Source organism: Candoia aspera, chromosome 1, assembly GCF_035149785.1.
Source record: "Candoia aspera isolate rCanAsp1 chromosome 1, rCanAsp1.hap2, whole genome shotgun sequence".
Classification (NCBI taxonomy): Eukaryota; Metazoa; Chordata; class Lepidosauria; order Squamata; family Boidae; genus Candoia; species Candoia aspera.
This window is the reverse complement of record NC_086153.1, coordinates 282,556,062-282,844,419: the sequence shown is the minus strand read 5'-3', so window position 1 is coordinate 282,844,419 and position 288,358 is coordinate 282,556,062. Positions and strand designations below refer to the sequence as shown.

The 288,358-nt window shown below is 39.0% G+C and overlaps 3 protein-coding genes across 4 annotated transcripts; 1 reads left to right on the top strand and 2 right to left on the bottom strand.

The window, feature by feature from the left end:
- Positions 1-102,305: 102,305 nt before the first annotated feature.
- THBS1 (thrombospondin 1) lies at positions 102,306-122,320 on the top strand. Its single transcript, XM_063289972.1, has 22 exons — positions 102,306-102,607; positions 102,912-103,006; positions 104,470-105,044; positions 105,638-105,713; positions 105,953-106,140; positions 106,566-106,688; positions 107,817-107,910; positions 108,691-108,864; positions 109,156-109,332; positions 109,522-109,695; positions 110,074-110,201; positions 110,292-110,444; positions 111,910-112,128; positions 112,674-112,787; positions 113,409-113,562; positions 114,164-114,282; positions 116,009-116,243; positions 117,073-117,300; positions 118,035-118,306; positions 119,110-119,207; positions 119,325-119,464; positions 120,538-122,320. The coding sequence occupies exons 2-22, from the start codon at positions 102,940-102,942 to the stop codon at positions 120,543-120,545; spliced, it is 3,516 nt and encodes a 1,171-aa protein (XP_063146042.1). The 5' UTR covers positions 102,306-102,607; positions 102,912-102,939; the 3' UTR covers positions 120,546-122,320.
- A 23,429-nt stretch (positions 122,321-145,749) lies between these two features.
- FSIP1 (fibrous sheath interacting protein 1) lies at positions 145,750-222,730 on the bottom strand. 2 transcript variants are annotated; one of them, XM_063289969.1, is made up of 13 exons: positions 222,655-222,730; positions 219,882-220,013; positions 216,126-216,279; positions 207,165-207,263; positions 205,042-205,220; positions 204,284-204,377; positions 203,550-203,645; positions 202,632-202,753; positions 198,186-198,293; positions 195,677-195,841; positions 186,559-186,693; positions 149,609-150,104; positions 145,750-146,395 (listed from the first exon to the last, which is right to left on the bottom strand). In XM_063289969.1, the coding sequence occupies exons 2-13, from the start codon at positions 220,005-220,007 to the stop codon at positions 146,361-146,363; spliced, it is 1,809 nt and encodes a 602-aa protein (XP_063146039.1). In that variant the 5' UTR covers positions 220,008-220,013; positions 222,655-222,730; the 3' UTR covers positions 145,750-146,360. The 2 variants fall into 2 exon arrangements, with proteins under 2 accessions (XP_063146039.1, XP_063146040.1); XM_063289970.1 differs by lacking the exon at positions 145,750-146,395 and having other exon boundaries at positions 149,580-150,104.
- Positions 222,731-234,271: 11,541 nt separating this feature from the next.
- On the bottom strand, positions 234,272-283,186 carry GPR176 (G protein-coupled receptor 176). Its single transcript, XM_063289971.1, has 3 exons — positions 282,835-283,186; positions 238,907-239,159; positions 234,272-237,699 (listed from the first exon to the last, which is right to left on the bottom strand). The coding sequence occupies exons 1-3, from the start codon at positions 283,052-283,054 to the stop codon at positions 236,589-236,591; spliced, it is 1,584 nt and encodes a 527-aa protein (XP_063146041.1). The 5' UTR covers positions 283,055-283,186; the 3' UTR covers positions 234,272-236,588.
- Positions 283,187-288,358: the final 5,172 nt, after the last annotated feature.

Here is a 288,358-nt window from a genome sequence, read left to right as displayed (position 1 = left end):
TAGAGTGCATCTTTATTTTACTTCGCTAACATGCTTGTTTTTCATTAACTGATAGCAACCAGCAGGGCCGTCTCTCCCCAGTGGTGTCTACCTGTCCTGTGAGATCTGGCAGGGAAGGCATGCTCCGGGTCCCATCCACAATTGAGTGTCACCTGGTCAGGACCAGGAAGAAAGCCTCTGGAACATAATTCCCCCAGAGATTAGACTTGCCCTGCCCCTGCTGGCCTTTTGCAAGGCATTGAAAACCTGGCTTTGCCATCAAGCCTGGGGCCCTGAAAGTATGGGTGAGCCCATTTCTTGGTTATGTTAACTAAGTGTTCTTGGTTGCTATGTTATTTTATGTTATCTCTGTTGTTTTAAACTTGGTTGTTTTTCATTATGTTTTCATTCTGTTTTTAACTGTTAGCTGCCAAGATCATGCATATGAGATGGGAGGCTCTATAAATTAAATAAATAAGCATGATAAATATGGCTTCCCCTTATGTATTCCAATGCTTTGTCATGCCAGAGTACTTTCTCTTCTTTTACTGTTTGTGCAAATAGTAGCCCAACTGAATATGTTCTTCTGAGGAAGGAAGGTATAGGGCCATGCTACATTTACCCTGCACATTTTTTTCTGAACAAGTCATCTTTCCTCTATCCAGAGTGAACACCTCCTAGATTCCATGTTGTCTGGACAATTCTGAAAACCTGGCAAAATCCTGATGTGGTAAAAAAGTCAATCCCACTTTGATCTGAAGCAGGACTGGACACGGTTAGTACTTGGATGGGATACCTCCTTAAATCCCAGGGCTTTAGGTGAGGCTGGGTATTCAATCAACATCTCAGAAGAAAATAGTGGCAAACCACTTCAATATTGTTTGTATTGCTGCCAAGAAAAATCTGTTTATGTGTCTATGAAGTCATTTGGACTTGAGCTCCGCTCAAAGGAAACTTTATCGTTTTGGGGGTTCTTACTTCCTAAATATAGCAGCAATTGATAGAAAGGCTTGGACCAGGATCTATCCTTCCCTTGTGAAAAATATGTCGCTATTCTGAACTTTAGACTTTCCAGTAGTAATAGGTTGGTAGAAAAAAATTAAACAATGTCTGCTTTTAATATCTCTTTCTTAAAATAAACATATTTTAAAAAGTGGGCTGAACTTCACTAAGCTTTCCAGACACTGTTTTTTTCACTCAGAGTTTGCTAAGTTTAGATTCATGTACAAATTAAAAGCCATATTATTATTTCTTACTTCCTTATTATTTGTTGAACACTACAAAAGGCTGCATTTGATTTTCACATTATATGAATATATCTTCTTCAGCAAAGGATCGTTACCTTGTCGTGGTGCTGGAGCTTGAGCACCTCAATGATGCCATGAGCTAAACCATGAAGGGCCACCCAAGACAGGAAGGTCATGACAGAGAGGTCAGACTAAATGCGATCCCTGGGGAAGGTAATGGCAACCCACCCCAGTATTCTTGCCGTGAAAACTAAATGGATCAGTACAACCAGAGATATGTCGGTATACCATCGGAAGATGAGACTCCCAGGTCGGAAGATGGTCAAAATGCTACTGGGGAGGAACAGAGGATGAGCTCAACTAGCCCCAGACGTGATGACGCAGTTAGCTCAAAGCTGAAAGGACGGCTAGCGGCCGACGGTGCTGGTGGTGAACGGCAAATCCGATGTTCTAAGGATCAACACACCATTGGAACCTGGAATGTAAGATCTATGAGCCAGGGCAAATTGGATGTGGTTATTGGTGAGATGTCAAGATTAAAGATAGACATTCTGGGCGTCAGTGAACTGAAATGGACTGGAATGGGCCACTTCACATCAAATGACCACCAGATCTACTACTCTGGACAAGAGGACCACAGAAGAAATGGAGTAGCCTTCATAATTAATAGTAAAGTGGCTAAAGCAGTGCTTGGATACAACCCAAAAAACGACAGAATGATCTCAATTCGAATTCAGGGCAAGCCATCTAACATCACAGTGATCCAAATATATGCCCCAACCACAGATGCTGAAGAAGCTGAAGTAGAGCAGTTCTATGAGGATCTGCAGCACCTACTGGACAACACACCTAAAAGAGATGTTATTTTCATCACAGGAGACTGGAATGCTAAGGTGGGCAGTCAAATGACACCTCAAATTACAGGTAAGTATGGCCTGGGAGAACAAAACGAAGCAGGACATAGGCTGATAGAATTTTGCCAAGACAATTCACTCTGCATAACAAACACTCTCTTCCAACAACCTAAGAGACGGCTTTATACATGGACTTCCCCAGATGGACAACACTGAAATCAGATTGATTACATCCTTTGCAGCCAAAGGTGGCGGACATCTGTACAGTCAGTAAAAACAAGGCCTGGAGCTGACTGTAGTTCAGATCACGAACTTCTTCTTGCACAATTTAGGATCAGACTAAAGAGATTAGGGAAGACCCACAGATCAGCTAGATTTGAGCTCACTAATATTCCTAAAGAATATGCAGTGGAGGTGAAGAATAGATTTAAGGGACTGGACTTAGTAGATAGGGTCCCGGAAGAACTCTGGACAGAAGTTGGCAGCATTGTTCAGGAGGCGGCAACAAAATACATCCCAAAGAAAGAGAAAACCAAGAAGGCAAAATGGCTGTCTGCTGAGACACTAGAAGTAGCCCAAGAAAGAAGGAAAGCAAAAGGCAACAGTGATAGGGGGAGATATGCCCAATTAAATGCAAAATTCCAGAGGTTAGCCAGAAGAGATAAGGAATTATTTTTAAACAAGCAATGCGCGGAAGTGGAAGAAGACAATAGAATAGGAAGGACAAGAGACCTCTTCCAGAAAATTAGAAACATTGGAGGTAAATTCCAGGCAAAAATGGGTATGATCAAAAACAAAGATGGCAAGGACCTAACAGAAGAAGAAGAGATCAAGAAAAGGTGGCAAGAATATACGGAAGACCTGTATAGGAAGGATAACAATATCGGGGATAGCTTTGATGGTGTGGTCGGTGAGCTAGAGCCAGACATCCTGAAGAGTGAGGTTGAGTGGGCCTTAAGAAGCATTGCTAATAACAAGGCAACAGGAGACGACGGCATCCCAGCTGAACTGTTCAAAATCTTGCAAGATGATGCTGTCAAGGTAATGCATGCTATATGCCAGCAAATTTGGAAAACACAAGAATGGCCATCAGATTGGAAAAAATCCACTTATATCCCCATACCAAAAAAGGGAAACACTAAAGAATGTTCAAACTATCGAACAGTGGCACTCATTTCACATGCCAGTAAGGTAATGCTCAAGATCCTGCAAGGTAGACTTCAGCAGATCATGGAGCGAGAATTGCCAGATGTACAAGCTGGGTTTAGAAAAGGCAGAGGAACTAGGGACCAAATTGCCAATATCCGCTGGATAATGGAAAAAGCCAGGGAGTTTCAGAAAAACATCTATTTCTGTTTTATTGACTATTCTAAAGCCTTTGACTGTGTGGACCATAACAAATTGTGGCAAGTTCTTAGTGGTATGGGGATACCAAGTCATCTTGTATGCCTCCTGAAGGATCTGTATAACAACCAAGTAGCAACAGTAAGAACAGACCACGGAACAACGGACTGGTTTAAGATTGGGAAAGGAGTACGGCAGGGCTGTATACTCTCACCCTACCTATTCAACTTGTATGCAGAACACATCATGCGATATGCTGGCCTTGAGGAATCCAAGGCTGGAGTTAAAATCTCTGGAAGAAACATTAACAATCTCAGATATGCAGATGATACCACTTTGATGGCTGAAAGTGAAGAGGAACTGAGGAGCCTTATGATGAAGGTGAAAGAAGAAAGTGCAAAAGCTGGTTTGCAGCTAAACCTCAAAAAAACCAAGATTATGGCAACCAGCTTGATTGAGAACTGGCAAATAGAGGGAGAAAATGTAGAAGCAGTGAAAGACTTTGTATTCCTAGGTGCAAAGATTACTGCAGATGCTGACTGCAGTCAGGAAATCAGAAGCTGCTTAATCCTTGGGAGAAGAGCAATGACAAATCTCGATAAAATAGTTAAGAGCAGAGACATCAGACTGACAACAAAGGTCCGCATAGTTAAAGCAATGGTGTTCCCCGTAGTAACATACGGCTGCAAGAGCTGGACCATAAGGAAGGCTGAGCGAAGGAAGATCGATGCTTTTGAACTGTGGTGTTGGAGGAAAATTCTGAGAGTGCCTTGGACTGCAAGAAGATCAAAGCAGTCCATCCTCCAGGAAATAAAGCCAGACTGCTCACTTGAGGGAATGATATTAAAGGCAAAACTGAAATACTTTGGCCACAGAATGAGAAGACAGGACACCCTGGAGAAGATGCTGATGCTAGGGAGAGTGGAGGGCAAAAGGAAGAGGGGCCGACCAAGGGCAAGATGGATGGATGATATTCTAGAGGTGACGGACTCGTCCCTGGGGGAGCTGGGGGTGTTGACGACCGACAGGAAGCTCTGGCGTGGGCTGGTCCATGAAGTCACGAAGAGTCGGAGGCGACTAAACGAATAAACAACAACAACAATGAATATATCTTAGGAAGAACTTCTCTTTCAGGCACATGTACATGTGTACTCTGCACAATTTATGTGTACAATAATGTAGTCAATTGAAAACATCCCTGTTCTTTGCTCACTCACTGGTTCTTTGCTTCAAGGTGAGCAAAAACAGGCACTAACAGAACAGCAGGATTGATTTCTATCTTGATTTATAAAGGTAATATATGATAATCCAGATGTGGCCCATCGCTCATTCAATGGATTTCCAGAAAAGAAAGCTTGTGCATACCTCTCGAAGACAAGACATGTTACAAAGCATAACTTATTAACTACGTCAGTTCCATAAATTGTCACTTTCCAATGGCAGCTTGTACCTATTGCCATTAGGGATACACTTACTTCATCTAATTTAAAGCAAGGCAATGCTTTTGTGGATTGGAATGTCCACCATGAAATTTACATTTTAAGAGATTAGAGTATGCAAAATTGAAAAGTGGGCTAAAAATACAGGAAATAATATCCCAACACATAAATCATAACAAGATATTAAGCAAATACTTTGGAAAGCCTGAGAATGAGAAACATTCAGGTAAAAGAAAAAGACAGGTTTACCCATCTACCATAAACCAAGGGCATTTCAGTCACAAGCACACAGGCCAGGCTTCTTTTTAACTAAAAATACATGACCGGTCCTCATCAGGATTTTGTGCACAGTATGTCCACTATTCAGGAAATTCCAGTTCACTGAGACAGAGTCATTTGTTACTACAACACTTGAATTAAGTGATTTTCATGTGAAGAGGAGACCCTATTTGTATGATGCTAGTCATATTTGTCTAACTTTTTTTTTCTGAGTATAATTACCATAAAAAGGCAGAAAACTAAATTTATCTTCTGTTTGAGGTTAGTGTCAAGTCAGGATAAGAACTTGATGCAAACTGAACATTTGGGGTTATGCATAAATCAATGCATAAATCTTGACATGGACCTCTTAGAGCCCTGCCATTCATGGAGGAACTTTGAATCAATAGAAAGGGGATGGAATCTATGTTGCACCAACATTTTGTCTCAACCCACTTCTTTTTATGGAAGCCTTCACAGAATTGAAACCTTTTCCTTGAATGGAAAAACTCAGCTGAATTCTGCTCCATATAGTACATTCTGTCTATTGGTTTGAAATATTTTAGGCCACCTTTAAGAATAAAAAATTCTCTGATGTAGTGATGTCTTCTTCCACTATATTTTAGAATTGAATTACATTTAATTATGTGTCAGCTGTCTTTACAGCTCAAGTATCACCTAAGGAAGTAAATATAATAAAAGCATAAAAATAAAATACAATATTTGCTAGCAGTTGACAAAGGAGCAGAGCCCTTCCTAGTATAACTTAGCTTTCAGGCTTTCAAAGAACTTGGTCACACACTGTGTAGGACTTCAGGGTCAAAAGAAAGCATTTTGATTGAGTCTGGGAATGAATAGACATGGACATGACATAAATTTAAAGTCTGTTAAGTGATTTGTGTTCCCTGACTACAGTATTTTATCCCACCAGTGGTCCCCAGACCACTATGTGGACCACTAAGTGAAATTTCTGAGCTCCATTAAGCAGCAATCCAATGTATTTTTCTGCCATGGGTAAATCAACTTGCTACATGTACATGTCCTTCTTTTAACCCCTACTTCTTATTCCCTCAGAAAAGGTAGGGTTCTTCCCTGACATTGGCCTTCAAAGCTATTTCATAAATATTGTTCCATGGACAAACTGTTACAGCAGCCAATTCCAGATATCCAGGTTGTTGGAGAGCCAAGTTATAAACAGAATGCATATTCATAGTTTTCGTATTCATTGTTGACTTTAAAGCTGAGTTGGGAACATGGGGTCCTCCAGAGTTTGCTGAATTCCAGCTCCTAGCAGCACTAGGGAGGATGGGCAATGGTAAGGCGTGCTGGAGGTTGTCATTCAACAGCATCTAGAAAGCCACCCCTTCTTTAAGGGGCTTCACTCATGTATGACGTTTCTCTTACAATAAAAGCAATTAATATTTTTTTTCCACAGTAGCATCAGTACTGTGCCTACTGAGAAGTTGGCAGAAAATGGAGCTGAATCAGCTGATAGATTTCTGGGTTATTTGCAAAAAAATCACCAAGGATTTCTTATTCCAAATTGCTTGATAATAATAATAGCAGCAATAAGTCCATCCATGGCCTTACCTCATCCTGCTGAAAAGCTTGGTATAATAAAGAGTGGGGAAGAAAGTTTCATAAGCGCAAAGAAAAAGATCTGTATGGTTTAACCTTTGGTGATGTGCATCCCCAACAGCAGCCCCTAGTGGGACAGTCCAATTGTACAGCTACCTTCCTAAACACTGAGCCAAGTTCTTCTTTCTTCATCCTAGGATGCCCAAGCACTAATAAACAGGAATAAAATACACCAAAGCGTTTAGAGAACATTTCATTCTTCTCGCAAGCAGCCATTTTCCGTTCAGTGAGTCCGTAATTTAAGACCATCAAACACAACAGTTGTAGAATAAATTTACAGTTAAATGAACTACAGCATTACATTTTATTAACAGCTTCCAAAATAGTAGCCATTTTAATCTTTTGCGTCAAGAACAACAAGCACTGTGGTAACTTGAAACATGTAATCTATATATTATCTTCAATCTGGGAGACTACAAACTGAAGAAATTATAGCAAAGGATGAAAATGCTTAACATTAGCCATTTTAAAGGAAAAATATGTAACTTTACGTAGAAATCGTGTCTGTCCAATCTTTTCTCAAAGACAGCCTGACTATTGACACAATACAAATAAGGTCAACGTTGGGGGAAAAAAAACAGCTCTTATTCCCTGTCTTTAGCCAAATTGGGAAGAAAAATGAAGTGTTTATTGTGACTGTCATAGACATCCTGAAGTGATTATATGGACTTTTGCAATCAGAATATTTCACCCCATGCCATTTGTTTCTAATATGAAGCTGATCTAACTTAACAGAAATGTGTGTAAGCGTCTACTGATATCAAGTGGTATGAATAAGAGCACTTGGTAAGGGATTTGGATTATGACCAGAGGATTATGGCCTCATATACAATCTGAGGCTGCTAGAACTGATATGTGTATTATATAACTGATTTGGAGATCAGATTTTTTTAAAATTAAAACATAAGGATTTATTTACTTATTTATTTCTGCTTTGCTTTAAGAACAAAGCACAGTCTATCAGCATCAAAAATATTGATTTTTACATGGTTTCGGAGTTAGAGTCCCTGGTTCTACAAGAAGGAGACAAAAGCTTCATAGAATATTTTATTTATTTATTTATTGTTCACATTTATATGGCTGCCCATCTCAGACAAGGTGACTCTGGGTAGTGTACAACAATGAAATAAAAACAGTGAATAAATAAGAACAATCATTATAAAAATAAAATTATTAAAAATTATCACAAAATTATAAAATTACTATAAAACATGTTTGATAAGACACATCAATTTGACATACAGCATTCCTTCTGTGTTCAAGTGAACATGTGAGTATTCACTTGAACACCGATTTCTCCTCCCACTGATTAAGATATTTCAGACTGACTTGCTTTCTGGCTCTGCCCACTGACAGTCACATCTTCACTGTTAGATGGGTAGAACCTTCTCTCTGTGAATAGCAGTCCTAAACCAGTCACCATTCCTGACTGTTAGAAGATTCTCCAAGAATAGAATTCTTTCTCATAAGTCGCAAATATCAGTGAGTCAGTTTATTATTTTTACCCAAAGCTGTTCAAAATGTTAGGACTACATTAGAACAATTTAAAAAATACAGAATAATACAGAATTAATCAGCTATTAAAAGAATATTAAAAACAGATATTTCAGTATGGGCAGACAGCACTGCAAGCTGGAGACCCAAAGTCATAGTTTTAGGCAAATCACACCTTTAATAATGCAGCCCTCGTGAGGTCTGGCCAACAAGGACATCAGGGTCAAGTGGCATGGCCAACGGCAGCCCCTAAAACTTTTATTAAATTTGGGGGAAGCCTGCCCATGTATGGTGCAAGACTTCAAAAAAAGAAGCATCAACATGCAGCACATGCCACATGCCCCATTTCAGGGGAGCGCATGACTCAAAATGAGACAGTCGTATTTCGCCGTTACTCAGTTCATCCTGTAAATCCAAACAAAAGAATTTTAAAGGAGCTTTTCCTCCCCTGAAACTCCTTTTTCTGTAGGGTATAATTTGCCACCTCCTTTTAAAATAATTAGGCTGAAAAGATATGAAGCAACATGTAATGCAGGCACTGTGGCACCTATCTTGGAACAGATAATTAAATATTAAGGATTGTTCACAGGCAGTATGATCTTCATAAAGGGCTGTTTTGATGTCTGATAGAGCCAGGCATACACAGAACGGAAATCTTCACTACACGAGTCCTTTGCCTGTTACCTTATGTTAAGGATCGTGGAAATAGCTACCAAAGGGAAGGCAAGCCCATGTCTACCAAACAAAACAAAAACCTGCATTTCATCTGCATGTATTTTGTTGTTCTCTTTGACTCGAATAAAATAAAAATTAAATAAAGGTCCAAATGGACATGACTCAATCTACCAGTATCCTTTTGATACTTTCATTATGTCAGTCAGCCCAGACTTTCTGTAGTCTATTCATAATGAAACCTCACTGATTTTCAGAGCACCTCCATCTGCAATTTATCCAGATCCAGTAATGCACTAAAGGGTGTGATCCTATGGTAATTTTCTAGAGAGGAAGCTCCATTATACTTGCTGCTGATTAAACATAAAGTAACCATACATTCTGCATCTTCACTTCCTTCCTCAGTGGGGTTGACTTTTGAACAGACACACAAAAGATTATGCTGTTCAACTAATACTATGACATGGCACTAATCTGATGGATTATTTTTTAAACATGTTTTGATGTCATGTGTTTCTTGTACAGCATGGGAGCCAACTCTTTGAGCTAAAACAAGTCACCAGGAATTTTAGAAGCAAATACAACTTAGAATAGTAATATCTTCTGAATAAGATGATAATTTCAAAAGATTAGCACCTGATTCATGAAAAACAAAGTTACAGAAACCTTCCTCAGTCTAGTATGTGCTGGACTTTAACTTCCTGTTGGGGAATTATGAAAGTTGAAGTTCAGCACAGCTGGAGGTCACCAATTTGGGGAAGACTGAGTTAGATTGATTTGCAAAATCCTTCCAATTACTCCCTTCCTGTTGGCCGTCTATAATCATTGTGGTACATGAATGAGCAAACAGTAAAAGTCAGATTTAAGTATGGAAATAATCTCTGTACTTTCTTTGTGACACACTTGATTTCATTACATTCTATTCTCCTAATCAGTTTTAAATCATTAACATATAATTTATATCCTATCATAATGGCTATTTCCCAGTAATAATACTAAAAGTATGTCATGCTCTTCCCATGTGTGTCTTGTTGCAATATTGGCATGAACCATGAAAAGCAAAGAATCTTCTGCATCTGGTAAGTGAATATTGCCTGTTGCTATTGCTAAAAAAAGAAGGATTAGGAGCTTAGGAAACCATGTACTTTGAAGTCCTTCACTGGATGACAGGGTGGGATCTTTTCTAGAGGGAAGTGGGCAAACAAGTTTGAAGGTCAGACCTACATGTCTTCCAGAGGCTCCTATTCCTGGAACCTGCCTATAATGCATCTCAGACCCACTCACACACCCATGTATTTACTTGCAGGAGATGGCTTGTTAAAATACTGTATACTTCATGTCCAATACTAAGTTGGCCTTTTCTGAAGTTCAGCTCCCTTCCAATGGGAAACAGATGCACGTATGTGTATGCAGTCATGATTGAAGTGTTTGACATGGTTGGGAAAGATCCAGGTACAAATCCATATTCGACTATGATGCTCTCCGAGTGGCTCCTTGTCTCTAGCTGACAGAGTTGATGCTGTGAAGATAATAATGAGTGGAGACACCTTCATATACATATTAAATCAACCTGAGCACTTACTGGAAAGACAGGATATAATTATAACTCAATTTTTGAAAAGAATAATAGAATTGCCATGCAATACAAAGCCTGACCTTTCACAGACCAATGAACTCTGCACTCTTTGAAATGTGTTGATTCAAGTAAAAACATCTTTTTATAGTAGTCCCTCTTCTTTACAAGGCCCACCTGACCTCCCTGAGTTGACTATTTAGATGCCAAGTATTCTATTTCTCGAGATTTACTTCCAACGTTGTCTTTTGAAAAGGGGGCAAAAAGAACAACTTTGACCGTATTCTTCGTTTTTCCCTAATCTGGGGCTGTTCCGATGTACTGGACACCACTTTCAGTCAGTACTGCCACAACAAATCTAGAAAATTTCAGAAAGTTTAGCTTATTTCAGTGCATTAGCATCATTTTAGGGGTTTGTTTCAGGAATGTGCATTTGGATGAACCCAAAATCCACTGATGAAATAGGTAATTTGAACAGAACCTCCAGCATCTAGGAAGAATGGGGACCAAACCAATTTGACTTTGGAATAGGTCTACATATCTCAAGCCATATCTCTAGCACTTTGAGGGATGACAGTAATTCTCTTCAGGGAATGGAAAGAATTGAGTTTCAATACTGGCAGGAATCCCTTCAAATCAAAATCTGCCTAGTGATTGGTCAAGTAGGGCCAACCCACTTCCAACATAATGGGAATGGGTTCTTATTTATTCATTTGATGATTTACTGTATGTATTTTTGTTATTATTGCTACATATGGTTTTGTTCATTCCTGCTCATTAAACATTCTCCTCCTCCTCCCAGTTTTATCTGATATATTATTCTTAGCCATGCATTTATTTGGTGTTATTTATGATAGGTTTATAAAGCCATTACAGCACCAAGGCTTATTCATCTTTCTTTTGCAAGTAATTGTAAAAAAAGTAGGAGGTTTTGAATGTGCACCAAAGTTCCATTGTTGGATCACACATTTTGCAGACGTGATGTAGAAGCTTGGAGGGACTTCCTGGACATCTGTTTTCTTGGTTCATTTTGTCTGGCTCTCTTAATTTGACATCCTAACCTCTCTCTTTCTCTTGAACTGACTTTGCTGGCACAGAGTTTGTTTGCGTGTCTTTGGGGAATTGGGAGGATACTTTATAGATATAGTTGCTTTTTTTTTTAATGTGAATGTTTGGACTTCCAAGCACGATCTCTTCTTGCCAATTCCAAGTTTTGATTGCCAGTTTGTTAACTCAGTTCTCTCATTTGTAGAATATTATACATGTGGGAAGATAGGAAGAAGCATAAGTGGAGCCATCTTTGGGCCAAGGACATCAATTCTGGGTGTGTATATGTAGCTTGGCTGCTATCATCATCATCATCATCATCATCTCTGTATGAGTTTTGATCCCTCCAGTTTTACTAATTATCTACGTCTCTATTTTCCCCAGCCATGAATAGCTCTTTGGTGAAAGGTGAAATGTCCCCTGTGCAAGCACCAAGTCATGTCCGACCCTTTGGGGGGATGCCACTTTCGTGACATTTTCTTGGCAGACTATAGTGGGGTGATTTGCCATTGCCTTCCCCAGTCATCACCTTCCCCAGCGAGCTGGGTCCTCATTTTACCAACCTCGGAAGGATGGAAGGCTGAGTCGATCTGAGCTGGCTACCCGAGAGAATCCAACTTCTGCTGGGATCGAACTCGGGTCGTGGGGAGAGTTTTGGCTGCAATACTGCCGCCTACCACTCTGCCCCACACGAGGCTCAAATAGTTCTTTAGTGCTTCATTATTTGGCCATATGATGCATATTTGTATTTTGATCTATGTATGACTTCAGTCTTGTATTTTCTGCTGTGACCTGAGTATTTTGGGAAGCCTTTGGGGACTGATGGTACAGTGAGTCCCTTCCTGGCTGTAGGAGATGGTTGCCATTAAGACTGTTTTCCTTGTTGTGTCAGTGGTTAAGAAATTGATTGTCATTAGCTTGGGGTGGTAGTGGTTGTTCTTTTCTTCTTTTAATTCTTTCTATTTTACTCAATAGAAGCCCCTCACAATTGTTTTGGAATTCACCAGCATATAAACTGCCAAAATAAATAAAAAGGGAATTGTATCCTGTTGCCAATTTCTGCAATGAATCTGATAAAACCCAATATACATAACAAACAAGCAAAATCTGATCAAATATAGAAAAGCCTCAACTGATAAACATCCCTCTGTTTTTACTGGCTTACTGGCTTTGTGTTATCCAGTTCAGCATTTATATGCACACTGACAACTTAAAATTACACAAACTTTATAAACATCATAACAAAATTGTAATAAGAGTATATCACAAAGTAAAAGACTGAAGTAATATTTCTGGGACTTCCCAAAATAAATAATTGGCATGGGAAGCATTCAGAATGAAAGGCTCTCTAGACAATTAAAAACACCCTTACACACATGCATGTACACACAGAAAAAATGCTGTCCAATAACTCCAGGCCAGCAAGGCAGTATATTAATGAATTAATGCTGCAGTTTATTGTTACTGTTGAATAGTTTGGTCTTACTAAACTATGTCCTAGAAATTTAATGAAAAATCAAAACTTTGGCTAGCCCATCCAGAATGCTAATTCTGCAGACATGCATTCTGTCATCTACCAGAATTTTTTATCTGAATACTGCTACAAATTATATCAAATTCACCTTGGCACCATAAAATGAAAAACAAAGGACAAGTGCATTTAATTTTAAAAATCACTATCCTGAAAACTATTTCTTTTATAGCACCTTCCTTGAACAGGGTGATCACAGGATGTGTCTTGCTTCCAATTTGGTCCATGTGTGTTGAAAGATCAGTCAAAATAGGGATTCATTTTTTTCTTCTGTTGAGAACAGTGATGGGTAAGCTTGCCCCCATCCTCCTTTTACTGACTTGGAAATTATCCAGGTTAATTTTGAAGAAAGAAAATAACTCAGATCATTTGACAAAACAATCTGAAGCATCAGATGGACAACTTAATTTGAGGTGGAATTGGGAGGAAAGATCGAGAAAATTGCAGGAAGATCTTATGAAAAATAAGGGTTGGGGATCCTGCTTATTTTAGTTTCAGAGATGAAGAATTTGAAGTTGGGGAGCCTCACAAGGCCCATCTCTTCATTGAAATAGGCTTTTGTCTGTCCTTGTAGAACAGAAAACTTTGCTGGCATCCCCAGCTGATATTCTGGGAAGGTATGTTTCCTTTCCAATTAATAGTGTTGCAAAGTTAACTTAACTGCTAACATTTTGTTCTTAGTGGGAATTTGCTACACACAGACATTAATTGATTATTTTAATGTTACCGTTTGGCAGCTAATTCTAAGGGTTTCCCGATCATGTTGGCACCAAGACACCAAATCAGCATGTTGTGAGCGCGTCATTGAAAGTAACAAAAACACCCTTCAGCACACAAAAAACCCACTGACTTCTGGACAGGAAAACCTCCAGCAATGCATGCACCCTGAGGATCATATCGGAATTGGAATATCTGAATCACTAGTAGACTGAGTAGCAGAGGAAGGTGGGGGGAAAGCATTAAATCTGTCATCACACCGACTAGATCATTCCAAAGTTATAACTGGGAGAAGAAAATACATAACAGATTTTGTTTGCTTACATAAAGGTTTGGGCAGCCAAATCTTGTGACAGAAACATTTTGAAGGACAAATATAGCCAGGTCTATTTTCATTCAATTCTGCTCAGTTCTGAGTCCCCAATATTTCCGGTTTATCATTACAGTACGGCCAACCGTCCTGCTTCAGTTCCTTTGGTGAGGGATGTCTCCTCATAATGCATAAACCTGCACACCATTTATGATTCACCATCTTGAGTGCATCATGCATTCCCGTTTCCTAAGGACACTGTGCTAATATCAGTTTAAGAAATCTCCTTTTAAACTCTTAATCAGGGCTTGCCAAAAAATAGGAATTGGGCAGGAGTGCAAAGATGCTAAGATGTTGAGTGAATTGCAAGAAATGTAAAATGAATGTAGAACGTGGAATGAAAAGAGGGCAAAACGAGTTGTTCGGCTGTTGCTCCTGATGATCCCAACAATGGAGGGACTTAGGCGGCTACTACCTCTAGAGCCCTTTGGAATCTCCTAAAATCAAGTTGCTCCATGGCTTAGCTAATTGCCAGAAGATACAAGATCTAAATGGCTGTGAAATGAGTGATCACAGCCATTACTACACATAGAGAAATCTATGGTGGGCAGGATAGCTCAGAATGGCATGTAAGCAAAAAGGCAATGGGGACAAGACAGTGGGACAGAAGCAATGTCAGAAAGAGTAAGCGACAGCGTAAGAAATGTTTGAAAATCTTATGATATTTTACAGGTTGAAAACTCTCTTACGTTCCCTGAGAGTTTCTGTTTAATAGCAATTCAGAAATTTCTATTAAGTGCAACCTGGATATCTGGCTATAGCCCAATTACCTTCAGATCCTCTATTATGACTCCCTTAGAAAGAAAAATAGTATGTAACTAAAAGAAAATAAATGAAATAACACAAAAGTTTCTAAACTTAAATTATCATTCACTTAATTCGCTAATGTGAATATTATATTCGTTCTCTGCATGAACATTTTAAAGAACAAATCAGTTGGACAGCACAGAAAAGATTTAGCATTGCTGAGTTTAACTGATGGCTTCCTTGCAGGTTAACTTGACTGCACAGCTTGCCTACAATGCCTCACTGTTCCACTCTTTGTTGGTGACAATGTTGCTGGCATTCAGTTTCCACCCTTGCATGATTTCAGCAAGTTTTTTAAAAGGCCCATCTGATATTCCTGGTATTAAGTAACATTCTTCATTTCTGTGCACGCAACCTGTGCACATTTCAGTGTTCTTATCAAATACCTTATCTCTGGGTTAGCATTAATAACTAAACATGCAGCATGCACTACCGACTATCCCACAACAATCTCTTTGCGGACACTATGTCAGCATATTAACTTTATTATCACTCAGGTGGCTCTTAATTTACTGATGAGGTAGTTCCACTGTGTTTGTATCCACATCCAGTCCAGCTTTATGCTGGAAATAGCAGAGATGATCACTGATTGTACTGAACGATGGAAAACTTCTTAGTCCAAGAACACTTGCAAATGCGAATGTCTGAACTATTAGAGTTAATGCACAATTGAATGAGTATCAGCATGTCACCAAACCTTCTGGCTACTGCCCAGCAGGTGATAGAAGGATGTGGTTATGGCAAATGACTTTGCACATTTAAGCAGAGTCAGAGGGGATAATCAGGACTTTAAAGATAAGTACGTGTTTAAGAAGAATCCATCCTCAAGATCACAATAAGTAAGTAGCAACTCAGTGCATGCTGAATCATAATGCATGTTCAGAATCAGATACTGTATCACTACCCCAAGTTATCTGCTGATTAAGGGTCAAAATAAATACCATGGCTGGTATTTTAATACGTACCAAGTGTAGTGATATACCTTGTAATATATTACAGAATGACTTTTAGTATGGGCTTGGGCAAACAAACCAAGAAGACCCATTAGAATGTGCCAGCCATATATTCTTATGCCCAGTAACATGGTATAGAACATTAAAATGTGAAAGTATCATTGGGCAAGATCATATGCATGTGTTTTGTTTTGTTTTGTTTTGTTTTGTTTTGTTTTGGTTTGGTTTGGTTTGGTTTGGTTTGGTTTGGTTTGGTTTGGTTTGGTTTTATATGCTAGACAATATGGCAGGACTACTGACATCTTTGCTTCAAATCCTTTTGAGATGCAAATTATACTATACACTCAGAAATGTCTACACTGACTAAAAGTCTCCCTCAAGTGGAGTTTGATTCCTAGTGGTTTCACAGATTTCATGTCATTTTCTTGGCAGCAGAATGGAAGTGGATTGTCATGGCCTTCTGGGGATTTTTTTTAATCCTGCCTATAATCCTGAAATTCCTTAGAGGTTTCCCATCCACATACTAATCAGACTGTACCATGATTAACATCCAAGACCAGGCAAGGTCAGCCAGATATTCCCATCTACTGTGTCTGATCCTGACTAATATCAGCTTTTTAGACTTTAAGGATCTGGTTATTAAAAGTCCATATACTCAGAAACAGTCTATTAAAAAGGACATAAAGAGAGATAGTAGTTTGTATTTACACTGATATTAAGAGAAAAAAGTAGGGCAGAGACTACTATTTCAGATGATCAAACTTAACAAACATTATCTACCATTTTCTTAAAATTGTACACTTTTAAACTATGGATTTCCAAGGTATAATATTAATAAGGTCATATCCAAAAATAATGCAGGAAGCATGAAAGACTTTTATAACTTTAATAAAAGAATTGCATAGTACCACATACTGACTAAAATATGCTGGATGGATGGGGTTTGGATGAGGTGAGCAAATATATTCTGCTAGTTAAAATCTATTAGCGCCAGATAAAAATATGTTCTATTCTCTCAGCAGACTCCAGCTGACAATAAAGAGATCTACCAGGATAATAGAGAGATCTGCTAGCAGAGGAAACAAAAAAGGAAGAGGGGAGAAGGTGCCAAAAAAGGAAGAAGGTGAGTAGCACTGCGTTCAATCCCCATTCAGACTATGGAGATGCACAAAATGTTGACATAAAATTAGGCCAGGCCTAGTCTTAGTCCTAAATAATTTCCAACCTACTAATGCAATGCTGGTTCCAAGAAATCCTTCTGGCTAGGAAGGATTTGAATTAAGCACAGATTCAGTCAATGTAATGTCAGCTCCGCAAGTCCTTGGACATGCCAACTTTTTAGAATTGGGTTACCCCATGGAATTGGATGTACTGAGATTACTTAATTTTCCTTTACTCTTTTCAAGCATGTCCATAGCTAGTTACAAAGGCAAATGTAGACAAATCTGAAAACCATGTTGAGGCAACATCATAAAATGGTATGAGAAAATATGCACCTTTGTTCCCACAGTCCATGACAGCTATCTCTGGGGTGGTGGGGTGGGGAAGGTTGCTGTTTCACATCTGCAGCACTAAAGCTTTAGTACTAATTCCATAAAAAGTCAGATTTTGTTCTGCACTCACACATAGCCCTTTTAAAAGCATATTAAAAAAATTCTTGGCATAGGAGTATATACATTTTGTGATACATATGTACATACGTACACACCTACCTACCTCAGCATAAGCAAAGCTATGGTCTTTCCTTAAACTTTCCTTCATTTTCTAGACTGAGACAGACTTTATGTTGTGTGTGTGTGTGTGTGTTGGTGCTGTAAGAAATTTGAAGGTTCTTTAACTTATGTGATCTGATCTTGTACAGCTATAGCTTCGTTTTGGTTTCAACTTACTACATACGTCAATATGATTTTGGGAAGAAATATTACAGTTACGGATCTTAAGGAGATGTCAGACTATACTCTTAAAACATGGGATTTTTCTTCTCATGAACAGCTATGGCTGTATCAAGTCTGGGGCATGGCAAAGAGGATAATTTTACATAACTGGAAAGAAGCTTCCTGTCCTGATTTCAAGGAATAGATCCAAAATATGAATCTATTATCTACTTTTGAAAAGTCTTCATGTTCTAAAAATGAGAGATGAAGTGATATGTTTCTATATAGACTAGATTTTATGAAAAGCTTAAGGATTGAGTTAACTTTATATCGCTATCAGTAGCTATTATATGGAACTTTTCTAAAAAATTTTATGTTAATTAACTTTTTGTTGGTCATAGCACCCTAACATATCTAAGGGTTTTTCCTTCCTTCACAGTTATACTAACTTTTTTCTATCATTGCTGATGTTTTTTGCATTTTACCATTAAATAGAAATTTTAAAAATTTAAAATGGTGGGTGGAAAATTTCATTGTTTCCAGACTAAAATGAACACTTTTTAGGACTTGTCTGAAAAATATACTCTTTCTTCCAATGTTGATGAAAAGGAAAAGGAAAAAGAAAGCCATTTTTCTTTTGGTGTCTGATTAACCATCTTTCAGACACACTGGTTTTTTTGTACTTGAGATACTATACTTGAAGTATAGTAACTACAATGGATTCTTAAGGAGAAACTATGGCTGTGATGCACTTGAAAGAATATGAAAAATAAGTCACTGGAATTTTCTCTCCAATATTTTTAATTCTGGAGGTCCTGCTTTTCTGTTGCAACACCAACACTGTTGAACAGCCTCCTTGCGGAGATACAAGAGGCTGCCTCCCTCTTTGCTAGATTTTTGGAAGTTCAAACAACAAAATGCCTTGGGCTGGCCATGTCAGCACTACAAGCAGTGGTTGAACTTACTTGTTGATACTTATTGAACCAAAAAACTAGCTAATTGCATGCTAGCCATATCTGGGAGTCTAACTCAGGTGGTTGGTTTACAGTCCAGTCGTGAGACTCATAAAACTGGGTTAATTCAGTAAATCTTGGTTTTGTTAACCATAGGTAAGCAAATTGTACAGACACAGCTATTATATTTGCTTTAAACATTTGGAACATAAACATTTTATTTCCATTACAAATTGTGACAACTGACCTATGGAATTCTGATTGATGGTCACTTCTCAAATTCTAAGGGAGACTTTTTTAAAGAGCTTTTTAAAATGTATGCTATGCTTGCTGAATAACAAATCCTGTTTTTCTGTGAATACTGGGCTTCTTTGATAATCCTCCAGTGTTGTCTATCCACTGCACTTCCCTAGGCTTACCACTTCTGCCCAGAGCAGTGTCTGGGGAAGGGGTGTCAAACTGGTCAATCTAATAAATGCAGCATTGTGGCAGTAGGACCCAAGCCCCCCACCCCCCACCCCCATTTTGTATGTGTGTCTGGACATCAGATGCATGTCTCAAAGTGGCAGAGCTTGTGGTGCAACAGTACAACACTGCTGTTGTCTTTGTGTTTAAATAGCTAGAACTGCAGACACGCCCGGCTGCTCACCAGCCTTCCAGATTCTGCACACGATGCTAAATAACTGCTGCAAAAACTAATTAAATGCCCTTATATGCTAGGGTAGAACATGCTCATCCTTCACAACCTCCCAGGACTGTCCTGCCCTTGCGGTGATGCAAATGGGAGATGCTGGTTTTCATGTCCCAGACGTGTATTTTCTAAAGCTGCAATGAATGGGCTGAGTTTGTTGTAGGCCAAAAGCAAAAATGTATTTACTGAAAGGGATGAGGGGGAGTGGCTGTCTTGCCTCGATAGTTTTGTCTAATGTTGCAATGCTTTATTGTGAGGTGTAACATTGAAATTAATCAGGGAAGTTATCTTGACTTACTATGTTTTGTTTGTGGGTTGTTTGCTCTGCAGCTAATGACTCTGAACCAGCTCTCAGAATCCAAGCAAGAAATCTCAGGATGAAAGATCTTATGGAAACTTCACCATAAATGTCACTTTCATTTGCAAAATTGAAGGAAAAAGGACAGATGATTGGGGAGAAAATGAGGAAAATGTTTTTAGTCCACATTACAATCAGTTTTGAAATCCAATGCCCAATTCAGTTTGTTCATCTGAAGTACAATAAATAAATAAAAAGTGAGGAAATGTTCACAAACTGAGGTGATGAAGAGATTTAAACACTTTCTGAAAATGCTGTCTCCGACCTTTGGAGCTGCCTTGTTTAAATGAACTCTGACTAAAGGGAACATGACTGCAGCTTACACAGTAAAGCTTTAATCATACAGAGAAGCACCCTCTTTCTTTATCAGAAATAATGAGCCAGCAGTATGCTGCATTTGCCAAAAGAGCTAATGCAATCTTGGGGTTCATGAACAGAGATAATGGTGTTGAGATCACAGGAAGTGATAGTTTTACTTTATGATTACTGGCCAGACCACATCTGGAGTAATGGGTCTGGTTTTAGCAGCCGCAATTCAAGAAGGGCGCTGAGGAACTGGAAAGGGTGCAGAGAAGAGCAATGAAGATGGTGAGGGGCTTGCAACACTAAATCCTATTAAAAATGGTTGAAAGGATTGGATGTGGGAGACATGATAGAAACCTTCAAACACTTGAAAGGTTGTCACAAGGAAGAAGGTGTGGATTCATTCTCAATAGCTCCTGAAAGCAGAACAAGAATCAACAATGGAAACTTTACCAAAAAAGATACAAACTCAGAACAAGGAAATCTTTCCTAACCATGAGGATTATTAAGCAGTGCAACAGTTTCCACAAGGTTTCCAAGAAAAGGTTGGACAGTCATTTGTTTGGAATGGTCTGAGGATTTCTGTTCTGGGCAGAGAGTTGGTCTAGGAGGCCTCCAAGGTCCTCCTAGGAGTCTATGGTTCTGCGATCATTGTTTAAACCAGTAGTGTACAAAGGCTTTAGGTAGAGTATCCCAAGGTCTTCTACAAGTTGCTAACAAATTGTAATTTTAAAATGATAGAAGGAGAAAGCTATTAAATATATGGGGGTACTCATATTAACTGTTTTTCATTAATTCTACGTAATTTAAATTCAACTTAAAATGCATCAGATAATCTCTTGGTCCCACCTACTTTGTCCTGGGGTCCTTTTCACAGGGTAGGTGCCAGGATACCACCCAAGAACCATGTGCCAACCTCATCCTGAAGAAAGTTGTAAACACTTGATTTGGATAAACCCCAGTTCCTGAAATTTGGTCATAACAATCGAAAGTGGAAACCTTCAGTCACCTCATTAGCCTGGAAAGCCCATGTTTCTATTCACTGAGCCAGAGAAAGGGAATATAAAGAAAGGGAATATAAAGAAAATCTCTATATTCAAAATCATGCAATGCTGCCCATGACAATTCTAAAAATTAAAAAAAATTACAAAAGTCATTGTAATTTTCCTTTAGTGATCACAGTTTGAAAACTCAGAAGTTGGGGTATTAACTTCTTGGTATTAATCAGTGAAGCTTAACTGAAAGTCAGATGTATATATTCTACGAAGAGCAGTTCTATGAAATAGAATTAATAAGAACTGTCCATGGATTAGGTATATGTTTCTCAACTTTGACAACTTTCAGATATGTGGACTTCAACACCCAGAATTCCTCAGCAGCAGGCTGGCTGGTGGATTCTGGGAGTTGAAGTCCATATATCTTAAAGTTGTCAAGTTTGAGAAACACTAGATTAAGCAATGGAAGAATTGTAAGGTTTAAGCAAACTAGGATTTTCTTGAATAGATGCTACATTTTTGAGTGATTTGCTTCTTCCCAGACAGAAAGTGCTGTAATTCCACTTTTCCCAGCTGCATACCATAAAGCTTATGATATTTTGTGGTGGCCAGACAGTTTTTTGGGGCTAGCAGAATGTCTAAACATAGTAAATTGCCTCTGACCATTCAATCATTTGAGCTCACGGTAGTTATCCAGACCTTCCCTTGGGTGACATATATTACTTTTATTGCTGCACAGCTAATTAAAGATTCCAAAAGTGAATTCTTTTGATTGCAAAAAAACAGTCCCCTGCTTTTAACTTTACTCTGTTACAGTGCAAACCAACATTTTTCTTTGAGAAATAGATCCTTTTGCTAAAAAACATTTTTTCCAACCTACCAGGGTTCATTATAACATCCTGAAACCATCTGCAGGGAACTATTACTGCTTGTAGATAATGATTATTTTTCTTTGTGTGGGGTTCCTAACTGGTATTAATATAATAAGCACAATTTTCATTCACATTACATTCAGGCCTTTTCTCTACTATTTACAGAGCTCTCTCCTAAAAGAAGACCTACTTAATCTCCCCATCATTTCCCTGATTCCCCACTACCACTGAAAAAGGATGCATGTACACAGTGCATGTAAACACCTAAATTCTGTGAATGAGTCCTCCATTCTACTGCATTATTGTGGATAAAGTTTTTGAATGACAACTTCTAGCACTCTTCACTACTAACTATGCTGGTGGGTGTGATTGGGATTGGTGAGAAAATGCTCTTAAATGTATACATACAAGTTGTTCCACATTAAGGAGACTTGGCCACATGGGGAAGATTCTGGGTCCTTCAGAGACTGAACATGTGGTGAATTGGCAAGTATGCAAGGGCTGCAAAAATCCTTTAAAGTGGCTGTTCATCAGCGTGCCTGCAGAGGTAGCCAGAAGCAGTTTCCAAAAGTGATGTGCAAATCTAGGAAAAGATATGGCTGATTAAATGTTCAAAAATAGGTGTTTCTGTACATTTGAAGCACCTATTTCAAAAAACTGCAAGCCTTTATTTGCACTGCAGAGTGTGATAGGGACTCAGATGCCATATGCAACAGTGAGGGTGTGATTTCCTATGTAATTTTGCAAGTTCCTTCACACAAAGAAAAATTCCCTTGGCCAACATCCCCCCCCCCCCCCGCGTTCATATTGGATCAAATATTGTTGTTTCCTGTTTAGTTTCACCATGGCTTATTTGCAGAATATGGCCAGTACACCACTGCAGTTTTTGCTTAAGTGTGGACGCATAAAACAATTCCTTAAACTTAAAACAATTGTTTTGAGATTATAACCCAAGACACACTTAATGGAAAGTAACTCACTGAATGTCATATACCTTCAGATCAGACTTATTTAGAACTGCACTATTTGTATGTGCTTTAGATTATCCTCTTTTCCAGAGATGATGAATTGTACGCAAAGTTATACTTGAAGCCAATTAAAGCTTCAAGTATTTTAAAATTACTTATTTGCTTTCAGTCAAAGCTTAACTATCAGAATATCATGAAATTTTATTATTAAATGAACTCCTTACCAGCATCTACCAAGAACCTGGTATGTCTATTTATAGAGATACTTCCTTAAATTAGATCTTCCAAATGCTAATATTTGACACCTGCTATTCTTGTTAAAGGCCTCATGACCCTGCAATAAAACTGATTAATGACATGTCACATGAATCAATGCAAGTGCTCTTGACCCTGATTTGCAAATAGATTTTCTGTGATCTCTTTGACCTCTGCCTGACATCGTTTTACTGTTCAGTGTCCTCTTAAATTAAATGTGCTGTCAGTTTACCATTTCTGGGATCCAAGTACCAGTAGCACATTTTCCTAAGGTTAATTATATAACATAATGTATAGCTTTTTACACTGTTCATTTCCTACAGCAATTATTCCTATGAACCTTAGTTCTTCTTTAGATAAATATTATATTTCCATTTCACATGGTGTACTTAGTGCTCTTGATCTAAATATGGTCTGAGGCGAATCTATATTTATAATAAACATTAAATAAAAATATACATTGTAGCCTCTGTTTCCTTTTGTTCCATTTTAGCCTATTGTGGAAGGGGATCATCGTTTTTGTTTACTTTCCTTAGCTTTTTATCTTTCTTTTCTAACATCTCCTTTCACTCACAGGAATTTTCCTTTGATATTGTTTATGAAACTGATATGAAAAAATAATTACTGTTGCATATGGGGATCTTGATATAGGAGCCATATAATAACTGATTGTAATTGCTTTTGACAAAGCAGTCTGTGACACAACTATATTCTGCAAACAGTTGGAAGATATTCTGAATTTCCTAACTCTTTGCTCAGATAGGTGTTTACATGTTTATGGCCAATTCCTCCAGGGAATCAGTCTTTATTTTTTGGAGGGGGAGAGGTTTAGAGTAAATTCACATGCACTAAAAACATCCTCCTGGGTTCAGTCCCTTTCTTCTGCCATTTGAGTGTGAGAACAAGATTATATTGATCCACACAGAAGTTTAACACAGTTCATTTCTTATGCATGCAATTTCATGCTGATTTTGGTTTTGAACCGTTCTGTAACCATGTTTACTATTCGCCCAAGAAGAAGTTGCACTATATGACTAGCTAGATTCTTTTCTTGGGAACCATGCATTTAATAGTTATGAGGTGGGATCTGCATGTACATGTTTGACCAAGAGATGCCAGCCCAGTCATTAAACACCACTATACTGTAGAGTTGTGGATATGTTGTCTTCTTGTTGTGAATAGATCTATCACTATTCCCTACATCATTATAGGTTTGCCTTAAAATAATGACTAGAAGAAACTGGGATTTGTCAAAATAATTTTCATTTTCTTGAATACTAAGTAGATGTTTTTCTGTAGCAAATTTTCCCAGCCTTGCCCCCTCCAGACATGATGGGATTCCCGGAATTTCCAGTTGACAGGATTTCTTGATCTGAGATCTCTGAAGTGTTCATAATGGGAAAGCTAACTGATCTGGGGGGAGGTTGCAGGAAGAACTTCCTTTTCTTAAAATGAGAGAGAAAAACACACTTTCTAAAGCACTTTGTATATTATGTAGGAAAGAATAACACTGTCTTTTAAGGCTGGGGTTCACACATTATTTCTTGGTTAAAATACAAACTGAAAGCACAACATTTTGACTCTAAGGCCTGCAATCACCATCCTGGATAATAAATGTTTGAGTTTATGTATTTATTTAATTTATTAATTCCAGAAATTTATATGACTGCCCATCCTAAATAAATAACTGCAGTTGTTGTTAGCCAGTCAAATAATAAGTAGAAGAAGGAGAATTGACCCATAGATCTTTACATGTACACAAGTGTCTCTATCTGTGGAGTTCTGTATATTGTACTCTTAAGGAAAATATAGGAACATGCTTTTTACAAAATAAGGCCACAGAATGATTAAGGAGGTCCATAACTGAAAGGGAGAACTTGTTTCCACATTCTGTCTCCCGCATCTACAGGTGAAATACATCTACACCGAAAATACAAATACATCTACACTGAAAAGGGTTAGCCTGAATCCCTAAAGAATGACTGCTGTTTGTCTGCATTGAATTTTGGGCTAGATATTGCACATACAATGACTCAGAGCCCTCCACACCCACAGGATCTCATACCATTGATGGAGCCAGGGGACAGAGCCAGTCAACCGACATCTTCTCAGTGGCCCAAAAGAATCACTATGGAGGCAGTTCCACAGCAGCTCCACACTGGCAGGAACTCCCATTCATCTTGCCTCCCAACTTCTGGCTTCTCCCCTCCCAGCTGAGGTTCAGGAGTCATGGCACCATGCTGCCATTTTCTATTCATTTGCAATGAACAGAGAAGTCATTTTTATTCTGCCCCTCACTGTGACTGGCCAGATATTGCTGAAATGTCTGGCGAGGAAAAGCAAGAAACTGAGGAAGAGACAATGGAGAAGTGCTAGCTGGATACAGTTTCTGCAGTCCCCAATCAATCAGCTAGATGAGCACTTCCTGGGGCTGTGGCTATGCGTCTCTTTGATCAAATAGCGGAGACAGTCTGTGGTTGCTTTGTTCCTACTGGGGTGGTGGTGATTAGGGAGTGAACCCACTGGCTGTGTGGAAGTGTCCTCAATATTCCTATCTCAGTATTGAGTTCAGTAACTGGCAGAGCTAACCAGACTTTCAGGTGGAGTTTTATTCACCCAACACTACCTCACTACTGCTGCGATTCAAACTGGGGGTCTTGGTGATTCAGAGAATATCATCTCCCACTGTGTTATAGCTTCTCCGCCCTTTTTCATATCTCCCAAAAGTATTTAGTTTCAATCAGAGTTAAACATAATGAACAATCTCTCTTAATTTAAAAAAATGCAGACATGTTGTTCCTTTACCTTACCATTTTTCAAATATGTTATTTTCCCCCAGTCTTTGTCTCATGAAAAAGGAAGGAAGGAAGGAATGATAAGGCATGTTCACTTAGTGGATTAGGACATAAAACTGATTTATAGGAAGGTGAACTTTTAAATTTTCCACATCAGGTTGACATGCATCTGCTACTATTAGAAAATTGTTTTCTGGAATTGCATCAAGCTGGAAAGTATTTCATGAATAGCTGTTTTCCTCAATGTATTTGGAAGCTAGCTAGAATGGTGGCATATTTGAAAGGCCAGAACAGTCCTCATTCCTCTAAGACCTATGCAATATCATTAATTTTGCCTACAAATATATAAAAATGTGTTTCTCTGAGAAATCCATGTGGGAATGAGAAATATGAAAGACTAATATGGCAAAATGTAAATAATAGAGATCCTTGTAGCTATAGATATTCATAAAATAATTTACCTATTATTTTCTCTATGATAAATTTTTATCACTGAAGCTAAAAAGACCTCGCGGTGTAGGTGGGACAGGAAGTAATTCTTGCATTTCTTTCCAGCTGCATTGCATACATTTCAGGGGGGTTGCTTTCATTTGTATATACCTCACATTTCCAAACACCATCCAAGGTGGCTTACAAGGAAGGAGGAAATTAAAAAATAAAGATGCAAGTCCTTGACGCGGATGTATTTATTATTTTTTTCATTCAATCATAGGCTATCTGACTCCAGATGACTCTGGGCACTTACATTTTAAAAAGTAGGAACAATTAAAAGAAGAGATGGATCATAAGCCCCCAGAATACAGACTCTGGATTACAATAAAACATCCTACAGTGGCTCCACCAACACTCAGCCCCAAGGCCTGGGAGAACAGCCATGTTTTCAAAGACTTTCTGAAGTGGAAGGGTGGAAGCTGTATAAATCTCTGGGATGATGCTCTTCCAGAGGGCAGGCATTACAATAAAGAAGACATCCTTCCTAAGTTCCAATAGATGATTGTGCTTTATTAAAGGGACCTGTGCCCAATCTCACTAGTCAGGCAGAAACAGTGGGAGATATAAAAGCCATATAAAATGAAGGTAAAGATAACATTGTCCTTGCAGATTTATTTTCCCCTCTTAGTGAAAGCACTGAAGTATATATACCTTAAAATTGTTACTCGGCTACTTATACATACCTACATTTCCCTTGTAAACACTCCACTTCTGATGTGGCTGGAAAGGTGAGTTTTTTCCCTGCAAGTTGTATGAAAGGTCCTTTTTTTGAGACAGTCACCTAAAATGTAGTGAAACATTCCTTAAGTCTAGCCCTTAGCCCTGCAATCTGTCTAAGCAAACGTGAAGTTCAGATCAGAGAGTATGGATAATCCTTTTTATGAACAGCAAGGGAATCTGAACATTTACTCACCAAATACTTTCATCTTTTCCCCCACCTTTCCTCTTAGACTTGTATTTAACCTTCACCAAAAGGGTCTTAGATGTATATGAACTGTTACGTTCTCAATGAAAGGAATAAGCTGGAAAGTTCTCCTGTAGAACTTTCTAAAAGCTTATGATTACAGTCCAAGCTGAGACATGTTCTACAAAGTTTTCTTTGGCTAAATATGCTCACTTACTGTCTCTAAAGTACCGAAAATTCTATACCTGATGTGCCGATGACATTTTATTGTGCTTCTGAAAAAGCTGTGGGTAAAATATTTCTGACACTTCTGTTCTTCTGATTCATAGGGGAGGATTTCCAAAAGTCTGGGACCCATCTTTTAAAAGGGGAAAAATGCAAACTATTTTCCCATTTTTAAGTCAAGAGGAACATTTCACAATAGAAGTCTTTGTAAAATTAATGGTGATGTTTCCACAGAAAGTCACAAGTGAAATGATTGCTTAAGAGATTTATACAATAGCCCATTGAAGTCAACATGAGTCTGTTTGCACAATTTTAATAGGAAAGGACTGACATCCATCATCTTGGCTCCTATGAATAGATTTCCTGAAATCTTCATCAGGGTGAATAGATTTCCTGAAATCTTCATCAGGATGAATAGATTTCCTGAAATCTTCATCAGGATGCTCAATTTATTTTTCAATGTTCCGAATATTTAGGCTTTAATGGGAAATTCACTGACTTTTGACATGGAGCCAGTTTCCTTTGTTCAGCAGTTGTAATATTATCTTACTTCGGTTAAAGATGAGGAATTCCTAAATTTCACGATGCTCCAAAAGGTTGTTTTCAATCCCACCAGTTAAATTCAGCAGGAGCAAACCATCAAGAAGCAATGGTACTGTTTTCTGCCATTTTAAAGTTTATTCTAACATGTAAGCCTTCAAACAGGCTTGCAATTTTAAGATAACCTTCAATGCCTCCCCCACCACACACAAACAAATCTAAAGTATTGCACACCTCTGAAAGAGCTAAAGGATGCAGTGGATTCTTATATGAGGAGAGGTATCTGGTGTGTTCTGAATTGCTCCAAAAGCAATGCTGATGAAAATAATAGGCAATTTGGTACTGATATTTGTAAAGAAAAAATAGCACTGCAGCTTTGAAGCATAATCTACCCCAAGCCATACAAGAGTGTCAAAGGATATTTTTATTACATATTGAATATTTCTGGATAAATACATTTCTCTTAAAAATGAAAACAATTCAAATGTTTAATGTGTATTCAAGAAAAAAGTATCAGACTGTCTCTATGAACTGAATGAACTATAACCTTAGAACAGAGTGAATGTTACTTTGTACCATGCAGAATAATGCTACCTAGATCATTTTACAAAAACAGAAACCATTTTGAAATGTTAATGACTCTCCTATTGTTCTAACTTTTGTTTTTCCTTTCCATAGAGTACAATGTTTTCCTACCTCAATGATTTCATTTCATCAGAAAGATGGAGATATTGTTTATTTGCTTTCACAGATTTTGATTGAGTTTGCTGCTTTCTCTTTCCAGAACTCTTCCATTTTCCATATTAGGGTCTATTTTAACACCATTTCCAGACATTTATTCTAATAACGATAACAACAAATCCATCTACAAATATTGAAGGCATGCGAAGTTCAGTGACACAGATGTACAAATGGCAGGATTCTCTTTCCTTTTCTCCTAATTCCCAGGGTCATCTGCACTACTTCAGTGACCGAACAGCCTCAGTGGTTTAGTCATATAAACAATACTTAAAAAATGGATTTGTCACACAGAATCCCTTTTTAAATCTTGAAGTTCCCTTTTTGTGACCAAGGCTTCCTTTTCTCAGGGGCAGAATAGCACCCACATATTTCCCCAATGAATAAACAGCCCCATGAAATGATTCATCTGCTAGTCTGCTTCTACCAATATTTAGCCTTGTTGTAGTAACAATAGTCCTAAAATAGCAGTAGACAAGGAGACCCATCTGATCTTCTACAGTATCTTCAGAAGAAGGACCATTTTTATTTTATTTTATTTTATTTTATTTATTTTCTATACTGCCTTTATTATTTTTATAAATAACTCAAGGCAGGGAACATACCTAGTACTCCTTCCTCCTATTTTCCCCAGAACAACAACCCTGTGAGGTGAGTTGGGCTTAGAGAGTGACTCGCCCAAGGACACCCAGCCGGCTTTCATGCCTAATGCAGGACTAGAACTCACAGTCTCCTGGTTTCTAGCCTGGTGCCTTGACCACTAGACCAAATCTTTGGCATAGGAGGTTCTTTCCATGAAAAAAGCCCATGTTAAATTCTGGATATCTTCAGTGGAAAAGGATCAACATTGCATAGTGTGAAAGAGGCCTAGGAAGCCATCTTTGGTCAGCGTAGGCACTACCAGGCAACCTGGAGCAAGGGGATTTCTTGTATTCTGCACTCCCTTATAAGCAGTGAAAATTATGTCAACAAACTAGATTTCAAATTACCTTCAGGTATGGCATTCCAGTTTTATTTTATCTTTCATACCTTCTCTGTCTGGTTCTGCCCTGCTCTGTGCAACATGTTTGATAAAAGCTAACACCATTACAGCACAGTAGAACATAACTATAAAAGCTGATGCTATAATACATGAATTAATCTTTCAGATGTCACAAGACACCTTTGGTGTTTTTGTTACACTGGAAACTATATTATAGGTTCTGCTTTAAACTTCTGTATTACTTATTTATGCATGCCTGACTTTTTGGATGAAATGGTCATGTGATTGAGAGTTAAAGTAAAATAGGACTAGTAAACAGGGAAAGATTTTACATTCTCTTTGAGAACATTTGGATATGTGTTATTTGTGTATTCTGTGAATGGCATTAGGAGACTATTCAGACATCTGCATGTAACACCACTACTCAGCAAGCTACACTGGTTCCCAATAGGCTTCTGGGTGCAATTCAAGGTTCTGGTTATCACTTTTAAAGCCCTACATGGCATAGGACTGGGTTACTCGTGGGACCATGTTTTCCCAAGAACATCTGCCCACCCCACATGCTCCCATAGGGAAGGCATGTTCCAGCTTCCCTCTTTTAAACTTTACTGCCTTAAGGGACCTAGGAAGCATGCCTTTTCAGTGGATGCCCCTGTGCTGCAGAATTATCTCTCCTACCCACCTGTGAGGTTTCAGACGGCTTCTGACTCAGAAAGCGAAACCTATTCTGAGTCAGAAGGGGAAACCGAAACTTACCAGGCAGAACTCAGGAAAACAAAACCTGAAGGTGACTCAGCAGAGCGGGAGAAGCTCGAGATGCTGATTGGCCAGACTCTGGAGGAGGCTTTGAATCCACCAATCAGCGAACAGAAAAGCGCACGAAGGAAAAGGCAGCTCAATTGGTTGCAGAAGGAAATGGGCGCGTAAGGGATCGGCATAAAAGGCAGATGTGCAAAGAGCAAGCTGCCAGAGACAACTGATCCTTCAAGCTCACAGCATTCATGGAAGAGTCCTTACCTGTGTCGGAAGCCTCGCCTGTAGCCAGAGTTGAATCAGCGCCAGCGTTTCCTACCTACAAAGACCTGCCTTCTGCACAAGCTGCTTTCAAGGATCCTTGCCTTGCCATTCCAGTTGAGCACAGCCTCACATCCAGCTCCCGAACTCACCGCCATGTTTCAGCACGTTCCAGATGTGCACCCAGCTCTAGTTCTCAGCCTTGCCCAGGATCTCCAGTCAAGCCCAGTCGTACTTTGAGTCCTCAGCCTCGCCTAGAGTCTCCAGTTCAGTCCAGCCTTGCTTTGAGTCCTCAGCCTTGCCTAGAGTTTCCAGTCCCGTCCAGCCTTGCTTCGAGTTCTCAGCTTAGCCTAGAGTCTCCCGTCCAGTCCAGTCTTGCTTCAAGCTCTCCACATTGCCTTGCCACGCACTCTAGCTTCATCAAGTCCATCAGCTTCATGCAACGAGATAGTTGAAGTCTGCCCAGCTGACCTGCCACTGCCTGATCCTGCAGTCTTGCCTGTATTTCCATTATTGCCTGGGTAGTCTTGATTTATCAGTTTGCCTTATTCATCACAGGACTTTATTATTGTAAATAGTTGCTTTAATAAAGAGCTTTTATAGTAAATCTTCCTGGCTGCCTCATAGTCTGAACAGGACACCACCCACAATATACAACAGGCCCCCAACTCTGCTCACCTTTAGGAAAGCTGTTAGGACTGGCTTCTTCTTCAGGCATTTGGATCCAGTTGGGAGGAGTCCCCTATTGGTTGTTTTAATTGTTGTGTTTGGTGGCTCCTTGTGTGTTTTGTATTCTACGTTTACAGTATATATCATATATGTTTTATGTTATTTGGTTCTTTTGGTTTATTGTTTGATTTTCTGTTGTACAACACCCCAAGTCACATTGTTTGAGTTGGGCAGCCTTATAAATCTAGTAAGTAAGTAAGTAAGTAAGTAAGTAAGTAAGTAAGTAGATAAATAAATATATCAACAACATTGATAGGAATGTAAAAGGCATTAATACCTAACACCTTTGTGATTGGTAGGACTCTATGATTTGCTCCATCTATTTGCTAGTTTGGATGCTGATGTTACAATAATATGTAGCATTGCCTCTGTTATGGATTGAATATAAGATTATGGTTTACATTATACCTGCATTGGATCTGCCAAGCATAATGACTGCCCAAGTTTAGCCATGCTGTTAGAGTTCCAGTAATTGTGTAATTGGGTATCCAAAATCAAAAAGATTTTTCATATTATTCATAGTTTATTGTGAAATACAGATGTGCATTTTCTTTAATATGTAACATCTGAAGACAGACTCATGAGGAACATTCCTAAATAAGTAACCTATGAAATAACCTAAATCTGAAAAAGTATAGAGTGATTTTCACTCAAAGTACAGAATGTACCACTCTCCTGCACATCATTTTCCATTTTAATTTGTAACTTACAAGAGAATGTGGAGAAACTTTTTACATGACATCACTGGAGAACTGAGAATACTGGAAAGACTAAGCCAAGATTTTTGACCAAATAATACGCTTTGGGTTAGAATCATCTGACTTGCCAGGGACATGTACTGATAATCCCTAAAAAATTCCCAATACGGATACATGCCCTCTCAAATTTACTTCTCAAATGTACTTCTGTTTTGAAATAAATGTGTTTTTATTTGCACATCTTTCATGTGTTAAGGAATACTCTCTACAGAGAACACAGAATCTGGCAAGTGTAAGTCACAATGCAGTTGGATTACAAAATGTTAGGGGTTTTGTGTAATGATGAGGAGGAACAGGTGAGGATTATAAGGAGAGTATATATTCTCTTTTAATAAATGAAAGAAATTCACTAGGAAGTTGTGAAGAATCATTATATTTACCACTGACCTAAGCTTAATCAATCATGAAAACTTCCAAAATACTCACACATTTCTTTGTATGCAAATTGCTGTTGTAGAGGACATAAGTTAACATCAGAAGTTAAACTGTAAACTTACATATTTATTCTGTTTCATATGAAAGATCACTCCTGTTGTTCATATTTTTTTTCTTAAAATAGCTTCCCCCATGGGTGCAAAGAACAGTTTCATTTAGATTGGTACTGTACCTATTGTATCTACTCCTGCCTGCCTTCTTACATTTACAATAAATGTAATGGTCTGGGTGAGAGCAAGGTGGCTAGGGAGAGGACGGAGTGGGGTTTGGTGGTGTGAGTGACGGGGTTCAAGGCACTGCTCAGGGTCAGCCCCAAGTGGATTATAAAAGCTCAGGTGACGTGGGCAGAGGCTTATCGACCCCTTGTTGCTTGTGTTTGATTGGATGGGTCTCTTCAGCTTTGGGGTGAGAGAGGGATGGTGTGAAGAATGGGTATCTGCTCATTCTACCAGGATAGATAGGGTAAGTGCACCATCTCCCTTCCCTTAAATCTAGCAGGACCTAGGAAGTGTGCTTTCACCATAGCTGCCTCTGCCCTGCGGTAACCCTCCCCCTGAGATCTGACAGGCCACCACCCTCCTGGCTTTCTGGAATGCTTTGATGAGCTGACCCTTCCCTCATGTGTTGGGGTAGGGTGAAGCTGGAGCCCAACAAGGTGGAATGCTGCTGTGGGGGAGAGTGCTGCTGTCAGCTCCACTAGGTAGACCAGACCAAGAAATCAACTCCACAAGAAGGCTAAAGCTACTTTTATTAATTTTGGCTATAGTAACAGAATCTTACAAGTCTTACCCTCCACCCCATACTTACGTGAATCAGGAAGGAATCTGCACTGAGTCAATTGCACAAGCCTTCTTTTGCTTTGGGCTTAAGCCATGTTTTTCCCTTTGTCGCTTTGGAAATGGATCTGGCCTAACTCTGTCAAGGTCATCTTTCTTTTATTGTTTTTATTGTGGTTGTCTGGAGCTATTTAAAATGTTTTATTGTTTTGTGAGCCACCCAGGGTTGTAACTGATAATATGGATGGCTATATCAGTCTTTTAAATAAATAAATAAAATAATAATAACAACAACAACAACAATAATAATTTATTAAACTTGTATGGCTCCTGACTCCCAATGACTCTAGGTGGCTCACAACAATCAACAAAGAAATTACAATGAAATCAGTTGTTGTTTATTCGTTTAGTCGCTTCCGACTCTTCGTGACTTCATGGACCAGCCCACGCCAGAGCTTCCTGTCGGTCGTCAACACCCCCAGCTCCCCCAGGGACGAGTCCGTCACCTCTAGAATATCATCCATCCATCTTGCCCTTGGTCGGCCCCTCTTCAGTGAGGTGTCTCACTCTCCCTGGCCTGGGTGAAGAGCCAGGTTTTCACTGCTTTTCTAAACAACAGCAGAATGGGGACCATCCAGATCTTGGGGAGAACCTCATTCCAGAGGGCGGGTGTTGCTACAGAGAAGGCATACTTCTGGGGTCCTGAGATATGACATTGTTCTTTTCAATTACAAATCACAGTATATTATTTCTGTGTACTTTTTCTGAACTGATGAAAAACTGCCCACTGCAGCTGCTAATGAGACCCACTGTCCTAACAGTCAGGAATCACGCTGAGGCGAGGAGTAGGTCTCTAGTGTTTATTACTGCTTCATAAGACAGAAAATCCTAACAAACTGAAGAAGCGTGGGAAAAACCCAGACAGATAAACCCCAAAAGTTAAGGCGGTCTGATCTGTGTCTCTTTGAATGGCTGCTTAATTCCTCAGTACTACGCATGCGTTTTCCCCCCTGGATAGAGGCCCCCTCCTGCTCACCATCAGTACTCATGACACCCACTTTTCTACACCCAAGCCCAGTTTGTAGTACTTCTTAATTTTAGATCACTCTGATTATGTGAATCATACCCTGGTTGAGTATAGAAACCTCCATGGGGGAAGGGGGCTCAAAAGAATCATTGTGGTGGTTGTAACTGTGCAGTTGAAGCAACATCCCTTTTTTATGTGTATCAACATCATCCACACATACAAAGACACAGGCCTATGACCACACAGTTACAACTGCCATATTAACCTTTTTCACTCCTCCCCCCACTGCAAATACTTTTGGTTGAGAACATCTGAACTGGGGGAATATTCTCCTGGGTTTATGGCCTTCCCGAAAATAAATTCTGCTTTGCCTCAAGAGTTTCCTGTAATCTACTGGTTCTAATATACAAGTGCTGTGTGTACTATGGGTACTATGCTTGCAAATAGCACCATTGATTGTCAAAGAGGTTATGAGTTGGGGTGGGAAGCACTACTGTCAAAAATAATGCTATGACATCTGGAAATGTGTTATGTGTTCCAAGCTAAAATTTTGACTTTTCCAGCGAAGAACATCTTATCATAGAGACCAACATACTCAACCCAGCTCTGTGCCCAAATGAAGAGTTAGACCAGACATGATGGTATTTGCTTGTAGAGGCCCCACTTTTGGCAACCTGTTTTACTGCCTGGCATAACACACATTAAAGTGAAGGACGCTGCAACTTCCACTCATGCATTCCAGGCCATTCTTCTTGAGCAGCAGAGAAAAATCTCCTTCATCTTCTATTTGAGAGGCTTTCAGATATTTTGAAAACTGCAATCCTGTCTCCCCTTAATCTTATCTTCTTCAGACTAAACATCCCCAGTTTTTTCAGCTGTTCCTCATAGGATGTGGTTTCTAGCTCTTTCATCCCTCCAGTTGTTCTTCTCTGAAAGTGAGCATTTGTCAATGCTCGGTGTCATAAGTAAAGCAGGACCAAGTAGAACATTACATCCTGTGACCTGAAGATTAAATTTCAGTTACTATTGCAGTTAATACATTCTCAGGTAGCATTTGTCTGTTCTTTGTTTTGTTTTTAGCAGCTGCATATACTTGCTGTGCAGCTCTCCCATACAGCAATCTACTAAATTACATGTCGTAGCATTTATCTCTGACAGGGGCAGGGACTTCAATGTAAAGGCAGTCCACTTACACTCTACAGAGGCCAAATGGCATCACAGGATAGACTAAAAAGATAAAAAGCGCCCCTCTCTGAAAACTCTCTTCTTCCAACTTTACATACCATCATTGCTCAAGTTAACTCTAACTGAACTGAGAAAAAAGTAATTTTGTATTCCAGATGGTGTGGATTATAATACTAAATTTATCTAGACATCGCTCCCTTCCAGACTGGGTAAGGCTGGTTTAGGATTTCAGATATATTCAAGTTTTTCGACCATGCCACATAAAATTGGAGGCAATAGCAGATTAATCCATTGCTTGAAATTTGTAAAGCAGATAAGAAGAAGGACTCTTCTTACTATTACTATTGACTCTTCTAGGTCTCAAGGCTGTTTTGTTTAAGAAGATTGAAAATATGATATTGTGATCAATTAGTCTTGAAGATTTTTCCCCTGCCTCATTTTTTCTTGTTTTTCTTTGTTGTTGTGAAACCACTGCAGAGAGCTTATTGAGCTTCTAATAAAAGAACACATTCCCCTAAGGATACATGATTCTATAAATTTTAAATAATCTTGACAAAAGCCATTAAAATATGCCAACTTGAAAAAAATCACACAAAATAAATTAGTTTACAAGAAACACACCCATTGAAATGCCTACAACAACTGCTTCCTTCTGCTATAATGTCTCTCAAGAAATCAAATTAATTCTGATTACTTACTGAGTTTTTGGTCCTGTGCATCAAAGTGGAAAGTACAAGGTGTTTTTCCGAAAGAAAAGGGGAGTGGGGGAACAGTTTGCATGTCAAAACCTGAGACAGTAGATCATGTCCAACTAGAATTATTGCTCAAATACTCTTCCCAAGTCTTGATTTAACTGCCTTTAGATCAGATTGCAAGGTGGTTGCCACCATGTGGAAAGATCAGATTTTTACAAGTAATGTAGAAAGGCATACAAATGATCACAAATATAATATTCCAGTTTATTTTTTAAAAAGTTCAGCTACCTTGCAGCTGCCTAAAGATGACATTAGTCCACTGTAGCAACTTCAAAGTAGCTATCTGCTGCTGGTTTCCACTCACCAAAGACTGATGTCTCCTATTTGTCAGATCTGGATGCCAATCCCATGCAAATGACTGACTCAAACCTGCCTCCTGTACCATCCCATACACAACTGAGTAGCCTTAACAACCAGGTCCACAGTGATGGACCTTCACAAATTCAGACAGCCCCTAAGGATGGCCCTCATGCGTAAAAGGCCAATTCTGATTTACTGGCTCCTTCAGCATTTGCAGAGGAACCATCGCTCTGACACAGGGCTGAAGAAACCTGCTGAATTTGTGTCATGGAATATTGCAGGGTGGCAAACAAGATCAGAAGACCCTGGGTTTACAAACTGAGGCTGAGAAATATTGAACTACATCACAAATTCAACATTTTATTTCAAAAGGTTTGGGAGGCCAATGACTATTATATACATGGTTATAACTCCTTATTTCTCCCTGCTGGGCACATGGTTGTCAGACCAGATTATTGGGAAGACTGAGTATACACTACTGTGTTTCTCTAAGGGTCCAAGATATCTTATTAGATCCATTGGCCCAATACCCTCAGGTTGTTCTGCTTCAATTTGCCAAGAATATCCTGCTTTTAGTTGATGTATACTTTCCTCCAATTTACTCCTGCTCCCAGGCAAACTTGATATGGACTGGTTTGGTTTACTTATTTGTTTGTTTATTTAAATTTATTTGTTTACTCTGAACTCTTCACCCCCTGCTTTTGTAATAATTGTAGGTGGTTTCAGTGTTAGAATGGGGGCTAATGATAAACCCCTTTATTTTAAATACTATCTGATTAGCCCAGATCCTGAGATAACTCCCTCCTTCCCATTGTTAAGGCAATCCAAAGGTAATAATGGAGACTCTGAAGGCCTACACATGGCTGAAACTCTCAGTAACAAAGACCTGCGAATAATCATTCCATGAACCTTTTAAGATTGCAAGCCTTTGAAATGAACTAGAATCTGGACTGATCCATGTAAAGTGGACCCTCCAACTGAAAAAGAAAGTGGCACAAGTATTAGCCTTTGAGGAAGCACTTCATCTTAGATCCATAATCCCTGATGGGGAAATTAAAGCTGATATCCTCACCACTTACAATTGTCTGATACAGCTTCTACAATCAGTTCTTACTACAAAAGTCAAAATTAAATCCATAACTGGAGTAATCGCTTCCCTCCAAATCAAGTTTGCCAAAATACCAGAAAAGAGCTGGTGGTTTGTTTCAAAAGATATAGAGGAGATCCCAAGACCTCCTCAATATGAAAAGATGATGTAAGAGGCTGAGCTATAGAGAACTTTTAGCCATTGGGTTCCCACCATATTTATATTTTATTAAGTATTATATTTATTTTATAGTTTTATATGGCTTTTTATCTCTGTTTTATTGTAAATTGCCCAGAGTCCCTTCTCCAGGGAGATGGGCGGTGATAAATTTGATAGATAGATAGATAGATAGATAGATAGATAGATAGATAGATAGATAGATAGATACAAGAAAAAACAGGCACTTAGAGAAACTTGGCAGCAATTGATAAGTGCAGCACATGCCAAAAAAACAGCCCTGTTTTGGCACCATATTGCTTTCCATCTCTCTACCAGTCCATCTTGAGCTTTCTATCTAATGTCAACTGCTGGATGAAAGGATCATTTCTGGGCCTTATACATTCATGTCCGATACAGAATTCAATATAACTAACAGGGCATACCCTCAATGGTCCCCTGTGACATGTACTGAAATTGGGGATCTGGTTAAACAGTTCAGCCCAGGCAATGTGCCAGGCATCACTGAGGTCCTGCATAGCAATTTGGATTGGTGGACCCAATACTAGCCTCCCTATTCACATATATTGATCAGAAAGTGATGATTTCCAAAGACTGGGGCCTTGCCCCAGTCGTTCCTATCTACAAAAAGGGTAACTAGAATCTTCCAGCTAACTACCACCCTATTGGTCTCCTCAGCATTATTAGCAAAATATATGCCAGGCACCTATCCAAAAAGTCCTAGGATTGTTTAGACTCAGAGAAGATGCTATCTGAGGAACAAGCTGGATTCAGAAGTGGCCTCTCTATTTTTGACCACACTGTCATTCTACAACATCTGGCAGAAAACACTAAACCACACACAAACCTATATGCAACTTTTATAGATTTCAGAGCAGCCTCTGATTTTATTTCTCAGACCAACCTCTGTTGTAAAGCTCAAAACTCCTCCATAGATTCTTCTGCTTATTTATAAATTATATGGTAACTCAACTATAAAAGTCAGGTGCAGTTCCCAGGTCATTATACCAAGGAGATTCCTGTTAACAGAGATGTCCAACAGGGATGCATTCTGACATCATCATTATTTAAATATTACATCAATTCCTTAGTTGCCTAGATGAATAATCTCTCTCTAGCCATCCTCTCAAATTGGCAGGAAAACATGACAATTCTCTTAAATGCAGATGATACAGTTCTGTTCTCCCAAAGCCCTAGTGTTCTAAAAACAGCATTGTGAGCCCTGGCTGAATACTGCAAGGCAGAAGCCCTAGAAATAAATTATAATAAAAACAAAGTGCTAGTATTTGCTAAGCACCCAGAACATATGTCTGGAAATTAAGCAATTATCCAAACCGAGCAGATGTAGTCACGTAAATATCTTGATATTGGATTTCATGCCACAGCCACATGTAGGATGCATATGGAATATGTAGTCCAAAAAGCCCAAAGATCCTCCAGGGCCCTGCAAACATTTTTCATACTGAAGGGACATTGTATGTTCTTGCTGCTCTTCAAGTGCATTCAGCCCAAGTTTGGGCACAATTACTATTTGGTGACCATTTTGGTCCATACACTTCTTTTGCCTCTCTGAAAACGGTTCAGACTAAGTTCCTTAGGACCATATTCAAAATCCCATGCCATTGGCCATACTGGCTGGCATTATGGAGTCTAACAACTTCTTCTAATCTTTACTTCCTACTCTCATTTTCTTGAGTCATTTGTTCTTTGGCTAATTTCTCTCTTCTGTGCTTCAAAATGTTCTCAGAATCCCCCAAACTGGTGGGCAGCTATTCAGGCCCTTGAATCCAATCTGCTACTCAGAGTAGGAATCCAAACTAAAACATCTCTGACAGATGTTGCTAAGCATGTGGCGGAAAATGAGACCACAAAAATGTAGTCCATGGAATTTGTTCCATTACCACATTAAAAGAACTTTTTTAATATCTGAGCAAGAGAAGGAAGGGGAAAGTTCTAAAAATAAAAACAAGGATAGGGGATTGTTTCCTCTGACTGATATTTTAGAGGGGCAATAGTGGCTCTACCCTTTTTTAAAAAACCATATAACCTCAGAAAAATATTTAAGATACTAACCAGCAGTGGGCTAAAATTATTTCCTTCACTTTTATTGCTGTTATTCTTATTATCCTACATACCTTAGTGGTTCCTCTGTCAATTACCATATGTAACCATTATCTTGTCTGCCTCCTGAAGAATCTGTATAACGACCAAGTAGCAACAGTAAGAACAGATCACGGAACAACGGACTGGCTTAAGATTGGGAAAGGAGTACGGCAGGGCTGTATACTCTCACCCTACCTATTCAACTTGTACACAGAACACATCATGCGACATGCTGGCCTTGAGGAATCCAAGGCTGGAGTTAAAATCGCTGGAAGAAACATTAACAATCTCAGATATGCAGATGATACCACTTTGATGGCTGAAAGCGAAGAGGAACTGAGGAGCCTTATGATGAAGGTGAAAGAAGGAAGTGCAAAAGCTGGCTTGCAGCTAAACCTCAAAAAAACCAAGATTATGGCAACCAGCTTGATTGAGAACTGGCAAATAGAGGGAGAAAATGTAGAAGCAGTGAAAGACTTTGTATTTCTAGGTGCAAAGATTACTGCAGATGCTGACGGCAGTCAGGAAATCAGAAGACACTTAATCCTTGGGAGAAGAGCAATGACAAATCTCAATAAAATAGTTAAGAGCAGAGACGTTACACTGACAACAAAGGTCCGCATAGTTAAAGCAATGGTGTTCCCCGTAGTAACATACGGCTGCGAGAGCTGGACCATAAGGAAGGCTGAGAGAAGGAAGGTAGATGCTTTTGAACTGTGGTGTTGGAGGAAAATTCTGAGAGTGCCTTGGACTGCAAGAAGATCAAACCAGTCCATCCTCCAGGAAATAAAGCCAGACTGCTCACTTGAGGGAACGATATTAAAGGCAAAACTGAAATACTTTGGCCACAGAATGAGGAGACAGGACAGCCTGGAGAAGATGCTGATGCTAGGGAGAGTGGAAGGCAAAAGAAGAGGGGCCGACCAAGGGCAAGATGGATGGATGATATTCTAGAGGTGACGGACTTGTCCCTGGGGAAGCTGGGGGTGTCGACGACCGACAGGAAGCTCTGGCGTGGGCTGGTCCATGAAGTCACGAAGAGTCAGAAGCGACTAAATGAATAAACAACAAACCATTATCTAAACCATTTTATTTATATTTTATTGTAGTTGGCTATTATAATTGTTAATTTCCTCATTTAAATTCCAGGGAAAGCTAGTGCCTAAGTCCCAAGAATATACAGTAATTCTTTTCTGCTGGAGGTGCTTACTGCCCTGCTAGCTTTCTCATACAAAATTACATTTACTCATGGCAGTAGACATTACTGCCTCTACTACCATTTTGCATGCTAAAATGGGCCAATATGTGGACTTTCCCAATGTGCTGCTATTTGAATAAATCTAAGTATGGATAATTCTACCTAAGAATTGGGCAATGTCACAGGCTGTCAAACTTCCTTCCACCACCATTCTTCTAAGTCGTACATCCAGTATTCCACTTAGCATACATTATGATTTGCCATGACTTGCATATCAGCAAATAATGATTAAAGATCCCCTCCAAACTCTTGAAATGAATTTCTAATTCTGGTTAGGAGGGCAATGGTGGGCCACAGTTTGGGGACATCATGAGAAACAATGGCTTGCATTACTTGGAAACTGAAAATGCAATCACATGTAAGACAGCAAAAATGTTATCCTATGTTATGGATTGTAATTGAGTTCTTGGTGGATAGGCAGGCATATAAATATGATAAATAAATAAATAAATAAATAAATAAAGTCCCATATAAAACCCTGCATCATTTCTGAGCCTTCAGGTATCTGCAGTGGCTTCCTAAGCATTAGTAATACAATGTGAGAAGGTTCTTAAACATTCCTCCATGAGTCACTTGGTATGGATTGACTGACATTAATTCTTAGATGTGCATCAATACTAAACTTTTAATAACAGCAGGGATGATCCTTACTTCTGCTGCTACCTTCTTCCTTCTGTTCTACAGCAGTGTTTCTCAACCTTAGCAACTTGAAGTCCTCACATCTTCAAGTTGCTAAGGTTGAGAAACACTTCTCTACAGGCATCAGTATAGTTATCACATATAATGCCACTATGGCAGGATAGCTGAAGCAGGGAGACATTATAAACCTCCTCTACACAAGGAGAAATGGGAGGAGAGAGCTGTCTGTGGAGCACCATAAAGACTTCTCTGCATGTAATGCTGAAGCTTTATTTTGGTGGTCTATCTTCATTGTATGACTTTTTGCTAAACATTATACTTAAGTTTATTCTAGCACTTTGCTGAATGTTTTCACAACGTTTCTTTTAATTTCTTTTTACTCTAACATGGCTATTTTGGAAAGCTTACAGTTACTCCTCTTGTAAGATTGTTTTCTACTGATCACTGGGCAAAATCAAGTCTCTGATAGCTAGGACGTTAGCTGAACTGTGAAAATACAAAATGTATTTCCTGATGGTGCCAGCTGGACTACGGACACTGGGAGATAAGAGGGGGCTTTAAGAATGCCCACCATGCACTTGCAGTATCAGCATGTACTGCTTTTTACCAAATCCATGAATTTTACCAAGTGACTAAATTGTTCTAATGCCTGAGCTTCTTTTACAGTAACACTGCCATTTAAAGGCAATAATTTGCAGCAGTCTGCCCTGCTCACAAACCCTTGCATTTGAGAAACCAGATGCCAACCAGAGGAGGAGGAAGAGGAGGAAGCAGGTTACGTTGCACATTATCTCATTTAAAGTAGCACCTGCAGCTGACAAACCACAAATGTGCTTTTCATGCCAAACCACATTCTGGTCTTTTGCCACTCTCCTTCACCAAATTTAACCTTCTTTAATTAACTTGGGATTCCTAGTTCTTTCATTCCTTAGAATTACTCTATTTACTGTAGGCATTAAGGCACTCCATTAATTCCTTTCCTTGTGGGAAGCAAATGAAATTGAAATAGCCAAATGATGATATGGAACAGAATGCCCCCATCTGATACTTCCAGATGGAAATTTGTGGACCTATCCAATACACCTAGAGGGCACCGGTTTGAGGAAGAATGTTTTAGCAAGTTTATCAGGAAAAACCAAAATGAGGTGTTTATGAGATGTTTCCAAAAGAGAGAATAAGCCCATTTTATATAAGCTCAAGTCCTTTGAAGTTTCATGATTGTTTTGCTTAATTTGGCAAGCCCCACATGTGTTCTAAGAATAGATTGTTTTCTAAAGAAACAATGCTAATCTTCCTGGTGCTACATATAGGCCTGATATAGATATCACGCTAAGTTATTTAGTCATAGTTTATTAAATAAACCACAGCTGACTAGATAAGCCACAATGTGCTAAGCCAAAACCAAACAAAAAACATCATCATATAATGCAAGATCACACACAGGGGAAGGAATAGTGCCTTTCAGGAACAGACTGACAAGGAGCCCATAGAAAACCTGATCGTCAGTACTTTCTGTAGTGGCTGCTGTAGCTCCTTTCTAAAAAGAAGGCAACATGCATGGAAGAACTGCAAATCTCCTTTAGCCCTGAATTTACATTTTCCTACCATACTTTGAACACTTCTGCTTCCAGCTACCCAGCTCCTTAGCACCTTGAGATGGGAGTTTTGAAATAGGACGCAAGGTCATCCTATGGACACTTCTTCAGTTTGCAGAGACAGATGATACTATCTGCTAATTATCTGCTACCGATGCACCTGAGCAGTGCAGTTCATGGAGTTTACCACAAAGTGTGTGTCTGCAGTGACAGTCACTGGATTCAAAATGGCGGGTGCAACTGAGCAAGCAAAACCCTACCTTTTTGTACATATATGCACCGTGTGTAATACTTGTTTAAAAGACTCAGCACTTTGATAAACTAGTTGTGTCTGCCATTTTGAAGCCAGTGATCATCTCTGGCCCTGTTGGGCCTTTTTTCTTCTAATTTAATCTAGCAGACAAGGAAAAGACAAATGTTCTGGAACCTCAATTCCTAGAATCCCTGACCAATGGCTGTGCTGGTTACATCTTCTTGGAGATGAAGTTCACAACAGTTAGAAGATACTGTCTTTCAAAAGGCATTATATATAACATTTATGAAATATGCTTTAGGATTGCTAAATGATTAGGGGCTTTCATCTTGATCATTCTTATAATCACTGAGTACCTTTTCAGAAATGGGCTGAGGGACGGTGGCTGACATAAGAAGGGCTAAATAAAATTGGAATCAGGAGTTTTCAAGCATACAGTTTTTGCTCTTAATTGCCACATTATATCAAAAGAAGGAGCTCTGATACATATTGATTAGCAAAAAAAAAAGTTTATGCAGGACCAATTTGTGGAGGACGAATTCTTAGCCTTTCAAAGTTTTGTTTCCAGCACCTCTTCTTTATCAGAAGAAGGAGAGGTGCAGTAACTGGGAACAGAGGGAAGAATTATTGAGCATTATGGACTCAAAAACAGACCTATAATGGAAGCAGCAACTGTACTGGGATGAAATTGGAAACACCTTCTAGGAAATAACATCATAATGATAACTATCTAGTTTCAGTTATAAAATCTTGGGGTAATTGGCAGATAGAAAAATATTATAGAAATAATTTTTTTAAAACTTTTCTTTATTCAGGGTTGCATTTCACAGAAGTACCTGGTGTAGAAAATGGAAGGATGAAGTTCATTGGGCTGTTTTTTAGGTAGTAAGGAGGTTGGGAAATCCAGGCAAGAATTTCTGCATCTGAGCCTATAATACATTTGACATTTGGCAATAATTCAAAGAATTCTTTACAAACTACAAGAAATCAGCTTGTACACAATCTATGTGAAACATGCAAGCCAAGAACACTCTGGGTGATCTTTCTCCTCTCCAATAAAGCCTCATAATAGTAGTCCAGTATTTTCTAGATGGCATTATTAAAGAAGTTACACGGACTCAAAAAATCTAATAGGAAAAAGTAAGGACATGCTCATCACCTTTCAGTCCTCATTTCAAAGGAGTGATGCCCATTGCCAGATCTGTCAGCACATTGATTACGTATTTTAATTCTTAAGGGGCCACAGTGGCTCAGTGGTTAAGATGCTGAGTCAGAGGACCATTAAGGTCAGCAGCTCGGCAGTTCAAAACCCAAGAGTGCAAGCCACGTGACGGAGTGAGCTCCCATCAAACTGCTCCTAGCAGTTTGAAAGCATGCAAATGCAAGTAGATGAATAGGTACTACTTCAGTGGGAAAATAACAGCAACATGAAAGGAGCCCCCTCGGGCGTCCCCCGGGCAACAGTGACGTCACCGGCAAATCCTTTCAATACAGAAGCACCTTGGTAGGTGCTTCTGACATGGAAAAAAAATTCTTAACACACATACTTTACCATCTCCTTAGCACACTGAGGGCACTCTTAGCACACTTAGTCTTGTACGTGCTGGCTTCACACTTTGCTATGCCATCACTTATTTTGTTGGATAAACCACAGTATCTGGATTGACACAACACATGAAGCCAAAACTAAGCAACTCTTATTATGGCTTAGTATGATTTGGGAATCTAGCCTCTTACAGGGCTGCGGAAAGAAGACCGGAGTATTTAGCACTTGCTACATGAAGAATAGGAAGCAGTATTGGGGAACTGTTCTCTTATTGATGGGGCCCAGAGCATGCCCAACCTGCTGGACTGTACTGGACAGGCAGAGACTACTGGAGACAAGTACTTCAGCCAAGTCCTGTGCCTTGAAGGGCTTTAAAGGTGATAACCAGTACTTTAAATTGCACCCAGAAGCAAACACATACCATAGTGCCCTCATCACTGCCATGCCACCACAACATGGACCAGCTGTAGCTTCCAGATCATCTTCAAGAGTGGCCTCAAATAGAGGGAATTACAATAGTCCAGATGTGAGGCAATTCTCTGAAGGGTCTCCTGATCCAAGAAAAGGTGCAACTGGTGTAGTAGGTGTACCTGTGCAAAGGCCCTCTTGGACACAGCTTCCACCTTCCTCCTGTTCTTTGAGCAGAGTTGGGAATTCAGAAGGACCCCCAGATTGTGCACAAGTCTGAACTGGGGAAGTGCAACCACATTGAGAGTCAATAATGTAATACCTCCAGATCTGGGGAGCCCAAATAGCTACTTGGTCTTTTCAGGACTGAACCAGATTCCATTCTTCCCCACCTATACCCATACTGTCTCCAGGCACTGGGTCAGGATTTCTGTTGGCAGAGTGCTAGAAAGCCTTTGGCCCAGGAGAGATCAGAAAAGTCACACAACAGGCATTTCTATAAAAATATTTTTTATTTACAGAAAGCAAACATATTTAAAAGCTTCTGCATTCTTACAGGCTCTCAGTGAGAGCTGCTTAACTCTCTACATGCCTACACAGAAGGGAAACTGAAACTAAAACAAGTCCAGGCAAGTTCTTCCCCCCAGGTGCAAAAATTAACATCCCAAAAGAGGACAATTAAATTCAACCTCTCCACCCCGGCCAAAATGATTAGTTACCATAGTAACCTTAATCTATAGTAGAAAACATATTAACAATTTCGACTGTATCACTTGGCCAGCCAGGGGTCAAGATCTACAACTGAGTACCATCTGCATACCAATGATACCTGGCCCCAAACTGATGGATGACTTCACCCAGTGGTTTCATCTAGATATTAAATAGAAGGGGAGAGAGCTTTGAGCCCTGTGGCACCCCACAGGTAAAGGGCCATGGTTATGATCTCTCCCCACACATCAACACTAATTAAAACCAGCCACAGAGAAAAGAAGAAAACAGTGCCTCCCACCCTCAACTCCTGAAGCCAATCCAAAGGAATTCCATGGTTGATGATACTGAAAGCCACTGAGAGATCAAAGAGCACAAAGATGGATGCACAACTCCCATCCAGCTCTACAGATCATCAACAAGCATGACCTGGAACCTGAAACCTGACTGAAAAGGGTCAAAATAATCAGCTTCCTCTAGGGTCCTCTGGAGCTGAAGCCCAACCATCCATTCTACTACTTTCCATAAAAAGGGAAGGTTGGAGACTGCACAACCAACAATCCAGGATCAGCAATGGCTTCTTGAGGAGAGGGTGTACCACAGCCTCCTTCAAGGCTAATGGAACCACCCCCTCACTCAAAGAAGCTGACACCACAGGTCATTTCCTTGGCAGCTTTAACCATCTGGGAGGAACCTGGATCTGACAAGCAGGTAGCTGAGCTAACAGAGTGGAGAACCTGGCTACTTCCTCAGGAGTCACAGAGTCAAATGTGCTCTAAATAACCACACAGGGCCTTGTCCCAGGCATCTCAGCTGGAACTGACCAGTTGCAGTCCAACTCTGAGCAGGTCCAAGTAACTTTATCTGCCAAACAGAAAGAATATTCCTCACAGTTGCCCTTTCATAAAAGAATGCAGCCCTTGTGAAGCAAAGAAAGAAAAATGAAGGGCAGGAGCTGACAGATTACACTGCATTATGTATAGAACCAGGCTTTAGACTAAATGGGAGCTGTGCCAAGATGGAGAAGGCAACATACTGTTTCTGGATAATGAAGCCAATGAGATTATTTTTGAAAAGGAATGAATGACTTTGAGCCTGGAAATGTGGATGAGGGACTAAATGGAGCAGAGCTAGTATTAGGAAAGAATAAAAGTAGATTTGGAGACCAACACCAGATTAATCTTAAAGTCTTACTAATTCCTTCAAATGTGCTTTCTTCCAGGAAAAAGGGTACTGATACCTAAATAAAGACAGTGTCCAGATGAAGCATCTGCAGGAGGGTGAAACTGAGTCAAGATGGTGGCCTTGGGTGTGTGATTGTGGCCACTATCTTGACTTTCTTGATGCTACCATGCAGTTGCCTCTGATTTACAGGCTTCAGAACAAGAAGTCTGAAGTGTTCAATAGTTTTATTCTGAGAAGAAAAGGAATCCAACTGAAAAGGCAAATTCACACTATGGAAGAAAATGAGCTACTAATATGCAAAAAAAATGGTAGCACAAATGGCATTCTAATTCGCATTGTAATTTTCTTAGAATTTTTCCCAGCAAGACTCTGAGTTGGCCAATGGTGGTGACTTGGCAATCAGGTGCACATTTGCATATATCAGGAATTTGTAATTAAATTTGAATAATAAATAACTCTAAATGAAATTTGACTTAACCTCGATCATTGGATTCTGACTGAATCCTTATCTGCTAGTAGCCAGTAGCAGTGGTAGCAATCCTATTGGATTTATGACCTTCCAGCCTCTGGCTTGATCACTTTTTCTGAAATAAAATGAATGATTGAATCACAGTGTCAGAGTGATGTTAAATAAAAATGCAAGACAAAAACTGCTTGGGTAGGTACAGAAAGAGATAGTGGAGTCAAAATCCAAGAATGACTACACTGTCACCTCCAATGAGAAATTTTGACAAGACAGAAATAAGGAAAGGGATACAACTAAAGCCAACTAATACTACTGATAAAGTTACGTAGCTGTTCCTAGTAAACTAGAATAATTGGAGCATATGCATCCCATCCAACATTGCTGCACAAGGAGACTTTCTCTTTCAGTCTTTGCCTGCACTTCCTTTACCTTGATAAGCCTGATCCAGATAGTCCCCGTACCTCTTGCAGCAGACTTGGAGGAGAAGAGGCAGAAATCTACAGCTAGTCCTCAGTTAGTGCTCACAATTGGGACCGGCAACTCAGCCCCAGTAGCAAAGTGGTTGCTAAGTGAAACCACGACTGTGCTTAAAATCTTACTTCACCTTTCCTTTGCTTTACAGACCTGTGAAATGCAACAACTGGTTGCAAAGTTATTTTTTTATCACTGTTGTAACTGCAAATGGTCACTAAACAAGGCAGTTGCTAAACGAGGACTACCTGTATTCTTTCAGTGACGTTCAGTGTATCGATGGGTGGGTACAATCAGTGAGTGGAGTTAGAAAGTGGACTAATAGTCTTGGAGGGAAGGAATTCTGTTTCTAACTAGATCAGCAGTTACAATGCTGAATGGAATCAGCATTGGAGATGAAATAAGAATGGGAATATGTTTGTTCTTTTGCCAGTACGATGACACTGCTTATTGCATCCTTCATGGTTGCTCATTTTGAATAGCTAATTGTTTTAGGAAGTTTGTGTCACCTTTCCTTAAATAATTTCCATGAGATGCAAGAAGAGGGATGTTCACCCTCTGTTTTACTGGTTTGTTATAGACAGCAGATGACATTCCACTAAGGCCTAATGGAAAACCGGTTCATGCCTATGTAGAGGTTCCAAGACAAAAGTTTCCAGTCCAACCTTTCTCAGCCAGTGTCTTCCAGATGGGTTGACTTGGGACTACAATTCCCAGAAGTCCCACCAGATTAAAGGGTTCTATAGGCCAGGCAGTTCTGGAGAAATAAGTTGAGTATAACACTGATGCTTTTCAGAAGTGGTTCAGGTTATTGTAATGTACATCAGGAAAGACTTTAAGATCTGAATTCATTTCTGTTCACTGCTGAATACATCATTGTTGTTACTTATAAAACTGATTTATATGAAACTCGTTGACTTCAGGAACATGTGCACTTGGGATATCCTCTGAACTTAACAGTGTCAGCTCATTCAGTCTTAAATAATTATTGACCAAGTAAATTAATGCAGAAGGTGGTACAGAAATATTCTGCTCTATTAAGCTTAATTTATTATTATTATTATAGAGAAAGACTGGATTTTAAGTTGTGCTATAACATCACCAATCCCTTAGGAATATAAGTTTTAGATTCTAAAACTTTAAAAAAGACTAGCTACAGATTCTAAACCATTCAGTTACAGTGGAAATAAAATTAGGAACATTGCTGAAAGGGATGTGTTTCTTGCATTTAAGGTTGGTTGTTGTTAAGTGCTTGGCTCATAGATTTGCAAACCTTTTGTACTGTCTTTAATAATAGCAAACAGACAGAGAAACATTATACAAACTTCATGTGTGCACAGTAATCTTTCCAAAACTTTCCCTGCTATAAAACAGCAGTTAGCAATATTTTAGTTGGTATTTTGTTTTTTGTTTTGTTTGGTTATATTTTTGTCTTTAAGATGAGAGTTTAGTGTTATTCCTTTTATTGCTGGTGACCAGATGAACACGTCTTTGTTGTTTCCTTGGCATGAATGCAGAAGTGGTTTGACATTGCCTTTTTCTGGGATATTTTTTCTACTCTCCATGACTTGTTTATTCATATTTGTTAGATTTATATCCTGCCTTTCCTCCTGGAATTCAGGGTCCCATGCCTCTGTTTTCTACAAAAAAATCCTGTTGGTTAAGTTGAGCTGAAAGATAGTATGACTTGCCCAAAGCCATCCAACAAGTTTATATGGCTGATGGCAGATTTGAATTTGGGTCTCCCTAGTCTTAACACTAACCACTACACTACACTATGCTGACTGTCCACACATTTATCTAGAGAGTTACTAATGTGGTCAAATCTGTTTGCTGCTGGATCTGACCATAGTTTATCCCAGAAATGCCCCTTGGAGAATACAGAATCTGCATTCCTATTATCTCCTGAAGTCTTGTGCCAGACAAATACCAGTAAGGCTTCATGACGTCACCAGTGGTCAGGCAGGCAGCACTGGGTATGGAAAGGAATGGAAGAAAACATGGGTTGAAGAAGAAAACTTGGCAGTGTTTCAAGGACTAATCTAAATAACTAAGAACTCCCAGTCATTATGGCTGCCTGTCGTTGCTATTGCCTTTCCTTCCCACAGTCCTGTTCTCCTCAACTCCCTCCCCAGCCATCTGCTGAACTAATCACAGACTAGCATCACCCCTGCCCCTCCCCAAACACAACCACAGAAGGCAGAAGACAAGCTGCCAGAGGAAGTGTTGAAAAGTCTTCCACCCCCACCATCCCAGCTTTCAGGCCAATCCACAACATGGTGCCTCAGAAGAAATGTATGTGCCTTGCAAGGAAAACAAAACTTTTAATGAGGGAGAAAAGCAACAACACAGAAGAAAGACTTCCCCAACCACAACAATATCCACAGGGAACATAATTCAGTTCAAGAGTGGGAAGAATAGGGGTGAGAGGAACATATGCAAGGAACTCAAGGCACTTACTTGGCATCAAGGAAACAGTCTAGGAAAAAGGGTACACGATTAGATTTTATTCCATCATCTATACTGGACACGCGACAAGTGTTTCCAGATAAGCTCTTCCAGGATAGCAATTGACTCCCACCTGGACCCAAGAACTCAGGAGTTTTCCAGACAAGGCATCTACCCCTCAAACCCACCATCCATTGGGATATCATCCATTAAAGAATGTTGACTTCATTACTGTGCATCCCCAGCTGAAATAGCAGTCAAAGAGCTGCTACTGCAGAATGCAAGAAAAGTAGTACATGACATAAGCTTTGTCTGCTAGGATAATACGGTCAACTGGCACCCAGTTCACCAACACAGGAGGCTTGCCAGAAAAAGCCCTCTTTTTCTGCTGTACTGAGAGAGGAGAGTTCCAAAACATTGTATATGAAATGCCCCTTGGCATCTACCATGCCTAAAGCATCATGCTTTGTTATAGAAATTCCCTGATGCAAAGATGGGAATGGGAATGTATAACTGTTTAAAGCCTTAGATGACTACTTCTCTTCCCCCACTACTGTGACATCTAACAAGTAAAGTGCAGCACAAACACCCTCTTATAAAAGGTCTTACAGGCTGTGAATTTACCCACACCAAACACAGTGCCCAAAGGAGAGACCAATGTTAAAACCCAGCTTCTAAAATGTCTGTGCTATCTGTCTCTCCACAAAAATAGCTCGGTGCAGGTTGTCATGTTGTCGTTGCAATGCAAGAACTAAGATTTATCATTACACAGGACATCTGGAAACAAGCACAGAAGCATGCATCTTCCCACTCATCTGTATCCCAGACAAAGTTCCACCTGACCTCCACCAGTGGAAAGCACTAACAAAGGTATCATACATGAATTAATGGTCCTGTTATACAGTTGTATCATGCCAGCCCTAAAGGGAAATAGATCACAGAGTGGGGCTACATGGCAGTGGATTTAGGCACCATGAAAACTATAGTCCCTAAGAGATCCTATGGTCTGGAGTAGAGATGAGGAGCATATAATAGACAGGAGAAGAAAGGATGCAAACCTCTAACAATCTGGGAGCAAAATGAACGTGGCCTCAGCAGATCCCAGCAGGAATGCTAAAGCATTGCTGTGGCACAGGCACCATAATATAAGATGTGTTATGGGTTAGACACACAAGCATAGGGAGGGGAAAGCAGGGAGTATCAGTGGCTTAGGCATTTATGGGGGGAGATATTGCTGGACAGTGTGCCTTGATTGAGTGGAATATCATTTTCTTTTACTTGAGGGGTGGGATTCTCTTTTTCTCTCTCTCTCTTTTTTTTACTATCCAGTCTAACTTAAATTATGCCTAAATGACTGCATGAATTGATGCCCTCCAGATAGTTTAGGATTTTGACTGCCAGCACTCCCAGTCATCATGGCCAATGGAACATAGGATGAGAACAGCTGCCATAAACAAGTTATAAACTGACGTTCAGGAAATGATAAAGAGCAAATGATTGAATAATGATTATGAGCTGCTAATTCAATAATGTATCTCTCTAGTTATCAGTAGTTTACTTCAGATCAGGAAGGAAAGTGTGACTTGGTATGATAAATGAACATATTGGCCTTTCTTCCTAATGAATCTCTCTCTCTCTCTCTCTCTCTCTCTCTCTCTCCCTCTCCCTCCCTCCCACACATGTGATCAGATACATGTGCCAAAATGGAAGAAAATAGTTTGGGGAAGAAGTATTCTAATTGCAGCCTCAGCGATATGTGGCTTATGGGTGATCCATTATGATAAGCACTTTACCTCATAGAGGTCCAGGTAAGGTCAACCTGCCTCCATCAGCAGATCTGCCCCACCAACCAACCAAGCTTCTGCAGTTGGCCAATTTGCCTCCTCTGTCAGAACCCAAAGACCCTCAGTTGCAACCAATGGTACTCTACTCTTGGAACCAGGCTGGAGTGATGTCTCTACTGTGACTAGGGGAGGTGGTCTTTTGTGTTCAGTTGTACACATAACCATGACTCCATATTAGTTGGTTAGTTCTGAATATATGCACATATTAAATATGAAGCTAATGTATGTGCTTATTGCGGCTATTTTATTGCAAAACTCTTAAATAATTTCTTGTAAATTATTACAGTTTCTTGTAACTGCCTGATCATGTACCAAGATATGCGCTAGCCTCCCCCAATTTGGTGCCCTCCAGATGTTGCACTACAGCTTCCATTATCTTCAGTCATAATAGTCTGGCTGGGAATTCTGGAAATTGTAGTCTCTGCCCATTTGAAGGATGGCAGGTGGGACAAAGCTGCCTTAGATCAAGAATGAAGTCACTGCTAGCTGAAGTCTAAATGCTTGTGATAGCCCTTGAGAAATCATGCGTCTGGCATCCTGGTTCAACTTACTGTATGTTTGAATGAGTCATGTTTTTAAAACTTCTGCATCAGATATAGATAAGGCAAGATACATTTGTGATGGCTGAATCATCCACCAACTAATCTATGCATGGAATCTTTTTTCTCTGCTGGTTAAAAAAAAGAATAAAATGAGGTTTTAAGAAGAAAAATGAGAGGGAGAGATAAATCTTTGACAAATTCAGTGGAGTTTCCTAAGTTCACTCTATGTCACCATCATGCTTTTAGAAAAGAACACATCCCAAAATACTTGAGAGGAGGTTACAGCCAGCAACTCATCAACTCACAGGAACTAACATTCAGCATATGGTCACTGCAGAAGGAGTAATTTATAAAGATAAATCTAAACAATATAATTAAGCAAGTCCAAGCTGAAGGTATTTTCTACTGTTCTATATAAATGAAATGTACTACTTAGATTTCTACTTTTTTTAAGCAACTCAGAAATTCAGAACAAGTGCAAAGTAAACAAATCACGGCATATGTTTTAGGTATGACAAGTGGAAGCAATTACTTTCAACAATACACAGGAAATTCAATTTCACAGAATGTTGACAGATCTAGTTTTGATATACCATTGTCAAAATACAAAAACTAAAGTCTCATGTTTTTTTAAAAACATAAGCTTTTTTGAATTAAAAAAGACCCATGTGCAGGTCTCACTTATACATAGTTATTAGACTTCTGTGTTGATGTCATAAATCTGGAATTTGAATTTATTAATGACTTTTTAGTATACATTTATCTAATTGAATTCATCTAATACACAGAATTAAATTATCATTCAAAATTCACATTTTTTCTAAATTTCGTAAGTTAATTCACTGGTTTTTAACAGTTGCATATTAAGAGAAAGCCCATACAAAAATACATCAAAATGTACAAAAATGCATTATATTTGGGGGGATTCTTTGCAAAAGTAGGCAACATAACAGAGAAAGGTACATTGGGAAAATGTGCCTTAAAATCCATACCAATTTTAATGCAAATCCTTAAAAAATGTCAAGCTTGATGAATTAATTATGATAGATTTTCAAAAACCCAGCATTTGACAGACTCAGAAAAATGAGATACTGGAAAAAAACTGAAATTGATATATTTGGCTATTCTTATAGTCTATGTACAAATAAACTATGCAAATGTTGTAAATGCTGTACATAAGGAATCATCATTGCAGAGAGGTCAAATATGAGGCCAGAAGGAACTTTCCCATTCACATATAATTATTGATTAATCAATACATATTGCTTAATCCTAGCTGCATATTGCTTAGCTCTAGCTGTAGACTGTCTGCATACAGCCAATGCCCCATTGCAATGACCAATGAAACATTCCTTGGTTCTGGACACCTTCTCTTCTGAAGTCTAACTAAGTCCATGCCTGAAAATGGAAAGAGTTGTCCAGGATTCATAACAATGGCTGAGGGACACTTCTCAGCAGCTATAACTTCACAGAAAGTCAGTCATTTGTAGTTCTCAACCATGTAGGAAGTCAATTTTCACACAGACTAGATTCAGTCACTTGGAACTGCATTTCTTTTGAGTGCTAGAGAAACACTGTGTTCCCAGGATAGTGCTACGCATTATTGGGGAGATTATCCCTGTAATATCATGCAAAGTACCTGGAATGCATCTCCTTGGATTGCACACATTACTTATGACAAAGTACTTTGGACTAGCCTTGGCCTTCTCCCTGTACTGTCTGATCATTTCTTTCCACCCTGCCATTAGTGTTGCAAGACCTATTACAGGGAGGTGCTTTGTGAATATGGAACAAACAGATGGTTCTTTTACCATCCAACTAACAGTGTTCCGGTGGTTTTCACACATCTTCCATCAGATAGTCTGATCCCATTATCTTGGCTGTATAACAAAGGGAATATTTTTAAAATTAATAATTGCTGGGACTGACATCAGCATAGAAGTTTTTGTCCCCTGACTATGGAATGGACTTTAGTGATTCAGTAGTACCCGAAAAGCTTTCTAGCTTAGCTCAAGACCAGACTAAACATGATGTGAATAACTATGTTTGAGTAGTCATGAGTCTGTTCTGCGTACATATAAAGTGGGAGAAGGGTGGTCTAATTTCTCTTAGCCCTGTTCACTTATAGATTACTGCCCAAAAAGGAAGGTGTCATCAAAAAGAGGACATGGATTCCATACAACCAACATATATATATATATAGATGCATATCTGGGACTGTGTGCTCTATTTTAAATAGAAAGCAGTGATGGAGCAGGCTGAGAACACGTTACTTGTGCCCATGCTCAATCTAATGAATAGTAATTGAAGGCCTTCCGGCTCTCCCTTCATTATTATTAAGCAGTCTTGGCCTAGACCATCAAAGTCAGGTGCAAAACAATATCTTAAGAGGAAAGGGAGCCCAATACCTAGTCCAAAAACACTGTTTTCAGAATCTGAAGTTTGCTCACAGTTCAGTTATACCCTGGTTTTCCTCCCCAATTTCTCTCATATGAAATTTCTTTCATATATGAGAGAGAAAGGCAGAGGAGAGGGAGAGAGACTGACTTCTCTTATAGTGGTCTGTGTAAAATAATCCTTAGTCAGAGTTCTTTAGGGATCTATAGCACAGCATCCATAATTCCATATTGTTATTTTTATTCCTGTCCTTGTGGTGAAACTAAATGTATAGATCATATTTCATACAAAATTATATTGGGATATATAACAGGATAACAAGAATTAAAACCAGTGCTAGTAATCAGCAAAACACCATCAGCACAAACCAAATGCCTGGGTGAAAAGTAAATCTTAAGCATTTGGTGAAATGCATCCATAGATGCCAATTCATGGGTCTGAAATAGAGGACTGATAGACCCTCACATAGAAAGCAATACACTAAGAAACAGGACACATGGCCATCCAATTTACCTTGACACAGACTGAGAGAAAAATGCCACAGAGCACTGAGCAATGCCCTTTAGATGTAAAAGATAGACCTTCCTGTTTACTTGTGAACCAAATTGTCAATCCAGATTATATTTACTTTGGTCTCAGAGAATTTGTCCTCTCTGGCCTGCCTAGAGAATCCCCAGTGTGCAGCTATCCAAGTAAATGCATGAGAGAAGTGGTTCAGCCTGAAATGCCTGACAGGAATTTGGAGTGATTCTGGATCACTGACCCCTGCCTGAAGTCGATCACTAGCTGCAATGAACTCCAGAGATGTTGCCTTGGCAACTAATGCCAATTAGTGCTGCCAATACAGTGAAGCTAGCAGTAAACCAGGACCGTCAGACCTTGTTCTTCTGAGAGTCAATGCACTTGGAAATAATGGGATTTAACTAGCAGATATGGAAAAACAACACATTGTAGAAGCCCAAACAAAAGGGGCTGTGAGCCAGAGGAAGCAGACAGCCATCACATCATTAATAGTCATTCTCTGTGCTTGCCAGGTTTTCTTCAACCAGTAGATTACAATCCAGCCCAACAGCTGTTGCAGATCTGTTTTATGATCAATAGAGATGGATATTTAGGTATAGATGATCAATAATGAGCTATAACAAGAATAAATACATCTGATGTCAACAATTTCAATAAACATGCTTCTTGTCCTTTTAAAATATCAAGTCTTAATGCTTCACAGATTTCACAGGAAACCTCCTATCAGCCAAGCATGATTACACAAACAAAGCATCTCCATCTTTCGGGGAAATGTGTAGGCCAACTGTTTGCTGGAAAAGTAAAAATTACAAACGTAATGGGAATGCTAAAAAAAAAAAGCTGTTCTATCTGATACTCTTTTATGCCAAAGTCATATCCTTGCATGTAAGAACAAGAACAAAACTATCTTGGAAATACTCCTTCAGGTCTTTAAATTTACTTTTGCAGGCTACTGCTTGCTTTTGAATGAAAGGGATGCCATTGTAAACAATTATCTGATGCACTAAACAAAATGACAAATTAGTCAAGCAACAGATAAAATTCTATGATAAGTGCACATGGCAAATTCTTACACTAAGTTTATTTATTTCTTCCATGTAAAGTCTCAGGAAAATTGATGTTATTTTTCATTAAACTTTGAATGAAAGCTAAGGCTCCTTATACGGAAGAAAGTTCTTTGGAAAGGAAACAACTATTTTGAAAGGCTTTCTAGTGGCAAATCTACTTATGAGTAAGTTCCCAAGGATCTTGGAGTTATCAAGCATCTGATACTGTATATTTAAATTCCATTTTTTCTGTAAGGAGCTTGGAAAAAGTAGGCACTGATGCTCCATTAATTATCAGCCAAAAAGTGTTAGACTGGTTCAAGGACATCAAATGAGTTTTGGATTTGATTCTAGATCCGAATGCAACACAGCCTAACTACCATGCCCCATGTGGCTTGTTTGCTGGGCTTAGCACAGTGAGTTACACATTGGATAGGCTTGAACTAATCATTTCTGAATGACGCCTCTCCAATTTATTTCCTTGGAACGGCCCTGCATAAAGAGATACCACGGCTCCTCTGGTCAATTTGTTTCATTGTTGAACTGCCCTTATGGTAGTGAATCTAAATTTACCTTACTGGTCCTTGATCTGTCCTTGAGTAAGAATATAGTGAAAACTATTTTGTCTCTTCTTTCTAATGCATTTTATACAATATCTCAAATGATGCCCCTTTAATCCTTTCTTCCTTAATTATCTACAATGATTGAGAAAATGGTCAGAGAGGGCTGGATTTTCCTCTACAGTGCAATCTATATGCAAGCCTTCATCCACATCAAGCAATTGGGAGCCACATCAGCACTTTGCACCTGTAGCAAATCTCTTGTGTATGTTCCTTTCTTCGTTCCTTTCCTCCTCACTTTAATCCCTCTGCCTAAATCTAAACTGTAAATTCTCTAGGACAGCAACTTACTTGTAGTTTGTGTTTCTGTGTAAGGTGCCCCACCCAAACACTGAAAAAAAGCATCATCACCATCATCAACCAGCCTAGTTCATAAGCCTTGATGGATAAAACTAGCACGCATCTTTCTAGAATGCTATCCCAAAATGGACCTTGGGAATTAAAATGGTAGCAAGAGAACTTTCAGAATTCACACCCACATCAACCATCTGTTCCAAATTCAGCTGGCCATTAGAAGCCTGGGAAAAGACCACTTTCTTCAGTCTGGAGGATAAAGGGAGCATTGGGATAACATGGCAGTGGAATGGGCTGTTCCCAAGTTACTTATTCTCTGAACAATTTCTAAACAGATGCACAGTTAAGCTGTGGAAAAAGCTCTGCTTATACTGTTGAAAGCATTTTATGTATAGTGAGTAGTGGTGACATATGGTACAATAATCTCTCCCCCCCCCTTAAATCTCTTCCATTTATAACAATCTGAAGAACAAACCTTTATCTTTTCTTGCACAGCTTTGTCCCGCTGCTTGCTTATACCTTTCAATGAGAATACCCTTTCTCTTTCCAGACTATCGTGCAGCATCCCATTGCCAGCATAAAGCAGCCTACAAAACTATAAGCAGAAGTGCTTTCAGCAAGCCAAAATGATCGTGCTGGGCCTAGCAGAGCATAGAAAGAACAGATGCAGCCAAGCTAGTCAGAAGCTCTCCATCTGTTATTGTTTAAAGCCAATGCCATTCCATTCAAGGCTGATGAACCAAGTATTCCCTCTGTTACATCGCCTGCAGTACAATACAGTCTTTACAAAGATCTGGTCACATACCTGCATATATACATCAGCTTATTTACTTTATGTATTTATTATTTATTTCTCTGTTTTTTGTGTTATAATTCAGGGCCAGATCTGAAGCTATGCTTCTCATCATATCAATCTCTTCCAGTTTTGAAGAGTTTGAAACAAAACAGATTCCTATTAAGAACTTAACAAATCTGCATAGCTGAATAGACTTGTATAGAGTGGCTTTTGCCCTACAAAATGGAGAAATTTCCTTTTCTCTTAACCAGGGTGAGCATTATAATTAATTAGCACAACTGCAGCTTATTACAGCAAGACATCCTTTGTGCCACTCCGCATGGAAATTGTGGAAGTGAGACTTCAATAGCACTGACTCTTCAGCAGCTCATTACTTACTGATCACCAGGGAATGATGGGTGTAGATAAAAAGTTACAGATTTACTCTGTGTGTCCCCTCTTTTTGCTAATGACGTTAATTTCTGGTCACTTCCTTCTGTGTTTGTTGCAGGGCACACAGCACTTACCTCTGGCTTTCATCCTGTCAGAATATGGTTGGCTACATGCTAGGCTTTGCCTATCCCTATGATGTATTTTCTTAAATGAATCTCTTTTCGGTTATAGTTATAATACACGTTAAATTAATCATTGCTCAGGTTAGATTCCTGCTCTCAGGAATGCTGCTCTGCACGCACGCACTAATGCTTTCCCACCAAGAGGAATAACATTTGTCTGACATCAGTGTTGGATAAACACGTTTCCTGGTACAATTAGAAAGGTTCGTCTCCTCCCATGCAGGCCTGCCTGCTTCCTGAGATTTGTTCAAAGGCTGAACCACAGCTGGTTGGGATGCAGTAGAGGACCTTCTGTGTGGCCATGCAATGCTTGGAAAATCCCCTAATTCAGTAGAATTTAGCCTTGTCTCACCTGTTTTTTTATCATCTGGTCAAGATTGTTTAGTTCAGTATCTGCACTACTAAATTAATTATTCTCTTGACCTACTAAATTAATTATCCCCTAATTAATTATTAGGGGATCCTTTTCATGTGTTTGTTTACTTTGTTTCATTTCCTGCACCTATCTTTGTTTTTACTTTTCTATGTGCTAGTTTACTTTATTGACTAATGAACTAATTTTTGCTTAGAGGGTTTTTTTAAAAATCTATTGTAAATCCTTAGTGCTGCAACTCAAACATTTTAAATAAATTAAATTAGAAGTGGCTTAAGAAATTTGGGGAGAAATGCTGGAACCAACGCTCTTTGAGACTACGCTAGCGCTTCCATTGATATTTCTGTGATACAAACATTACCTGAGGTGTGCATACTGCTATGTTTTTTTAATGCCCATCCATCTATTCATTTATAAATACAGAGATTATTTAAAAGGTACCATTCTGTCTTCAAAGAAAAGATGGGGTACTTCAGAGCTCAGTTCTCTCACCCTTCCTATTTAACATCTACATGAAGCATCTGGGTGAGGCCATTCAGTGGCATGGGAGGAAGTATTATCAGTACACTAATGATACTCAGTTATACCTCTTTGCTCCAGGTTGGACAAGTGATGCTGTTCAGACACTTACTCATTACCTGGAGGCTGTGAGGGTCTGGATGGGGAAGAACTGACTATGACTCAACCCTAGCAAAATGGAGTGGTTCTGGATTTTGGGGTCTCCAGATCTAGAGAGTTATGTCAGCCCTACTAGGTAGACCAGAGTAAGAAACAGGCACCATGCAGATGTGGCTTCTATTAGAACAGCTATAGTAATCAATGAATGTGCTTCCTTTCCTCCCTCTTTCATCTTCATGAGAATTGGAGTGGGGAAGCTATCTCAGGCGTTCTTACAAATAATTTTCTTGGCCTGGACTCAAGTTTTGTTTATCTGACCATTGCCTTGAGAGTGGATCTCTCCTCTGTCCAGCTGGTAGTATTCCCCTGGACAGAGTTGGTGTGCAATTTGGGGTCCTCCTGGACTCACTTTTCCTGCTTGAGGAGTGCAGTTCAAGGTGCTGATTATCGCCTTCAGAGCCCTATATGTCACAGGGCCAGCTTATCTGCTGGATTGCCTCTCCCTGAGGACATCTACCCATCCCACTAGATCGGATGGAGAAGGCTCCCTCTAGGTCCCCTCTCTTAAATGCTATCATTCAGCGTTACCTAGGAAGCAAGCCTTGTCAAAGAGCTGCACCTACCTTGTGGAACAGCCTCCCCACTGGGGTACAGAGGGGCTCTATTCTCCTTGCTTTCTGGGAAGCCCTCAAGGCCTGGCTTTTCCCTCAAGTGCTGGGTCAAGAGGGAGGTGAGCCTGGCATTGGTGGTGCTGTGATGGGATTGCTATGGTGCTTGGTGGTTTTAATTTTGTGTATTTTTTTTAATCTGTTTATTTGTTATTAGCTGCCCAGAGTTATCTTACACAATATGGGTGGCCATACAAATATTTCAGATAAAATAAAATCTTAAAAATGTGAGGAAGGAAATCATTTTGTGATGTTCCAAGGAAAAGGATTTTTACTCCTTCACTTAACAAAATTCTCAAAATCTTCCCCTTCTGGAACAATCTCTTCCTCCCTCTTTTCCAGAAATCTCTACCCCTTTTTCCCAAACTAAGGAAAGCAATGAAAATTACACCCCCGGTTATGAATTAGGAAGAGGGAGAAACAGGAGAAAAAGGCATAGTGTCAGCATGAACTAATTTAAATAGATCCTTCCAATCTTAGAATTTCACTTATTGCTATATTGGTCACCAAGCATTCAGAGATATGAATGAATGAATGATTTGGGATTTGGAAATATCCATGAAGAAACTATTAAGGGGTTTTCTAAATGAACCAACATTACTACTATTTCCTGCTGGAAGAAGATTCAACCGATATGGAACCAAAGCATTCAGTTGCTCAAGCACTTCTTGTGTCTTCTCTTAAATTGTTGTAAAGGGTCTTGGCAGAAGAACTTCTTGAAAGCCTAATGTACTTGCATATTTGGATAAGTGTGGCAGGAGAAGATCCAACAAGGTCATGTTGGGGCTGTAGTTTGATTAAGAACCAATAATATTCTAATTAGCTGGTTCCAACAAAGTACTCCAAAGTAGTATTTGGCTGAGAAATCTTAACCACTGGAGGCGTTTTGCTTCTAGTTCTTTCCCAAGAATTAGTTTCTTCTGCATGAATCATTTTATAACACTGCAAAGCAGAAGAGATACTTTTTCCGTGGTGGATCAGTAGAGATTCAGAAATGAAAAGTGATGCATAGCTACCTTGATTAGGCAATGGCTCCTATCCACTACACTTTAGTGGTAACAAAGTGCAACTTTAAGCACGCTTTCCTAATTGACAACTATGGGAACTAGCAAATAAAATAATCAGTGCAAAGGCTATGGTCCGAGTTCAGATAAAGCCAATCTAAAAACACTGTTAAAATAATGTGATTGCTTTATTATTTATTTACATCCATGACCAAACTGTTCTTGGGGAAGTTCATGAATAAAAGTTAAAACCATGATATCATGCATGACCATGAAATCTGAAATATTTAGAGCAATCCAAGAGCGAAAACAGGAGCTGAAAATGACTGAATTTCACTGAATCATGCAAATACTACCAGAAAAGAAGTGCCCAAATTGTGATCATATGACCAGGGGGGGGTGCTACAATGGTCATAAGTGCAAGGACTGGTCACAAGTCCAAACCATCACTAAACAAATGGTTTTTAAGTGAGGACTACTTGTATTTTCTAGGGAAACCCCTGTCAGAAGAAGACCATTGACATGGAAAACTATTCTCCGAGAAGCATTTCTAATCCAGATAAATAGTGGCTTAGTTGGATCAGTGATATAACTCTGCATCAAGCTATTTTATAGTTCACTTTTTGAAAAAAAAAAATCCTAGAATTCTACAATTTAATCTGAATGTTGTTTTTAGAATTTATACACATCAAGAAAAGCCAAAAGTCAAAGAATCCTCTAGTACTCCTAGATCCTTTTAGAAATGTGACTTCATTATTATATTTGACATTATCCAAGGCCTCCTCTATAAAGTTTTCCTATGACATTGCTAAACTTCCAGATTAAACATGTGTACATTCTACATACAAGCAGGGTTTTAAACTGTATGGCAAACATAGATTCCTCACTTCACAGAGTAGAGCTACCGCATTCACCCATAGTGCTCTGATTACATGTAGAACTACCCTATTTTTCTAACATGTTAAGTTTAATTTCTTTTTAAAACTATCAAGTTGGTGGACATGCATAGCTGGTGAATGAATGTGCATTTTTATAGTTTCAATATATCCTGAGTGAAAAGTCTTCATTCTACCTGTTCTGAATTTCTCACCAAGGGTTTCATTCATAATACTGACAGCTACTTCTCAGACAAGGAATCAACATTTTCTCAGACTCAAATGGGATCCTTCTAAATAAAGATGCTCATCTTAACATGTAGCAAAAGGAGATCCTCCCCACCTTTCCTGTCCTGCAGAGGAAAAACATGATTTTTAATCCAAGAGAGAAGCAGCATACCAGGACTAGGTGAAGTTGCTAAGGATCATTGCTCCTGTGCCTCTGGTGAAACGATAGAATATATTAGATCTGGAAAATCCAGGGGAAGCAAGCAGGATCAGTTTATCTCTAAGGAATATGTAACAAAATTGACCTGGAAGATTTTTTTAAAAATTTTATTTACATATATTTCTTCTGATGTGCTTTTTTCTCTATGCAAGTTCAATGACAGTGTATCTTAGGCAATTAGACCAATGCCATCTTATGGTTTGCTCAGAGTCTTGGCTTTAATTTTGCATTTTTCTCATTAGAGATTTCCTTGAGGTCCTGCCTGTATTTCTGAACTCTCTATTTTATCTCCTCCACCATTTTATTGTGTTAATGGGGAGCATATGTCAATAACTGGTTAAACTTAAGCAAGAAGTGGGCAGAGCCAAAGCTCAAAAGGGACATGATTTCAGATTTCTCTTTCTGAAAACCCTCATTTTTCACTGCCTTTTAACATCCTCTTCCCTTTCTAACTTCCTCTCACCTTTCCCTGGGAACCTGAATGGATGTCTTCCCAATCATATGCAGCCATACAGTTGTAGGTTTCCCCATTCCTCTCTTAAAGTAACCACCAGTGCCTCAGTGTTAGTGTCTACACAGGATAATGATGTGGCTGTGAAAACTTTCTTGTTCTAATCAGAATCACTTTTGTTCAATGAAAGGCCTAAGGAACAGGGCCATGGTGATCAGTTTAGGTTGGAGTCGTAGAGAAGAGACCTACCCCTTTTTCTTCCATATCATATCTGGATCCAAGGAAGATTCTAAGCCACTATGAAAGTGGAAATTTTAGAAACCAGATGTTTTCCTCTCTATATCTAAGAACTGGTAGGGATATTGACTGAGGGGGAAAGCATACAGGCCCTCAAAAGTTTCACTCTGTTGTTAATCACAGCCTCAAGATAGTGATTTAAGATGAAGGATTTTCATCAAGATTTTTTCATCAAGGGCAAAATGCTCATTCCATTTCCCACACTCCATAGCCCTAATCCAAATTCCCACTTCCAGGCAAATTTCTTTTTTTTAAAAAAGAACAAAATTACATTGGTAGTTGCAGTTACAGAATTCCAACATATATTTTGCTTTGATGTAGGTCAGAATAAACTGTTTATTCTGTCTGCTTCTAAGGCAGCCGTGAAAATGAGTAATGGTATCGGTATGTCACTTGATCTGCCCCAATTTTGCCTAGGATAAAATATTGTGGACTATTACTACTGCTCCCATTAAAAAAAAAATTCCTGCCTCTGATGTGGTAACAGTTTCCATCGCACAGACACACACCACTCATTCACACATATCACAAGCCAGTGTATTACTGAGCTTGCATGTTTATAATTTATTTTACTGTTATTTTGAGTTAAATAATCATACAGCTGGAAATGACTATTTAGGCTTTTGAGTCCAACCCCCATCCAATGCAAGCTAAATCAAAGCATCCCTGAAAAATCTCTATTCAGCTTCTGCTTGAAGATACTGAGTGAAGGGAAGGTCATGTCAAACTGCTCTTACAGTTAGGAAGTCTTTCCTGATATTTGGTTGGAATCTGCTTCCATCTGACTTATTCTGAGTCCTGCATTCTGGGATGGGAAATAACAAGTTAACTTTCTTTCCTGTGACATCCTTTCAGATGGTTGAAGAGTGCTATCATATTCCCCTCCTCCGTGACTTACACTGTCATCTTCTCTCAGGCAGGGCAGCAACTAGGAGGGGCAACCAGGGCATGTGCCCTGGGCGCCATGCTGGGGGGGGGCACCAAAATGAGTGCTGGGGGGGCACCAAAATGGGTGTGGAATCCATGTTTGCCCCGGGTGACACAGACCCTAGTTGTGGCCCTGCTCTCAGGACTAGGCATACCCAGCTCCATCACTCCTTCCTCATAGGAATTGGGTTTTAGACCCAAGTCCTCTGTGTTGCCTTCATTTGTACCTATTCCCGTTCACTTGAATCCTTCTGAGGAAATACAATGGCCAGTGGTTGTCACAGGTTCAAGGCAGGGGGCTGGCACCGCGGAGTAGTGTGGAACCATTACTTCCTGCGGTTTGGTACCTAGGCTTACACTGATGCTACTATAATCTTGCTTATCATACTGCTGCCCCACATCAGTTTGGGATCAACTATAATTCTGAAATCCTTTTTACAAATTTCTATTGCTAAGCCAGGTATCTGCCTTCTTGCATCTTTGCATTCAATCTCTTTTTCTAAGTGAGTAACTTTGCATTGGTTCCTGTTAAATTCAGTTCTGGTATTTTCAGCCACTCTAAAATCTATGGAGTTCACTTTGGATTTAATTTCTGTCTTAGAATATTAGTCACTCATTTCAAACTACCTTCAGATACTATAAAGATTCCCTCCACTTTCTCATCCTTATCATTATAGAAATAATGAGGAGATACTGGACTCAAGTTCTAACAGTGCAGCATCGCACTTAATACCTTCTTCTAGTTCAATGAGTGCATACTGTATGCACTCTTCAAATAAAGTTTTCGAGCCAGCTGTGAATCCTTTTAATCAGGATATAATCCAGCTGTATATAACCAGGGCTGCATGCAAGATGAAAGTATATTTTTAAAGGAATGTGGACAAAATTAATAAGATACATATGAAACTGGAGTTCAAAAAAGGTGGGTGCTGGAGAATCTTGATGCAATGTCAAGACACTTAATTACTAAATGTTTAAAAGGTTTGTATTTCTTAAGATCGCTTATATATGCTTATATACAAATACATTCTGGATTTTGTTTTCTTTTTCACATATGCTATTTATTTCACTTTTCAAAGTGGTAGTTTTGTTTCAACTTTAAAACGCACAATAAAATGAATAAAAACAATTCAACATTTTCTGAAGTCCTTTTGTTATAAGATAAAAACTTATTATGAAATGGAGGGTATGAAAGTCCATTTTTCATCCATGTTCAGGACAGTCCAGGAAGAAGTGTTTGAATAAAATGTGATAGGTGTCAAGTATGTGATTGTCCCCTAAATAAATGCCGTATGGCATTTATAGAAAAATGTGGGTCACAAAAGCACCAGAAGCCCAAAGATACTAACCTTCATGTTGAGGCTTTGTCCATTCCTGTTTTATATTCCTTTCTGGCAACCATTCAGAACTTCAGAAGACACAAGCAATTGCTTCCAAGTATCCAAGCGTGACTAATCTCCTATGAGCAGGAGTTTCCCATCATCCTACTACTATCTAATTTCATGTATTGATGTTCTAGCTCTTGTAAGATTGAATCTCTATCTCCTTTAGGAGTAGCTGCTGTCACTAACCACAATTTATAGAGCTCTGTCCAATTCCTCCCTGCACCCTTGTTCATTTTGTCTCTTCTGTTCTTCCCAAAGCTAAAAAAAATCAACAGCTATGCTTTATTGGAGCACTCAACCTCCAGTGCAGTTGTATTTGCATTTGGCCAGTCACCTGGAGGAGAGAGATGTCACACCATCCTAATTTCATAGCACTTCATGATCAACAATACAGAAGGGGAAAAAGTAAGTCATGGATATTCAGGTGTGAACTGTGAAAGAATAGACTTAATTATTTTGTGATAAAAGTAGAAAATGCCTCAAATAGTGCATTTATCCAATACAAATGAAAGAAACTCAGAGTTCTCAACAGACAAAGTTCAGAACCACTTCAAAGACTACAACACACGAACACCATTATGAGAGGGTTTGGGTGGAAGAACACTGTGCATCTAAAGTAGGAAAACAGAAAATTTGAAAGGCAGTCCTGAGAGTTGAGATTTGACACTAGTCATACTTTTTTTCTTTTTTAGTTTAGAAGAGTTTTTTTTCCCCTGGAACTACCAGGAGGTAATCATAGATTAGGGGGGGATAAATGATTCTCAAGACCGAATGGGATAAAAGAATATATGCCCTCCTCATAGTAGCCTCTCTCCCTTGGCAACCAGCTCCCCAAGGACATAGGAAGCCATGCCTCCTAGCAGCTGCCCTTTGCTTAGTCACAACTTTGCAGCTCTATACTAGACAGAAGATAGCGACACTAATCATCACAGGTTTAGTTCCTTCTCTAAAACCTCAACTGGTGTTTATGCACTAACATAAACACATTCAAAACATGGTGCATGAGAGTATTATCTTTCGATAGTGACCCTATGATGAAAGAAAATCAGCATGCTGTGCTTGAGAAGCAATTTTTTTCCCACTTCTTATTCTCTGCACTGAATGTGCTCCAGTTGGGTCTCAGGAATATTAAATCTGATAAGCTTCTGTTGTTGTTGTTGCTGTTGATTACCATTTGCTGATATCAAAATTAGCAAAGTTTTTTTTTTATTCTTGCCTGGCAAAACTGTAGCTTTGTTATTCCCCAAATATTCATCTAATAAAGTAGACTATGAATATTTAGTCTACTGTGCATATTGGAACTTCTTCAAATATTACAGTGCAATTAGTGTCCCTTAATACATAAAACAGAGATATACAGAGACCACCCAATTCAATTTTTGGTCCAATCCACAGTTTCAGGACTATTCTGATCTGTCCTGTATCAGTTGGAGATAATCCAGTCCAGATTAATGCCAAGATCTAGAGAAAATGTTGTTTAATAACCCACCCAATTCTACAGAAAACCAGACTTTTGTTCTCCTCTAGCATGCAAAGAACATAAAGGACCATGTTTTTGCTTTGTTTTCAGCAAAATAAAGTGAAATTTACAAGAAACTATATTGGAAATCAGTGAAGGAGATTCAAATTATGTTCCTTTAAAGTTTTTTTTTTTTTTTTAAAGGGATCAGTAACTTCACTGTTTGGGAGCATAATTTGTTTAATTTTTTTAGCAGTCTTAAATCTGCTATGGGAAAGGACCTGGCCAAATTTCAGGCTGTTGAAGCGATTTGTGCAAAAAGAAAGGAGACATGATGATCCCCGTTTCTTGAATGCAGTGGAACTGAGCTAAACTGAATATCAAGTGTTGAAGTTGAAATATAAGGGATTAACTTTTTTTTCCATAAAATCAATCAGTTGCTAGTCAGCTGCCTAACACAGTTCATAAAGCATCATCTACAACCACTCAATGAAATCCTGGGTAACAGTGAACTAGAGTGAATGATAAAACTAAGGATCTTTCTGGGAAGACCAATGATGCAGGCATTCCAATGTTTCCCCTTCCCACCTGATAAAACACCCACATGATGTTTATCTAAACAATAAAAGTATTTTTGGTTCCACTTCTCCAGCTGCTGCAGCATCATAAAATTCCAGAAAAATACAAATGACGAGGTTCACTGAGGTCCAGAACTGGCATGAAGCTAGTTTAGATTCATCAGCCCTGTCCCAGATAGGTAAAAATCAATTCCAATTTATCCCAGTCTCTCTCATGATATTGCAGCTGGGGCGGGGGACCACTGGACCATCACTGAAATATTTGAACAATCAAATACACAGTTCAGTATAAAAATGAATTCAAAAACATGTACTACAGTTATGTAGTCTGAAGAGTATAGAGAAGATTGAGATACAGAGTGAGGAGCCATAGAAGTGTTAACAACTTGCTAGTGTATTTTGGGAGGGTGAAAAATAAGGAAGTCAGAAAGGGATAGGGAAAACATAGGGTTTAACTGAGCAGAAGGTTGGGTTCAGCATGTAAATTGTTTGGCCTGTGGCTGTGGTATTTTTTAATGTATAAGCAATTTTTGCTTTAAAATTGTATAAATACAATGAAGATTCTTTTGTTTCTTAATTGCACTATCAAGCCTGTGTACAGGAATTTATGCTGTACTGTGAACATTGTTATTTTAGCTTGAGGAAGCCATAACAAGCCACTGAAGAAGTAAATGAAATACATCTGGCTTGGCTGGAGTTCCCAGATGGTTTCTGCAGCAGGTTTGGCAGTCTCTTCTGTTGGAACTCACTTACTATGGAACAGATGATCAGAGGCTTGAGTTCCTATCCAAGTATGTGGGCTTTGAGAACAGCAGAAGACAAAGGCACAAGAGAAGGCATCTGTCACTGCATCTGTATATAAGTTCCATCCTTCCTTTCTTTATATATCTGTGTACTGTAGTCATTTATAGAAGTGTCTGTGCAGGGGGAGGGGGATGAAAAGGCAAAGTCTGAACAACTGAAGGCCTGCCCTTTTTTATCTGCCTCTTAAAAAGGGGCAGGGCTTCAATTGTGCAGTCATGACCACCATGTTAACTTTTTTGATTGCCCTTATAGATGGCCCTGGTAGTCTTGTACTTGCCCGTCATATTAAATACTTAACTGTTTGTTAAAAACTGCACAGTCTGGCCAAGTATTTCCATTTGATCCTTTTAGTGGTATGGCATCGAGCTTGTCAGAACACTGCTATATCAGAGTGTTCCAGTTAAGGTCTTGCTTGCCTATGCGATAAGTAATCTTCATGTTTTTGGAGTCCTCTCCCTATGATTCCATCCAATGCTAATCAAGTAATGCTGTCTCAGGATCCGCTAAAGTAACAACAGGTTAAAAATAACTTGTTTTCTAAAATTTGTATATGGGATCATTCTCAGTGTTTTGTTAGCACATGATAACTTCACATAAGAACCCATCAAAATATGTTCCTGAGGTTTTATTGGTAAACCACCGGAAACCTTGGAAGTAATTAACCTTATTAAACTGCATAAAAGTTATATAATATGCCTGAGTAACTGTTCCAAAATTTAGCTCTTTAATTATGTCCATGCTTATGCATACTTATGTCTACTAGCCTTTTTAGCACCACTCATTCAAAAGAAAACAAGATGTTCTAGTTTGCCTGTATTTTTTTTAAATTCTAGTCATTGTATAATAAAATTAAATTAGAATTTAATCCCCAAAGGCAGGAGAATGTAATTTTAATTTTAAATAATTTTACAACAGAAATATATAATAAAGAAAAAAACTGACTGTTATGTTAACAACAATAATAGCTGGTATAGAAGTTGATTATTTTGCAAAATAAGAATGCTAATGCATTTGAGGTTTGGTTGGTGGTTTGGGTTTTTGTTTTTTTCCTGGCTAGGTTGCAATAATGAGCTGTGTCAAAACAAAGGAAAAGGAACTTTAGGAATTTATTTTCATTATTTCAAACTGGGTTTATTTTCCTCTGGTCCCATTTATCCATCCACCAAAATCAAGTGATCTATAACTCTATGAGTATCCTCCCCCCAACATGTAAGTACAAAGTTTATGTATTTTTTATTAGAAACACAGAATAAGATTATGCCATTTATTTATGGTGTGTCATTAGCAGGATATGTTATGCCCTCTCAAGAAAGAGCATATGCAATGAGAAAGAAAAGCGGGGTGGGGGGGGAGGCTCAGCACCTTTCCTATGCAATCCTCTAGTTAGGCGGTTGCAGCATGGAGGTGGAGCAGTGCAATTGATCAGAGAAATAGAGAAGCTATTGCCATGGCTGAAAAAAGGTGGGGTTGATTCAGAGCAGGGAGCCTGGAGGAGGTAAAAGGAGTAGAGCCAAGGAGCAAAAAAGGCTCAGCTGTGGGCACAGAGCAAAGAGGAGAGTGCATGCACACTGGCACGATGCAGAAGAGTTTAAGAATAGACCGGGAGGCAGTCATTTCTCTTACAGCAGTGGGAGCAAGGTGTGCCCACTCATCAGGGATTCCTCTCTCCACAAGAATATAGAGAAGGAACACCCTTAGTGTCCAGGAAAACAGGCGTTTGGGTTGACAGAGAATGGCCAAAGGAAGAAAGGAGCTGGCAAGGGAGCCAGCAGGGAAGCTTCAAGCTTCACGGATGGGGATTGTGGCCAGAGGAGCCATGACAAGCACAGGAGCACCCATCCAGCACATCAACAACTTATAGGGTTGTTTAATGTTACACCTACTCCAGTGGTAAAGGACTTGGTGGGAGCTTTGCCAGGGTTTTTTTGCTTTGAGTCTTTCATTTCTGTTTCATTTCATTAAGCAGTTAGTGGTACTATTGTTATTGTGACTGTTGTTGCGGTTTTGTTCATACCAAAAGATGGCAATTCTAGTGGTACTCTTGGATTTCTCAGGGAAGGCTTGGAAATTTCCTTAGAGCCCCCAAGCACTACACCTTGCTTAAAGAATAAGTATGTGGGAGCTGGGGAGATCACAGTGGGATTTGGGGGATAAAAAACAGCTCCCAAACTCTGAAAAGCTCCTGGAAAGCTCTACTTGGATGGGGAAGCTAAAGACAGTCCAAATATTAGAATCTCTTTCTGTCTGAGAAAGGCTTCTGTTTTTTAAGAAATGCTGTTTGAGAATATTTTTCTGTTACATCTCACCTAAAAGTAAAATGCTGTATCAGCACAAGAAATGTTTCCATTTCCATCCCTGCATATTCCCTTGAGCTTGATTCATTACATGTACAGTTAAGTGCTTTGGGAAAATGCTGAAAATGTTCTCAGGACAAATAGAGGATTCAAAACAGGGAATCATGAATGGTGTAGAGGGTTGGATACTACTTCTCTCCTGTACCCCCATCCCACCAGGCATTTGGTACCAGCTAGGACTGCTATATTGCCATAACAAGGGGAAAATGGGGTTGTTGTCATTGTTTCTTCTTTATGTTAGAATGGAAGGTTTTATAAAATTCATGTTCTTGTTCCTGAACTAGAAGATCTTCCATAAGTAGCTTAGAGAGATATTTCTTCCCTTTCTTGAAGTTCATCACTTCATTATTGTACATGGATTCTTTATGATTTTTTGTGTATGTGCATGTTCATTTGGACCAGGGGTGGATCACAAAGTAAACATCTTACTAATTCTGGAATCTACCTAGTGTCCTCTGATAGATCTTGGTCTGATCACTTGATATGGCATTTGTTATATTCAGAAGCATGAGTTCATTCACATGACCTTTTAGTTCACTTTAAGGCTAAACAGTAAGTAGCATTCTGGTAAGATAATGCTTTAGAACGTTCTCCAAGTTTCATTAGTAGCAACCATGGCAATACAACTCTCTTGGTAAAGATACCTTTAAACTTACAGCTCTGCTACATCAACTTGGGATGTCATGAAAACTCCTAAAGCTGAGAATACTGAAAAACTCTCATCTTTATTTCTTTGCTGTTTAAATGTCACAATTTTGAGTTAAATCTACTTTCTCCAAGTGACCCCCACACCTGCATTTAAAAGCAAAGATTACAAAACCTGCAAGACTTTCTCAAACACACACATACACAGATGAGAGAGAGAGAGACCCAAATTCCTAAATAATCCCTACATTCATTATTTCAAATATGTCAAAGGATTTCAAGCATTGGAAGTCTGGCAAATTGAGAAAAGAATAGATCCCTTTATCAACAACATAAAGAATCTGTAGAAATGTGGGGAATCAAAGGTTATTTATAATTCTTTTTCAAAAGAAAGAAAGAAAAGAAATGTGCATTGGTGATATAGTAGGATGGAATTTAACCCAGCTGTTTGGCTTGCATGGCTGACTCAGATAAGCAATAATGAAGAAATAAATGTGGAACTCCAGATGGTAATAAATACCATTATATCTTCCATAAAAACTAAATCCTGGCAAGCTCTTACCTAGTGTTGTTTCTGACATAGTTCTTAAATGTTTCACAATAGTTCTTCATGTTACCTTTGCAATCTGCAGAGAACTCCAGAGCAGGTGGGTCTCCTTCGATTATTCAGTAAGATATACAATTCTGCTTATGTTTTGTTCTTTCCTACTCCTTTTCATCATGATCTAGCTGAAAAATACCAATGATGCCTCATTTAATTAAGTAACATACATTATCTCCCGAAGCTACAGTAGTTCCTGAAAGTACAGTGTTGTAGTCCCCAGAAGCCGTATTCAGAGGAGATAATCAACTATATTCCCCTGCAGTCTCCCAATAAACTATTTGGGTGTAGTGAGGACTGGAAAAAAGACTGATTAGGTTTTCATCTAAAGGCTCTCATGCCTTCCAAACCCACCTCTGGTTTAGCCTAACATACAGTATTCTGGGGAGAAAAAAAAAGGGAGGGGACATAGTCCTCCATGATATATGTAAATGCTACTGTAACTGTACTATACTATATTGAAGCATCTTTAGAAATCATTGCTAGAATTTAAATATAAATACATAGTGATCATAAGAATTGCTTGCATGCTTAGTTTCACTGCTGATCGGCAAGTTCAGCCACTGCTGAACAGCAGGACTCCTGTTTTCATGGACAATGTAGAGAGTAAATTGGATGGCCTTGACAGAGAGAGGAAGATCCATTACCAAGTCAATGAATAGATAAACATTACGTAAGCCCAGATGAGAGGGGAGGGTTATGAAAACATCTCAGATGGGCACTCCCCTAATTCACATATGAAAGAGGGAAGAAGGGAACCACATTCAGACTTGCAAGATTCTGTTACTATAGCCAAGTTTAATAAATATAGTTTGAGGCCTATGTGGCATATGTTTCTTGTTCTGATCTACCTTGTAGGGCTGACAGGCATTTATAGAGGGGTGGGCAAACAACAACATCTGCATGGCCACATTATCCCACAAATGCTGTGACTTACTTGTGTCAGACAATGGTAAGCAATTATATAAGGGTGACATTTGCATGGTGACATCCCTGTGCTATGTCATTATTTTAGCATCATCATCACCATTTGCTGCAGCTACTGCTGCCTGTTCTTTATCCTGTTTAGAATTCAATAGGGCATCAGACAAAGGTCCACCCATCTGCAAAGGTCCACCCTCCTGAAGGTAGATTACATAGCTATGCTGTTAATCACTCCATTTATTAATGGTCCCATTTCCCCTTCAGTCTCTTTTATAAATCGCATTTTATATTTAATGAGGTCAGTTAATGTCTGCATTGACCCAGCATTTTTTATTTTTAATTCAGTTATTCATACGGAAGTATCAGTACTTTTGGGGAGGGGGGTAAATTAACATAATCAGACTAATAAAAATCCAGTTAATTTAATTTGGTTAAATACTTGTTTGGTGGCTTAGTGTGTTGTTTAATCCCAGTCCATTTGATTAGTTTATTATTAAATACATTGGGCAACACCCCCCCCCGAAATGGATTAATTCAGTAACCAGGGAAAATGAGTTTTGTAAATGCAGCCAAAGTAACTCAAAAGAAGATAGCTGCTTTTTCTGTTTTTCTGTCACTACATTATTTAAATATAGCACAGTAAGATCTTTGTTTCAATATGCTTATAGAAAATGCTGTTTATCCTAAGAAAACTGACATCCTCTGGCTTACCACACAATTATGCAAATAAATAACTGTGTGGAAGGAGAAGGAGAAGAGGAATTACATGCAGCTATATTATTAGCCTAGCCGAATCAACTTGTCCTTTTTTTGTAGCTTCTTTGAGAAGATGTTATAAAGCAAAGCAAATCATTGGCCTCCAGCATCACTGCTATTGACAAGAATGCTTTGGGGACTTACGCAGCCCAATAGGTATTCTTAGAAAATTGAAATGATGGATGGCTACTCACCAGGCTTTGCTTAGCATCCCCACTGGGAAGAGCCCTGTGGCCACCTACCAGAGAAAAGAAGACAGTAAACTGTGATGTTAGATGGGATCCTAGAGAGGGTGATTGGAAGCGACCTCACTCCTTTGCCTTCTATTAGATGGATAATTTATTAGTGGTCCTACTTAGCATGGCAGCCATGATATGGGAACATAATGCTCACAAAACTTCAAAGGTATCCACCAACCTTGAAATGCCTAAAGGCTCTCAAAAGCTTTCCTAAATATAAGATCTTTGCTAAAAGAGATATGCTTTAGGATATTCCCTGTGGAAAGATAGGATTTACTAGCCCTGCATATTATCAAAATATATCTTCCTAAATGGTCAGCCATTTGCTATATAATAAATGACAGGTCTGGGTCAACCCAAATTTGGAGGCAGAACTACCAAAATATAACTTTTTTTTTAAAGGGAAAGTTACACAGGAAGTATTTAAAGGAGGGATTACCAAGACTCTGATGAACATCTCAAACTGATGCCTAAAGTTTAAAAGGTTTGATGCCAGCTATAAATAGGAAGGGAATTTCATACTAGGAACCCTTGTACCAAGAACAGCTGCTCTCTACTATTATATACTGAATCCCCAGCAGATGTGGGACTCTCAAGTGGCATCAACATTAGGTGAATGATTAATTGAATATCCTGTTCAGCAGTGTAGAAGCCACTGCATGGTTGCCAGTTTGCTATTAAGGAAAGTATTTGTATTGGTGAACAAAACCTTTTGAGGCTTCAGACACAGGAAGCTATCAGAATGCCTTTTCTCATATATACCCACCTAATGTTGATGCCTATCCTCCAACTTCTCAGGATTCAGACTCATCTTATTGACTTAATAACTGATACTTCATGGACATGTTCTTCCTTATATCCCTTTTGGAGTAATGTTATACTATTTTATTTATTCTGTTTTATTTTATTTTTCTGCCTTCAAGGCAGTTTTTGACTCCTGGCAGCTTCCTGGGCAAGTCCCTGCAGTTTTCTTGGCAGGGTTTTTCAGAAGTGGTTTGCTATTGCCTGCTTCCTAGGGCTGAGACAGAGTGACTGGCTCAAGGGACTAGAATTCACAGTCACCAGGTTTCTAGCCGGATGCCTTAACCATTACACCAAACTGGATCTCAGTGTTATATAATACATAGACAGAATTGAGAAAACTCTGTTTTTTTAAAGATATGCAGATTTACTGAATTATATACCAACTACTTGGAATCTGACATATTCAGAACAAAGATAGGTTTTTCATGCTCTAATAATAGCAAAAAGAATAATCCTTAGGAGGTGAAAAATACTATAATTCCAGGTATAAAGGATTGGATTTCAGTAATTGGAATTCAGTCATTAATTAATTAACTAATTGGAATTCAGTAATGTGTAATTTAACATTTTTTGAGAAAATTATATATTCTATTAATCAGAAAAGGTAACATTATCTCTTCAGAAAAAATTCTTGGACAGGCTTGGTCAACATTGAAAGCTTCGTTTTTCCTTATTAAGGCTTAAAAATCAGGTGAAATGGGATATACAGTAGTTGTAATTACTTTTTGTTTGGTTTATGTATTTATTTGTTGTGTAATTTACTTTTTTTTGGTTTTGTATATGGTAAATTGTTTTTATTTTATGTACGTCTGTTTGAAAATGGATTAATAAAACCATTTTGTGACTTTAAAAAAACGGTCTTCCCATAGTATGTTCATCACCACTGCAGTTTTGTCCATCCACTTTGCTGCTGGGCATCCTCTTCTTCTCTTTACTTCCATCTTTCCCAGAATTATAGACTTCCCCTACTATGGCATACACTCCTGCCATTCTTCATCCATCCCAGAACCACACATATACACACATCCTGCTGCAATGAGGCAACTCAGCAGGACTTAGAGGGTTATTGACCAATAGACGTTCTTATTGATAGATCTTCTCTGACAAGTGGTCTTACTTCAAAGAGAGATCATACAAACAGTTCCATATGTGTGGGTGGAAAGTATGAATTGTGTCATAAATCTGCAAAAAAAAAAGCAAGTAGGAAGGGGGAGTAACTTCATGGAGATTTGCCCAAATTTCTTAGTTAATCATTTTAAAGGAATCACTGTTAACAGCCTAAAACTAGATCAGAAGTTTAGATTGAAACACAGCTCATGTTAGATAACTATTTGGCCTCTTTGGCAGCAAACAAAGAATAATTAGTACCAGGTGTTTACACCATGAGTTTCGCTCCTCAGTGCAAATTTTCCTATTTTATAATTTTGCCATATTATAAAAACTCTTAAACAATTTGCTATAAAGTATTTCATTTCATAACACATGCCAGATATATGTTCACTGTGGGGCTATTTTTTCCTTTTTATTTGCTTAATCTGAAATATTGGCATAATGATCTGGATCACTGGAGCTGGATCACTGTTTCACAAGATCTCAGGTGTTGTTTCTTATCTAGCACAGAAATTTTCAGTGTGGAATTTAGATTGTGTGTTGGAGCCAATACTTGGGGAGGGAGGGAGGCTTCTCAGCATTGACACTGCAGTTTCTTCACAGACACATGAATGACATGTGCACTTGATCTATCTATCCATCTATCTTCTACCACTGGCAGGGGGTTGATCATTTATATGCCCTCCACATGTTGCATTCTTAGGTGGAAAAGAAATAGATGACATCTCCTAACTCCCCATCAGTAAACACAGCCTGAAAATGCAAGTCCACTGCAAGCAATGATACATTTAACAGCAGGGTGAATCCAACACATGAAAGCATGACATGAATAGGGGCCGTTCCATGTGAGCAATAATTAGCCAGGATTCCTCCTTGCAGAGGAAATTCTCCGTGTGCATGCCATTAGTCCACATAAAACAGGAGTGGGCAGCTTTAGGGGAGTTCACTTTCTTGGGGGAGCCAAGGACAGAAAGTGAATGAAGGTCATCATGAGGTGAGGCTGCATTTAGAGATGGAATTGGGGCAGGTGTTTTTTAAATAGTGAAATGCCTGTTTTAGAGCTTCATGTTTTCATCTTTCCCAGTTCAAACTGGTAGGAAACTACTGTATCTTGTCAGTTTTCAACAGCTATGGCTGAAGGAGAGTCTTAAGAGCTGCCAAAAGGAGATTCAAGGGCTACTGATTACCCATTCCTTACATGGGTTAGCATAAAGGTGTGTTTTTATTGGGCACAATCCCTCAAACCCTGATGCATTCAGTGAATATATACAGGGGTTACCAAGGCATTTGAGGATGTGTGAGTAAGTATGTGTATCATAAAAGTCAAGGTGATGGCCATGACCACTCAATCAAAGACTTGCCCCGTTTTTAATGTGCCAAAGCATCTTAACTTTTTTGACACAACACCCCTCTCCCCAAGATGCTCCTGAGAAGGTATGAATAATACTTCTATTTTGTTTATTTATTATTTCAATTTCAAGGCTGCCTGACTCCATAGCAGCTCTGGGTGGCTTACAGATAAAAATTAAAATAAAACAAAATATTTCAAGGAAAAAAAGAAGACCAAACCCCCAAAAGCCAAACAGCCAATAACTAGCCAAAGGGGCTTGACCCCCATCCTAGTCCAGAGCCTGGGAGAACAACCAGATCTTAAGCAGTTTGCAGAGAGTCCAAATGGTGGGAGCAGTATGAACTGCTGGTGGAATGTCATTCCATGGGGCAGGAGCCATCACCAAGAAGACAAGCTTCCTAGGTCCCATAAGATGACACTGCTTAGTTGATGGGACCTGGAGTGCCCTCACCAGCTGATATGACCAGATGGGCAGAAGCATATGGAGACATATCTTTCAATTAACAAGGCCTTATGCCATGCAACCAGTGCAGCCCACAAAGGAGCAGGGATGCATGCGCATACCACAACCCACCCATACCGCTGCATTCTGGACTAGCAGTAGCTTCTGAGTGAACTGCAAGGGCAGCTCCATGTAGAGTGAATTATGCCAAGTTTTATTTTGAGTATGTTTTATCTCTGCCTTCTGTATTTGTTCATTATGTGGAGCTCTCAAGTCCTTCTTTTCTTTTGGCTTTGGGATAATATGATCTATTGCTAGCAACAGTAACATGACTAGTGGCTGTAAAATAATTCTCTATGGATTCCTTGGTGCTCTCTGAGCTTAGTTGTGTGCTTGCAGATGTTTCATTACCCAACTAGGTAACATCATCAGTGCCACTGATGATGTTATCTAGTTGAGTAATGAAACATCTGCAAACGAACAACCAAGCTTAGAAAGCACCAAGGACTCTACAGATCAACCCTGAGCTACATACAGTATATACTCTTCTATTGGAGACATCTCTATATTTCCAGGTTGACATGACACTAATATTCAAAGTTTTAATTTTTACAAACAACAGAAAGCTATCCCATCTTTGTTACTGCAATAAATTACAGAACTCCAGGTACTTCATGGCTTAGCTCATCTAGCTACATTATACTTTGCAGAAGTCTCACAGACACAGCTCAGTTACAGAAGAAACTTTATTGCAGTCAAGAAGGTAGCAACACAAAACAATGGATTGCCCACTCCCAGTGAGAAGATGCAAATTACTCTTGGATTTGTAATTTCCTTCTTTCATTTCTCCCATTCTTGGAACAGCAGATGGTGGCCTTCCAGACAAGTTGTTATTTAATGTTTCTATAACTGGCAGTTCTGGCCTAGGAATTGCTGGCTTCTACCTCAACTTATCACAGGGCTAATTTGGACCTGCTGTATTTTCAATCATAGAATGTAAAGGTTGGAAGGGATCTTCTGAAATCCCTTGCCAATGCACAAAGCCATTACTACTGCAACACTCATAGATGGCCATCCAGCCTCTGTTTCAATACATTCAACAAAGGAAACTCGATCATCTGCTGAGGCAGTCTGTTCCATTGTTGAACAGTACTTAGGAAACCACTGTTTCTTGTCTTGTATTTTCAAATATTTTTTATTTTATTTACTTATTTATCAAATTTATATAGCTGCCCATCCCACAAGGTTACTCTAGGCAGCGTACAACATTAAATAAAACAATAAATATATAAAAACAATCATTATTAAAAATATAAAACAGTCCTTGTTAAAAATATACAAACCACCAACAAACCACCAAATAATACCGAACAAATCTACCCTGTCTTTTCCATGATACCTTCAGTTAGTTGAAGAGAGCTATCATATTTCTCTGCAGTCTGCTTTCCAGGCTAAAATACTCAGTGTCTATTCTTCATAAGTTTTTTTCTTCAAGGAACCTTAGTATCTTCTCTGAATTTCATCAGTCTGGTTTCAGCCCACCACTCCAGTCTATCAAGATTCTCCTGAACCTTGATACTGTCATCTGAGGTGTTTGTATTTCCCTTAGTTTTGCATTGTCCACATATTTCAGAATATTTTCTAATCCTTTGTCCAAATTTATAAGTATCTTGAACAGTACAGAGCCTACAACAGAGCCCTGTATAATATTCAATACTTCCTTACAGTTTGATTCAACCAATTCTGTGTCAATCTAATGGTCTAGTCTATATTTTGTCAACTTCTCTACTGGAAACTCATAGGAGACTGTTAAATTCTTTGCTGAAGCTGAGATACACCATGTCACTGCATTGCCATGGTCAACTAAACTGATCACCCCATCATAACAGGAGATTGGTTTTGCCTGTTCAAACCATGCTGGCTCCTGCCAAACATCACATTCTTTTCTAAATGCTCACAAACTGACTGCTTGATAAAATGTCCTAAAGTTTTGTCTGGTACTGATGTCAAGCAGACTGGTCTATAATTACCTGGGTCTTCTTTTTTTCCTGTTTTGAATATGGGAAAAACAACTGTCCTGCAGTCCTCTGGCTCTATATCAATCTTCCATCATTTTTCAAAAATTGCAGAAAGAGACTCCAAGATGACATTCAAAACCTTATTCAGGGCTCTCAGATGTAACTGATCTGCTCCTGGAGACTTAAACTCATTCATGGTAGCCAGGTAGCCATAACAATCTCTTTACTTACTTTGGGTTGCCACTCTGTCCTTAAGTCAGTTGTTATGCTTAGGTCCCAGTTCTCCTTGTGGAGAAGATGGAAGCAAAGAAGCAGTTGAGGAGCAATGCCTTGTCCCCATCATGTGTTACCATCCTATCATCTTCTCCAGGTAATGGATCTACCCCTTCCTTTTCCTCCCCTCCCTTTTTTTTCTTTTTTACACTTCCCCTTCCATTCCTAAGTTCCTTTTGTGCTTTAGTGTTCCTTATTTTCTTTCTGCAGATATTACCTACTTGCTGGCATGCTTCCTTGATGATTACACCTATTTTTTATTTTCTGTACTGGTCTTACTTAACTCTTGATTTACTCAGAAGTTGCCTATGCATCCACAACAGTTTCTTAAACCGCCCTAGTCCCCACCCCATCAGAATGAGAATTGAAACAAGAATGCGCAATTGTATATCCAGTATTATGAAGTTCTCCACCCTACCATGATCCCTTTGACATATTTCTGTCCATGAGATCCCAACTAATACTTTTCTAAGCTTGTTTAAATGGGAGTCTCTTGAAATTTAGTGTGTATGTATGACTATGCTCAAAATCAAACACAATGATGAACTTCAGACTTGAATCCATGAAACACATTAAAATAGTTATGCCTTCCTTGAGCCACATACCATTTAGGCATGACTATGTCTGGATCCAACCACCATTATAGAAATATGAAGAAAAATAAATCCTGACCAGTATCCATCACTGTTCCTATGCTGACAGTTTTTTTTTTCTTTGTTTTTATTTAGAACTAGGCTAGCAAGTTGAAAACTGTCAGTGCAAAGGACACAACAGCTGACAACCTCCCAGGCCATGGACAAAGAAAAACCTTTCAACATTTCTTCTCTTCATAGCTTTGTTATAGAAGTTTGATGGATTATCCATTACTGGTGTTGCTAAGTGACCAATGGAATTCATTCTTCTCAGGCTGTAGTGGTGTCACAGAGGGGGTTATGATGTCATGAATTAGTCTCTATGCAGTGCTCTCATATATGGAGCAGAGTACATACAGCTTTTCATTTGATTAGAAATTCTGACTGGAATCATTATCTGGACAACTTTGTTTACCAAGATAATATAACATTTGCAAAATAAAATCTTTCATTGGGCAGCTGTTTCCAAAGCAACTATTAGGACAAGCAGGGTGATGGGACTGGAAGGGAGAAAACTGGACATTGGGACACTCATTCATTCATTCATTCATTCATTCCACCTAATTCTCTGCAACTCTGGGCAGTTCACAGATAAAAACCTACAGAACAATAAAATGATATGATCATTAAAAACAAAGAACAGAAGATGGCAGAAGATGGCAAAAGTCAGCAAAAGATAGCCAACACACACTGCCCAGAAGTTGGGGCACAAGTCATTTTAGTTTGTGTTGTACATCATTTATACCCTTCCATTCCATTAAAAATGACCAAGACAGTTAAGAAAATAAAATCTACTATAGAAAATATTCAATTCATATAATAATAACACAGTAAAACATATAACATCAGATAAGAACAATTAGAAAATAAAAAGCAGCTACTTACAATGAATAGCTTTCAACCCAAAACTTTCCTGGGCAGGTTTTAATTCAGCCAAGCTTCTCAATTGTCTAAATCAGGGGAAAGAGACATTTATTTGATCTACTCTTACCCAGCATTTCCTCAAGTCTCCCCCAAATCTACTGTATGTCAGTAGGCTGGAGGATATTCTAGAATAGGGCAGATATGTGGACTGTTTTCCACTAGCAGGAACACTAGCAGAATAAAATTTTAGGTAAAAAATATAAGCTGACACACAGACAGGAATAAAGCCATAGCTTTAAACTCATTTAAAAATTAAACTCAGACATTTCCGTTTTTCTTCATACTGAGGTTATTTCTATTTCAGTGGCACCTCCCACATCCCCCTTCTTTTCTCTCTCACAGTACTTCTAACCTCCTGTCTGTCTTTTCTGATTTAGATGAGTAACAATTGAGCAAACAACTTGTTCAGTCATGAGGGTCACTGACCTTGTCTCACCGCTATTTTTTCATTGCTAGATTATGTTGCTTTGTTGTTTTGCAAACCTGGAAGAGAAAAACTAATGAATGTATCCAGGCGAACAAAATAAGCTACACAGAGTGGACCTTGTAGATTATACACATATATTGGAAATAAATCTAAGAAACATAAAGTTACCTCATCTCCCAATAGGCTAAGTTGTAAATAGAGCATGCAGAACAATTTTTGAAACAGCAAGAAATTACTATGGTTGAGCTTTGGGTGTATGATCTATCTTTCAAAGTATTGTTGCAAATGTGTGAGGTAAGAACTACCAAATACATTTAAATTCTGCACTGCACTGCATGGGTTTTCTAAGAAGTTCCATGTGTGAGATCAACAAAGATATTGATGGATTAAAAAAAAAACTTTGCTGGTGACAGAATAATAGTATTCTAGGATTTTGATTAATAGCTATGACTTATACTATTCTAAGGAAAGAGTATCAGATGAACCCTGCTGCATGAGACTAACAAGCATTATGTTTCTGATAGTGGCCAACCAGATACCTACAAAATGTTCTCCTATTTTGTTACTCCAAATTTGCTATTTTCTAAGGGTTGTGATACAGGAAACTGTCTTATATCATATTAGGGGGTTGATCCATCTAGTCCAGCTCCATCCACTGAAAATGATAACTGGTTTTCCAAGGTTTAAGGTAGAGATCTTCCACCCCACCTTTTACCAGCTCTTTGTTTTGAAAGATAAAATGCTATGGGGGGTTAAAGTTAAAGTTTATGAACTGTATAGCATGTCTTCTGCCACTGAATTGCAGTCATGAGTGTCCTAGCAGATTTGAAGTAGAAGAGTCCTAATTGATTGGGATGGTTTTTAAGTGTATAAATAAATAAGACAGGAAAGCTGAATCTATGGTCTGAAATGTTTATTCATAAAATTGTGGCAAGGTAAGTACTGTCAGACTAAAATAGTACAGTTTTGGTTGAAAAGCCTTTTTTTTCCTTCCAGGAAGGTTACACTGTACCATTTAGCATCCTTCAAGATGAGTAATGCTTCCTTCTGATTGAATAAGCATGTTTAGAAGCAGGTTGTAAGATTTCTACTATATAACTACAATGGTTTCAGTTATTAATACAGCTATGTCTTACTGCTCTCCCTTTGTATGGGATAGTGTTGACCAAATTTTTAAATATATAAACTTACAAACCAAAATCAAAATCTTAAACCTGGAGAGGCACTGCAAAAACTATGCAGGATGTTGCTATGTGGACAGGCCTAACTTTGTATAAGGCAGTTTCCTATATTCTCATAAAATGACACTTGTTGCACATGCTATAGTAATGTTGAGCCCCATTCCCACCCTATCTTGATGTCCTCTTCTTCTCCTATATGCCATAGGACAGTCAACTGTGCAGCATAAGACAGCAACACATAACTCCATGCCCTGCAATTCAGGAGCAGGAAAAGCAAACACTTGTTTTGCAGAAATTTGCCATAGGATGATTGCTCATAGCTCATCTCAAGCTACAAGCATAGTTTGATGAACATACAGATCCAGTGTGTAGCTGCTATTAAACGTGACTTTGAAGGTTGTGAGGAGAAAATTGCAATATCATATTATCAGATACAAATCTATGATGTGGTCACCATATTTCAAATATGATATATAGTAAGAAAATGTGGAGAAAAAGGCAGCCAAAAATATCAAAGAGCTGGACCAGTTACCCTGTCAGGAGAGATTATATAACATTAGTAGATCTTGTGGTTTCAAAAAAATGATTAAGGGTAACAGAGGCCTGAAAGTTTATGCATGGTGTTAGGCAAAGAACTAGATAGAAGTTTCTCTTCTTTCCTAATATGTTAGAAACAGGATCATCCAGTGGAAAAGAATGTAAGGAGATCTGGGATAGATAACCATAGTTTATAGTTAAACTATGGACTTTGGTTTTATAAAATATAATGATGGCCAACACTTTAAAAGCAAATTTGACAAATGAATTGGGAATAAGACTATTAATGGTTATTATTCATGCTGGCTGTACATTTCCTCCAGGATCAGCCACACAGTATGCCTTGGAATGGCCAATATATGAGGAAGAAGGCATGGTTACAGCTGTTAGGAACACATTGCTGAATTAAACAGATCTTTGGTTTGATCCAGAAAGATTATTTTATGTTCTAACACTGAGCTTATTGGAAAGGAAAATAATGCTACCATCTATATTACAGTAGATTTTTAAGGAAAACTGGTGAATGGCAGGGGAAAAAAAGTTCTTTTTAGGCAAAAGTGCTCAAGTAAGTGGTGGCTTTTCAGATTATGGATTTTCTAGATCAATTTTATTTAAGAGTTTGATCTGATTCCTTTTACTATGGGATTATGTTTGATGGGAGGTGAATGAGGAAATGAAACCCTATTCATTTTCCTGGACCTCTCAAAGTCTTCTAATAATTCCATCAACAATGGCTCTGATTTAGAAAACTTATCTAAGCAGATAAAGCTGGGCAGCTCTGTGGTGGTTCTGCTCAGATCTAGATAGCCATTTCCAGAAGGTGGCGCCAGGGGTGTTGCTCAACCCCATGCCATTTACGCTATGGGGCTCCACAAGGTTTCACTTTATACTCCATGCTACACAATTATCTTATGTTCATTATCACTAGATGGCACCATTTTGGAACTTTGTGTTTTCTGCTATTGTCAGTGGTGTCCAAACCAATAAAACAATTTCTCACTAAGAACGATACATTTTTACACCAAATTCATTTTAGCTGCTTCCAGAGGCCTAGTCTGTGTTTTAACCTTTCTGAATTCAGATTTAACACACCTAAGATGGATATAGGATCACTTGGTAATTTTCAGACCCATTAAGATAGTATGAATGTTAGGATGCTAAGGATTTGGGATGCCAAGAGCATGGGCATATTTGTATGTTTGCACATTTATATATTGGCAGAGAATAGCTAGACGGTCAGCGTGGCTGATCAGTGAGATCTGTCAGCCAGACAGTGCTTCCCTGCTGCTCGTAACTGAATGTTTCATCCCAACACCTCAGGACCATGCTTAAAAACACATGCCATCTTACTGAAACACACATCCTTCCTTGCATTTCACAAAACAGAAGAATATATTTACTGTATTTGTTGTCCAGGTTAGCAAACTTCTGTTGCCTTCAAATCTCCAAATGCTGGGATGCTGGTACTTCTGCATTTTGGCTTCCTTTTCACGTCATGCCAGCAAGGTGCTACAATAAATTCCCAGGTGGAGGAAGGAGAAGCAAGAGTGCACCACCCCACAATGTCAAAACAGAGGACTCCTTCAAGCACAAAGCAGTGATATGTTCCATCTCTGGTCTCAGAAACTGAAGTTTATCTCAAAACATAAGACTAGTCAGTGCTGTGGACATTCCCCCAGATGCCAAACTGAGGCATTTTATCCTAGCCTCAACTAGAACTTTTAATATTAATAAAGTAGCATATATTTTTGAAGACCAAAGAGAATGTAGAGTATCTATTGGTAGACAAACATTTTTTATTTCAATTTCATTTGCCTCATTTCTCAGATTAACTAAAAACCTCATACAGTCCCCAGTTTAAGAATGAGTTCCTCTCCCAAGGTCTGTCCTTAAGTTGAATTTATATGTAAGCCAGAACAGTATTATTGTATAATACTGTATAAGTAGTATTGCATAATTAACTCAAATAATTGTGTATTTAACTCAAATTTTGCTACAATAGGCTCTGTTCTTAACGATGGGTCATCTGTAAACTGGGTGTTCTTAACCCGGGGACTAATTTATACAGCTTCCACAGTTTCAAGATCCATCCCTGAGGACTAAAACTCCTTATGACCTTTCATTTAACCCAGTTTGATCCAAATGAGGATAATACAAATCCCCTTGTCTATCTTTTAATGTAAAATGACACCATGCAGCTTGTGGTGGCATCTTTGGAGTCAGTTCAGACAGAAAAGGGAGCTTATTTTCTCAAGGCAATTGTACACTGCAATGATTGCAGCTTTTCCAGGAGCAGCCCAACCACACCAGCAAACTATGTTCCTAGGAGGCTTGCTATAATACCTGGGGGCTAACATTATGAGGGCTGTTAATTGACAGGAAGAATACTAAAAGCTTCTCACAAGCAGATCTTAAAGCAGTAGTCTACAACCAGGTATATGACAATACTAGATTAATAGTTTCTACCATGACTTCTTTGTTTGTTTCTGCCATAATTCCTTTGAGAAATCCCAGGCCTTTAAACATAATAGGTAACAGAATAGGCTTTGGGGAAAAACTTCTAACATTGCTATTTTTAAAAATTATGTTTAAGTGCCTTTTTACACAACAGCTCTATTTCTTTCATGTTGTTTCTTTTATTGGCTTTGTTCTAGTGTTGTTTTCCTCATTTGTTCACATAGTTCAGGTTTCAAATTATCCTGAAAATGTGATTGCCTCACAACCCTTGGTGAATATTAAATTATAATGCAGTGAAAAACAATCTAAATGTGTCTGAATAAAATTCATACTCAGTAGAAGCAATAGTTTGGGCATCTTGAAAAACAGATCAGTACTAGGAAAATCTACCACGTATGTACTGAATTGAACTTATTTCTAAAGTAGTAAGAGCTCTGGGAGATGAACTGGACTATTAAAATGTGAGCTTGCTGGAAAACTATTCAAAATATAACTGGACTGAGAAGATCAGAGCCAACCTTTCCATTAGACAGTGTGGCAGCCATCTTATGCAGATGATTCTGGGAGAAGTAGCTGAAGGGAACACAGTCTGTTTCCACCATCTTTCCAGAGCATCCTGATTAATTCTCTGGGGGGAGGGATGTCTTGCACTCTGCATCCCCTGGCAACCATTAGGAATGACAAAGGAAAATGTCCTATCACCAATACTGAAGTAACATTCTACTGCCAGATGTTTGTTTCTGAGCAAAAGTATTGGGGTAAAAATGATTCTTAAAAGAAGATGAGCTGCTGAAAAATAGTATATTATTATGGTTGGCTGCACCGTCAGCCAGATGTTTAGACTGGATTTGGCATTTTTGTCCACTATTAAGTCCTTCCCATGGACCTGGGATAGGCAGATTTTGTTGTTTAATAATATTAAAGGTATTGTCACAGGATGTAAACTGTTCCAAGTAAAGCCGCCTTTTGCAACTGACTGATGGTTGACTGATTTTGTCAATGTCAATGGTGTTCAAGTGGTGCTCCAGATGTTTTGGAATTGCACCCAAGGGGCCTATTACTATTGGTACTACCTTTGCTTTCTTTTGCCACAGTCATTCTACTTCTATTTGCAGGTCTTTATATTTTGTTATTTTCTCCAGTTCTTTCTATTATTATTATTATTATTATTATTATTATTATTATTATTATTATAGGTAAAAATAGTATTTAAAAAGCCTGCCTACATTAGAAGAATTTTTATCTTATTGTATTCTATATATTTAAAATATGGGACTGGAATTAGTTACATCAACCATTACATAACATAGGAGACAATGCATCTAAAAACTCCATATGTAAAAAAGGTATATTTTTTACCATTTTTAAACTACAAAAAATCCACTTGAGTGGCAAATAGCCAACTTTGTGCTTGGAAGCTGAGCAGGATTGGGCTTCTTAGTACTTGGAGGGGAGACCACTAATAGATCTCTGAGGCATTTACAATGGCTCTGCAAGGATTTTGGACTTTCATTGTCATCAGCATAATTCCCCATTCCCTAAATTATGGATTGTATATCAAAATCCTAATCATTGCTGATTCTCAGGTTTTTGCCTATGAGAAACTCCAGACACTGAGCATGTAAGAGGAAATGGAAATACAAGCTTGTGATTCCAATTCTTGAAATTTTGCAGAACATACTGATCAATGTGTATTTCACAGATCTTTCCAAACCAAATGTTTGCTCTCCCCATCCTAAAAACTCATACATCCCCATACAATGAGGACTTATTTGGAACTTTACAGAGAAACACATGAGTAGGAAGTGTTCATTTTAAAAAAAAAAACCATTTATTGTACTTCATGATCCCTCATTCTTTCCCCATACTCTGTTATGCAATCAGTGGATGGATAAATTATTACAAGGTTTGTATGTGGTTAGAAGCAGAAAATAAAAAAAAGTAGAAAGACAAGTTAGAGTCTTCAAAAATGAAAAAGACAAGTGGAATTAATTCATTTTGTAGAGTAAAACACTGTAATGGAGCTGATTAGAATGTATGTGAGTTTAGAACAGACAATAATAAAACAACTGGAGTACAATACCCATATGAAGACAGTAACAACTTTTTTACTACATTTTTTAAAGTTTCCTACCTATTTTTTTCCTGTCATGTGAGTAAATATTGGCTACAACAGGGACTATCAACTAATCTATAAGACTGAATGTTGAGTGTCAACAGTATCCAGAATTTGTTTTCATAAGCAAAAAAAAAAAAGTTGCGTTGTTAACCATGATGGATCAACTGCCAATTCCTAAAGAAGTGCAAGATGAATAAAACATCCATACAGATTTTGGTGGATGACTACATGAATGCACTTTAAATTTATCTACAAAGGGCTTACCACAAAATTGTTGGCCTTGCAATCTGAAAACCCCCCTATCCATCTATGACATTTTCTGTGAACAATTCATTTAATAGTATGAGTGAATGAACGAGTTTGATCATGCCCCTTTTCTGCTTAGAGGGCAACCTCAGAGATGAAACACAATTCCCTCTTTGTCCAATTACACTTACCTTTAACAGAAACAGGCTGCGCTCCTTGACCTAGCAGGAGAAACACATTATTTTCAGTAGGATTTAAACCGCTGAAGCCCTTGGAGAATCAGACTGTCAGGAAAAAGGGAGAATTCTGACGACTTATTGTGAACAACCGGCAGAGAATCTCTGAGTACTTTTCAGACATGAATACAATTGCCATTTGAATTTTTTGAAAAAATTAGGTGACAAAACCCACCAAAAGCAAGAAATTAAAGTATGTTTCTCTTTTACACTCAGGAGCTGTACAAAGAAATCTTTGTTGGTGGTGAAGAGATTTTCGTTGAGCCTTCCATTTCTATTGATATGATTCAATCCAAGGAAGAGATGGTTCATTGTGTCTAATGAACTTCATGTTATGCCTATTAATTAGGTGATATAAAATAAAGGGATGGTTTTGCTGAAAGCAGCAATTCATATCACTGAAAATCAGAATATAATCAAGCCATGTATTTTTCAGAATGTACATGGAGAGTTTGGGTTAGGTAGGCCAATGTTTGATGAATTCTGTGGGTCCATTCTCCAGCCGGGTAACCTGAAATCTCAAGCTTTCCTTCCAATAATCTAAGTAAGGCCATAGGCTTTCATTACTGTCACCCGTCTCAAGGTTTTCCTTTGACAACAAAGAGCATTACTTGCGGTATAAGCCAGAAATAGCCAGCCTTTCAGTAAACACATGTTCTGCAGGAGAAAATTATAATTAGTAACCCAGGAGGGCTTGGGTTATTTCTTATTCAAAAGTCAACCACTAAATTCAAAGAAAAGGTTGTTGCTCAGAGACTTCCCTGTCGTAGGAAAGCAAAGGGGGAAAAAGACATAATGTGGACACTGAAAGAGTTGACATCTCTAGTGAGCAGTAATTTTTGGTGCAAAATAATCTGCATATATTTTTCAGACATAGTTCAATTGATTTTTTAATTTAAAAAATATCAGGCACCAAAACCCACTGTATGCAAGAAATTAAAGTTAATCATACAAAAATGTGTTGTCTTGATCTTGCTATTAGTCTCATAATTATTGCATTCAAGATCAAGTTTTAGCATCCTATGCCCACAGTGGAAATGGTTCCCAAAGACTAGCCTATGATAAGCCCGTTCTCAGGCATAGCCTCTTGCTGGCTCCTCAGATATCCATGAAGATACCCAAATAGAACAATTTGGACTTGCTTTGCTGATAAGGAGCTGACAATAGGCATTAGTTTAGATTCTGATTAGGAAGTAATTGTCATAGAAGAAGGAAGGGAGCAGATATGGAGTGGCAAAGGGGAAAGCCTCAAAAAAACCCAGGAGATCTCTGGAAATAAACCCCTGGAAATGAAGGTGTCTGAAGTCTATGAAGCATTTGAGGGCACAATGCAGGAAGAATGTTGAAGAGGACTGATGTGGGACCTTATCTACTCATTGCAGAAGATCCTTGGTGGAATGGAAGATGGCAGAAAAGATTTACTTGTCAAGGAACACCAGCTAAATCAAGGCCAACTGCTAGTGCATCTGACTGAACCAGAGAAAGAGGAAATCTTGCCATTAATACTACTAAGCCCTTTCTTGATTCTAGGATTAGAAAAAGTAGGAGGGGTAGAACTAGAATAGTGCATAAATACGTTAGGCTTAGATCATAATTTATGCACGTATTCAAGCTTAGAGTTGGCTAGAGCTGAACGTTGGAATTCAGGGGAGGAAATGCTATCATTTGTACTTTTGAAACACTGTCTATCAGCAAAAGAGGGAAAACAGTTTGTATTGGTATGCAGAGTAATTAGAAGCTGTAAATACTACTTGCAAAGCATCATTGGAAATGAAACACATATTTCTGTTATATGTTTTATCAGTAGTTTGACTAAAGATTTGGGTGCGGGGGGAGGTGTTGTGAACAGAATGCTGTTCTGTACTCTCTCAGTACAATCCCTCAAATTCTTAAATGTACTCTATGAAAGATCCCTAGTGATTGAATTCTCACATCATGCTAAGACATAATGTGGTTGCTTTTGGCTTAGCATGTGGTTTATTTAATAAAGTATGACTTATCAGATTATGCCTTAGTATGTATCAATCAGCTCATTCTATATGAAGAAAGGACAGCATCTTCTGTTATACTTATGAAAGCTTTTTCAAAGTTTTTCCCCTCTACTCACCATCATCCCCATCCTAAACAACCCTACATTTATGATACATCAGTCTGCTATGACCCTGTAAAACTTACCAAAACTTAGTCAAGAAAACCTACTAAAGATTTCCCTATGGAGCAGATTCCCAGTGTAATACACAAACTGGCTTGGCTTTGACATCAGTGGAATTCTTGTTGCATATGTGTAAATCACACAGGTTTATACAAAATTCTGGGTTTTTATGTGGCTTTGGCTATCCTCCATTTGAAAACGAATCTCCCAATTTTACTTGCTGTTTATTAGATAATGTTATTATGGAAGTAAATTGTTACCCTGAAGTCAATTAAAGGAAAGGGAAAAATAGGGAAACACAATTACTTGATTAGCATTTACAAACAATGCAAAATAACATTTTGGTATAGAGTTCAGCCTGCCAAGATTCCACTGTGAAGCAGTATAAATGTTAGTAGGGCACATTTGAAATGTTTTCACTCCAGATCATAAATATAATAGTCCTTACAGGTAACGCTTGTTCATTAAAAAAAATGTTATTGAAAATGGTGTTACAAGGTTTGTATTCACAGTTTAATTATAAATTAATATTGTTCAATGAATGTTTCACATATTATGGAATACAATATTAAAATCATTTTAATATATGATAATATTTAGTGGCTCATGTTCCTTTTTTGCCCACCAAAATATTTTTGCCCACCAGTGAGTTCACACACCAACGAATTACATCTGCTTATTTTGACAGTCTCACACTTTTTTCCCCACCAAGTGGGTTAAGGGTAGGGTTTGGGTTATCAACTAATGTCTTACAGTTACCTCTGTGAATATATGTACTGATGCCATAATCAAGGGAATTGCACAAAACAATTGTGTCTGCTTATTTCAGCAGTCTTTTCTTTGGCAAGCAAAAATGTTTCGGACATTACATTTTATCACAATTGGTGGGCAAAAAAGGAACAAAAGACTATTTGGGTGGGAATGTTTTAATAGCAAGAAAGTGGACCAGAAGAAGAAGATACATCTCTTTTTGAAAAGTATTGTTTCTGAATGTGAAAATATCTAACAAATACCAGTGCTGTGTTGGTTTCTTAATATGCCCATACCCCAGCATCACTCAGACCATGTCAAAAAGAAATGTCTTTGCTCAAATAAATTACATGCATTGGTTGGCTTCCTTGGGAGAAAGTATCCTACAGTATGGGGGATGGAAAATAAGGCACACATGCAAAGACTTTTTTTCCCCTGCAGAAATTTGTACTGAATACACAAATGTTAGCAGCAACCCAATATCATGTGAGTTTGGACAGCAAGGGTAGGACTTAGTGAGATGTAGTAATACCTGATAAAGTTTAGTGTGATTCACATAGGCAGCCATTGAATAAAAACATGGCACATAGTTCTGCTGTTGGTGGAGGGGGAAAAATTAAGTGGGGGGGGAGAGATAGAGGGGAAATCTTCCCACAATTGATCTTTATGGTGTGTTCTCTTTTACTTAAATTTTGAGAATTTCTCCCAGTCTTTCCAATGCCTGAGAAAATATATACTGTATTGTGCAATGTTTTCTGAATTTTTTGGCTAAAAAGAGAAGTGGAGATGGCCATCTTTACCTCAGCTGAATTCTTACCTACCTAAGATGGAAACTATTATTATCCCCATGTTATATATGCTGGGGGGACAACAGCAGATGAAGCTGAGGACATACAACGTTCTTTGTTCTGGGCCCTCTTATTTGGGAGTACAACACCTATCATGTTGGAATTATCAGGGGTCAACTCAGCATTGTCTCATAAGCATAAGAGGGTCTCTCTAGCAAATGCATCTCTATTGTGCTTGTGGGATTTCACATGGGTCATCTGATTTCCACTTCTTCCTTCTTCTTGGGCTTAGGGATTAACAATCTCCATTACCCTGCTGGCACACATGCAAGCAGGAGGTGCTGCAGGAATGCAGCCCTCCCCCTTTCATCTCACCCTTTAGAAAGTGTCTACAAAGAACCAGGGATGATTAAGTGTTTTCTACTATGAACCTACCTGTATCCAGATCTACTGAATAAAAGTAAGCTATCTCTATTTTTCTTCATCTAACAACAGTGTGAAGACTGAATTTATTTCTGAACACAATTAAGCTTAATGTGCAAGTTCTCTTTTGGTTCATGCTTCTACTCTGCAAGATTGCTGTTAGCTGTTTGGAGTTCTTTTATTAACCTTTAAAAACTCCATCATATCATACCATCTCCAAGACTGTGTAGCCCTCAGCTCAAGAAAGAGTATGTCATTTGTGCTCCAAAGCTTTCTAAAAGTTTGTGATGTGACTGTTCACTCAGGAACCATGATTCTTATATACTCTGATATAATACTGATTATCAAAGAAGCTAGCAAGATCAGATTCAGAATACAGTTTAGGGCTATAAAACTCTTTATTGGGTGTTCAGTAATATTCACAAAGGAATGTATAGTTCCTATTACTGTCACTGATGCATTAAGACTATTATGTGGATTTGGAAGTTCATGGCTTGCGCTGAACTGCTATAGATTTAATTAACAAAAAGGAGAAGGGAAAGGATATGGCAGTTAGACTAGGCCTGTTGTACTATGCAAATGGTATTCATAATAGAAAAAAAAATCCAGATTCTTAAGAACTCTTGCAAAATTAAATAAAGTCCTTTGTCCAACATGTATATCATTATACTTTAGTAGTAACAAAGTTACAGATATAGAACTCATTCATCAAGGCTCTGGACTGGACTGTTCAGAGGGCCCTTGAGCATCTTGTTCAGTTAATGCATATATGTAAAGATATTTGGAAACACACATAGACTACCTCTTTGGTTCAAATTCTCTTTCATTACTACATTTCCGTAGATCACTTTAGCAGTTCAAATGCTGTTCTAATTATATGCTGCTTCATTAAAAAATATTTTCTACAGAACACTGTCAACAGATTTTTATTTAAGATGTCAGGATTCAGGATACATAACAACGAAGGAAAAAAGGAAAAACTTCTTATTAATTCAAAAAGAAAATTATACAAGGAAAGCCAGAAGTTGAGCTGAACAAAATATCAAGTTTTGAATTATCATTTGATAAAAGATTGTAGTTCTGCAGCTATTAAGTCAGTAATTAGGATTTCCCCATGAAATTTAGAAAATTTGGCATAAAGATAGCACAAACAGAATAAATATTATTCCTTCCCACACTTGTCCGGTTAGATATTTCATAATCAGCATAAAACCTCTTTCTTCTTTTGCTTGCTTGCAATGATTTCAAGCTCAATTTTCAGCAATAAAGTACAAAACAGAAGTAATCCCAGCCTCTGTTCTTTTTCCTTCCTTCCAAAACGTGAAATGAACATTTGCTTTCGCCACAAACTTGTCTGCAGCTGCAGCATTTGTTTAGATTATGCCATTTCTACTGGGTTGAATTGTTCCTGACATAAATATGACTGAAAACTACCTGCATCCAATCGGTTTTCATCTTGACTGTATACTCAGTTCTGCTGCTTGGAAAAATAGGATCCAGTTGAAATGATCACCACCATTGAAATACTCTTTTTTGTCCTTCATTCCAGAGCTCTTAGAAAGAACCTTAGATGACACACTGAAGAGGGCAGAGTATTAAGAAAGAGACTGATTGCTTGCCATTTTCCCAGTGAAATACTCAAGGAAACACAACGGCTATTTACAATTTAAGGGACACAATGCAAAAAGAAAAGGGAATGTTAAGGGAAGAAAAAAAAAGCAGGGGCCAAAACATTTGTTGTGTGACATACTATAGATACATAATGACCAGATGGAGTGGCCAATGATGGTTCAGGAAAAGCAATTGCTCCCAACTTGCTCTTTTCTCCCTTCTCTCCCTAAGTTGCTATTGGGACTAATGGCGGCTCATGAAGTCTATTCTATAAAGGAAGAGACAAGTAGCAGTCATTGGCCTAAGCTGGGTTCTCACCTCTCTATCTGAGCTAGCCAAGTACCTTTAGCTTGAGAAATTAATAAATGTGCAAGCGATATATTAATTTATGTAGTGCTCTTAGTGTTGCTAGAGGTACACTGGTAAATTTGCATTCTAATAGGGCATTCCAACTTTAAAAGTATCAGAGTGGACTCACTTCATGGATTTTACACAAGAACTTTATAAAGCATTTTACAAATGTCCATGGAATGCTGAAAGATGTGGGGCCCGGATTATTTTTACTGTTGTGCTACCTCTGAACACAACTCATTGATAAAACTAGATTTTATATAATTCATGCCAAAGAGAAAAAAATGAACATTTCCACTAATTAACTAAATTTCTTTGAAAGTGTTACAAACAAATAATTTTGCTTGTGTTCTGTTTGTTACTAGATCATATTAAGATTTCTTCTGTATTTTCTGGAATTTGCAGGGTTATATATCATATGGCTAAAGCCTTTGACTGTGTGGACCATAACAAATTGTGGCAAGTTCTTAGCGTTATGGGGATACCAAGTCATCTCGTATGCCTCCTGAAGAATCTGTATAACGACCAAGTAGCAACAGTAAGAACAGACCACGGAACAACGGACTGGTTTAAGATTGGGAAAGGAGTACGGCAGGGCTGTATACTCTCACCCTACCTATTCAACTTGTATGCAGAACACATCATGCGACGTGCTGGGCTTGAGGAATCCAAGGCTGGAGTTAAACCTGCTGGAATAAACATTAACAATCTCAGATATGCAGATGATACCACTTCGATGGCTGAAAGCGAAGAGGAACTGAGGAGCCTTATGATGAAGGTGAAAGAAGAAAGTGCAAGAGCTGGCTTGCAGCTAAACCTCAAAAAAACCACGATTATGGCAACCAGCTTGATTGAGAACTGGCAAATAGAGGGAGAAAATGTAGAGGCAGTGAAAGACTTTGTATTTCTAAGTGCGAAGATTACTGCAGATGCTGACTGCAGTCAGGAAATCAGAAGACACTTAATCCTTGGGAGAAGAGCAATGACAAATCTCGATAAAATAGTTAAGAGCAGAGACCTCACACTGACAACAAAGGTCCGCATAGTTAAAGCAATGGTGTTCCCTGTAGTAACATATGGCTGCGAGAGCTGGACCATAAGGAAGGCTGAGAGAAGGAAGATAGATGCTTTGGAACTGTGGTGCTGGAGGAAAATTCTGAGAGTGCCTTGGACTGCAAGAAGATCAAACCAGTCCATCCTCCGGGAAATAAAGCCAGACTGCTCACTTGAGGGAATGATATTAAAGGCAAAACTGAAATACTTTGGCCACATAATGAGAAGACAGGACACCCTGGAGAAGATGCTGATGCTAGGGAGAGTGGAGGGCAAAAGGAAGAGGGGCCGACCAAGGGCAAGGTGGATGGATGATATTCTAGAGGTGACGAACTCGTCCCTGGGGGAGCTGGGGGTGTTGACGACCAACAGGAAGCTCTGGCATGGGCTGGTCCATGAAGTCACGAAGAGTCGGAAGCGACTAAACGAATAAACAACAAAATATCATATGGCAACTGGAGATTTTGATGGGAAGGAGAAGAACCATTATTCTAGCACTATTATTTAATTTACACATTATAATTTATATAAATATGATAATATATGCTGAGTTAGGCAATATTTAAGAGGCTGGGAGTCACATTGCACCTGGGAGTGGGGAGAACCAAAGGCCACAGTAGAAAGGACACAGTGATTAAAAACGTGCAGAGCTATGAAATGCATATAGAAGAGGCTGAGATTTCCCCTTTGTGGTGGTGGTGGGGGGAGATGATTGAGTGGCTCTTTGAATATTTAGCTATGGGCGCAGCCAGATGGCTGCATTAAAGGTCTGCATTAAAGGGCTATCCATAAAACTAGGGCCAGCAAAAATATATATACTGCATAGCAGCATTATGTTTGAGTCCCCAATTGCCAATTCCTATCCTGCCACAATAACAAGGACACCAGCTGTTACTGTCCTTTAAAGTGGGACAAGCATAGATTTCATAGATTCCTCTGGCTTTGTTTCTTCTTCTTCCACCAAGCATCATCTGCTAGCAGGAAAATCACCAGCCATTCTCCATAACTTGGGTGGAGCAAAATTTGGTAAGTGTAGGTGGGGGCTTGGAAGGACATGTTTAGCCACCTGTCAAGTTGCCCATTTAATGTTCTCTTGAGCTCTAGTCCTGTTTATTAAACATGGGTCCAGAGGGCTCAACTTGAGCTTTAAAAACTAGGCCTTGGGTTTATAAGGTGACTACTTAATACCCGACAAGTGCGTCAGAAAATATGGGTCAGGCATTATGTCTCTGAGGAAGCCAAGTGTCTCGTCTCTCCTGCAGCTCAGCCAAAATGGCTATGAATGGCAGAGGGGAGGGGGCATGCTCACAGGAGCCTTAAGTGGTCAATAGTATCTCAGGAAATCCCACCCTGACTGCATAAGTAACCACATCTTCAATGAAGTAGACTACATCATATCCATAGCAAACCCACTTTGGGAAATAGAGAAAAGATAATTTGGAAACTGGAACAGTTACAGGCAAATTTAAACTGCCTGAGCTCTGGGCAGAGGTCACCTCAGGTGGGCTGTTGGAGCAAATTACTAAACAAGTGTCATGTTGGTGTAACACAAGCTCCACCCCTTTAGCTTATCTGTTGTGACATTGCACCAATGTAAAAAAGGTCGCAAGGCTCATTTTGTCATTTTGGTGAAAGCAGTGGTGCCTGCAGATGCCTCCGGCTATGGGATGAGAGGCAATGCCATGAGGACATGACATAAGAAAACAGTGACTAGGGCATGTTCTTGCCACAGTTAGTGGGCAGAGCCCTATATTTACTCTATTTTGTTTCCCTCAAAATAGCAGGAAATTATACCACTAATTTTCAGCAATTATGCCACAGAAATTCCACAGTGCAATCAGAGGCGCTCTGGAAGTGACAATAAAGGGCTTGGGGAACTTGCCATCCCTGATTTGTATTATATCATTCTGTGCCAATTAATTTACCTAACACATCACCTGTTTACAGTCAACCCGTCTGTTGCACTTTCCCTTGAATTAATAATTGAGACAAACTAAGTTAGCATAGAAATATTCAAGATAAAAAGAAAATCCAGTGAATGGATGTTGTAGCTACAATTTGGATTCCACTGTTAACTTTCCAAATAGAGAGCTTGAAATATTAGTTTGTCCATTACTTCTTAAGGATTTATATTTAATATATATTTCAAGTCATTTAATACTTGATTGTAGAAATAGCAAAAATGATGTAGAAGTTAAGGCATAATCATTCTTTCCAGTCTTCAGAACCATCCCTGCCACTGAGCAGAGGTGACTGTATCAATGTTGAGGAATTGCAGCTGTCACAGTCCTCACACACTGCTACTCCTCTGCAGCTTCTAAACTGTCTGCTCCTGTTTATGGCAGGGTGGAATTACACATGCAACCTCAAACTGCAGAGTTTATTCTTCAGCACGCTGCCTCCAAAACGAGTCAAATACCACTTGACTCTATTGTCTGAATTTAAGATATCAGACCTATTTATTTCCTTGATCATGGGTCTGATTAAACATGTTTCTCCATGTAGGCCTCTTCACTTGGATGATAATTGGGGAGCATTTGGTGTTGTTAACAGGCCACAGATCTCTAATGAGTTAGGGTCCATTATGTACTCTCATTCTTTGGTGTAAGGCTTGAAATCTGTGAAGAACCAATAAAATGATGAAAATCTTGTTTATTTGGCTTCAGTCCAAATATGATTGATTCTGAGAAATTCTTTTTTTCTAAGATTCCTTGTATTGAATGAGTACCTTTCCTTTAAAAAACACCCCCCAGTTTGTATTCATTACCTCTGAAAGCTTCCCTATATACAGTATGCATTTGTTTACACTGCCATTAGGATAGTAGACTACTCAATAATTGCTTTGTTGTACTTATGAATCACACAATGAATCCATGAAAACGAAGAAGAAAAGGAACACAGAACCTGCCACACAGCTAAGGGGGCTTACAGAGACACACGGTTTATCCTGTGGGAAAGCTTTTTCATTTCCCCCAGAGTGGGAAAGAGGCTCACCACTGATCGATCTACTGTAATATAATTTGTCACGGGCTCTAACGTTGTTTCCCAGGCGAAAGCTCCGGTCCCTGATTAAAAAGCCTAATGTGAGCAGCTTGATTCGATGCCATACCATTAATCATTAATCGTTCTAATGAACCAGCGGGGCTTTTGGGCTTAACAGTCGTCTTTTCGGAAGCTGGAAGTCCTGCTTGAATCTCACGAAGGATGGCTCCGTTTTTCTGCCGGGGCAGCCAAGAGCAGAGGCCAGCGAGTGGAAGCTATTCTCCGTTATCCTTCTTTCTTGGAGGGAACAAGGATTTCCTGGTATTTGCTTACCTAACAGAAACAAGGCAACGAAGCACAAAGGGCAGCTTCGTTCAGACATTCCCCGTTAGAGGCGGAAGGCATGAATGGGATTCCAGACCGGCGGAGTCCCGCTGGCAACGAGGTGCGAGCTGGTTCCGCCAACCTGCGCTACGCAAAGATGCACAGGCTTTGCCGCGCCCCTGCGAAATCTCCGTTCAGGAGACCTTGCTGTATGGCCGCGGGGAGGGGAGGAAGGACGGGGCCGGCCAAGCCTCATTCCTTCCGATCTAGCAACTAGACGCGGGCAGCCAGCTTCCTCTGGGCGGTATTCTTCCCGCTCGCGTCCAAAAGGAGCAAACTCTACGAAAATGCACACAGGAGTAAAGACGTTCTGTTTGGGAAGTGGGAGACATTTGACGTTCGTCTTCCCGATTTTCTATAAAAGGAAAAAAGGAAGCCTCCAGCCCGCCCCAGCCAAGGAATGCCGAACTGAAACCCTTTTCCCCGCTTGACCCGCAAGATAAGAATTCATCCGGCGCCCCCAAGCGGACATTCCCGCGCCAATTCCAACAAAAGGGAAAACGCGCGGATCAAAAAGAAACGTGACCACCAGTCTCCGTCGCTCTCTGCAAGGGCCGCATCTCACGCATTCCTAAGCGACATATCGGGATCCTAGTAGCCCGAGGCCCGCAGTGACTTATCCTCTGTGGTGTCCACAAGTAGTATGAGAAGAACAAGCTATCTTTGTTTACCCACAAGCTGGCTTTAATAAAAAGCCAGTCGGTTTCCAGAGTTAAACCTGTTTCACGCACGCGCGCGGGAACACCTGGTCAGCTTCAGGTTAGAGCCTCCTAACGGGGAGGGCGGGAGAGATGCCAGAACCCGTCGCTCCCGCCGTCCTTCCTTTGGCGCTCTGCAGAGATAACCGGGCGAGCGGCTGTTTCCAGGGTGGACGAGGGGAACAGGAGGAGAATGAAACCGTTTGGGGGAGGCTGTAGGTGCTCCTAAAAGGCTAGCATGGCCGGAAACATGGAAGAAGCCACGGCTGCCTCATTCGCAATCTCTGTTGCCAGGTCTTTCCCAGAGAGAGAGCGGGTGTGCAGACAGGCTTCTAACAGGAAAAGGAACACGAGGCTGTCAACACACTTTCTCTGACCACTGAAGTTCTTAGGATGAACGGTAGCAACTTGAACTTTGGGGCTGGGTACAGGTCTGAGGATAGATGAAGGAGAGGAGAGACAGGCAGGATGAGGGAAGGCGAGGCTGGAAGGAGCAAGGCTCTACAGTCCTTGCTCTCTCTCGAGGTGCGCCTTGATGTGGGAACTGAGCCTCCTGTGGGCCAAATCCAGCGCAAATTCCGCTCTCGCTTGAAGAGACAGGGAGTCAATCAATGCTCTCCTTGTTTGGGCAGCCCCAGGGACGGGGAGCCCTCCCTCAGGCACCAGCAGCACAGCACCCACATTGCGCATTTGCCCTCTGGGGGAATCGGGGTCGAGGGGATTGGGCTGACTGGAGTCTGGGAGGTGGGAGCCGCTTCCCTACAGGAATGCTGCTGCCTCTTTGGAATTTTTCCCTGCACATTTTACACACAGGAATTCGCAACTGCCCGGAATGCAGACGAGATCCCTGTCTTTACCAAGTGGGAAATCTCTAGGAACATCACGACCTCACCAGGGGGGTAATGGCAAAAAAAAAAAGTCCCACTGATGGTAACGAATCTGTCGCCATCCGCCCCCGCGCATCACTGTCTTCTCCCGGACTGCATTTTGGGATGGGGTGCCTGGATGCGCGCGCCTGTGTTCTGCCTCGTTGCGAGTTAATTGGATGCGCTCCAGCCCGCTTCCTGCCCGCCAGCTGCTGATTGGCCCGCGGAGTTTCGGGGGTGCGAGCAACCGGCCTCCTTAAAGGCAAGGGAACTCCTGCAGTCGCTCCAGTGCAAACAGCAAGGGTGATCACGCAGGGAGACCTGAGGGAGGAGCAAGCTCCTGTTGATCCGCTCCAATCCCCCGGCAGCAAAGATCCCTCGCGCTCTCACACTGCTCCAGGACCGCAAAGGACACTACTCGCTTGGACGTGTACAGAGCCAAGGGTATTAAGCCCAAGCAGGGGTAACATACGTCGCAGCGCCCAAGAGCCTGAGGAAGGATATTGTACTGGGTTCTATAAACCACATTTCCTCTCAGAGTGTCTGATTCAGTGGGATTCTTCCCCGCCTCCTACAAAAAGTAAGTGCTGAAATTTTCCTCCTGCAACTTCGTTTTAATACCCGAAGCTGGAAAAGACAATCAAGATAAATAGAAAAAAGCTACGCGCTCTTCCTTTCCTCCAACTCTTTCCCTTCCTTCTATTACCTCGTGCACTCTAGGCTGTGGTCTGTAATTATGTTTTCTCCCTCTCTTCCTCCGCCTCACCGCCCCTTCTTATCTTGCGCGATTCTTCTTCGAGGCGGCTGCTTGTGATTAGATGGTGTGAGGGCAATAGCCCGAGATCGTCGAATGACCCGGTGGCGGTTTGTGTTTCTTGTTTAAGGGTTGGCCCTCGGAACGAGATTCCTGCTATGGACCTATCCGGTGGTCTCTTTCTCCTTCTGATGCTTGGAGTTTGCGCAACAAGCCGGATTCCAGGTAAAGATAGTGGGATCAGGGAGGGGGAGAAGACGTCGCGGGTAAATAGGTAAGGCCGGGCTGGGAGCCTTTCAGGTCAAACTCGGGATTAGGTTCCGAGGGGGAGAAGGCAGAACGAGTCTCTGGAGAATCCTGCAGCGCACCTCATCCAGCTCACGTAGGGCTGGCAGAAACTGCTTAACGGGGCAATACCGTCGCTACCCAGCATAGTTCTCTCTAACCTGGCACCCTCCAGCTGGACTACTGTATCCCTCACGTAATCTTCAGAGGGCAGCGACGAGAGATCTCAGGAGCTGGAGAGCGACGGAGCCGAGAGTACCGGGTTGGGAAAGACAGTCTCAGCGAGTTTGCTGCAATCCCTAGTTCCGTTCTGAAGGGCTGTTAACTGTCCGAGAGAACTTGCCCGCGCAGCGGCGGCGGTCTGGAGGTGGGAAGCTGCTTGTGCTGAAGGATTACGGCCCCAGTGCGGCAGTGGGTTTCCCCCCTTCTCTTGTGGGGCGGCACCTCAGCTCGGGGCTTCCCCGGCTTGGCGGGCTCGACCGGCTTGTGGCTTGACATTTGAGAAGCGCTGGTGGGATCGAGGCGCGAGGCGTTTTCCTTCTGGGCTTTTGCTCCGAGCGGACGGCTGGCCTTGGCATCTGCCTCGCTTGGGGCCTGGGCGCTGCGCCAGGGACGCTCCGAGCCAGCCCAGGCACACACCAAAGGGGGCGGGACGGCGGGGCGTCGCTCTATAGAAGTTTATTAATAAAATAAAAGAGGTAGCGGGAGGGAAAGCCCGCCGCCGGATTCCGACTGGAGGGGGTCACTGCCCTCCACTAGGTCCTGATACCTCAGGTGGTCCAAGGCATGGCTCCAGCTCCGTGGCGGCTTCTGGGCTGAGCCAGAGGCCTAGCAACGTCATTTATTTCTCCCACCCAGCTGCCCTGAAGTTTCACCGAGCCCCTGCCGTTCGGCTCTGCTTCTTTTAGGGCAGAGCTGACTTCCCATCCTGCTCTATTGCCTTGGGCTCCCTCCTTTGGGTTTGTCCCTCACACAGCCTGGCTCATAACACCAAGACTCCACTTGGTTTCCCTGCATTGCCCTCCACTCCACTTTGCAACCTCAAGAGTCCCTGGAGGAGGCAGGGAGAAGGCAAGGAGAATTCTTGGACTTTGTTTTCTACTGTCATTTGGCCAAACTCTCTTCTTTGACCCTGTTGGCTCATTCAGTGAGGGAAAACTGGGAAAAGTGTGTGGGAAACCAAGTATTGTGCAGCTCACCTCTGTTGCTCTGGTGCAGCAGAACCCAAGCTGTAGCAATGGGAAATTGCTTTGTGCCTGGAGGACTATGCAGTCCCAAAGCTTTCCTCGATAGCTTTGGCAGCATGTATTCTTGGGACTCCTCTTAGCAATAGCAGCTGTTTAGACCTGCCCCTACCCAACATAACCATCTCTTTCTCTCTCTCCTTTCCTCTCTCTTGACAGAGACTAGTGATGACAACAGTGTTTTTGATCTGTTTGAGTTAATTGGCTTTGGCCGCAAGGGAGCCCACAAGGGATTCGGGGTGCATCCAGTAAAAGGACCAGAGATTTCCAGCCCCGCCTACCGAATAGATGATGCCAACCGTATCCCTCCTGTTTCTGATCACAAATTCCAAGACATTCTTTATTCCATCCAAGCTGAGAAGGGCTTCATCTTGTTAGCTAATCTTCGCCCGGTAAAGAAGAACCCTGGCACCATACTAGCTGTGGAGCGCAAAGATAACTCTAGCTATGTTTTTAAGTTGGTGTTAAATGGCAAGGCAAAAACTTTGGACCTGAGTGTCTTTCCCAAGGAAGGCAACCAAAGTTTGGTGTCAGTGGAGGAGGTGAAGTTGCCCAATGCACGATGGAGTAGTATCACCCTCTTGGTGCAAGAGGATCAAGCTCAACTGTATGTGGGGTGTGACAAAATGACAAATGTTGAGCTGGAAATTCCTATTCAAGACATCTTCACCAGGGATCTGTCCAACACCGCCAGACTCCGTATTGCCAAAGGAGGAGTTAATGACAACTTCCAGGTGAGATATCTTATTATAGCAGGTTCAGGGGTTCATTTCAAGGAAGCCAACTTGATTTGTCATTTTGGAAAATGGTTTCAAGAAAGTAAAAGTTTTTTGCTCCTGACTACTCATTATTGTCCATAGCAGAGGGGACCTAAGTGACACTTTGAATACTGATGAGTACAGTTAAATGCATCCAACAATGTGAACTTTAAACTGAATTTGAGTCTTCTATTAAAAACTCAGCAATATTAACATCTGATAATTGTTGATACGAAGAGAAAGTGAAGGACTGACATATTATCAGCTAATGAGAATTCTGGCCAGTATAGGTTTACATTTGCTTTACAAACTGAAACCAGAGCATCTTTAAACTATAGGTGTGAAAATTCTTATACATGCTGAGTTAAATATAGGTCACTGGCCTTTCTAACCATAGCAGGCCCAAGCTGGCTGATAATAATAAAATATAGGCAAAAACAGTGTGATAGTTAAAACATAAACTGATTATAGGGCCCAATTAAAATGTACATTATTTATTATTATAAGAATAATAATTCAAGAATTTCTCTTGTAATAGAGGTTGATTCTTTCAATCTTTATGCTTTCAGGGAATGCTGCAGAATGTGCGGTTTGTGTTTGGAACTACACTGGAAGCCATCCTGAGGAATAAAGGCTGTGAGAGCTGTACGTTAGAAACCCTTTTCGTCAAATGTATTGGCCCATTGATTATAAGATTCCTGTTTATGGGAGATGAATAAGCTTAGACATTTGGAACACCAAATGAAATGCAAACCACTCTATTTTGAGGAAATGCTGCCTTACACAATGTCACATACATTTAATAACTGAATTCTGATTATGTCAATTTGGGAAGAAAGAGTGTTTCTATATATAACCTGTACATGTTTTAATTGTTCCTTCAGCTACTGGAACACTTCTTAAATTAGACAATCCCATGAATGGCTCCCGTCCAGCCATTCGCACCAATTACATTGGCCAGAAAACAAAGGAGATCTGTGGCTTCTCTTGTGATGAGCTAACCAAAGCGTTTATAGAACTGCAACGCCTGCGTGCCCTGGTTACAAAACTTCAGGAATCCGTCTTTCAAATGGTAAGTGGATATTAAATACCCAGTAATGAACCAAAAGTCTCTGAGGACTCATTGACTCATAAACACTAGCTGTTTTCTGTGTACAAACTATTCCAAATGTTGGGGCAGATTTCTCCAGCAACTATGGTCATAGAAATCTGGCTAAAACTTATATCTGTTTATAGCCTAGCTTCCCCTGAAGCTTCTCCGTATGATTTAACATAGGTAAGCAATCAGATGGAGAAAATAACTGTATTACTTCAGTTGTGGCATTTAAATACTATGTAAGTATGTAGAATTACAGCACTTAACATGGAAGCATAATCCTTTGGCACTTATTTCTAGGTAATCAGTGTAAAAGCAACTTTTCGTCCTCTGCCAGATTCAGATTGATTTAGAAATCTTTATTTAAGTCTATATAAACGTTATTTTCTATTCTTTTTAAGAATGATTTAATGGAATTCGTTGGCACCCATAAGATAAAACCTGGAGCATGCATCCATAATAATGTTGTGTATCAAAATGCAGCTGAGTGGACCACTGACACCTGCACCATGTGTACCTGCCAGGTAAGATTCCTTACAGCTAAAGAATTTATCATGCACCTGGTTGGTACATTATGCAGAATGTAACCCAGGCAGAGAAATTGGTGGCACAAATATATACATTATTCTCTTTATAAGAAAATTTGAATGCATTCCTCTCAGCTTAATCCTGCCACCTTCTGCATGTAGTGGATGAATATTTGCAGTAAGGAAACATACTAAACATGCTTCCTATTCAGAACTACCCTTTCGAAAATTTAAGATGCTAAATAAATTACTTTCTCTTTACACTTGTATTTGGCTAATGCTTCTGTGATTTTCTCTGAACTGCTGGCATCTAATGCAGTCTTTGATTATGTTATCCCCTAAAACTACAAAACGTGTTGTCTATTATCCTTTAAAGAACAGAATTGGCAAAAGTTCTCATTCATTCTTTTGCTCAGCCTTTTTTTTGGGGGGGGGCATAAGATGAAAAGATACATCAAGCTACAACATGAACTATTGAATGTGGAGCCAACTTTCCTAGATCCATTTTATCAGTGACTCTAATGATCAAATGAAATTCAGGCTAATAACCAAAAAAGGCGCTCTTGAGAATCTTTATTAGCTTACTGAGACAAAATCTGGAAAGCTATTCAACAAGATTTGATTTTCCCAATTAATAGTTAATAAACAAAAGAATATAATAATAAATAAGGATTACAAATGACTGAAGGGCTTAATATTCTTGGGTTTGCTTTGACTTCAGAAAACCTCAGTATACTCCAGCAAAGGCCAAACTAGACATTGTTCAGATTCCAGGCAGTAGTCATCTGCATACTTATTAAAATTGTATTCAGCTTAATGGGACTGAAAGTCAGAAATAGGCTTCAGAAGTTACAATCAGGACTGCAAATCAGTGGTTACTAACTGGATAACATAAGGTCTTTTAAAGTCAACTCCTAAATTATCCTTACCTCTTCCAGTTGGAAAGAAGATGAGTTTATTTTTCCCCATTCTTCCATACTAATTATGGCCTCTCATGTCTAACAGCTGTTGCAAAAATGCTTTCCACAATGGAATATGTCTGATTGTTATAGAGCATTAAGCCATTGTGAAATGAAATGTCATATTTTTGTTTTTATTAATATCAGGTTTTTTTTTCCTGTGTAGAATTCTGCTGTCATGTGCCATAAAGTGTCTTGTCCTCTCATGCCTTGTTCCAATGCCACTGTTCCTGATGGGGAATGCTGCCCACGATGCTGGCGTAAGTAACTACATCACCTTAGCTTATTTGACAGGATTCAGGTTTTTTGCTTTTTCAGTGCCAAGAAGCCATTACCATGCTCAGGTATAATTTACCTTGAAAAGTGTGTGAGAGAGCACAGTTTCTAGCCTGAGATTCTGAAACTAACATTGACATCTTTGAAATTGCCACTAAATTCAGGATCAGCTATAAAAGTTAGACTTGAACTAAGCACACTATCGCACAATTGCAATCATTTTTTTTCTTTAGTTTGCAGATGGCTTGTATCAAGATAGCTTGAATTAGGTGAAAGTTAAAACATCAGTAAAATCGAGAAACAAGTCCAGGCAGTAGAGCATATGTGAGAGTAGAAATTTCTAAGAATGGTGGATCTCCTACAGATTTGTATTGAGTTGTGTTTCTCAGTTTAAGGAAACCAAAGCAAAATCTTAATAGGCAGAATTTTTCTTATGCCCTGGAAGATTTCAGGAGTTGGCAAAAGGAGTGTCTGTGTTTATTTCCTTTTCCTGTGTGGGTATCTGCAGAAGGAGTCCTGTAAATCTCCAAAATAAGACACAGGAGGCCTCTGTCATCTGTTTCTGAACATTTCTTACTAGCATTCATCTGTAATTTGGATAGTTCAATTACCAAAAGTCAGACTAAATGGAAATATCTTGTTCCCCTATATAAAACAGGGCAATAGAGAATATGTCAGTATATTATTTTGGCAGTCTCTGTTTTCTACTGAGGTAACTTTTAAAAATGGTGGTTTTTATTTATTTATTTTTCCTCTTTTTACAGCAAGTGACTCTGCAGATGATGCTTGGTCTCCTTGGTCTGAATGGACCACTTGCTCTACAACCTGTGGCAACGGGATTCAGCAGAGAGGTCGCTCTTGTGACAGAATCAACCATCGTTGTGAAGGCTCCTCAGTACAAACACGAATATGTAACATGCAGGAATGTGATAAGAGATGTAAGCATTCAAATTTTTTACATTCTAGATAGATGCTATCTATTCTTACATACTTAACACTAACACTGATTTAAATCAAATTAGTGTAAAATATTCAGTTGTAAGAGGATTTATGAGATAGTTGATTAAGTTAAAAATATTTAATATAAAAATGATTTTCTGTATCAAATGACAGTGCCAATCTCTAAATATTCTTGCAGTATGGTAATGTCCTAATCTACCATTAGTATTTCTATATTGCTATTAATACAACATTTTGCCATTCACCAACCAACATTGTGCTGTTCACAGTCAAACAGGATGGTGCTTGGAGCCATTGGTCCCCTTGGTCTTCCTGCTCGGTTACTTGTGGAAATGGATTGATCACTCGAATCCGTCTCTGCAATTCTCCACTTCCTCAGATGGGAGGCAAAGCATGTGAAGGAGAGGCACGAGAAAACCTGCCTTGCCAGAAAAGCCCATGCCCAAGTAAGTTCAGTATTTAAAATGGTTTTGTACAATAAACATAGAAGTATTTTAATATTCATCCTTGTAAAATGAGATTGAGGAATTATTAAAATATTTTTTAAAAAACACCAAAATCAACCTGAATTTTTAATGCCTTGTCTTCATTTCAAAGACACAGGAATATTCCTTTTTTTTTTTTTTTTTTTCCAGTTAATGGGAACTGGGGACCATGGTCACCTTGGGATACCTGTCCAATTACATGTGGAGGGGGCATTCAGAAACGTGGCCGTCTCTGCAACAATCCTGAACCCAAATTTGGAGGGAAGGATTGCATTGGTGATGCAACAGGCACCCAGATGTGCAACAAGCAGGATTGCCCAATTGGTGAGTAATTGCCCATTGTGAACTATCAAACAGCATTTTTAAAAATGCTGTGTCATCTTTGGAACAGCGTGGCAAAGATGAGACTGCAACAATTTAAATCTTATGACAAAGAAATGTGAAATATATTCTTTCTTTCCTTCTTTCTATTTCAAATTTCTGTCACCACCCATCTCCCCCAAAGGGAGACTCTTGGCTTTTGGCTATATTCTGCCTAATGGTAGGAACAGTTCTGACTGCCAAGAGAATAAAACTATATATGTGCAAATTTTCTTTGAACACAGAGACTTCAGTAATATTTATGAATTAATCTCTCTTGCTTGCTATTATTGATCTCTATAAAGCTAATAATATTTTGAAATACCACTTTGTCATTTTTAGATGGATGTCTGTCTAATCCTTGTTTTGCGGGAACTACATGCACTAGTTTCCCTGATGGTTCTTGGAAATGTGGTCCGTGCCCTACTGGCTACCGTGGAAATGGAGTTCAGTGCAAAGATATTGATGAAGTAAGATAACTTGTATGCTTTAATATATTACGTGTTTACATTACAAATGAACCTATAACCAAAATTTTCTTCTACATCTTCATATTTCAGTGTCAAGAGGTCCCAGATGCTTGCTTTGTACTTGGTGGAGTACACAGATGTGAGAATACTGTACCCGGTTATCATTGCCAGCCTTGTCCAACCCGCTTCACAGGAACACAGCCTTTTGGTCGAGGTGTGGAAAATGCAATGGCAAACAAACAGGTACTGCCAAAATATAGATGTTTCTTGTTTATGAAACCTCAGTCCTTTTTGAATCTATGGCCCCTAAGTTCCATATATGATCCAAGAATTAAAGAAGAAGCCAGTATAAGTTTACATTGTTATATTCATCTTTGTGATTTTGCTCATAGAGACATAGCTGCATAGGGAAAGTTCAGTTTGAATTAAGCTGGAAACACATAAAATAAGCAACCACAATGGCAGAAATAGTGCTTGGCTTGTACACCTCATTGATACTTGTCATTTTCCATGAAGCTGAATACATGATGGTCTGGACGGATTTGGTTTTGTAGTGTCGCTCTAAGCAAAATGTTTCCATAACATGTGCTTCAGTTAAATATATCAAAAATGAACATTCCTAAATAGAGACCCAGTTTAGTGTAGTGGTTAAGGCACAAGGCTAAAAACCTGGAGACCGTGAGTTCTAGTCCCGCCTTAGGCACAAAGCCAGCTGGGTGACCTTGGGCCAGTCACTTCCTCAACCCTAGGAAGGAGGCAATGGCAAACCACCTCTGAAAAACCTTGCCAAGAAAACTGCAGGGGCTTATCCAGGCAGCCGCTAGGAGTTAATGCTGACTCGAAGGCACCTGAAAACTCTAAAAACTCACAGCCATACAAATTGGGGTAACCTAAAATTTTAATTAATAAATAAATAAATACAATTTGAACATTACAAGGAGTAAAGGAAAAGCAACATACTTGTTCACATTAATGCTTTTTAGTAAACTATATTACTATGTTATATAGTATAATATAGTATGAGTGCCAGTTTGGTGTAGTGGTTAAGGCATCAGGCTAGAGTTCTAGTCCTGCCTTAGGCACAAAGCCAGCTGAGTGACCTTGGGCCAGTCACTGTCTCTCAGCCCTAGGAAGCAGGCAATGGCAAACCACTTCTGAAAAACCTTGCCAAGAAAACTGCAGGGACTTGTCCAGGCAGTTGCCAGGAGTCAATGCTGACTCGAAGGTATCACCCCACCCACCTCCACCATAGCATTCTACCAATAATTTTTTAACAAATCAAGGCTTGGCTCTTCTTTCCACGTGTAGAACAGTTTCCTGCCTCTACCTTCCCTCTGCATCTCCCTGAAACCTACAAAACCTGCTTCTATTATGGGGAGGCTAGGTAATGATGTGAAATATCAAGTGGGGAGCCACAAAGGGTAGGTAGAATTCACCTAAGTAGTCCTCCTCCTTGTATGGATAGAGGAACAATTTAGAATCCAAGCCTCAATTAGTATCTAAAATATTATAAAGCAAAACATATACTTAATTCCCTTTAAAGCATTCACACAAAATCACAGTTAAATGCTGCATCTACAAAGAAACATTGTCTTGCTTTGAAAAGGAGGTGTAAAGTAGAAATTCCAGGCGTCAGTTTTCCATTGATACCTTAAAAGGAGAATGAAGTGGAGACATCTTTGCAAGTGTATTCTTAATTCTGTCTTAGGTGTGCAAGCCACGTAACCCATGTGCTGACGGAACTCACACGTGCAACAAGTATGCCAAGTGTATTTACCTTGGACACTTCAGTGACCCGATGTATCGCTGTGAATGTAAACCAGGGTATGCCGGTAATGGGATTATCTGTGGAGAAGACAGTGACTTAGATGGATGGCCAAATGAGAATCTTCACTGTGTAGCCAATGCTACTTACCACTGCACTAAAGTAAGCCTAAAGATAATGATCTTTCATATGCCATTCTCTCCTTTAATATGAGCTAACTGAATTCATACTTCTTAAATGAACTCAGGAGATGAAACACAGTGGTCCTTTAGTTTTCTCACTTTTCCCAATTTTGTGTTACAACCTTCTGGGAAAAAAATAATCACATATATAAAGGAGATAGTGTACAAAAGGACATAATATTATGAAGATATGCTAGTGGACATATTCATATGCAGTGTAGTATATTTAATTCTTTAAATAAATTACTTGCCATGGACACAACCCAAATTTACTGAAATATATTGATCATAGCTCACATGTATTTTTAAAAAACTGCTTATTTTGGATAAGCATTAAGTGTTTCAAAATAATTTCATTTGCTTCTTACTTTTAAAAAATCATGATTGTTAGTAATCCTGATAGTGCTCTAAACTGATAATGTTTTTAAAAAATCACCAAGGTAGGGTCTGCCTTGGTAATCTGAGTATCACTTTGTGTGAAATTAAAGACAGATGCAATATTATGATCTATATCTTTTTCTGCAGGATAATTGCCCTAATCTTCCTAATTCTGGACAGGAAGACTATGATAAAGATGGAATTGGTGATGCCTGTGACAATGATGACGACAATGATGACATTCCAGATGATAGGGCAAGTCTAACAAAAACATTCAAATTCCTTTGTAGTGTAGACAGTGTCCATCACAGTGATAGCTAACGCCATATGCAAAAAGAATATTGCAGGTACATCCAGTGAAATCTTGGGATATGTTAGTAGATTTCTTCCCACTGCAGTCAGTGGAAGAAAAAAGAAAATAAAAACTAAAAATCTCTGCCCGTTTCCTACTCTGTTCACAGTAAAATGACAAGTCATATGATGGGTCACCAATAAATTGTCCCTCTCCATCACTAATGTAAAATGCATAAAAAGGTAGAATGAACCCATGATACAAAATTTAAAAGTAGCAAGTCTTCAGCAGTAATTTGAAATGGTTATTTAATTCATAGCTTAGAAACTAAAAATAGTATTTTTGTAAAAAAAGACCAGGTTTACAGTATGCTGTAAACATATCCATACAATATGGATGCTGCATTACATACCACTTTTGTTACTGCTCATCTTTCATTTACATGGCAAAGAAATAATCTTCACAATGTGCCTTTACCACTGTTATTAATCTAGTAAATCTACTGAATAAGTTATTTATGACACTGCCTTTGCCAATTTCTGAGCATGTTTTAACAGGGCTTCTAAATTTTCCTTCTTCTACAGGATAACTGTCCATTAATTTACAATCCACAACAGTATGACTATGACAGGGATGATGTTGGTGATCGCTGTGATAACTGCCCATACAATCACAATCCTCTTCAGATAGACACTGACCACAATGGAGAAGGGGATGCCTGTGCTGTGGATATTGATGGAGATGGTAAAGTTTGGTTGCTTCTCCTTTTCTTTTCTCCTATTATGGCATGACTGTGTAAGTCAGTGTTTCTCAACCTTGGCAGCTTGAAGATGTGTAGACTTCAATTCCCAGGGGCTTGAAATCCACATATCTTCAAGTTGCCAAGGTTGAGAAACACAGGTCTAAGTCATCTGGAGGTAGAGTTTCCCCTTGGGCAAGTTCTACTTCTAGTGACATCCTGGACATACCAGAATGAAGTGCACAGTCAGACAATTAAAGGAATTAAAAATAGAGAAACTGAATTAAATATATAAACCATGCCATTTTGGGGGGTGCTTTTGCAGCAGCATATCCTAATTGTATCCCATGTCTTTCATCATCTGTACTTAACAGAAAGAGTTTTTATTTTTATACTACATCCTACATCAACCAGGTATAGTTGAAAATGTGCTGCCATTGAGCAGTAAACTAAAATGTAAATTCTACTAGTGTTAGATGGCTCAGCAGATGGGCTATTAGCTTGGCTTCCATAAACCATTTCCTCTTAATTACTTTTCTGCAGTGACATATTATCTAGATGTGTTTACCATTAAAGATACCTGAATGGGTTCCTCTACATTTCTAGGCATTCTTAATGAAAGAGACAACTGCCAGTATGTGTACAATGTGGATCAGAAAGATTCAGACTTGGATGGTGTTGGAGATCAGTGTGACAACTGTCCAATGGCACATAATCCAGATCAGGTCAGTTTAACTGCCCTTGGGCAATCAAGTACTTATTTAATCTTCTGATCTATCGTATGTCGTGTATAGCACTGCAACATATGTCAAGTGATACCTAAATCAAGAAAGGACACAATTGTTAGTAACTGGGACATACATAGAATACCTTTTAAAAATAAAAATCTTATGTGAGATTTTTCAGCACACAACATATGAACATAAATCTTGTTAAATGAGGTACATAGTGCTGAGAGGAAAATCATATGGTAATCATTTTTTTTTCATTAAATTTATAATTTAGAGAAAGGCAGCATACAAAGCACACCCTCTCATTTTTATACCAAGAACAGAATTTCTGTGGCAGAGGATGAACTTGAACCTAGGTCTCCCAGCCCTGGTCTAACACCTTAACCACTACACCATACTGGTGTGAAAAAGTATATTTTGTACTGCAACCACACTAGCCAGCAATACAGTAAAACTCATTCCTGGGAAGAGAGGTCTATATAGAGGTTGCAATTTTATTAAATGCAGATAAAATAAAATAAAAAACCCAAACTATTGCTTTTCAACATACGTATTTCAGGAATTTAGTAATAAAGAATACTGTAACATGTCAAACAATATACAGTCTGTTTGCAAAAAAAAAAAAGCTCTCTCTCTCTCTCTCTGTGTGTGTGTGTGTGTGTGTGTGCATCATGACTTATGATGTCCTGAGGCTGGGAATTTAGTTTTATAAAAATGCAGACCCAAAAAGGCTCATTAAGGATACAGGCTAAAGTAGTACAGAACACTTACATCACCAGTGTGTTCTCTTTTTTTATTAGAAAATCTCAAGGTAATTATTACTTGATTAAGGGCTAAGAAAATGGGGAAATCTAGTCCTTCCCATCTAAACTGCTTGTGTCTGAAGCAGCAGTGGGAGAAGCCTGCACAATCCTATCATGTAAAAGAAGTAAGATTAATAGCCACAGTGGCATAACTGAAATGCTTGAATGGTCCCTGCCAAATTGCAGTAAGTAGCTGGAATCTAGATTTATCCTGCAGGTTACCCTCTACAGGTTAAAAGGATATGTACAGTCTCAAAGCCCTATTGATTTCCAACATAATGTACCACACAGGCAGTACAATGGATTGTGAATATTCCTATGATGAAAATCTGTTTCAGAGGACTGGACTTATTTTATGTTGTAGCTATAACTAAAGACCAGTTTGTTTTTTTTATATGATCTATTTCATAATGAACAGGCTGTGGTTGCTCATCTGCACTTGCAGCAAAACAAAGCCAGACAATTTAGAATTGTTTAATGTTCCCTTCTACATCTAAACACTGATTACATTTTAGAAAGGCAGAAACATTACAGTTGCTACCAACCTTAACAATGCACTATATGTAATAGAAGCCATAGCATAAGTTTGATTTTTCACAGTATGCCAAAACAAATTGCATGGGGGTTAAGAGCTTAGCTTTCACTGACTGAAGGTGACTCCTATGCAGAGCTAAAGTTCCCAGTAATTCCAGATTTTGAGCGCACATTAGTATCCTACGTATTTATCTCCATTCACTTCACTAAAGTGAAAGGTCCATGTGTGCAAGAACTGCTCCTCCACAAAGCTATTGAGGGATTCAATCGGACCATTGGAGGCTCAGCCCAAAAAGAGACCCTTAGATGGCCTCATGCCTCAAGATGCTATCTTCTAGGGTTTTTAATGTTTGTCCTAACTTGGTCTTACATTTTGCTTTCAGATGGATTCAGATTCTGATCGCATCGGTGATGAGTGTGATAACAACCAGGATATTGATGAAGATGGCCACCAGAATAATCTTGATAACTGTCCTTATGTGCCCAATGCTAACCAAGCTGACCATGACAAAGATGGGAAAGGGGATGCCTGTGACCATGATGATGACAATGATGGTATCCCTGATGACAAAGATAATTGCAGATTGGTTCCAAACCTAGACCAAATTGATTCAGATGGTAAGAAAGATAATATGGATCAAATTAAAAGAGATTGCATAACATTTAGATACCTAATGCAGTCATGTAATATAGTAATACAGTATACTATATTATTTATTTATTTATTTATTTTCCTGTTCAACCGTGTCCAATTCTTGGAGACTGCCTGGACAAGTCCCTGCAGTTTTCTTGGCAAGGTTTTTCAGAAGTGGTTTGCCATTGCAGGACTAGAATTCAGTCCCCCGGTTTCTAGCCTGATGCCTTAACCACTACACCAAACTGGCTCTCATACTATATTATACTATATAATATAGTACTATAGTTTACTAAAAAGCATTAATATTTATTATTTATTATTAATTTATATCACTGCCCATCCCCCCTACTTGTTAATATGAACAAGTATGTTGCTTTTCCTTTACTCCTTGTAATGTTTAAATTTTATTTATTTATTAAAATTTTAGGTTACCCCAATTTGTATGACTCTGAGTGGCTTACAGGATACAACCAGGAAAAACAATAGAAACATAAAGTCTGGAGAAAAACAACAATCAATTAATCAATTGAAATATCCCCCAAGGGGTCTACCATCCATGCTAACCCAGGGTCTGGGGACAGAGCCAGGTTTTAAGGGCTTGCTTAAACAGGGCCCCCTGTTTAAACATTTAAAAGTTATTGTTGTTTAAAAGTTAGTTAGCTAATAAGAGTTCCAACCACTCAGCTAAATTCTTGAACTGGTTTATTAGTATAATCAGTCAGGATCCTGGAAATCTAAAATGGACATTTTTGGCTCTGATGCTCACTTCTTTCTTTCTGGACTCCTCCCTTATTCCCCCTTTTTTGCCAGGTGATGGGCGTGGAGATGCATGCAAAGATGATTTTGACAATGACAGAGTTAAAGACATTGATGACATCTGCCCTGAGAATGTTGACATAAGTGAGACAGACTTCCGTCGATTCCAGATGATTCCCTTGGATCCTAAGGGCACAGCTCAAAATGATCCCCACTGGGTTGTTCGTCACCAAGGCAAAGAACTGGTTCAGACTGTCAACTGTGATCCTGGACTTGCTATTGGTGAGCATGGAAGTTTTGGATTCTTTTAGATATGCATGTGTGCACACAAATGCACAGAGTCATCTTTCTCTGGCCAACAAATACTGTATTGTTGTATTTGGATATATGTCCTCTTCATCTTCATCTTCACATTCACAGTCCTTCACTTCATCCCCATGTTTACAACTATTTCAAGGCTTTTAAAAAAGTGTTTGTAAAAGCATTCTTAAAAATACCAGCTGCTCAATTTTTGGAACAGGCACTTGGATTTGCCCACTGAAGGAAAGAGGGCAGGGAGAAAAAATAGATTTCAGGAAATTAAAAAACAATGTTGCTCAAGTCCTTTAAACAGTATCAAAAAGTCTGCATAACAGAACTTACTTCTGAATAAACATACAGAAGCTGTTTCTAAATACTGGATCATTGTTCAGTAATGCCGATTCACTTTTGCCTTTGTTGGAAAGACATCTGTTTTGTTTTACATCCATTGCACAGTGCTATGGATGTAAAACATGCTTTAAGATGCAGTTAAGAACGATAGTTCTAATTCCATTTAATTCCAATTCATTGTATAAAAAGACTTCAACTGTGCAAATAAATTCTAAGTAAAAACAGATTCAAATAGTGAGGGGGAAAATGTGATCATCCAGAAAACATATTTATAGTATTTTCATTAGAAGTTTTGAACATGAAGTAACTGCAAACTTAGAGAACAAATCCCCATATAATCAGTTACTTCTTTTCCTTTTCCCCAGGTTTTGATGAATTTAATGCTGTTGACTTCAGTGGTACTTTCTTCATTAACACGGAAAGAGATGATGACTATGCTGGCTTTGTATTTGGATATCAATCCAGCAGCCGTTTTTATGTGGTCATGTGGAAGCAAGTAACCCAATCCTATTGGGATTCAGAGCCAACCAAAGCTCAAGGATATTCAGGTCTTTCTATCAAAGTAGTAAACTCCACCACAGGTCCTGGAATACACCTTCGTAATGCCTTGTGGCATACTGGGAACACTACTGGACAGGTAATAGATCATTTCTATTATTAATAAGCTCATTTTTTCTTTTCAAAAACCTTGGTATATTAAACTAATGTAAGAAGTATCTATCTTGATAAAAACACTTAAGTATAAAAAGTTTTTTTTTTTTTAAAAAACCTTCTGTACCTGCTAAGAATTTGATATGTATTATAGGAATTCCTAAGTAAATGAGTTTTCTCCTATTACTTCAGGGAAAGGATAACTTCACAAAATCATTAGAACTTTCCTGACTATTACTGTGATAGACACTGGTGTTTTACACTTATGGTTATGAATTCATTGATACACATGGAAAGATCATATCTAAATACAACTGGAATTGATCACTTAGTACAAAAAGCTGTATTGCATGAATTGGCTATCAGAGATTTATTATTACTAATGGAATTTTATTTGTACAATTCAGTTAATATTTTTCTCAAAATTCATTTTAAAACATTTCAGATATAATCAATTGGGTATGTTTTATTTTGGATTCCTGGCTGAAAGCGATAAGATTCTATTATACTAATATGATAGCAGAACAGGAAAAACTATCAGTGCTTTATGTTTCCAGTACTTTTTTGTCTTACACAAACTCAGTCTTGTGCATTACTCTCAGAAGACCAAATTCACAATAAATATGTATTACCAGCAAAAATATGAAGAGCAGGAAGCTCTAATACATAGAGCTTATGCATCTTCTCCTTTTTGTCAAGTATGAAACTGCATTTCCAGCTTATGGTTTATCTCCAGGGCTTATATAAATATAATTGCAGTGCATAATTCAGCCTTAATTTACCTTTCAGGTGAAGACTTTGTGGCATGATCCTCGTCATATAGGTTGGAAAGATTTCACTGCTTATAGATGGCGTCTCAGTCACAGACCAAAAACTGGCTACATTAGGTAAGCATCACAGAGATATACTGAACAACTTACATCTTTTGGGAAAGGCGTGTTCACAGTTTCAGTGTAAACATGTTATTCATACTTAAGATTAATTATCACTGCTCTTCCTTATAGAGTAGTAATGTATGAAGGAAAGAAAATCATGGCTGACTCTGGAGCCATCTATGACAAAACCTATGCTGGTGGCCGCTTGGGACTGTTCGTCTTCTCTCAAGAAATGGTGTTCTTCTCTGATCTAAAATATGAGTGTAGAGGTAAGAACCACGAACATTTGTGTACACAAGTAACTGTTTTGTTAGATTTAATATCTTGATGTATTTTATCATAAGTATATATTTATAAACTCAATATTTTTAAAAACAATTTAGTAGCTCACACTTAAGAAATGCAAATAAGGAATGTATTTACAAGCAGTTGTATTTACCTGATAAGGAAATTATCTTAAATTTAAGATGATTCCCCCACAAAGGAAGAGTAGACAGAAGAAAAATTATAAACACAGAAAAAAGTCCAGTGCATTGTCCAGCTACTCCGCAAATTGGCTAGTGACAGCTAATTTTATCTTCAGTGGAATCTATACTAGCAATGTCTGTAGCCATGTGTTCCTTCTGTACCTAGTGTCTGTCAGACTATTTGATAAACAAACCCTCATCTTCCATGCAGTAATAGGGAACATTAGCTGGGGGAAAATGATGCTTAGTATTCAGTTTCAAAGAGGATATAAAGATCCTGAATTGTGTCAGCCCAACATCAGAATGGCATCTGCAAGCATAATGAATTATCCATTCCTGAGCAAATATTGGGATGCTATAATGCAAAGGGGAAAGGGAAGTCCCATTATATAACCAGCAGTTTAATTGCACAGTACTGGGATCTAGCCTGTTTCTGGCAAAGTCAGCTTGCCATTTTGCATGAAGTGAACAGAACTGAATCTTTTTTCAACATTCACTAACTAGGAGTAATAACATAAACTCCTCTAGATGTTGCACTAAATCTCACATGATTCCTTTCTCCTAGGGCTGATGAGAAAGTTCAATACCAGACCAGCGTATGTCGACTGTGCTATTTTTGACATAGATAAATTAAATAACTGCCCGAATTACAGATATCTGACTCGGGGAATTGCTTCATTAGGAAAGCAATATGCTTAATATCCTGACATACTTTCCTTAGAAGTAATCCTACCTTCTGAGGAAGTACAAATGCAATTAATGATCAACATACAAAATAAAGACATATTTAGAAACTTGACTCTAATTGTAGTTGCTTAATTACTAATATATTATAAACAATTGATTGTTTTGACTTTTTTTCTCTTTTTTTGCAGATCCATGATTGGAAGGCAATTAATTACAGAAATTCAAAATGCTGGTATTGCACCTTCTGAACTGTTAAATTTCTAGGAACCTGGGACCATTCATTTGTGTTTTGTTTTTGTTTTTTTGCTCATTCCTCTCTTCCTGCTTCATAAGACTCAGACTACATGACCTGTTTCAAGGGAATGCTTTTGAGAGAAAGAAATCTGCAAAGTACCCTTCCCATCTGACCTTTGTCAGCACAGAAGAAACGTGTATTTCAGGAACAAGAACATTCCTCTGCTCAGAAATGAATAGTTATTTCTCTAAGACGTTTGCGTAGCTGGGCATTGTCACTGCCTCTTCTTAACTGAAGGTCCAATGGAGCAGCACTTTTTAATAAGGGTATCTTTATGATGTGTTATGGACTTCTTAAAAATTAACTAGATGCTTCAGCCTATAGAAGAAGGAAGGGAAGAAGGTTTGAGGTCAGTGCCTCACTTTCTAAAGGGGGACTATGCTCCCTAGGGTTTATGTCAAGGCAAATTGGATGAATTGTTACATACCTGTCCTGGAACATTATCCAGTGTGTTTTTGCTCAGGGGCAAGCCCCACTGAATTCAGCAGTAGGATCACTTTACGCTTAAACCTAAGATTATACTGTTTCTGCAAATAGGGCCTACTTTGCTTAATTGCATAGGAAAATGCTTGCTAGTTATACCTGCTAACCAGCCACATGCAACACTAACAAATAAAAATTCTATTATGGGGCAAGTGAAACAACAATCTTGGCACATTAGATTGAAGCAGGTTTATGAGAAAGAGGACAGCAAGGAACATATGGGAAAAGCAAGATTTCTTGTGCCACTGCATCCATGATCTGGTTCTAATGCTGATCTAGCAAGAATATTAAAGTGTCAAAGAGCACCTTCATCTCAATTTAGCACTTGTGGTGGCCTTCAAGGAACTATTTTTTTAAAAAAATATTATTATTATTATTAAAATTTCAAAAGCACAAAGAGCGATGAATACAATTAAATACAAAATTCTATTCTACAAAATGCAAGGGTGAATTTTAAAAATGTTCTAAAAGATTGGTTTTTGTAGAAGACATCTGTAGATAAAATAAATGTAAAATATTTATTTTTTTGTTTATCCTGCCTTTTCTGAATAACAAGGACTATAGACTGAAACAGAAACAATGTGTCAAGACTATCCGTTTTGCTACATTTTTCTATGACAGAAAGATTGTAAATAAAGGTTATTTATTGTTCTAAATGAACTTAGATAGTTATTTGTAAGAATATTTTAGTTTGCAAAAAGCAAGTTCCCCAGAGCAATGTGGAACAATAGGGTAGGAATTGTTCTCAGTGTGTTTTCTTCCTCTGTGCAAGACAGCTGACCAAGTAACCAAGCAGGTTACTTATTGTTGCATTGCCAAAGCATATATAAATGTTGGCTGTCCCTATCTGTCAAGAAAAAATTGAATAGCTTTTAATTACCATTGGTCACAATCCTTTGTTATTCTAGATGTTATTTGCACAGGAGTTATTCAGAGTGGATTGTTGGCCTTATCACTTTCGTAATACTGCTGGGTAAGATTACGATACATTCCTGTTGGTCAATATGCCAAATAAAAAAGAAAAGATCTATTTGGAGGATGCTGTGGAGTAATGGCGTCATTTCATTCCCACAGCATACCCAATTTTCTCGCCAGTGTGGGTTGCAGAAAAAGTATTTCATAAGTGGGATGTTAGGAGCGTAATTTGAAGACTGCTTGTGGTATAAGACTAGCATCACTTTCTCTACAACCTTCTTACTGGAAAACAAAGAATGTCAAAGGTGAATTTTTTATATACAAATATTACCTCATTGTTGTGTGACTGAAAAATGGGAAAAAAAACCTTTGGATCAAGCAGAGTTTAAATATCTAACAAAATTTAAAGCTACTGTAGTATTAAGGACTTTTTTTAAAAACAAATATATATTGCAAGCTGTATATAGTCAAAATTCATATTCCCAATAAGAAAACAGCATTGGAATAGTGCTGAGAACAATTTCTTATATTGTGTTAGATTTTTTTTCTCTGATATCTTGTATTCCATTCCTTGAGTTTGTATAAATTATTTTTTCATAACTGTTGGAATAGTTAATCTCCTGTTTGTGTAGATATGCTATTTAAATAATTTATCAGGAAATGCTACCTGTAGAGCTGTAGTGTTTCTATTTTTATATGTCATTTGCACACTGAACTGAAGAATAGTTTGATTCTCCTCCCTAGTATTGTTGCTATTAGTACATACTTTTTTCTAAGAATGAGCATATTTTGTACACATTTTAACCATTTTACAGTTTAAAGATATGTAAATTGCGTGATAAAGTTTCCTTTGTACAAGAAATAATAAAAACTAAATATAAAAATTTATATTTACAACTTTTGGCTGTGGCTTCATATTTTTCTTCCTCCTATTTTCAGTAAAACAAAAAGAGGGAACCATTCCGGCCCAATGCTTCTTTCATTGCTATATATAGCTGTTCAAACCAGTGGTAAAATATTAGTATAGAAACATACTTTATAAAACCTGAATGATGGCAGAAAATGAAATAACTAGAGATGAGCAAAAGGTTCTGTGCACAGAATATATGGGCTTGGGTGGTCCATGACCAAAATAAAACATGTGTTTGGAATATTTTGATCTCTATCTGGAACAACAGTGGGCTGTTTTGTGTGTGTGGTGGTGAAGCTATGGAAAGAAATGTGGTTGTTCTGGGCAGAAGTGGGTGTTTGGGGGGTAGCAGTGATAAAAACTAGAAAAAGCCAAGGATGTTGGCAACAGTGGCTGGGGAGAACCAGGAAAGAGGGAGGGAGGGAAGGGAAAGCAGGCTGGTGGGATAACCCGTGCTGGGAATGGTTCAGAGAGGGGGGAAGATGTCATGAGTAAGGATGGCGAGCAGGGGGCTCCCATCCAGGCTGTAAAGCGCATGCGTAGCACTGAGGAATGAGGTAGCCATTCCAAGAGACACCGATCGGGCCCGCCTTAACCTTTGGGGTTTATATGGCTGGGGTTTTCCCACGCTTCTTCAGTTTGTTAGGATTTCCCTGTTATGTAGCAACAATAAAACACTAGAGACCTGTTCCTTGTCTCAGCGTGGTTCCTGGCTGTTAGGACAGAAATGGAGTGATGTGCACCCACCTTGTACAACCCACTGGATCTTGTTTCAGCAAAAATCCAGAACAAGCAAAACATTCTGGAGCGTGTTTGGCAAATTGCAGCTAATCTAAAACAATTTTGCAGGACTTCTGGAATGTCATAGTTTATTCTGGGTTTGAAACAAAATACATTTTCCTTTTGTGCTGAACCATTCTTGGGTCAGCCATGAATCAAAGCAGAATCAAAGCCTGGACCACTTCTGCTGTTCCGCAGTTTAGGTGAGTACAGCCAGGCTAGTGAGAGTTGCTCCCCTCTCCCCTTTGCAGCTTCCAGTGGCTGATATCCCACCCCTGTTTCTAGCTCTTTCTGTCCCTCCCTCTCACCAGCTGCTGCTGCTGCCATTGATATCCAGCAATGCAAATCCCATTAGTTGGCCTGACAATATCTTTCAAGGGCCTTCTCATTCCTCCCCTCAGCTGCTGCTACTATCCCAGTACAACATCCATCCATCCATCCGATTTCTAAGGCTACCCACTTGCTAATAAAACCCAAACTTACTTAAAAATGTGAACACACTGAAGAGGAAAATCAACCCCAAACACCACACAGACACATGATTAGCAGGGCCATATCCCATCCTAACCCAGAGCCAGTGCAAATGTCTTCCTAAAAGCCAGCAGGGTCAGGGCTATATGGACCTCAGGACTGATACTATTCCAAAGGGTGGACACAGCAACAAAGAAACTACACTTACTGGGTCCCATAAGATGGCATTACTTAACTGATGAGACCCTGAGCATACTGACCCTGTCCGATCTTATATTACAAGAAGCAGTTGGGGAGGGGAGAGGTTGTCCTGCAAATATTCAAGCTCTGTGTCATGAAGGGCTTTATAGATGACCACCAGCATCTTGAACTGTTTCCAGAAGCCAACTCGTAATAAGTGTAGCTTGCAAAGTATTGTAGCAAGTTTACATGGGCATATTGAGGTATGGCCATAACTACTCATGCTGCTGAATTCAGGATTAGCTGTACCTTCCAAGTTGTCTTCGAGGGCAGCACCATGCAAGGCACAGTGCTATAACCCAACCGTGAAGCAACCAAGGCATGAGTAATTGTGAAAAGGACCTCCCAATCTCACTGGACCACCTGGCCTCTGATCTTCCCAGTCCCTTCAGCCATCACAGCTGCTGTATTTTTGGCTTTTTCCATACTCTCCCTCACCCCAACATGTTAGCCTGGAACAACTGCATTTCAGTCCATGCCCAGGGTGAAATGGTCCAATTCTGTTCTGTGAATGGAACAAAACTTTTGAAAGATGAGTTTAGTTCTGGCATACACCACCCCAAACAAGCTGTGTAGAGAAACATGCACGAAACGTGTACACAGAATGTTTTGCAAATCTCTAAAATAATCCTGTTGATTCCTAATGTTTGCACAGATTCATTACTGCTCTGGTCTTCAATCTCTCCTGATTACTTATTCTGAGCACTTCAATCACAAAATTCTGATTTTTTTTTTTTACAGAAAAAAATGGTTAGGAAATAAAAAATTGACTTTCCAAAGAAAATACCAAAGAAAAACTTAGTTTTTCTAGCTTTACCAACAACAAAGGAAATATACTGTATACAGGATTATTTAAATGGCAAAATGAATAATCAGTATTTAATTTATGCTAGAATTCATTTTTTTCTGAATATCAGGATCAAGATGAGGAATCTATATATAAATGTTTATTTGGCAGATCTATATCCCACCTTTCCTTCAGGAGCTCAAGGTGGTGTACCCTCCTCCCCCAGCAATAATTCTGTGAGGTAGGTTGTGCTGAAAGAAAGTGATCAGTCTAAAGTCACCCAGAATGTCCGTGGCTGAAGATGGGCTTGAACCTGTGTCTCCTTGGTGTAAGTCCAGCACCTTAACCACTACACCATGGAGGATCTCCATGTTTGTACCTGTGAATATCAGATAAAACAGACAGCCAACCAGCTTGCCACTTATAAAAAGTCTAAACGCACCCCTTAACATGGAAATGGTGTCCAAAATACCATCCAAATAGGAAGCTTTTCCTGTTTCTGCCGTAACATTTAGTACTCATATAATGATAGATCTTCCTCATGCTACAAGCTTCTACTAACTGCTGCTAATCAGTAAATCAGAGGTGAGGTTAGCCCCAATCCTTACAGCCTTCCAGAAAGCTCTCAAAACATGGCTTTTTCATCAGGCCTCGGAATCCCCTGAGAGCAGGAAGCCGACATGGTGGTTATATCACAGGTAACAGTCTGATTTTGACCCTCTCACGATCTTGGTTTTAATAATTAATTTTTTAAATTGGCTTTATAATATGTGTAAATTGTTGGTTTTGTTGTACACCACCCAGCATCACCTTGTATGAGATGGGCAGCCATATAAATTTGCTAAATAAATATATAAATAAAAAATAAAAATCATGAATATGCTGGTACATTTTAGTAGTTTTTAACATATAACAGTCAAATTAAGTGCCCAATGCCTAGGCAAAGTTATATATAGTTGTGCACCCCCTCCATATATGTATATACATGCCTCAGTAATAAACATCATATAAGATAAAATATGCTTTATGTTCCTGATAAAAAGACATTTTAATGTTAAGCACTTTGAAATATGTTACATACAGTAAATAAAAATAATATATGATTGCAGAATTCTACCTGATATACGATGGAATCAGTTGTACATTATGCCCTGTTTCATGGAGTTTGTTTGATGTCAGAGAGGCAATGGGCCAGTTTCATCTGGATGATAGCCAATGTCTTTGTAGAATGGGTAATTGTAGCTCACAGCTTTAGAAGTTTAAAATGGGCATACTTAAACCAGCCATTTCAAAATGGGCACACATAAGTCAGCCAGAAATAGAATGCACATTTGAAACAAAAAGAGCTACATGAAAGTAAAGCCACAGGCTTTCTTTTTATGAAAACTTCACAGCATTATTTGAAGCTGCCACTAATTCTTTTGGTTGTGAAGACCAATTAAATAGGCCACTTCGGTGCTTCTCTAATATAGGTTTCTAACCAAAGCAACTAGATAAGAGTCATTCTTTTACAGCTTTACAGCCCCCTCCAGAAGCTGATCTAGCAAGGGCTTGCAGGAGATGCAAGCAGAAAAGGTTTGGGAAACATTTCTGAAGTAAATCCCTCAAACAGATTTAGATTCCAATAATTTAACATTTTCCCATCATATTTCTAATTACTGATCACCATGACCAGTGTGGGTTCTTACCCAAAAGACAGTTAAAAGATAATGTAAGAATTGTTTTGGATATTATAGAATACTTACAATATCATAATGAATGCCAGGTGTCTCTTATTTTTCTAGATGCAGAGAAAGCTTTTGACAATTTGAACTGGAGTTTTATGTTTAAAGTCTTGGAAAATATGTTCTTTGGAGAGTATTTTATTCAGGGAATTAAGTCAATCTATACACCTCAAAAGACAAGCATCATTGTGAATGAGGAGTTAACTGAACCGTGTCATATACCAAAAGGGACAAGAATGTCCTTTGTCACCTCTGCTCTTTATTTTGGTGTTGGAAGTTTTTAATAGAGATATTAGAAGATGAAAAAAATAAAGGGATTGAAGATTTAAAAAGAGGTCTTTAAACTGAAGGCTTTCGCTGATGATTTAGTTTTGATACTACAAGACCCGTTGGATACTGTGGAGCATCTGAAGAAATTGAGAGAATGTGGGTCATTGGCAGAACTTAAAGTAAATAAACAAAAAACAAAGATGCTGACCAAAAATATGACTTCATCCAATCAAGAAGTGTTGATGGGTAAGACTGGTTTTAAGATTGAAAAAAAGGTTAGATATTTAGGAGTGATTTTATCAACCAAGAATAGTATGTTGTTTCAGAATAATTATGTTAAAATTTGGAATGATGTGAAAAAAGATCTGTTAAGATGGGAAAAATTACAATTTTATGGGGAGAATATGTGTGATTAAGATGAATGTTCTGCCTAGGATGTTGTTCCTTTTCAGACCATACCAATTTTGTTGACAGACTTGCCATTTAAACAATGGCAGAAGGATATCTCTAAGTTCATTTGGCAAGGCAAGAAACCAAGAATTAAATATAAATTGTTACAAGATGCCAAAGAATGAGGAGGTTTGGGTTTACCTGATTTAAAATTGTATTTTGATGCCTGTTGTTCACTTTGGATGAAGGAATGGATAACTTTGAAGTACAGGAAGTTACTGCAACTTGAGGGACATGAATTGAGATTTGGGTGGCACACCTATTTGTGGTATGATAAAATCAAAGTTAATACAGATTTTAAAAACCATTTTGTTAGGAGTGCCATAATGAGGGTTTGGAATAAATATAAAGCAAGACTGTCTCCTAATGTACCATTGTGGTTGTCACCTCATGAAGCATTTGTTAGAAGAGAAAATGTGGGGGGAACAAGTTGGTTAAATTATAAAGATTTGTTAAATTTTTAAGAAGATGAACCGAAACTTAAAACAAGGGAACAGTTAGAGTTGGAAGGTTTTATATGTCATTGGTTTACTCATGTGCAATTGTCAGAACGTTTTAAAGTGGATAAAATGAATTTCAGATTTATTAATGAAACAACTCAGTTTGAAATGGAACTCTATAAATGATGAACATGTTATTACAAAGATGTATAAAATGTTGTTACAGATTAATTTAGAAGATGAACAAGTTAAGGAATGTATGATTAAATGGGCTAAGAATTTTGGATATAATATTATGTTGGAGCAGTGGAACAAAGGTTTGAAATTTACTTTGAATTGTAACTTAAAAGAGAATTTGTATAAAATGATGTATCATTGGTATTTAACTCCAGATAAATTGTCAAAAATGTATAATGGAGTAACAGATGTTTGTTGGAAATGTTCTCTTGTTGAAGGAACTTTTTATCATCTTTGGTGGACTTGTGAGAAGGCCAAAGAAGTCTGGGATCAAATATGTGTTAATATTCAAAAGATCCTTAAAGTGGACTTACAAAAAAAACCCAAACCTGTTTCTCTTGGGTCTGATGGAGAAGCAGCTTGAGAAACAACACGGAACTTTGCTTTTATACATGATTACAGCAGCAAGACTTTTATATACACAGAGATGGAGAGATTCACAAATACCTACAGCAGAATTTGGATTATTAAACTGATGGAGCTGGCCCAAATGGCCAAGTTAACAGCGTTGATAAGAGAAAATACCGTGTCTGGATTTGTCTCTACTTGGCAACCACTTTTAGACTACTTGCTTGTGTCAGAAAAAAAAGAAGTTTTGATTTTGGGTTTTAATGATTAAATGGTTTGGTTTGATAGAAAAAATGTTACTAAGTTTTAACTAATCATAAGAGATTATATTTGTAAATGTATTTATATCTGTATTGGAGAAGGTCAGAAGCCACTTTTTGTTTCTGTTCTCTCTGTTCTGCACTTTTATAGTTTTTCTTTTTGATTTAGTCCTGTATTCTCTCTGTTCTATATCTATATCTTGTATTTTAATTATATTCTGAAAATTAATAAAATTCTCTAAAAAAACCAAATTTTAAGCAGTAGCTAGGAAGAATATGAAACAACTGAAAATTTTGAATCCAGCTTGAATATCAACCCAATATAAATCTTCTGGAAGTTTATTTAAAAGGTCAGTTTTGGTAAGATGAGCATGTTGTAAGAGTAATGATTAGCATGCTTGACCAACATGGGGTGAAGAACCTGTGGCCCCTCAGATGTTGCTGAACTGCAACTCACAGTACTCCCAATTAATATGTGCAATGGTAAGAGTTGTCGTTTTGCAACATCTGGAAGACCAAAGTTCCTCATTCTGAAGATAGCTACCCTAGTATGAGGGGAAATGTAAATGCAGTGACATCAGTTCTAACCTCTTAGGCGTGATTTCTGGAACAAGCAACTCTTCATGGAGGAAGATGATCCTTAAGTGAACAACTAAATGACTAAAAGATGTGGTTAATATTACTGACAGTTTCATTACTATAAAAACTTATGTGTTCTCCTGTGAAGTTCTCCTATAATGATCTCTTTTATTTAAACAGCTAGAACACAATCTAATCCAGACTTAGGAATGTTTTTCATGGGCACATGCTACATATTCAACATTTGGAACAGATCTTGTTGTAAACTATCATTTTCCTCCTTATACAAAATCATTGTTATATTTATCATTATAAAGTAGCCAACTATGCAAATGCACAACTGATTGCCTTTTAAAGCCTTATCAAGTGATGGAGTATTAACATACAGTGGTGCTTAAAAGTTTGTGAACCCTTTTGAACTTTCAATACTTCTGCATAAATATGACCTAAAACATGATCTGTTCTCCACACAAGTCCTAAAACTAGATAAAAGAGAATCCAAGTAAACAATTGAGTCAAAAACATTATACTTGTTCATTTATTTATTGAACTCATTTGTTTATGTTCAGGGTTTTATTTTCTTTTGAACATTATATGGGTAAACTTCTGCAAACATTCTACAAACTATCATAACTTCTTCTCTATGTGATTTAGCCTTAGGAAATAAGAACAGAATGCATAAAAGAGAAGGGTGGGAAAGTTTATGCAGACATTACAAAATAGCTTTAATATTACATTTGCTGTTACACAATCAGGGAAGATACAGAAGTCTGAACATCAAAAAGAGAAAAAGCATTTCCCTGCTGTCGTTTTGTCAGCATAATTTTAAGAGTGGCTATTATTTGCATGCATTCCATAAATGTGTCACAGTGTGACATGGTTCGTTTTTAAACTGGAGGTGTATTGCTTTGCAAAGGTGGCAATGGACACAGAAACATACAACAGTGGAGGCTTTTTATGCTTTTTACTATATACAGCTATTTTCAGCAGGTATTTTACAAGAGGGCTAAACAACAGAGTGCTGATATGGGATTTGCTCCCAGCTCTCCCTACCAGTGACTTTCCCCCTCTGTCTCTCCTGCTTCCTCACCCTTTTTCTCTGTCTCCCTCCCCTATTTCTGGGCTTGAAAGGAGTGAGAAAAAGAAAGGAATGGTCTGAGATCACGGGAGTGTGCTTAGCGTTGCTTGACCATTTTTCCAGGTCAGCCAAAACACCACCCGCTTCTGCGTTGGGGGAAGAACCTCCCTTGGAGTCTTATGCCCAGTTTTCACTTCAAGGCCAGAAGTGGGCTGCCTTTTCTTCTTTTCCTTCTCTCCAAGTCAGCAAAACAGCAGCCATACTAGGCCACCAAATCTATGTGCTGCAAACAACCACTTCAAATACTTTTTGAGGCTGCTTCCTAAAATTCTTTATATTTGTACCACCCCGTTCTTCCAGTGCAACAGTGTTATATTTTCAAGCCTAGATACAGTATTATATGCCAAAAATGTGGGCTTCTTCTTCCAAATATCAATGTTTGGGTTAAGTCCAAGCAAATTTAAGGATGCAAGGGAAGGGCCCTTATGATGTGGCAGCTAAGGTGTTGGATTAGGACCAGGGACACCCAGGATCTAGTTCACCCTCACCCATAGAAACAAACTGAGTGACTTTAGGTCAGTCATTGTCTTTCAATTAAACCTACACTTCAGGATTGTTGTGGACAAAATACAGGGGTGCAATGTCTATCACCTTGAGTTTTAGGCTGAAAAACAGGAAAATAATTCGAATAAATGTCAGACATCTCTTGACTTGTTCAGGTGCTTGAGAGTTATCCAGAAAATCCAGAGCATTATCCTTCAATTATCTGGCATGTAAAAACATAAATAAATCACTACAGTATTTTATGTTTGTTTATCAAAAGAGGATCACATTGCAAGGGGAGTTAGATGATGATGATTCCATCCCAGAGAGAGTGTAGTGCAGTGCACAAAATCAGCATTATATAATATACACTATAAAGGAATGTTGCACACTAAATTCAACAGAAATTGGTACAGGAATTTGCAAACTATGCCAGTTTAATTTCTGGACTGATAAAAAGCATCCATATATTTGTTCTTTTGAGGTTTGCAGCAAAAATGGATCCCATAGCGAGGAGTATCTGTGCTAAACTACAGGTATTTAGGTTGTGGGAAGGGTGTTAAGTTCAGGTGCAGAGAAGTGGAACAGAGGTACCACAACTATAGGGTGCATTTGAAGATGGAAGAAGCAGACAACTGGAAATACAGCCATCATGTTGCCCAGTAGTCGGAGAACAACATGGCTTTGATTCTTGTGGGGCAGGAGATCTTATGTTTAAGCACCAGACATTACACAGCAATAACAGGAAGGGAACTTCTCTGATGGTATCTCATTGACATTAGATCTCAATTCTAATTAGATGCTCTCTTAACCTCCACTGTCAGTCCAGTGGAAGAGAGCCAAACATGGAGATCCAGGATGGCAGAAGAGATCATTTTGACTTCTGAGTCACAACATTTAATTTTGATTTGATAAACTTCACTGCTTCTGTCTGGAAAAAAAATGAACCCTTTGCTTTTATCCTGGGAAATGAGATTGTACTGGGGTTATCTTCTCCCACAAAAAAGATGGTATTTCATCATACGTACTTGAGACTTGGTAACATGGAGATGGGGAACTCTTGAAGAATATGTAATATACCCAGGACTATCCTCTTTTTTTTTTTTTTTTGCCCTTTTTATCTGTCAGTACAGAATATTGTTAACAGTGGAAGTCTAAATGCTATGCCTCCATAATAGTAACATTAGATGGTGGATGTTGGAATAAAAAAAAAATTACAATCCTTTCGTCTCTAAAAAAAATCCTCAGTGCAGTAGTCTCTTGCTGTCATGAGGATTTATTAAATGGCAGTACTAAGTCCTCAATCTTCTGATTAGACTTCTGTGCCTCAAGGACAAGAGATGTGCCATCTTACTTATTTGCCATAGGAATGGAAGCCCATTTCACCCCCAGCACATCTGGGAGAAGTGAAAAGTTCCAGTAATGACTTCTTATGCCTGGTTTAATGAAATCCGCTTAAAACAATCTTTTTATCCAGAAACACATGTAATATATTAAAATATCTTTTAGATATTTCATTCCTAAATGGTTCAAAAATTGGAAGCAAAGGCCATAGTCCTCCATGTTTTCATTACTCTCACTTATATTATCTGCAAATAGCCATTCAATATTTAAGTTGTCAGTAATACATTTTTGCATCAGACCCATCCCTAAAGAAATACGAAGTTTTAGAATGAGTAATACTAGACATCCTTACTCTGATTTTCTGATATACGTATGCAAATGCAGAACCCTGAGTTTAAAAGTCAGGCGTTACTCATTCTTACTAGAAATTAAGTAAACAATTCTTTGTTAGAAGTTAAAAGTTCATCCTAGTTATTTCTCAACTTTAAGTACGCAACACTATTCCTTTCACAAAGCTCAACATAATATATTAGAATCTAATTTTTTTTGTTAGATGAATAAAAATCTTTCACTTAAAAAATAACAGGTAACCAATTCCTCTGGTGACAAATGGGACACTTTTACAAGTACAAATAAAAGCACTTTTATGATTAATTCTCATCTAACTTTACACTATTCACTTTAGCATAAACATGTACAAGATTCTGCTGCTCAGCTTTGTCAGCCAGATATTTCTGCTAAAGTCAAATGAAGTTTCCCAGATTTACTGAGAAAACCCATCACTCACAATATAGTTCAATGACAGGTTCCACAGCCAAAGTCCTAAAATATATACTGTACAATACAGTCACAAAAGAAAATTCTAAAGCCACTTTGTGATTCACATCTCTGAATGAGATGGGCAGTGAATGAATGAATGAATGAATGAATGAAGTTACCAAAAGGATAAGCACTGTCATAATTTTAAGCCATCTCACAGCAGCATGGCTTCATTTAAGTTAGTTTTGCACAAGAAGGTAAATATCAGTGCACAATTCTAGCTTCCTTTAGCTCATAAAGGGGCAACATAGTGACTATGGGAATCATCTCCAGTGATATCCACTAGGTTCTCTTCCATTTTTTTTAAGTTCAAAAAGCAGAGCTAACCTTCTACAAAACAAGGTTCTACCTGTAATATCATCTTTATAAGAAAGTACCTCAAAGCCCACAGGCCCAAAAATAAAATAGTGGATGGCTGCAACTGGTGCTTTGTTAGGAAACTGTGTAAAAATTCAGTGCTGGGTAGCTAGAATGTAGTGGGGACAACCTCACTAATTTTCTTTTTTATACATAAGAATGTCTCACCTGCTATGGCAGCTTTGTTGTTTATTCGTTTAGTCGCTTCCGACTCTTCGTGACTTCATGGACCAGCCCACGCCAGAGCTTCCTGTCGGTCGTCAACACCCCCAGCTCCCCCAGGGACGAGTCTGTCACCTCTAGAATATCATCCATCCATCTTGCCCTTGGTCGGCCCCTCTTCCTTTTGCCTTCCACTCTCCCTACCATCAGCATCTTCTCCAGGGTGTCCTGTCTTCTCATTATGTGGCCAAAGTATTTCAGTTTTGCCTTTAATATCATTCCCTCAAGTGAGCAGTCTGGCTTGATTTCCTGGAGGATGGACTGGTTGGATCTTCTTGCAGTCCAAGGCACTCTCAGAATTTTCCTCCAACACCACAGTTCAAAAGCATCAATCTTCCTTCGCTCAGCCTTCCTTATGGTCCAGCTCTCGCAGCCATATGTTACTACAGGGAACACCATTGCTTTAACTATGCGGGCCTTTGTTGTCAGTGTGATGTCTCTGCTCTTAACTATTTTATCGAGATTTGTCATTGCTCTTCTTCAAAGGATTAAGCGTCTTCTGATTTCCTGACTGCAGTCAGCATCTGCAGTAATCTTTGCACCTAGGAATACAAAGTCTTTCACTGCTTCTACATTTTCTCCCTCTATGTGCCAGTTATCAATCAAGCTGGTTGCGATAATCTTGGTTTTTTTGAGGTTTAGCTGCAAACCAGCTTTTGCACTTTCTTCTTTCACCTTCATCATAAGGCTCCTCAGTTCCTCTTCACTTTCAGCCATCAAGGTGGTATCATCTGCATATCTGAGATTGTTAATGTTTCTTCCAGAGATTTTAACTCCAGCCTTGGATTCCTCAAGGCCAGCTTGTCGCATGATGTGTTCTGCATACAAGTTGAATAGGTAGGGTGAGAGTATACAGCCCTGCCGTACTCCTTTCCCAATCTTAAACCAGTCCGTTGTTCCGTGGTCTGTTCTTACTGTTGCTACTTGGTCGTTATACAGATTCTTCAGGAGGCATACAAGATGACTTGGTATCCCCATACCACTAAGAACTTGCCACAATTTGTTATGGTCCACACAGTCAAAGGCTTTAGAATAGTCAATAAAACAGAAATAGATGTTTTTCTGAAACTCCCTGGCTTTTTCCATTATCCAGCGGATATTGGCAATTTGGTCTCTAGTTCCTCTGCCTTTTCTAAACCCAGCTTGTACATCTGGCAATTCTCGCTCCATGAACTGCTGAAGTCTACCTTGCAGGATCTTGAGCATTACCTTACTGGCATGTGAAATGAGTGCCACTGTTCGATAGTTTGAACATTCTTTAGTGTTTCCCTTTTTTGGTATGGGGATATAAGTTGATTTTTTCCAGTCTGATGGCCATTCTTGTGTTTTCCAAATTTGCTGGCATATAGCATGCATTACCTTGACAGCATCATCTTGCAAGATTTTGAACAATTCAGCTGGGATGCCGTCGTCTCCTGTTGCCTTGTTATTAGCAATGCTTCTTAAGGCCCACTCAACCTCACTCTTCAGGATGTCTGGCTCTAGCTCACCGACCACACCGTCAAAGCTATCCCCGATATTGTTATCCTTCCTATACAGGTTTTCTGTATATTCTTGCCACCTTTTCTTGATCTCTTCTTCTTCTGTTAGGTCCTTGCCATCTTTGTTTTTGATCATACCCATTTTTGCCTGGAATTTACCTCCAATGTTTCTAATTTTCTGGAAGAGGTCTCTTGTCCTTCCTATTCTATTGTCTTCTTCCACTTCCGCGCATTGCTTGTTTAAAAATAATTCCTTATCTCTTCTGGCTAACCTCTGGAATTTTGCATTTAATTGGGCATATCTCCCCCTATCACTGTTGCCTTTTGCTTTCCTTCTTTCTTGGGCTACTTCTAGTGTCTCAGCAGACAGCCATTTTGCCTTCTTGGTTTTCTCTTTCTTTGGGATGTATTTTGTTGCCGCCTCCTGAACAATGCTGCCAACTTCTGTCCAGAGTTCTTCCGGGACCCTATCTACTAAGTCCAGTCCCTTAAATCTATTCTTCACCTCCACTGCATATTCCTTAGGAATATTAGTGAGCTCATATGTAGCTGATCTGTGGGTTTTCCCTAATCTCTTTAGTCTGATCCTAAATTGTGCAAGAAGAAGTTCGTGATCTGAACTACAGTCAGCTCCAGGCCTTGTTTTTACTGACTGTATAGATGTCCGCCACCTTTGGCTGCAAAGGATGTAGTCAATCTGATTTCGGTGTTGTCCATCTGGTGAAGTCCATGTATAAAGCCGTCTCTTAGGTTGTTGGAAGAGAGTGTTTGTTATGCAGAGTGAATTGTCTTGGCAAAATTCTATCAGCCTGTGTCCTGCTTCGTTTTGTTCTCCCAGGCCATACTTACCTGTAATTCGAGGTGTCATTTGACTGCCCACCTTAGCATTCCAGTCTCCTGTGATGAAAATAACATCTCTTTTAGGCGTGTTGTCCAGTAGGTGCTGCAGATCCTCATAGAACTGCTCTACTTCAGCTTCTTCAGCATTTGTGGTTGGGGCGTATATTTGGATCACTGTGATGTTAGATGGCTTGCCCTGAATTCGAATTGAGATCATTCTGTCGTTTTTTGGGTTGTATCCAAGCACTGCTTTAGCCACTTTACTATTAATTATGAAGGCTACTCCATTTCTTCTGTGGTCCTCTTGTCCGCAGTAGTAGATCTGGTGGTCATTTGATGTGAAGTGGCCCATTCCAGTCCATTTCAGTTCACTGATGCCCAGAATGTCTATCTTTAATCTTGACATCTCACCAATAACCACATCCAATTTGCCCTGGCTCATAGATCTTACATTCCAGGTTCCGATGGTGTGTTGATCCTTAGAACATCGGATTCGCCGTTCACCACCAGCACCATCGGCCGCTAGCCGTCCTTCCGGCTTTGAGCTAGCTGCGTCATCACGTCTGGGGATAGTTGAGCTCATCCTCTGTTCCTCCCCAGGAGCATTTTGACCATCTTCCGACCTGGGGGTCTCATCTTCCGATGGTATACCGACATATCTCTGGTTGTACTGATCCATTTAGTTTTCACGGCAAGAATACTGAGGTGGGTTGCCATTACCTTCCCCAGGGATCGCATTTAGTCTGACCTCTCTGTCATGACCTTCCCGTCTTGGGTGGCCCTTCATGGTTTAGCTCATGGCATCATTGAGGTGCTCAAGCTCCAGCACCACGACAAGGTAACAATCCTTTGCTGAAGGCTATGGCAGCTACTGAGTGTATAAGTAAACTTCCCATGGTAGCCATTTTGGGGCAATGTCCACAAAATGCTCCCAACATTCTAGTCACACTCATTGGTCTAAATAAATGGCCTCTCTATGACTGACAAGGTTAGGCATGTACAGTTCTATTCCTAACAATTGTACATAGACTGTTGAATAGTGCTGGATAGTTAAGCATCATCTCATCACATACTTAGAGTGCTGCAAGTGTTTATAGACCTGGTCTAAGAAGAATCCACAAGGTAGGCTGAGTTATCTGGCAGATTTTGGGGGTGAGCTCTTTAGTTTTAGGCATATGCCTTTTGTTTCTGGCTTTATTTGGGGGAATCTCATAACTCCAGTAAAGCAATTAATTTGGCACATGTAAAATTTGTTCACCTCTGGTCTAAATTGTAATATAGAAGTCCAGTTGGCTGGGTTAATTCAGATTGTGTTCCTTCTGTCCTTGCAAACTTCTTCTGAATAATCTGTTTTGATATCCTTTAGCGTTAAGAGTAATCTGTTTTGATATTTAGTATTAAGAATGCTAGGAAGATGGCCAATTGCACTTATCAGCTAACAGACATGAGCCACAGAACAAAAATGATGAAAGGGCAATTGTAATATTCTTTATTTGCTGAGCAACTTTCTTTGGTAACTGAGTTCTGATCCTAAAACTGGGACAGGGGTGGGGGGACAGAAACTTGAAGTGATGGCACACTTTTATGGCTAAGGGCAGAACATCAATTTATGAGCAACGCATTACATATAAAAAGCACAACTATGATGAACTTTTCTCTTTGTATTAATTGATTAATCAATCAATCAATCAATTAATTAATTGGCAAACTAAGCCTGCAATGATATTTTTAATTTAAGCTACTTGTTTATTTCTAATTATTTAGCAACTGTGCAACAGCACAGAAAACAAAAAATGTTTTTAAAAAGGCTATAATACACTTGATTCTATAACTTTAAAAGGTCTAAAGGCTAGCAGGAAAAGTAGTAGTTGGAAAATTAGACAGCTATGGAGCTACCCACCACTGCCATACTGAACAACCTGAGATCACGATTCTTAGTGCATACTTAGTATATCCTAAATATTCAAACTACTGTAATGCAATTAATTAACACCATAAACTATAGACTGAGCAGAGTTTGAAAGTTTCATTGTTGGAGTCAAAGTTATTTAGTCTCTTTTGGGCTTACATCTTAGCATTTGTAACAGGAACAATGGAATAGAGATACAGGACTATAGCTGGGATTTTGTTGTTTATTCGTTTAGTCGCTTCTGACTCTTCATGACTTCATGGACCAGCCCACTCCAGAGCTTCCTGTAGGTTGTCAACACCCCCAGCTCCCCCAGGGACGGGTCCGTCACCTCTAGAATATCATCCATCCACCTTGCCCTTGGTCGACCCCTCTTCCTTTTGCCTTCCACTCTCCCTAGCATCAGCATCTTCTCCAGGGTGTCCTGTCTTCTCATTATGTGGCCAAAGTATTTCAGTTTTGCCTTTAATATCATTCCCTCAAGTGAGCAGTCTGGCTTTATTTCCTGGAGGATGGACTGGTTTGATCTTCTTGCAGTCCAAGGCACTCTCAGAATTTCCCTCCAACACCACAGTTCAAAAGCATCTATCTTCCTTCTCTCAGCCTTCCTTATGGTCCAGCTCTCGCAGCCATATGTTACTACGGAGAACACCATTGCTTTAACTATACGGACCTTTGTTGTCAGTGTGAGGTCTCTGCTCTTAACTATTTTATCGAAATTTGTCATTGCTCTTCTCCCAGGGATTAAGCGTCTTCTGATTTCCTGACTGCAGTCAGCATCTGCAGTAATCTTTGCACCTAGGAATACAAAGTCTTTCACTGCTTCTACATTTTCTCCCTCTATTTGCCAGTTCTCAATCAAGCTGGTTGCCATAATCGTGGTTTTTTTGAGGTTTAGCTGCAAACCAGCTTTTGCACTTTCTTCTTTCACCTTCATCATAAGGCTCCTCAGTTCCTCTTCGCTTTCAGCCATCAGAGTGGTATCATCTGCATATCTGAGATTGTTAATGTTTCTTCCAGCGATTTTAACTCCAGCCTTGGATTCCTCAAGCCCAGCATGTCGCATGATGTGTTCTGCGTACAAGTTGAATAGGTAGGGTGAGAGTATACAGCCCTGCCGTACTCCTTTCCCAATCTTAAACCAGTCCGTTGTTCCGTGGTCTGTTCTTACTGTTGCTACTTGGTCATTATACAGATTCTTCAGGAGGCATACGAGATGACTTGGTATCCCCATACCGCTAAGAACTTGCCACAATTTGTTATGGTTCACACAGTCAAAGGCTTTAGAATAGTCAATAAAACAGAAATAGATGTTTTTTCTGAAACTCCCTGGCTTTTTCCATTATCCAGCGGATATTGGCAATTTGGTCCCGAGTTCCTCTGCCTTTTCTAAACCTAGCTTGTACATCTGGCAATTCTCGCTCCATAAATTGCTGAAGTCTACCTTGCAGGGTCTTGAGCATTACCTTACTGGCATGTGAAATGAGTGCCACTGTTCAATAGTTTGAACATTCTTTAGTGTTTCCCTTTTTTGGTATGGGGATATAAGTGGATTTTTTCCAATCTGATGGCCATTCTTGTGTTTTCCAAATTTGCTGGCATATAGCATGCATTACCTTGACAGCATCATCTTGCAAGATTTTGAACAGTTCAGCTGGGATGCCGTCGTCTCCTGCTGCCTTGTCATTAGCAATGCTTTTTAAGGCCCATTCAACCTCACTCTTCAGGATGTCTGGCTCTAGTTCACTGACCACACCATCAAAGCTATCCCCGATATTGTTATCCTTCCTATACAGGTCTTCTGTATATACTTGCCACCTTTTCTTGATCTCTTCTTCTTCTGTTAGGTCCTTGCCATCTTTGTTTTTGATCATACCTGTCATGAGTAAGGATGGCGAGCAGGGGGCTCCCATCCAGACTGTCAAGCGCATGCGTAGCACTGAGGAATTGGTCAGCCATTCAAAGAGACACAGATCGGGACCGCCTTAACCCTTGGGGTTTATATGTCTGGGTTTTCCCACGCTTCTTCAGTTTGTTAGGATTCCTGTTAAGTACTAGCAATAAATATTAGAGACCAGTTCCTTGTCTCAGTGTGTTTCCTGGCTGTTAGGACAATACCCATTTTTGCCTGGAATTTACCTCCGATGGTTCTAATTTTCTGGAAGAGGTCTCTTGTCCTTCCTATTCTATTGTCTTCCACTTCCATGCATTGCTTGTTTAAAAATAATTCCTTATCTCTTCTGGCTAACCTCTGGAATTTTGCATTTAATTGGGCATATCTCCCTCTATCACTGTTGCCTTTTACTTTCCTTCTTTCTTGGGCTACTTCTAGTGTCTCAGCAGACAGCCATTTTGCCTTCTTGGTTTTCTCTTTCTTTGGGATGTATTTTGTTGCCACCTCCTGAACAATGTTGCGAACTTCTGTCCAGAGTTCTTCCGGGACCCTATCTACTAAGTCCAGTCCCTTAAATCGATTCTTCACCTCCACTGCATATTCCTTAGGGATATTAGTGAGCTCATATCTAGCTGATCTGTGGGTCTTCCCTAATCTCTTTAGTCTGATCCTAAATTGCGCAAGAAGAAGTTCGTGATCTAAACTACAGTCAGGTCCAGGTCTTGTTTTTACCAACTGTATAGATGTCCGCCACCTTTGGTTGCAAAGGATGTAGTCAATCTGATTTCGGTGTTGTCCATCTGGTGAAGTCCATGTATAAAGCCGTCTCTTAAGTTGTTGGAAGAGAGTGTTTGTTATGCAGAGTGAGTTGTTTTGGCAAAATTCTATCAGCCTATGTCCTGCTTTGTTTTGTTCTCCCAGGCCATGCTTACCTGTAATTCCAGGTGTCATTTGACTGCCCACCTTAGCATTCCAGTCTCCCGTGATGAAAATAACATCTCTTTTAGGCGTGTTGACCAGTAAGTGCTGCAGATCCTCATAGAACTGCTCTACTTCAGCTTCGTCAGCATCTGTGGTTGGGGCGTATATTTGGATCACTGTGATGTTAGATGGCTTGCCCTGAATTCAAATTGAGATCATTCTATCGTTTTTTGGATTGTATCCAAGCACTGCTTTAGCCACTCTACTGTTAATTATGAAGGCTACTCCATTTCTTCTGTGGTCCTCTTGTCCGCAGTAGTAGATCTGGTGGTCATTTGATGTGAAGTGGCCCATTCCAGTCCATTTCAGTTCACTGATGCCCAAAATGTCTATCTTTAATCCTGACATCTCACCAATAACCACATCCAATTTGCCCTGGCTCATAGATCTTACATTCCAGGTTCCAATGGTGTGTTGATTCTTAGAATATCGGATTTGCCGTCCACCACCAGCACCGTCGGCCGCTAGCCGTCCTTTCGGCTTTGAGCTAGCTGTGTCATCACATCTGGGGCTAGTTGAACTCATCCTCTGTTCCTCCCCAGGAGCATTTTGACCATCTTCCGACCTAGGGGTCTCATCTTCTGATGGTATACCGACATATCTCTGGTTGTACTGATCCATTTAGTTTTTACGGCAATAATACTGAGGTGGGTTGCCATTACCTTCCCCAGGGATCGCATTTAGTCTGACCTCTCTGTCATGACCTTCCCATCTTGGGTGGCCCTTCACGGTTTAGCTCATGGCATCACTGAGGTGCTCAAGCTCCAGCACCACGACAAGGTAACGATCCTTTGCTGAAGATAGCTGGGATACCCAAACATTTTCTTCCCAAGGGCAGCTCTCAGACATTTAAAGAAGTAATATGACCAGTATAAACCAGTTTGTAAGTCAGTTATAAATTAAAATCAATATATTAATGTATTTGAATAACCATATAGTAATAATAATATCCCCTTCATGTCACAAAATTACAATTTGGTGGCAGCCATTGAAGGTGCTTCAAAAACCACACCCAAAGATTTGAGGGCCCCATGAGTCCCTGGGGCCACAAAATGTGATTTCCTCATGTGGCCCCAGTACGGCAAGGGATTGTGAGTCATAGCATTGGTAGCTGCTGCTCTGCTGAGACCATAAGCCAATCAAATCAGAATTGGAGTCCTATGTGGAATTCAGGAAAGGTTATATATGAAATGCAGAGGTTTTTCAAGAACCCAAGGGAAAGTTTTGAAATAATCTATTTATGTATTTATACCTTTTAGCAGCCTGATTTCTATCAATTAATTCCAAAGTGGGTACAATAAAACAAACCATTAAAATTAGAATAATTCAAATCATAGTGTGATAAAATGATAGCAACACATAGCAGCATAGAGTCAGAGAAAGGCCTTGATGAACAGAGGTCTTTAGTTGGTGCCAAAAGCTATAAAGATTCAGTGCCTATTGTAACTTGATAGGAAGGGTGTCAAAAATATTCTCTCAGATTGCCAAATGCCCAGGTCTGACTAGTGCAGCACATCCAAAGAAAGGCCCTGCTGTACTTTAATTGATGGGCAGGTATAAAAGTGATCTAGAGGCTGCTATAAACTGCAAGAAAGGTACGCAGACCAGAAGCATGAGTGGACTCATATTTGTTAGACGCAAAAGGTGAACTGATCATGGACTCAGTGTTCTGTTGTGACCTCTGGTATTGATGATACTAGGCAAATTGAAACATGCAATTGCAATGGCCTTATGACACATAATACACACAAGTAAAGTCTGTGCTCCTTCGCTTTACTACAAATCTTGAAAAATGCCACATGATTCAGCACAGGTATTGGGAAATCTTGAAAAAAATGGAACAAGCTTGCATTTATGGCAAAAATGGGAGTGTAATACATTTTGGAAAAGATCCTCTACAAAATGGCCTACACAGCTAGGTTAAACTCTAGGACACTGTAGCCACCTGCAAATATTGCTCATTTGTATTTGGGTCATTTTAATTTTTTTAACCATTTCTCTTTTTCTTAAAAAAAATATTCTAAGTGTCTTAACTTGCCTTGCTGTTGTATATATGTTGTATATAATGGAACAATTCCTGCCTGAATTTGATTAGACTTCTGCTGTGAAAATATACAATCAATTTTTCCATTTCTGCATATTCTCCAATTTTAGTCTCCCAATCCTGTATTAATGGCGAGGTTTCTCTTTTCCAGTGTTGTGCCAGATTGATTCTTGCTGCTATCAGCATATACTTTAATAATTCTAATGCTTTTCATTTAATCCTCTGGGATCACATCTAATAAATATATTTGTGTTTTAATTCAAATTTTATTTTCATAATTTTTGAATGTTTTGGTGTTTTTCTTTCCAGCATTTTTTGGCCTTTTTGCATAACAACCATATATAGTAAAATGTTCCTCTTTTGTCATTTCCAACATTTATTGTTGTATGATTTGTTCATCTTGCAATCACTGATGGAGATATATACCATCTGTAGAACACTTTATATCAATTTTCCCTCAAATTGCAGCTTGGTGTACATTTTATTGATTTTTTTCCATAGTTCTGCCCGTTGTTCCACTGTTATTACTTCTTTGATGTTTTCCATCCATTTTATCATAAATTTTTGTCTCTGTGTAATATTTGAGTAACAATTTGTAAATATATCCTAATAAATTATCTTGATTTTGTATGTGTTTCAACTTCTGTCATCCTTCTTTAAGATCACCTTTTATTTTTCCAGTTATTTGCAAATACATTAACCATGACAGACTCCTTCTTTCATTAAGCAATTCTTGCATCATGTTAACCATATGTGATCAGATCTTTCTTAAGGTAATTGTCCTTGAAATAAAAAGCATTTGACAGTAATCCTAGTGGTGAAATCACTGTATTTATCCTTGCTTTTAAGGAATTCCAAAATTTTAACAGACTTTCTCTTATAATATGTTCCTTCAGATTTTTGTGTCCTTTTGTTTCCTTATACCATAGATATCTGTGAAGACCACTGGCTAAACCTGCTCCTAGAAGTTAGGGGGATATATGGCTGAAGTTAAAAAAAGATGTCATACAAAGTGGTAGATTTGCAGGCAAGTGGGTGACATGCTTTTAGGGCTCCACTGGGTTAGGTCTCCTGCCTGATATATAGCATTTTGATCCTAATTTGTTATATTTATCCTTTTCATTTTCCTATTTGACTGAATCAATAAACAGGAAAAAATAGTTAACTGCTATTTTTATTTAGTTTCAAAATCATTACTTCTCCTGTGGATATTTGAGGAGAGGCTTAGTATCAAACCCAGATCAAAAGAAGAACTTACGTACCTCAGATGATATGAAAATGACTTGATGTACTTTTTAGCTGACCGGAATGGGTAGAGGAAGGCACATATATGGTTCAATATTTTTAAATTTACTGTTTTAAACAGAACAGGGGGCAGCACCTTGCTGACCATGCAAGTTGAGACTAGCCTGGTTAATACAGGGAACTCTGTAGGCTGTAGGCTTGATGATCAAGACAAAGGCATGTTTGCCTCAAAAGGCAATATTAAAATATTTTAAATAACTTAATAAATACTTTATAATGATATATGGTTGATTTGCAAGTTGGATTCTTTCAGAAGTTTAATTCTGACCCTAAAATTGAGAAAACAGGAACCTGAACTGTGAGCCTGGTCAATAGGAAAAGGCTGAATTGTGGAATACTTGTGGTTAAGGACAGAACATCTGGTGTTTATGAGTAATACCTTGCATACATTGCTAAACAATGTAAAGCTGTCTTAGCTAATAAGATGATGTTTCATCAGACTAATGTCAGAATACAGTGATGTGCATCTAATTTATTTCTGCTTCCTTAGAACTTTGCAAAAATAGTTATAATAAAAGAAAGATCTATGCTGCATACCATCTTACTCTAACTATAGAGAATGTAAAATACCATTTATAAAATATAAAGATGGACATGACTGAATGGATTCAAAATGTCAGCCACTGCATTTTCAGGATCAGTCCAAGTACTATGCTTTGCAAGAACTGCCATAGAAGTGAACATCAAATTGCTAAGCCCTTCCTCCATGTTGCCCTGACCAGGACAGAGAGACACTTAATTGTGGTAGCCCATCATGAACAATTGTACTAATTTAGTTGAATAATAGTCAACTTTCTTTCATTATTTGAGTGAACGTTATTTTCCCCATTACTGCCATTAAAATAGTAATATACAGCAGCATCCTAGGATAGTCTATTGCTAAACTGACTGCTATAAATCTATTTCCACAAATGAAACAAGTCAAGTATGTTTCTGCTCCTTGATTTCATACTCAATAGCCATGTACTCTACTCCTATCTGCCAAACTCTGTGTTCTTAGGACATTTGCTACCAGCAAATTTAAACCTGCTTTCTTTCCCCTTAGAGTTATATTTGAGTTTGATGCATGTGTTATTAGCTCTTGCACCCAGTCTCTCCCCTATGGGTATGCTTCTTATGCCAATCTGGTTTGTTAAGCAGAGTGACTGAGACCCCTCAAGTACTTCAATGCATTTTCAAAACAAAGCTGAAAAATCACACTAATTTTTAGAATCAAAAGTTTCACACAAGTTGATATCCACAAAAGAACACAAATAAAAGGAAATGTCAACCCATCTGTGTGAGGCAACCATAATCTGCTTGTACTTTATTGACATTGGATATGTCCACTTGTCACAGATTGTCTTTAAAAAGATAGTTTGTTAATGGATAGATCATCACATGATGGATCTCAGACATCCAAATGTAGAGAAACAGATTAACAAGTGCCGATAGTTTTTGTATGTTACCCACATCAGTTTTTGCACATTTGTTTCATTTATGCTTTCAAAAATCCAGAATGCTTGCCATTTGAATGCTTCAGATAATCGCCCACCTCCCAAAATGTTTATTCAAGTGATACTTATGTCTACAGACTGCTTCACATTCAGGAGAAATGTCCAAAAACATATGACTTTATATGCATTGGATTCCATATGAGCCATTAATATGAGGGCATAATGCATATAAGCAGCTTACAAAATACTTCTATTAATATTTAAATATACCTTATTCTAAGGAAAGTCTGTATTACTGTTATTTACATAAATTTGCTGCACAATATACATATTGATATAACAGGAGTATATATGTGCAGACCGAGGAATTTAACACTTCTAGATTTGCAAAACATTAGCATGTGCATAAGTCATCCCCAGAGAGCAGTCAATCAGAAGATATTTATTTAGAAGTCCCATTACAACATGAAAATAAGACAAAAACATTAATTATGAGACAATTTTTCCTGAAATAATACACAAGAATTAATGAAATAGTTTTTACCAATGTTGTTTAGGTTGGTAGCACATTACTCTTCATTAACATCTTCATCTTTCAGTTCATCTGCACAGAAATAAAACCATTCCTGGATTATTTAAAGGTCTTCAGTATTCAACTTTAAAATATAAATTTTGAATTTTGTTGCCCACAAGAATTCTTATCATAACCACCTTAGTATTGTGTTAGGCTGCACAGTTCATTAACCACTCATTTTTATGATCTATGTAGAATTTTATATACAGTATGTATGTATATTTGTACATATGCTGGTCAAAGACCGTAAAAATGTTTACCTATCTACCTTCTTTAACCTCTGCCAGTCAGTACTGGCATTAGTAGGATCATACCTTTCCATATGAACTCTATGGAATATTGGAGGGGCCAGAAGTACTTTGACAAATTCCACAGATTATACAGCAATGACTTCCATTCTTAATCTTTTTCCCAGAGAGATTAATTACAAACCTGTTCTCACGCAATACATTATTCCACTTGTTATCATTTAAAACAGGGGTATTTAAGGGCCATTATGCAGCATGTTGGCGGCCACACTCCAAAAAGTATGCAAGACCCAGACAAAAATATTTAATTGTATTTAATTCAGCGAAAGCTAAAAACTCTCAAGAGACCCTAACAAATATGAGCAAGAGGAAAAATTCTTATTTCTTCAAATAGATTCACTTTATTTTATCAGAACATATAAGATCAAAATGGATTCAGATTGTACTCCAGCCAGAAAAAGGATGAAAGGTGACTTTTCCAGACTTTTCTCCTGTACTACATAAGACTTTCCTTGTGCTCTCAGCACTGATATTCCCTGAAGGAAAGTTTTAAAGGATCCAAGCAGCTCTAGAGGAAGAGGGAAATTATTTAAAATCAATCTCCTCCACAAGATCTAAATTCAAGAATAGAAAGAATGAGTCTTGCTGTTCACAGGTAGAATTTGGATTTGAGCCATAGATTTGAATACCATAGAAATAGTTAGAAAGACCACTTTTTACATTTTATCTACATTCAGGTTCCACAGAATAACTTCAAAAGGTTGAATAATATATATCAATTTTAGAATTATAGAATAGATAACAGGCAGTTCTTTTAAAAAAAAAAAAACAACTGCCCAACCCTTCTTCCTTAAAAAAGAATTAGAAAAGAACATTGCATCTCAGTATTTTTTTTTTAAAAAATGCTTGAAAAGACAGCTCCATGCAACAAATTTCTATTTTTTGGTACAGCACAGCAATGCCCCCTAAAGTATGCATTGAGTTTACCACAAGGTGATATATCTGAATAGATAGAATTCATCTTTTGTTTCTCCAAAATGTCTCTACCATATAATCCTTTTATGAGGGTGGTGAAAATCAATTAGTGCCATTCAGTCACAGGGTTAGTAGGAAGGTGAGTTCAGCCACCAGATAATTTTCTGATTTGTTGGCTGGACCCATGACAACAAGCTTAGTAAAGGTAAAGGTTTCCCTTGACGTAAAGTCCAGTCGAATCCGACTCTAGGGGGCGGTGCTCATCTCCGTTTCTAAGCCTTGGAGCCGGCGTTGTCATAGACACTTCCGGGTCATGTGGCCAGCATGACGACTCGGAACGCCGTTACCTTCCCGCCGAAGCGGTACCTATTGATCTACTCACATTTGCATGTTTTCGAACTGCTAGGTGAGCAGGAGCTGGGATTAACAATGGGAGCTCACCCCGCCGTGCGGTTTCGAACCGCCGACCTTCCAATCAACAGCTCAGCGGTTTAACCCGCAGCGCCACCGCGGCCCGACAACAAGCTTACACAGTTATTTTTTCTCTACAGTTGTCAAATCAGATATGTTGGAAAAATAGATTGTTGTTTAACATATCCAAGAAAATGGACAAACCCAGAAGCACCACCTAACTGTGAACATTTTATATCAGAGGATTATAATCCAGAGTTCCTCAATCTTGGCAACTCTAAGCTGTGCAGACTTCAACTCCCAGAATTCTGGGAGTTGAAGTCTGCACAGCTTAGAGTTGCCAAGGTTGAGGAACCCTGCTATAATCCTATCCAAAGAAGCTAAACACCTGCTTCAGAAACATTAATACTATGGATTGATTGGAATAAGTTTCCTTTTGTTCACATTATGTTCTTCAGAATTATTTCCAGGTTACAATTTAAACCACCTCTTCAGGATCAGGACACAGACATAAGCAATGAAAGCTTAGCTTAAATCTCTTCACTGAGAAGTTTCATTTATATAGTAAGGAGTATTTAGGACTTGATAGAATACACCAGAGGTCAAGGAATGAAGCAACAACTTCTGAGCATTGTTTTCTGATATTGATCTTCTGAAGTAACAAAGGTCACCATAAAGCAATATACCTTAAGCCCATATAAGGTAGGTAACCCAAAAGGATACATGAGTATGGTAATAAAAGGCAATAAAAGAGACACCTACTCTTTAGCTACAGGACTAACCATTTTCCTGGATAACTAAGATATTTATCATCAGATAAGTAGGTCTGAAATTGGTATAAATTAGAAGGTTGCTGAGGAGCATATAGACCTTATTTGATAAAGTTGTCAAGTCACTCAAATTGTGAGGAAACAAAGACTAATTGAATCTTCCAATTAATGCAGTGATGCAGATGAGAAGTTTGTATCTGAAGAGAAAAATGAAAAGCTCAGTGGTATGCTTAGAAGACTGCCATGGAAAAAGAGGTATAGCTAGTATTCCTATGTAGATTGAAATTTAAGAACTCCATGCATCATAGCAGTATTGTTGTGGTTATATAATTAAGAAAGATTGCTAGACAATTCTGATTTGTAACAGAAAATATGTCTATCAAGATACTATTACTAGGTAAGGTTAACAGTTATGTATAGTGCTCTCTTTTTCTATGATTTAGAACTTTTTTTTATATTAAAAATGTGTTCAGCTGACATTTTTGGAATCTTTTGTGCAATTTATCAATATAAAGAAGGAACATGCTTGCCTATTATTAAAAAAAAACCATATGCCTATCCCACCTTACCACTAACTGACAAAATCAATCATTATTTTTACTACTTTTTAAAACAGAACTAATCTCACTGCTATTTATGTCAGTTAAAGAATGTCAGAAAACATTTTGAAATGTTCTGCTGTTCCTGGAATCATTTTGAGGTTTATGAAAGGGCTTTTTCACCCCACCAACATAATCATCAAACGTTGGGGCATATGTTTGGTGGGAGCCTGCTTGACTTGGTTGGACTTTAAAAATCATAATCCAAAGCTTATTCTAAAGGTTTATTAACAGCCTCACCTCCTCTGGTTTTCAGTGGCATGCTAGGAATGTTGGCATTGTTCATGCTGACACAATAAAAAGGTTCATCAAGAAAAGGAGTTTTTTTCGTCTTGTCTGTACTGAGAACTATTGACATGAAGTAGTCTTCAGAGCTACTAACAGTATGTGCTGCCTCCTCTTGGTCGTCTTGATTTTCATTTCCCCTTTTCCCCGACATGGGAAATTCAAGAAATGTCTTGCTGGGATTACAGCAGGAGACTACATTTTCCTTTGAAAATATATCTTTATCCTCATCTCCAAGCATTTCCTGATTTGCTGGTAGTTGAACTTCATCTAACAGTTCATTCCTAGAGTCTGGCATACTGTCTTCAAAGATGTCACAACAAGGACTCATCCTCTCAAGAGAATTTTCCTGACATTTTGTCAGATCAAGCCTGCATCCTCTTGTGCTTTGCATACAATCTTCCAGAAGGGCATTAAGTTGCTCTTCTGAGAGGCAAGGAAGTACATCTGGCTGTGAAAATAAGGGAAAAGTTCTCCCCATCAAAATGAAACTATAAATAATCTCATCATAAAACAGCAAAAGATAGCACAGAAAAATAATGGTAGCATTGATCTCTGATGCCAAAGGTCATAAATTAATATGTGAAAGAAATAAAAATGGCCAGATAATGATTCAAGACATTTTCAGTCTGAACTGTTATTAGAAATATATTTGTCACCTTTGGATTTTTTAACAAACAAAGCATACACAAACTTGCTAGAGCAATGAAATGAAGTGCTCCTGAGAGACAACACCTCACAAGATATCCTACTGATAACGTGAGATCCCATTATTAAAAACTTAACTATTTTTTTCACTGAACTGATAAGAGGCTATCAATGTAATTCAAATGAATACTACCTTAAAACTAATATATATTTTAAGAAGGATTCAAATATTAATTCCTAATAGCTATTTTACACAAATTACTGAGAAAATGTTCATGGCAGGCCAAAATCCCTCAAATAACTTTGCTCAAATTTAGACTGCTTTATGATAGTGGCTTTAATCTACCAGATTTTCAACTGTACCATTGAGTGTTCATTCTAAAACCTGTATTTCTATGGAATGAGACCTTTTCTGGATATTATCCTCCAATTACTCTCTAACTGGATCCAGCATGTGATCTCTTTGAAAGTTTGAGCATCAAGGTATAGGAAAGAAGGATTTTCTTTTCCAGCCATAAAAGCTGCTAGACATATTAGTTATTAATAGGCAAGCAGCTTGGACTCAAAATCACATGGGAAATTGAAGCTGTGGTATAATCCAAATGTGAAGATAGCAGCGAAGATGTTTTATTGGAAAGCCTGGGCCAAACAAGGGAAAAATACTTTAAATCGGTTGATTTATAATGGTTATTTTAAAAACTTAGAGAAATTAGGTCCTTCCTATAAAGTACCTATAGCCCCTGCTTGGCAACCTATATAAATGAAAATGAATGCATAAGATAGTACGGGCTGGATCCCTTGGCAGCTTTCCTTAGGGTATCTAGTGCTGGAAGTAAAACTCTTTTCAATTTTACTTGGGATTAAAGATATAAGGTGAAAGTTAGCATTAATTATATAACAGAAGTATAAAATGAGTTGGAATATCCAATCTTGGAAAATCAATGGATCCAGGTCTGAAAAAATGAAAAACATACTCCTTATGATTTAAGAATGAAGTTAATTCATCAGAAAATATTGTTCTTGTTTATTCCTACAAGGTATACATAGCTGATTTTGTACATGGTAAGAACTGCTGGGATTCTTTGTTTCTCATTGGAAATTATGAACAATCCCTTCCAAAGAAGAATGGCAAATTAAGTTATGGAAACATGCATTCATGTCAAAGCTTACCTCATATTTGAAAAACATACGTGATCTAGAATTTAACTCAATATGGAAACCATTTTTTTATTACGATCTTATAAATGGGTTTGTACCACATGTGAAGTTTGAGTTTTTCTAACATAATATTCATCTTTTTAATAATCTGTTAAACTTGCAAAAATTTCTGGATTAATCAGAAATTATTCTAATTCTTTTATCTCATTTTGCAATTTATAATTTAAGTAATATTGGTCACAGTTGTTAATTATTGTACAGACACCTAATTCTAACAATACTGAACTTTAATACCAGCTTAAACCTTCAAATTGACATATAAGACATTTTAATATGCAAATTTAAATTATTATTTCAAAATTTTATAGCAAACTTATAATGTAAAAATCTCCTTTTTTTGCTTTCCCCTCTTTTTTCCCTTTTTATTCTTCTCTTACCTTTTTTGAATGCATCTGAAAAATTAATGAACTATAAATTACAACAATAATTAAAAAAGAAAATATTCCATATTTATTGTTTCACACTATTGAACCCCTCAAGGAATTATTTAAAAAGATACCAGATTTTCTATTTTGGTGATATAAGAAATTTGACGGCTGTTTAACTGGTATGATTTGCTCTTGTCCAGCAAGAGCTCTGTTTTGGTTTCACATTTACAGTATATATTAATACAATTTTGGATAGAACTATAATAGTTAAAAATGTAAACATGATGTTAAATTATAATCCTAAAAGATGGAATTTGTCATTTTATGTAGCATTTGGCTCTATCAAATGTGGTACTCTTACAAATGTAAGAGGATAATCTTACATAAATAGAAAGAAACTTATCTTCCTGATCTTAAGGAATAAATTCCAGATATGTTTGTTGTGTGAAAGGTGAAAGGTCCCCTGTGCAAGCACCAAGTCATGTCTGACCCTTTGGAGGGATGCTGCTTTTGCGACATTTTCTTGGCAGACTATAGCAGGGTGGTTTGCCATTGCCTTCCCCAGACGTCAGCTTCCCCAGAAAACTGGGTACTCATTTTACCAACCTCGGAAGGATGGAAGGCTGAGTCGACCTGAGCCGGCTACCCGAGAATCCAGCTTCCGCTGGGATCAAACTCAGGTCGTGGGGAGAGTTTTGGCTGCAATACTGCCGCCTACCACTGTGCCACACGAGGCTATTACCTATTTTTAAATATCTTTACAGTCCAAAAACTAGAAAGTGGAGTAACGTGTTTCTACGTGGTCTAGATTTTGTGACGAGATTGACTGAATAAATAAGTGACAAGGACTGAATAAATCCCAAATTGATATTATATGGATTTTTTATATATTAACCTATTTTCTTTTCCTGTTCAGTTTATTTTAATCACTATGTAGATTGTATCATACTGAATAATCAGTAGTACATTTTGTTGTGGTTTGTTATATCTCATCAATAATTCAAAAAAAAAAAAACCCTGACAACGGCCCACTCAGTCACATTTTATAGACTGTACAGAAACCAATATAGAACAGTACATCTGTAAACTATAAAAATATCAGACCAGGGTACCTAACCACATAAAGAAATCAGGAAACTATTATCACTTAAGTAGAGACTAGTACAACTAGTTTCAATAACTGTATATTTTTAGAAAATTGCATGTCTGCCCATTACTATGTTTTTAAAGTTTCTTCATATACTTCTGAAAGATTCCTTTTGTATGATCTCCAAAGATCCTTAGTTAGTAATAGGTAAATACAGCTTTGGATCCAGACAACATGTATGTAACAGGACTGTGAGGCCCTGTTTTTCAAACACATGCTAATCTGGACCCAATCCATTGTAAAGAGGCTATATAGTGAGCAGTCTGCATGAAATGAATTTTATCAGTCTGGAGAAGTGGATCAGTTCTGTCACTCTTTCAGATGGCCACTGAAAAAAATGATCAAGGCCACCATAAATGTTTTGATTGTCCCTCTACTTAACTATATTTCTACCAACATTTTATTATTTAAAGCAGCTAACAGTCTGCTTCTAAACAAAAAAACAAAACATAGGCATAAAAATGAATGAAATTTTGTAATTAAAATATAAAAGTATATAACTAAAATATTTATATAATAAATAACATATAAATAAAACATGCTAACAGATTCAGAAGCAGCAACACTGAATCAATTAAATCAATAAAACATATAAACCAATTAAAAAGTCAATCTGTAGTATAGCAACAATGAAATGTTAGCAGATCTCCACAAATAAGCTATTCCCTCATTTAGGCACCAAACAGAAAAAGCCTTTTTTGGGATGGTCACCTGTATCATCTACAAGATTTTCCATTCATGCTCCTGAGAAATTTCATGTTCCTCTTATCTGAGCTAAAATCAGCACATTGAGTGTTTCAGAAATATAACCAATTCTCCCAATAGACCAAAATTGGATTCAATACAGCCAATCATTTTAATTCCTTGGGTTCAATGGAGATATTTATATGGATATTTAACAACAACATGCAAATTAACGGAGCTTGAAGGCTTCAGCTGTAGGGACTTGAAGCTATATAGTCATGGCTGGATAGATTTGATGAGATCTTCTAAAAGATAAAGGTGAGAAGTTAAAAGAACAAAAGGCAATATATTAAGCACTGTTTGGATGTAGTGAGACAAAAATGGTTTCAAGGATAGATTGGTACTGAGAGTTTTAGTGAATGGTATTATATGAGCTAGATTTAGCTATATTTCCCTTACCTTTCTTATTTCATGCCTTTATTTGGTTTATGATTTTTTGTTCCTTTTTTGAACTTTACATACTATTATTTATCTTGAAAGGAACGAATGTGAGGAGTTTGTAAGTATGTTCAATTATCAGCCCTTTAGGTGAATGTAAAAGAAACAGTTTTGTTGTGCAAATTCAAAATGAGTTTAGTTTTTGCATGTAATTCTCTATTGTTTTCTGTATCCAGGAACAATTGCCTATTCAGTAAATTTAACAGTAAAATAACTCTTCTAATTTTCTCTAAGGGGGTTCCTTTCTTCTCATGTTTCTTGTTGGCATCCTTATACAAACAGTTCTTGACAAGAAGTAAATCAGCTGAGACAATCAGCACATGACCTAACATTTGGATAAATAATTAGAAGATTGGGTTACATGTGTGAACCCATCTAGTTTTCTGTTTAAACACTTGGTAGTCATACTGTACATAATTATATATTAAAACTGTTAAGCCTGTAAAATACTAGCTTAGAGAAGACATTTGTGTACAGTGGAACCAAACAAAGCTCCAGCAACAGAAATCCTATCTCATTTCTTAATTTTCTCTGGTCAATGGTAAAATGCAACATCTTAATTGTATGTTATTGATGTGACTAACAGTGATGGAAAGAAAGGGCAAAATCTTGCCAAAGTCAAGCTCTTTGGGGTTCAGTGGGAGAATTAAGTGGGAAAATTCAAACCTCTCACTGAAATCACTAAGACTTGGTTTCCATGGTCCAGCTGAACTTCTGTGATTAGCAGCAAGTTTTTATTTCTTGAAGCAGGCAGAAAAAGGATGATGTGTAAGGAGACCAGGGAGAATTGGGGTGCAAAGTGTTTGCACTATTGTCATAGTAATGATGCGGGGGAAGTTATTCCTTTTCTCCAGATAAGTATCTGCCTCAGTCTACAGTACAAGCGTACTCAGTCTTCTGTTAGTAGACTAGACAGAAATTTAGCAGACATTTTCTCCATTAATGCATTTTCATGTAACAAAACACTACTGATGGTACATTATAACATGGCATGCAGTCATCAAAGCACAGAAAAAGATCACTGCAAATTTACTATTACTGAGCTGGTTTTGACATAGCATTAAGTCCTGGTTTGTTTAACTATTTTTAATAAACCACAATTGACAAAGTTTGCTTAATTTGCTATGTCATGAGCCACTATTTATAAACCGCAAGGCTAGATTCACACAATTACCTAAACCGAAAGTAAATAAATCACATTATAGTTTAGTGCACTGCATGAATCCAATCACTGCCGTTCCTTAATTTATTTCACCATCCTTGCTCTGGTCTTTTACTGCAAACTGGAAGCCCTCTGGAAAGCACAGTTACTGCTACAGTCTTTCAATATTTAAAACATTTAAATAAATATTTATTTGATAACTTTGTTGTTGTTTATTCGTTTAGTTGCTTCCGACTCTTCGTGACTTCATGGACCAGCCCACGCCAGAGCTTCCTGTCGGTTGTCAACACCCCCAGCTCCCCCAGGGACGAGTCCGTCACCTCTAGAATATCATCCATCCATCTTGCCCTTGGTCGACCCCTCTTCCTTTTGCCTTCCACTCTCCCTAGCATCAGCACCTTCTCCAGGGTATCCTGTCTTCTCATTATGTGGCCAAAGTATTTCAGTTTTGCCTTTAATATCGTTCCCTCAAGTGAGCAGTCTGGCTTTATTTCCTGGAGGATGGACTGGTTTGATCTTCTTGCAGTCCAAGGTACTCTCAGAATTTTCCTCCAACACCATAGTTCAAAAGCATCGATCTTCCTTCTCTCAGCCTTCCTTATGGTCCAGCTCTCGCAGCCATATGTTACTACGGGGAACACCATTGCTTTAACTATGCGGACCTTTGTTGTCAGTGTGAGGTCTCTGCTCTTAACTATTTTATCAAGATTTGTCATTGCTCTTCTCCCAAGGATTAAGCGTCTTCTGATTTCCTGACTGCACTCAGCATCTGCAGTAATCTTTGCACCTAGAAATACAAAGTCTTTCACTGCTTCTACATTTTCTCCCTCTATTTGCCAGTTCTCAATCAAGCTGGTTGCCATAATCGTGGTTTTTTTGAGGTTTAGCTGCAAGCCAGCTTTTGCACTTTCTTCTTTCACCTTCATCATAAGGCTCCTCAGTTCCTCATTTGATAACTAGATTAAATATATTTAAAGGTTAAATATTTAGATACGCAGATGGGTCTCTTATTCAAAATTCTTCATCTCTCATAAAAGAAGGCCACATTTAAAGAAGGATGAATATTAGCTGTGAGGTCCAGATAGAATTGTAGTAACTAATGGGCTCATTATGTTTTTCTTAATTTTTAATAGAATGCTGTTTCTACGCAGGCTACAGTTTTTACTGCAAAAATGGAGGGTGGGGGCTAGGTAAATGAAACAGCTCCTTATTCATATCCAGTCATGCTGGATGCCCACTAATGAGTCTTCCTGCCGGGCTCTCTTTATGTAGCTGGAGGCGGGCTACTAGTATGGTTCTCCTGATCCAAGATGCCATTTTCCATCTGACAGTTTTTGAGCTTAGCTACATTCCTCAGTTGTATGAGGATATAGGATAAATCCAATCTATAGGACAAGTCCTCTGCATGTGGTAGGAATGTCCATTCATAATCACCTTGTGCACAAATCCTCTTCAAAATCCAGGGTTTTTAGTTCAAAGTTTTATAGCTGTTTTCTGTGACAGCACTATAATGAGGACTGGTCATCAACAAAGGTTAAAATGTGTTACTTTTTATGGTTCTGTATATGCTCTGTATATAGATAAGAAATGCTCTGTATATAGATAAGTTTAAAATCTAACTTCAAATAGCACTCAGAGAAAGGACAGAATGTAGTTCAGTCTGCTTCTAATACAGACTTACCGAACATGTATTTCTAGAAACAAAACAAAAAAAGAGTAACAACACTCATATTTTAAAATTTGTACATCTAAAATATATTATTCAGATCTCCAAATAAAAAATACATATAAAAATGAGGGCATTAGAGAAAAGGGTGCTCCAAACTTTATATTTTGCTAAAAATAACATCAAAAGTCCTTCATTAAATGAAGAAACTTTCTTTCATTCTGGCATACAATGGTAACACTGAACAGTAAGGCTGCCTAGAAAGGGGTCAGCAGAAGCACTATGATAGGAAGGGGCCCTATGGATACAAATGACTCCACCACCACCCCTGTCCATAATTTTGCTCACCAGAGACAAATACATGCATTATTTTTTTTATTGATTAACATTTTTATACCTCTAATAGCCTAAGCTTTCTGCAGGTACACAGCGGAAGAAAAACAATTTGGATAAGAGAGAAGGAAGAATAATGGACAAGAAAAGGTGCTGGCATTTCAGTATTAATAGCTAAATTTCCTATGCATTGATTAAAAATAACTATATTTGATAAGAATGTCAAATGATTGAATTATTATATAAGGACGCTTTACAGCTGTGAATCAAAGAAAGATGTCAAGATTTCCTTTTTGCACAACTCTGAAATCATGAAGAAAATTTTATATAATAACAGCTGAGGCGGTAGAAGGGAGAGTATAAAAATATACAGACACAGCTTGTATGTTTTCACTAATGGAAAAGTAGGATTTGGTATACAGTTTTTTATCGGGAAGATGGCACAAGAGATATGAGTATCTCCTGCTCCAGGGAAGATAATCCCAGTCTGGGATCCCTCCCCCTCTCCTCTCTCATATGCACATGAATACATACCACATAAATACTTATAACAGCAAATACATTGAAACATTTCCATTATAACATGGGAAAATGGTTCCCAAAAGACTATATAATAATAGCAGATCTGTGTTTAAACTAAAGCTCCCAAGAATAAGAGTCTAATATTTAGAGAGCAAAAGAGATTTTTCAGTAAAGTGTGCAGAACCTCTTTCTGAGCTTTTGATTAATTCCCTGTAGCCTCCTTCCTGAAATACTTTTCTACTAACCATGGACCTTTTTGTAATTTCATATATATAACATTTACATGCATACATGTACAGTTCCCTTCAATTATTCTTCAAGCACATAACATATAAACACACAATTATAACACAATGCACAATGTAAACAATATACATGTTATAAATCTGGCATTTTAGTATTCTATGGCTTTATATTATTCTTTATACAAATACTAATGCTTTATACTCTTTATACTAAAATGGCAACTCATAAAAGAAACAAACAGGAAGATATAACTACAGAGGCAAACCCCACAGAGGCTCTAGCTCCCCCACTTGCACACCACTTCTGCTCTTAATTCAAACCTTCAGATGCGTCCCTTTTCCAAAATCCCTAGAAAGACCCAGATGTCAAAGGACAAATCTGTTACTGTCATACGCTGTTTGAGCCTCACAAAGAAACCTTTCAGAGTACCATTCGACAATCTGATTCAGCTTGCTCAGATATGTACATGTGCATGCACACACAGTCTTTAATTATTCCATATTATATGCCAGCAGATTTTATAAAAGAAAAATATGAATCTTGTTTCATCACATAGTCCTTAGCTGTTGCTTTGACTTTCAGTTAAACCAGCTCCGTAAGCCAAGAATATTTCAATGTGGTTTTGGCTCTTTTCAATGATACAAAAGCCACATACTTTCCTAGTATGCTTTTATTTTCTACTTAGGTATCAAGTGATGTCAATGCCCACCATCTGGGAGTTTATATTGAAGATGTTAGAAAAACCTAGGAATAACATTAATTATTTTTGTAAAGTTTTAAAAAGTGTTTGTTAATGGATGCTTTGTACAATTAAAAAAGAATTTTGAGCAATAAGTCATCTTTGTTATTTCAGTTCACCAAATACATTTTTAAAAGCTTCCTTTATTCTTATAAAGGTCACTTTCAGATGAATTACGGGAGGAATAGCATTTCCTTGCTCATGCAAACTCTGTGGAAATAAGTCTTGTTTGAGGGGGTTCTAAAAAACTCACAAAAGCCCAATGCCATTTTCCCAGTAAGAGTGGGGAGCACTAAAGCCATCAGACCAACATTCTGATTTACTGGAAGGCAGCTTTCAGCATTCAAAGGAAGTTCAAATGAACTTTAAAAAAAAAATTGTTTTAAATACTGTAGAAAAAAATAGACATTTGGTGCAATCTTAGTCACATTTTTAAAGAAATGAATGCCACTATATTTGATGGAGCTTCCTTCCAGATACATGTGCATCATTGTATTGCCCATTCTTAATTTGTCCCAGATGTACAAATAATCACCACCAACCATGCATAATTGACTTCAAAAGTCAGCTATTTCTATCCCATACCCCCAATACAATCCCTGGTGTAAACCATTTACAGGACATCTTGCATTAATCGATTTATTTTCCATCATGGACCAGGACATGGAAAACCAGAAAAGGGGCAGGAGACAAACTCATTCATGAAAGCTTATGCTTTTAAATAAAATTTATTAGTCAGAAAAGGTGCTACCAGACTGCTGATTGTTTGCCATCATAAATTATCACAATTTACCTCCTACAAGGCATTATATAGGCTTTATATGCCTGCTTGGCTAATTAAGCCAAGATGCATGCTAATAAATAGTAAATGTTTCTGCTCAGAATTCCATATAACTTATGCTTCCACCCAGTTTGTTATTCTAACATCTCTACCCTTTTTTGTTTCTTGTTGTGGAGTCCTTGGTGCTCTCTGAGCTTGGTTGTTTGCTTACAGACATTTCGTTGCCTGACTAGGCAACATCTTCAGCGCTAGTACTAGTGTTCAATGCTAGTGTTGCCTTGTGGATTTTACTGTCGTTTTTCATATTTTAAATCATGTGTAAACTGCCCAGAGTCCGTGGGAGTCAGGTGGGATATAAATTTAATATGATGATGATATGATGATGATGATGATGATGATGATGATGATGATGATGATGATGATAATCCCTTTGTGTGATTATGAAAGCACACAGGATAGCATGATACTTCTTAGGGCAAGAAAAATAAAGTGCATGGTGTAAGAACAGTTTAAATACCTTGTAGATGATGCAGAACTTTACACGAGTAAGCATATTTGTATGTTATTGCTAAAAGCCACTTTCTGATAGCTATGTGAATTCATATGAATATATGTAAATGGATAGGAACAGGTCTAAAGTGTTAATACATTTTCTACTACAGATTAAGGAATGGAATTTACACCTCTCACAAAATCCTATATCCTCCTGTCCTCACTGAATGAAACGTGGGACACGCTGATTTGTACCCTGGAGGCTATGCCTGAAGCAGACCTCACCCCATCGTATGTTACACAGCGCTTACTCGCTGAATGGGAGAAGAGAGAGGAAAGATCCCACCCCATCTCTTCTGGAAAGCTGCAATACCAGAAAAGGGAAAAGAAGGGAAAGGAAGCTGAGGCCACAGTGCTAGCCAGCCAGCGGTGCTTCACTTGTGGTTCAGCTGGACATTTGCAGAAAGACTGGGCCTTGAGACCCAAGACTAGAAAGACAGAGAAGAAGAACACAAGGGCAACACAGAAGAAGGCTCTTCAGACCACCAAAATTGCACAGGTTGCTGAGAAGGGTAATTCTGATGTATGGGTGTTAGATTCTGGGGCCAGTTGTCATTTATGTAATTGTAAAAGCTCTTTTGTGTCACTGTCTAAGACTGAAAGACAAAGTGTATCTTTGGCTGATGGGTCTGTGACCAAAATTATGGGACAAGGTGACTTGTATTTATCCTGCTTAGGAGAAACTGTAAAAGGTGTATTGTATGTGCCAAATTTACAATCAAACCTTTTATCTGTGGCACAATTGGCTGCAACAGGGTATGTCATAACATTTAAGAAAAATGGTTGTGAGATACGTAAAAATGGAAAATTGTGTGCTACTGGTATGTTAAAAGACTCCTTGTACATTGTGCAAAATGCAAGGAAGCCAAGCTGCAAGGCTGCAGTTGGCAACACGCCATATCATGACCAATGTGTACACCTGATGCACAGGAGATTTGGTCATGCTAATTTCAAGTATATAGCACAAATGCCACAGCTGTGTGCTGACCTAAAGATAAAACTCTGTGACAAATACTTAGACTGTGTAGTTTGCAAAGAATGCAAAACACTAAAAGCTCCTGTGAGTAAGCACAGTGACAGAGTTACAACTAGACCTTTGGAAATTGTACACTCTGACATTATTGGTCCTTTTGCTCCAAGTCTTGGACAAGCAAGGTATGCAATGACCATCATTGATGATTTCTCAAGATACACATTTATCTACACCTTAAAACAAAGATGAGGCATTTGAGAAATTTAAAGGTTTTGTGACATGGGCAAATGGAAAATTCCCTAGGCCTGTATCTGTACTCCAATGTGATAGAGGAGGAGAGTACCTTTCTCATAAATTCAAAAGGTTCCTAGCAGAAAAGAGGATAGAACAAATTCTTTCTAACCCTTACACCCCTCAGCAAAATGGTGTTGCTGAAAGAAAGGGTAGAACCTTGCAAAATGCGATGGAATGCATGCTTAAAGATTCACATTTATCTTTTAAGTATTGGGGAGAGGCAATATCTACTGCCTATTATGTACAAAACAGATTGTATAACTCTGTGATTCAGGACACTCCATTCCATTTGTTTTATGGTGTGAAACCAAAGGTAAACCATCTTAGAGTGTTTGGTAGCACTGCTTGGGTTCATATTCCAAAACAACAGAGAAGGAAAGGAGGCCCCACAACAAAGAATGCCATCTTTGTTGGCTATGAACAAAGCCAAAGGAGCTACAGGTTCATAGTGGGAGAGAAATTAATAATTAGCAAAAGCGCTTCTTTTGCTGAACAAAACTGGCGGAGATTAAATTCTAGCTCTCCAGTTGATCTGACCACCACAAGAGAACAGCAAGGACTTGCTGATGGTGATCTTTTGCCTGATGAGGACATTAAACCAGAAAAGCAAACTGAAGTTCTGCCTGATGAGTAATAAAGGCGTTCCTCCATCACGTTTTCAGGCTGAAACAGTAAAGGCTTTCCACATATTCACAGAACCTGAGACTTTAGAACAAGTGAATGCTTTACCACCTGAGATTGCACAAAATTGGCATTCTGCCATGCATCCTTGAAAGAAAATAAAACATGGAAACTGGTAAATCTACCTCCAAATGAATGCTGTTTAGGTTGTAGGTGGGTTTTCAAACTGAAAAGGGATGCTGATGGCAAAATCCAAAAATATAAAGCAAGGTTGGTTGCAAAAGGGTTCACTCAAAGGAAAGATTTAGACTTTGACAAGACTTTTGCACCAGTTACTAAAGGTGAATCAATTAGATTACTGTTAAAAATTGCTGCACTCAAAGGAATGTCAGTTCACCACTATGACATTCAAACTGCCTTTCTCTATGGTGATTTAGACCACAAATTATACATGCAGCAACCCACTGGCTATGAAAAAGGGGAGAATCTTGTCTGTGAACTGCAGAAGTCAATCTATGGATTAAAACAAGCTGCTAGATCCTAGAACCAAAAATTAGATGAAAAACTGCAGAATTTTGGTTTTGAAAAAGGAAAAGCAGATCCATGTGTATATATGAAGAAAGACAAACAAGGCTGTATGTATCTGTGCATTTATGTTGATGATTTGCTGCTGTTCACACCAACAGAAAAACAAAGGCTTGATTTTGAAGCCTGCATGAAAAGCCATTTCATATTAAAAAGCCTTGGAACTGAAACAAATAACCTAGGGTTGGAAATACACAGGAAGAAGGATGGTAGCTTTCTGTTAAACCAAATGGGAGATAATGTTAAAATAATGTGAATGGAAAGACATACAGAGTTGTCAAAGCAAATTGGTTTGCATCTTATTCTGTAATATAAAAAGGGGAGTGTTAATATGTTTTCTACTACACATTAAGGTTACTATGGTAACTAATCATTTGAAGAGGTTGAATTTAATTGTCCCCTTTTCAGTTGTTAATTTTTGCACCTGGGGGGAAGAACTTGCCTGGACTTAGTTTAGTTTCAGTTTCCCTTCTGTGTAGGCTTGCAGAGAGAATGCAGCTGAGAGAAATCTCTCCTCTCAGCAAACAGCCTTTAAATATGTTTGTTTTCTGTAAATAAAATTATGTTTATAGAAATGCCTGGCGTGTGACTTTTCTCATCTCTCCTGGGCCAAAGGCTTTCCTAGCAATCTGCTAACATAAAGAATCTTTTAACTTATGTTTAACTGGCACACATACAACACTGTTATGCACTGTTGGTTATGTTTGCTGTTTCTGATTCATCATGGGAGGACTATTTATTTGAACTTGCACTCCATACTTTTTAGTTCAATAAGCATTCATACTTACCAATAATGGAGAAAAATGAGCTCAGACAATAAGAGATTAACAAGGCTATTATAGCATTTGGAATTATAGCATTGGAACATCATTCCCCCCGAGCTGGACTTCCGGAAGGCCCTTAAAATGTAGCTTTTTTCACATCTTGGGGATCCCAGGAAGAGCCTGCAAGGTGGCTGTATGAGATTAAGTGATGCTTGTTCTCCCACTTCCTTGGGTTTTGTTTGTTGATTTTATATCTTTACTTTGTATGTTTTTTTATTGTTCTTAGAGTGTTTCTCAGCCTTGGCAGCTTGCAGATGTGTGGACTTCAACTCCCATTATTCCCCAGCCAGCAAAGCTAAAGGGTTTGTCATCCCTTTTTCCAAGAAAATGTTCAGATGGGGAATAATGCAAGAGAAGTTAAATAAAAGTAAGACTGTTCAATCTTTTTCTTTTATTTCCCATGGTTTTTATTTAGTTCTTTATGGGAATTAAATAACATTTAGCTCTTTTCTCATATTTCTTTGCTCATTACCTTTGATTTCACAACATTTAATAGTATCACAAAAATTCCCTTAAACCAATATAGCACACATCAATTGCCCAAATTCTGCACTATTTCAAGTGGATGAGGTGTCTAATTTCTGGATTGTTTAAACCAGACGTTAATTCAGCTGAACTCTTTTGTGTGGTTCATATACACCATAGAACAATTATAACAGTGTTGGGAGAAACTCCAATAATATATAGGCCCTGTGAATCACAAAATATTCCCCCCGAAAGAATCTGCTGCAATGTCTCTGTGTAAATAATTGCTATAGGAATAGCTCTACCAACTTGGCCTCTGGGAATAAACAACACTGCTTTGTCTTTAAATCAGAAGTGACTGAATGCCTCAGCAGCACTTAATGCTTGCTCAATTGAGGTACAAGTTGCTGCTCTGCTCTGTGTTTGCTCCTGATCAGGAGGCAAATCTATGGGGAAATACAGAGAAGTGTGTAACTTTTAGAGATAAATGATTTTTATCTTTACGCATGCTAAAACCAACTAGTTGGAATTGTAAATGTGAAGTGTATCTCCTATTCTTTGGTGGGAAAGTACACCTCAGCAGTCAAAAACTGTTAATACTTCAAGCTGTCAGTTACTTGTAAGGGATTTATTTTTCCAAGAGGAAGGGACTAGTTGGCTGAAAGTCAGACAGAAATTGAAGTGTAGGAATCAACATTCCTGGACCGTAGCCAGCATGGCCAATGGTCTACTCCAGAATGGGAGTTATACTCCAACCCTACCTATGCCCTGATATGAACTTTTTATATAAAAAGTATATGATAGAACAGATTCCTTCTTTTTCAAGTAACCTTAATATGAATGTAAGGACAAAATGGACAAAAAGAGATTGTTTAACCTTCCCATGCTTATTAATTCTCCCTTTCAAACGATCCCCAGTCTATTCCCCTTTTTAAAGATCTTGTTACCAGTTTGAGCCTGTTCAGCGGGAAATAGATTTTTTAAAAACTGCTTGGGGAAAATTATTTTTAAAAGAAGTCAGGCCTTTTAGGGGAGATTAAGTAAATAGAGAAAAGACTGTCCTCCTCCTACCAATTCTTTCATCAAAATACTATTAGAAAGCCCCAAGTTTGTTTTCAGATATTGCCTCAAAATGCAATGTCCAGATTCTTGTTGCATAATTCTACCTCCACCCCCAGCAGGAGATCCTTGGGAGACTGGAAGGGAGACCTAGTCACAACATTTGCCAGGCACTGTTGTCAGGTGTCCACCAGCACAGGCGTGAACAAAGCTATGACTCACCAGAGACTTGGACAAACATTACTAGGTGTGAGAACCAGACTAGGCAAGGTAAGAAGCAAAGGGCTTGGGATTAGATTGGTCCATTATAACAACAATGTGCAGGCATTAAACAGTCCTCCTGCCAAAAAATAAATAGCCTTCAGCCCATTACAACACACAGGGATCAGAAAGCATCATAGGATTTGAACGTGGTTCTGCTATATACATGGCTCAGATTTTGTAGCTGCTAGTTTTGTTTTATTCATGTAGTAAAACTTACAAAGAGTTGTGCTTCTACCTCAGCCTTCTACTTCAAAGAATGATCTGGCTGATCAGCGATCAGTTTAGGAACGAAGTATTTATTGTTAATTCTATACCAGCAGCCACAACTGATAGTCTCTGAGAAGCAGGAAACATGATAAAGAATTTATATGCAGTCCTACTTCAAATCCAGCATGCTCTTTTCTCATGTCTCCCCATTCAGAGAAGTCTTAGCCTTCCTTTTCTCATGTCCCCAAGTCTCATCAGTTGAAGGCTGTTGCAAATTTACATTCTCTACATTCCTGCTCTCCTGTCCAGACAATTCCCTCCTGCAGTGCTCAGATTCTTCTGCTGCTAACACAGCCCTGACAGTTACATCTAATGAGCAGTAACTTGTTCTTGTGGGAAGATGGAGGGATGAAGAGGTCACTCATACTAGATCTTCATAGTTGTTAGCCATCTGGGATGCATTACATTGAAACCCTGGTATACGTTTAATAAATAAAAAATGATGAATAAACTAGAATGAAGTTGAAATGCTACTGACAAGATATGAAAAAACAACAGTCTTGAAACAACAGCTTGACAAATCACACTGTATCAAGAATCCCTGAAAATAAGAGGTTGTATTTCTGATCTGAATTGTTTTTTCATAACTTGGACCAGCAAGTTACTGTTCTTCCTTCAAATTCAATAGGAATTTTTATTGATACTGTTATTAAATCAGCAGGCAATGTATGTGTCAAATATCTGGAACAGGTCTTCCAAGGACTTAACAAAGGATTGCTTTGTTTCATAATAGAGGGCTCTTATGGAAAATAATTAGTAATATTTCTCAAACATTAGTATAGTATCTTAAGATTGTAGAAAGTCATTTTTCTTTATTCGTTTTGCCAAAAGCAATTATGAATTTAATAGATCTATTTATTGAACTTGGTTAAGAAAAGATTTCAGGATTCTCAAGCAAATTATTCAACATTAAGAGGCTGATTGATTGATTGGTTTTATAGCATGCCTCTATCCTAAGGACCCTAGCTGGTTTACAGACAAAATTACATCTATTTTTATATTACAGGTAGTCGTTAGGTTACTATTGCAACTGGGACCGGGACTGCCATTGCCAAGTGATGCAGTCATAAAGCATGACATCATGTGACCGCTTTGCTTAGCAACAATCCCAGCAGTCCTGGTTGCAGTTGTAATCCCAAGACGTGTGGGTCGTTAAGCGGGAAGTGACGGGAGTCTCAGGTAAGGTGCGTGGGGGTGCTGCAGGGGGTGGGTGGTGCGGGGGGTGGGGGAGGGCTTGAGAAACCCGGTACAAGCCGCGTGTGAGTGCAGGAAAACCAGGGGGTGGATGGCGCAGTGTGGGGTGAGTGCAGAAAAGCCAGGGGATGGATGGGGTGGTGGGGCGAAAGCACAGGAAGGCTGGGGGATGGGTGGCGTGGTGCAGTGTGAGCGCAGGAAGGACAGGAGATGGATGGCATGGTGTGGCATGAGCACAGGAAGAGTGGAAGAACTTGCCAAAATGACTTGTGACCTTCCCTGCCAGCTTCCCCGTTGCTTTTGCTTGTAGGAAGCCAGCAGGGAAGGTCACAAATGGCAATCACATGACTGAGGGATGCTGCAACCATCATAAGTGTGAGCTGGTTGCCAGGCATCCGAATCACAATCACATGACCGCAAGGGCGCTGCAACAGTCAGAACTTGAAGGACCAGTCGTAAGTACCACTTATTCAGCGCTGTTGCAACTTCAAATGGTTGCTGAATGATTGGTCGGTAAGCGAGTACTACCTGTATTAAACTAATACAATCTTTTTTAAATATGCTCTTGAACTAAAAAAACTCCTCAAGAATAGAATTTAAAATTTACCTGAAGGATCCATCTGAATGGCAATAGAGTTTATAAGACTTAATTACAGTGTCAATAGCAGATGGTAAATGGAACAATTATGGCTTCTGAAATCCTTAGCTGTGAAGATTTTGAGTAGCTTTGTTCAGATGCTCACAGTTTTGTAAAGAAAAAAATATAAAGGTTTATACATCATGAGGTTAGCCCAATTTATATTCAACTATAGCAATTCAAAGTACACAATACTGTATATTGCTGTAAGTTATATGCTTAGAAGACATTTCAGTGATGAGTGTGTATACAATAAAGTTGTACTACTGCAATGCAACAGTATTAATAATTAAATGCTTAGTTTTCTTTCTTTTTTCTTTTCTTGTACTTCTTTTCTCTTTCTTTTTTCTCTTTTTCTTTAGATTTGCTTTTTACTTTATGTAAAAGTCTCAATAAATAAATAAATCTAAAGGTAAATAATAATTAAATGTGAAAACTGAGTAGTAGCAGCAATATTGATTTGAAGTGGAAAAATACTAGCAATAATTATGGGAAGATCTGTTTTTCCGAAGTAATAAATCCCACCTTATACTGCTTTTGCTGGTTTATCTAGGCTATATAGTTAATGGACGGGCCTTTCCAGAGTTTAAAATAACATTTCTGTTTATATATATTCAACTTTTTATAGCACAATTCTTTATAGTGTTACCATATTAACTCTTTATACAAATAAGAATATATTTTAATCATGTTACATGTTTTTGGAAAATGATGCCACACATAAATTAATAAATGGAAGCTCTCTTTTACCTTCAGAAACAGAGTATTAATTCTAGTGCGTTCTATAGAATTGGTTCCTAGATCAAGGTAGTGCTGAGCATTTTATTGGCTACTCCAACCCATGGTGTTCTTGAAGATCATAAATTACTTCTGGGATAAAATAATTGTTTATTATTCTGCATCATTTCAATAATTGTAATCATAAGCCTAATAATCTAACATTTAGATTTAGTAAATTGTATGTGAACATTATTTTTTATGTGAACATGATCCCCCCCCACCTTATTGGACATATATAGTCTATTACTCTATGTTATTGTTGTTGTTTTTTAATAATGCCCATCACTCAGAGTCACTTGGAGTTAGGTGTTAAGTCTATGTAAATAAAAAAACAAATACTAAATCACATAAAGAATCACCAATACAAATTAATATTAGTAATATTAGAACAAGGGAAAACAAGAAGATTGTGACTAATTAAATTGTTAATTTTGATCAGACAAAACCATAAACAACTTTCCTAAATGAGATATTCCAATCTATCTTATGGTTTCAAACAATTCTGCCTAGTATCTGATAAAGACGCTTTTCCCTCTCTTCAGTTCATGTAACTGAAAGTGATTAGAAAGCAGATCTTCTCTGTGGTAGCGTTCAGCTTCTAGGACCATTTAGACAACGAAGTTCATCTGAATGCCTTTCTTATAACTTTCCACCAGCTAATGAAGCCCTCTCTGTTCTGAGTTGGCCAGCTTTTTGGTCTCACCAAAAAGACTGCTTTTATCTGTACTGCCTCTACCACATTCTATTGAAGCTGTACTTTTATTGTGGCATTTTCACTGGTATAAGATCCAGTGGCGGGCATAACACACAGCCATATCTTTTGCTTTAAATAAAACAAATAAAACACAACACTTGGCTAGTATCCTTTAGAAGTCTATAAGCAGGGCATGCAATCCATGCAAGAGCCTTCCTCTTCTGTTTGTCCACTGCACCTGGAATTCAAAGTATGCCGCCTTTGGATTCCATTTAATAATAAACTGTCCATCATAAAATCTTTTAAAACTACGCTATTTGTGGCAGTAACATTCTTGAATTTATTATGTTGTATATGAATGGTTTCCTTTTCTTGTTTTGAATGAGAAAGTTAGTTTAGCTAGTTAGTTCCACTGGTGGCTCTGAGTTCTGGCATCACAAGCAAGGAAAGGAACACATGACTAAAGACCTCTTTAGCCATATATTCAACAGTATTTAAACATGTATAATGTGTGAACCTAAATATGTGCCTTACCCACTGCAGCCCCTGCCCAATGGAACATCCTCCCCCTGGGGAACTGACAGGCCCTTTTAATCTTCCAGAGAGTACTCAAGACCTGGCTCTTCCCCCAGGCACTGGGATAGGGTGATGTTGTAGCAGGAGAATGTGTGGTTATGGTGCCAGGTTTTTCTGTTTTTCCTTTCTTGGTTTTACTGTTTTTGGATTAGTTGTATATATGGTTTTTATTGTTGGGTGTAAGCCACCCAGAGTCTGGTTTTAAGATGGGTGGATATACAAATGTTTTAAATAAATACATAAATAAATTTTAAAAAATGGTTTGTTGAATATAAGGTACTGAATACCACTGAAGGTCCTTGTCATCCTTTTCTTCATTTAATCCAAATGAGTCAAAATAGTATTTTATATAGTTTGGAGAAGATGACTCCCTATTCAGTAAAGAAAAGTGACAAACTTGCAGATGCCATTTCATTGCTATGTGACAGTCTGCTGCAGGTAGTATATACACTATCTCTCTTCAGTAGAATAAATGTCCAGTGAGAAGCTAAAAAGAAAATGTAATTGTTCTAGCTCAGTACCGTAAAATCAGCAAACAAAACTCTGACTACATGCATGGTTCTCTGCCGTGCATACACACCCTTTCTTTGGAACCCAGCCCAAACCTATTACAGTGGTTTGCTTAAATAAACTCAACATGCACAGCAGGCTAGCTATTTATTTTACTTTTCAAGCATATTAGCAGTCTTATTCACAAAGATCCAAAGTAAGTAACAGCCTTCACTAATGCCAAATACTAATAACACTGTAAAACATTTAGAAAACAAAGTCAGATATTTTGAAATGTAGTAGAAGCAGCAGCTTTGTTTATCCCTTGTGTATAGCACATTCTTTTCTTTCAGAACTTCTGAAATGTATCCCCTGAGTCTACCAGTTTTAAAGAACTCTAATAGCAACACTGGCTAAGAAAGATTCCTGAGATTTGAAAAGCTGCTGTCAGAACAGAAAGCACAAGCTAGATGCTACCATGGTCTGATTCAACCATGCTGTGGAGAAAACTAAATTTGAAACAATGAGTGCCAACCGCTAGCCTCCCCTCAAGTTCCAAAAAGCCTCAACACATACCCTACATTTTACAGAAATTAAGTACATACATAGAACATAAGGAAGAGTTATTTTTATTTATTTGTTTGTTTATTTAATCAAATTTATCACCGCCCATCTCCCAAAAGGGACATTGTATGAAAGTTTCTATACTGACTGTATCCAGATTGTAAAACTGTAAAAAGCAGCTTCATATAATCATCTGTGATTATATCTGTGGCAAACAGATGCTTCTGAAAAAAAGAAAGAACATGTCTGTAGATATTCAGGCTAGGTAAATCAAGAGAGGAAGACTGCATAAGCTTTTCCTGAACTGTACTACTTCAGGCTATACAAGATAGATGGGGATGATGGGGATAAATTTAAATGCTCTCACACAAAACATTCCATTCACACAAATGTAGAATATCACAGAAAAGCCTAGATCAAACTCTCCTTAACGTAGTGGTTTCCCTTGTCTTCAAAGCAGCAGTATAATGAAATATTCAACTGCAATGTGCAATTGAAAATGTATAATCCAAAAGGGTCCATGTGGTGAGGCAAGCAGGTATAAGATCATAGAGACCCAGGTTCAACTCTACTCTCACTCATGGATGCTCAATGGATGACTTTGATCCTGTCATTATCTCTCACCCCTACCTACATCACTGGTTTGTTGTTGTGGGGAAATTTTAAAAGAAGGAATAACATGCACAGTGCCTGGAGCTTCTGAAGGGAAGGTAGCATATATATAAATGAGCAAACTTTACTGCCTGCTTTTGCTAACAAAAGGCTGTCAGTCACATCTTGACTGCATTTAATACTGATTGGTGGCCTGTGCTAGCCACACAGCACCCTCATCCCTGTACTGCCCTTGGACAGAATGGCCCTTTACTTCCACCACCTGCTATAAATCTGTTTTTAAAAAAATAAAACAGAGCACCTAGTATATTAAAATATATATAACTGAAAACAAAGACTTCTAATTTGACTGGCTTCTTAGCACTGAGGTTTGTTCAGCTTCAGTGAAAGCCAACCACCAAAAACTCAAGATTCACAGTTTCTAGGGTATCTGTTTGCAGTCATTGCTTAACCAGCAGAAAATGCTGGATTCCAATTTCAAACCTCTGAAATAGAATGTATCTAGGATTCAGACAGGATTACCAAGGATAAATACTATGCATTTGTTTCATCACGTATTTCCCTTGAAAGGTGGGCTACCAGCATATTGTCCTTTGCTGGTAAAATAACTGAAGCCATACATGGTGACCAATTTAATATACAGTAGAAAGAAAGCAAATACTCTATTTTTCCATGGGGGGAGAACATGATAGGGATCCCATTTTTTTCTTAAGACATCTGAAAATCACACATAATTCTTATAGCTGAACAGAATTAGGTCAGAGAGAGAGATATTTATGTTTAGATTAGTTTCTATAAAGTTTTCCAATCTGTACCTTAGCCCAACCTTATCCCAAAGTGGCAAAAGTCACAGATTGTACTTATCAGGAGTTTGCATGATGTCACTTGTAAAAATACAGTGTGATGAAATATGCTGGCCATGTGCAAATGCCTCTCAGAATCAGGCTTTTACTTCATACTTATCAAAACAGAAGGGAATACTTTAAATTGCCCGCTTTGTCTGTTTTTAATCAGCTTGAAAATACATTGTGCCATTTTAAGTGTCCAGAGACAGAGAGCAGAAAAATAAATGAAAGATTAGAGTTAATGTTGACTCTTTTAAAAATGGAGGAAAAAAGTGACCAGCCTAGATCTATTCATATTATTCAAGACATTTATATACTGGAATTTTTATTTTATGGTTTATAGTTTCCTAGGCATAGCGAAAATAAGATAATGCTATTTTTGCATATAAAATATGCTAAGCGTTGTCTGCTTAAAATGTGTTGTTGTTTATTCATTTAGTCGCTTCCAACTCTTCGTGACTTCATAGACCAGCCCACGCCAGAGCTTCCTGTCGGTCGTCAACACTCCCAGCTCCCCCAGGGACGGGTTTGTCACCTCTAGAATATCATCCATCCACCTTGCCCTTGGTCGGCCCCTCTTCCTTTTGCCCTCCACTCTCCCTAGCATCAGCATCTTCTCCAGGGTGTCCTGTCTTCTCATTATGTGGTCAAAATATTTCAGTTTTGCCTTTAATATCATTCCCTCAAGTGAGCAGTCTGGCTTTATTTCCTGGAGTATGGACTGGTTTGATCTTCTTGCAGTCCAAGGCACTCTCAGAATTTTCCTCCAACACCACAGTTCAAAAGCATCGATCTTCCTTCTCTCAGCCTTCCTTATGGTCCAGCTCTCACAGCCATATGTTACTACGGGGAACACCATTGCTTTAACTATGCGGGCCTTTGTTGTCAGTGTGATGTCTCTGCTCTTAACTATTTTATCGAGATTTGTCATTGCTCTTCTCCCAAGGATTAAGCGTCTTCTGATTTCCTGACTGCAGTCAGCATCTGCAGTAATCTTCGCACCTAGAAATACAAAGTCTTTCACTGCTTCTACATTTTCTCCCTCTATTTGCCAGTTCTCAATCAAGCTGGTTGCCATAATCTTGGTTTTTTTGAGGTTTAGCTGCAAGCCAGCTTTTGCACTTTCTTCTTTCACCTTCATCATAAGGCTCCTCAGTTCCTCTTCGCTTTCAGCCATCAGAGTGGTATCATCTGCATATCTGAGATTGCTAATGTTTCTTCCAGCGATTTTAACTCCAGCCTTGGATTCCTCAAGCCCAGCATGTCGCACTATGTGTTCTGCATACAAGTTGAATAGGTAGGGTGAGAGTATACAGCCCTGCCGTACTCCTTTCTCAATCTTAAACCAGTCCGTTGTTCCGTGGTCTGTTCTTACTGTTGCTACTTGGTCGTTATAGAGACACTTCAGGAGGCAAAGATGACTTGGTATCCCCATACCACTAAGAACTTGCCACAATTTGTTATGGTCCACACAGTCAAAGGCTTTAGAATAGTCAATAAAACAGAAATAGATGTTTTTCTGAAACTCCCTGGCTTTTTCCATTATCCATCGGATATTGGCAATTTGGTCCCTAGTTCCTCTGCCTTTTCTAAACCCAGCTTGTACATCTGGCAATTCTTGCTCCATGAATTTCTGAAGTCTACCTTGCAGGGTCTTGAGCATTACCTTACTGGCATGTGAAATGAGTGCCACTGTTCGATAGTTTGAACATTCTTTAGTGTTTCCCTTTTTTGGTATGGGGATATAAGATGATTTTTTCCAATCTGATGGCCATTCTTGTGTTTTCCAAATTTGCTGGCATATAGCATGCATTATGTTGACAGCATCATCTTGCAAGATTTTGAACAGTTCAGCTGGGATGCCGTCGTCTCCTGCTGCCTTGTTATTAGCAATGCTTCTTAAGGCCCATTCAACCTCACTCTTCAGGATGTCTGGCTCTAGCTCACTGACCATACCTTCAAAGCTATCCCCGATATTGTTATCCTTCCTATACAGGTCTTCCATATATTCTTGCCACCTTTTCTTGATCTCTTCTTCTTCAGTTAGGTCCTTGCCATCTTTGTTTTTGATCATATCCATTTTGGCCTGGAATTTACCTCCAATGTTTCTAATTTTCTGGAAGAAGTCTCTTGTCCTTCCTATTCTATTGTCTTCTTCCACTTCCACGCATTGCTTGTTTAAAAATAATTCCTTATCTCTTCTGGCTAACCTCTGGAATTTTGCATTTAATTGGGCATATCGCTGTTGCCTTTTGCTTTTCTTCTTTCTTGGGCTACCTCTAGTGTCTCAGCAGACAGCCATTTTGCCTTCTTGGTTTTCTTTCTTTGGGATGTATTTTGTTGCCGCCTCCTGAAGAATGTTGCGGACTTCTGTCCATAGTTCTTCCGGGACCCTATCTACTAAGTCCAGTCCCTTAAATCGATTCTTCACCTCCACTGCGTATTCCTTAGGAATATTAGTGAGCTCATATCTAGCTGATCTGTGGGTCTTCCCTAATCTCTTGAGTCTGATCCTAAATTGTGCAAGAAGAAGTTCGTGATCTAAACTACAGTCAGCTCCAGGTCTTGTTTTTACCAACTGTATAGATGTCCGCCACCTTTGGCTGCAAAGGATGTAGTCAATCTGATTTCGGTGTTGTCCATCTGGGGAAGTCCATGTATAAAGCCGTCTCTTAGGTTGCTGGAAGAGAGTGTTTGTTATGCACATTGAGGTGTCTTGGCAAAATTCTATCAGCCTATGTCCTGCTTTGTTTTGTTCTCCCAGGCCATGCTTACCTGTAATTCCAGGTGTCATTTGACTGCCCACCTTAGCATTCCAGTCTCCCGTGATGAAAATAACATCTCTTTTAGGCCTGTTGTCCAGTAGGTGCTGCAGATCCTCATAGAACTGCTCTACTTCAGCTTCTTCAGCATCTGTGGTTGGGGCGTATATTTGGATCACTGTGATGTTAGATGGCTTGCCCTGAATTCAAATTGAGATCATTCTATCGTTTTTTGGATTGTATCCAAGCACTGCTTTAGCCACTTTACTATTAATTATGAAGGCTACTCCATTTCTTCTGTGGTCCTCTTGTCCAGAGTAGTAGATCTGGTGGTCATCTGATGTGAAGTGGCCCATTCCAGTCTATTTCAGTTCACTGACGCCCAGAATGTCTATCTTTAATCTTGACATCTCACCAATAACCACATCCAATTTGCCCTGGCTCATAGATCTTACATTCCAGGTTCCAATGGTGTGTTGATCCTTAGAACATCAGACTCGCTGTTCACCACCAGCACCGTCGGCTGCTAGCCGTCCTTTTGGCTTTGAGCTAGCTGCGTCATCACGTCTGGGGCTAGTTGAACTCATCTTCTGTTCCTCCCCAGTAGCATTTTGACCATCTTCCGACCTGGGGGTCTCATCTTCCGATGGTATACCGACATATCTCTGGTTGTACTGATCCATTTAGTTTTCACGGCAAGAATACTGGAGTGGGTTGCCATTACCTTCCCCAGGGATCGCATTTAGTCTGACCTCTCTGTCATGACCTTCCCATCTTGGGTGGCCCTTCACGGTTTAGCTCATGGCATCATTGAGGTGCTCAAGCTCCAGCACCATGACAAGGTAATGATCCTTTGCTGAAGCTGCTTAAAATAGTCCCTTTTACTGAAGCTTCAGCTGTTAATCTAATATAATAAATGGCGTAACTTCAGAGTAGACAGAAAATCATGGAGAACAGGGTTGCTTTTTAGTTTTTTATAAAAAACAAACAAGTGTAAAATTTTCTTCAAAGCATTAGGATGCTATTATATTTTTCTATTTATTAATTATATTTATATGCTGCTTTTCTATCATACTCATAAATAGAATGTCTTATATGGACTTTTATCAAGACCTTACTTAGGTCCAGCCTTGCTTAGCCTCAGCAAGATTGCTATGTATATATCATGTGCCTTCAGACAATGTTTGAATGTTTATGATCACATGTAAAGGGAACAATTAAATTGCTTTAAATAACAAATATCTATTATCAAGTATCATTTAATAAATTCATGTATACTTTAAAAATCACATTTTCCCTAATGCATTAAACTTTGAAAATACAGATTGGTCCTACTGAATCTTAAGACTCCATTAAACATAGATTGTAGGCTTTCCAATTTTTCTGTAGACCTATGCAGCTGCACTATCTGTAAACATTTGATCTTTAACTAAGCTTAGCAGACAAAATGGCTAACTGTATACAGTGAGCATCTTTGCAGACAATATGTACAAATCAAGCTTCAATCAAGGATCTCTCCCTGCCTTCCATGTGCAAGAAATGAACTGATGAGGTGGGTCTTCCAGCCATTTTGGAAACTTGCAGAGTTAATAAGCTCAGAAGAAGCACTGCAACAACAGTCTCATAGCACTTCCTCTGGAGCTATAGGGTACAGCAGCTACCTCTCCCCCATCCAGATGCCATGGCACTGTAGCAACTTGGTCACTCTTCCTCCCATCCTATTGCCACTCCATCCTTGCCTTACAAATGGATGTTTGGCTTTGCTGTTGCCCAAATGTGGCTTCCCCTCCCCCCTCTTTTCTTCTCTCACTGCATAAAGTTGATACAGCAAGGAGAAGAGTGAAAACTGTCTACTGCCATCTGATTTTGCTGCTCCTTCATTGCTGGCCAGCACAAGGATGGGAAGCTGCAAACATTTTCTGGGCACTGTGCAACAGGGCAAAAATTATGATGATTATGATGGAGGAGGGCCATACTGGCAGCCACATGGAAGGTGCAGTGATACAGGTGCAGGATGGACCAATTTTTAGGGGGTTGCTGGTAGATATGAAGCTGAAATGTTAGCAATAATCATTGTCACGGTTAATCTAGAAAGACAATCCCAACATTTATTGTTTTGTTTACCTTAAAAAATACTTCATATTTTTTTAAAAATCTCAAAATTGTTTAAAATAAAAGTTTAAAAAGAAAAATACCTTAATCAGACAAATAAAAACATATTATAGACGATCGTAAAAAATATAAAGTAAACACAATAGATAGAACCTTGAATAGGAGATTGGGAGTAACAGTTGCAGAAAGTCTTAAGTGCATCTATTGATAATTATTGTTTCTATTTTTACCCCACCTTTTCGTTAGCACGGTATTGGTACCTGATCTTATATTAAATGCAACTTCATTTCTCTGGTGCTTACATTCAATATTTATCATTATAATGCATAGTAAATTCAATTGCAAATGCAAAAATCTTACATATGTTACATTCAATATTGTATAGGAAAAAACACAGCTTTAAGGAAGTGCTGACATGTTATATGAATACTACCACAGGCTTCAAGTCAATTTTTCCCCTGCAAATCGAGAACACTGCACAGAATATTTGTGTGAGTATCTTGGAAAATCATCTGAAAGGGACACCCCAGCAAAGCTTTGCTCTTCAAAGCATCAAGAAAACCATATTCTGTTGAAGGCTCAGCAGAGCCACTTTGAGGTCTTAGTCACTTCTATTGTGTGCTAAGAAGCTTTCTCAATTAGTAAATTTGACATTATCCATGTTCTGCACACAACCGTATTAGATATAAACAGACTATCAATAATTCCTTTAAAGATTTATAAGATACTAAATAATATTTTTGGCAAGAACTTCCTGTGAGATTCTCACTGCATAAATAGTAATTATCCGTTATGAAAGGTGGATTTAATTTTACACACTTTCAATTTTAATCAATCATTTATCATAGTTTGAATAATGTGCTGGAAAAAGTCTGCTAGCACCTTTTCTAACAGATTTTATTAAAAAGCATAAGCTTTTGTGAGCTGTAGCTCATTTTATGAAAGCTTATGCCGTTTAATAAAATTTGTTAGTTGGAATTGTCCCCCACATTTCACTGCCAGGAACAATACTGTTTATTTATAGGTAAAAGAAAACAGGACAAAACATCTAGCCTTTAATTGTTTTGCTAGAGATCCAGTCTAATCAGAGGGATGTTTTATGAATTTCAATTTCATACAACATTCATTAGAACATTATTTTATTCAGTGCTTACTAAATATAAATGGCTCCACCAATTAGACTTTAGTTCACTATTAATATTAAATTATATGTTCTTGAGTTGAAATGTTTTAGAATACAAATGAAACAAAGTAAATAAGGCATCTCAGTGGAGAAAAAAGGAAAGGATTATGAACAGTTATACTTGCATTTAAATGAAAAACAAATTTTCCCAATATACAACAAATATTGTCATTATAAAACTCAAGCAGCTCTGACTGTATCTATAAAATATGGATTATTCCCAATTAAATTCAAGCTTTTCTGGACCTTTCATGCCATTGCTACATTTCATGAACTGTAGCGTGCTTCACTAGTTGTCGTTTTAAAAAAACTGAAATATGAAATTCTCTGTTAAAGCAATGTTTTCAGCTGCATTTATTAAATTTACAAAGTACTGATTAATCTAGTATAATCAAAGTTTAATGATTTGCAGGCAGCAATTATCATATAGAATTTAAATAGAAATATGCTTAAGTACTGATAAAGATTGAATAATTATTTACTTTGGAGGGAAGAAAAATATGTCAAACATATGCTATTTGCACAGAATTTCACAGGAAATGTTTATATGACAGCTTGTATGTAGACTAAATTAACTCATTGCAGGGGGTATTTAATTTGCCAAGTTTGTGTTAATAATTAATTGAATTATATTTTAAAATGCAATAGCTCTTGTAGGCAATTGGTAGCTAGATTACTTTGTTCCAATAATTAACTTTTTGAACTAAACAAGTTCAGCAAGACCCAAAAATGGAGCAGAAGAGATTGTTTTATTTCCTTCTATTGTTTAAATGCAGGATTATCTTAGACCAAAATTTCTCAAACTTTTCAAGACTAATACACAAAGCTGTATATTTTAAGAATAAAAAACGATGTTAAAAATAATTCAAGGCTTACAGAAGTGTTTAATAATTATTTTACATTATATTTAATACACGGCTCATAAATCTTAATGGGATATACTCAATGAGTTTGCATTTGAAAGCAACAATATCTGGAATGAGATTTGTTACACAGGATGTCTTAGAATTCAGATAACATTCAGCCTACACATTTGGTCTTGGTTATAAGGAGTAAAACTGAAGCTGAAAATCCACTGTTCATGCACAAAAGCAGTGTTTGAAGGAAACATTAGTTAAGACCTTAGAAGAAGCTAATTGAACACCTTTTTCTTGTTCCATAGAGCACAGTTTAAGAAATATCGCACCAGTTATTAGACATACAAGCACAACCTGCAATTCCAAAAAGGCCAAAAATAAATTACATGATGACCCTTGTACAGGTTAACTATAGTAAATAGGAAGAATGAGATAGACAATTTTGTAAATACAGAATTGATTCCATCATATCTCTTTTTTTCACGTGCATTTTGATTCCAGTCAAGCTTGTTTCAGTAACAATTAAGCTAAAAGAAAAGTCTAGAGAAGTAAACTGGGGGAGGTGTTAAAACCTGCTGACATTGCAGATGGTGTCACACCACAAGCTTTGCTGCTTTTGGCTATCTGTGTGATGTCACAATGCATGTAGAAAAGGGATCGGGCTTGGATTGCAAATGCAGCTGCTTTCATTATTTTGACCTCCCTTGCCCCACAACCCCTTGCAGATACCATTGCCTCTGATTGTGGATATTAAAGTATCCATGGGCATATGCTCTGGCTTCTGCAGTCAGAATTCAAGACTCATCAGCCAGCCAACAAAATAAACTTGATATATAGAGGGGGAAGAATTTCTTTAAATATGAGTAGAGGAAGCTGATTAGTTTAAAGGTATGCAAGTATGCACTAAATATACAGTATATTGATCATACCCACTTGCCCCTTGCGGTACTAAATTATTTCTCAATAGCCAAATGTAGCCTTCAACTGAAAAAGTTTATGGCACCTAGCTTATATAGGAAAGGGCTCCAGTGAAATAACAAAAAAAGAAACATAAAATTAAATCCTTTTACTATACTATTTCACAGAATTATATTTTAAAAATTATTTGAACAACAGAATGCATAACCTATGCAGTCCTCAGAAAAGCCAGGTTAATTCCAAAATTATTTGATAATGCTTTTGCTCAATATGTAGTTATCAAACTCACTGCAGATGATGACTATATAAACTTTATCAATCTTGACTTGAACCAAAACAAAAGTTTTAATTGTGTCAAATATAAGAAGAAAACTTATTTAAATAATGAAAAAGTACAGGCTTTCCTTCCATCTGATTTTAAAAATTAGTTAAAATTTACTAAAGTAAGAATACATACAGTTTAAATCTTACAAATGCAAGCTGAAATACAATGAACTGCTATGAATTAACCTTGGATGGATTAAAGTCATTCTTGGAATGTTATTACTGAGAGTATGTTGTAAAGAAATAATGATCTTTCTGTTTGCACTGCAGCTAAATAGCTTCAATTTACTTTTGACCAGATTGAATAGAAAGAAAGGGCCAGCATTTCAAACTGTGGCATTCAAAACATAATTAGCCTGAATTATGCCTGTTTCGCTGTGCAGAATCTGGTTACTGGCATAAAGGATAATTCTGTATCAAGCTTATTTAACTGCTTAATTTATATGGTAATTACAACAGCATACTCAAAGTACTGTAGAGTCTGCCAAACTCAAGGTGCCACAATAATAAAAATTGAAGCATGTTATAATATTGCTGAAATGCTAAGTAAAAACTTCTTTATCTGTTCTTCCAGGTATAAAAAGGGGTTCCTGTTATGACCTGCATGGAATTTTAATAGCACTGCATAGACAGCAATTATGTAACACACGGGCAAAACAACAGAGTTTCACATCATTTAATAAACCCCTGAGATTTGCTTAGTCCCAGTTCTCTCACTGGCTAGATTTTATGGTCTGCTGGCTCCATCTGACCTTCAGAATACTGGAGTACATCCATAACAAAAGCAGGAAAAAGTAACTAGAAACAAGTGATATGTATTTGCATTTGATTTATTTGATGAACAAGATATAGTGAATATTTATGCTTTAATGAAAAGAATTTGCTCAGTGACTTTAGCCTTTGTGAATAAATTTATTCATTTTTAGAGCACTTATTTGCTTCAACCTATTATCTTGCAAAGGCAATAGCACTGAGATCTAAATACATAGTGAACTCCGAGCAAGGGTTTTCCCTTCATCTAAATGAAGAGGAGTTTCTGTTTGATTTCCACAACAGCAGTACAACCCGTTTACTTTTACACAAATTATCAAATTACAGGGAATTAGATTAATCTATTATATTGTTGCTTGCAGTCTCAAATAATGAAATGGAATATAGTGGGTGCGGGGAGAGAATCAAATTTGATGGTCTTAATATTCATTTATGTGTATGTATCATTTTCCTATTTAACTTACAGTCTCTCTCTTCCTCTCTCTCGTTTTTAGGCAGGGGTATCATAGGCATCTCTGTGAACAGGCCCCAAATACAATCATAAGTAGAGTGGGAGAAAAAAAACACCTATGGAGTCCTTGGTGCTTTCTGAGCTTCGTTGTTTGCTTGCAGACATTTCATTAACCAACTAGGGAACATCATCAGTGTGAGCTATGTCTGTTATTCCACTATGAGTAACTATTGCTGTTTTTAGAACTTGGAAAAATAAATGGAATAATTCCAGCCTTAAATAATACCGCTTAAAACAAGATTTTATCCCTAACTAGCAGTAAAATTTAATTCGTTCTACCTGATTATGGCAAATAATGCTTACTTTATGAACAAGTCAGGATATCTTGTGGTCTGATATCCTGATTCCTTAAGTTACAGTTTCAACGAATTAGTATTTAAGCTTACTTGTAATAAACAATTTGTTCCTAACTAATGACAGAGCCTTTAAATATTCTCCTTTCACATGCAAAAAGAACAACTGAAAGAGCAAGGTTTGTTGCTACATCTACAGCAGACCTATATGTAAAATGTGACTGTTAATTAACTTCAAATATTTGATTAAAATAATTTCAGTTAATTAATAACTGTTTTCTGTTGCATGTTGCTTATAGAAGAAAATATATGCGAGGGACAAGTCTGACCTTACACAACCTCACAACACCATGGGATTCCAGTGGGCTAAGAAAACAAACCAAATTAACTCTGAAAGTTTGTTTGGCTCCTGCTCAGAGAATGCAGTGTGACAATATTTTCACAATACCTGTTTTTGTGCTACAGGATGGGACAGCTTCCCACTGGCAGGAACTGGAAGGCAAAAGAACATGGAAAGAAGAGCAACAGTCCCAGAAAAGAGGAAATGAATTGAGCTGAAATTAAATAATCAGGAGTAGAAAATTATTACCCTAATTTTAATAATTACTTGTTTGGGATGTGTGTCTTGCATCTCCAACATTTAAAGCATCCCCTATATTTCATTAAAAACTCTGGAAAACAGGCATCATCATATTTTTATCCTACCTTTTTTTCATATATAACTCAAGGCGGCAAACATACTTAGTATTCCTGCCTTTTTGCCCACAACAACAACCCTGTGAGGTGGGTTGGGCTGAGAGAGTGACTGGCCCAAAGTCAACCAGTCGGCTTTCATAACGAAGGGAGGCCTAGAACTCAGAGTCTCCTGGGTTCTAGGCCAGCACCTTCACCACTAGACCAAACTGATTCTGTGTTTTCTCAATAGCAAAACTCTACTTTTATTCTATCCCACTTTATTATAAACTCACACATCTTTCTGTTATATGCTCAGCATCTACCTTTCAAATTCTACAAAAACCCACAACCACTGCTGCGAAGTATCTTCCTGCTTGAGATACTATTCACACCTAAGTTGCTCTTTGTTCCTGAAAGGTTTGCTATGACAGCTCATTTTATCATGTAAAGTGGAAAAAAAAATCTAGTGATTTGCAAATATTTTGTATTAATGCAGCAAATGTTGCAAAATTTTAATATAGAATTTTTTTGGGGAAAAAAATCACCATTATTGAAACTGGTAATGCTATCTGTGCAGCTAGTTCAACTGGAACTTTTCACCTAAACTCCACCCCAATTCATTCCTTTTATTTGATGAAAGAGATTTACAGAAAGCCTATCTATAAAGGACCATGACAGTAGGAATCTTGATCCAGGCCAAATATATAGGGAAAACCTGGAGATCAAAGTAAGGATTCTGGGAAGAAGAGAAACTATGGATAACTCAGAGTACATTAGGCCAAGTTCAGACTGGATCATGATCTTTTTACTTGGCTGAGTTATATAGTTGTTGCTATACTACCATGCCTCTTAGTTTTGTTTATTACACTCTTTTAAAGTTAAGTATGTTGACCTTCACTCACTTGAGAAGGTGATTTATAAATTAATTTTAAATGTACAAACATATTCATTCAGTTTTCTAAAATTTAAAAAAATTCAGCTCAGTAAATAAAATTTATAATGAGCAGTCTCATGTCTATGCAGAAGTACTCCTCCTCCAAGAAGCTTACTGCCTTAAAGTTACCCTCAATAAATTATAAAATACAAATGCCTTCAGAAAATTCACAAAACACGAAGAATAATAAATAATCACTTAATTTACAATTCAATTTGTTATCTCTAAAATGTCATAATACTCTTTTGCTGTTTTTACTGCGGAACACTGCTGCACATTTCTTAGGCATATTGGTTTGAAGTATTGAGAACTGATGTCTCCACCCAATGTTTGAAAAGGGTGAAGAACAGGAATTGTTTGGAATCCCTGTCCTCAAGTAAAAGAACTGCGAAGTAAGGAAAGCAGAAGCTGAAGAGGGTTTCTTCACTTCATATTCCATCAATTGCACCTGTACCAAGCATACCAAATGGTGAGAACCTTCTTCCAGCTTCTATAATTCCACCCAATGATACTTTCTCTCTTGGAACTCTTTGTTCTATCACTTTAACAGATCCACTTTAATCTTACACTTTCATTTGAACATTACTTCTTACTGTTCTTTCTTTCTCCTTGCTCTTCACCCACTGTTTTTTATTACTCCTCCTAACTCAGAATCTTATCTTCCTGAAAAGCTGGATATTTTGTTGCTCTGTCCTGTCCTCTTGGCTTTGGCCTTCAATCCTTCTATTTTTCCCCTGCCCCCCAACCCTTGCAGATGCCAATTTCTCTACTCATATAGTCAGCTTTCTAACTAGCTTGCTAAAATTATGAGCAGCGATTGGACTCCCTGCGGTGTTATATAATGGTATAAATAGTTATTAGTACATATTTTGTACATTCATTCTACAATCCTTACATATATCATATCACAAATTTTATATAAAGCAAATACTTTCTTAGCTGTGTTTCAACAATGAGCTCAAGAATCCAGTGGCATCCACTGCAAACTGCAATGACACCAAAATGATTACATGTATATGACGACGTGCAAACGCTGCCATTTTGTATTTGTTTCCTGATGGCTACAGCTAGTAGGCAAGTTATGGAATTTGCATCATGAAATAGGGTGTATGTCATCATTTGCCTTCTCTTGTCCCTCCCTGCAGATGATCCTGCAAAAAGCTCTTGTAAAAAATAATGAAGTAAAATGAGTAATAAAGTAAAATAACGAAGTAAAAAGGCTAAATGAATACAGCACATAGCAAAACTTGCAGGAATGTATATAAGGCCGATATGTGGGTATGGGGAAAGGAGAATGAATAAGGCATGCTCCTAGTATAAGTACTGATACCTCAAGCATATCTGTTTTCATCTACAGTATGTTATTAAATCTGTATCTGAATCACAGAGTCATTGTTTTTCTACCATAATAATACAGCTTTTTTCCCCTTGCCTACAAACTGTCCTAATACCTTACATACCTCTTTGGAAAATGAGGGTCAGAAGTACTAAAGAGTTTTCACAGTACAGAGGAATGCCAACCCGGCGCTAGGTTATGCAACAATACAGGTGGTTTATTTGTTTATAATTTAATAAGTGAAGAATAGTTTCTACTTCCATAAGGTCTTATGGGCAACCCCTCACGTCAAGAAAAAATGTCTGGTATGCAGCGGAGGAGTGGTGAGTATGTGCTAAGCAAATTCCAAGAAACAGTTTTATACTAATCAGACCTTGAAACTGACCTGTTAACATTCACTGTATTTTAATGAATCAGTAGCCCAAAGCATTCCAAAGTCCAGCCACTGGTTATTGCAGACTAAGCCACCAATGTGAGGATTCCTGTCCAGACTTGTATTCCCATAAATAGCAAGGGTCAGTGACCCAGTGGGAGAAGAGGGCAAAGGTCAATAGCAGAAAAAAATTACACGGTCTGAATTTGTTTTGTTTGGAGGCTTGACTACTCATTAGACTGATGTTACAAAACTGACACAAGCTATTCTAGATTTGCCATTCTAAGGGACTCTTTGAACATAAATTTTGATGAAAAGGTATCTTAATTGTTATTCTGGCAAATGTAAATCCCATGTTATGAAATTAATTTGTATTAAAACATAAGCTCAGCTAGGTGGCAATCTACTTCTCAGATGTACGAAGTGAGATTATTGACAGGCAAACATAAAATAAGTTCATATAATGTTTACAATCCATGTCCTTCATTCCCAGATTGGCTTTTCTTACCCAACTTTGAATGATAAAGCTTTTTTTCTTATAAAAAATCTCATTATTTCAGAAGGCTCTTGCTGGATAAAAATGCTTCAAGGGAATGATGTAATAGAGTGATGTAGCATCTTTTCAAGACGTTCTTCAGTAATAAAAAGAATAGCTAGTCTTTCTCCCCCTTCTGCTTCCTTCAATCTTTAAAGTGGGGAGAGTCACAGAGAGATTGTTGTCTCCTTTTTAACCTCTGATGTTTCTATTGGTTTATTAATCCCCCAATATGATGTTAAAGAAGCAGGATAGAAAGAATATTGATGCTTTTGAACTTTGGTGTTAGAGAAGATTCCCGAGAATACCATGAATACCAGGAACAGCCAAGAAAACAAACAAATGGATCACTGAACAAATCAGCCCAGAGTTCTCACTCGAGGCACAAATGACCAGGCTCAAATTATCCTACTTCAGACACTTTATACAAAGATCCAGCTCCCTAGAGAAGGCTCTACTGCTCAGAAAGGTGGAAAGAAAGAGAAAAGGATGACTAGAAGCAGCGTGAATGGACTCCATTATAGTGGTGATGGGTACACTGGAAGACCTGAAGGACCAGGTTAGGGGCAGATCATGGTGGAGAAAAACAATCTATGTGGTTGCTAAAAGGTGCCCCAATTTGAGGGCACATAATCAATCAATCAATCTGATGTAGTATACACAGTGTGAGGATAGGAAATAAAAGGGAATTGTTTTTAAATATCTTTAGAAAGCTGGTTTTTTAACAATAAATTTTAACTGATCATACATCTAATCTGCTTCATTTTATCTTAACATAATACATGTTATACATCATAAATTTATGATGTATAACAGAATACACATTCAGAAGTTCTAATGCAGTTAGTTAGAATACACATTTATTTCTCATCTACTTAGACACATGACTGTAATTTATCCCAAAGATCACAGAAATATTGCAACCAAACATTTAGAATCTAATCAGTATATGCAAATTTTTCTTATGCTCTGTAAATATTATTTTAAAAAATTAATAAACTTTAGTGGACTTACAGTTTCTCCTAGGTTTTTCAGCTGCTGGTCGATTTCTTTAAGCCTGTTTTGTTGATCACGTTCTTCTTTAGTGTCTCTTAAGACCTTTTCACCTGGAATTGTTTTCAGCGTTCTATTTGCATAAGCCAAGGATTCCTTTAAAAAGCAAGTAATAATGAAAGCACTGAACTGAAAAAACAGAAAGAAAGAAAGAAAAGGAGACTATCTTGACCAATCCCTTGTTACTGAAGCATGGCCCCCATACATCACATGTCTCCTACAAATTAGCCCGTGTACAAGATTATAGGATAGAATCAATAGAAAACAGTAGTAAGTGACAGTGCCCTTAAGAAAATGCTTAGTAAATCACCAGTTCAATTATGTGTGCTAGGTATTAATTGGAAAGGAGACAAATCTGGGAAAATTCATTTGTAAATCCAAGATTGGCTAAAGTTTGAGCTTGATTACAATATAATTAGAGTATATATAATATTGTAGAAGATGTAAAGTTGTCCTATTTCTGTTCCAAAATAAAAAGCGAAATTAGTCATGCCAGCAATGATAAAATAATTTAAACACCGAATTAGAGTAAGACCTTTTCTAAAATCCTAATTAAGGTATTAACTCTTCTTGGCAAATTAACATTATAAACCTACGCATAAGTCTGATTTTCAAAAATTCTTCAAATCTATTTACACAGTGAGCTTAATGGGGGGTGGGGGTGGCATTACATGTGTCATGTGGGCAACCTAATATAATTAATTAATCACAAGACCTGTCCCAAAGAGGTCTAGTTTTTAGCCCAGGTCAGTGTGGAGCCAAACCAACCCCCTTTTGCTAACCGTACAAAGTGCGTACTGAACGGATTTCCTATACTTTCCTGCTTCCAAAATAGAAATAAGATCCTATAGTAACTGTGAAATCAGCTTCTCTAGGCAGTTTGTCTGTTTCAGAGTACAGAGATAGTGTCAAGTTAAACCAAGGACCCTACCAAACATTACTGGTATAAAGAAGCAATAGCTGGACCTCATTTTAGAAATGTAAACTTTTTAATTAATCAATTTGTTAAATGTATTTTATAGGAAAAACACTGAGGTCCCTTGGTAGGTAGAAGACAGAAGATATTAGCCCAACAAAGCTGGGAGATCATTTTGTTTATGTACTAGATCAAATAAAAGAGAACAGAAGATAAGCTTGGCAGCTTTACTTAGAATTTCATTGAGTTATTCTGTAATCAGTTTCCCACAGCATTTGTATAAACGTAATTATTACATATGTACATTCAGAATTATTGCAAGATATTACCTATGTATATAGCACATGCAATGATCTGTTTACACTTCATTTGTCTTACATTTCAAATAAAGTATGAAATGAATCTATTCTTATCTGTTTGATGAACAGGATTAAAAAATGGAACAAGGACAAGAATAGTACTCTTCATCATTGGAATGAAAGTTTCAGCAAAGTTCAGCTTTTTATTTTCTTTCCACCTTCTCACTTGTTGCTATGACATCATTTATATCTTGAAGTTAAAGCAACTGAGTCAGTATTTGGCAAATATGGATGATCAAAGGTCATCTCTAGTTACTCATGATATGGAACTGATGTCTTTTCAAAATTTGCCAAAATAAAACAATCCAAATCTTAATTAAAACTGCCTATTTATGACATAAAGCATACTTTTCTTCCAAAATTGTGTAGCTTACACCAAAACATCAAATAGAATTTAAAATATCTTTGATGAACAACAGAAAAGTTGCTAGTAGCAGCATTTTTCTGGAACACAAATACACAGATAGGCAGTATGCTAGTGAAACCAATTATTTTCCACAATCTTATAGATTTACCATTATCAACTTGTCAAAATAATGAATGGGTTTACATATCACATGAAGCCATGATTTGTTGGACCAAGTTTTGTTAAATCATAATCAGATGGATTCAACCAACATAACTCATTACCCATCCTTAGAGAGCCAGTTTGGTCTAGTGGTTAAGGCTCTGGGCTAGAAACCAGGCGTCTGTGAGTTCTAGTCCCGCCTTAGGCATGAAAGCCGGCTGGGTGACCTTGGGCCAGTCACTCTCTCAGCCCAACTCGGTGCAATGTAGACTAGCCTCCTTGTGGTGCACCCCGGGCAACGTGACTTGTCAAGGCTAAATAGTCTACACATCTGGCTGCTGGACCTCACAAGGATTTCCCAGCAAGAAAAAGCAGCATGAACACCAAACTGCTATGCCATACAATTAAAAAAAAAATCCTTATAAACTTCTGCAGATACACACAAAACAAGGCAAAAAATCTCAAAGAAACTGCATTAAGGCTTTAGCAGCGATACCATATTCCCCATTTATGACTTGGCATGGATCCTGAACCCAGAGCAGATAAAAGCTTAGTATAGCTTTAACCCAGTCAACCTGTAATCAGTGGCTTTATGTAGTCCTATTCCTAATTCAAAATCCTTTAAGAAGTTCTGTTTCTTATAGGTAGCTTTGCTGCTCACCAGAAAGAATTTTAAAAAGTACCTTGGTCAGAAGGAGAAATATTGATTTCAATTATTGACAGGTTTGCTCTCAAATAAGAATGATCCTCAAAGGCGACTGCAGGAGGGCAAGAGGGGCAAATGACAAAAGCAGTGTTATGCCATCATAATGCAAGCTCCTTAAGTACTAAAGGGTCTTGAAGATTAAGTTCATGGAACATTATCTTCTGTTTATTGCCTATATAATATTCTGATTAGCAGTACACAGTATTACAGAAATATTTAATGTTATGTGTTTAATTGTTAATTCAATCCTTTTCTTGCAAAGCTTATGGCAAAGTAGCTTTACTGTTGTACAAAATCAAAATCCTTGGCCAAGAGTTGTAAAGACATCCCCAGGAAGACATGGCTCTTGAGCAGATAATATTTCTGCTGCTGCTACTTCAGGAAAACAATTTGTCACAGAAGGGAGTCTGTACAAGCATTGAATGCATCAGAATCAGGTTATATTATTAAAAGAAATTAGCAATATATTTCTTTCCTGGATTTCAGTCTCAACTTTCTGCATTTACTTATCTGAAAACTGCTTTCATAAAAAGGGCATTCTGAATACAAAGGATGCCTCCCTCCAAAGCAGTTCAAGACAGAATTGCCTTCAGCTTCAAATACAGGTAGTCCTCGATTAATGCCCACTCGTTCAACAACTGTTCAATGCTATGACAGCACTAAATGAGGAGACTTACAACCGGTCCTTGAAGTTGCAGCTGTCGCAGTGTCCCTGTGGTCACGTGATAGCTATTCATGTGCTTGGCAACCAGCTTGCAATTATGACAGCTGCAGCATCCTGCAGTCATGTGATCACTAATTATGACTTTCACTGCTGGCTTCCGACCAGCAAAGTCAATGGGGAAGCAGGCAGGAGATTGCAGAGGGCCATCACGTGACGTCACACTTAAAGACCACACAAGATTCGCTTAAAAACTGCAACTGGAACTGCCAGAACTGCCATTGCAAGTCAGTGCAGTCACGTGACATCGTACTTCACAACCGCATTGCTTAGTGGTGGAGTTCCTGATCCCAATTACCACTGTTAACCAAGGACCATCTGTAAATGTCACCTAAGCTAACATTTGCAGCGTGCAAACTAAATTAAGATACATGCAAACAGACAATGCTTAGGAGATAAAGATTTTGACCTGACAAGTTTCCAAAATTAAAAATAATATAAAACTGGAAAAGAATTTTCCATCTTCTAACTGAACTCTTCCTATATAAACTTATTAAAGCTATTTTTTAACAATTAGACACACTAACCTAGAACTTCTATACTCTTCAAACATAGTAAAAAATAATAGAAATAAAATATTTAAGCTGTTGATAATTATGTGCATATAATGGCATTTGGGAATTGCTTTGAAATAGTCTGTGGTAGACAAATATGAATAGTAGGAGCATAGAAGAAGAGAAAAAAATAGTTCGTTTTGGCTACGTGGAAAAAAAGAGGCTACTTAAAAATGATAATTATTTCAAATTATGTCCTTATTGGGGCAGCTAGTCTCTATGAACTAGTTTAGTTGGACATCATGGAGTAATACAGCTTGCACACTTTATATTTGCTGCGACACTCTCCAAGATATATTAGGCTCAATTTACCACAAAACGTATTGCTTGGTGGACAGATAGATGCAGTCGTATACGCATTACAGATTTACATACAGGCAAGTTGCAATCTGTTTTGCAGGAGAATTGAGGAAAAAATAGCAAAAGTCATACATATTTTAAAGTGGTGATGTTTCTTCCAACAGTGAACTGAATATCCTCATAAAAAGAGAAATCACTGAGAAATTAATTAATATGCATAAGGAACTCTGAGTTTTTCAGAAGTACAAAATATTTTTTAAAAAGCATATTCATTTGCCAAAGTGGCAAGGAACAAAAAAAAAACCCTAATGAGGGCCAAGTATACTAAGAGATCACCGAGACCTATGGAATGTTGAGTGTCAGTCTTAAAAGGAAAATAGAAAGGATAAAGAATAAATTGGTCTCTTTAGGCTTCTACGTGGGAGAACTGAAGCATGTCAAAAGCAAGACAGACAGAGAGAGAGATCAATAGTCAAATAGGTGACTACTAAGAAGTTAATAAAGGAGAGACTGAATACATACTTTTGTAATGCCATTGTGAATGATGTTATTTGTCTAAAAACATTCTGGGAATTAATTATCAAAAGTTGTTTTGCATTTCTCAGTACAAATAAAATTAAATACCAATTCATAAAGAAACTAAGAGGAACAACTAAAAAATGCTATGTTCATTGGTTAGAATCAAAGAAAACATTCTAAAATATATACACAGCATAGAAACATTTGTAGATAGGACAGACAGATTTAAACAAGAAAATGCCTAGAACATATTTAAAATAAATAAAAGTGATTCAAATTCCTTTTTATAATATTTAGGATATAATCTAAAGGTCAAAATAAAAATGGATCCATGAAAAAAATAACCTCTCTCTACAGCAGTGTTTCTCAACCTCAGCACTTGAAGATGGGTGGACTTCAACTCCCAGAATTCCCCAGCCAGTCTACAGACTGGAAAATGTTAGAAAACAGCTGCAGTATCATACATTTCACAAGCTACCTCTTATCATTACAGCTCTCAGCTGTCCAGAGAAGGAAGAAAGGAATGAAGGTGATTTAGTCACAGGTGAAAACTAGCAGAAAGCAATATGTGACCTGGGTGCATGGGAGATAAGTATTGAAGTGGGAAGCCTGGAGAGAGCCAAGTGGGGAATAAAGATACAGGTGAAAAAGTTAAAAGATTGTGTAAGAGAGACGACTGAGCTTATTCTAAAAAAACTCTGAAAGAATGACTGAAGAAAGCGGACCTTGTACATTAGAGTGTGTGTGTGAGCAAGACAAGAGGGTGATCTTAAACAAGAGAGAACTCTGGATTGCAAGGAAAGAGTTTGAGTTTTGTGGTTCACCCTTCACTGTTGCCTTGCAAACAAGTTTTTATGACAAGGAACACATCTTTTGTATAAACCAGGCTGTGAAATGGGACTTTTGTGACAGGTCACGTCTACCATGGCAGCCATTTCATGAATGACGACCATTTGTGATAGTCCACATGGTACTTCTTCAAACTTCTAGGAGTGCATCTATGTGCAGGCGAATGTAAGAGAACACTGGGTCTTTTTTATTACTATTGGAGCTGTGTGGTGCATTGGATCTGGAAACAAAAAGTGCTCCTGTGTGTGTCAATGGCATCTGAATAGAATTCCACAAAACAGCTGCTTTTTCTCCCATGGTTGCATGGCTATCCTCTGCAGCTTCCCAACAATCCTCAGTAATGATTTATTTGGTTTATGGAACTGCAGACAGTGCTATTGAAGCACCTTCCTTTCTTTGAATTTGAAGCAACTCTAATTATTGCAACCTGTTTACTGTTAGCCATCTTGAGAATTATTTGATGGAAAAGCAGAATATAAGCCTCCATCTTACATGCTGGTAAATACAAATTCAGGATAGCAATATATATTTATACACACATGGCTTTTGTACTTTTAATATTTATTTTTAAAAATTGAATTTCACAAGAATGTTAATAACTCAGAATAAACTACACCTGCTATAATTACCTTTTTCATTCAAGCATTATGATTCTAGAACTCAATCCTCCTTTGTAACAGGTTAGCACGTACTACAACTTTCTTAAACCCCCCTTCTGAGTAGGTGGCAACAAAACCAAGAGTCTGTGGCATGAAAATTTATGCCAAAACAAATGTATTGTGATGTTAACTTTCTATAATCAATTTCAGATGCATAAAGTGTTACACTCAGTTGCTGATATGTATATCTGGAGTAAGAATATTTTGACACGAAAAAGTAAAAAAGCTGTATCTCTCAAACCCACTGTATTGCCATTATTATTAACAACTTTCTATCTATATTCAGAGAGTCGACTCATTTCTGCTTGCTACTTGGAAAGCGCAAATGTATCTAACATGCACTCTCCACAGGCAGTTGTTCATAGCGCAAAAACAGTAAAACACACCAGTGAATATACAGTAAAGTGAGCTTACACTTGTGTATATAATACAATTCATAATTCAATTTGCAAGGTAGACATTTTGATTTTATAAAATCAAATTGTGAGCGTATTTGTACATGTGAGCCATAATGAACTGTATTTTTAGCAATCCTAAACATATGTTTCTGCTATACCTTATTCCATTCTTCCAATGTACTCTGAATCACTTACTTTTAATTAGCCTTCTACATTAATTTCTCCTCCAGAATTAAGGCTTTTTCCCAGAAAAGTGAATTGGCTCAATGCCCAGAATAATCAGTTCTGGATTAGTGACAGCACCAAGTCTTCAGATTCCCTGGGATTGTAATAGAATTAGGTTCTTGCTTTCAGGCATATTCCAAGACATTAGAATAATATGAGAAAGCTTCCTTTGATTATTGCCCTGTTGTTTTTCTGCCAAATTATGACAAGGATGGGAAAATCAAGCACCCCAGAAATTCTGATTAAACTTTATTTGCCTTAGTTCTCCTATTATGATGACAAACATTTAACTTATTTTACAAAAAATGCATTAAGGTACAAATCTCATAAATCAATAAATAACATTTGTGAATGGGAGAAGTATACAGAGCTCCCATGCCTCTATATGTCCCCATGTGCTGCCTTACTAAAGAGGTGCAGGGAAAGGTAGAGAAGAGAGGTTTGTACTGAGCCCTACAGTATCACATCATACATGTATACAGCACTAGAAAAATTTCCCCCTTAATATTTTGCTGTGAAAAACTGATGTCTTTTTCAAAATAATCTAGGAATCTTGAAGTGAAAAAAGATAAAGCACAGAATGAATGAATGAATGAATGAATGAATGAATGAATGAATATATATATATATATATATATTCTATCTATGTTTCTGAGTCAGAATTAGTCAATAATTATTCTGATTATAATTCCCCAATTATTTTGTCTTGAAAGAATCAAGACCCTTAACTCCAGAAATGTATGTAAAATTAGCCATATGTATCAAGTATAAGTATCAAGTATTCAAGTATTTGACATACTAACCATAATTCCATATAGACAGACACAGATCAAAATTAAAAATTAGTTTTAAACAAAATTTTAAAAGAAGCCAGCATGCCACAAAACAAGGCATGTGCTTAGATCCCAATGTACTCATTAACTCAAAAAAGTTGGGAGTGTTTATACTATTTTTAGATAACTGGCAATCTTTTATCTTTCCAAGTTGGCCTAAAGAGATATAGATGTTACTACCCTTAATAACTCCTTAACATAAGGGTTGTCAAACTTTGGTAGTGTCATGACCCCTTAAAACAATAAATAAATGTATGTGACCCACGGTTCCATAAATAATAATGATGACAACGTTGAAATAGAAAGAGCAATTGGATCAACACTACACTAGAACTTTGTTGTTGTTTATTCATTTAGTAGCTTCCGACTCTTCGTGACTTCATGGACCAGCCCACGCCAGAGCTTCCTGTCGGTCGTCAACACCCCCAGCTCCTCCAGGGACGAATCCATCACCTCTAGAATATCATCTATCCATCTTGCCCTTGGTCGGCCCCTCTTCCTTTGCCTTCCACTTTCCCTAGCAGGCAAAAGGAAGAGGGGCCAACCAAGGGCAAGATGGATGGATGATATTCAAACTAAAAGTGGTTAATTCCCAGTTTATAGGTAATCATAAGCAGGGAGGAAAAGGGAGGGTTAGTTTGCAGCTATTCTCAGAAAAACATGGCTATTCCAACATGATGGAAGCATCTCCCACACTGCTGTCACAACCACTCTCTATAATCCAGCTCCATGAGGGATGTACACTGAAATGATCTCCTTCTATTCAATTTATGCAATGATGCTAAATCATATAAAAATATTTTTCTTATAGATATGAATCATCTCTGAATGCAGCCATATCTCATTGATAAGCACTCAGCACTAAACAAAGAATTACCATAAATTCTAACAAATATAACAATAATAATAACTGATAACTGTATAATAATAACTACAAAGTCAAATTATATCAAATAAGTCTATTTTAAAAAAATCTAAACTAAATGGCAGAAAAATTGTTAAAGCAATCAGCATGGGCAGGCCCTGTAATTAGATATAATGCAGTTAATTGACCACACCCAAACCAAATTGGATAATATTAATAAAAAAAACAGGGAAACTAATTACCATATGTCATGCACTTCACCCAAGAAGCGACATTCATAGATTATACATATCCAGAAATAAAGGTGGTAAAGCACTATTGCAAATAAAACAAATTGTGGAAGAAGAAAAACATAGTCTAAATTATTACACCAGGAAAAGTAAAGAGGCTCTATTTAATGGAAATTTAAAAGGAAAGGCTTTTTTTAAAGAACCAGCTGAGAGTACAAGCTGAAGAGATGGCCACTCTCAGACTTCCCAGCCCCCAACCATATTTCTTTCATATAACTCTCTCTTTATAAGAAATATGCTTCCCAGTCTAATGAAATCTATTAAAGAATGTATATGCTTCAATTAAAAAAAAGAGATTAAATGCCAATATCAAAAGAATTATCTTTTTTAAGAGCTATAATATTACCATAATAAGGCATCTTCTAGTTATTCTGTACCTGATAAATCTTTCTGGAAGCTTTTGAACAGGAGCCCTGAACTACAGGCAAATCTCCATCAGATATTATTATTTTGAGTTTAGCATTGATTTCTGCAAGGTGATGATATTCCATTGGTTCAGGTGTATATCCTTCACCTGGCACTAACAATCCAGTTGCTTCTTCCTATAAAAAATGGAATAATTATTTCTCCCCTCAAATTACAGAACTAAGACAAAAAAGAAATAACATACAACGTAAAAACATACTGTATATTATAACAGAAAGATTATCGTTGAAGAGAAAAGTACAGAATCAGAACCAATCCTATACACATATTAAAGCCTGTTTCATAGCCAGGACTGATTACGAGTAATACACAAAGGAGTGCAACATTCAGAAAATCATTTCCTCAAGCGAATGATTAAATTCTCAACTTTAGTACACTAATTTCCAAACAAGTACATAATATGTTCTAATATTAAGATAAATTATTACAATAATATTTTAGGATATGGATTGATAAGGCCTAACTGATCTTTGGAGTCCTTGGTGCTCTGTGCTTGGTTGTTTGCTTGCAGACCTTTCATTACACTTCATATTCTCTTCTATTGGTAACTGATCTTACCATGTCTATGAAAATTGATACTTTTCTTATATTTTGGTTGACAATACACATCCCACTGATAAATCAGAGCATGCCTTTCTATTAATATAGTAAACACTTATTAAAGTCATATGCACTTTAGATGCATTGTAGTTTTGGAAAAGTGGAAGATTGCTGTGTCCTCTAATGAGTTCTTAAAACTGTTTTAAATATTAACAAAAAGTCTCCAATGCCATATTTCCAAATTACAAGGGCACCCCCTACTGGCATTTAAATGCAGAAGGAAGACAATACTTGATCTTGAATTTACAGTAGGCAGAATCTTTCAATACAGCACACTGAAAAATCCTGTGACCATTTGATTGCTGATTTACATGCTAGCCTTCAGAATAAGCTTCCCCAGGATAGTTTGGAAAACATACATAGAGTGACTCAGATTACTCAGCAAGTCTACTTTTCTTAACCTGGGAACAGCAGTTGCTTCTGCACAAACCTAGATTATTGAAGTGATGATTCTAAAAGAGATGTTTATTTATTTAATATCCCGCCTTTATTTTTTATTTTTTATAAATAACTCAAGGCGGCAAACATACCAAATACTCCTTCCTCCTCCTATTTTCCCCACAACAACAACCCTGTGAGGTGGGTTGGGCTGAGAGAGAGTGACTGGCCCAAGGTCACCCAGCCAGCTTTCATGCCTAAGGAGGGACTAGAACTCACAGACTCCTAGTTTCTAGCCCATTGCCTTAACCACTAGACCAATAGTTTGGACCATCAATGCTGTGTAGGAATCAGATTTCACATCTGCCACAAGGGCATGCAGGCAACTATGCCCTATAGAACAGGATGTGTAACTTTTTTGATAATGTCTGCAGTGGTTGCCTATATATTTTGAGACAGGAGGTTCATGACATGCAAAATTAATGGGAGAAGGCTCTATTCACACAGAGAAGCAAAAAACCCAAAACAGAACAGAACTGTGGACAATTCCAACTGTTCTATGAAAATGGTATTTTAATATGAAGTCTAAAGCATTTTGGGCTCAGGTCTTCCTCGGCGATTCTTATTTTATCCACATACCCCACAGAAAAAGAACAGTTCCCTCTTTTACATATAGTAAATATGTAGATATAGTAGATATAGTAGATTATAGATATATAATAGTAGATATAGTAGATTATAGAACGCTACTTCTCAGTAAAGCAGCCCACTCACAACCACCAAATAGGCTTCCTTGGGTCCAAGGGCAACATAACACAAGAATGCTTCAGTTATGCTGCCCTCAACTACTGCAAGATAGAGGTCAGCAAGGAAAGGGACACTAAGCACTCAGAGATGCTTAAGCACTGCTTTAGGTGTCATCCAAGCTTTCTTCCCATGGATGGCAATGCATGTTAACTAGCAGAAGTGAGGAAAGCAGAGGAAAATGCTTACGTAGTAGTTGCAACCACTAGGAGGCAAGGTGCACAGTACAAATTAGACCAGGTACAAATTATTGCAAAGATGATGACACTGGATGATCAGCCCTTCAGTACAGCTGAGAATGCTGGATTCTAGCACCCTTCCATTTAGTTGTCCCTGTTCACTATAGTGCCTCATAAACCAACTTCAGTAGGCAAGTGGTACCCTTTTTGTACACCGATACATGGAGGAAAGGCAGACAGCAGACCCCATCGCAAATATTCACTTCACCTCAGATATTTTGCCTACCCCAAGTATGTCTATCTTATCTGTTGACACTGGGAGAGTTGAACCTGGATCACCAATCCTGGGCTAACTCCTTCTCCACAATACTGCACTAGTTTTTCTCACTGTACCAGCAGAAGCTATAGAAGACAGCACCACAGTGAATTCTTTGGGTTGGAAATAGTGCACAGAGCTTATGTTTTGAAAAAGTTTTGAATCAACATTATCTGTTCATACCTCAGCTTGAAGTTTATTGCTGTCATTTTCAGTATCTTTCAGTAATTCTGATAGTCTCTGTCTTTCCTCATCTAGCATAATAACTTGACTTGACGAATCTTTGGCCAGCTGCATAAAGAAGAAAGCAATTTGGAAATTGATAGTCTTGGAAGATCAATAATAGCCTTTTGAAAATCAGTAAGGATTAGGGTTGTTTATGCTTCAAAAATGATAAGGATGGAAGATGTGCTTTCAATTTTGCACAAGCACAGCATCTCCCTGCTATTCAATAAAGCAGGCAGCCTTTTTTCAGGTTTCTGATCAAGACAGAAAAAAGAGGCTGCTGCTTTAAGGGGTGATTCCATAAACAGGAGCATCTTTTTTTTTCAGGTTCATGTGGAAGTGTGGAACAAAAACAGGCTATATTAATGAGTATCATGGAGGTGCTGCACCTGATAAGCTCCAAAGCATTTCTTCCAAATCATTTTTGAAGCATGCACAGCCCAAATGGAGATAGTATTTTTTTAACAGATTAACATGTTGATAGGCAGCATTCTAATAACAAATGTGGGGGCTAAAGGAAGACTTTCATATAGCAAATCAAAGTCTATATATATCAAAGTCTTCCTTTATATTTGTATTAGCAAATTTATCACAAAAGGATAAACTGGGTTTGAGAACTTTAGTACAGTCTTATGGCAGGATTACCCTCCTACTACATAGCTTTTAGTTACAAAGAACTTCTTAAGCATTCTTATCAATAGAAGTCACGGGCACGGCATAAGAGGAACTAGGTATTACAAAGTAATAGGATGTGGAATTAAGAGGATATTCTATTATGCCTTCAGCAAAGGATCATTACCTTGTCGTGGTGCTGGAGCTTGAGCACCTCAGTGACCCCATGAGCTAAACCGTGAAGGGCCACCCAAGACGGGAAGGTCATGACAGAGAGGTCAGACTAAATGCGATCCCTGGGGAAGGTAATGGCAACCCACCCCAGTATTCTTGCCGTGAAAACTAAATGGATCAGTACAACCAGAGATATGTCGGTATACCATCGGAAGATGAGACCGCCAGGTCGGAAGGTGGTCAAAATGCTACTGGGGAGGAACAGAGCTGAAAGCTCAAAGCTGAAAGGACAGCTACTGGCCGAAGGTGCTGGTGGTGAACGGCGAGTCTGATGTTCTAAGGATCAACACACCATTGGAACCTGGAATGTAAGATCTATGAGCCAGGGCAAATTGGATGTGGTTATTGGTGAGATGTCAAGATTAAAGATAGACATTTTGGACATCAGTGAACTGAAATGGACTGGAATGGGCCACTTCACATCAGATGACCACCAGATCTACTACTGTGGACAAGAGGACCACAGAAGAAATGGAGTAGCCTTCATAATTAATCGTAAAGTGGCTAAAGCAGTGCTTGGATACAATCCAAAAAACGATAGAATGATCTCAATTCGAATTCAGGGCAAGCCATCTAACATCACAGTGATCCAAATATACGCCCCAACCACAGATGCTGAAGAAGCTGAAGTAGAGCAGTTCTATGAGGATCTGCAGCACCTACTGGACAATACGCCTAAAAGAGATGTTGTTCTTATCACAGGAGATTGGAATGCTAAGGTGGGCAGTCAGATGACACCTGGAATTACAGGTAAGCATGGCCTGGGAGAACAAAACGAAGCAGGACATAGGCTGATAGAATTTTGCCAAGACAACTCATTCTGCATAACACACACTCTCTTCCAACAACCTAAGAGACGGCTTTATACATGGACTTCCCCAGATGGACAACACCGAGATCAGATTGAATACATCCTTTGCAGCCAAAGGTGGCGGACATCTATACAGTTGGTAAAAACAAGACCTAGAGCTGACTGTAGATCAGATCACGAACTTCTTCTTGCACAATTTAGGATCAGACTCAAGAGATTAGGGAAGACCCACAGATCAGCTAGATATGAGCTCACTAATATCCCTAAGGAATATGCAGTGGAGGTGAAGAATAGATTTAAGGGACTGGACTTAGTAGTTAGGGTCCCGGAAGAACTATGGACAGAAGTTCGCAACATTGTTCAGGAGGCAGCAACAAAATACATCCCAAAGAAAGAGAAAACCAAGAAGGCAAAATGGCTGTCTGCTGAGACACTAGAAGTAGCCCAAGAAAGAAGGAAAGCAAAAGGCAACAGCGATATGCCCAATTAAATGCAAAATTCAAGAGGTTAGCCAGAAGAGATAAGGAATTATTTTTAAACAAGCAATGCGCGGAAGTGGAAGAAGACAATAGAATAGGAAGGACAAGAGACCTCTTCCAGAAAATTAGAAACTTTGGAGGTAAATTCCAGGCAAAAATGGGTATGATCAAAAACAAAGATGGCAAGGACCTAACAGAAGAAGAAGAGATCAAGAAAAGGTGGCAAGAATATATGGAAGACCTGTATATAGGAAGGATAACAATATCAGGGATAGCTTTGATGGTGTGGTCAGTGAGCTAGAGCCAGACATCCTGAAGAGTGAGGTTGAGTGGGCCTTGAGAAGCATTGCTAACAACAAGGCAGCAGGAGATGACGGCATCCCAGCTGAACTGTTCAAAATCTTGCAAGATGATGCTGTCAAGGTAATGCATGCTATATGCCAGCAAATTTGGAAAACACAAGAATGGCCATCAGACTGGAAAAAATCAACTTATATTCCCATACCAAAAAAGGGAAACACTAAAGAATGTTCAAACTATCGAACACTGGCACTCATTTCACATGCCAGTAAGGTAATGCTCAAGATCCTGCAAGGTAGACTTCAGCAATTCATGGAGCGAGAATTGCCAGATGTACAAGCTGGCTTTAGAAAAGGCACAGGAACTAGGGACCAAATTGCCAATATCTGCTGGATAATGGAAAAGCCAGGGGGTTTCAGAAAAACATCTATTTCTGTCCTAACAGTGAGACACACGCTGAGACGAGGAGTAGTACTCTAATGTTTATTACTGCTACATAACAGAATCCTAACAAACTGAATAAGCGTGGGAAAAACCCAGACATATAAACCCCAAATGCTAAGGCAGGCCTGATCTGTGTCTCTTTGAATGGTCGCTTAATTCCTCAGTACTACGCATGTGCTTTACAGCCTGGATGGGAGCCCCCTGCTCGCCATCCTTACTCATGACAATTTCTGTTTTATTGACTATTCTAAAGCCTTTGACTGCGTGGACCATAACTAATTGTGGCAAGTTCTTAGCAGTATGGGGATACCAAGTCATCTTGTCTGCCTCCTGAGGAATCTGTGTAACAACCAAGTAGCAACGGTAAGAACAGACCACAGAACAACGGACTGGTTTAAGATTGGGAAAGGAGTACAGCAGGGTTGTATACTCTCACCCTACCTATTCAACTTGTATGCAGAACACATCATGCGATGTGCTGGGCTTGAGGAATCCAAGGCTGGAGTTAAAATCTCTGGAAGAAATATTAACAATCTCAGATATGCAGATGATACCACTTTGATGGCTGAAAGCGAAGAGGAACTGAGGAGTCTTATGATGAAGGTAAAAGAAGAAAGTGCAAAAGCTGGCTTGCAGCTAAACCTCAAAAAAACCAAGATTATGGCAACCAGCTTGATTGAGAACTGGCAAACGTAGAAGTAGTGAAAGACTTTGTATTTCTAGGTGCAAAGATTACTGCAGATGCTGACTGCAGTCAGGAAATCAGAAGACGCTTAATCCTTGGGAGAAGAGCAATGACAAATCTCAATAAAATAGTTAAGAGCAGAGACATCACACTGACAACAAAGATCTGCATAGTTAAAGCAATGGTATTCCCTGTAGTAACATATGGCTGCGAGAGCTGGACCATAAGGAAGGCTGAGAGAAGGAAGATAGAAGCTTTTGAACTGTGGTGTTGGAGGAAAATTCTGAGAATGCCTTGGACTGCAAGATCAAACCAGTGCATACTCCAAGAGCCAGACTGCTCCCTTGAGGGAATGATATTAAAGGCAAAACTGAAATACTTTGGCCACATAATGAGAAGACAGGACACCCTGGAGAAGATGCTGATGCTGGGGAGAGTGGAGGGCAAAAGGAAGAGGGGCCGACCAAGGGCAAGATGGATGGATGATATTCTAGAGGTGACGGACTCATCCCTGGGGGAGCTGGGGGTGTTGAGGACCAACAGGAAACTCTGGTGTGGGCTGGTCCATGAAGTCACGACGAGTCGGAAGCGACTGAACAAATAGACAACAACAAAATTCTATTATGCAGATATGATTCCAAATAGCAGTTGAATAAATTCTATATTTCCAGTAAAACCTGATACAGAAAATAATTAGAAATCAAATCATTATTCTCTTGTATATTTCAGATAAACTATAGAGATTTTTTTAATAAAATGATTTGCTAATTGAGTAACAAGATGAAACTTAACAAAGAATTCTAATCCTACGTTTGGAACGTAGGCCTTTAAATACACACCTCTATGTTCTTTTTAACAAAGTTTGGAGGGTTCTTTAAGCTTGTTTCACCTTTTGGCCAAACATTTTCCATTTTCTTCATTGAACTTCTTGTTACTCTGTCAGTTGAATCACCTTCAGTTACTGGGGTAGAAAAAGAATTGTTGAGGAAACAAACTGGACATAAAGAACAATTTATCCATCTTAAATTCCAGAATTGCATTTCACTAGATGTAAAATATAACATTTCAGTACTATACTGTAGATTCTAAACTATGTTTTCAATACTATCCCTAACAAAATATCAGAGGCTTTACTGCAAACTCATTGGTAACACTAGTGCACACAAACTGCAGACAAAGAAAACCATTGTGAAATGCAAATCCAAGCCAACCATTCTCAAATCCAAAATTCATTTTTCTGTGAATGGAAGAACTGTTCAAATATGAAACTGAAACTTTTAATCTCACATGTCAGGTGTAATAAAATGTGAGGGAAGGCTCATACAGGCCAATTCTTACAATGGGAAAAAAATAGTTTTCATTATGTCTAAATATCTCCAATATCCTATACTTCGGCAAAAAATGCTTCAGTTTCAGGCAGCCCAGTAACCAAAATAATCAATAATAATCAAAATAAATCAAAAGGCATGCTTTCTTATCACAAATTTATTTTACTTTTTATCCCACCATAATTATTTTTTATAAATAACTCAAGGTGGTGAGCATACCTAATTCTCCTTCCTCCTCCTATTTTCCTCACAACAACAACCCTGTGAGGTGAGTTGGGCTGAGAGAGAGTGACTGGCCCAAGGTCACCAAGCCAACTTTCATGCCTAAGGTGGAACTAGAACTCACAGACTCCTGGTTTCTAGCCCAGCACCTAGACCAAATTTGTTATTCATTTAAAATTGTATCTAGAGAACAAAAGTGTATTATACCTTGCTTTGTTTGTTTTCTGTTAGTCTCATAATTTTCTGGAGGAAGCTGAGTTTCAAATATGTTAAACGTTTCATAATCTTCGCAAGCAGAAAGATCTGGAAATGAAACAAATGCTGTGAAATAAGGTAATTTCTAGATAGAAAGTGAGATCACTTTGGATCTAAAGATTCACTGTACCCCAAAGAGGCTGCTGGATTGGGACCTTCAGCTACTGTATGTTAGGCTGAACTAGATTAGTTACAGTAATCACCTGCCCTGTACTTTCAAGGTGGATTTAAAAAAAAAAAAAGATGTACCTGGCCAGGAAAGGCATACACTCTCTCACAACTTCCAGTCCTGACTGACATGAGTGGCTGGGCTTTGGAATCAGAGGACAAGGTACCTTTTGCTACCATACATCAAATAAGATGGGGTGAGCAACCTTTTGACAGCAAAAGGCTGTACATAACATTTCAGGGATGGACATGATTGAACAGATAGAAAAAAAATGGGCCACAATGATAGTACAACTATGCAAACTGGGTGGGTCTCGTGTCTTTGTCTTTTTAAAACATGTGAAGAACATACACTACAAATTGGATGTTCTCTGCTTTAAATGGAAAGAAACAAGGCCACCAATTTTCAACAATCATGTTCAGAGGAGGTTCTGAAAGCTGCTAAAGGGTTCAAAGGCTGCAGGGTGCTAACCTCACATTAGAATTAATGCCAAAAGTTCAAATGTTTTAATACTTACCAGGTGTTCCAGGTAATGGTGTGTTCAAAGCTAAAAATCTGCTGGTGTTTTCTTCCTCTCCAATAATTACTGAAGAACTTCGGGATGTCATAGACTATATTCAGGCAGTGAAATATATATGTACTTATAAGAATAAAAGGGCATTCCAAAAGATTTGTGCACACTGCTAAGCATTTCCTTAAGTTTATAAAGGGTTCCCACACACAGTAGCAGGTTTTCCAACTTTGCCTTTATTCCCTCATGATTTACACACACTTTTAGTTAGAGAATATAAGCAAAACATCATTTTTATCATTGGGCTATATACATGACAAAACTTCTTTGATATGTGCAGCTGTTAGCAACACTTTACAAAAGCTATGGCCAAGGACTTGAGCAGATCATACTCAGAAAATACTGCACTGATATGTGTATATCACAGGAACTCTAAAAACATAGTAAATTTATATAAATTTAGCACAAAGAGGATTTTAATATTCAGGTCTGTAGAGATCCATAAAAAAATCAATAATTTATCAAACTGTATGAACTTCTACCAGGCCATATCTATAGACTTACTAAATAAGTCTATAGCCACCATGAATACTTAGCTGAGTAGAAAATCAGCAAATAAATCAAATACATAAGTAACAGGTATCTGATTTCTATATGCCAAAAAAGCAATTTAAATGACAATAGAATTAGCAATTCGTCATCATGTATGTTTATATAAATGTTGGTTCATAGAAGTATTTTGGAATCAGTCTTATATTTCTAACCTGAAGCTCTTCCCATAGTTTTGCTCTCATTTCTCTGCCTTGCTTTTTGACAGCTCTTTCCTGGGATTGTTTATTTGCCAATATCTGGTCCAACCTTTTCATCTTCTTTATTGCTTTCAGAATGAGAGGATCTATACCTTTCTCCTTAGAATTATCCAGGTTTGCAGAGCTGAATGTCACTTAAATATAAAACTGACTATTAAAATCAAATTATCATCATCAGAAATATTCTTAATAGCATTTCAAGTTGATCTACTAAAACGTCATCTTCTTAGACATCAAATGAAGAATATTATTCAATAGTCTATTAGGAATACAACAGCAATGCTAAAACATTTAAAAGAAAATATTGCTCTTAATTAATGAAGCAGAAAATTGTTTAAAAACTATTGTGGTTAATACAAATATTTATGAAACAAATTGGTCATATACTATTGCAATAATCCTTTTGAGATGATGCCTGCTATGCTACATACGCTTCTTGCATTAATATTTTTTTCTCATTTATACCATGAAACAATTTTTTTTAAAATTCATATAATTCTTTAAGATACTATTAACTAGAGTGTAGTTACATCTAAAACAAATCAAAATCACAGTAATCAGTGAAAAGTTGGGGTGATTTCTCCCAAGAGTATTCATGATAAAGTCACAATGTGGGGATTTTTTAGGGGAAAAAATTGTCTGTAGAAGTTTATTTGACTATGTCCTTAATACACCAGTGCCAATCTATTTCTTTAAAGTAACTCACCAAAATCTAGCTTCTAAGAAATAACGAGAGCAAAAATTCAAACACGCTGTATTTCCAAAGCATGGGGCAGGGAGAGAAGGAATAGATTCTATTTAAGAAATGACTGGCTGCCATCCAGAAGGCTTGGTCACCAGGCTTGTGAACAGCCCACTTCCACCCTAGTTAGTCATTATAAAAACTTTGTTAATGTTAACAATTGATGCTAGAATTTCCTTTCTTCCCTATTCCTCTGTTTTATATGTGTATAATCATTTAGATTATCATCCTGATAAAAACCTCAGAAAGAAATAACTTTATTGTGGTCATTAACCAGCACAAGGGAATTGGTGTTCAAATACCCAAAACTAAATTGACAGTAAGAGCCAGTTTGGTGTAGTGGTTAAGGCACTAGGCTAGAAACCAGGAGACCAGGAGTTCTAGTCCTGCCTTAGGCACAAAGCCAGCTGGGTGTCATGAGTGCCGTTGAGCTGAAGACATCAGCGCAATGGCACACATGACAATAGCAAGGAAACAGGGGAAGGGGCTCAAGATAAGTAGCCATCAACTCACAAAGACTGAAGGACAAGAAACAATGGCTAAACGGATCGCGAGGCACACCCAAGCTGTTAGCGCTAATGCAACGGAGATCGCCCAGCTGACAGCAATCACCGGAGGAATAGAGAAACCGATGATGGGCGATCCCGGAACGCCAGCGGGGCCTCGCAACCCCTCACCTACCGCAGGACAACGTGTTGGACAAAGGGGGGTGACGTAACCGCGAGTGAGGGGGCGCTGACCGGCGCGGGGTATTTAAACCCCGCACCGGCGCGCTCCTGTCACTCTCAGCTTTTTTCCTATACTGTACCTACACTGTGAATAAATCAGAGCCTGTTCCACAGAACCAGTGTCTGAGCATTATTCAGAGGTAGGCAGCGCATGACACTGGGTGACCTTGAGCCAGTCACTCTCTCTCAGCCCTAGGAATGAGGCAATGGCAAACCACTTCCAAAAATCTTGCCAAGAAAACTGCAGGGGCTTGTCCAGGCAGTCTCTGAGAATCAGATATGACTGAACAAATTAAGAAAGAAAAAAAAGTGACAATATCAGGGTACGTAGGAAGATAGAAAGCTCAAATGTGCCCATAGGATCTGAAGCTTTCATCAAAATGACAAAAACAGCATCACAGCATCACAATGCAATCTCCACCCCTTTTGTACATGTGTGCACCATCATAACACACATAAAAAAGTGACAGGGCTTATACAGCAATGGCATGACACTGTTTCATCATTTGCACTTCCTTGCTTCCCATTATAATTATTATTGATTGTAAGCTATGCTGGCTTTCTAACTAAAGGACAGAGTACAAAATGGCTTAATACAAAACAAATACCTTTTTGTGGTTCAACTAGCTTATTCTGAGAAGCACTGCTGCAAAAAAGTTTCTTTTCAGCACAGTCATCTTCAGAATCTGCTGAACTTGAAGAATATTCTAAAAAAAAGAGAAACAGTGCACAGAAGTACTGTTTAAAAGTGCTATTAAAGATTCCAACCAACCATAAAAGAGAATTGCTGCAAGGCAGGCTGCAATCTGGAAGGAACTATTTAGTCTTATGCTTAGGGCACTCACCTTAGGTTTGTGAAATATCTATACAATGTCCTTCAGTGAGTTTAACATTTATATTTCTACATTAATTGTTCCTTATTTCTCTATATTGTCCTAATGTTTTATGAAGCTCCAAGGACAGTTGGATCGCTATTCTTTTCTGGCAGAACTTTTGTCCTCTTAACAGGTAACAAGCAACCAGAAATTCAGCAAGTGAAATTTATCTTAGCATGTAACTGCTATAGTAAGAACAACTATACAAATGTCCATCTAATGCCACAGTCAAAGCCTAGAGTCCAGCAGAAAAACAGGCGAGGGCATCTTAGTCACAGATTACTATGAATTTAAGGGTAAAAAACCATCAGTCTGAACCAGCCTGAAAGTACACCAGGAGTCAATGAATAAAAAATAATAATGGATTTATGTGCTTTGAGCTCCAAAGAGCATTCTAAAAATTACATTTAAAAAACGTATCTAATTTTTTTCAAAGATTAAAAGTACAAACTCAAAATATAAACTAACAAGGAAAGGGAATTAAAAACTCTTATATTTTATACTTATCAATAGTCACTGGTTTACTAATGGACGTACTACTATAATATGAACAAACAAGATATTATTATAAGAAATCACAGATATTGCAGCATCCTTTGATTAGTAGAAAATATTGCCTTTTCCGAAATAGAGAGATCATACATTTCTTTCAACCATTTCTTGACATCTGGAATAATAGCATTTTTCCAATTTCTTAATATAATTCTTTTAGCCAACTCCCATGTTCCATACAACCATAATTCCTGATAAACAGTCAAATTCCAGAGCTTTGATACATAATTCAACATTACATTAACATTTTTAACATTTAAAGAGTTTCCCATAAATCTGCTTATATACCTTGATACACTATCCCCAAAAGATACTAAATGATTAGATCATATGGGTCAGTGAGCCTTCATATTTCTTATACCTCCAGCATAAAAAATCTGATGTCCGTTCTTTCAAATACATTATTTGGGGAGTCCAGTATACCCTAAACACAATTTTTGATGAATCAACCTTAATCTCAAATCCATTTTAACATTTTAAAGAACATGAAACCATTGATGGGGCTTTATTGGAAATTCCATTTCTTTAGTCCGTGTTTGAAATGTCAGCTTTAAAAATATTCTTGAGCTTTTGATAGAGATACGTGATAAGTTTTAATTCTGTCATGGATTCGATCTAGTAATGCCTCTGAGGCAGCCAAAGCACAAAGCACAATTTTTAAAAGCTTGTCATATAGCCCTGTTGATATGCAATCTCCAATTATACTGGAAAATGTACACCAATTTAAAAGATAAGCAGACAATTTTAAACACTGTATATACCTATACATATTTTTTACTTAAAACCGCTGAGCTGTCGATCGGAAGGTCGGCGGTTCGAAACCGCGCGGCGGGGTGAGCTCCTGTTGCTCGTCCCAGCTCCTGCTCACCTAGCAGTTCGAAAACATGCAAATGTGAGTAGATCAATAGGTACCGCTTCGGCGGGAAGGTAACGGCGTTCCGAGTCGTCATGCTGGCCACATGACCCGGAAGTGTCCATGACAACGCCGGCTCTTCGGCTTAGAAACGGAGATGAGCACCGCCCCCTAGAGTCGGATTCGACTGGACTTTACGTCAAGGGAAACCTTTACCTTTACCTCTACAATACCCTAAGTAAACCCGCATTACGAGCTTGACTCCCAGTGACTACATGGGCAATGCCACACAGTTAATTTGGTAACGATATGGAAGCATCTTCCACCAACTTCTTCCAAGATGTTTTTGGATTTCCCAGTGCAGTCTACAGCCCTGGAATTCCCTGGTGGTTTACCATCAAATGACAGAGTTTAGCTTCCAAGTCCAGGCAACACTGATTAGATTCTGCCCTTGCTAAGACTGGTGATATACAGTGTGATAAATTCTCACATTCTTCAAAACCACTTAAGAATATTCACATTGTCAGTGTCAAAGCTTCTGAACATTCTGTATGATATCTGGCAATTATGTATAATGTCCAGAGAGTATTATTCCATTCAGGTGACAGGTGTGTAGTTTAGCCTGAAAGGAATAGGTATACCTGTAGTAGTCTATGTTCTTACACAGAAGCAAGCTTAATTAAACAAAATAGTACTTAGTTATATGAAGATGGCAGCTTGTTAAGAGCAGTTTCTGTACCATATAGACTATTCCATCCATCTCCCTCCAAACTATCCCATCCAGCTCTCTCCCAATATTTTCTTAGCTGTTAATTGCCAGGAAACTGGCAGAAGAGCCATTTTTCTCTGAGGGCTGATCCTGAGTGGTGAACCCAGGGGATTATGAATCTTCAATGCCACTTGCAATTCACAGTGGCGTATTGCTAATCAGAGCTTCCTATGCTGGACTTTCCCCTTTTAATTTAAGCATTTCCTTTTTATTTTACTTCTCTCCTAAACTTCTGATTTTTTTCCCCTTCAAATCTCCACTGAAACCTGATTTGAATTTATGATTAACTTCTCTACATTTGGGAAGACAACTTGTTTTACTTACTAATTTTCTACACTGGCTTTCTCCTTTTTGATCACTTAATGGCTCATCATCTTTGTTTCAATAATATTCAGAACACTTAGAACTGTATGTTTTAACTAGTCGCTGAAAATGGATAGTAGCCGAAAATGAGTTATTCAGTAGACATAATAAAGATTTGTTGCTTCATTCTGATTGTCTTCCTCCTCTCGAGAATTCAAAGGAAAATCTGCTTTGATATAAATATAACCGTTTTTTAAGGCATACAGTTAAGACTATTAATAATTCAGAGTTACTTTCTTCTGGACAGTACTGTTTTGTTTGTTTTAATCAGATATATCTTGTTTGAGCTAGTCTGAGCTTTTTTAAAAAAAACTTTAATTCCTTCTCTTCTTTTTTATTTTCTCTTTTAACCACAAGAGGGAGTTCCAACATGAATATTTGTTTAATTCTCTACACTGCCTCTTGTATGTTTGCTTTTCGACAGCTTAATGATGGTTTTCATTTTAACAAAATACAGAATTTTGGATTCCATTTACAAGTGTTGTTACTGAAATTGGCAGTCTCATATAAAGGTCAATATAGCCTTTTCTTAAGAAATCCAAAGTAAACACTGCTTTGATATAAAACTGTTTAATGCAACTTTTAGCTAAGAACTTCACTAATTTGAATATTTGCCTCTGAATACTATTATTTTGCTTCTTTTGATCAGATATATGTTGTTTCATTTCCTTATTTAAACTAATTTGTAGTTTTAACTCCATTTTTTCTTTTAACTACAGAAAGGAGCTCCAACATAGAGAATGTTCATTTAAATTGAAATGAAATTAAATGCTCAGTTGAATACTCATATTCAACTTTAGCTGATAGCTGAATGATAAAAACTGCAATACAACATACTTCTTAATATGTGAATTGAGTGTTTAATATTTGTTAAACCTAATATTAAGAGCTTTCTTTATATTCCTTCCTTTCATACTGTACTATTTGGTCATTTATTGTAATTTGAGTACTACCAAACTACCACCCACCCCATTTTGTTTTTCTGATCCTACTCTTAATGTATGTTTTAATTTAATGGTTAATGGTTAATGATTAATGAATAATGATTAATGATTACTTATTATTTTTCAAAAATGAGTAGGAGAAACATGATAAATATAATCCAAAAAGGAAGAAGTATAGCTAGATTCTTCTGCTTCTTCCCTCAATTTAAGAAATATATTACAGGCAAATTGCATATAGTGGAAGACAGTTTCTCCAAATTAAGTCAACAAACATATCAAGATACAGAAGCAACATTCAATTCTCGGATATTAATGATATTAATGATACATATGATAAATTAATGACTCAAGTTGAACATCAGAATAAAGAAGTTAAAGAATTCAGAAAGGACGTTTGGAATTGCCTTTAGTTCAGAAGTCTCAGCAGACAGAATTGAGTAAGTTGGAAACTAAATCAAAATTAGTTGAAATGGAATTATATTAAAAAAATAAAGTTCAGAGGTAAACTTGAGGATTTTGGTAAAGAAGTTCTAGAAAGAGAACTGGAAAATTCACTTAAGACTTTTCTTGTCTTGGACACAGATGAAACTCTGGAAATTCACGAATTTTACAGAATATATTCTCAGGTAGCATGAAAGCAAACATTGCCATGGGATATATTTGTAAAACTTGCATATTTCAAGACTAAAGAGGTAATATAGGAATGAAAAAGAAGTGAAAGTTCTCTAAAATGTGGAGATACCATAATTGAGATCTTACCAGATGTACCCCTGGATATACTTAGAAAAAGGAGAAGATTTTTGACAACTGTTCCCTAGATATAAACTTAGATACAAATGGACTATCCATTTTGTCTGAAAGTCTTTATGGATGTGAATATTCTGTTGATTCTAACACAATGCTTGAGTCATTATCTGTAACAGAACAGATAACAGAATTGAGATTGAGATCAGACACAAGATCAAAAATTGGATCAATCTGGCACCTTGGGGAATAAAGACCGAGAACAGACAGAAGAACAAAATGTGGACCAAACAGCTAGTATTTCTTTATAAATTAACTAAAAATTGCTACTATTATAGTTCAATTCAAAACATTTTCAACCAATACTGATAGGCTGAATAGTTCATTTGAAAACAAACAAACAAACAAAAAGGTTAAGAAAGGGAAAAGAGACACATTCTAAAAACAATATCATATGTTTGTTAGAACATAAATATATGTCAAAACTTTGGTGGCTGCAAATATACAAAAAGAAATAGAATAGCAGTACAGGCCATCCTCAACTTACAACCATTAGTTTAACAACAGTCTGAAGTTACAACAGCCTCAGAATGGGTGCTTTATGGCCTGTAAAGCACTTCTGAGCATTGCAAAACATTGCACCCTCCCCAGTTGCATGATTGCATTTCAGGTGCTTGGCAACCAGCTCGCATTTACAACCAGCTGCAGCATCCCACAGTCACATGATCCCATTTTGCAACTTTTTTTGCCGTTTTCCGGCAAAAAACGCCCATTGGGGAACCTGGAGTCACTTAACAACCACAGTGATTCACTTAATATCCTGTGATTCACTTAATGACCACTGTAAAAATGGTTGTAAAATTGGGCCCAGTCACTTAGTGACTCAACTTACAACTGCAGTGACTTACAATGGGAATTCCAATCCCAATTGTGCTCATAAGTTGAGGACTACTTGTATCTCTGAAAAATATATTATGTACAAAAACAAATCCAAGATGAGGAAGGAAGGTTCGTAATACTACATTTTCAGACTGAAGCTGAAAAAACAATTGCCTCAATTTACTCTCAGAATGATAACAAAATAAAGTTCTATAAAATATTTATTCAATTACTTCTTCAAATTGCAGAGGGAGATACAGTAATCCCTGGATATATAAATGGCTTTTCCCCATATATGTTTTTTATATAATTTTATTAAAAGTTTTAAAAAGGAAGATAAAAACTAATACAAACTAATACCCCTACTTCTGAGGCCTTCCAAAGCATCATGAGAAGGCTGCACCTGCCATTCTCTGAATCACACACACCGTTCTCGTGATACTTCAGAAAGTGTTTGGAAAGTTTCTGAGGCCTTCCAAAACATCACAAGAATGGTGCTCACAATTTGGAGAATGGTGCAAGCGGCCTCTGGAAGAAGGCCTAGCAAGGCCAGCAGCTGCCTCACATAGGGCCAGGCTGGGCACGCCTCATTGGCAATAGACAGAAGTCAGCTGGGTACAGCAGGGCGTGTGGAGCACAGGGCAGTGGGGGCAGCTGGGGCTTTGCGCTGTGGTGCTGTGGTGGTTGGCCATGGCATGGGGCTTGAGGTGGCACTCCTCAGTGGCAGCGGCAGTGCTAGGGCTGAAGTAGAGGCCTGGGGTGGGGTGGCAGCCAGCTGACTCTACTTCAGCCCCAACACCACCACTGCCAAGGAGTGCACTGTACAGGGCAGACAAAAGGGCAGAGATGGGGGAACATAGGCAGGTGGGGGGAGCTGAAGTGCCCCTGTGGTGATAAGTGAGGGCGGGCTGCCAAGCACCTGAATTTTGATCATGTGAACATGGGAGCACTAGGAAGGCCATAACTTTGGGGACCATGTGTAAGTACCATTCTTTCAGCACAGCTGTAACTTCAAATGGTCACTGACTACCTGTATGGGATGCTAGTAAAGCATATATGAGAGATTTGTTTAACTTATTGGCATGCCATAGAAAGAAAGCCATGAAAAAACAGAAGGATATATTACTGAATGATATGCAACAATTATACTTAAGGCATAAACTTAATCCAATTTCAGATTTAAAACAAAAGATGAAAGGCCAACAAGGTAGGGCATGGGATTGGGTTGAAAAGCAGATATATATTATCATCATCATCATCATCAGACAGATTTATAAGGCTGCCCAGCTCACATATGGTGACTCCGGTATACTGTTGATGTGGAAATTTTATTTCCATTAGTAAAAAGGCTTATTATAGACTTCTGATCCCAGAGTCACTCTCTTAAAATCTTTTTGTTTTATACAGTGTATGGGGACTCCATCTAGAATGTTTGAGGGCTCCCATGGAATGTATGGGGAATTTCCACATCCTTAATCCTTCTATTTTTCACTTTTCTATCATATTTAGAAATCTTATAATTATTTATACAAAATGGTAACGGCAATATTGCATCCTTATGCACTTCCTTAGTTCTAGTTTGGAGCAAGGCTTCATAGTTTCATAGTTGAGCATATTTTTCAAGACTTTTTTTAATCTACTTCAGGGGATCTGTCTCACCCTATGATATGTGGCCTTGAAAGAGATAAGCAAGAACAATGGTGTGTATTCTCAGTATCTCCACTATATAATTGCCCTGTTATTATTTGATTATTTTTAACACTGCAACTCCAAAGTACAAAATTATAACATTTAATATATTAATTTAGCCAATTAAATTTACTCTTATTCTTTTTTCTATAGCCATGTAATTCATCTGAACCTCAATTTTTAATTGAAGATTTTAATTACAGTAGTAAAACCGAATACAAACTAAACTCAGAAAAAAAATAGAAATAGAAAAGTGCAAAGAAAGAAAAAGAAAAGAAAGAAAATGAAGAAAGTAAGGTAAAGAAAAAGAAAATACATAAAGAAGTTACTTCCAAACTTCACAACAAATTTGATAAATCTTCATCCCCTATAAGGTTACAAACAAATATCTCTTCTTCCCATAATCCATCCCTTATCTATATGTAAATACGTAAATCATCAACTTTCCAGTCCCAGTACCAGCAGAAAGTCCTAAAGGGTTACCAGACCTTTATAATTACATGTCTTATTTTAACCTTGATCAAACAAACCAACTCTATATTCCTTCCTTTCAGTTCTAACAATCTTGATTTTTAATTCATTCAGATGTTGTCATAGGATTTGGATTCTCTGCAGAAGTTTCTTTGAGGCGTTAACAAACCTCTTTTGTACATCCCGTAAAAAGTCATTATCCAGGTCATTTACTTGGTTTGTCATTTGTATTTCCACTTTGGTTTTCAAAGCTTTGACCAGCTTGTTTTGTGTATCCAGTAAAAAGTCCTTATCAGGGTCATTCTCCAGGCTTGTCATTTGTAATTCCACTTTAACTCCCTTCTCTATCTTGTAATCCACACTTTTTTTATTATCCTCTATTTCTGGATCTAGAATTTCTGCATCATATTTAATACCTTTTGGACATAGTCTAACCATAGAAGCACACATCATTGCTGACATTTCTGATATTGTAGCTACTACTGTCTGACCCCATTCTTCGAAAATCTCCTGAAGTATTTCTGATGTTATAGCATTTTGTGTCATTTTGTAAATCCCCACACTAACCAAAATCCAAAGGAGTTTATACTTTTTTTTCCTTTCCCTTTTCTGCCTGGAATCTTTAGTCACCTCTTGGTGCCCAATTTCTGAAATCATAAAGTTTCCAATTTCTGTTTTGACTTAAGATAGACAACACATTCTGGTTATTTTATTTAGTTATTTCCAAAATGTTATAATAAAAGTCTCAATGTTCCAAAGTTGTCTGGACCCTTAATTCATTTATAACATTCTTAGATCAAAATCTTATTTAGCTTTTTGCTGTTTATTTTCAATTCTTTAAATTCTTAAACTTATAGTTAATTTTTCTTTTGTTCAAAAAGGAAAGTAAACTCACCAGCTTTTCAAACTTGTCTTTCCAAAGATCTCTAATAGCCTTAGAATAGTAAATAAGCAATTTCCAAAAGTGATTAGAAAGTGAGGTTTGCAAACTCAATGTCCTTTGAAAGGCTCTGCCACAGCTGTGAGCATGATGGCTGATCCTTTCATCTCCCAGCTCTCAGACTTGTAGAAGACTGCTGTCCTGTGGTCTCCTCATGAGGAGCAGCCATCCATATCACATGTGGGTGATCGCCTATTCTCTCCTTATCTGGAGAGGTTCTGAAGAACTGGTCTATTTGCCGGTTCTTCAGTCTTTGCCGCAGTCGTCATCTCCGTTTTTGTTGGAGACATGTTTAGTTCACCATGCCTCCATCGGAAGTCCCTTCTAATCCTCAATAAAAACTCAAACTAAGATCTTTATATCGTAATATTATTATATTATAACCTTAAAATACATTTATCACAGAATAAGGCTCATTATACACAGTTGTATTTAATCTAAATAAATATGAATGAATAAGATTGCGTTGAACATACAGTACTTGCCATACCTGCCACCTGATTTGTATGCTGTACCACCAGCTGATCAGTTTTTTCTTCAGATATTTGTTCTGAGAACTTCATTTTTTGAGTTTTATTTTCCTCCCCATTTTTATCATAATTTTCTTTTGAGTTCTCTCCTATGTGATTATTGTAAAAATCAACCTAGAAATGATAGTGCAAACAGTTTTAGCAAGCATATAAATCTTTTTGTCCAAAGCTCCTGGTTTATTATGATATGGAAGCATTAATAAAATCGTATCATAATACCCTTGGGTAAAATCCCAAAATTTGACTTTGTAAATGCTTTTTACAAAAAAATTAAATAAGCATGTAATTATCCACTTGTCTAGTGGCTTGTGACAAGAATCACCTTCAAGCCATACTCAGAAAAGATTTATTTATTTGTTCATTCATTATTTCACAAAATTTATAAGCTGCACCAGTCATGATCTTTGGACAGCACACAATCATAAAAATGCAAAAGAAATTAAAATATCATTAAAACTTACCTAAAACTTTTAAAATTATCCAACCCAAACAACTGAATAAAATACATAGCAGCTTCCATACCTAGTATTGTACGACCAAAAGCTTGTCTTAACCTCTTTCCTAAAGATTAACAAAGAAGATGTCATTATGGATGCCAAGTGTGGGGACAAGTTATTCTGTAGGCCCAGTATAGACACTGAAAAGATCTGCTTCTGGGCCTCAACGGCACTGACCTCCCAGGGATCCTACAGCATAACTTCACATATTGAGTGCACTGGATGGCCAAATGCTATTTGAAGTAAAGAGGCCAATAGATAACAAGATAACAAGTTAACGAAATAACAAGGCCTAGAACTGTAAAGGGCTGTATTGATTAATTTGAAATGACTTTACTGCAGTCATCAACCAGCACACTTTATTTATTTACTTACTGTAGTTTTATACCACTACATCCATACTCAGAAATCTATTGGCAAACAATGCAGTGACCAAAATGTTTTTCTGTTAAAATGGCTGTTACCTATCAGCAAGTAGGGAGCTATATCCTTTCTTGGTTAAATATGACAAATCTGGGATAAGTAGTCCTTGTTTAGTAACTGCAATTGGGACTGGCAGCTTGGTCATCAAGCAAAGCAGTTGCTAAGTGAAACTGTGACTGTGCTTATGATCTTACTTCAACTTCCCTTTGCTTTACAGATCTGCGAAGGTCGTAAATGCGAAGATTGGTTGCAAAGTTACTTTTTCATCACCCTCATAACTGTGAATGGTTGCTAAACAAAGCAGTCACTAAATGAGGACTACCTGTATTGTAGGCTTACCAAACATCAAACTGATTTATGTAACTTTACACACAGATCTCTCAGTGGTCTTCAATACCATCAGTCATAGTATCCTTCTAGAACACAAGTGATAATTGAGAGTGGGGAGTACCTTTTGCGGTGGTTCTCCTTTTGCAGTGGGGGAAGAGAGGTCAAGGGATTTGGGATGCCCCAGGGGTTATTGTCCTAACAGTCAGGAACCATGCTGAGACGAGGAATAGGTCTCTAGTGTTTATTACTGCTACATAAGACAGAAAATCCTAACAAACTGAAGAAGCGTGGGAAAAACCCAGACAGATAAACCTCAAAAGTCAAGATGGGTCTGATCTGTGTCTCTTTGAATGGCTGCTTAACTCCTCAGTACTACGCATGCGTTTTCCCCCCTGGATAGGGGCCCCCTCCTGCTCACCATCAGTGCTCATGACAGTTATTCCTCTTACTTATCCTATTAACATCTACAAGAAGCTACTAGGGGAGCTCACCTGCCAGCATGGAGTCAGGTATTAACAGTATGTTGATGATATTCAGTTATACACCTCAACCTTGAGGCAACAAGAGATGCCGTTAAGGTTCTGTCCTGATACCCAGAGGTGGTTATAGTCTGGATCAGGAGGAACAAATGTAGGCTCAGTCTCAACAAGATAGAATGGTTGCAAGTTTAGAAGCAAATGGCATCCAGTAATCTTCCATCTTTGTTCCCAGATAGAGTATTACTCCCCATATAGAACTGGTTTATCCTCAAGGCTCTTGCTTCAGCAAGTGGTAACCATGGCCAGGAGGGGCTTTAACTACTACTCCACCTACTGCTCTAGTCACAACCTTTCCTAGATCAAAAGGTTCTGTGCCTAGTCACTCTTGACTGGACTACTGTGGTGCACTCTACTTGGAGCAGCTCTTGAAGACCACTCAAAAGCTACAGCAAAAACTAGAGTTGCGACAGGCACAACTCATTTCGCCCATGTGACACTGCTATGCTGAAAGCTGTACTGGTTGCCAACTGGCTTCCAGGTTCAATTCAAGGTGCTGGTGGTCTTCATTAAAATCCTACATGCTCATGACCTGGGTATCTATGAAATCGCCTTCCCTCAGAAAATCCAACCCAGCTGTGTATCATAAATCTTCAAAGACCTGGCTCTTCCAACAGGTCCTGACACAGTGGATTATGATCTGCTCTCTGACAGACTGGAATTTTGTCTTGCTTGTTTAGGGGTTTTGTGTTTTATTCTTTCCCAAGGTGCTGTTTGTTATTATTGTTCATTGTCATTTATTACATGGTGGCTTTTGTATTTTGTTATTTCTTTTTTATTCCTAATATGTAAGCCAGCTACACTCACCTTGTGATTAAGGCAGCATACAATTTTATTAAATAAATTAAAAAATATCTCAGAGACTGTCTACTGCCTCTCCAATAAGATGTGAAAGATGGTTCACTCAGGTCCTGACCCCTCAGGAATACTGCCATCATGGACAAAGGGGTAAGGCTTCTCAACTTCTGTCCCTCTTTGATTTCTGAGGGTATTCTGTTCCAAAGAATACCCTCAAATCAGAACAGCCTTAACACTGCTAGGATTTTAAGTGACTGTTAAGATCTGGCCCTTTCAGAGGGTTTTTGGGGTCTGACATGAGCTGGCCCCTCCTTGAAACAGTGTTGTTGTGATTGTTGCTGGCTTTCCTTGGTGCTGTATTTTGTTGTACTGAATTATGTTTTGTTGTATGTTTTTAATCTGCATGCATAATTTTGGTGTTATAAGCCACTCAGAGTCACCTTTAGGCATATAAGCCTAAATAAATAAATGAGAGAAAGGTAATATCAGAAAATGGAAGCAGAAAGAGGGGCAAACCTCCATGTATTGGTCTCCCAAACACGATTTATTCATATAATGTAAATGAATATGTTTAAGATGATTCCCTGGTGATAAGATATTATAAAAGCTACTTTTCCAGACAAGTGCCCACTACTAATGCATAGCCAAATATTAGACATACAATTAGCATTTTTAAAATACGTGCATAAATCTCACACCCTGTGATAGTTATGCTTTTTTGAAAAGATAAACTGAGACAAAAGGAACTGTAAATAAGACTTTTTCAGGGCTTATAACTGACTAAAGTAAATATAAACTGATAGCTTTGCTTACATAACCAGGCATTCAAAACTCAAAAAGATACAAAGAACTAAACAGATTTCTGCTATGGTGATGTCATTTCCAATGCAGTTTTGTAAAGATAAGAAAAACAGGACTCTTTTCAATGTCAGGAGTGACAGTCGTACATTTTCTGTAATTCATAAAGGAGAGGACCTGCCATTTTTCCAAGCCTCGATAAATACCAAAGGATTTACAGCAACCCAAAATAAAAGCCAGCTAATAAACAGAATCAATGTTTATGGAACTCTACAGAAAACTTTGAAAGGTATGTAGAGAGCAGAACAAGTAATAGAGCAGATAGAGTAGCTACCTTAGACAGGTCTGGTTCTGGAGTTAAAATCTCTAGGGATGAACTTAAAACTTTGCTTCCATGATTAATTCTTGAGCTAGATGCTGGCCTTGAAATTCCATCCAGGCTTCCTCTTGTAATATCCATTGCAGCCTTAAATAAATAGAAAATGAGAACTTAATTGTATGGAATCTATTTTAAAAATTCTGCAGGCTTCATTTTCAGCGATGAACTTTCCATTCTCTTCTTAATTTTGCTCAGTTTATATCAGAGATTCAGTTTAACAGGCATAAGAAATGAGTGGATATTATCTTATACCCTGTTGCCAAGAGCAATCTGGCACATTGAGAATACAGACTAAACCAATCTGATCCAAGCTATGCTCTTGTTAAAGTTACCATATTGCTAATTTATCAGAAGTATAATCCATAAATCATACCCAAGTCCTTATTTACCATGGTCTGCTAGACAAACCAATTTCAGTAGAATGAGCAGTAAAATGAGACTGAGCAGTGCTTATAGCAAAGCAATTATTGGAATATATGACACATCACTCAGATCACAGCTCAGTTCACACTCACACAAAACACATTCTCAATACACTAATTTTGTCTTCTGACTCAACAGCATAGACTTTTTGTAATTCAGGAGACACGGACATAGCAATATTTATCATTAGTACCAGTAAGTTTACCAATAGTTTTGTATCACAGGATATACAACACAAATGACAGTATTTCCTATGCAGAATATTGTGCATCATTATCATTCTTACTGTATATTAACAGCAATGTACAAAAGATAGTGTTCTAGCAATTGACTATTCCAATGTTGCATGGAACATTCCATTTTTATTTCATAAATGGATGATCTAGCATTTCCAGGTACTTTCTGGAAACCAGACCAGGTCATGACCAGATCACATCCAGAACACATGAACCACTTCCTGTTTCAGGAGATTTACTTCCAAAAAACTATAAACCACTCCTGGAATGGCTAAATTAGTAGCTTCTGAAAGAAAAATAGACATCTGCAACTCTGGAACATTCCATCCCCAAACCACTAACTTTTAGCAATATCCTCCAACTAGAATGAGTTGGTAAATAACACTGTTTTTATCTCCTGTTTAAATGTACTAACTGAAGTTATAATAGAAGGGCCAAAAGCAATTGATTCCTCAAAACTAGTATCAAATGCATAAAAACTCCAAGAGCAGATGTCATGGTCCAAGTGAACAGATCCAACCATTGTTGGAGAATATAAAGATGGTATTAGTTAGGCTATCTCTAGATTAAAAAAAATATTAAGTAAGTTCATGACATTTAGGGGGAGCCTTGAAACCCAAAGGTCAATAGTAAAAAATGTTACTTCTGGAGATAGCCTGATTTCGCCATAGAAACCATGACACAGTTATATTTGCATGTTTTTTGGCATGAGAGTTTAGGTTACTATGTGTTAGGGGTCCTTCACTCAGCCTATTCACTAGTATGCACCATATTTGATTAAATGTTTGTTTGCAATTGCAAAATAAAATACTGGTTGTTTTCCTATCATTATCTGGTTAATTGGGACAGTCGCTGGGCAATGGACTAATATTTGGAAATTATACTTTCCGTGACACCTTGGCACACAAACCAGGTTTTACTAATCCATGCATTTCAGGAATTAATAAAGCATGAAGACAGGCAGTATTGTCTGTATGGAGAGCCCCAAATGCCAAGACAAGGAGCCTAAATTGATAATGTGACCAAACTGGAAACCAGTAGATAGACAGCATCCAAAGATAAGTTTGAGAAAAGTAGGGAGGGTCCAAAATAACCTTCACAGCATTATTCTGCATTTGAGCATGAATGGAAGGAAGAAGCTCAGCCAGTAAACCATAACAACAGTCCACCCAATTTGGTCTAGTGGTTAAGGCAATAGGCTAGAAACCAGGAGACAGAGAGTTCTAGTTCCGCCTTGGGCATGAAAGCCGGCTGGGTGACCTTGGGCCAATCACTCTCTCTCAGCCCAACCCACCTCACAGCCTTGTTGTTGTGGGGAAAATAGGAGGAGGAAGGAGTATTTGGTATGTTCCCTGTCTTGAGTTATTTATAAAAACAAATAATAAATAAAAACAACTACTCAACAATATTGGGAGTTAAGAACTGGCAGATCTGATTTGTATTGGTATTTTACACATTGAAGATTTATTTTATTTATATTATATATTTTACATAATTTTATTACATTTTAATATGCTGTTGACTGCTTAGGAAGGAGACAAAAAGCGCCATACGGTACATTTTTATGCCAATGTTTAGACTATGTAGAAAAGAGGTAAATTATCCGAGATTCTCTTCCATCTTTGACTTTTGATGCCAATGTATTATTCCATCTGTCGTCTACCCACCAGTACAAATAACCCTATAAGAAAAGACCCAAATCATAAAGTCTGAGCAAAAGCCCAAAGTAGCTGTAAATAACAGGTATCAGAAGGGACGCCGGGGAAATCCTTTGAAGACCATGCAGCCCGTGCTTACTTATTTGGGATTAAGCCCCACTGAAAGGAGTTACTTCTGATGCTCTTTGTAAATACATATATATACACAATAAAATAAATGAGCCTGATACTGGGCTTCGTGCTACTGTATTGGTATTCTTCCAACGTGACCATGAACGCAAAAGGTTCATCATAACGGTCAATACATCACTGAAAATTGTCATTTTCCCCCTCCAGAGAAAGAAAAGGGAAAGACCGGCTAGAAACAAAACTCTACCTATCTATACCCCGAACAGAATATTAGAAATGCACCTCCAGAGGCAGAGCAAGCAAGCAACAACCTCCATAAAGAACCAGCAACGAGTCGCGCCGCTTCTGCGTTGCTACGGCAACCCGCTGGATTGAGCGGAAACAGGAAGTAGGGTAGCCACTAAGGGCGGAAGTTAAAATTCTGGCTTTTTGATGCTTTACAGGACATGCGCAGCCAGTTTAGGTGTACCCTCTCTACGATGAAAAAGGCGAGAGCCCTTTAGCAAAATTGAACCAGAGGATTAATATATTCGCTCGGGGACTGATAGCCTCTTTTTTCCGACCCTACACATGTTCTAAAGACCCCTCATATTTCTCCGATAGGGCTGCAAAAATCCGGACGGCCACTAGGGGACACAATGAGCTTCTGTACGGTGGGGGGCCGTATATCTGTACTCCGTCTCTCGCGGGCCCACTTACTTAAGCCTCCCTTACAGTGCCCCTAGGGATTTTATGCAAACGTCCGTGTAATTTTCTTTGCAGCAATATCATTGCCTTCCATTTGCTTTCTGATGGTCCAGTCTTATCCTCGGAGTTTTTTCTCAACTTCAGCAACTTTAAGATGTGTAGATTCCAACTCCCAGAATTCCCCAGGATCAAACATGTGCTTTGCAGTTTGTGAACTGGAAGCTGATTGCTGATCCCATGGAAGCTGATCCCATTTCCTGTATGAAATGGGAGGCTGTTGCAGAGTTCTCTGCAGCTTTTCCCATTTTCATATGCCTTATCAGCTTAACAAAAGTGGGACAAATTATCTTTCTGGAAGTGCTCCTAATCTTGACTGGTTTTGTCCATTTGGATGAAATTTCTACTTTTTAAAAGAAGATTTCTTGACTTTTTTTGACTCTGTTAACCATTCAGGCATTTTCCTTGACTTGGTCTGCATAACACACCAATCAATAGAACCATGACCAAAATTGTAACAAATTCAGTTAGTCTGGAGTAGTGGATCCCTGCACTAAGGTGGAGTAGATCAACATCTCAACCCTACATTTCTACAGCTTTGGCTATGATCTTAGCATACCTGGTCCATGTATGGCTTCATGTATTATCTGAACTTTGCAGCAAATTCATAGAAAGCCAGTCATTATTCTGTTCAGAATATGAGGCTAAGAGGATGGGGACTGGCACCCTATCATTATCAATGGCACTTACTGATAATCCTTCTTGCAATTAACACATTTCATGCAAACACATCCTTTGAGCTGAAGGTACCTTTTCTAACCTATGACATATATTGTAGAAGGTGTTCTAGTATTATAGCTTTAAAATAATTCAAGTGAGTTGGAAACATGACCCTTCTTCCCCTTTCTCTTCCTTTTACTTAAATTCCTCTCTCTCTGACTGTCGGGCAGTGTGTGTGTGTTTAAATTTACATGTTTTCTTTTTTGAAATCCAACATTGCACTGGATTTTGTGGGCAACTTTGCTCTTAGATACATGTTGCATTTTAACATCTGGAATACTTATTCACCAGTTGATTATATTGCATATCAGATCATCAGAGTTACCTATTCCATGCAGAATCTATGGACAATCAGTATAGGTTTGTATACACTATTTCCCATTCTCTGGGGATTTCCAGGCCCAGCAATCTGTCTGTAAATAGAACTGTTTGTAAAGGAGCTGCCCAACAAGCTGACTATAAAAGGTCTGAGTAGTCTAGCATTCATAATTATTACTGCTGCCACAGCTTATAGACTCAGGCAAGAATTGTTATCAGCCAAAATGTCAGATATACTGTATTACAAGCAGAGTTCAGTAAGGCTATTTTAAATCTGAACAGATCTACTGGTGGTTTGGTTTCTGGGTATTCTCAAAAAAGATTGTTCATAAAGTTCATCTTGAGCCTTTGCATCTACCAGGGTAAGATACTGATTAGGAACTCGATATGCACAGTGTACTAGAAGGTGATTTAATGTAGAATGCCAACCTTTTTACATGATTTCTGCATGTACTGGACCATTTCCCTTCCTGCTGCTGGTGCTATTAAAGATTAACCTTACTGGAATCAAGGTCAGCTCCTGGTCAGAGGCATCCATCAGAGTGGATCAAAAAAGTCAAGATGGTAGCTGTAACTATTTGATCAAAGCCCTGCTCCCCTCCCTTTTTTAAAAAAAATGTGTGATACATGTGAGAAAAAGGGGGCAGGGCTTCAATCATGCAGTAATGACTGCAATCTTGACTTTTTTTACAGCCCTTATCCTCCTCTCTGCCAAGATGCCCTTCCTCCTGGTGATTTTATGGACATGATCATGTTGTTTCCTTGGCACTGCCTTCTTATGGGATCTGTTTATGATTTCTGCTCTTGTTACTGCCTTCATATTTCTTTCTAAGTACTAACCAAGTGTAACTTTTCTTAGCTCTTTGAAATCAAGAGCACATTTCCTTGCATCATGGCTCACACTCATTGAGTATTAACTTTTTATATTCCCTGTCAATACTATTTTACCATAGCTAGCTCTGGCTGTGCTTTCAGATTAGAATTCTCTTCTAAAAATGGATTCTGCTTTGTAAGTACAATGCTTTGCAGCCATTTCAAAACACAAGAGCAATTACAGTTGATTGGCAAAAATTAATGCTAATTGCCTGACAGTGCTAAAAATCAGTACACTGTGTGTTACAGTCCACTCTGTTGTTTCTGCAATCTAACTCACATTTAAAAAATAGTATTTTTATCTCTCTCCCAATCTGAGCTCACATCATCTCTTCTCTTCTATTCCATGTAATTTATCAGTTTTTACATCAGATTAGTGTCACTAGATCTGCTCAAACTACCCTTATTTGTATCAAAGGGTAGACAAGGCTTTTAACATTTCTTGTTCTACCAGTACTAATTTCAAACAGTACAGGTGGAATTCAGTGCTCTTTATTTGGTGCTATATTCAAATACCGTAGACAGGAAGCATATCAAGACTTAAAAACATTGCTATGTGTTAGCAACAAAACTCGAAACAAATTAGACTCCAACAGTCTTTGAGTTTAGAAATAGAAAAAGACTTCATTTCGCTCTCTCTCTGAGCTTCTACGGTTTGCAAAGCGTGGTGGACTTTCCAGGAGCACGATGCAACGTGTCCAAAAGAAAAGCCACACCATACAATATTTCAAGTTTATTTTTATACATTTTCCTGTCCCGTCGCTCCTCTTTATCCGTTTCCCCATTGGCTGGGTACTCTCAGACTTACAATCTTCCGGCCGCCTTTGTTTTAAACCATTATCATATTAGGTGATGTGTTTAGCCGTTGCCCTGATAAGTTTAGCCATTACCAGATGATGAGTTTAGCCATTGCCATGATAAGTGATGAGTTTAGCCCTTATCATTTGATGAGTTTTCCCCACTATCTCCTCCTGACTTCATGTTGGTTTAAGTATTTAATATGGCGTTGCTTTTGCTCACTAGCTTGAACTTATTTACACATTAAAATCTTTACCTCTCACATGTGTAAATACCATTAGGGACAAATTGGAGTGCAGTCCCACATTTATCATAAGGCTACTCAATGAACATCCCTGCTACCAGCTCCATGCTAGTAGCTATATACTGAAGACTTTGCAACAGGCCATGTAATAATGGTGTTACAATCAAACACAGCCCTATTTATTTTTAATTCAGAGCTATATTTATCAGTTCCCTTAGCTTACATTTAGTTACATTGATTTCAGTGGAACTAAAATGGAGGAATTTCCTTTGGATCCAACCCAAAGTAAACCATTTGTTTTTCCAGTGCTGTTACTTTAATGAATGGGCAGGGAAGCCCTTACCTCCCATTCATTGACAGCCAGCCTTGGGAGTTTCAATCCACCTTCATCTCACATGTGATATGAGTGACATGCATGCAGAGCACCCTAACCTCTCCCCAGTAGGAGAGGAAAAACTTTTGTGATTTTAAAACTTCGGCAGAAAGTTGTACACTGAGATTGGAAAAAGGTGAGTAATCTCTTTACTCCTCAGATAAAAGGGAAAAAAAGAAAAAACCCAGGAAAAAATCCAAGAAAGCAAACAAAGGTTTAGGAATATGTCTCTGAAGAATAGATTAACAAGTCTACACAGAAAATTGCATTAGGATATTGATTCCCCCCCCCCCATGTCTGTGGGTACATGCATTTTCTCTGTACTAGCTCATTAATTGTCTGTTTTTATCTCACTTGGATTTTCTTTACAACAGAGATTCCTCTAAGAATCAGACCAGCAGCATCTTGTGGTTTACCCAAATTTGTATATTTTCCTTTATATTTTTCTTCTGCAGATCATTTTTAACTTGCTGTCTGTATTTTGAACAGCTCTGTATTTTTATTTTCTCTACCACTGAATGTTCTTGCAGGATAATATTTAATGCTAAAAAAGAATTTTATACTCATTTTTAACAAAAAAAGGTTGGTTTATCTTTTGTGAAATTGGTCTATCTCCCTCCCACCCACCCCCCAAAAGGATGGGGAGGAGATGATATCTCTAGCTGCATACCTCCACACTACATGGCTATGAGGTGGCATTGCAGTATTAAGTTCAGTTTTCCCATTTTTTCCCCTTTTAATTTGCCAGAAAAATAATGGAGGCACTACCCAGCCAGTACACCAAAGCAGGAGGCAGAGTTAGGGTGTGTATACTCAGAGGGCTTTTAGGAGAGTTGGTATGAGACCTTCAACCTTTTGCCCTCCAACCTTTAGGCTCAGCTATGCTGCTAAAGTTATAAACACATCAGTTTAGTTTGTTCATTCATAGAGAAAACCTATCTATGTGATCACTAAGAGTCAACACTGACTTGATGGCACATAATCAATAAATCAATTAGCTTGTTCATAGTTTATTGCCTCTCTATAGGGATGTGTTAAACCTAGTTTACCACTGATTCTATATAGTCTACCTTTTATTAAGAAGTTTTTATGGATACATATAAACACACACACACACACAATTTTGTATTTTAAAGTCTAGCTTTTATTAAGTTGTTGGACTTGTCATCAGATGAGGAGGAGAGGGAGGAAGTGGAGCCAGAAGCAGATAGAGACAACAGTCCTGGCGGGGGTGATTCCCGCAGTGTTAGAGCCAAGGACTCTACTATAGCTGAAGACCAGGACTCCTTGCCTGCACCCACTGATAGCTTCTCAGATTCTGAAGTTCAGCCACCCTGTCCTAAACAGAGGTGTGTGATAAAGATCCAACAGCAGAGAAGTGAACTTTGCAGTGCTGAGAGGCTTGCCAACAAGCAGACCCATGGAAGAGCAGACTCTGACATACAACATGCCTCAGCTATGTATTGGTTGCAGACTCAGTGTGGTGGATTTATTGGCCTCACTCCTAGGAAGAAAATGCTAAGAACAACTTCTCAAGCTTCTGTCATGTTTACCTTGCTGTGCCATGCTTAGACCTCTGGATTCCACCCCACCACATCTCCTGTCTTTCCTTTCAGATTTGTTAGTTGTTTATTGGATTCCTACTGGATCCCATGCCAAGCCTATTGACTATATTTATAATTGCTGTCTTAAAATGCTGGTACTTTTTTTTTTCTTCCAAAAGACTGTTCTGCCTGAGCTTCTGTATCATTGGGCTGTGGTGGGCATCCAGCTTGCTATCTTGTTGGCTGGCAGCCAGTAGTGCCAGCATGAAAAGAAGTTGCAAAGGGGTTATCAGCTTGTTCTATACAAGGAAGAGATTTGGATGTGGGAAATGGTTACAGAGGTAGAATTAGATAAGGTGATTAGAATACAGATGAATATGAAGTGAAAGAGAATAGCATACCTGATATTTTACTACCAAGTCTGCTATCAAGCAGATTATTTTAACTTTGCATTAATAAGGACACAGTATTCTTGAATTAATGGGAGATCAGCAGAAGCACCACATTGATATTAATGGGAGCAAGTCTTCCAAAGACTCTTTATTTAGCTGCAACTTAATTGGATTATGCAAATCATGATGAACTAGTTTGTCTGTTCATACAGCAAGCAGGACAAATCAATTTAAGTTATTAGTTGTTGATTTATGGTACCTATGTGCTTGTACTCAATACACTAATAGCATACTCTGTTATAATTTTAAAAAGTTTTATCTCATGTGGTAGAGCTGTCCTGTAATATTGTCCAAAGTTTTATAAATTTATCATCTGTGTTCTGCCCTGTGAAAGTTTAACTTGGTTTTTTAGAGTCTTTTTATGTACTCTTGAAATTTTCTTGTTCAATATATTACTCAGCAGTTATTAATAGTAAGGATTTATCTTGCTAATACATAGGGATTGCCTGTTCCTGATTCCTAGGAATAGTGAATGAATACATGCAGAGATATTATGGTTATATAAAACCAAACTTGTCAAGTGCTGGATGTTAAGACACTGAACAACATAACAGGGCTTACTTCTGAAATAAATATGTACTGTTATCCCTGGCCAGTGAAAGCTGATTTGTACAAATGTGGTGTATCACTTCAGAAATATGTACACGCTTTGTTTTTGGAGTGCCTCCACATATATATTTATATTTGTATAAAAATGTATAAATATAAAAATATAAAGATTTCCAAGCTAAGCAGCATCTATCAAGAATCCTGTTGCACTCTTTTATTTTATAAGGTTAGAATTCTACTTAAAAACTGTGCACCTGGTTTAAAGCCAGTTTTTTAATACAGGGCTGTGAAGCTTTGGACAATATCAGAAGCTGGGAAAGCCGTTATTATTTCTTGGCAATGTTTGAGGTGGATTTTGACTTATTTGGGGGGTTCTTGAAAGTTTTATATATTGTACCGATGTAATTTATTCAATCACAGTGATTATTATTAGTGTTAAGATACATTTATTTATTTTAAAAATGTATGTGCTGTTACTTTGGCCACATAATGAGAAGACAGGACACCCTGGAGAAGATGCTGATGCTAGGGAGAGTGGAAGGCAAAAGGAAGAGGGCAAGGGCAAGATGGATGGATGATATTCTAGAGGTGACGGACTTGTCCCTGGGGGAGCTGGGGGTGTTGACGACCGACAGGAAGCTCTGGCATGGGCTGGTCCATGAAGTCACGAAGAGTCGGAAGCGACTAAACAAATAAACAACAACATATGCTATTCTATAAGACTCTGGCAATTATTAAAAGGATAAAAGATAATAAATAAATCCTGGCAGTGATGTGTGGCAACCACATAGCATCAGGCCCCATACCACAGTGCACGATCAAGGAAGCAAGAACCACAGATTTCAAAAAGGAATTTTAGGGGTAAAATGCAGAATCTTGGAAACTGCGATAGGAACTTCCAGACCTCTTTTCTTAGTGAGTTAATCAAGGCAGAGTCTCTCTGAAAGTTTTAAATCTCTTCTTTGCAGGATTTTTATAGCCTGAACTGAGCTTCTGTTTATGAGATAAGCTACTAACAAACCCCTCTCCCATTTGTTGATTGTTTAGTGTTCTTCCTGTTACCTTTTCAGCCTCTGCACAATCTCTCATGCGTAGCAAAGATGCCTTTTTTTCTCCCTTTCTTTTTAATATGTACTGTGTATAGAAAATCTTGTCTACATAATTGGACATCCCCCAAAACATTAATGAAATTACAGTAGTGGGAATAGAATGTAAATGTTACTATATGCTGATGATATCCTATGTTTATAGATAAACCAGGAAACTCTAGTCCTAATATTTAATTAATAAAGTATGTGTGTTTGGAAACCTGTCCGCTTACCTTGTAATTAGGAGTAAAAAAGACCTGATGCCATTGATTCATAATAATAATTTAGATAAGTTTAAGGCCTGGGACATTAGGCTATGTCCTGACTCCTGTATTTAGATTGATATAAGAATTTCCACATAGTTTTTTCAGCTAGTAAATTTAAACTTATCTCCTAATTTGATGTAAAAAAGCACTTCCTTGAATAAGAACAATTTGACAGTAAAACTAGTTACGCAGCAAGGTGATGGTTCCACTTCATGGGATGTGCTGATATGCTTTAATTTGGATTCCTGGACTGAGCAAGGAGTTGGACTCAGTGGTTACATGGCTCCTTTCAGCTCCGCCACTGAAATGTAAGATGATCCAGACTGGTGTTTGGAGTACTGGGGTAAGTTAAAATTTAACTCCAAAGTTGATTTACATTTTGGGAGGCTTTCTTACACTTATTTCATTACATTATTTGAAACAAACTTACAAGACGTTGAATTTCTTTTGCAAGGACATCCCACACATTTTTGATTAGGCAAATTACAATTACCCGTTCTTTCAGGTTTCTCAATGGTAGGCATGTGTACAAAGCATGAAATGTGTTTTGTGCATAGACAGAATAAACACCTTGTGGCTCAGACTTTCACCACCACTTTCTCCCCTCCTCCGTATGGCCTGGGCACCAGCCTACCCATCAATCTTTCCACCATCTTGCCATAGTAGAATGGAATGGAATGGAATAAACTTTGATTGTTATTTCACTATACACCAAAGTGTACATTAAAGTGAAATTTTATTGCAATTGGCTCAAGCACTAAAATAAGAATACCATAATTACTATAATATGTAATATATATTCTTTACCCATTCCACTCCTCTAATCTTTCAACATTCATGAGTCATCCAAGATTTCTGATTCGCCCGTATAGTGATGTTCTTAATAATTGGAATTCAAGCACAACATACACCAGTATTTCTCAACCTCCGCAGCTTTAAGATGTGTAGACTACAACTCCCAGAATTCCCCAGCCAGCACGGGAAAAAAAACACTGGCATACACTGTCAGCTTGCTTGCCTGCCCCTCTCCCAGTCTTCCCAGCATGTTCCTCCTGCTCTGACACTACAGCCAATAGCTTTGCCTTTTTCCTGCCTGACAACACACTGTTCTGTTCGGGGCCCTAATGCAGCCTAGAATTGTGATTATCTTTTTACTGCCATGTACTTGCCAAGCCGTGTTCAGTTTGTAAAACAAACAAACAAACAAAACCCTCCCACCACACAAAAAAACTTTGTTTTAACAAGCTAATTGGGAGGAGGTGGTGTCTGTTACTGAGGAAAGCCGACTGAATTGGAGAATCGGGCATTGTGGGGATTAATGCAAATTACACAAATTGCATTATTGGTATAATGGTGTCATTGTGCAAATGAGATAAATTGTCACAGAAAACTGGTTCACAGTATGCAAAGTCAGTTACACTGAGGTCTAGTATAATGAGGTTTCATTGTACTACACATCCAAAATACTTACCAGGCTGGGTATCCCCTATCCCATATAGATGGCTTTTGTTTCCAGTTTATCACTTCTAAATTTCATTCTATTTTTCAGCCTGTTTTCATAACCAGTAAAAATAATTTCGAACTTAGTTTCTGTCTTCTTGAACACAGAAAGCAATTTTTGATTTCTGTGGCTTGACTTGGCATTTTTTAGAGACTGCAGTAGGAGATGTAATGAAGCAAACTGGCTTTTATGATTTTTTTTCACATGCTTTTGTGGAGAATTTGAGTCCTCTCTTTTATGAATTATTTTAAGCTACAGCGAATGGGGAGAAATCATATTCCAAGAGGGTTAGACACTGAAAGGGGTAAAGGAAACACGATCTCCCAGTCCAGGTAAAAAAGCAGAGACATCTGAAGCCCAGGAAAAATTAATGCTGAAAAGCTCATTAGAAACAGGAAGATCTTTCAGTGGGCTTTGAAAAGGAGCCCTGGGTTAACTTAGGGCACCAAGGGAAGAGGGGCACCAGTTTTTTTTCCCTTAGCTATCATGCCTTTCACTCTTTCACTGCCACACCCGACTTTAGTAGAATTTTTAGTAATTGTCTTTATCTGCCATGTTCAACTTTAATCTGTACTGTTAAAAATGTTTTCTTTGGCATGGTGAATGTCCAAAGTTTCAAAGTTTGAGTCTTAATGTCTTGTCAGTTAAGCAGTGGATGGGCCAAGGGGCACCATTGTTGGGCTGTGCTTTAGGGCCTCAGTTGGCCTTAAGCTGGCCCTGCTGTCATAGGAGCATCTCTTCCTGGACTAGCACAAAGACTGGGTTGGAGATTGAGGAAGATTATGGCAATGTCAGTAACAGAGGACCTAGGTGCAGATTATAATTTTGAGTATTATTTTAAGGAAAATCTTTTGAGCGATGGTTTGTTATATTTTGCTATTCTTTGTTCTATCTTTGTTCTGGGTGTGTACAGGCAGGTGCTGACTGAAAGAGCAATGCTGGGATAATTCCTTGTTATTTTCTTTTGCATTTTTCCTTGGTTCTTTAACCTTGATATATCAAAAAAGACTCATATTCTTACTAAATCCTTGACACTCATTGAGAAAAGACAAGCATCTCCTTGCTTGGTTAATCCATAAATTGGAAACAAAGCAGACACCACTTTATGTATTACGTATAATTCAACACTAGATAGGATTTTCTCTGAGGAAAAGTGGCCAGTGGCAGGCTTTACTGAAAAGACTCCTCTCCCCAGGTGTGTGTGAGTGCGGTAGTGATTCTGGGAAAAGCCTTAGGGACCCCTACTCAGAAAAGCCAGAGAGGCAAACCTACAAAATCCAAGGTATAAATGCTTTTGTATGCTTATTCCCTTTTACATAAGCCTATTTTAGGGCTCATATTGTATTGCTTAGAGAGCTAGTTTGATGTACTGTTTAAGGCACCAGGCTAGAAACCAAGAGACTGTGAGTTCCAATCGTGCCTTAGGCACAAAGCCAGCTGGATGATCTTGGGCCAATCACTCTCTCTCAGCCCTAGGAAGCAGGCAATGGCAAACCACTTCTGAAAATTTTGCCAAGAAAACTGCAAGGACTAGTCCAGGCAGTTGCCAGGAGTCAACATTGACTTGAAGGTACAAAAAAACAAAACCTGTACTGCTTATGTCTTTTCCATTTCCAATAACAGGAAGCCATAGCAACAGGGATCAGAGATGCTTCTAGCAGCAGCCAAATACAGGGGGTAGCGAGCCTCCTGCAGTCCTTGGATCCTAAGATGCCCACCCATGTTCTATAGTATTATCTGTCCCATCCAATACATCTTTGTTATATCTACAAATCTGGCAAGCAATCTTTACCTGGTCATGGTTGTCATTAACACAAATGCTGAATAGTACTCAGGATCAAACCCTGCAGCACTGCACTTGATACCATTTTCCAGTTTGCTGAGGAACCACTGATGAGCAGAGTAGTTTTTGAACTAGTTATATATCCAGATAGTTGTCATACCATTTATCAACACTTAATGAGTTTGCTAATTAAGAGTGTATTTTGTCAAATGTTCAGATTAAAAACAATACTTAAATCACAAGAATTCTCCAATGTCTTCAGTCAGGTAAATATATTAGCTATTTTCAAGAATTAAGAATTTAAACGAAAGCAAAACCAACAAAAAACATTTTCTATAATGAAAAACTGAGACGCAAAGAAACAGAAATCTTGGCAGTGGTAGTAAATTATTTTATTGCAAAGTTTACTGTCAGTAACATATAGAAATAATTCTTAGATTTCATAGAAACTGTAGACCCCTTTGATATTTCAGAAATAATTAAGGAAGAACACCTTTGTCTTATAAGCTTTGCTTATGCTGTTTTTTCCGCCCTAGTGTTAAACCTGGTGCTATTTAAATATGATTGCTATAAACATAGCAGTTATTTCAGGAAATGATATGTTAAAAGTAAAAATACTTTTAACTAATAGTTAAAACTAAGTTAAAATTCAGAATCCTACTGTGTTCAATGGCTCAGCAAGCACAAGGTATCTATTCTAAAGCTGGAGTGTCTGAGTTTATAAAATCAGTTTAGGACTTTGGAATGAATTGCAGTGGTCATTTGCAGCTGCAGGGGGAGGGGGTAGAGGAAGGAGATTGCATGCAAACAAGTGGAAGAGACAAAGGACTTTCCAGATTGGTTTACAATGGAGTAAGTAATAAGCCACAGTCATGATAGAGAAAAAGGGGAAACAGACAACAGTAAAGTGTCTGGATACACTTAAGATGATTGTTATTGCAATTTCAATAGTCTTTGACTTCTAAAGTGTGCAATACTATAGAGTTGACCACTGCATTCGATAGTCAGGAATGATTTTCAAATATTACTAAGATATAAACTATTTACAATATGCTACACTTTTATATGCTGTATACTAAAAGAAAAAAAATGGTGGTCCTCCAGCTGCTGAGTAACTCACAAAATTCCTAGTAATTGGCTATGCTGTAGAGGAATTGGACTTCCAATATCTGAAATTCAGTTTTCCTAGCCCTCCTGCAGTGTTCAAACTTTTTCTGTCTTTATGATGGCATTTAAGCAACTTTGTTACAATGAGTAGGCTGTGATCAGTTCTTGAGGAGAGAATTTCAATTATAGGTTCTGTTTAGATTAATACATATTTGGTTTTAAAAAGAAAAAAACTTCTTCTAAGCTTTTTTAATGATTAACATTGTCTTAAACTATTAGAAAACTAATATTAATTATCCATGATTTTATTATACTGTACATTTTTTTCTCTGTATTTCCATATTCAATTTGCAGAGTCTGCATGCCCATTCGATTAAAAAGAACCTAGGTCAGATCTACTTTGCATCTCTTCAGTCACTGTATTACAAATCAGCACTAAGGTATCCCTTGGAATCCACCCGCAGAAGTCAACAAATCTAAGCCAGAATACATTTTAAAATTCTTCCCTTTCCTGTCAACAAACCAAGATAAACTGAAGTCACCCTCAGCAAATCAAATGATGAAGAATCACAGGCAAAGTAATTAGATAGTACCATTTAATTAAAATGTAATTAAAAAAAAACACAAGGCAGGAAAGAGAAAATATGCTGTACGCTGTAAGGTTTGTTAGTGCCATAATGAAGAAGTGTTTTTTACATATTAGCCACTGAGAATGTAAACTTGTCAGGAATTAAGACTAACATTAACAGAGTGGCTCCTACTTCGTTCCATGGTATACCAGACAAAACAGCAATAACCATCTTAGTGACTTTTCACCACAGAGGTGAACACATCATCATGAGAAGCAGAGAAAAGACTGAATACAAAAAAAAAAAGATTTGGGGGGCATGGCAATTATTAAATGTAATGATCATATGTCTATACTCAATATTTGCTGCGCCCATTTTACATAGTACCATTATCAAATGTATTTGTTATTGTATCTCTGTCAGGTTGCTGCACTGATCAGAAGCTTGCAGGTCTCAGACCACTAAAAGTCAGTCCCTAAAGGAAACGTGTTACTGGAAGCATATCTAAAATCTATGCATGGATTTAACACATGCTTACTGCAACAGCAGGACCCTGCCTAACATACTTAAAAACAACAGTCCAAAAAATATGGACAAAATGCTTACTAAATTACAAAATATCACTGGAATGCTCAAGGTCTTCTTAATTGCTAAAAGACATCCCAAATTGCCAAGTAATGTAACACTCCTAAAAGATGCTGAGCATTTTTGTATGAGAGTAAAAACACGGAGTCCCAAGGAATGGAAGTTCCTAGATATTCAATAAATTCCTTTCCCTGGAATTCTATAACTGAACTACTACTATAACATCTCAGTCTGTAAGGTAGGGGTGTGTGGGTGTGTACGTTCGTGTGTGCATAAAATACAGCAAAACTCAGAATGATCACTAAACGTCAGCAAAGGTACCAAGTTCTCTGTGCTGCTTTGCTGCCTTCCAGCGTTCATCCTGATCTTTGCAGTCCAGATTTGGTAGCCCTAATATACAGACTTGCTGCACTTAAAGTTTAAAAGATCACAGTAGAGGAAGCAGTCTGTAGGGCAAGAATAATCCAAACATACCTCTTTGGAAAATAGTCCACTTGTCTTCTATATAATGGGGGAAATGGGTATTGTCAAATAGGGAAATAGATGTTCACAACAAAACCCATTTATAAGGAACACTTATCTTTTGGTTTTTACATAAACTGGCACAAAAATAAGCCTTTAATTTCATCTTAGCACAGACCCATAGGATCACATGTATGCAAGAAGGCAGTCCTCTCTCATCATATGGAGCTCCTTCTTTGACTAGGAATCCACTTTTGGGAAGATGCTGACTTTATTGTTTCTGCTCATTTTTCGTTCTGATTTACCTTTGGGTTGCTTTGTCTGGATCAACTCCTCTGGTGTATTTCCCAATGGAGGCAGTAGTCGTTTCTTACCATTCCTGTTTTCTGACAGCCACTGTGGCGGCAGCTCAAAAGGTCCAAAGCCCAGTTGCGTAGAATACTTTTCATTGGCCAATTCGGCTTCTGTAGAGAAAGCTGGAGCTATTTGTGCAGCAGAATCTGCAACTGCAGGACATACTGACCTCTGAATTTGGGCTTGTTCTACATCTAAGCTGGTTGTGGGGATCTCCTCCTGTTGGTAGTCACTGGAGTCTACAGATTTAGCTTCATTTTCCTCTTCATCTTCTGTGGGCTTGAAAATTTGCTGCTGCCCAATGTGAAACATTTCTAGGAGCTGGCTGCCAGAACGAACGTGAGATTCCAGATTGGCTTCCACAGCACCCCCAGAACTGACCATGTTCCTCCGACTATACCTCCGGTGTAATTCCATTACTGTCCCCACTAAACATTTTCGTACAGATTTGTTAACAGTCAGGAAAAGCAGTGGGTTGGCTAGCAGTGATATTTTGGGCAACCAGATAGCAGTGAGAAGCAAATACACAGAGGTATCTGAAGAATCGAGGACAGTGTGATAAACCACCATAGTCATAAAGGGAATACTGCAGAAAATGAAAATCATAACCATAGATAGCAGCATGGCATGAAGTTCAGCTTCTCTCTGGGAGGCATAAGGAATAGAGATTGTATTTTGAGGGGTTCTTAAGGCAGCTATAATAACTTTTTTCTTCTGGCTGGCGCTCAATGCTTTGCGGATGAGGACCATAAAGAGAAATACCACAGCCACTGGTAAAATCACAGTGGTAAGGTTGTAAGTGATAACATATGCTAAACGGCCAACAGAGTAACTCCAGGGCCCAGTACAAGTGGATATAGCATATATGTCTGACACATGGGTCACAGCAAAGACTGGAATGCTGGCCACCACTGCATGAGCCCAAATATAGATCACCAGATCTCGCGATTTGGCATCCGATATCTTTCTTTGCAGTGGGTATAAGACTGAATAGTACCTATCCAAAAAACAAAGGAGAGAGCAGAAATATCTATAAGGGATATAGAAATGCCATTCCTTCTTACTTCAACCAGGTTAGACTCCATCTCCAAATAGTTAAATATACAGAATATTGTTGCTTGACATATTATTTAGATTAAATCTGAACTATTCCCAGAGATGTCAGCATTCAAGATGTTACAATATTAGATCTGGTATACATTTTTTTAACACACTGATTTAACCCTTCATGAAATAATGACCAATGCAACTACTATCAATCAATTAGTATCAATAATGGGGGATAGAATTTATCCTGAAACTGCTGGTTTTTTACACTGTCTCATGACCTCTTTTGTTTCAAACTGCTTTGTGAATAGAATCAACCATGTTCCTTAGAATGTAGCAGTTCCAACCAAGCTGATGCATCAGGAGGAAGATTGCTAGAAAGAGTAGATTTGCTAAAATACATACTGTATATGTTGCATGTGACATGAAAATTCCACTACTGGTATACAATGGGTCCATTCACATATCACATTAAGACATAATGCAGTTTCTTGCTTTGGGCTTAGCATAATTTATCAACTCAACCATTGTGGTTTATAAACCATGGATTATGATTTAACCTTAGCTAAGCTAGCTGTGACTTATTAAATGAATGATTAAAAGACAAACCCATCCAGTGTCAACTTTGCTAGTGATGGGAACCAATGAATAGATAAGGGCAGTATTAATTAGCTAGTGAAAAATCAACAAGGAACTTCTGTCAAGTCCTTCAAATATTATTATTACAGATACCAAGACAATAAGGCTGAGACTTAGAATCCATAATATCTCTTGGTAAGTACTTTAAAAAGTGTGATTATCTTCCTTGCTTGCTGTGGGTAGTAGATGCATGAAGAAATTTAACATTGTTGTGATCAGGAAGATTAGAACAAACAGCCAGTCAGGTTAAATTACTAAGGCCATTTAAAAAGAACAGCCAGCACCCGTGCTGTATAAGTCAGTTTCTCTGTCTCAGGACAACTCATTTCACAAGTTGCTTAAATTTGATTGCATATGCAATCTTTTTATTTTTAAAAAGTATCAAGTTGATATGAAAATAAGACAAAAGACAGAATAAATAAATAAAATCGGAGGAAAGGTAGTTAACAGACTTGTCCCTCTTGAATTACAAAGGATGAGAGTTGAAAGATAACCTATGAGTAATCTTAGTGTCTTACCGATCCAGAGCAATGACAGGCAAGCTAAGGATGGTCACTGAGCAGAAGACTTTATGCAAAAATTTGATGACTTTACAGAAGATCATGGTGTAGACCCACCCACAGCAGTGTGGACTGGTACTGAGAATAATGTCAAAAGGCACACAGACAAGGCTGGCACAGATCCCAGAGCAGGCCAAGTTCTTAATAAATCGGTTGGTTACTGACTTAAAAACTGATGTCCTGCATGTTGACCACAAGACCACGAAGTTTCCTGGATGAACAGAAACAAAAATCAAACTATGAACATTAAGCAAGACGTGTATAATGATACAGTTAATTCTTTCATTTTATTCAGCAAACAGCAGTACAGGTTATTTCAGTCACAATTATACGTCTGGCTATCTTTCTCAAACTAGGATCACTGTTAACTCTGTACATATTTAACTAGAATTAAGTGCCACCCATTACTCGCCCTAGGAGTAATGATACTTCCTAGCCTGGCTTTAGGACTGCAACATGAGTTATAATTTCAGTAAAAAAATTCCAAAAATGTTCTAACTCCTAAATAAAGTGGCAGTTAATATAACAAATAGATCACTTTAATATTAACTATACATGGTCTGTCTCATGCCACACATTCCTCCCTCTCTCTCTCTCTTTTGTATATGCTCCCTGACTCCCAGTGACTCTGGGCAGCTTACCAACATTAAAACAAGAAAACAACATAAAATAAAAAAGAAGGCACACTTCCAGGGTCCTGATCTGTGGTATCGAATCAGCCAGGCAGATGCTATGGGAGACAGGCAGTCCCTCAAATAACTAAGCCCTGTGTGTCAGGGTATACCCTATATAGTATTTTATGTCTGTGTGCATGGAGCACAGCTGGGCTGCTTGTCTTACCAGCTCAGCACCCACACCTGTAGGGTGTGGCATGACACAGCACTAATGGATGTATAAAGAACAGTGCTGGGGTGTTGGAGTAGGGGTTGTAAGGTCTGTAGATTGATTGTAATATATTGCACAGTAAAGTCTGTATATAGTGGTTTTTCTACAACAGACTGTGGACTGTTTATTTGTTCGTGCATCGCTCACGGAACGCCACAACGCATTGTATGCGCAAACCCCGACACTATGACATTTAGGGCTTTATAGATAATGACTAGCACTTTGAGTTGCATCCGGAAGCAAACTGGCAACCAGTGCAACTCATGAAGCAGAGGTGTTACATGGGCATACCAAAGTATGTCCATCACTGCCTGCGCTGTTGCATTCTGGACCAGTTTTCAAGGGTAGCCCCAAGTAGAGCATCTTGCAGTAGTCAAGTCATGACTGTCTGACTGAAGGGCCTCCCGATCAAGCAAAGGAAAAGAAACTATTTTTAATTTTTCACTTAGTATTATATTTGAACCCACTCATGGGTTAATGTATGAATACAGACAATTGCGGTTTATTTAACAAATCACGTTTATACAAACCATGATTTATTTATACGTGAATTAGTATAAGCCTAACAGTTTCTGCTACACCAGAAATGTCTTGATGCCTGTCGCTGCAACCATGCACATATGAGTTAGTCCCTTATTCAGCTAAATATGTAATGAAGATAAATTTTTATCACTTAAAATTCTCAGTGGCCTAGCTGAAGACATTATTTATAAAAAACAGTTCAAAGAGCAAGGGAAAAAATTCCATTGGGAAACAAATCAAGCTTACCTGCATAATTTTAAATGCATTTATTATTGGACACAATTTTGTCCCTCTTAAAAATAATAATGTAATAAAATAAAATAATATTTAATAAATGAAAATAATAGTATCATCTAATGATTACGAATTTCTCTGTTTTCCATCACTCTCAAGCAGCACTCAAATTATTATCAATCAACATGAAAGCAAAGTAATTCCAAGTGCAATGCACCTACAGTATGTGTTAGTAGCTTTCATTTGCATCAAGGGTGGATCACGCTGTGAAGGGGATCAAGATGAACAGGCGACAATTTGCTTCAGTGAAGTGTTCTGCATTGTCTCGAAGCCTCCAAGAGCAGAAGAGATCTCCAGTAGCTGAGTGAAAGGTCAGAAGAGGCTTCTCTGAATGTACTGCACAAACTCTTCTGGCTGCTGCAAGTGCTGGTTGAGGCCATCAGAGCAGCCAAAGCAAGCCTGTAGATATGAGGGGCCACACTGCTTCACAAAACAGCATGGCAATTTCTTTCAGGCTTTTCCTCTTACGCTAAATATAGGTAAAATTGGTATCTCCTCAAATTCCCCCATCAACATTATCACGAACTCCATAGTGAAACTATTTTAGAACTTTAGCTAAGGGTCCCATTTTTTGTGGCTTAACTAAAGTTGCATAAGTTATAGAAGCATGTAAGTGTGGCATTAATTGCTATGGTGATACTATCCAAAGCCAACTAAAGAAAGCATACAAGCTTGAAGTGACTTAGAAGTCATCCTCATGTCCTCTAATGGCAGCACATCCATGTCCTAGTAATTGTTTTATATGGTATGTCCTCATGATGTTGCCTTTGCCTCAACTACTTTCCACAACTGATGCAGCTTAAAGTCATCCTTGGCTTTTCCAGTTTTGAAGTAGTGTTTTCCCTCTTCTCCTGACACAATTTTTGCTGCAGACACTATCTAGCACAGTTCCACAACACTGGGATCTGTCCAATCCCATTGGCCATTTTGGCTGCTTTGTACACATCCACTCCCCTGTGTCAATGCCCTCTTTGGCCATTATGGCTTGGATTGGAGACACTAGATACTTGGCTTCCACAGATGCATCTGTTGCAAAATGTCTGACTGGTACTTTCTAAAGTGCTTATCATATCTTATGCAGGCACTATGTATATGTGTATGTGTATGTTCAGTGCTCTTTTGAAAAAGTGCTAGATTTGTTCTTTAAAAATTGTTTCAGTTCTTGGTGTTTAAAAAAACAACAGGCATTCTTGAGAGAAAGCACTAGTCCTGTGCTGCAAAGAAGATTGACTTAAACTGGGAAGGAGAATCAGGGTCTATCAGCTGTGTTGCTGGTTCTGTCACCAGAAGGTGCATTAGAGGAATTCCACACGGCCATACTTTTTACTGTGTTTATTACATGGGGGGAGAGGGGGCAGCACCTTTGGCCTACTCCTATGCCAGTTTGCTTACTCCATGAACTACTTATGGGGGGTGCCAGCCATGCTACCTTGATGTCAGCCCTTCAAGGCAGACCAGACTAGGAAACCAAAGTTATGAATGCAAATACTACTTTTATAATAAGGTTTATAGTAACAGAATCTTGCAAGTCTGCATATGCTTCCCCCATCCCTCCCTTTATTTTCATGAGAACTAGGAAGGGTCAAGTCTGAGACACTTTCTCAAATTACATTTCTGTCCTGGACTCAAATTTTTGTCTGACCATTGCCTTAGTTGTGGCTCTTCTTCCTGTTCCTCAAGGTTATTCCTTCTGCCCATTACAATAAGAATGGATTCCCTTGTGATTAATTGCTCCCTCCCACTTCACTCTGCACCCATCCTTTGCACCTACAGCCAGGCTCTTTTTCGACACAGGTTTAGCACTTTTTCTTAAGACCCCTGTGCACAGGACCTGCTAATCAGGCAATTTTTCAGGTGGCTAAACCAGCCATTTTATGCATCCAGGTTGTTTTTCCTGCTGGCAGGCAACACTTGATTGGAGAAGAAATGAAGACAGGGAAATCCACTGATTGCTTTCCTTTAGTTGTTCCATATTTAAACAATAAGGATAGCTCCACTGTTAGTCTTAGTACTGAGACAGACTAGGGATCAGCAATGAAGCAGGTCAGTTTATGCTAGCATGCTTTTCTGCAGGCTCACTAACTAGAAGAAAACACTTTAGTGCTGTTGCCCTGAGCAAATAAAAGAAGGAAGCAAAGCCACTCTGCATTTCAAATCACAGCTTATTATGAGCCAATCAAACATTTATTTTTCTTTACATTTTATTATCTTTCTTTTTTATTGACTAATCTTCCCTTGTTGTTGGGAAGGGAAAGACTAAGGGATGTTAGCCAAAATAATTCATGAGTTTTTCTTTTCGATATCTGCTATAATGTATTCAGTTTATTTCAATTATGCATGTAGCAGCATTTTCTCTGTATCATTTGTGTACTATATTATATTGTATCAGCTGTGATCTTCCTTACTGAATAGTTGTCTCCTGAGATAACTGTAAAGGTCTGCCTTATTAAATTTATTCTGTCCAATAATACACTCATTTTAGGCTGAATTATGCCTTCAGATAAATGGAAAAACATCCTTGAATGGTCATTTTACCAGGTCTTTTTCACAAAAGCAATTGCTTTACATAACAGTATTGGCCTAGAAAAACTTTGTTTGGAAATTATTATATTAGATGGCCATCTTTGACAGTGATCATTAGTAACTCTAATGCTTTTTTTTTAGGCTAATGGGGCTAATGTGAAAATAAGATGCTTGATAATGCAGTAGGACCTTACTGTCTCAAACAAACATGTGAAGTAGTTTCAAAGGAATATGAAACCAAGATGTTAGATACAGTGTTTCCAGCATGCAAAAATGATTTGATAAATTTTGGAATACAGTTGTGTTAATGGAGTTGCTTTTTTTTTTTAAGAATTGCACAGTGGAAATATATTGGGGGGGGGGTTGCTTCCTTGTGTTGTTCTTCACGGCAAGCATAAATATTTGAAATTGCTTGGCATTAGGGCAAAGCAGGGTTAGTATAGGTAGGAAAAACAAACCTGATACAACCGTGGGAATTTGGGGGAGGTACAAGAGAATGAAACACACCAAATAAGATGGAAAAAGCCCCAGCAAAGGTTTACATGAAATGAAGTTTCTCTTAAGTCAAGGCGTTTTGGTCAATAGTCTGAGTTGTCACATAGGGCTCTTCCCTGCAAAGATCACATTATTTAAAAAGGCTGATGACAAGAAGCAGGAAAGTTAAGCTCATTTAAACCTCACAGATTTCAGCAGGAGACAAAAGATGTACATGCACAGATTTGCTAATTCATAATTAAATCTTTCCTATGTTCAGCGACTTATTCTCATATAAGTGTGCACAGAATTGCAGCCTTAAGCACACATTTAGCTCTCACCAGGAAAAAAAGAGAGGAAATTAAAATGCTTAATTCTGAACAAATCATACCCCTTCTGAATGGTTAAAGCAAGCTCTTCCAATATATTATTCACTCCCTACCTCACTCTGGCCATTAAGTCCATGGTACTCACCCATTAGCATCAACTTCAAAGGGGAACGAACAACACAGGCTGCTCCTCAGTTACCATAGCAACAATAATCTCATGAAGCTAAAATCATTTTCCTTGGTTAGATCGCTGTGATTCAATTATTTTGGTTTTATGTCTAACATGGCAAATGAAAAACTGGTACCAGTTCTTAAGCAACTTGACTTGTTTTGTTTTTCCCCTAATTGAACAAAAGAACAAGAACTCTGACTCATTCATGAATACATGTTATGTTGTTTAATGACCCTAACAGGTAGCTTAAAATTATTTAGTTATATTTAGTTTTACATGAAGATTAGCTGAAGGTGAGGAATGTAGGCATGTTTACTTCTTCCTTGAGACTAGTACAGTAGTCCTCAGAGGAAGAATACTAAGCAGTATTTTTACTGCAGCAGGAAAAATTTCCCTGTGTCTTCCCCAGCACAGAAATAATCAGACCTGGATAAATCCTCATTCCCTGCTGCCTTTGTGTCAAGAGCGCTTCTTCCAAATCCTAAGGATAAATACCATTTCTCAAAAATGCTGGCAGGGGAATTCTGGAAGGTGAAATCCACACATCTTAAAATTGCCGAGTTTGAAAAACACTGGTCTAGAGATTCTAACACGAGTGGTAGAAATTATGGAAGTTGAAGTCCAACCCATCCAGAAGCACCAGATAGGAGATAAAGGCTGTTTTTTTTAATATAAGAGATTGTAAACAAACATCACTGTTGTTTCAATTATTTAATTTTACGTATACTACTAGAAAACAGCCCAACCAAAAGGAACCTAAGATATTGGATGAATTGACAGAGATGAGAAGAATCAATAGATTCTTTGAGTTTGAAGACACGAAAGTGCTTCAGACCATTCAGGGGCACAAATGCAGCACCTGTCTGCATCATGTTAGTGCAACAACACCTTTTCCCAGGAGAAGCATGATCCCAAGAAAAGCCACGTTTAGTTTAAGAAGTTGCAGACAGATACCATATGCATGCACTCCCCCCCCCCACATTCTAAAGCACCTTTTGCTTCAAATTCAAAAGCACTATACAGCCCAATAAAGGCAACAGGTTTTTAATCAAGTAAAATATTTTCTAATAAATGATACCAGCAGGCCAAAGTAGGAGCTGCAGCAGAAACATCTGATGAACAAGTGAGATAATTTTTTCTGGGACCACACATACGTCTCCTCCATCATCTTAACTGTAACTTAGATAAATAAAATCCAGAGGATTCTCCTTCTCACAGAAAATTCTTAGCATCTTAAAAGCCTGCTTAAAAAACTGAAGGTTTTAACATAAGAAAATCTCTTAAATAAATCTGTCAGCCTTGAAATAATATTCATGTTAATAACATTTCTCCAATAAACTCAACCTTCTATTTATATCCTATACACAGATAAGATAATGCACAGATCACCTTGCTATTCATGAGGATCTGTTCCAGCCTACAACTGCTGATAAGGAAACCATGGATAACAAGATTTTGAGCCTATAAGAAGTGGAGGGAAGACATTAGGCTGTGGATCCCTGAAAAATGATTGGAAAAAAACCCCCATCAAAAATAGAGGGAAAAGGCAGAAATAGGGATATTCTTCATTGGTGTAGAGAGTAAGTGTCAGGGTCAGGCTCGCTTCGCAATAAGACACGGACTCACTTAATGGGTATTAAGGATTTCCGGTTTATTGGAATGGTAGCTGACAGAACGAAAAACGGGAACGGGGGTGCAGTGGTGAAGCGCCCTGTTTATACCCTCTTTCGGGGTCCCGTGCTTCTCCACCCTTCATTGTCCCTAATCCCTCTTGATGGGTGCCTTGATGGTTGCGTGGGCATTTTCCCGGTGTCTTCCCTTGTCCCCTCGATTCTGGTGTGTCCTCCAGGGCACCAGGTGCAGCTTATCTCTGCTTATCGGAAGCCCTTCTTTTCGGCTATATATGAGTCCATGGGTGTGGGTGCTTTGGGTGCTTGTTTTAATCTCTGATTTAATTATCTCCTTCCTCTATTCCTTTATGATCATGATCTACGTTGTGAGGCTCTTTGTGCCTTTCAACGAGATCATGACAGTAAGGGAGATGACCCTGACAGAAATATGCAAGAACTATCACTAGGCAAAGATGTCTGAAACATTCTATAAGTCCTGGGAAGCAAGATAATAATTGGAAGTGACTTGAGCAGATACCTCCCTAAGTCACTGGAGTATAACAAGGAGGGGAGGTACAGCACTATCAGACTTGCAAGGTTCTGTTATTACAGCAATCTCAATAAAAGTAGTTTTAGCCTTCCTGTGGAGTTGATTTCCTGGTCTGGTTTACCTAATAGGGCTAAAAATTGGCCACTTCATATGTTCCACTCTTCCACTTCCCAGATACTGTCTCAATGTTTCCCCATCCTAACAGTTGGAGTCCAATACCTAATAGCTCAAATCTTCCACCAAAGTAACACAAATATACTGCAACCTTAAAGCTTACTGTGTAGGCACAAGAGCTTGCTTTAGCAAGAGTTTAGAGAGACAAATCCCAGGTTCAGGAAGATCTAAGAACAATCTGTTTCCAGTCTAAGGTTCCAGGTAATCCAACAGTATACAGAAAGAGTCAAAGGGAGGAAAGTTTAATATTCTTTGCCACAGAGTCAGCCACAAAAGCTATCTGTTATACAGCTCTATCAGTCTAACTGCTGAGTCATACTTCTTTCTTCCAAATTGATGGCTTGATTTCCTTTGCTCTTCTATTCTTAATTTGCAACATGTTGCTGGATTCCAGACTTTGCCTCTGGATTAGCTGACTGATCCTGCACCTGTGTCTCCTCAGGTGTCCTCTCTTCAGCTAACTCCTGTGGTATAGGCTGAGGCTCAGATTGGTCAAGCTCTTCAGTTTCTGACTCAGACTGATCCCTAATAGCACATTCCTCTGGGTTTAGACCTCTAGCCAAAGGCTGAGTCTTTTCCATCTGTTTCATTTGGGGATCACATGGATGGAATGCCACCTTTAGACTCTTGAGACATGCCGAACATGGTACTCTTATGGACTCTGACTTCATTTTTCTGTATGGAGTGGGCTGATAGATACCACAATTGCTTGGCTCCTAAGTACAAGCAGGACAGCCTATCTTGGGTAGCCTCAACCTGTCCAGAGTGCACTTCCATCTTAGGGATGCTGAGAGCCCACCCTTCCAATATGAGATTCAGGAAGGGAAGCAAGAAAGCAATGTTTTTTGGTATATGCCCCTATGGACTACCTTATCACCTGTAGAGGGAGGCAGAGATAGTGTTGGCAAAAGAATGCAAGGATTGTTAACTGATAAGAGGCTGAAAGTTAAATCTCAGCCCTGGGGAAGTAGTAAGGATAACCCCACCTTGATTTTGCATGGTATAAGACAGGAAAAGAAACAAATCTAGCAGGTTTTCAAGATTCTATTATTATATCATACAACAATAAAGTAGCATACCAGTAGTTCTTGTGGTGTCTATTTCTTGACCTGCCCTACTCGGAAGAGCTGACATCCCCACAAATTTAGATGGCACCCACCTTGATGGTTTTTAGAAAGGTGATCAAGGTGGAACTGTTCCAGGGAATATTTGCTGTCACTGAGTATTCACTGTAGGAGGGAATTACTTTAATTAGATAGATTGTTGAAGTGCATGGTTTTATTGTTGGACTGAATGTGAACTGCCTCAAGTCTGTGTGCAATCCTGTGGTATACAAGAGTTATAATAAATAGAAATAAATAATGATGTGCAGCAGATGCACACTGTCCCCATGGACTAACTTGTCCAGCAGATTCACCTTCACCATTTGCAAGTAGAAAGTTTGGAACTGAGGGGTGACTCATATAAATGGAAAATAAAGGCAGTCCAAAGATCAGTGAGTGCATGGTGGGAAGAACACGGTTGGGTGAGGACATGGGAAGGAAAAAGTGAAGGCAATGCAAAGATCAGCTGAAAGACTGGGACTGGGTTGCCTGATGGTGAGATCAGCAGCAGACAGCTAAGAAGATGGGTATGGATGTGCAAATTGGTGGATGAATCACAACCATTCAACAAAATAAGGATAAATGATACGGAGGTCCAGCATTTCTTTTTCTAACTGAAGATACATGAAACCACGGATGACAAAATTGCAAATAATGAGGATCACATATATTTACATCCATTAATTAAGACAATGTACTTGGAATTATTCCCAGACAGTTAAAAGAATTCAAACAACAATTTAATTTAAACAATTTAGTTTTTATAAATTTCCACAGAAACATGAGCCTATAGGAAGTACGTAAGATTTGCTCTAATTAATTGAACAACCGGATCAATTGTCAAACAGATTGACATTTTGGAGTAGAAACTGCACAGTTATTAATAAGGCATAATAATGTAGTGCAGTGGTTCTTAAACTGGGGATAATGGAGCAATTCCTAATTGCTTGTTTATGAATCAGGGATCCAATTTGGGACTGCTACTGCCAAAATTCTTGTGTAAAACAATAGAGCCTGTTTTTGTATATGGTCTACTGAATCAGGTGCTATACAAATGTTTGTATGAAATAAAACGTAAGTAAGTACATATAAGTAAGTAAATACAAGTAAGTAAGTACATATAAGTAAGTAAGTACAATAAAACAATAAGTAAGAAGTCATCAGCATGTAATAATGGTTTATGTTCAGCTTCAACTGTCCTAACAGTCAGAAATCACGCTGAGACGAGGAGTAGGTCTCTAGTGTTTATTACTGCTACATTAAACAGAATCCTAACAAACTGAAGAAGCATGGGAAAAACCCAGATAGATAAACCCCGAAAGTTAAGGTGGGTCTGATCTGTGTCTCTTTGAATGGCTGCTTAAGTACTACGCATGCGTTTTCCCCCCTGGATAGAGGCCCCCTCCTGCTCGCCATCAGTACTCATGACATCACCCTCCCCTCCAGATTCACATTCCATTTCAGCCCCCTCCCTTCCAGCAGCTTGATAAGAGTCTATGTCTCCTTCTAAGCTCCCATGGGAACTGGGCAACGATGGAGTCTTCAAAGGAAAACTCCTCCAAGGACGAATCAGTATTGCTCTCCAGGTCTGATAACGCTTCTGGCCCAGGTGGCTGCTGCTGGAAAATAGCTAGATAATTAGAAGAGTCGTCCCCACTCCCCGCTGGGAAATGCAAGCCCAAGGTGGAGGGCTGCGGTTCCCCCCCACCCCCGTTACTGGTGTCAAGGCTTTGGGGGGGGGGGGAGAAACTGCAAACTTATGAACTCCTCTGCTTGGGATTCCTCTGCTTGCTCAGCCAAGTGAGGAATCTCTGGTAGAGTGCGAGGCTTGGGTTTGTGAGGGAAAAGCTGATGGAATCGATGAATCAGCGTTGATGCATGCACATCTCTGGCATTCTCCCACGTGCGCTCTTCCTCAGGGTACCCTTTCCAGTGTATGAAATATTGGATGTCCCTTCCCCTCCTCCTAGAGTCCAGAATTTCCTCGACTTCGTATTCCTCCTCCCAGTCCACAATTACTGGAGGGGGGGGGGCAGTTGCGATCGTAAGGCACTTGGGGGAGGGTCCTTGGCTAGCAAGGCTCTGTGAAAGACTGGATGGATTTTCATGGATGCTGGCAGCTTTAAGCGATAAGCCACTGGATTTATCTGCTGTACCACAGTGAAAGGGCCCACAAACCTAGTGTCCAACTCCTTGGAGGGCCTGGTAGAGGTCAAAAACTTGGTAGAGAGCCATGCTTTGTCTCCTACCGCAATCGCTGGCCCCTCTTGTCTGTGAGCATCTGCAGCTCTCTTGTAAGCACTCTTTGCCCTGTTCAGCTGCTCCTTTAACAACTCCTGTCAGGCTTGTTGCTCTTTAAGAAAATCAGCTGCGGCTGGAACAGCTCCCTGCTGGGAGGAGGTGGGCAACACCCAAGGGTTAACCCCGTAGAGTGCTTGGAAAGGAGACATCTTGGTAGAGGATTGGACAGAATTATTATATGTAAATTCTGCCATGGGGAGTAGGGCTGGCCAATTGTCTTGCTGATAAGTGGTGTAACACCTGAGATACTGCTGTAACCATTGGTTAATTTTCTCAGCTTGCCCGTTACTAGCCGGATGATGCGATGATGATAGGTGGATCTGGACCCCTAATGACTGGAAAAGCGCCCTCCAGAACCTGGAAGTGAACTGAGGGCCTCTGTCACTCACCAAGTGATTTACCATGCCTCTATACCTAAAAACATGGTCCATGAACAACTGCGCTGTGGCTTGTGCAGATGGGAGGCCCTTGCATGGAATAAAATGTGCCATTTTTGTGAAAAGGTCCACCACCACTAGTATGGAAGTCAGCCCCTGGACCGGGGGTAAATCAGTGATGAAATCCATGGAGATTGTATGCCAAGGCTGACTGGGGGTGGGTAGGGGTTGCAAGAATCCTGTGGGCTTCCCTGGGAGAGGCTTGGCTCATCTACAGGTATGACAAGAAGCCACGTAACCCTTTATGTCTGCAGTCATCTTAGGCCACCAGTAGTCTCTCAGAGCTCTATGAAGAGTTTTGAAAACACCTCCGTGGCCTGCCATTTGATGGTCATGGCAAAGTCTCAGTACTTCTTCCCTCAATGAGGGGGGAATGTATAATCGCCCGCTATGCCAGAGGATTCCTGCCTCCACATTGAATGGTGAGGCAGTGTCTTGCGGGCCCCTCTGGAGGTCATCCATCCTCGCCCTGGCATACGGGTCTTGTTGCTGCTGAGCTCTGACTCTTGTAAATAGGTCCTCTGCTTGTCTGCCTGCTGCTAAAATCTCTGTCTGGTTCCCCCTCATAGACTGCTGAAAGTTGTGAGGTTGTAATATAGTAGCCTGTACCTCCTGGTGAGTAGTGGGGGTTGCCTGAATGGATCGAGACAGGGCATCTGCGAAACATTTCTGCGCCCCAGGAACATAAGAAATAACAAAATTGAAACAGGAGAAAAACTGGCTCCATCTGATTTGGCGTGGGGTGAGGAATCTGGCGTTTTGTAGAAGCTCTAAATTCTTGTGATTGGTGCAAACTTTCACAGGAAAGTCTGCACCTTCTAGCCAGTGCCTCCACTCTTGGAATGCTGCTTCAATTGCTAGCAACTCCTTGTTAAAAACATCATAGTTTCTCTCTGCTGGTGAGAGCATGTGTGAAAAAAAGGCACAAGGAAGCAATGTATTCTCGGTTTTGTTTGTATATTGCAATAACACCGCCCCAATGGCAATATCGGAAGCATCTGAATGCATTATTAATTGCTTCGTGGGATCAGGGTGTTTTAACAGCGGCTGGGATGCAAAGAGTTGCTTGAATTCTCAGAATGCTGCTTGCTCCCTCTCCCCCCAAATGAATTTTAACCCTTTCTTCAAAAGCTGTGTGAGGGGTTTAGCCCTGTCACTAAATTATTTTATGAACCTCCTGTAAAAATTGCAGAACCCTAGGAACCTTTGTACATCTTTCACATTTCAGGGGGGGTTCCCAAGAGAGAATTGCCTGGACCTTAGAAGGATCCATGGATATGCCTTCTGTTGATATTTTATAGCCCAGGAAATGTAATTCAGTTAAATCGAAGGCACATTTCTCTAGCTTGACAAACAGCTTGTTCTCTCTCTGTCTTTGTAAGACATTACGTACATGGGTTACATGAGTTGTAGCATCCTCAGAGAATATTAATATGTCATCTAGATAAATGACCAGATACTTATCTAATAAATCAGAGAAAATTTTATTCATAAATCGGGAAAATATGGCTCCTGCATTAGACAAGCCAAAGGGCAAAACAAGGTACTCAAGTTTACCAAACCTGGTGTCGAAGGCAGTCAGATATTCATGCCCCTCTTTCATCCGGATCAGATTGTACTCATTCCTGAGATCCAACCTAGTAAAAATGCGTGCTTTCTGTAAGCGATCCATCAGATCAGATATTAGCAGCATGAGATAATTTTCTTTTATTGTGAGTTTATTGAGGGAACTGAAATTGTGGACCACTCTCATGGGTGCCTCCTGGTTTGCCAGTGCCAACGGGTCAGGCTTCTTTGGTACGAAGAAGGTAGGAGCAGACGCTGGGGAAGTAGATGGTTGGATGAAACCCTTTTGGAGATTAGAATCCAAGTAATCCTTTAAGGTGGCTAGTTCCTTGGGGGACATGGGATATTGTTTCCTTGCTGGAATCTTGGCTCCTGGTATCAACTCAATGGTGTAATCACAGTCCCTATGGGGGGTAGTGCTGTGGCCTCTTGTTCGCTGAAAACATCTGCGAAATCTGCATACTTGGCTGGCAACTGGACCCCCCCTGCTTCTGTGACTGCGTTGGTTGCTGGAGAGAGGAGAGCAGCTTGAATCTTGTGGTGCTGGCATTCCTTAGCTGGGAAGCAGATTGCTCCTGTAGTCCAGTTCAACAATGGGTTGTGGATCTTCAGCCAAGGTGTGCCCAGGACTATAGGCACATTAAGTGATGCCGTAACATAAAGTTGGATCCACTCAGTGTGGTCTCCCGTTGTTAGTTGCACAGGTTCTGTGAACCTTCTAATCGGCCCTGCCTTGAGGGGCTGGCCGTCAATGGTCTCCACTTCTATGGGACGTGGCAATGCTATGGTCGGGATGTTGAAGTCTTGTACGGTCTGTACATCAATAAAATTGGTTGAAGCTCCGGAATCCACGAGGGCCTCTAGCTTGACCTGGTGCTCTGGGTTTACGTGCATTATTACTGGTAAGTAGTAAAAGGATTGCCTGGAATCCTCAGAATGAGCCCTTCTTAATTGATTGATGGTCTCCCTGCTGAGCTCTGTGGAGGGAGACCGACAGAGTTTCCCTGGCTGGAAGTAGAGGCGGAGGTGGCTCTTGTTTCAGCTGCTTGCCCTGGGGCTCTTACGGAATTTGCTTGGCTTCTCGCTGGGCAAGCTCTCACCGTGTGCCCCTGGACTCCACAGTAGAAACAGAGGGCTCTCTCTCTCCTTCTCTGTCTCTCAGCCTCAGAAGTAAGCCTCCTGCTCACCCTGATCTGCATCGGCTCCTCTGGTCCTGAGTAAGGAAGTGCTGTGGAGAGAGCTGGAAATCCTGGAAGCGTCCTGAGGCCCCTGCCTCTCCCTGGCTGCATCTGTCTGAGCTCTTCTAGCCTGGCATCTACGACCACAGACAACTGATATAAAGCTTCTAGGGTAGCTGGTGTTCCCTGGCGCACTAATTCATTCTTAATTTCTTCATCCAGCTGTAATGGTTGCCTATCCCAAACACACTCAGACTCACAAGCAGCGGCTTGAAACAAATCTGGTTTATTTAGAATAGTGTGCAAGTACAAAGAAAGCTGAGAATGAGAAGCGCGCCACATACAAAGTAAAAACCCTCGGTGCGAAAATAAGCCCTCCCCCTGTACAACCGTTTCAAGCTCCCCATCCCAGGTGCCCCTAACGAGTTCAGCTAATCAACGGGTAAAAGACCTTGGACACCAACGATAACCCAAACACATTCCTTCTGTAAGAAAACAGGCATACAGCCTGGTACAAGGTCTCCCAGCAGCTCCCTCCCAACTGGAACGCGCGTCTGCACCATGGCATGCAAAATGTTACGATGTAAATCAGACATTGCAATGGTGAACATGACATACCACCCCCCCAAAAGAAAGCAAAGTAAAAGAAGATTAACAAAGGTGAAAGAAAAGGTCAAGCCACAGGCTTGAAAGGGTAAGCAAGGTGAAAGCGGCGAACTAAAGCGGGGGCATTGACGTGTCGAGCAGGCACCCACTCAGGGTGGGGGAAGTGCTTCCAGTGAACTAGGTACTGCAGGGAATTGTGAAGCTTGCGGGAGTCGAGGACCTCGACTTCAAAATGTTGCTGGCTATCAATCATGATTGGTGGAGGTGTGGAGGTTGTACGAAGTGGAGGAGTGAGCCGGCTTGAGCAAGCTGCAATGGAAAACAGGGTACAAACGTCTTAAATTGTGAGGCAAATCAAGTTTGACAGTAAGAGGATTGATAAGAGCGACAATGGGAAATGGTCCGATGAATTTGGGGGCAAGTTTCTTGGCAGGCTGGGGGGACTTGATGAACTTAGTGGAGATGTAAACCAAATCCCCAACTCTAAAAGTGTGTTGCGGAGAATGGCGTTTGTCGGCGTGACGTTTGTAGGAGGCTTGGGCATCGTCCAGAGCCTGCCGAATGATCAGCCAGGAGTCAGCCAGCTGCGTAGCCCAGTCATATGCTGAGCAGGGGTTGGGGGGGGGGGGCTGAGGCAGCTCAGGAATGGGAACAAAATCCTGGCCGGAAACAACTCAGAATGGGGTTTGCCCAGTGCTCTGGTGGATGGCATTGTTGTAAGCAACCTCTGCAAAGGGCAGGAGTTCGACCCAATTGTCCTGATGGTAATTGGTGAAGGAGCAAAGAAACTGCTCCAGGGTGGAATTAAGAATCTCAGTAGATCCGTCCGTCTCCGGATGCGATGCCGTTGACAACGCCTGTTCAGTGCCAATGAGTTTCAAAAAAGCCCGCCAAAACTGGGAGATGAATTGTGTCCCGTGGTCGGTCACCAAACGGGAGGGGCAGCCGTGGAGACGGTAAATGTGGCACAGAAAGAGGCGGGCCAGCTGTTGAGCCGACGGCAAGGAAGAGCATGGAATAAAATGGGCTTGTTTAGAGAAAAAGTCTTTAACCACCCAAATAACAGTTTTCTTCTGACTGGGTGGGAGGTCTACGATAAAGTCCATAGAGATCTCAGCCCAGGGGCGAGATGGGTTAGCAACAGGTTGGAGGAGGCCTTGGGGCTTTCCAACTTTTTGTTTTGACATAGCACAGACAGGCAAGAGGCAACATAGTCTTTGACATCCCGCCTCAGCGAGGGCCACGAAAATTGGTGGCGGACCAAATGCAGGGTTTTGACGAACCCAAAATGGCCCGCAACTTTATCATCATGGGAGCGTTTTAAGACTGAAGCTCGCGAAGTTTCGGGCACATAAAGGCGGTGGCCAATCCATGCGAGATCATCCTTAAAGGATACTTTGTCTCTATTAGCTAGCAACCAAGTGTCAGATTTCACTGCTTGCATAAAGTCAGATTGTAATTGACAAGGGAGTGGCTGCTTGTGGGCGGCGGTGGGGTGGTGCTCTGCACAGGTGGGGCACGGGTTTGGCTTTGGGTGATAGCAGCCAGTCCCAATTGTGGCGAAGAGAGTACAGTGCCAACCACCTGAGAGGTGTGGTCAAAGTCTTGTGGCAAGCGGGACAAAGCATCCGCGAGAAAGTTTTTCTTGCCAGGTATGAACTTCAGTTGGAGACTGAAGAGTTGAGCCCAGCGAATTTGTTTGGGGCTCAGGCGGCGAGGGGTGCGAAGAGCCTCCAGGTTTCTGTGGTCCGTCCAAACCTCGAACGGGTAGGCAGCTCCTTCAAGGAGGTGGCGCCAAGTTTCTAAAGCAGCTTTGACAGCAAAAGCCTCCTTTTTCCAAACATGCCAACGGCGCTCAGTCTCAGAAAATTTCCTGGACAGATAAGTGCAGGGTTTCAGGATGTCGTCAGAGTCCTTTTGCAGCAACACAGCCCCAATAGAAAAGTCAGAGGCATCTACTTGGACAACAAATGGGCGTTCAAGATCAGGGTGTCGTAGAATTGGTTCCGCAGTAAAGAAAGTCTTTAGTTTTTCAAATGCAGCCTGGCATTCTGGAGTCCAATTTAACACTGCCCCAGGGTGTTTCGCCTTGCGAGTTTCTCCCAACCCCTTCGTGCGAAGTAAGTCAGTAAGGGGCAGGACAATTTCAGTGAACCCCTGGATGAACTGGCGGTAACAGTTACTGAACCCCAGAAAACTTTGCAGTTGGCGTCGAGTGCAGGGACGTTTCCAATTTAAGATGGCCTTAATTTTTTCAGGGTCCATTTCAATCCCCTTGTCAGAGACCCGATAGCCCAAATAGTCCAGTTGGGTTTTGTGAAATTCACATTTGGACAGTTTGGCATAAAGTTTAGCTGCCCTCACTTTTTCTAACACTTGCCTAAGAAGGCGTTCATGCTCTTCCTCCGTTTCAGTGTAGATCAGTACATCGTCCAAATAGACTAAGACCCCCTTGAACAAGTGATCATGTAACACTTCATTAACGAGTTGCATGAAAACACCAGGCACACCAGCTAAGCCGAAGGGGAGGACTTTGTATTGGAAGGAGCCCAATGGGCAATTGAATGCGGTTTTCCACTCGTCTCCAGCCCATATGTGTATGTGAAAGTAGGCTTCCCTGAGATCGAGCTTAGAGAAAATCTTCCCTTTTGACAGATGGGCTAACATGTCTTTCATTAAGGGCAAAGGATATTTATTACATAGGGAGACTGAATTTAACCCCCGATAGTCTGTACATAGTCTGAGGGTGCCGTCTTTCTTCTCTCGAAAGAGGACAGGCGCGCCCACTGGGGAATTGGCAGTCTCAATGAATCCTCGTGCTAGGTTTTTGTCAATGAACTCACGCAACACCTCTAATTCCTTTTTGGTCATTGGGTAGATTTTAGGTTTAGGCAGTTGCATTGGGGAGGATCTCAACTGCACAGTCAGTTTTACAATGAGGTGGTAATTGGTCTGCCTCCATTTCTCCGAAAACATCTGCAAAGTCTTGGTAGCGGCTCGGCAGCCCTTCGAGCTGTGGTACAAGGGGGTGTGGCGCCGCAATTGCAGCCCTGGCTCCCCCCCCCACTTAAGGGTCTCCCCAGTGGTGGGGCTTGATAAAACCCATCACTAAAGGTAAGGGTTCGGTGTTTCCAGTTTATATAGGTGTTTCGCCAAGTTAGCCACAGAATCCCTAGGATTACCATGGGATCGCCCACCAGGGCAATGATGAACTTTAAAGCCTCTTTGTGGCTTCCCATTTGCATCGCTACAGTCCCAGTAAAGTGAGTTGCTGCCCCCCCCCTGCTGTTGAGCCGTCTAACTGGGTAAAAAGTAGAGACTGCTGCAGAGGGAAAGTAGGCAGGTCTAAGGCAGTCACTAGATCCGGGTGAATGAGGCATCTCGAACACCCAGAGTCAACTAGAGCCCAAACTTCGGTGGTTCAGGTGCGAGAACCAAGTTTCACTTTTACTGCTAGGGTGGGGCAATCAGCACTCATCATCTCATCCTCACGCCCATCTTCCTCCACCTGCCCCAGGGCACTGTTCAGGTCAGGTGGCTGTTGTTTCCCGCCAGCTCTTTTGCCGCTTCCTCAACCTCTACGTAAAAATACAGGGCTTCTTCCAGATCTGTGGCTCCTTTGGCTGCGGACGTCCGGCGTGACGGCTGGGGTGACTTAGCTGGGGCTCTTGTTGTCTGCTCACCTGCCTTGAGCTTCGGGCATTCCGCGGCTCTATGTCCTCCCTTCCCACAAAGAAGGCACTACCCTCGCGCATAGCGATGTTCCTTCTCCTCGTCTTTAGCTCGGTGGTGCAGTTGTTGCTCTGCTCTGGGGTCCCCGCAACCAGATTGTCGCCTTCTCAGTTCGACGGGTCTGCATGTAGGTGCGCTGAGCATGCTCCGCTTTTCCGGCCAGACAGATCCACTCGTACAGGGACTCCGGATCATCTCTGCCCAGCGCCCATCTGAGGACGTCTCGGTTGAGTCCTTCTTTGAATCTTTCAATGAGGGTTGATTATGACCAGTCGGGAACTTTGCCTGCTAAAGCTTTGAATTCAAGGGCATAATCAGCTACCGACCTGGGTCCTTGGGTGAGGTCCTTGAATGCCTCCTTGGCTCTAGCTTTCGCCAGGGGATCTTCAAAGAAGAGCTTCAAGGCGAACATGAAGTCATCGAACGACCCAAGCTCTGGGGTGTCCACTTCGGTCAGTTGGACATACCAGTCGGCTGCTCTGCCCTTCAGCTTAGGGGTGATGGCTGATATCTTAGCCTCTTCTGAGGTGAAGCATGACCTGTATTGCTTCATGTAGTTTCTCGCATTGGTCAGGAAAAAGGAAAGCTTGGTGGGGTCCCCGTCAAATTTGACTGCAAAGTCCTTTGCCACCTTCCCGGTTGGAGGGGACCCAGCTGCGGGTTGAGCTGGAGGAGCCCAGGACACCCCAACGGACCCTCTCCATGGTGAGGCCCCATCGCGATGTCTTCTCTGACCCCGCACCAGCTGCGGTCCACTAGGAGGAGGGGAGGAGGGCTGTGGAGAGCGGGGGCTCACGTTGCGGTTTCCCTATCAATCAGCGCCATTGATAGGGTCTTCAGTAGATCTTCCACCGACTCCATCTTCGCCTCCAACCTTCTCACCCTCTCGGGAGTCAGTGACTCTTCCCCTCATTGGGTGTTGGGTTGCTGCTCTGGGGCCACTTTGGTCGACTCTCCCTTGGGAATCAAAGGGAACCGATACTTCCAGGAAGTCCCAGCTGTTTTCTCCTTGGATTCTCCCTCATCGCTGGAACCCCCCAGCTCAGGGCTTGAGCTGGAGCCCCTCTGGTAGAACGACAAATCGGGGGGAGTGGGAATGGGGCTCTTCGGTGCCGGACCAGCTTGTGGTTCCAGCACCTCGGATGTTGGTCTTGATTCGGTCATCGCTAACTAATTTCCTCGCAAGGGGTAACCTTGGAAGGAGTTAATGGAATTACAGAGATTCTCAGCTTTATGTAATGGTTGCCTATCCCAAACACACTCAGACTCACAAGCAGCGGCTTGAAACAAATCTGGTTTATTTAGAATAGTGTGCAAGTACAAAGAAAGCTGAGAATGAGCAGAAGCGCGTCACATACAAAGTAAAAACCCTTGGTGTGAAAGTAAGCCCTCCCCCCCGTACAACCATTTCAAGGTCCCCCTCCCAGGTGCCCCTAACGAGCTCAGCTAATCAACAGGTAAAAGTCCTTGGACACCAACGATAACCCAAACACATTCCTTCTGTAAGAAAACAGACATACAAGGTCTCCCAGCAGCTCCCTCCCAACTGGAATGCACGTCTGCACCATGGCATGCGAAACATTACGATGTAAATCAGACATTGCAACGGTGAACATGACACCAGCCCCTGTTTGAATTGGTCTTTCAAGGCACTCTCATTCCAGTCCAGATCTCCTGCTAACAGCTTGAAATCAGCAATGTAGATTCCCACTCTCTTGTTGCCTTGCTTGAGCTTCCGAATTTCCCGGCTGGCAGTGACCTCTCTGATCGGGTCATCAAAGTGTGCGCGGAACCCTGCCAGAAAATTCTGGTAGTTGTTGAGAATTGGGTCGTTGTTCTCCACCATGGGAATAGCCCATTTGGCTGCTGGGCCTTTTAGCAGACTTAGAATGAAGGTGACTCTGGTTCTGTCTGTGGGAAACTCTGCCGGTCTGCTGTCGAAAAACATTGTGCACTGTGTGAGAAAGGTTCTCAACTGTCCTGCTTCTCCTTCAAACTTCTCTGGTAGACTGCCCTGGGATCTCAAGACTACTGGTGGAGCTGCTGCTGCTGCTGCTGCTGGAACCGGTTGTGGGTTAATCGGAGCTGGTTGTTGTAACTGCTGTAGCATGGCTGCTTGTAATGTGTTGATCTGGAGATCTACTTGTTGTTGGTGTTGTTGCAGGGCTGCTGCCAATTGTTGGATGGCTTGCTGAATTCCCTGGTTTTCCGAAGACATTTTCCAAATGTCTCTCCTTTATTTTTCTTTGTTCCTCCCTCTTTCGATGGGAGTAGGAGTTTGTTAGGATTGATGTCCTAACAGTCAGAAATCACGCTGAGACGAGGAGTAGGTCTCTAGTGTTTATTACTGCTACATTGAACAGAATCCTAACAAACTGAAGAAGCGTGGGAAAAACCCAGATAGATAAACCCTGAAAGTTAAGGCGGGTCTGATCTGTGTCTCTTTGAATGGCTGCTTAATTCCTCAGTACTACGCATGCGTTTTCCCTCCTGGATAGAGGCCCCCTCCTGCTCGCCATCAGTACTCATGACACCAACTTCTGTTATATTGAAAATGTCTTCCATTTGTCTAATAAAGCAGGTCAATTATTCCAATGTCAAATAAAAAACAAGAGGAGATAAAGAATATCCTTGATGAGTTCCACAAGACATTTTGATAGCTGAAGAGAATTCAATTTTTAATAATCCTAGCAAAGATAGCATAGAGCATAGAGCATCATATATTACCCCAAGGAATAAAAAAGAAGGAATTCTATATTTAAATAAATCTTGACTAAAAATCTCTACTGGAATATACAGTATATCAAACACATTTTCCTCAACCAATCACTGCAGATACCATTTTTTCTGCGTCTAGAATGTCAGTTAGTAATCAAATATCATCAGAAGCTTTGTGACCTTTTATAAAGCTAGACTGTGCCGGAAGCATAATCTCTCTCTCTCTCCCTCTCTCTCTATATACAGCTATATAATTTTATTAAAGATTTTTTTTAAAAGGAATATAAAATATAACACAAATTAATATAAAGTAAGAAAAAGAAAAGGAAAAGGAAAAGGAAAAAAATCAAAGAGAAAGCTGAAAGTGCAAGAAAGGAAAAGGAAAAGGAAAATAGAAAAGAAAGAAAAAAGATACAAAAAAGTAACTTCCAATCTTCTTTACAGCAGTTATAAGTACAATTATAAATTTACCTCTTACTCTATGGTTACAACATAACTCTCTTCTTTCTATAATCTATCCTGTTTAATCATCAGAACCATAAATAATAACTTCATTTTTTCTGTTTCACACAAAAAGTCCATAAGGAGTTTCCAGTCAGCAATAAACATAGATATTGTCTTTTCTCTAATCAAAGAAGTCGATTTAGCCATCTTAGCAAGTTCCAGCATCTTCACCAACCATTCTTCTATTGTCGGTAGTGCCAAATCTTTCTATCTTTGTGCATACAATAATCTTGCTCCAGATATCATGTATAAAAACAAAGTTCCATAACTTTTTTCCAACTGTTTATCCATCAATCCCAAAAGAAAAACCACTGGTCTCAATTGTATATTAATCTTTAAAATCTCTGAATCAGTGTATGTATTTGAATCCAGAATTTTCTAGCTTTTTCACATGTCCACCAAATGTGATAAAATGTCCCTTCTTGTTGTTCACATTTCCAACATAAATTTGAAGTGCCTTTATACATTCTAGACAATTCTCTGGTGACCTATACGAACAGTGTGCCAGAAGCATAATCAAGTAATATTGTCAGTTACCTCTGTGCCAGGTTCACTCTCAAAATTTTTGCATTAACATTTTACAAGGAAATTGGGTGAGAGCTTACAGAGTCAGCAGGATATTTACTTCAAAATCACAGTTCTGTAATTCTCACAGAAAGAGTTTGAAAGAAACTATTTTAAAATGCATCACTACCGATCTCCACTGGGGCAAAGAACTCAAAATATACCCATTAATGGAATATCCATATGGATCAGGAGTTCTTTTTCTTGTAGATGTAATAATATCTGTACTTTGTTCAAGAGAAAAGGTTGCCGCTAACTAAGAAGTTTAATAAAAAATGAATAATTTCTTCCTTAGTTTCATTTTACCCAATATTATACAGTCAAGAATAAAAATAAAAATGTTGTGGATTTATTTAATTAGAATCATTATATACATTACTCTGGGTGTTCTGACATTGCTCCAGCTGTTTCAGCCAAAATACTAGTAATTTACCAGTCCTTCACTGTGCTTCCAATATTTTTGCTTTATATAATTTGGTGAATATTCTACTGCAAGTGTAATGAGGGAATTATGTTCCTATTTAGCACACATAAAAGCTAATTTTTAGACTTCTTCTTAAGAAGCCTAACCTGGATCTCTCAGAGATGGGAAATTATAGGTCAGTCTATATTCTTGTATGATTGCATGATGTGATTGAGCATGAGGGGCTTTATGAAGAAGCAGATTTTTTAACCCAGGCTGGTTTCAGGGGACGAAACTGTGGTCAGTCTGATAGCTGATATATACGTGGGGCTGACTAGGGAGTATGTTTCTGTTGGTTTTTCTTGATTCTCAATGACTTTTGATACCATTGAGCAAGATATCAGGCTGGATCACCTAAGCAATTTGGGAATGGGGTTTGCTTTGCAATGATTCTGTTCCTATCTCTTCTGCAGATTTCAAATGTGTCTCTTGGAGAAAGCTGTCCCTTGAATGGCAGCTATCATATGGTATCCCTCAGGGCCCCATTTTGTCTCTAGTACTTTTTTAAAAATATCTTCATAAAACCACCAGGGGAGATAATCAAGAGATTCAAAGCTGGGTGCTATTCATATCCTGATGACACCCAGATATATTTCTCTGCGACATCTTCAGAAAAAGGCATGGTCCCCTTCAACACCTGCCTACAGTCAATAACTGAATGTGGTAATTGGTATTTTGTATTTAGGAAGGAAATCTATAGAAAGTACTTTGTGTTGATCAGACTCTTCAATGAAAACTAGAATTTGGTTAGAAAAGCAGATTAAATACTGGAAGAAACTGTCTCCAAGTGGCAAATATTCTATACAATGAACTATTTTTGCTTATCATACTTTGTCCACCAGAGCAGTTCTCAAATCATGATTTGTCTCTAAGTTACAGCAAAGCTCATTAAGTGTTTCTGGCAGCAATATGAAAATGATACATATAGTGGGAGCCAGTATCTATGCTGAACGTTTGATTTAGAAAAGCTTCCCTTGTGGAATAATGATCACACAGAGACAATTTCTCATAGACTCTGCCTTGTCAATGCTGATGGGATTTATAGTCCAAAATACCTGATGACACCCAGTGGGACAGGCTGATGTAGAACAATGAAAACAAATCCATAACTTTAGGAACATGATTCAGGTTTAGCCACAGCTTGTATTTCCCGAGGTATTCTATGGTTATTAACTGCTACTTCCAATTTCTCTTCCCCAAATTTAGCCAAGTTTTTTCCTGTACATATTGCCATTTACCTGTTTCTTCAGTAGAATATTCTTTCCTGAAAAACTAGTCACTGCAGTTGATTACAACTAGACAGTCACTTGTAACTAAGAGTGATATAATCGCTTCTGTTTTTATTTCCACTGACAGTACATGTATATAAAAAAAACCCAAATGTAATACAGAGCAGTGCTCCAGAATACTATTTGTTCCTTTAGTTTAAACTATTTTTCATTAGCAATGAAACATATTCTTGGACATGCCCAGAACCTGAATGTTATGTGATGCAGATTATTGTAAGCCAAACTGCACAGCTACCATTTCTGAAAATCTGAAAAATACCCAGATTAATACTCTTAATTACTGAATGTACATTTTTAACAATTTGGCAGCAGTTTTCCATTATAAATAATGCAAAGAGAAGGGTGACTTAGTGGTTGAAAGCACAAGATTTAAGCCAAGAAATCACTGATGGTATTCTTCTGCAGACAAGACCTTAGGCAGCATTTGGCTACTGGCACTGGCTTTCTATCTAGAACAATGGATTATAAAACTGACTTACTTTACAAGTTTGCAAGTTTGGCTGATGATGATTACTTTATGTGATTCCTAAATCAAGATATTAAAAAAAAGTTTCTAGACTATACCATTTCATACTGTACATTGAATCCGAAGAGAATGGTGATCTATCTGTTCCTAAAAGCTATACTGACACATTTTCCTCCCCAGGTAATAGCTCTCTCTGTATATGGAGCTTTGTTAATAGGGGCACATTTAAACAAGCAATCCACTTATATTTGCAGCCAATAATTAAAGTTTTAGCCACCCAGTATATGGGCTGGCCTTCAAATAATGTATGTGAAAGGTAAGTTAACCAAGGCAGCTAGATCCATTTCTGCCCAACGTACAGTATATTAGAAGTATTAAAGGTTTTTTTTTTAATCCGTTCAATCATATCCAATTCTCAGAAACTGCCTGGGCAAGTCTCTACAGTTTTCTTGGCAAGGTTTTTCAGAAGTGGTTTGCCATTGCAGGACTAGAATTCAGTCCCCCGGTTTCTAGCCTGATGCCTTAACCACTACACCAAACTGGCTCTCTATTAAAGTATTAATATATAGTATATTAGAAGGTTTTTTTCCCCTTTGCATGGCTCTTTAGCAAAGGGCAGTATGTTCACTGTAACAGAAAGCTGAACTTCAGATAAAGCTATTGTAGTCATCTCTCCTCACTAGGAATATTTAACAAAGTCAGCCACTGCTAAATTGACATAACTTCTTCTTGGGACAGTGAGACGTTGTCCTGACTCTTGGTACTATCCTGGCTGGTTCATTGAATGTACTGTATTGTCCTCACCCGGGCATTCAAGGATACTGATTGGTTAATGAAATAGCCAATGGGATCTTTTTCCTTCCCTCGCTTCTGATACAGGCATCTTATCAGGGTTGGCTGTGCCATATGGACACACTTCCCCAAAGGGGGCAAAATGTAACAAAATTTATGTGCCACATCTGAGTATTGAACTAAGCAGGAAAAAGAGGTTCTTTTTTGCAAAAGCATGAGCAACACAGGACTATCTAATACATGGACTGGGAACAAGGTAAAGCCAAGGGAATATCTACGCTTCCAAGACATTGTGGTGTTGATATAAAGTGCAAAAGCAGGGAGAGTATTATTGAAAAATCCAATAAATAATTCCAAATATTATACAGAATTATTTCATATGCCTCTGACATAAAAACAGTAGACTGAAACTATGTAACTTACTAACATTATACTGACAGATAATTTGTTCTGTATAGGCTAAGATAGAAATAGGCAACATAGAGTTTATGGGCACAAACATGTTAATAGATAGCTTCCTTGGTGCCCTAAAAGGTTATACCCTGACTTAACTTTTTCATAGAAAACATGCAAAGCAAAGTGTCAGACACTAGTGATTTAAGAAAAAAAGAATGCTTCTGGGGCACTCTTTTATTTAAAATGTGAAAATTTTTATTTAAAAATCAAAACATTGGCTACTATAGTCTAATACTTTGTTTGGAAGTATAGCTACTTGCTCAGGAGAGAGAGGGAGGGAGGGAGGGAGAGGGAGACTGCTGTAATAGAGGACATCCTGGAGAAATTACGGGAAGTGATAGGGAGCAGTTTGCCTTATTGTAACTGGGTACTTTGTGACTTGCCTCACCTATTATGGCAGACATTTTGTGACTATGCAAACAATAACCAATGCAGCCACCGTGTCAAAACGCTCAGCTGTATTTATATTTATATTTTATTTTTGTTATTGTTTTTATTGTTTTATACTATGGCTGTTTTTATTGTTGTTAGCTGCCCAGAGTCACTAGTTGTAATGGTTGCCTATTCTAAAACACTATCAGACTCATGAGCAGGAATTCAAAGATATCTGATTTATTAAAGAATAGTATGCAGGATCACAGAGAAAGCTGAGAATGATTAAAGCACGCCAAATGCAAACTAAAAACCCTCGGTGCAAATGAAATCCTTCCCCCCGTAGAATCTTCTCAAGTTCACAATCCCAGGTGCTCCTAACGGTTTCTGATGGTCTGCGGGAAAAGTCCTTGAGCAGAGAAAATAACCCAAACACATTCCATTGTACCGATTTCACATACAGAGCTTCGTACAAGGTCTCACAGCAGCTCCCTCCCAAACAGAAACACGCGTCAGCACCACGGCATGTGAAACGTTACGATGTATAAACTACATTGAATCAGTGAACATGACACTAGTTTGAGATGGGCAGCAATATAAATTGAATAAATAAGTAAAATAAATAAAAATAAATAAAACATCCTCTATACTAGTCTCAAAATTTTAAACACGCCCATTGGTCCAAAATCGTCCCAACTCTGCATTAGTAGTTTTCACATCCCATGAGAATACATTGCCATAGTCCTGTCTCGTAGGCCCTCCTCAGTCAAGGAAGAGAACTAGGAGGAGATGTTCCAAGAATCAGGCTCTGAGCTTCAGCAGTGGTGCCAAGTGAGCAACCAGCCCCTGGATCCAGCAGGCTGATACAGACAAAGAGCTCCTTCACCTAGTCTTTGAGAGCACTGAAGACATAGGGCCGGAAGATAGAGAGGTACAGAAATGCTTGACTATGCCAAGAGGCAGCATAATCAGGCAGGGCTACAGGGTTGTAACTGAGGGAGCTTGATACAGTATGATCAGGACCAGCTGTGTTTAGGTGCGGTCAGAAGATGCTGATATTTTTGGGCTCCGCAAGATCCCTGTAATGACACGGGTCAGCAGGGGCCTCCATGATTCTCAGTGCATAGCATGCATTGCTGCAAGAATCTTCCTGTAATTCAGCTCCTCTTTTGAAACCTCTCACCTGTGCTTAATGATTTTATCCTCCCAGTGAGTCAGTTTGAATACATGTTTAACTTGGATTAAATTTACGAACATGAGATTACCTTGATGGATTTATTACGGCAATGATCTAGATATGAACAACTGTTCATCTGCCAGTGCATTCAGAGTCTGATATATTTTATATCCTTTTAGTTCGCCTTCCTATCTGCTTATTCGGGTGATCAGTTTTCTCAGCATTACCTGCTGATATTTCTGATGAGCATCTGCATTAAAAGGTTTATAAACTGCCCTGCTTTATCACTCCCAGGAAAGCTTACAAAAGTAGAACAGACTACCAGTAAAACAAAAACCAATTAACATTGGTTATTCATACACTAAAATGGTGAGACTTTTAGTGCCTGGGTAAGCCAGTCTGGTGAGAGAATTCTGCAAACGGGATACCATGTCTCCACTGAACACATCTATGTTTCTTAGCAATCATAAAACATTTCTGTAATGATTGCCTATCCTAAAATACTCAGACTCACAAGCAGGAGCTTAATAATATCTGGTTTATTAAAGAATAGTATGCAAATACAAAGAAAGCTGAGAATGAGCAAAAACATGCCAAATACAAACTAAAAACCCTCAGTGCAAACGTAATCCCTCCCCTCGCCCAACTGTTTCAAATTCCCCACCCCAGGTGCTGGGAACGAGTTCCGCTGATCTCCTGGGAAGAAAACCTTGAACACATGAGATAACCCAAACACATTCCATTCAACTGAATACAGATAACAAGCCCAGGAGAAGGAGTCCTCACAGCCCCTCCCAACCAGAACACACATCAGCAACTTGACATGCGAAACGTTACGATGTACAATGCACATTGAAACGGTGAACATGACATACCGCCCCCCCAAAACAAAGTCAGAACATCAAGGAGCAGGTTTCAAAGGGTAAGCTAGATGAAAGCGTCTAACTAAAACAGGAGCGTTAGCGTCGTGAGCAGACACCCACTCAGGGTGAGGGAAGTGCTTCCAGCGGATAAGGTACTGAAGGGTGCCACAAAGCCTGCAGGAATCAAGGACGTCCTTCACCTCAAAATGCTGCTGCCCATCAATCATGATCAGAGCAGGGGGGGTGGGGAGGCTGGGGATGCAATGGGAAGAATGGCTGACAGGCTTGAGCAAGCTGCAATGAAAAACAGGATGCAAACGTTTCAGATTGCGAGGTAAATCCAACTTAAAAGTGATGGGATTCACAATGCCAATAATGGGAAAAGGGCCAATAAACTTTGGGGCCAACGTCCGTGATGGCTGTGGGGACTTCATGAACTTGGTGGAAAGATACACCTGATCGCCCACCTTAAAATCCAGTTGAACATCTCTTCGCTTGTCTGCGTGCAATTTGTAAGCAGACTGGGCATCAGCCAAAGCCTGCTGAATCACCGGCCAGGAATCAGCCAGTTGAGCTGCCCAATCAGAAACAGAACAGGGCTGGGTAGGAGGTTGTGGTAACTCAGGAATGGGCACGAAGTCTCGCCCAGAAACCACACGAAAAGGGGTGTGCCCAGGGCTCTGATGGACCACATTGTTGTAAGCCACCTCAGCAAAAGGGAGCAAATCAACCCAATTGTCCTGCTGGTAGTTTATAAATGCCCTTAAAAATTGTTCAAGGGTCAAATTTAAAACCTCCATAGATCCGTCAGTCTCAGGATGCGACGCAGTGGACAATGCCTGCTTGGTGCCAATCAATTTCAAAAATGATTTCCAAAATTGGGAAGTGAACTGAGTCCCTCGGTCCGTGACCAAACGGGAGGGGCTACCGTGGAGCTGGTAGATGTGTATTAGAAAAAGGCATGCCAATTGTGGGGCAGAAGGAATGGAAGCACATGGAATGAAATGGGCTTGCTTGGAAAAGTAATCCTTGACCACCCAAATTACTGTCTTCTTTTGGCTGGGAGGAAGGTCAACAATAAAATCCATAGAAATCTCCTCCCAAGGGCAGGATGGGCTCGCCACTGGCTGCAGGAGTCCCTGCGGCTTACCTCTTTTTCGTTTTGACATGGCACACACAGGACAGGAAGCGACAAAGTATTTCACATCGCGCCTCAGAGTGGGCCACCAAAACTGGCGCCGAACGAGGTGCAACGTTTTCACAAACCCAAAATGCCCAGCAACCTTATCATCGTGAGAATGGGTTAAGATTTCCGCCCACAACTGTTCAGGCACATAGAGGCGGTTTTGCCTCCAAGCTAAACCATTGTCAAAGGAAACATTGTCTCTGTTCGCCTGCAACCAAGTATCAAATTTCAGTGTTTGGAGGAACTGTTGTTGCAATTGAGAGGGAACCTGCGTCCTCCTCCCGGCCGGCGAAACCGGGGTCGGAGGCAGCTGCGCGTGGGTTTGGCTGCGAGTTACAGCCTGCAAACCCAGCTGTGGCTCCGTCCACACAGTACCCACGATCTCAGTCGTGTGGACAGAATCTTGGGGTAACCGTGAGAGCGCACCAGCAAGGAAACTCTTCTTACCCGGAATAAACTTCAGCTGGAAATCGAAACGACTAAAAAAATTGAGCCCAGCGAATCTGTTTAGGACTGAGTCTCCGGGGGGTGCGGAGCGCTTCTAAATTTTTATGGTCAGTCCAAACTTCAAAAGGGCATTTAGCCCCTTCTAAAAGGTGGTGCCATGCTTCTAAAGCTGCCTTAACTGCAAAAGCCTCCTTCTCCCAAACATGCCACCGCCGTTCAGTCTCAGAAAACTTCCTGGACAAATAAGCACAAGGCTTCAAGTGATTATCAGCATCTTTTTGCAGCAAGAGCACCCCAACTGAAAAATCAGAAGCATCTACTTGAACCACAAAGGGTCGAGTGGGATCGGGGTGCTGCAAAATGGGTTCAGTAGTGAAAAGGATTTTAAGTTTTTTGAAAGCTGCCTGGCAGTCAGGGGTCCAATTGAGCACAGCCCCTGGGTTCTTCACCTTGCATGTGTCTCCTAACCCCTTGGTACGTAGTAAATCAGTAAGGGGCAAGGCAATTTCAGCGAACCCCTGGATAAACTGGCGGTAATAATTGCTGAACCTGAGAAAACTTTGGAGTTGCCTCCGGGTACGTGGGCGTTCCCACCCCAAGATCACTTGAATTTTAACGGGGTCCATCTCAATGCCCTTGTCGGATATCCTATACCCCAGATAGTCAAGTCGAGTTTTGTGAAACTCACAGTTAGAAAGTTTGGCACTCCTCAGCTTGCTAAGCACCTGCCTAATGAGGCGTTCGTGCTCCTCCTCAGTCCCTGTATAAATCAAAACATCATCTAGATACACCAATACCCCTTGAAACAAATGGTCATGTAACACTTCATTAATCAGTTGCATAAACACCCCGGGTGCTCCCGCCAACCCAAAAGGTAGGACTTTGTACTGGAAAGAACCCAATGGACAATTAAAAGCAGTCTTCCACTCATCCCCCTCTTGTATGGGGATGCAGAAATAGGCTTCCCGCAAATCCAGCTTGGAGAAAATTTTGCCCTTTGACAAATGGGCTAACATGTCTTTTATTAGCGGCAAAGGGTACTTGTTTGATATTGAGACGGCATTTAACCCCCAGTAGTCTGTACAGAGTCTTAGCGTGCCATCCTTCTTGTCACAGAACAGCACGGGGACTCCGACTGGAGAATTCGCTGGCTCAATAAACCCCCTGGCCAAGTTTTTATCAACAAAGTTCCGCAGCGCCTCAAGCTCTTTTTGGGTCATTGCATACATTTTCGGCTTGGGCAGTTGAGCGTTGGGGACCAATTCTATCACACAGTCAGTTTTTCGATGAGGAGGGAGTTGGTCCGCTTCTATCTCCCCAAACACATCAGCAAACTCCTGGTATCTCTCCGGTAAGCCCTCCAGTGGTATCACACTGAAACGTGGGGTTGCCGCCACAGCCCTCCCCACCACAGCACAAGGAACTCGGTCTGCCGTAGGGGCTTGGTAGAAGCCATCTGGAAAAGTCAGAGTCCTGTGTTCCCAGTTTATGTAGGGGTTTCTTTGAACCAACCAAGGAATCCCTAGGATGACCAAGGGATGACCCACAGGTGCCACTACAAACTTTAACCCCTCACGGTGGCTACCTAATTGCAATGCCACCGTTCCTGTGAAATGGGTCACCGCCCCTCCCCCCGGCTGTTGAACCATCCAGTTGGGTGAAAACCATGGGCTGCTGAAGGGGGAAGCTGGGTAGGTCCAAAGCAGCAACCACGTCTGGGTGCATTAAGCACCTTGAACACCCCGAGTCAATTAACGCCCAAACCTCAACAGTCTTCGTGCGGGAGCCCAGCTTTACCTTCACATTCAGAGTGGGACAGTTCTCACTCACCAAAACATCTTCGTGCCCGTCCTCCTCCACCTGCCCACAGGCGCTTTTCAGAGCAGGTGGCTGGCCGGCTCTTTAGGATCATTTTCCTCCTCTCCGCCGAAGTAGGGTACCTCATCAACTTCGGTCTCCCCCTTGGCCACCATCATTCTCCTTGTCAGCGATGGCGATTTGCCCGCCGCTTTTCCAGACCGGTCCACTGCCTTGGCTTTTGGGCAAGCAGCTGCCCTGTGGCCCTCCTTCCCGCACCGGAGGCACTGCCCTTTAGCATAACGCTGCTCCCTCTCCTCCTCCCAGGCTTGATACCTGGGCTTCACAGCCGCTGCAGCGGTTCGGGGTCCCTTGACGATCGCCGCTTGCCTTGCCGCCCTCTTGGTCTGCAGGAAGGTCTCTTGGGCATGTTCAGCCTTCCTGGCCAGCTGTATCCATTCATACAGGGTGTCTGGGTCGTCTCTGCCCAACACCCACCTCAGGACCTCCATATTCAGACCCTCTTTGAATCGCTCTATTAAGGTAGACTGAGACCAGTCCTCAACCTTCCCAGCCAAAGCCTTAAACTCCAGGGCATAGTCTGCTACCGACCGCTGTCCCTGGCTGAGCTCCTTTAAAGCCCTTTTTGCTCTTTCTTTGGCTAATGGGTCTACAAAGTGCAACTTCAATGCCCACAGGAATTCTTCGAACTCATCAAGCTCAGGAGCTTCTGCCTCGCTTAACTGAACATACCAGTCAGCTGCCCTCCCCTTCAACTTGTTGGCAATGGCATTTATCTTGGCCCTTTCGGAACGGAAATACGGTCCGAATTCATCCATATAATTCCTTGCATTTGTGAGGAAGAAAGACAACTTAGTTGGATCCCCATCAAATTTGATTGCAAAGTCTTTCACTCCCGCTCCGGGCGGGCCCCGTACAACATCTGGTCGGCCGGTCACGCCCGATTGCTGGGGATCTCCGTTCTCGAGGAGGGGATTCTGAGAGATGAAACTCTGTGTGCGAGACGAACTCTGTGAGGTCTTGGCCCATCCCTGTGCCGTCTCCTGCCTCTCTCCAGCGGTGGTGCCGCCGGGGGGGGGGAAGGGGACGAGTACCTGGCGCTTGATTCCCCTTCGCTCCTCACCTGGGGCCCCCATGCCACTGACCATCTCTTAAACATATACTGCATTGACTCCAATTTTGCCTCCAGTACCCTTAGTCTTTCAGGGGTTTGGGAGTCCTCCTTCCCTCGTCCGTTCTGCTGCTTCCGCTCCGTCCTTACGACGATTGGGGATAACGGGTACTGCTGTTTCCAGGACGTCCTGGACGTCCCTGGTAGGGGTCCCTGCGCCTCATCCCAGGTGATCAGCTCGCCTGGCGACTCTCCGGTGGTTTCGGGTGCTCTTCCTTCTCCAACCTCCTCTTCCTCCAGGCCGGAACTTGAACCCTCCTGTACCCGATGGTTCTGGAGTAGGGTGCCTCTCTGTTCTTCTAACCATGGAATCGGGCACCCCGTCGCTTGTTCCCTCGCTTCCACCGGTCTTGGGTTTGGGTTCGGTCATCGCTAGCTCTACTCCCTCACAAGATCAAATCTGGAAAGGGGCTAATGGTAAAACTTTATGATTCTCAGCTTTATGTAATGATTGCCTATCCTAAAATACTCAGACTCACAAGCAGGAGCTTAATAATATCTGGTTATTAAAGAATAGTATGCAAATACAAAGAAAGCTGAGAATGAGCAAAAGCGCGCCAAATACAAACTAAAAACCCTCGGTGCAAATGTGATCCCTCCCCTCACCCAACCGTTTCAAATTCCCCACCCCAGGTGCTGGGAACGAGTTCCGCCGATCTCCTGGGAAGAAAACTTTGAACACACGAGATAACCCAAACACATTCCATTCAACTGAATACAGATAACAAGCCCAGGAGAAGGAGTCCTCACAGCCCCTCCCAACCAGAACACACATCAGCAACTTGACATGCGAAACGTTACGATGTACAATGCACACTGAAACAGTGAACATGACAATTTCCTTAAGGAAAGCAAAATAAGCTTGTAACCGTTCCAGCTGTTGTTCACACAACAGATTAATACATAAATAGAAACGAAAACATACCATTTCAGTATATATTATATACACTATATGGTATATATTATACCATTTCATCATCATCACCATCATAGTTTTTAAAGTGCTCTGTTTATAATCTGCTATAGTGCCTCCCAGCATATTAATATCAGACATACTGGTTGGTAGTTCCCTCAATTTTTCCCCTTTTTGAAAATAAGGATACATTTGCTGTTCTCCAGACATCTGGCATTTAATCCATTCTCCTGGACTTCTTAAAGTTAATACGTAAGGTTTCCAGTCAGTCACTCATGCCCTAGTTATCTCCCATATAGACTATTGCCGTGCGCTCTACGTGGGGCTACCCTTGAAGAGTATCTGGAAGCTACAGCTCGTTCAAAATACAGCTGCACGAGCAATTTTGGGTGCCCCAAAATCTAACATCTTTGCTGCAGCAGCTGCATTGGGTGCCAGTTTGCTTCCGGGTCCGATTCAAGGTTTGGTTATTACGTGTAAAGCCCTAAATGGCATGGGTCCAGGTTACCTGAGGGACTGTCTCACCCCCATTACATCGACCTGTCCCACCCGGTCAGGCAGAGAAGGCATGTTATGGACCCATCCATGAAAGAATGTTGATTGGTGGGGCCCAGTTAGAAAGCCTTCTCTGCCATGGTCCCCACCCTTTGGAACGCTCTTCCCCCAGAGGTGAGGCAGGCCCCCTCTCTCCTGGCCTTCAGGAAAGGATGAAGACCTGGCTCTGCCATCTCGTGTGGGGCGTGAGGAGGGGTAACCAGCCCTGGGTGTGGCTAGTGCCCTGAAGATGCTCCCGAAAATTAAGAACGTTTTAATATCTACATCTTGGACTATACTTTTTATTTAAGAATATTGTTTTATTGTATTTTAATGACTATTTATTCTTGTTTTATTGTAAACTGCCCAAAGTTGCTCTTTGAGTGAGATGGGCAGTGACTAAATTTGAAATATAAATATAAATAAATAAATAAGGTTTCAGCCAAGCCAACAGCCAATTCCTTCAAAACCCTAGCAAGCAACTATCTGAATCTTGAGTTTTAAAGTAATTCAAAGTAAGTAAGTATTCCCTACCGATGCTTCTGTCAATCTCAAATTTCAAACGTACTTCTTCATTTTGTTCTTCATAATCTTCTAGTGGGACACATTCCCTTTTGTTGGAGAATAAGCTGAAAGAGGAATTGATTAGCTCTGCCTCTTCTTTTACACACTTTGCTTTCTTCACTGGAAATCTTGTATTCTGATTTTATTCTCTAAGGCCTTATATGTTGCTTTTAGTATCAATTCATTAGGAGTTTTAGCTTTCTTAACACTCTCCCTACAGTTCTTGGCTACCTATATGTATTACTGTTTGATGCACTGTTACACACACACACACACAGAGTATATATTCTTTTCTGTTTTGCTACCAGAAGTTCAACTACCAAGTTCAACTGTCATTGAATAGTGAGATGATTAGTTTTCATTGTTGTATCAAAAAGATTACACAGGAGAGGCTTTTTTAGAAAAACAAAACATGAATTTAGTCTATTTAGGCCTCTCAGCCTGAATTTACCAGATGCTTTAGCTTTCACTGTTGTCCCACACCAAAACTACAGACTGTCATGCAGCACCTGTTCCGAACTTCCCTGTAACCGCTGCAATATGTTTTGTTCCGATTAGTAATTTGGGGCTTTGTGCTGTGTACATATAATGTGTTTTAATGCTGCAGTTCACCAAGTGTCCTGAAAATGTGGGTAGGCCATCTTTTCAATCTCAGACCCAAGAATACTTGGGTCCTTACAAAGAGGGAGAAAAATACATCTAGTTCATCCTCTCTATACAGATGTCTAAATGACATAGTTATTCTGAAAATAAATGGGGATCTACAATCAGCCTCTAGTAAAGCCTGATTTCTGTAAAGCAGAAAGAAATTAAATTAAAGATCATAATGGGCAACCTTTCAGACACAGTGGGGTCAGTCTATAATTTTTACTATTATGTTGCTCTGCTTGATGCTCTATTTTCAGAAATCACAATTACAGCAGAGTGCTGTAATTTAAAACTCCCCATTGGCTACTAAAAAGCAGTATCCATGGTAGTTGCCTGCCATATGCTGCCTCTGCAAGGTCTTCGTGTTACACATGTAGAACTCACAAAACATAACTTACTGCACTCAGGAGGCCCTAGAAAAGAGAACAAAAAGTCCTTAAGGTTAAAAGAAAACCAAAGATCAGCATGCTTTTCCTTATGAAGCTGTAGATGTTGTTTTATATTTTCTTTCACACTTCTGCACAGCCTTGCAAGTTTGGATAGCTGCCCATGGATGCCTTTGGAAATCTGAAGAGGCAATTAATCTGAGTTCCAGACCTGGAACAATTTGTAATGCCTTCTGCTCAGCAAATTAAAGGTGAATAAAATATGGCAGTAAGACTGAGTAGCAAATGCCCACTAGAGGGATGGCTTTAAAGGCAACATTCCATTTAAGAAGGGAGGTGTCTGCTCAAGTGCCTTGCATTTGTGTGAAGCTTCAGTTATGTAACCCAAACATGATGCTGGAAAATTCTGATTAACATTTCTCTTTAAAAACAAACAAACCCACCTAAATACGTGGGGACATGAAATAGCTTCAGCAATCGAAGGAAGGCTATTCTTTTGCCCATATCATTTTCTTGATCTAAGCTATCAATTGTCACAGACCAAATTGATACTTACCCTGTAGGGAAATGTTAAGGTATCATATAAATACACACATTATATTTCATATCTTGGAAATCATGAGGGAGACAACCTAGATTAGGAAATTAGCATTGGGGGAATGAGAATTAATCCCAATTCATAAAACAAAAGGGAAAAGAGAAGATTTTGGTCATTCTCCACACCTTTCTTCATAAAGATTTCTGAGATACACATTTTTACACACCTCTTCTCAGCAATGCTCACAAGACTGCTCATTTGCCAGTGATATTAGGGAAACAGGAATTTTGCAAAGTGGCAAGGAAGGGCTGTTTTAACTTAGCTGTTCCCCAGACATACTGTTCACGTCTGTTGTTATTTGATAATATTCTGAGATAGTAATCTTAGGTTTGGGGAAGAGGTAGCTAGAGACACTTTTGTCTACTAGAACACAGGAACTTGAATTGCCTTGAGTTTATTATGGCCTTAGACTAGAATCTATGCAGAAAATACAGCCATAAAAGAAAATCCATATAATAAAACTAGAAGATGTGCCTTTTCTGCCACAGCGCCCACTTTATGGAACTTTCTCCCTCCAGAGATCAGGATGGCCCCAACCCAGCTGGCCTCTCATAAGGCCCTGAAGACCTGGTTCTGGGCCTGGGTCCCCAAATGTGTGCAGGCACTGCTTGATTGTATAGTGATTTGGGTTTGATGTTTCTCGGCTGCTTCGTATTTTAATTTTTGTAATTGTTTTTATTTTAATTCTGCTTGCCACCCAGAGTTGCTTATTGAGATGGGCAGCCATATAAATTGGATAAGCAAATAAGCAAATAAATAAATAAATAATGTGATAAATTCTTGATACTGAAAAACAGTATTTTGCAACTCTATATGCCATCTATGGGTTTCTGTCTGCCAAAAAATAATATATGTAGAATTCATCTGGATACTCTGACATTTTTGCTAGCAAGGGTTCTAATAACTTTAACCAAGAATCAGTACAAAGGTTAATACCATAAAATCACGTTTTATTGATCCAACTCCAAGGATTCTCAAGGGCGTCTCTGCACAGCTGGAATGTTGTTAAATGTGATCTGTAGAAGTGCTGACTGGAGGGTACTAAAACAGACTCTGGAAAAGGTGCTACAATATTTGAGTAAGTGACTTTAATCTGTAGGAAAGTATCTTAAACTTTCTGTAAGAATTGGATATGTCCTGGTGATTTGGCTCAGTTCTATATCTACATTCTACATCTTTGATTTGTTGCTTAACAGTCTTCTTGGCTTTATCTAAATCTAACCTTAAAAGATGTTCAAGAAATAGTCCACTAGTATATAGCTTGCTCATAATATTTTCCCACTGCTTAGATCTAAGACTGTCCACTGCTATTAATAGAAGCAATCCCATGGTCACCAAGTTGATCTTCAGCCAGGCCAGCAATATTGCTTTCCAGACTTTGGCTTCTACTCTGGGGAACCAGTTTCTTAGCTTAACGCCTCACTGGATGTTCATTTGGATGTTATGAAGATGGCTCCTTAAAAAACAGCAGTTTTTCACAGGCACCAAGGTTGGAAAAGAGCCTGGTTACACTCAGTAAAGGGAACTAAGCTACTGTTTTTGCAGCTGGAATATAATTCCCTCCTTGGTTCTGGTAAAATCTTATACCCAGTACCACAATCTTTGGGCTAAGAAGGAAATACAGTTTATTTCAATAGTTTTCCTTCTGGAGGACTGATATTTAAGGTATCCAACTTGTTCAATAAAGTAATTGTCTATATACTAGTTATTAGTTTTAGACCTGTTGGAGAAAATCTTAACTTTCATTTTTTGATAATAAGCAATTGCTGTTCCTTACAGTGCTGCACCAAGGCCCTAAGATTTATTTGAGTCTGTGACAAAAAAACAGCATTGTCTATGTAAAGTAAACATGGTAAAGGTTATACATCAGTGTCAGCACATGTAAATCAAGTTCTTATAGTAGACTAAGTGAATTTATAGAGATGTTACCAAAAGATGCATATTTGCTCTACCCCTTTGCCTACTGGGATCAAATTGGAAAGCTGATCAACATTAGATCTTACATTACACCTTGTGTTAGTATACCACTTTTAAAACAGTAACAGTAGTCTTTCATCAATAGAAGACACTGATGGACTCTTGAAGTTGAGCTGAAGTCCGTTTGGGGAAGGTTACTGTGATTGTGATTCCAAACTATATACCCCAAATTTGCAATTTATCATTATATGAAGATCTGTGGATTTACGGAGCATGGACATAACAAAAATGATTACTCTTCTGTGATGAAAAGATTGTACACCCCAAATTTTTAATCTTGAATGGCTGGGATATGTTTGCTCTCTGCTTCTGAAGTATCTCTTTATCAAGAATGATCAATACTATTTGGTGTGGTTAAAATCTTTTGTACATATTACAATATGTTTTTGTTTGGTTCTCTGATTTCCTTTGTCCTTTTTGTACCTTTTTGGGGGGTTTTCTTTTTATATACTAAAGCATAAACGTATATATGGGCAACTTTATAACTATAACCAAAACTTGGAATAAATAATATGGCTGAACTTAAAATAGACACTTTTGTTCTAGATGTAGAGATTTGAAGTTTAAAAAAGGGGTGGTATTTCTCAGGTTATATTCTACAGCTGCTTTATCTCCTAGAAACCTGTTATGGAAGAACCTAACCAGGCTGAATTCTTGTACATTAATATCTCCTATTTTCCCTTGGCATTACTTAAGACTTCTTAGCTTGAAGCTTCTTTTTTATTCTGGGAAGTGCAATAAAATGAAAGGACTGGAAAGCTTCCAGCAACACCACCACCCTGGGAATGCAAGTCAGTAGAAGTTCCATAGACAGGACCATGATTATTCATGTACCTTCTTGGCTGATTGAAAAAGTGTTATTGCTAAAAAGGTACCAGCATCTGTCAGTGACTGCCAGTTTCTACCCTGCCAGTAAATGCATAATGCAAGGTGGAAAAACTATTTGTATCCAGAATCATTATTGCCTCTTTATGTTATTTTCAGCACTGTTATTATTCACTGTGACCTTGCTCCCCATTTTCCACCTGCAGTCTATTTTTGGTTAAATAGATGTCAAAGTAATCAAGCAACCTAAAATTCCACAGAATTCTTTTTATTAATCCAAACTTAATTGTTGTTTTCTTAATTCTGTTTGATTCTGAGCACATCATTTTTGTCAGAAACTCTGCAGCTGCATACACATGCTTTACTTCCTTAGTCCCTGTGGCCCCCCGGCTAATTTTTTCAGCCCCCAAATTGTGGAAAATGACCAATTTTGGGTGGGCCAATTCTTAGCCAAAAATGATACAAAAAAGGTATATTATGCATTTTATTACTCCATATAAAACATTTTTTAATCTACTTCAATCTTATTCTCAGCAAAGAATGGGTAGAAGAATGGAAGATCTAGATCCAGGCCTCAAGAAGATTTTCTAATCCTGGCCTTGGCTCTGAACTTTGATTTGATAGAAGAATGTTCTGAATTTCTTTTCCTCCTAACTCTTCCCTAACAGTTTCTCTATATTATTTAGATACCTGCCCCAATCTCCAAGACTAGAATTTGCTTTCTGTTTTTCTTGAACAAGATTTAACACCTATGTGCACATCACATTCTATGGCCAAACAAATAAACCAAACTTAGTTCACACAACATGCTTAGATAACAACTTAATTCACATAATAATGCTGAACCTACAGTATCAAATCCTACCTTAGTCTACTGTGTTATGCCTTGTTGGCTTATATATAACTATTTTCCATTTGTGTATGGCCAGAGGAAAAACTGGCTATGTCCAGAATAAAGACCACATTCATCCTAACCCCATTTAATTATTTTCATAATTAATTCCTTCCTACATTCACTATATCCTATTTATCCATTTTTATTTATTTTGCTTTATTAGTTCAGGACAAAAACAAATAAAAATAAGCAATGTACAAAGCTATGGAGAAAGAAAAAGAAACAAATTTAAAAAAGAAAAAAACATACAAGGCATATTTGCACGCGCACGCATGCACGCACACAAATTTCAACAAATGGTAGCCGTATTTCATTATAACTATCCACAGATAATCTATGTCAATATGTAATTTGTTCATAAGTTGCTAATAACATTAGCTCTGAATAGATGTGATCCTAACTACTCAGTGGTATGCGAAGTTGAGGTTATCCCACTTTATTCAACTTTCCCATTCAAGACTGGTGTGCAATTTGGCGGTTGTCTTGGACTCACAGCTCTTACTTGAAGAGCAGGTGGCAGCTATGGCCAAGATGGCCTTTGCACAGATCTATCTAGTGTGTAAACTGTGCCCATTCCTGATCAGGAGGCCCTTTGACTATTCATGCCCTAATCACCTTAACAATGGACTGCTGCAATGCATTTTACAGGTCAAGAATTATTTGTATAACTTAAAATCAATCCATAGTTTCAAGTCTCTCAGTGCAGAGCAGGGGAGACACCAACAGGGCAAAATTGAATCAAAAGCTCAGTGAACAACACAGCCATTCATCATATGGAACTGCAGAATAGATTTAGCATATCCAACCTCAAATTGGCTTACAGTTTTAGAAGGATGGGTCCCCATCCTCTTTGTATGTTTGTGCATTTACTGTTTGCGCCATAAATGTCACCATCTGTTTCTATTCCGCAAAAGAATTTGATTTGCATTTTACCCTTTATTTTGTATTTTGTATTTAATTACTAATTTCCTCCAGCTCAAGTCATTATAATTTGTTAATTTGTTGCTAATCCCAAAAGAAACTATTTTAATACTTCGATACTGTTTGTGTTATATGTATCAATGAAAATTTGTTTAGCTGGAAGAGACTGACTGTGTATGATAAAGGTAAAGGTACAGGTTTCCCTTGACATTAAGTCCAGTCGTGTCCAACTCTAGGGGGCAGTGCTCATCTCCGTTTCAAAGCTGAAGAGCCGGCGTTTGTCCGTAGACACTTCCGTGGTCATGTGGCCGGCATGACTGAGCGGAACGCTGTTACCTGCCTGCCGAAGCGGTACCTATTAATCTATTCACGTTGGCATGTTTTCGAACTGCTAGGTTGGCAGGAGCTGAGACTAGCAACAAGAGCTCACCCTGTCACGGATTCGAACCGCTGACCTTCCGATCGGCAAGCTCAGCAGCTCAGCGGTTTAACCCACAGCGCCACTGCGTCCCTTACTGTGTATGATACCTGGGTTAAATTCCTCAAAACTCATTTTTGGCCACTGTTTGAAGTTCCTTTGGTGTAGATGTTACAGAGATGGTCTTAAATCTGAATTCCACTCCTGAGAGATGAGGTAACACACAGGCCTAAGATGACCAATGTTATCATATATGAGAATTAGCAAACACTATCTATAGTTTCAGAGATAGGAAACCTGGTTCAAAAACATGAAGAGTTTTGCCTTACTTCACATAGTACTCCAGAATACATAGAATTGCAAGGTTAGTTTTTTTCTGTATAGCTTCCTATAAGTACAGGATGCTACACAATCACCCAGATATTTATACAATTAAATCCAGGAGTTTTCCATGAACTCATACACTCTTTCCCCATCCCTGCTCATTCAAACATTCCTTGTCTTCATAGCATCACGGGATTGGAAAGGATGATTCATTACAGTGTAAATGTTCATCAACAAAGTTAGTCCACACAGTTGACAAATTTATTTCTAATCAAGGTTGCAAATTGAATTATTTTATTATATTTCTATATCTTGTTAATCAAGGAATAATGCTGGACAGTTATATTTTATAAAATGCCAGTGAACATCATATAAAATTAACTCAGATCCAGTTCAGAACAGAAACTGGGAATACCAGCCACCGGAGGTAATAGGATACGTTAAAGGTGCACCAAGCAAAATAATCTATAAGCATCACAAGGCAGGCACCTTTCTTGAACACACAGAGATAACACAATATAGGACACAGAGTGCGGCAATACGTTAAACATATCTAATAGATAAGAAAATCATACCCAAATAAAAAGAAATTAATATAGTAGTATGACCAGGAACTGTAGGACTCACAAATGCACTTGCCATAACACTAGAAGCAGCAATCTTTTGATCTAATAAGGAGGTGCTAGATATAGACAGAGAATTACAACTGCAGTTGTTTGAGCTTCACAGGTGCCTGGAAAACAGCAAGAGTTTTGCTCTGAACTCAGGACATCACCAAAAAGTATACAGGTGGAGACTCTTTGTCTAATCATGCCTAGCAATTTAACTTAAAATTCAAACAGCATTAAAACGACTTCCTCAGGAAAGACTTCGGCAAAATAACTGTCTGTATGAATAGCCTCGGTCAGGCTAAATGACCAAGCCATTTGTCATCTAAGAAAACAGTCAACTCATCAATAAGCAGCAATTCTCACTAAACTCAGTGTACTCATTTTAGTGTCAAATTAGCGTATTTTAAAAGTCGTATATTCAGAAATCAAACTTTACTATATCTTGTTGAAAAAAGAAGCTAGAACCCACAGCCTTTCTTTTTGGTTATGTTTTCTGTTAGGAATTCAATGAAATCCTCAAATAACTGGCTTTTAATTAGTCCCTCAATTAGTATCACAGTAAGATTGGCTGGAATGTTTTCATCATACTTACTTTCTACTAAGTAAACATAATGGTTAAATAGTATCCAGAAATAACGCTGCAGAATTCTTCAGATTTTAATTCCACGTATCTGTACACAACAAGACTTGACTGGGAATTATCCAGCATAAAACTGCATATAGTTTTTCCAAGGGTCCTGTATGCAATTTACACAAATAGAACTATGAACATGCATCATTTCTGCAGAAAGCTAGTAATACTGAACACATGAACAGCAGGGTTGGCTTCAGCCAAGGAGAGGACTAATTCAGAATATTTACTTCCCCATCTAGAACAAGTGATCAGTACAAATGTGTGATTCTGCAGGTGGCTACCATTATGCCACTGGCCTGCCACTAGAAAAGTTTCCTAGTGTTGTAGATGTATAGAATGTAAACAAGAAGCGTAAGTAGTGTCTTGTGTTGTTTATTCGTTTAGTCGCTTCCGACTCTTCGTGACTTCATGGACCAGCCCACGCCAGAGCTTCCTGTCGGTCACAAAAGTTCGTTTCCAACGCTTTCCAAGTAGCTATGGGCAAGCCCTTATCTCTCAGCCAACATCCAGCAAGTATTTGGACTTTAAAAAAAAACTTTTTAAAGCGCTAGGTTACAATCCTGCATGGAGTGTGGCTGGTTAATTCCCACTGCCTTTATTGGAACTGAAACAGCCCAACTGTGCAGAAGATAGCAACCTCTAATGGCATGTTTTCTTTATACATACATACATACATACATACTTATTTATACAAAAGCTTGAGAAAAAGTGCAGCATGTTGTCATCTAGGAAGCAGCATAATATTGAAACTGTAAATCTGCTAAATGATCCTTCGGTTCTGGATCGTGGGGTTAACTCCTGCAGACCTCAGCCCACAGCCCTTGGAACAGTAAGTCCTGTAAACAAGACCATTTCGAAGGGGAAAAAACCTCCACCTTGCAACCGTGTTTACTTACCTAGCAGAGAACCTATTAAGATGACAACCTGCATAGCAGTAGTAAAATGTCGGTATGTTTGTCCTTCCCTGTATTCCTCGTAATCTGACGTTCCGACTGGATGGGCGCTTCGGTTGATTCCCACGATTTGAGCACCGGATGCGTTCAAGGCGCTCTTGACAGCCTGATAGGGCCCACGCTCGCTCGCGTTGGCTGAAGCCCAGCTTGCATTGTAGCCCATGGCGGGGTGTCTTTCGGCCTCCCTCTTACCTAACAGTCACCTCCGCCCGAAGCCAGCGCTCTTCGCCCCACAAAGCCCGCCGTTAGCACCTGCTTTTCCAAGCACGGCCCGTTCCATTATGTTTCCACTAAATATCTGACGTTTCAGGTCTGCACCTCATTTCAAAGGGGGGCACACATCATGACAAAATGGGAGAGGGGCGGGGGGAAAGCTGACTGCATCTCGCGCTCCGTTGTCCCATATTTCTTGCTCCGCTGCTTCGATGCCACTGCGCGCCTGTCCCCGCTCAGCGCGTTTACACCGCCACAAACACAAACGAAGCCGAGAGACGATCCATGCCACCTACTCATTTCACTCTAGTACGCGCAACCGGCGTGCATCCAAGCAGGGCACTTGGCAACCCTTTTTCGAGTTCTTGGCATGGCGAGGCTTAGCTCAGAACCTCGTACATCTTTGCGAGGCAATGCCTTCCTCCCCCGTCCCCTTTCCTAACGCAGGTGCGGTTTCAAGTCTTCGGCAAGCCGCAAACTCTCGGGAGGTTTTACCAGCAAGGCTTTAAATGAAGCGTGATCGTCTTGAGCAATCGCATTTGAAGAGCTTGGCGCTGTTGCCCCTCGCTTTGCAGACTGGCATCAGCAACTCTTCAACGCCTTTGAGAACCACCTCGTTCCCTTTCTACGTCGTTTGCTTGGCGGCTTACTGCTGTTTTCTTAGAAAGAAAGCACGACTCGCACGTCACATGACCCTCGGCGTGAGGGCTCTGATTTTTATTTATTTGGTGGGGGGTGGGGGTGGCAGCCATCTTGCCTTTTGGACTGTCAATTTAACGTCTGAATAAAACCACCTTTGGGAGGAGGGAAGTATTATTGTAAGGCAGAAAGTGTCTGCTGGTGAAGTGTTAGTTGACAAAGAACTTTGGGATTTAACAAACCTTGCAACAATTTAAAAAAATTTGGGCCTCCCTTTTGTAATACACACGTAAAACATCTCTTTTAAAAGCATTTTATGTATTTACTTATTTATTTATTAAACGTATGTGCCACCTGATTCCCAAGGAGTATGCAAACAATTGCAAATCTCTTTTAAAACTTACATGCAAAGTACTAGCTATGTCATTTTTATCCAATATTCACTTGAGTTCGCATAATCTTATTTTTATTTTTACCAAATGAGTGCAAGCAAATGGGCAGTGAGATCAAATAAACAGATGCTTAGACTTTTCAATTACAGTATATACTGAAAACAAACTAATCCTCTGTAGAAGGGTTTTTTTTATTATTCATTCTCCAGGTAGCACATACACCTGCAGCCTTACTGTATTTTAACATTTTCACAGCATGGATTACTTCTTTTTCATCAACTTTTTTCTTGGACAGTAGCAATTATAGCAATTCCACTGTTGGACATACTACTGTGTTTGCATTATATGTCCAAGATAGGATAATTTGAGCCTGGTCATTTGTGCCTCAAGTAAGTACTCTGGGTTGATCCATCTGCTTGTTTTCTTGGCTGTCCATGATGTACTCAGGAGGCTTCTCCAACACCAAAATTCAATTGTGTCGATACTCTTCCTATCCTGCTCCCTCAGAATCCAACTTTCACTTCTGTAGAGTGTCACAGAGAATACTAGGCTCTCAGAATTCTGTTTTTTGTAGGTATAGACACATCGCAGCATCTGAATATTTTTTCCAAGTCTTTCATGGCTACTCTACCAAGCACTAATCTGTGTTGTATTTCTGGATTGCTTGTTCCTTTACTGTTAATGGTTGATCCTCAAAGACAGAAGCTACCTACCACTTCATTATCTTCACTAGACAATTCTAAAGCTGGTGGTTGTTGGGGCAGCAGCACCAAACTCTTCAAATGTGATTGCTCAAAAAAATAATGCTTAATCAAGCCTCCCTGATAGAAAACCTCCTGAGAGTTCGTGGCTCACAGAAGACTTGAAATGGCACCTGTGTTAGGAAAAGGGACAGAGGTCTTCTTCTTTAGCTTAACCTAAAACTTGCACTTCTTCCAGCATTCTCTTATTTTAGTTTCATCCCAAATAATTTCAGCACTTTTATTTTCAATTCCATTCACTCAGCTGGAGGGCCCTTGTTTAGCCCTCTTCACCTACTCCCAAAACAATTGGCATTTAGAGGGTCTTTCAGTATACTTTGAGTTGGTGGGATGTGGGCAACAGTATATTGGCTTGCAAGGTAGTCTTTTGAATAAAGATGCTAGCTTGCATAGATGAGCATGCTTCGGAAAAACTGGGCTTGGGTCGCACTTGTTGAATACTGCCCAAAAAATACGAAACTGACTGGCAGTGTCCTTACTCTTTGTAGGGGCTTCTGTTTGTGGCACGGGTACAACTAAGGCTGATAACCTAGCCTATAGCTAATATTATGTAAAATCTTCAATTGCCCAAAGCCATTATGGTCAGCAGAGGTCAAGATCTATGAGCCCTTCTGGTGATGACCCATTTATAAAATACCCTGTTTTATTATCTGAACTACTGAAAGCAGAATTCTTCAGTCCCCATGTGTAAGAGGCAATTGCAAAACATATTATGATTCCAATTGAAGCGAATATTTGTAGCTCCGGGTTGAACTGTGAAGTCCTTGGTGCTCCTTGTTATTTTCTTGAAGACGTTTCATTGCCAGACTAGGCAACTTCTTCAGCACGAAGAGGGAGTGGGCCTTGCTCTCAGTTTATATACCATGGCTTGCCCTGCTTGTGTTGGTGGGGTTGTTGTTCTCTCCTTGGGAGTTCTTTGATTGGGCTGTTGTTTGCTGCTTGGTTGATTGCCTGAGTTGATTGTTCCTTGATTAGGGTGTATTGTGCTGTTTGGTGGTTCATCTGGTGTTAATCCTAGTGTTGATTTTTGCATATCTGGGTGTTGATTGCTGGCAAAGGAGTGTACTGATCTTTTGGGTTTTCTATTGTCTCTTTTGAATGGTAAGTAAATGTCGTTTACCTCTCTGTGTCTGTTGATGGCTGCTTTGTCTGAGTGCCAGGCTTCTAGGAATTCTCTGGCCTTTTTGGATTTGGCTTGGTTTAGGATGCTCACAGTTTCTCAGTTGAAACTATGGTTGAGTCTGTCCATGTGTTGTGAGATTAAGGAGTTCTCATCGTGTCTTCTGACTGCTAGTTGGGGTTCGTGGATGCGCTCTGCTAGTCTTCTGCCTGTCTGTCCTACATAATGGCTATTACAGTCTTTGCAATGTATGTTGTAAATAACTCCTGTTCTTTTCTTCTTGGGCTATTGGGTCTTTTGGGTTGCTTAATATGTTTGGGTATCCGCTCAACTTTATCAAAAAGTGCTTCACCACCCAACCCACTACAACCCAACCGATGGAAACTATGAAAAGGATAACACTGCCATACATCACTTCAGCAAAGGATCGTTACCTTGTCATGGTGCTGGAGCTTGAGCACCTCAATGATGCCATGAGCTAAACCGTGAAGGGCCACCCAAGACGGGAAGGTCATGACAGAGAGGTCAGACTAAATGCGATCCCTGGGGAAGGTAATGGCAACCCACCCCAGTATTCTTGCCGTGAAACTAAATGGATCAGTACAACCAGAGATATGTCAGTATACCATCGGAAGATGAGACCCCCAGGTTGGAAGATGGTCAAAATGCTACTGGGGAGGAACAGAGGATGAGCTCAACTAGCCCCAGACGTGATGACGCAGCTAGCTCAAAGCCGAAAGGACGGCTAGCAGCCGACAGTGCAAATTGGATGTGGTTATTGGTGAGATGTCAAGATTAAAGATGGACATTTTGGGCGTCAGTGAACTGAAATGGACTGGAATGGGCCACTTCACATCAAATGACCACCAGATCTACTACTGTGGACAAGAGGACCACAGAAGAAATGGAGTAGCCTTCATAATTAATAGTAAAGTGGCTAAAGCAGTGCTTGGATACAACCCAAAAAACGACAGAATGATCTCAATTCGAATTCAGGGCAAGCCATCTAACATCACAGTGATCCAAATATACGCCCCAACCACAAATGCTGAAGAAGCTGAAGTAGAGCAGTTCTATGAGGATCTGCAGCACCTACTGGACAACACGCCTAAAAGGGATATTATTTTCATCACAGGAGACTGGAATGCTAAGGTGGGCAGTCAAATGACACCTCGAATTACAGGTAAGTATGGCCTGGGAGAACAAAACGAAGCAGGACATAGGCTGATAGAATTTTGCCAAGACAACTTACTCTGCATAACAAACACTCTCCTCCAACAACCTAAGAGACGGCTTTATACATGGACTTCCCCAGATGGACAACACCAAAATCAGATTGACTACATCCTTTGCAGCCAAAGGTGGCGGACATCTATACAGTCAGTAAAAACAAGACCTGGAGCTGACTGTAGTTCTGATCATGAACTTCTTACTGCACAATTTAGGATCAGACTAAAGAGATTAGGGAAGACCCACAGATCAGCTAGATATGAGCTCACTAATATTCCTAAGGAATATGCAGTGGAGGTGAAGAATAGATTTAAGGGACTGGACTTAGTAGATAGGGTCCCGGAAGAACTATGGACAGAAGTTCGCAACATTGTTCAGGAGGCGGCAACAAAATACATCCCAAAGAAAGAGAAAACCAAGAAGGCAAAATGGCTGTCTGCTGAGACACTAGAAGTAGCCCAAGAAAGAAGGAAAGCAAAAGGCAACAGTGATAGGGGGAGATATGCCCAATTAAATGCAAAATTCCAGAGGTTAGCCAGAAGAGATAAGGAATTATTTTTAAACAAGCAATGCGCGGAAGTGGAAGAAGACAATAGAATAGGAAGGACAAGAGACCTCTTCCAGAAAATTAGAAACATTGGAGGTAAATTCCAGGCAAAAATGGGTATGATCAAAAACAAAGATGGCAAGGACCTAACAGAAGAAGAAGAGATCAAGAAAAGGTGGCAAGAATATACAGAAGACCTGTATAGGAAGGATAACAATATCGGGGATAGCTTTGACGGTGTGGTCAGTGAGCTAGAGCCAGACATCCTGAAGAGTGAGGTTGAATGGGCCTTAAGAAGCATTGCTAATGACAAGGCAGCAGGAGACGACGGCATCCCAGCTGAACTGTTCAAAATCTTGCAAGATGATGCTGTCAAGGTAATACATGCTATATGCCAGCAAATTTGGAAAACACAAGAATGGCCATCAGACTGGAAAAAATCAACTTATATCCCCATACCAAAAAAGGGAAACACTAAAGAATGTTCAAACTATTGAACAGTGGCACTCATTTCACATGCCAGTAAGGTAATGCTCAAGATCCTGCAAGGTAGACTTCAACAATT

Excerpts from the sequence above, each read along its gene's own strand:
- GPR176 (XM_063289971.1), bottom strand. The coding sequence starts at position 283,054 with ATGGGCTACAATGCAAGCTGGGCTTCAGCCAACGCGAGCGAGCGTGGG. Across the intron at positions 239,160-282,834 it reads CTTAATAGGTTCTCTGCTAG|GAAACTTCGTGGTCTTGTGG; the intron begins GTAAGTAAACAC and ends CTGTTCATCCAG. Across the intron at positions 237,700-238,906 it reads CCTGTCATTGCTCTGGATCG|GTACTATTCAGTCTTATACC; the intron begins GTAAGACACTAA and ends TTTTTTGGATAG.
- FSIP1 (XM_063289969.1), bottom strand. The coding sequence starts at position 220,007 with ATGGATATTACAAGAGGAAGCCTGGATGGAATTTCAAGGCCAGCATCT. Across the intron at positions 203,646-204,283 it reads ACCATTACCTGGAACACCTG|ATCTTTCTGCTTGCGAAGAT; the intron begins GTAAGTATTAAA and ends TTTCATTTCCAG. Across the intron at positions 150,105-186,558 it reads TGAAAAACCTAGGAGAAACT|CCAGATGTACTTCCTTGCCT; the intron begins GTAAGTCCACTA and ends TTATTTTCACAG.
- THBS1 (XM_063289972.1), top strand. The coding sequence starts at position 102,940 with ATGGACCTATCCGGTGGTCTCTTTCTCCTTCTGATGCTTGGAGTTTGC. Across the intron at positions 106,689-107,816 it reads GCACCATGTGTACCTGCCAG|AATTCTGCTGTCATGTGCCA; the intron begins GTAAGATTCCTT and ends TTTCCTGTGTAG. Across the intron at positions 108,865-109,155 it reads GCAGGAATGTGATAAGAGAT|TCAAACAGGATGGTGCTTGG; the intron begins GTAAGCATTCAA and ends TGCTGTTCACAG.